The sequence below is a fragment of the Eutrigla gurnardus genome (genome assembly GCF_963514095.1).
Source record: "Eutrigla gurnardus genome assembly, chromosome: 15".
In the NCBI taxonomy this organism is placed as follows: Eukaryota; Metazoa; Chordata; class Actinopteri; order Perciformes; family Triglidae; genus Eutrigla; species Eutrigla gurnardus.
Window position 1 is genome coordinate 4,847,527 of NC_139938.1, and position 278,157 is coordinate 5,125,683.

Sequence of the window (278,157 nt, forward strand, 5' to 3'; positions counted from 1 at the left end):
ACAAGTCCTCCAAGATAAAGTACTAAAATATTGTTGTTTGGCTAAACAGCGACGGTTTCGGGCAAGTTTCTAGTTTGTGTTCAAATCAGTCCTTTGTTGGTGGTTCCAATAATGAACTATCAGCATTAAAGTTTTGTTGACCCATCCATCCAACCTGATGGATTCCTACAGGCACTTTGACGTCTTTTCAAATTTAACAATGTTGCTGTTTTTTTTTTGCAATAATTACAATAATAAGAATTAGCCATTGGTATAAATAAAAAAAATATGATTTATTTATATTGTTTGCCTTCCTACCTTTATTTTATGTTCCACTGTTCAGCTTGTGTAGTCTAAAAATGGACCTTCAGCCCTGCAGCAGTGCTTTAGAGTAACTAAGTACATTTACTCAAGTACTTAAGTACAATTTTAGGTACTTGTAGCCTATACTTGCACTCGAGTATTTCCATGTATTGCTGCCTAATAGACTACTCCACTACATTGCAGAGGGAAATGTTGTACTTTATATTATATATCAATTTCTTTGTTTTTAACTCCCGGAAAACTAAATATGACTTATGTTAGCTGGTGTCAATTGATTTTCAACCAACAATATCATGACACCAGTCCATCAATGAATCTTAAACTTTTAGCAGCACAGAGCTCGAGAAGGTCGTGGGCTAATATTTTCAAAGATTAAATCAAATTCCTCCCAAAGTTATGTCCTGCCTGTCTGTTTCACTTGGAAATACATCACCATACAGAAGATAGATACTCTAGAAATGCTCACACAGATTAACATTGAGCTGAAACGGAAGAAAAGAGATAAATCAGAAGTGAAAAAGAAGCTGCAGGTGTGTCTGCAGCCACAGAAACGTTAATAATGTTTGCCCGACACGCCGTGGCCACTTCACAATCAAATTAAAGACTTGCCAAAATTTGCAGGGATTTGTTCATTATAACCACAGCATGCTGTGGTTATAATGAACATTATTGTAGCTGCAGCATGGTTAAAAATGATGCATTTATCTTAATTAATGACTGAGTTAATGCGCTACATGCTAAGTGACACACCCACGAGGTTCATAACCTGAATAGTAGGTGCAGTGCATGCTGGGTCTGGCAGCCAGATCCACACATGCTTAATGCTAACATGCTCACATTGGAGTCTCCAGGTGCATTCTGTGTTCACTAATAAACTCTCACCTTCAGTGAAGAGCTTGAGGACTTTCTGCTACTTGAGACTATTAACCCTGACGTGACGGTGAGCCTCATTCAGCCCAATGCATTCTGAATGTAAGGAGCCCAGTGGGACCAGAGAGACTGGTTATACTGGGACCAGAGAGGCAGAGTGGACAGGTTATACTGGGACAGAGAGGCAGAATGGACAGGTTATACTGGGACAGAGAGGCAGAGTGGACAGGTTAAACTGGGACAGAGAGGCCGAGTGGACAGGTTATACTGGGACAGAGAGGCAGAGTGGACAGGTTAAACTGGGACAGAGAGGCCGAGTGGACAGGTTATACTGGGACAGAGAGGCAGAGTGGACAGGTTATACTGGGACCAGAGAGGCAGAGTGGACAGGTTATACTGGGACCAGAGAGGCAGAGTGGACAGGTTATACTGGGACAGAGAGGCAGAGTGGACATGTTATACTGGGACAGAGAGGCAGAGTGGACAGGTTATACTGGGACAGAGTGGACAGGTTATACTGGGACAGAGAGGCCGAGTGGACAGGTTATATCATGCTTCGAGGCTGAACGAGTAGAGGAGTTGACCCTGGAACAGACTGTGGAGGACTTTGCGGTGCCGTTAAGACAGACGAGGATAACAACACACTGCTTGAAGTCCCAACATTTTTTTGATCATATTCACTGAAGCCGACGCTACGCTCCGATAGAACAACATAAATCATCCGGTTTTAGAAAAAAAAGCAGCCTGTACGTGCACGTAGAGCCTGTTGTTTGTTTTGCAAAAAATCGACAGTGCCCGGATCATCCTGTCCAATCAGCACGCAGGACTGTGTTCGTGGACACACAGAGCCCCTCCCCCCTCGGGTCGTTCCACTATCACAGGGGGGAGGCGAAGGGAAGTAGCAACAAGCTTCCAATTCCTCGTTAAAAACTGAAACGAGGAGGTCCAAAACAACCAAGGAAAAGAAAATGGAAAAGAAGGAAAAAAAGAAAGATGGCGACGGTGCCCGTGATAAAACCAGAGTCAACATCGGACCCGCGTTTCAAAGGTGGCGTGATCTAAGGGATTTCAAAGGGCACGAAGTCGAGGGGGAGGAGCTCAGTGGTCGTGGGGGAGGAGCGTGAGAGTTGTAAATCTTCAAAATCTGACAGTGCCCTCCATCCGCCATACATGCCGACTGGGACTTTAATTCTCTCGACTAAGCACTGTCGCTATGCTGCCTAGCAACATTTTTATGCACTACGCCATGTGTAAAAACTGTAGTCTCTTATTTATAATGTGTTATGGAGTGTTCACCCCTAACGCTAAGCACATTTTCCGTGCTGCTCTATTGCATACAAAGTCAATGCAAAGACACAAATAGACTTGGCTAATTAATGTGAATGTGAATCAGGCGAATATGCTAAATTTGCGTAATTTGATTATTCGTGCAAGTACAAATCAACTTGAGCGCGGAATGTGCACGATGAAGAAGCCTATCAGCGTTGAGATTCTCCTCCTGTCGTCTCAGAAACGGAGACGAAACATTGTAGCGGTCTGGTCTCCCAGAGCTCTCTGATAGAACCTCACATCAGTACAGACACCGAACGGAACTATGCACATAAATGTATATGCATAAAGGACGCTGCTGTATTTATGTCTAGATGATGTTATTTTAAGGCTTTATGGAGCAGCTACAATGTTAGCTCACCTCTGATTCACCCAATCTGCATTCAGAAAACAAGCATTTTAAAAGTTGTTTCCTCATCGTCTTGCAGACAGACCTAACAAACCACATTCTTTTTTTATTTTATTCTTTTTTTACAAATCTAAATAATTCTGCAGTCATTTCGGCGACCTTTTTTCCCATTTATTTCAATTAAAATTCACCGAGTTAGGTGAAAAGCACCTCTGGGTGATGTTATAAGCTCAGACAAGACGACGTTTGGTTTCCCGGCGTATTTGGGACTTGGACAACATTTACAAAGCAGCAATAGTGGTTATTTCAGCCATGATTAATGAAAGCCTGTCAGTGTCTGCATGGAGGTAAGTCCCTTCCCTCTCAGGTGCGTCTAGCACGAACGACACGAATAAACATAAATGATCCTGCAGTCCAACCTGCAAGGCGAAAATTTGCATTTGGAGTGAACACAGCATTAGTGTCTGCAGCCGCAGTGTTGATTATTTTTTTGTTTAATTGTCTGAGTTTTATCTCTATTCTGGTTCATTCTTGTGAGGCTACACTGAGGAAGGCAGTGTTATATTTATTATAAATCTATGCAGACTGCAGAGTGCCCATCTGTTGGTTTGGACAGAAGGACTCTTGTAGCGGGTGATGTAAATTATGTATAAATTGATATTGACAAATGGCAGTCCATAACATTTCCCTCCGTTTAATTGTCTGTTAAGTTACTATCTATCAAAGAGTGAGTTGAAACAAGGGTGATTGATCATGTGACCCACTAATGAAAGTGCTTGTACTTGTCGACATTCCCGCGCAAAATTCAAAATGAGTTTTACCTTTTTACGTCAGTCAGCGGCGGTTGGTCTCCCAGGTGGAGCTACTCACGGAAGTATGCTGCGTTTACTTGTAATCGGAAATCAGTGACTTCCAACTGCTGAGTCAGGCTCCCTCTCTAAAGTGTTTGTCCGGCGCAGGTACATTTCATTATTGCTCACTCACAATGCAGGATCATCAGCCAGAGAAAGAAGACCATTCAACTTCCAGTCCAAGAAAAAGAAAGAAAAAACGAATCAAAGTGAAGAAGGAAAGTCATCAAGAAGCAAAGTGACCACCAACGAGGGGAAAGCAAAGACCTCCTTTCAGCGTGGAGCATTTGAAGGCATCACTCAGATGAGAGACAGTCACACTGTTGGGTGAGGGAGACGAGTCCCAGAGGCTGCAGTTCCATCTACCGCCAGAGAGGCCGCTAGAAGCAACATATATCAACTCTTATGGACCGCCACTTTAAGGAATATCTATTTTGTAACCTAAAGAAGTTACTTTCACTTGAGTACATTTTACACAAGTACTTTGAGTTGACCTTGTAGTCTTTCCACCTCTGTTTGTTGCTGTTTGTCTGTAGTCACTAGTCATTTTTACATTCAAAAAGACGATGTGTTGAAGATGAAACCAGTGGTTTCCAATCCTTTGGGCTAGTGACGCCTCACAAGAAAGCTGTGTCTAATTGGGGTCTCTGGGTTTTAGATATCTATGGGTTGTTAGCAGTTCCGTCGAGCAGTTCCCCAAACCTTTCAGATGGACTAATTTAAAACGTCCAAGGCTCAAAGAGGTAAAAATTGTCCAATACATCACAAAAAAAAAATCAAAGACAGTGTGTAGCAGGACTTTCTGTTCCTTTTTTCCCCTCTCTGCCATTAATCATCTCACAACCTCTCACGATTTATCTTGTGACCCGCTGAAGTGGTCCAAGCGCTAAACAAAACTATATGTGTGTGTGTGTATATACTATATATATATATATATATATATATATATATATATATATATATAGTTGTTAAAATGACATCTACCTGCACCAGCCACAGCAGCAAAATGCCCCTCAAGCATTGCTGCATTAACATTGACAACATTTTAGTGCGTCCACCTCTCTGCCTGTATGCAAAAACACACACTGAGGCTGGTAAGAAATAACGAGTCACTCATGTGGAAAAAAAAAATGTAATGAAAAATATTTACTACGCACCATTACAATATTTCCTTTTTTAGGCGTCACCCCACAGGCTTTCTATGAAAATGAATTCACAGCTGATAATGGGAGTCGCTCTCCGTCAGCACACAAGCTCATATGAGACAATTGTACATGAGACAATTGGAAGAGAAAGAAGCCGGAGCCTGGGAGAGCAGAGATATTTGAGCAAGCGGGGAGAATTCTCTGTTTTTGCCTAATGCCGCTTGGAATGAGACCCCAGCAGGGCAGTACTGTATCTTCTGTTAACTCAAGTGTGTACCAGACAGTAAGGGAGTTGGCCATAAAATGTGGTGCCTTGGTTAATCTCTGGCTGTAATTTGTAGTCATGTGTGTCTTCCCATCACTCGGAGTGCAGTTTTATTCCCCTCCAGACGACACTTTGCTTAAGTTTTTCAACAAACTGATTTCAGCACTTGTTTGACCGTGAAAGGAATTTATGCTTTGTTGCCTCTCATTAAGGGCTACTCTACTGTCTCCAGCTATGTTTATATCAGGGTCTGACCCGTAGTGGGCTTTTATGACACATCAGTCATTTAGTGTTGCAGGGGTTCTTCTTTACACACAAATAATAAAAACTGGCTATGTCCTTGCTTTCTTCCAAGTAGCTGAGGAAACCAAGTTTGGAGAAAAATCGCACTGATTTTTTGTTTTCCCCGCAGAGAATGTGGCAACAGCTAATTATAATTTGGGGTTTTGGGGCGGCTATGGCCAGCAAACAATTCCTTTTTTAATGTTTGATGCATCTTACTATAAAGCGAGGACTCTGTCTGGCTGTGTGTTTATGTGGTCGTCCTTTGCAAATCTCTCTCGGTTCATCCGATCTACGTTGGACTCGATGTAATTTGGACACAGGAGACATTGTTAATACATTTTGAATGAACTGTTAGGGTTCCAAAGAGCCACGCCCTCTGCATGCAGTAGTTTGGCTTAAAGATGCCTTTTTAGCAACACTATCGCACTACAGTAGGTGTGGCCACAAGTAAAATTGTTCTGTGATGTCCCACTTTTGTTGAAGCTATTATGAACTAAAGCAAAAACCAAGAATCTGAATCAAGAATGGACTAACATGGAAAGCCTAGTGTCAACAAAGGATGCCTTCCTGTCTCCTTCACTCTTTTCTTCACCTGCTCTATGTGGTCGGTCTCCGAAATGAAACCAGCCCAATATTTACAATGCTTAAAAGCCATTTGACAGCCACGTCATAAATTAATGAGACATGTTTATCAGCAGCACCAGCCACACTCACAATTTTTAAAGGAAACAATCCGCAATAGATACAGTAATCTTCCTTATACATAGCAGAGACTGTGCTTTGATAATAATCGTCACGAGCTAATTAAAAAGAAAGCAATGAGAATGAGGTTTTGAAGCTGTCTGACTGCTATGCAAATATGGTAAAATTCAACGAAGCAATTTGTGGCTTTTGAAAATTTCAAATGGAGACACTGCCATGCCACAAAAGATAAAGGTTGATATCGCTTTGGTATCAAGATAACAGCAGGAGCATTTTTTCTTTCCTCCCGGGACACTAACTTACAGTATGACATTAAAGTATAAGACCTAAGGGTAGCACTGTCCTTTGGTAAATGCTGAGGCGGCACAACAGCATCCCTTCCTCTCCGATGCTGCCTGTTTACAGAAGGCCGGGTAACAGAGTTTGGGATTTATAGGCAGTTGTGATATGAACGAGCACAAAGACATGAAAATGTCACAGTTTGTCAAATGGCTCGTGACCTGGAAGAAGCAGAGCGCCGGTTTCTTCCGAAGCAGCGTGAGGCGGCGCCCGCGTGCACTTTCACATGCATGACCACGACTTATAATTAGCCCCCGTGTTTTGAACGTGCTCAAACATATCTCAGAGACTCGTGTGAACAGAGTAAATGTTGGTCTATGTTGTCAGTATTCTTTGAAGTCGGTGTCATTAAACACAGGGAAGAATGTGCGTGGGCGGATGGAGATAAAATAATCAGCAACCACCTGCCCGTCAATAACGAACTTCTATCCAGCCTAATGACTAAATGTATGGCATCACTCTGCATGAGAACAGGAGCCCTGTTTAGTCAGCTGCCATGGCCATGTGAACAGCCACTCGCATGTCCTCCTTCACATGTAAATTGTATCCCCCACTCCCGATGCAAATTATTTTTGATTGGGCATGTGTGCATAGATGGTCGTACATTCTGTGTGCAGCGTCGACATAAAAAACAATTAGATTAAAGTTGAACTGAGCGAGCCAACTGCCTGCAAGATAAATTGCGTTTGATTATGTCCTTTGTTGCCAAAGGCATATCAAGCGAGAGTCTCCAACCTGAATGCAGCGGGGAGCGTAAAGGATTTCCCGGGTGCTCGTGTATATTGTCCACGGCTGCTTAGAGGGTCGGAAGTGGTTTTTGAATGTAAATGTAAATGATTTGTCCACAGTTGGAACTGTTGGAAGGGCCTTTCCAATCTTCTATATTTCTGATTGAGAACACTTGTTCCCTCACCTTAAAGGTCATATTGATAACATTTTTATGGAAACGAATAATTAAAAAATAATAATACAGAGCTTTTAGAAAGGTGCAGAATCCAAAGTATCACTTCTTGTGAAACAATGTTTTGATTGTGAATTAATCATTTTGTGATTCAATGTTGGTCCGTCATTAATGTTTTGTTTACCTCTGTGTAGATGTGTGACGTGCGGCTGCACTTCCAGCAAGGCTTGTGAGCCAATAGAATAACGGCATTGGTATAACGTGGTATCTCTGCGTAGTCAGGGGTCAAGAGTCTTTGGGAAAAATGGCTGAGATTGACGGTAAGCAGGCGGCATTTCGGTACCAGTCCATTGACAAAAAGGAGGAGCGAGACCAGAGTGAACATCGATTCAGCGTTTGAATGTCGGAGTCAGCTGAAAGAGTTTCAAGGACTGAAAAGCCACGGCGAGGTGGATACTCTTCTTCTGGACCGGTAAGATAGCGTTAAAGCTAGCTTTTAGCTAAATCAAACACTGGCAACCCAGGCAACCCATTCAGGGCGCATGCGCTTCAAGCAACAGCTGTGTTGTGACGGGAATGCAATGGAAGGGGGGAGCGCGAGTGCGACATCTAGTGGCTGGATGTTATCAATGTTGTCAATAGCACCTTTAATTTATGCATCGTTTAATCCTTTTTTTTCTTCTTTTTTTTAATTTGACAAACACCTCTTGGTCACTACACTTTTCTTGGAAGTGGAATTCGTTTTTGCAACAGCATGTTAATTAGGTTCAGCTCAGTGTCAGCATCTTCGCACATAGCCAGACACCTAGCCTATACAACATAATAGCACATCAACATGATTCACAGACACCTACGACGCCTGTTCAATAAATCATTGCATTTAGGTGCAGGGGAATTACTAATTATAAGAAGCAGCATTCAGAGTCCTCCCTGCAGATGGAAAGAAACTTTGAGGCAGGATGTTTTTGGGGCACGGAGACTTTGATTCGAGGCATTTCTGCATTACGACTTGAGAGTTTAAGCCATCTTTTCCTTCACGTTGCTCCCAGAAGTGGAGAAAAAAAGAATGTGTCATGATTACTATCTTAATTTCAACGCAGTGCTGTAAAACCCATTATCATGGCAACTTTTATTTAATTGGTAACTTCAAGTTGGTGGTGATGTTTCCGCACATTTCATAATTTGTGATCCAATATGGGAAGTGAATCTTGTTGAGTGGGACTTAATGGGAGCCAGCTGCACATATTTTAATCTTTAATAGCTGATTGTTCAGATGATGGTCTTTGAAGCTGATGTTGTTTCTATTATTATTATTATTATTATTATTATTATTATTATTATTATTATTATTTTATTTTTTTCAATTCTGTGATGTAATATTTAATTGAATATTTTTAAATTGACACTTACATTGAAACATCAAGAGCTGTAAAGAAACAATCACCGCTGCTAAACAATGCAGAAAAGGATGACCATATTAGGTTATTATAAGGTTATAGGTCATCTTATTCGATTAAGAGCCCCAAAAAGGCCAAACCATCCGTGGCCAACGGCAGGACTATTGGTCCACCTGTAGTGCTTTCATGATGTATTTACTTTATTTTGTCCGAATCTGTGTTATTGGACGTTTTTTAATAGGGCAGTATTTTCAGTTGTCAGTTCCAATTGCTTTCTCCCCCAATCCCCTCGTCCCTGCATCCAAACAAATTACCTGCTGTGTCCCACATGGGTTTAAAGGCAATTAAACATCAACAAATGTACACAAAACAACAATCAACCCACTAGTTATGAATTCTGCCCTGAAGTGAACTCGCCCCTTACATCACCCCCCCCCCCCCCCCCCCCCCCCTCTGCTGCACCCCCACCCCCCGTGGATTCATTCCTGCTTGTCAACAGCCTTTTCCAAACTTGTCTCAGCAAACTTGACACAGCATTAAATGAAATGAAAAGATCCGTGGCAAAAGGTCAAGGCTATATGACTGAGTCTAATGAGAGTACGAGTCCCAATCGTGGTCTGTAGGCGCTGCAATAATCATTACGCCCCGCAGCACAAAAGAGCCGGATGGAGCCAACAACACAACATTTGCATTTCCAGACAGTTTACGGATGATAAAAGGGCGTGAACTTCCTGGCAGTATCGACGCTCATGTTTAATATTAATTTATCTGCAGTTTATTGTTACATGTGTACTCAAGAAAAACATTAATGCACTCCTATTAGGCTTCTATATCTCCAGCATCTCATGTCATGAAGAGAATGAATTGCTAGCCTCTTGGTCAGCTTTAATCTCACTGGACACGTTTTGCAAGGTCAGTGCCCAGCTAAGGGTTAAAGTTCAAATCATTTGAATTCTGTGGGCAGCAGAAGTGTGAAAGGAATGTGTTCAAAGCTCAATGCTGCAAGGTTTGGCATCATGGCGCTCTTCAGAGTTAAACAACAGCTCAAGCTGCTGCACATCGATTCTGCTAGTGATTCTGCGTGGACTGCCTTGGAGCTGCACTGTGGAGGAGCGCTGAAATATAAGGTTTGAAGCCTCTAGTGCGGATGAGATGGGGGGGGGTTGGACACTCAAGTGCTGATAATGAGCAGGTGACAGACGTAGATGTTTGGTAAAGGTTGTTTGTGCATTCATAATGTAACCTTTACCTCAGCATAACCCTAAAAAGGAAGCCAGACACTATCTGGTGTTTCTATAGTAACTCATTACAGCCACATGGGCATTTGACTATCTAAGAGAAATGTCACCTGGGAGGTGTGTGTGTGTGTGTGTGCGCGTATGTGTGTGTGTGTGTGGTGGGGGAGAAAGAGTGTGAACATGGGTGGTTTGGCTCAATTAACAGCTTATATTTCAGAGCAAAGTGAATTGTATTAAAATGTGGGGAAATAAGATGTATGTAATGTAATGAGACTGTGTTACCAGGAGATGGCAGCAAAATGTAGTTTCAGTGACAAACTCATTTCCCCTCTCCCTTTTCTCTGACTGGTGTGTGTGTGATGGCTGATCACTCTCCTCATTGTTCATCCATCAGCTGCGCATTTAAAATCACATGTCACAGCTCAGAGTGGTAGCACACACACACACACACACACACACACACACACACACACACACACACACACACACACATGTTGGGTTAAAGCCACATGTATGTTATGGAAATATATACATAACAAATGTAACATAACAAATATGAAATACTAAATGTAGTATTCAAGCCAAATCTTCATGGTATATTTCCTCCTCTGTCCTGGTGGAGCAGTTTTTTTTCCTGAACCTTCAATGCTTAAGGCTTCAGACCTGGAATTATTTGTCAGCCGTGTCTACTGGAAGAACAATGTGCCGGGAAGGACAAGACATGTATGGAGACACGTGGAGTGACCAGATTCCTGCGTTTCCGCCACTTGATGGCAGTGTAACTGTGGACATCTGCATTAGCCCAAATGATAAAAGGAAATCTGTTTCTGTGGAAAATATCACCCTCAGTACGCCATGCCAGCCAGTTATTTAATTGGGAAAACATATACATGGGGGTACATACACGACAGCATATGGACTGTACAGATGAGATAAGACCACGAGTCTCATGAGAATGGTGGACCAACAGAGAGAGACACCAGTGACAAAATGGGGTCCAGGAGCGCATCAAGAGGCCTGTTCCTGCCGTCTACCGGATCCAGAAAAACAATATTACGGAGACAAACACGACATTCGGTCTGCGCGTGTGCCAGTGAATGTGCGTGCCAAGTATTATCACCAGCTTATTTTTTTCCCCCAGTAAATCGGGGTCGCACAAAAGGAGAAGCGAGAAAAAATCCTGTATTTTCCTCTCTTTTCAGAGCAGTCGGCATTATGTAGTCTATTGGGTTTGAGCGTCTCCCTAATTCAGTGGAGCAAGAGAAGTCCAGCAGACAGCACTGTTTGAAATGGTAAACAGCGGTTTGTGAGACGGTCAACATCAGTGTTATGAAGACCGGAGGCAGCCCGCTGGCAAAGTTTTAATGTTCCACAGAAGCACAGTGTGCTGAATATTTCATCATGGATGTCATCAGCATGCAGTGGGAATGACCCCGGCACTGTATAAAATGACCAGCGTCCTGCTACTAGTGCAGTGCTTTGGCAGGGATAATTGGATGAATCTCTGCCCCGAAGACATCAGCCTGCTCTGGGGTCAGCGGGGTGTCCGACCTGGTGCAAGATGAGTGTAATATAATGTAATTATCTACCTGGTATACAAACCAGTGGATTTTTTTAGCTGTTGGTACCTCTAAGTGGGCAACCCGTGGACAACTTTTCCTCCTTGCGATTTTATTGCTCTGATTTTCCGAGCAATAAAAACAACAACAATAAGCATAAATGAGCCTCCGGAAATGGTTATTTGATGCTTTTGTTCATATCATTTTACACTGCGGCCATTCCTTGAGATACCTGTATATTTTAGTTTGGTCAAAGTTGTCGGCAATTGAACTTTTCCCGAGCCCTGTGTGTCAGCCCGAGTTAGGCCCTGTGGCAGTCATTCAGCGGGGGAACGTGGTGAAGTTGTACAAGGTGTGTCAGCCAGATACAGCAGAGTCAAAAGCCCCGGGCACAAGTGTGTATTAAGGTTAATTCGAACTGATTAGATTAAGCAGTGGGGGCCGCTGCTGTGGGGAGCAGGGGCATTGTGGTGTGTCCTGCCGTGAAGGGTGCGTGTTGTGCTTTATCTCGTGCTTCTAAGTGAGCTTGTAAGGGTGCTACTTCATCCTTGGGGGGTGGCAGGTCACATGAGTTCAGTTCTTTGATAGCATATATCCAGCAGCTTGTCACGCTCGACGGGAGACTCAAATTGGCAGGGTCTGGAACAAGGGACGCACTCTGGAGGAGGCTGCTGGATGCTGGATTTTCATTAATGCTACAATCCTCTTCGCCGTTTTCCCATTACTTAATGTTTATTATATTGAGTTTCTCTGTGTAGCGTCTTGATATGATGTGTTCCATCCCAGCAGAGGTGAAGTTATTTCCCCTGTTATGCTTTCTTTTCTTATTTCTAGCTCCCTGCAATACTGTCTGAGATGGACCACTATATGCTCTTTGCCGATCTGCATGTACATTACATTACAGCTGCTTGTGTGTGTCTGTACCTCTGTGTGATTTCTGCTCATCAGAAGCCAGCAAAGAAATGACTTTCAGTGTTCTTTATCGTTTCTGCATGGGCCTTTTGAAAGCCCCTTTTTCCTTCTGTAGTGTGTATGCAATTTTTGGACTACCACAATATCAAAGATTTGAACGAGAGATACCTGAAATAATTGTTTTCCAAACGACACAAGAAGGCTCTACAAGGCAATGCCTTGACCTCACACAATGACGATGTTGAGCAGACTTCCTTTTGCTCAACCCTCATTACAAACACGAAAGAATAACATAGAGTATGACCATACCTTTTGCAGTATTCTATTTGCACTTTAATTTGACTCATTTACACCAATATTACAACATTATTTATATGTTTATATATTTTTACACACACACACGCACACCGTGCAGTCGTGTTTTCATGACTTTTGGGGACATTATATTTTTAGCTATAACCTAACCACAACTCCAAATAAGCTAATTATTTAAACAGTATTTCTATTGGAAGGATTCTGTCACAATCTTGGTCTAGCACTTTTGCTAACATGTTCTCATCACACCAAACATAAAGTACAGCTGAGGCTGATGGGGATGTCATTCATTTTGCAGGTATTTTGTCATAAACCAAAATTGGTCAAATTTAAATTTGACCTGATGGTGGCGCTGGATGTAAAGTCTGTGATCACCAAAGTACACCAGTTCATCCTGTGGAGAGCATGAATATATGAACCAAATGTCAAGGTAATCCATATCTGTCATTTCATTCACAGCCAAGCGTGCCAACCTCATGATGCCGTGGGGGAGAAACATGCTGCAGGCACAGGTAGGAAATGTTCTTAATCCCCAATGAGTAAGTGAAACTGTACAGTGAATTTAAATGTCCTCAGACAGCCAAAAATACATTGATCATATTCCAGGTTTTGCATCCAGAGTAATACACACACAATGTTTTATTTGCATAATGGAGACCATGTAACGACTCTGAACATCACTCATGATTGCTTTTCGTGAAATGTGCATGGCAGTGACTTAACTCATTAAGAAAATTACATTGAATTAGGTTCATTTCAACACATCCAAAGACAAAATGCAGAAAAAAATAAATAATAATACATAGGGAGATGGAAAATAGATACAGATCTGCAGGGAATTAAGTGTGGTGGTGCATCACAGAAGAAAAGGGGATAAGAGAGAGACACCTGGTTTACTCAGAGCAAGTAACTAAGAGAAAATGCTTGGTTAATCTGACGGGTCTTAAATGCGGCCGTGCTGTTGTTTGGATATGCAGATTCATTGGCGGCGAGGATGTGACAAAGTGCTGCAAACTATAGAAGATAAGAAAGATGTGAACAGCTGGTATTGGATAAAGGAGTGCCAATTAAGACACGGCCAGATGTCATGAAAATATCAGAAACACGAGACTGAAACTATCTGCAAATATCAAATTTTAGAGGAACTATGAATTTTGACAGCACTTCACAAACTGGTTTTATTTTGTTGTGTCTCTGGGTTGGAGTGAGAAGATTAAGAATGTGCTTCTTTGCCTCATGCATTGCACAGTTTGTTTACATGGCATCATTCCATTACAGGATTAAGTCAAATATGCATGGCCCATTTTTTTTAAAATTTGGGTAAGAATGTTTTTAGATTATGATGAACCAGCGACTGCAAGGTGAGCGCAACATCACCAAAATATCCTGCACAGGACAAAATACGCCGTCCATAAAGAACACCATGAGAACGCCGCATAACTTCACATCCTGAATTCATTTCCTGTCACTCTGATTGGAGTTCTCTGCATGTAGATTACTCATCTGCAGATTTGTACCAAAGTGTTCTCCAGAGCCGCCTTCCCCTCCGAAGTTAAAATATATAAGCTGGAGAAAATTAAATCTCACCAAGACACGCCTGGGTATGGATGGTACACTTGCATTAATGTTAACATTGTTTAAAATCACGTCAGCCGAGAGTGAAAGTGTCGACATCTTCTTTTTCCAATTAAGCCCCCTTTACTACGTATTAAGTGCTCAACTTAAGCTGCGGGCAGCAGAGGATGCATTTCAACGGAGCTGGATTTCCTTTCATTCTGCCTGACGTACAGTATATGTGAAGAAATGCCTAAGCCGCACAAGATTTTAGTGTTTGTAGCTAAAAAAATGAAATAAAAAAATAAATGCTGCAGCCAAATTGAGACTCTCTTCATCTGTAAGCTGCTTTAAGCCTCACTAACGGCTTAGCTTCTCCTTATTAGTATTGGCTGCTGTGTAGATTCAGCACACTACCCCCGTTCCCTCTATTTGCCACCCATCTATTTACCTTTGATGCTACCACGTGCATTGATCATTCCAAGCGGACCCCATCGGTCCCTCCCCCCATCTTCGCCTTGCATGTTAACACCAGAGCGCGGCGCTTTTATGCAAGTAGATCGTATTGATTGTCCGGCGTGTATTCTCTCCAAACACAGTTTTCGCCTTTCAAAGTCCACCTGAATGTACACCGGAGCCCAATGAAAACCCTTTTGAGCTCAAGTAAGAATCATTTCACCATTTTGTCGATGGAATATTTCACCAGAAGAGGTGAGAGTACCTCTTGTTCATGAGGACAACACAACATTTTCTATGTGTGAGCGGCACATCATTTCTATCCCCCTGAATAATCTAAGAATAGGCTGATTTTCCAGCTAGATGTGCAGTGAGCAGCATCTCCTGGGAATGAATGCAAATGTGTTGGATATATTCCTTTTGCAGTCTTGAGAGCGCCGTCTATTGTATATTATGTATCGGCTTCTCTCCCGTCTGTTTGACAACCAAAACAACAGCAATGAATGAGCGAGCGTCTCGAGGCTGCCGGAGACGGCGTCTGTCATTCTTACTTTTATACATTATTTGTAGTAGAAAAGACGATTTGTATGGAAACGGAAGCAGATACGTCTGAGGTCTTGCATATTAAAAAAGAAAAGTCTGCAAACTATTTTGTACAACTTAGTGAACATTGAGTGTTAGGAAAAGGTGTTGCTTTTGAGAAGCGAATGCATTCACAAAAAGGCTGACAAACTGGATCCATTGTTTACCACAGCTCATAAGTAGGGGGCAGCAGTGCAGTACAGACAGTTAGCTGCCGTTGTTAATTGCTGCATTGGAAAAATGATGAAAAAAAAAAACAGCTGCAGACAAGGCAGACGCTTGTGACAGACGTTGTATAAATAGTTTCTCTACATTGCGTGCAGCTACCTAACTTACTGTGGTAATTATATCTGTACTAAGGAGGAAATAGTATGCCATGAAATCTACATGCAGACTGGTCAGAAATCTGTTTTGCTCTGTTAAAAAAAAAAAGGACCAGTAAGCAAGTATTTAAATGAAGTACTTCAGCAGCTGCTCAACACCCACAGCTGTGGCACATCCCCTTTGATTACCTTCTAAAAATCCTCCACGCTTCACACAAACATGTTTCCAGTGCTGTAAACATACAGTCGAGCTTCGGAATATATCCATCATGTACTGTAGACAGAGTCTCCGTTGAAATGAGATGAACACTTTATATGTAGTGAAAGGAGCTTGATTGGTAAGAAGATGGAGACACTTTTCATACCGACCGCGTCTCCAGCAGGTTTTAACCAACACCTCGTATCTAAACGACAGAGGAAGTCATTTGCCAAAAGATTTAAAGATGATTAATGATTTCCTTTAATTGATACATCATAAATACAACCAGCTGGAAACTATGTATTTACTTTGCCTCCATACTTTCTATTCACTACCATTAAGATTTGATCAGGTTTGTCGAGTTGCCCGGTTCTGCTGGCAATGCCGATGCAGTGTACCTTTAACGCACGGTTTCCCTAAATAACTAGATGAAACTACCTTTTTTATTAACATGTCTACTACAACCACCTACACCAGAAACGAACCCACAGATTCATTGAACATAAAAGGCTTTATTCCACCGATTGGCCTTTGTAGATTTCTCTTTAAGATGTGCCAGACGTTCGTTAACACACAAAAAAGAGAAGCTCCAAGTGCTTCTACCAGGTCTTAATGATTTGATGATGGCAGAGTAGAGGGCAAGCAGTGCTAATCCAGTCTACGACAGTATGTGAGGTTTGTTTGCATGTTTTAAGTGCAGAGAGTTGACGGGTACAAGAACTCTTGGGTACCATTTTTTTGTATCAGCTTTACAATCACATTTAAGGAGTACCAGTCAGTTGAAGGCTCTCCATTCATAATTTATTTTTCATTGAATGCTGTTTGAGCTTTACTGTACAGCTTGGTGCATATTCATCTGCTAAAGGAGGACATGTTATGTTGTTGTGAGCTGTGGAGTTTACATTCGGTGTTACCCACCAGAACATCTCTGTATCTTTAAGGATGCACAAATCTATTGAAAGCATATGCCTAAAATATTTGCAAAGCTTAATTTAAATATATTTTAAATCCAGTGCTGTTAACATCCGTGTTTACTTGCCAGCAGTCCTCTTCCTGACCGTCTCTGCTGCATATGGTGACATTTACCATGACCAGTTCATCAGTGGAAAACTGTAGCCTGGGGAAACCTTTGGCTGGACTGTATATTGAGTTCATCAATGTTCTCAGGCAAACAAAACAGCTCCATAGTGCAATAAGAGGTCAAAAACTCTACAGAGGACCTTGGAATCACTACATGTGGACGCACCATCCTGGAGCCTATTGTGGTCCAGGATCCAGTTAACTGTACACAAGTGTGATGTGGAAACGTAAAACCTCCAGTGCACAAATACTGAGAATGGACTTTGGGGAAGGAGACATACTAAATATCTGGTTGTCTTCGAGAACACTTCCTCACAAACCCGCGGGAAGGTGCCGGATTTTGAATGAATCCAGCCCAAGGCCCGCTTCATCCTGCTGTGGCCTGATGTAGTGCCACACAGCAGAGAGACAGACAGGGAGGAACACATTCACCCAGAAGCACTTCAGAACACTGCGATGTAACAAGCTGGTCTGGTATCAGATACTAGAGTGCCACCGTGTACCTCGGTATGCCGAGGAGCGTGGCGAAGAGGCGGTGTTTGATGTGGGATTGAGAATGGGTTACACACCCTGCTATTGGGTGGGGTCCAAATGCTTTTTGCTGATGCAGAAAAGAGTCCCACACAGCGGAACATGAAGAAAAGAGAACAAACAGGCAGAGGACAGGGTCTCTGCAGAAACACATCCACTCACCTCCAGTGATGACTGAGAGGGACTCTTTTGTGTCATTTCATCGTTTTGTTTAGTTTTATTCAGGAAATGATTGCGTACTATACCTTTAAACACTAGAACATTCACAGCAGGGTATTGTAATGTGGCATGAATGTAGCAAAATAATTTGATTGGCTTACAAACTGTCTTGTAAAATGATACAAAACGTGTACAAACAATAATGTATCTACTTCTGTCTCGGTATAGCAGATGATTGTAATTAAGCAGTTCAGTTATTTCCACAGAACAGGAGGATTTGGACGTTGCGTTTATCACATGAAGAAGAGGAACTGGGGATGAGTGGAGAGCAGGTTTAAATACAGGAGAGGTGGAGGACGGTGATCAATGGAAACGGCTTCAGGTGTGCAGGTTGATTGGCAGGAAAGGAAGTAGGTCAGCCAGACCGAGGCAGGACACAAGTTAGTACTTTACATAGTTACTTGTTAGCCATTTCCAACTGAGGACTAAGGAATATAAGTGCCTTATTTAACATTGTCTACTTTCTCCCCCTTCCTCAACAATGCCAGCCATATGACGGATCAGGCACTGCTTTAAAGTGTAATCAAACATATAAGAGTATTCCTCATGTTTTTAAATGAGTTGGATGGCGTACTTTACACCAAGCACTGAGCATGCTTTGAGTTTCACATAGTTTATGACAGCAAAACAATATGAGACTTAATGACAACAGCAGGAATAATCCTTCAGCCTGCTCATATCATCATCATCTCACTCAAGCGTAGCCTCCAAAAACATCACTCATCATACTCAACAGTCCTATGTAAGAATAAGTAATACGCTCTCATTTACTAAAGGAATTCACTCAGCCAATATTTAATCTTGTCTACAGTATTAGGGATGGCATGTTACATTAACAATCCTTGACATGCTTCTCCATGGCTGAGGCCCGTGGTAGAGGCTGCCTCCGCCATTCACTGCACGCTTCTTCTGACATCAGTGGAAGAGCTATAGTTTGGCTGATTTCCTACAGTGACACCTGCGGGCATCATGGTAGCTAAGTCTACTATTAGAGATGACAAATGAAGTTATGACATAAACTAAGTTCAGGGAACAAAGAAACACGTCATGGACTTCCCATTACAACAGAGGCTCCCATAGCCTTCCGTTCCAACATGTATCATCTATCTATCATCGGCTTAAGTGCATTACCTGACTTAGCCACAAGTAATGAGCTTCTCTTTGGACACTGATCTCTTTAATGACGATCTACCAAGAACTGTAATTCTTTCCAACCGTCCACCAACCTCAAGCTGTATCACAGTTCCCACTGTATCACTGTCCCATTGTGATCCATTGGTATACATGGAAAAAACCTAGCAGGGAAAAGGATACCAATAAAAAACAGTTTAACAATCAGGCAAAAATTTTACAAAATGAGGACAGAATTTTTTGTGGTAGCCATTAAAAGCTGTCAAATATCTGCTTTCTGGTGTTTCCTTAGAAGAGTTAATTTAGCTTCTTATTTGGCAAAATGAATCAGATGATGATTACATTCAAGTGTTTATAATAAGGAATGATTGGGTTGGGGAACGTTCATTAGAAACACACCCTCAGCATACTGTGCTACAGTCCTCCAACGTGGGATATTTAAGCTAACTGCTGTGCTTCCACCTGCACTAACTTCTGATTGTGTGGTGTTAAAGGTTTCCTAGTGATATATGCCGCGTTCCAGAAAAACTCAGACGTTCCCAACTTCTGACCTCCAAGCGTTCCAGGTTCCACCATTTACAATGTGACCGTTGTGTAAAATCAGCTGCTTCTTCATGAATTTGGTTTTGCCTGGAGTTCACGAGTCAGAACTCTTGAGCGGCGCTCCATTGTCATTTTTTTTTTTAGTACAAGGTCATAAATATTCATTACATCATCCAGAGTTGCTCAATGATTTTCAGCAAGCTGAAGTCACTGTTTCTAGCAAGGCACACTTTTTATTTAACACAGCTGCATGGACCCAAAATCAACAATTGAGCTTTTATTTAATGGGATCAAACATATACAAGGATGCTGAACTAAATTCCTCATGTCAATTCCTAAAGTCATGCTTTGTTAGGTCTCTTTTCTGAATGAAGCTGGGGTTGATCCATGCTAGCCTATGCTAACAGTGTAGCTGCTCCATCAACACTCAAACTAACATCATCTAGACATTGATTTTGGTGTGAACAAAGTATTACATTGCCCTTTGAGATTAGGAACTTTATTTAAATAATCTCTTAAATAATCTAGATCACTTAAACTAGTGACAGTTTGTCTTCTGCAAACAATTTTTATTTCAATACTTGCTTTCAAATGGACAAAAAAGGGCTGTATTTTTCATATATGCTACTTTGACCAATTTAGATTTGAATTGTGCTACTGGGCCTTTTTTAATGGGATATCAATCATTATGTATATGAAACAATGGCACAGTTATGTGATCATATATCAGTCCCAGTTCTGTTGGAACCTCATCAATCTGTTATGTCAAGACTGATGGTGAGATCAGAAATGACTGGGTTCAACGTTGACGATGCGACTGTCTGAGTAATGTTGGGGCAGTGAAGATGTAGGAGGCTTCAAGTGAGTATAGGTCTGCTTCCATTAGCATCACTGTACAACACGGCGTCCTTGGCTGTGTATTACACAATGTTTTGTTTTCTTTCCAAGGTTTAAAGTCAGGGTTATTGAATTTCTTCACACAGAGTGTGAGTCACCTGTAAACTCATCTCAGTCTCATTCCGGTATCCCTGTCATCACAGGGGATAAGACTATCATAACGATACCTTGGAGCTTTCTGTACCTGTTGCACCAATATGCTATCATGAAGGCTAGTATGAACTCTAGATGTGAAACACAACATTAGCTGCACTAATTTGAGTCGATATCGATTCATTTCTCAACATTTCAGTTTCAATACCAATGTTTCTTTGTTACAAAATCATTTTTCACAGAACCAATGTGCAAATCATACAAAGATGCAACTTATTAAAATGTTACTGTTTAACATTCAAAACTGACCCAAAGCAGTTACATTAATGCACCTTTTCTTTAACATTACACAGGGCCGTAGGTGATAATTCAGAGAGCGAGAGCAACCCTTGATAGGATAACAGATCCAATATGAACAATGTCACATGACCGGAGGTGATAGTCAGCTAGTAATCTGTTCCGCTGGGTGTCCAGCTGTCGCTAGTTAAGGTAACCCTCTCTGACGACTTAAGTTGCATCGGCATGTTTCACTCATGCACGTTAGGGATCGCCACCAGGGAGCGTGGTTCAAGTATACTAACAAGTCATCCGAAGCGGCAGTATATGAACGTCGCAGTTTTGGGGGCATGAGAATTTGAAGGGGACTTGACTAAAAATGTCTTCTCCAGTACAGTTTGATTGGGCTCGGACATCTTTGGTGATAGAGTTTCTGGGTAATGTCTGGTTAAATGGTTTCAGAGATCTGTGCTCTTTCCATATTTGACCACCAGTGTTCACATCTTGCATATGACTTTGCTGTCCAGCTGTCTAAATGGTTCTGTACTGTACATTTGAATGGAAATTTTTCTGTTATCAAATCCTCCCTCACACTAATGACAATGAACATGCATACACAGTGTATAAATACACCAAGTTCAAATGAAGTGGAACCTTGATTGATGATCAAACATTACAGATTAATTTTAGAATCATCACAGCGGGAGTGTAAACAACAACAACAACAGTGCTCTGGTGTGTCACATCTCATGTTTTTTTTTCTGAAGTAAATCTTTGAATAAGATTAACGGACCACGGTGACGGAAGAAAGAAATGTTTTCCCTGGCGGATGTGGCGACGCCCCTGGGTGCTCCCCTGAACTACCTTAGCAGTTTCTGTCGATTTGAAGGAGCAGCAACAAAACCAAGGTCCTTCTGGATGGCTAAATCCCTCGGCCTGTCACGAAGAGTGCAGCCCATAAACACACGGTCACTCGCATCCACAATCTTATTCTTGCTGTCACTGCCCAGACACCTCATGACCTCGGGTGAGGGGCACACGGAGGACTGAGAACGAAACACGGAGTTGGAAGTGATGCGTATAATCGGCGGTCAAACTCACTGTCCCTCTAAGTCCCAGTCCACACACTGGAAGTCTTCTGCCTGTGTCATAGGACCCCTTTAATGGAGCCGCCCGCCATTGATTCAGGAGACAACCGTGTCCTCAGAGATGGAGGTGCTGCCTGAGACTGAGTCTAAAATGAATGTATTTTTTTCCTCACAGAAATGCAAATTTATGCGTCAAAAGCCCTGCAAAATGTAATCAGATCATCTTCAGTGGAGGTCTGTACAACAGGTTCTAGTAGAAACCTGTGGTGTATTAGGTCCCTGGAATGAACTGTTCTTGAGTTATGCCTACAGACACCTTATAAAGTCTGTTCTTCTTACGACCTGGAATCACTGCACTTTGTTTATTGATAAAACTACATTAATGACCAGAACAACGCTGTTAGGATTCCATGAAACCAAACTGGAAATGGCTCACTGGACTAATAAGAATCTGCTCATTTTGACTGTCATCACTCACTTCAATTATCATCAGATAATTCAGTTTTGTCTCAATGTGGAAAATGGATGATGGATCGTCCTGATTGAAATCCAATAAAACGTTGTCCTTTTCTCTCCATCAGCATGAAACAAATGAATGAAATGTGAATCATATAAAACTACAAAGAATACTGTATCAAAGAGTTGCATATTTCTATGCGTCAACTGCTTGAAAACATAAAGGAAGTGCTTTTTTAAGAGAACAGAAGACAGATCTCAACAACATTGGCAATGATAAAATTAGCCAACCCATTTAAGAGATGCCGTGCTTTTAAATGTTGAATTTGAATTATGGATATGTATAGACGTAAGGTCAAACTCAAACGACTTTTCTAAAATGGAAAACTAGGAAATACATTTACATAAAAGGAGGTAATTCAAACATGACATCGGGCCTGTAGCCTGCTGTCAGATCAATCTGATTGATTGGAAGTACCAGACTGTTTGAAGCAGTATTCACTGCCAACGCTGTTTAACTGCACGTTTTTCTATTTCCTTTTCCTATTTTTTTTATAAACTAGAGACCCATTGCTGTTTTAGAAACACCTAACAAGATTAAGAGGTGAGTGCTACATAACTCTCTCACCCATGACTACCCGTTTGAAGCGCAGAAAGAGGCCATTTCTATGGAAATGCAATGTTTACACGCATGGGAGAAGACTATTATCTGCCATTTTGAAAAACGTTAAGAGCACACTGCTTCCTTGGGTTCCTCTCTCATATTGCTTTCAGCGTTTTTCTTGTTTTTTCCTTTCTATTTTTGCTTCCTGTGCTCATCCAGAGGAAAAACAAATGGTGTAAATGTCGCCGCGCCTGATTAAACACAAGTCCTTCCCCTCTCCTGCATGTCTATATCGTGAGAGAGTTACCTCACTAGTGTCCCTCCCCCAAAGTACCGTTTCCACCTCAAGAAGCTGAATGGGGCCTTTTTCACCTTGAAAGCATTTAAATGGAGATGGTGGGATTCAGTCCTTTCCCTCTCCACTCCAGCAAGGTGTGTCAGGAGTTCAATGGGGTTTTGTGGAGCGTGAAGATATCCAGAGAAAGCATTGTGTCCACTGCAAGAGAATAAAGTGATGGTAATGCATTGACAACACCACTCATCTCGGAGAAAGAAAAACGGCATCTCCTGAGAAGAGACATCTTGTGATGTCTAGCTTTGATTTCAAGAGTCCTCGGCACATTACTTCAGATGTCCCGAGGGGCATGGTACAGTTTGAGATTGAAAGAAACCGTGGTAACTTGGTGGTACTTCTTCCGAAACTCTATTTACAGCTCAAAGGAAAAAGTTGAATTCAGTACCTTTGTAGCAAGAAATAACCAAGTCATCTAAATCATTTATGTGTATGATCAAAAGGTTGTGCTGCATCGACATGGAATCATCACCTTCACGGGGGAGAATAAACAGTCTGTCTCTATGGCAGGACAGCAAAACAAAACATGCATATCAATACGTTGCTATGGTGATGGGATAAAATTATTTTGTAGTCTACGATTTGATATCATTATTCTAGGAGTAGCTACAAAATGCAGCTTCCTCTGAATATTGTATTGCTTCGTGCAGAGGTCTTCAACGTTTTCAGAACATTTTAATTTCATTCATTATATTTGCTTATTATAGGTTGTATTGTATTTTTGGACATATTTCAATTTTTGGAAGAAATAAAGCTTGGGATCAAATCATTTCGTCACGGACCCCCTGCAATGTGGCCACCAATTTCCCCGACTTGGTGCAGAGTCTGCTGTTGGGTGTTGTTTCGGGACCGTTCAAGCAGGAAATCCCCGATAGGGATTTGCTCCTTGAACAGTCAGCTGCACCTTCCCCACTTTCACAGTCACCTTGCCCTGTCTCTCTTTTCCCTCAGCACCCTGACAACCTCGTGTTACATTTGGAAGAAGCACAGTTTCCCTCACACCCCCTCACATTATCCTAATAACCTGTGGAACGCAGCCAATGTGAACAATAGGGGGAGAAGCTCAAGACGGAAACCAACCCAAGCCACTGCAACTGATTGATTGTACAGTACCTTACAACATAATTGCTCTAATGTGGAGCCATTTTCAATTCAGTGCAGTACAACTTTATTTATCATATGCAATTTGTGCTCAATCACTCAGTGATCTGTGATTCAGAATGATGAGCTAAAACCAAGAGCCTCAGTAGGATTGATAGTACTATATGCATCCATTGATTATTGAGAAATATTGCTCGTTTGAGTTTTTCCTTTGTCTTGTATTTGAAGATAATGGAGCTTGATAAAAGTTTGGGAGAAGTTATACTTAAACTATAAAAATGCACCAATTCTTCATGGAAAGGGAAAAGGCCTGGGTGCTTTTTATTGGATGTCTTATGCTGTTTATCATATCCTTAACTAAACACCCTGCTTGTCATTGAAAGTCAACCTGCTTCAGCACATTTTACAGCAAGAAGCTGCACAAATGCAATTATGTTTGGTGAGAGACCCGACTGCAGCAGCAGGGTTCAAATATGTTGACGCTGCTGTTGGAAATGCTGCGCGGCTGACAAAAAAGATAAAAAAATTGCAGTTCTCTGTGGCTTTTTTAAATTTCTCAACTGTAGCTGACATGAAAATACTCGATCATCGGTGTACATTTCAAGGCTTCCACTCGACTGAACATCCGAGCTTTGTCACTTGTACACACGTTTGGACTTCGTGGTCAGGACACATGTCTACTCCGTCTACTCTCACTGAGGTTGAGTTTGCCTAACACACACACACACACACACACACACACACACACACACACACCATCTGTTACCTCCAATGCTGCTGGCTTGGACAAACACGGTTATGAGTAGGTAATGGTGCGGACAAAACTTGTGACCTTGACACTGTCTCCTATGTGTGATCAACAGACAGAGAGAGAGAGGGGGGGGGGGGGGGGGGTAGATTGATGAGAGTCAGTAGCCCTTTTGAGTTTGGCTGGTGTGAGAAAGGCAGCAGAGTCCCACGTTGCCTGGAAACATGCCTGTCTCAGTGTGTGATGAAAGGTGGAGTCTTCCTCTGCCTCTCTTATCTTATTCAACTTCAAAGATAAACATCAAATCAACTCACTCAATAAACGTACGTTCTCTTCTTTTTTTAACCTCAGACAAAATGCCACATGGCATTTTGTTCTGTATTTCCATTTTAATGTCATTTTCAATCTCCCAACCATATATATATATATATATATATATATATATATATATATATGAATCAATACATGTGGTATTCATTCAGTCCGAGTATTATGATTTGCACAGTGGCGTCTATCTGCAAATATGTCTCGTATTTTATTTACTTATTATAGCTTTTGAATAATGAGAGATATTCTGGAGTTTCTCGGCAGGGTAAAAATAAAAGCAACACATCAGCACAAACCACCGCAAAATAGATGTAACAGTGTTTACCTGAGGGGTACATTAAGCTAAGAAGGGATCTGCCTAACTGATGTCACCAAATCTATTGTCAACTCTTCATTCTAAAATCTCTCCTTTGTGTTATTTACATAGTGTCGATAGCAGTTTCTCCCAGTTTCTGAGTTTCAGCGGTTTCATCAGGCTCCACGTGCTTCACCATGTACCGTCTCAAACTTCACTCTCTAACTCTTAAGAGTGTCGCCGGACGGTGCTCATTAATCGTCACATTTCTCAGCGTCTAGACTGAATATTCCAACATCCTTCTTGCATTTAAACACTGACATTACCATTTTGGCTTCCGCGATGTCTGCTCCTCTTCCTATTCTCTGTGGGAAGGGACATGAGATTGATAGCAACATTTGTTCAACAGTAAGTGCTGATGATGAATAGCAGCTTCACTGTGTATTAAGTCATTTGGCACAATTAGCGCTAACGTGTTCTTGAAGTTTCCTTCTCAGATCATTAAAGTTCACCTTGATGGATTTTGTGAGGTTATTAATTTCTTCAAAAGCCTATTTATTATTTCCTCCCGCTTCTGAAAGACAGGCTGTGCAATGGGTTAAGGTCACCCTCTGCATAAAAGCTGGACACCCGTCACTGACATGTTACATATCCTCCGCTGCATTGTGGCTTTGCAGGAATGGGATTAAAGTCCTATTTCCCCCCAGATTTATTTATTTTTTCTTCAAAAATGGTGCCTAAATATTTCAGCACTTTAGTTTTCTTTCATTGTTGAAGCGTAAATAAATAGCTATTGAGAGGTGAGCGTTCACAACACCGTAAACTGAGCTGAGCTGCCATAAGAACAATCTGACAGGAAAATTCCTTCTGTGATGGATGAGATCTGTCCAATTAAAATGATTGTATTCACTTTGCACCCCCTTCATACGGGCTCGATTTAGCTATCGCCTACCATTACTATTCAATCTAGTGCCGTGAACACAATACCAAAAATGGTTTAATTTCACCCTGCGGATCAATACCACCTGATTCAGCCCATCTCATTCTCGTGTCACGGCCGGGCGCTGCATTTATAATGCTATTGACAATATTGAGCAGGATAAGCACCTCGGGCAGTGGGCGTGAATGGAGTGTCATTTCTTCACAGCGGTATACCTTTTTGTAAAAAGCTCTTTCAACCATGAACATGAAGGAAAAAAATGGCACCTGGTAAAACTGTTTTTTCTACTTGAGGTATTATTGAATTGTATCTTGAATTATTTGACTGAACACGTTTTTTTTTTTTAGCAGCATGTTGATGCAAATGAGTTCATAGAAGCAAAAGTACTGCTACGATTCATTAACTCTGCAAGATGTTTGTTGGACATTAACCCTGTAAGATCACTTTTAGCCATCCTAGAATGTTTTTTCTTTACCACATTTATATTCTTTATCCTCTCAATGCTATGTGATAGAAGTTGTGTTAATACGTCCGGTCATCTGAGCATGAAGTCACACTACCTGCAAACCTTTCCTCCTAGCTCATCTCCTTGTGACACTGGACTGGATTTGTCCAGATTCAAGTGATTACCTGAGATATTTGTGTGTTTATTACAATGCCTCGGACATGAAGATAATTAGCACATAGTGGAAAACATTCATCACATTTGATTTTGAGCTTGTTGTGTCTATGTTGAAATTTTACAACACTGACTGAGGCTGGTGTCTAATGGCCTGAGCACATGCTACACCTGCTACAGTTGCATACCTGAGCATTTCTTTCTTTTTGTTCCAAGTGTGTAAAAGTAAACCTGGTAGACCGTCCTTTGTGTGTACAAAACAGTGATTCTGCATGGGAATAAAAATGCAAGGAGTATGAGCATAAAACAGAACAGAAACAAAAGGACATTTATTCATGAAATTTAAATACAATATCAAAACATCAAATCTGTCCAAGAATGAACAAAACAAAGCCAACAAATCAGCCAAAGCAGCATACTTCCATCTAAATACATATTGCTCATGCATGAGTGTGTGTGGATTTTCCAGATGTTTGCGTTCAATTGCCCCCCACTAATGAGCAGCATTATCAGCGTGTGATTGTCCGGAATGCAAAGTGCTGCTGAGTTTCTTTTTTCCCCCCAGATCTATTGTGCTTCATGTTAGTTTCTCCCAGGGCAGCGGAGAGGAGGGGCTGCTGCTGCGCTGCTGCTGCTGCTGCTGCTGCTGCTGGTGGTGGTTCTGCTGCTGCTGCTGCTGCTGCTGCGCTGCTGCTCCGCCGTGCAGCCGCTCACCTCTCTGACTGAATCCATCTCTCCTCCTCTCCATCCCTCAACTTGTCCCGCGCCAGGATGGACGCGTTTCTCCCCGCGGTCGGAGCCGGTGAAGTGTGTGCAGCATGCGGTCGGACGGGGAAGCCGTGAGATAAGTGGACGCGTCTTCGGGCGTCGGTGATGATTCCAGTCGGGTGACTGCAGAAATCTCCCAACGTGTCGGCGAGTCGACGGACCGCCGCGTACTGGTGCGCTCCTTTTTTATTTTTGGAGAGGAAAAGAACGGACATGTGGACGGGTTTCTCCTCCCAGCGGCAGACATAACTGATCCGCTTTCTTTTTTTTCAGTTCACGAACTTGAAACAGCAGATTGCCCACAAAAAAGTCGCGTTGAGCGGAAACAGGATCGACTGTTTATATCGCTTGAGGAGGAATTCATGCGCCGATAGCTGACGGGGCCAATATGCCAGAATGGGTCCTCTACAGTATTTCTGTCTCTGCGGACTTCTGTACAGCCAAACCCAGGGTAAGTTTGTCAGTGCATCTATTTGTAAATGTAAAGATTTAAATTCTTGTTAGGCATCAGAAAGACGCGCTGGGCTTCTGAACCATCTTCTTCTCGGTGAAGCGCATGGAGGAGATACAGAGTACGGTGTGGCCACATGGTGTGAATGTGTTGTTCCTTCCTTAAAATCCTAAATGCACCACACGTCCTGTCATAGTTAATACATTGGGTGTTCACATATTGTCTGAGTCCAGCTGCTAAAATGCCTTATAGACGAAAGTGGCTCATTTATTCATAAGGGCTGCCCTAATTGAACACATTTGTTCCAGGAGCTTTAAAACTGCCTCCTTTAACACGAGTATTGTGATTTTAAATGTGTGTTGGCATAAAAACATTCAACTTTTTTGTATTGTAAAGGCATTTATTATTTTTTGTTTCAAACAACTGAACTCCCTGGTTGTACTTGTATAGTCCTGCAACCTTCTACCACGTATCATGGGGTTTGTCCAGTTTGGTGTAATGGTGATGGGTCGTGTCCTGTGGCCTACGATGCTGAAGGTTGCTCACGCAGATGATGGAGCTAACTGCATGTCCTATAGCTGAAATGGCTATGGGCCATTGAGAAGATGCTTACTCATACTGTATTTGCCCCTTGACTGTGTGCTGTCTACTATACATAGAGGTAGCTGAGCTCCTTGACAGGAAGTGGTGTCCTTATCCAACAGGGTTCTGTGTTGTGTTTGTAGCCCATATAACATGAATCTGTGTCAGTGGAGTAAATGCATTACAGGTGTGGGCTTGGGTGGTTCCAGGACACTGGAGTTGCTGTGTTTTGTGATGCAGCACATCTTTGCATAGCATGCAACACAACGTATCTGTTAAACTCTTTGTGGAGCTGATTCGTTCCAGGGAAGTGTTGATTGAACTTGTTCATTTTGGAGGCTTTCATTTTTTATCCGACTGCTTCTGAAAGGTGTTTAATAATTTGATTAGCTCATTTTACAGACATCACCAGATGTCTGATACAGTCAACAAAAACATTACAAACTTCACTAAAACAGGATTAATGGCTTGGATACTGCAGCTCCTAATATATGCTGCAGATGTATGCAATAAACAGGTAACTAGTTGTACATTTCAGCTTTTTTTCCCCACCTCGATTCAGTAGTTTAAATTCAAACATCTGTGAGGAGGAAGCACAAACGATCCTAATTGTCGGTGTCTGACTGACTATGCCTGTGGCAGTATGTAATCTGCAATCTATTCGAGAGGATAATGCAGTTTGCATTCTGTGCACAACACAATTTATATTTCACAGACTGCGTCCCCATTTCGACTCTTTGCCTCCATCTTTATAAGTCTTTTATAAAACCGCTGATTTAGAATCGCCAGGTTTCTGGACCGACTTTGCGGTAGTGACATGTCAAACTTAATTTCCAAGTGATAAAGGACTTGATAGACGGGTGCTCTTCACTTGAAAATCTAATTAGTCATTTGGTTATTAGCCTGAAATTGAGTTCCCCTGAACTCGACTGGTAGACGCATGTCACCACAAAGTGACTTTTATTAGAGTTGTCCCTGCGCTAACATGTTCCTGGCTTGCCTTTCCTGCCAAGCTTGAGTTTCAGCTTCAGCACCATGGACAGATCCCAATAAGCAGACCGACTGACGGAGAAGAAAAGGCCTTGGTGCACACAAAGCTTGACGCTTACCAGCTTTAGGCAGTCAGAGAATAAAAGATACACCACTGTTTGCCAATTTTCTGTTTCCAGAGAATCTTTATTTAAGACATGATTTAATTTAAAACCTGAGTCATTACTATTTAACTATTAAAATGCCATCATTTAATTCAAGTAGTCACATAGGGGAGACAAAATAAAAACATATATCCATCCATCTATTTTCTATCCGCACTTATTTATATTCAGGGTCATGGGGTGCTGGAGCATGCATTGAGCAGAAAGCAGGCAAACCCCCTGGATGGGTTGCCGGTCCATCACAAGGCAAACAGACTGACAGGACCCCACAGGACCTCCTTGCTATTAGATGACAGTACCAACCGCTGAGCCACCGATGCACCCGCAACTTAAATCGCCTCATTTCAATCCTGTTGTCTGATAGCACGAGTCAAACTGTACATTAGCCACAGTGGAGGCTGGGTAATGGGCTGACCAATTAGAAGAAGTCAGTATCCCGCCGACTGTGTGAATGCTTGTGCGTCCTTGTGCATTACTTCCCCCGAGAGACGTATGCATAGGATAACGTAGCAGCACGTGTTGGCGCCAGCTAATGGAATGCTTTCTGTCAACAAACCTCTTAACAACATAGACAGTCGCATCAATTTTACTCACATTTGCAGATTATTTCTGTTGCTGTTCCACAGCCCTCATGGTTGCCTTTACAATTTGTATGGTTTGTCACTATCAAAGGCAAAAAGACAAGCAACCGTGTAAAATCATTTTCATGTATTCATATCTTATTTATTTCTTCGCCCCATCACAGTCCAAAAAGTCTGTTTTAATGACCCAAAAATCACTCTCTAGGTTCGTTTGCGGACGCGCGAGGGAAAAGGAAGACCTTTTAACACAGATATTTGAATGTGCTCATACACCATGAAACAGGAGATAGTTGGGATGCTGTTGTGTCTGTAAACAAATGGGATGCTGCTCCATTTTAAGTCATTCCTCTGTGACATTTAGAGGTAAAATTGAAAGTGTTCACACGGCCAAATAAATAGAAAGAATGTGCCGAGCATGGCCTGTGACGCGGTTACTTGAATTATGATGTTATTCTTATCCGCATGGTCAGGATCATTCTCGTGACATTTGCTGAGGATTGACTATCAAACACTAAATGTTGTTCACGATATTATAATAATGTAGCCTTGAAAGGAGGAATTATATACTTTTCGCAGCCACGCTATTACATTACAAAGTGTGGAAAAACATACCAATGAAGCTGTTGCTATCCTGTGCCCGCTGAGACGACATGTTGGATGATGTCAGTGTTTGATGGAACGTGTTAATGAAAAAGCTAATGAGATGTAATGACTCCTCAGCTCCTGTCTGTGAACGTAAATATGGGGGCCTGAGTGTTGTAACACTAGTGCAGCCGGTAAGAACCCAACGCTCATCAACTTTCCTTTCAAACACTGGAATGATGATCATAGGTTTTTGGTTATTTTCACAGATATTCAGACTCAGCATATCTGTCTGCCTTCTTAATTTAATCAGCAATCAACAGCTCCCTTTCATGTTCTGTTTTCATTTTTGGTGTGTGGACTTCGCACTCTGTTAGTTGACTTTCTCATAAACATGCTGCTCCTGCAGCAAAACTAAAATTCATTATTTATATGTATATATTTTCATGACTATTTCTTTAATGGAACTTTTTTATCCCTCTGGTTTCCTCTCCAGGGTCTCGTCTTCGCCAGGAAGACTCCCCTCCCCGCATTGTGGAGCACCCCTCTAACCTCATCGTGTCCAAAGGGGAACCGGCCACTCTCAACTGTAAGGCCGAGGGCCGTCCGACCCCCACGGTGGAATGGTACAAAGATGGGGAGCGCGTCGAGACGGACCGCGACAACCCCCGCTCCCACCGCATGCTGCTGCCCAGCGGCTCCCTCTTCTTCCTGCGCATCATCCACGGGCGACGGAGCAAGCCCGACGACGGCAGCTACGTGTGCGTGGCCCGGAACTATCTGGGAGAGGCTGTAAGCCGGAACGCATCTCTCGAAGTAGCCTGTGAGTCTTTTAAGTTTTTATCACATCCCACCCTGGTCAAAGCAATCTCATGTTGCATGACAATACAATGGGAAATGTTTTTAAGCAGTACGTATTGAGGTTGGTAACCTTTTGCGGGGGGCATATGAACACGGGGAAGTGTAAATGTTGAATCTGAAAAAGGCAGAGTTTATGTGAAATTAAGCATAACATTTTTGGGGCTGCGGCGCTGAGAGATCCATAGATACCATCCGTCATAATATGAGCAACGTCACCTTTCCACCTCCGAGCGTGAGTGTGTGTGCGCGTGCTTAGCCGTGTGCATAACGTGTGTGCACATATGTGTGCGAATATGTTTTCAGACCGCTAGTGAGACCTGTTTGGATGACCTGTTTGAGTAATGTATGGGTAGAGCTGTGAATCGCTCCGGGGACGGAGAGAAAAGGGGGGTGGGGGTGCATGATTTTAACCTAGCTAACTCTCTCTCTCTCTCTCTCTCTCTCTCTCTCTCTCTCTCTCTCTCTCTCTCTCTCTCTCTCTCACTGTTTGGATTTGGAAAGATGCAGCCTGCTCCCAGCCAGTTTTCTCCCTGTGTGGGAGAGAGGCGCTCTGGGCTATTCACATTTCCATTATGTGCTAAACTGAGCTGATTTCTTGCCATGAACAAGATGCACACACGCTCGGACGCACACACACACACACACACACACACACACACACACACACACACACATTGTCTCTCCTGCTCTGTGTTTCCCACTCTCGTGGAGGTGTAGTAAACAAGCAGGAAACGGGGAATTCCAGGAACATGTTACGTTTCAATCAGATTTTGCATTTGCATTTGAATAATTCGCCGATGATTTCTAAACACATGTCTGTCTTGAATCATAAAACTTGGGAGTCGTTAGACGTTATGACTATGATACATCCTGTTTGTCGTAATAAGAATTGGAAGGGAGCCTCCCCATCAGAATTATGGTCGAATTTACGACGCTATTGCTCTCCCACTCGGGATTCTGTATCGCCTTTATGGGGAAATCATGAAATGGGCAGGCAAGAAAAGACTGAGATTAGAGGCCTGAACTTAATAGCGGCTCAGTCGAGACATTATCTGGGATCTCTGTCGTTTTGTGCACCACATCCTCCCTTTGTCTTATTGCCTTTTCCACATTAGACACTTATATTTCTATTGTCTTCTTTTACCGGCGCTTCTTCCTCCCCTTTCTCCCAAATCAATAGTGGTGAACTGTCCTGGAAATACTAATGCCTAAGGAGATCGGGGTAAATAGGAATGTGTGTGTGTGTGTGTGTGTGTGTGTGTGTGTGTGTGTGTGTGTGTGTGTGTGTGTGTGTTTCAGGACACAGCTTTGGCTTTTAATGTATAAAACGAGACATTGCTGTGATTGATGCTCGAGTTGATCACTATCGGGTGCTAAAACTGCTACAACAGTATCCCTTACTCACTGTAATCAAAGCCCACTCTATACATCACATTTACATTACACGTCTTCAACAGTGCAGTTGCGTTTTGCAACTCTTCCTCATGGAGAAGCCGGAGACCCAAAACTGTTGTTATGGTGTCGAGACAATGTTATAGCCGCTCCGCTGATTCCCTTGACTGAATAGAGGCCGACTTTATGAACACAATGACTGTGTCAGAGTGATTTTGTGGGGATTTTCTGGTTCTCCTTAAACACAATAAAGCTCATTTGTGTTTTTGCAGCTCAAACAGGCATTTTGAATTCATTTTCTCAGTTAATTGTCACACTCATTGTAAGTGTAGGCGCTGCAATTATTATTGACAAATCGCTCTTTCCCGCCCTATTGTTGGATTTGGAAAAAGAGGCACGCTACTTATGTATCAGCAACACATATGGAGGGTAAAACAACAAACACAATATTTACTTGCAAATATCAAGTGCCAAACAGACACAAGCTGAATCAAAATAACAGAAATATGGGGGTGTGCTTTAATATTTTTGCTCCCAAGCAGCTGTCATAGGAGCCTTGAATGATGTATTGTGGACTATTCAATCATTCTTGAAGCCTTGTTTCGTTATATTCATGCATTTGTATGTGTTTTGCTATATGTATGGGGGCAGTACCATCTCGGGGTGTGGGGGTGGTTTGAGGGATTAGTGTGTGCACAGTGGAGCACTACTACAGTAAGTCTCTGTATTCTCTGGCTGCTATATGACCATGCAGACCAAACAAAGACCTAAATAGTTCCAATGTGCATTCAATTTCTACTGGCTGCTGTTTGACTGCTGTGGGATTTCCAGTTGTCTGATTGTGACGGCAACATAATGACTGTGTAGGCTTTGCAATTTGCGTGTCAAATTTAAATACCACTTGCATTGTCGTTCTTCTTTTCTAACAGGATCTATTTAGATGTTAACTTCCTTGTAATAGAAGCCACATCCAGATCTATCGCCCACAACTAAAGCAACCACAATGTATTTTTCAGTCTAAATAACAGACCTATGATATATTTTGTTCCACGTTGTCTCCTCTTGTGCAGCCAATGTCAGTAGCTTGTTGTTTTCTGGGGCTTCTCTTCCATAAAAAAACCCAGCATGTCCAAGGCAGCCTCTGGTCTTCTTTGTGTAATGCAGAACAACACGACTACTGGGATGCATATTCACATGACTCCTTCAGGGGCTGCAGCATCCTGCCAGTATTGCTGCAGCCAAAGTTGTCATGCAATGCTGCGGGTGGGAGCGAGCGGTAGATGAAAGTGCTGTGGGGAGACTCTGACAGTGAGCCGAGCTCAAAAATGCTCTGTTTCTTTAGAGTCCGCGCACATCCTCAAATCTTCTAATGGGCTGTAGCACCGCATCTCAACCAGTGGCTTAGAAAATGTAGCTAACTTGAGGGGCGCTGCTCCCCTGGGTGCATTTGTGCTGTACAAGCTCAATTTTGGTGGTTCGTCATGCATTTTATCAGCTCCAGTCTTACTGAAATGTGAAGGGGGCATTATTCATTCCACGTGATGCAGAACACTTCTGCTGTTTAAGACGGTGGCAAAGCTTGGAATATGTAAATTATGTAGATATGCCAGAAATCTACATCTGGCAGCCTGGCCAAAACAAATAGTGTGGCTCATAACAGCTGTTTGTCTTATAAATTCAGCTAGCTTTGAATTGCCCTGTTGTTGAAAGGTGCTATACAAATAAAATTGCCTTGCCTACTGAAAAAAACAACACTATTTCTACACAGTTGTTTTTCTATGCACGTAGCAGAGCTCATGACAAATAATCAATAGACATAACCTAGCAAAATCATATTTATGTCTTGATCGTCTAAACTCATTGTGGGAACGTTGGCGAAAAAAAGAAGGATACATTTAGCTTAAATTTGAAAGAATAATTCATGTTTTCATGTTTCCCTCTTTTATTTGCTTTATTATCCATGAAGATGTGTTAATATTTTAAAGCTTTTGCCCTTGTTGAGTTTCTTCTACTTCAGGCTCACTAGACATATGATGTCTTTTAAGACGGTATGAACATACCTTTAATCCATCTGTGTGGTTATTTCATCTTTCATTAAATATTCTACACTTGTATCTTGTTTTAGTTGACAATGGCTGAATTAATCCAAAATAAAAATGGCCATCTATGTTCTTCTCAGACTGGAAATAAAAAAAGCTTTAACAAAATAAATAAGACCCCTAGAGAATAACAAATTTGATCCAAGGCCAATAAGGCAACATCACCGCATTAGCTGATAGACCATCACCGGGCACAATTCGAGAGTATTTTCACCCTTGTTGAAATTCTATTTCCTGTACCGCCGGGTGCATATTTGACACAAATGATAACATCAGCCATTTCACAGTAAAATGAGGCCATGTCTGTTTATTATTAGACGGTCTTGTGGTTTTTTTTGCTCGATAAACAAGACTCATTGTGTTACTCCTACTGTTGCCGGCATGTCACTTGTTTCTCACATCCAAGTGTGCGTTTTTAATAATCAACAGTCACCTGCTGTCAATGTGTACAATCACACGCGACCAACCGCTGAGCCAGCCTCTCACATCTCCAGTCTGGTTTTATTTTCCGACGCCGCAGCTGAGCACTACTTGAGAGCGACGTCAACAAAACAACTGCGTGACCCCCGGGCCACCGGTGGACTGGCACTAATCATCAGAGCGAGCGGCTGCTGATGGAATTAGAACAGCTCCCGCAAACTATTAAGGAGGGACGGAAAACACGCAAACAGTGATGTGTTGACGGGAGGTGTGGGTGGAAGGGCGGCGGATGCACGGGTGTTCATTAGGACAAAACTCAAGAGCAAGATGAGTCCCCCCCTCTGTTTGACTGTGCTAAGTGAATTAGAATAGTCACTCAGCCAGACAATCATCAATTAAATCCCCACAGTTACAGGCAGCCAACTAACTGAGCAGCCACAATGCCTGATAAATCTTCCATCCGCATTGTGTTCTTTAGTGCACTCCGGTAATTATTTAGATGAGTGATTAAATGCCGGACATTTATTTGAAATTTTAGTAGAATGAGTGGAATTAAGAGACAGATATCTAAAACGTGGCGAAAGAAAATCCAACAGGACCAAGACCATGAGCTCTGTGAGGCTGAACGTAGGCGCAGCAGTGCTTTGAGCTAAATGCTAACATGAAAATGCTAACCAGATTATATTTAGCAGGTATATTTGATCATAATTACGATCATCCAAGTGTTAACAGTTGCTGCTTAGCACTAACAAAGGACAGCTGAAGCTGATGGAAACCTGCAGGTGTTTGGTTATAAAGGCTTCATCCTCTGGGGATCAGGAGTGTCTATCATACTAATCCATGTAATAGTTTTTGATTATAGACTAACAAACATATGATGACCATGCTACTATAGCTGAAAATATAAGCATAGCAAGGTACCAACTTGGGTAGATGAGAAAATGACTACTAAGATGGATATCGGCTCGTTTGTATACTAGATATGACCGACCACTCTTTTTGGAGCTGTTAAAGCATTCTAACATTCTAGGATGTTAGAAGTAGAAAGTGGTGTTTTGTGTTTTTTCCCTCCATAAAACCATAAAAGTCTTTTGCCAGCTTGCCAAGAGTTTAATTTGATCTTTGGCCAAGTAACTAACAAAATTATTGTTATTTAGCAACAACTTTTGGCAGCCTTTCTCACATCAATTTTCAAAGGTCACCTCCAGTTAGAAGTTAATATTTTGTCCTGTTTGCTAATTAAAAACAAGAACACTGACAAATACAACATTAGCTTTAGCAGAGTAGCATGACCAGTTTCACCACATTTGCAATATTCACGCCGTGACTGGCAACATAAACACAAATCTACTCACCATGTGCAAAAAAATACCCATGTGAAGAAGCACAATGTGAATTTTTCAGAGTGCCGTTATTAATATCAATCAAGTTATTTAAATGATGCACATTTGACCTCAGCTTGTGTTGTTTCCCGTCCCTGTTGAGAAGTCGCCCGTGTCCTTATTTCCTGCTTCCTTGTCACTGTGTTCTCTTCACTGATGGGCATTACTTTGAGCCATTCAACGCCGTGGACTTCGCAGTAAACAACATCAGCCTAATTGGGATAATTTGAGAGTCAAAGCCGTGCTTTCTCCAGGCATGAAATAATGTTCTCTCCCAAAGTGCATCACATGGAAGGAAATCATTTCCCACCTCCATGTTTGTGCTTTAGAACTGGCATGGACCACGTAAACGGTGAAGTCTGTGTGTTTGGTCAGGCCTGGGTTCTGGTTGGGTTTTCCTGTTGGGATACCAGAAATTAGGTCATGGGCAGCCATTAATATTATTAAGCACTTAGTTAGCACGAGTGGTGCGATTCTGAATATGTGGAACGCCACTTAACAATGAGGTCCAATAGGGTTTCTATTGGATGGGAACTCTGGGGTTTTGGAAAAGTGGCACATCGCCATCAATCATGCATTTCACTCTTACCCATTGACAGCTTCCAAAGTTGGAGGCTGCCAGCCCTGTGTGTTTCCAGGCAGATTGTCAATGTTTTCTGTGAGTAGATAGGTTGGCCACATTTCACCATCTGTTGCCAGTCCAACAGCCCTCCTGTGTGCTTATCCCCTGTTTGCCTTCCTTTGCCTTGCTCTCGTTAAGCCGGTGCAGAGGACGGAGTTGTGTGAACCCAACTGATCAGAACTGATCTTTTCTCAGCTGTTGAGGATAACTGTGTGCTCTCGTTGTTTCCTTTTGTGCTTTCACGATGAGAAATCGTCATATTATAACAATATATAGTATGATTGACTTAAAGCTAGGGTTGGTTATGTTGAGAAAATATATCAAGAGAATGTTAGATTAAAAAAATGATCCAAGCCAGTGCTGCCAGCTCTAACAGCATTTGCTCAAACAGTCCCTAAATTGGACGGGAAAGTCACAAGTTGGCAACAATGAAATCTCATCTCTTTAACACGAGCTTCTCTTTAAAGCCACTCCTCCGAAATTAGCGTTACGTGAACATATAATGAACGTAAAACATGAACACGCTATTGTTAATCCTCATAAGGCAGCAGCTTGTGGAAGACAGGCAGGTAGACAGGCAGGTAGACAGGCAGGTAGACAGGCAGGTAGAAAGACAGGTAAACAGGCAGGTAGACAGGCAGGTAGACAGGCAGGTCAAACGAAATGAGCCACAGAAACCGGAGCCTTTATTGATTTCTGGTGGGATCTGAAGATATTTTAACAAATATAACACGTTTTTGATAAAAACTGACCAGCCTTAGCTTTGAGTTGAATCACTTAATTAGTTCATAATTTCAGAACCAGAATCAGTTTTATTGGGCCAAGTATGCATGCACATACAAGGTATTTGAGTATGAGAAATAATATTTTATACGCAAGTCAAGTATTCTGTAAGTTGTAAACAAAACAAATAAATAAATAAATTACTGAATGGATGTACAAAGACATGTAAAGACGTCTCTTTACTACATTTACAGTCAGTAGGATTTGTATTGGCAGTGACGGATAAAATGTACATATTACAAATCAACTGTAAACTTATAATCTCCGGTGTATGTTCTGGTGTTGCGGCGTTATTTAGAGTGTGTGGCTGATGTTAAGTGTTCATCAGAGTGACGGCCAGCTGGAAGAAAATGTTCTAGTGTGGTTGTTTTGGCGTAGTGTTCATTATGACAGGAAAAACAATTACGTGTTGTCTTCCGTGGTGTTCTGCTCTGGTCGGCGTGTTCTGATAAACCAAATACTACGGGGAGGAAAATCACTCTGCCGTGTCACTAGAAGCTGAATAATGGCGATTCTGCTTGTGACACATGGAAAAGCATGGAAAAGCCAAATCAGTGAGATTTTAGAGATAAAAAACCCTGTGATTTATATTTCTTCCATGTGTTATAATGATGGTATGTCAGGGGTATATGCTATAATGGAGTAAATATGAACATCATGAGTTGGATTTGTGGCCAAAGAGCCACCACTCAAACTCGGACACACAACCAAGATGTGTAAAGCTGACATACCTACAAGATTATGATTCCATAAAAGCCTTAGGTGGCGATCGCAGTGAAAAAAAAAATCCTTTCCACCTTAAATCGCTTATCCCAATCTTACTGAGGCATTATTTTTTTCTGCAGCCGAGGCATCTTGCTGTTGCCGGGCAGCACATAATCCGCTATCAGTGTCCTGTGTGCCAGGCGGCTACACCCCGCGACTATTTACAGCAGCTACGTTAAGGCAATCGAAAACACAAATCTACAAATTTACCCAGCGGTTCAAATGCCCCACTAATGTTCCTCTTAGCTTGATGTGTGTTGTTTATGTCACGACGAGTTTTGTCCGTTTAATCAGATACTGTAGCTCCGGGTGGGCAGTAATAAGCCAGTTCAGTTGTTGACAGTGGAGTAGAGAAGGACACCACCCTGAGCTCGTATGATAAGGAGGAAAAGAAATCGCTGAAGGGCATTTATCTGGTCAGAGTTTAACTTTTTCTATCACTGGGTGCTTAGAGCACCCTTCAGAGTCTCACAAAACACACCACATATGCACATAATAAGCCTTTAAAAATGTACCGTCCTGTGCAAAAAAACAACAACAACAAACAAACATTGGGAATGAGAAAGAATTTCCATTCATTTTTCACAAATTAACATTTCATATTCACTTTAGCGGTAATCCTGCTGTAGTGTGGCATACTGGGATGAATATAATCATGACGGATGACGAATAGCGAGCTTTCTTGCGTCTTCAGTCTTGACTGATTTGTTTTTCAGCTCCTCTCTGCCCAGAAGAGGAACGCGTTGGGAAGCTACGAGTGGGAGTCTGGCCCAGGGACAGTGGGTTGTTGCTTTCAATGAGGCCACAGAGGAAGGCAAATAATGATAATGTGCAGTTGATTACCATCTGTGTTCTCACTCCAGTTAGAATACTGTAGCATCCCAATGGACTATTTGCATTTTGTTCATACTTGCTGTAATTGCTGTCCAGTGTAATGGTCTATCATAACGGCATATTTGCCTTTTAATATGTCTGATGAAATGACTATACAACCATTTGAATAGCTCAACATGTCTCATCAGCTGCCTGTTGTTGTCAGTGTAAGACAATAATAAAACGGCATCGGCGTATCAGAGATTTGCCCGTGCTTATAATGGTGCAGAGTACAGAGGTGGCCAGAGCAGGCAAGTGGAACTAATTGATGCATATTTTTTGGCTGGAGACGGTGAGATAAGGGGCTAGCATCTGGTGCTAACTGGACCATGCTCGCTCCTTGGAGGTCTGTGCATTACGAGGCTCGGTAAGTTAGCTAAGGGCTAGCATCTGGTGTTAATTGGGCCATGCAAACACCTTTAAAAGCTCTGGTGCACTTTCTTACAGTTGGTTGGAGGAAACATATGCCTGGTGTGAAGGAGCATACGAACTGGATTTACTGTGTTGTAGCTTGTTGTAGCCCCCTTATTCTCTCAAGTAGCAGCAGTGTGTGTGTGTGTGTGTGTGTGTGTGTGTGTGTGTGTGTGTGTGAATTCAAGATACAATGCAACGTCTTACATTTTAGAGTTTAGTGTCTTTTTAGTGAGGTTAAAAAAAGGGCTTGTACATTCAGTGGCAACTCTATCAGGGACACAGGCTGATGCAATCCATTCCAATTGTTCTGCCATACAGTCTGTGTCTGTGCTGCCCATAATGTTCAGGTTCTGTTTTGTTGGAGTGCATTATGTTGAGAGGATTTTCTCATGTATTTTCCCCCTCACGTATGTCAATGTCAAGGACAAAAAAATGTGAAACTCAGTATTAGATCACATAGTTCAGTGCAACACCGCCTTCAACTATGACCTCAATAATAAACATATCATTGAATTGACACGTTTCCGACAATGTCGGCAAAAACAGAACATCATGAGCTTTGTAAAGACAGATGTTACAGCCGTGTTGTATTATGGAAGGGTTCACTAATAAAGTGGCCACTGTTAACCCTGGTAAATGCGTTTAGGTCGCCCTGTCATTATCTTGAATCTTATTATTAATCTTTGATACAAATGTGTGGTTATGCTTTGGCAATAGGCAACTATGTAGTTCTCTATAACAATATTACTAAGTCAATGTCTCCACTCCAAGTAATGGTATTTCATTTTCATTTAAATAGACAGAAGCAATGATACATTTGTCCTAGAAAATTATAAGCAATAATTATATAATAAAATATTTGTTAATGAGTGCTGACATAATAGAAAAAAGTCTGTTCAAGCTAAAAGTATGATTAAATTACATCATCTGGCTCAATGTGCTTAAGACTTGATTTACTAATTTGCTCTTATAGAAATAATCGAAATATACTGTTTTATTAAATGCCCCAACAAGTGTAGGACTATTGTTGGAAGACGATACTAATGAAAAGTATTACAAAGAGTTCATGAAATAGTACAACTTCACAATATCAGTTCAAAGATGCTGAGGCCGTATGCGCCGTAAAGACCAAGTTTAACGACGGCAGCAGCCAGTGCCATACATTAGTGTAACAGTGGTCGTGTTCAGTCACTGGCGAAAGGTCACATCGGGTCAAGCTGCTCCCATGCACCTGTCATAGCCTGTGACTGAGGATCGCTGTTATGAATAAACCAAATATTGCTGTCTGCTTGAGGTGTCCTGCCCACTGATTGAAAATCCTCCAGCAAACCTGTGCGAGAGGGTTCAGCTGCCAGCCACTCCATCCCCGTCTGACAGACGCTGCTTCTCATACAGTGAGAAGAAAATAGCTTTACTTACGATTTAATACTCAAATTAAACACTCACTGGTTAAAAAACACATCCAGATATCTTAAATGCAGCCAATAAAATGATTAGAAATTAGCTGTTCTGTCAGAAGCACACTTGATAGATTTACTTTCACCCATGCTGTACATACAGAGACGTCTGATGATTTTATTTTCTGTGCACACGTTTGGGACTTGGCAGAGCCCGTGCCACACAATCCATTTCCAATCTGACAGAATCACAGAGTGATTCATTCGCGACACCGTCTACCTTTCAAGGTAGTATATTGTGATGCCGTACGCAGTGCTACATTATTGGCAATAATTTAATGCGGTCGTGTTTCAACATTTGAATTTGAAATATGGATTTACATCTCCTTTTAAGATGAGTTGGCGCTGGCTTAAGCTACTCCATTAGCAGACCTTGAATGAGGCCTTCACACTATTACAGATACAGCTGTAACTTATTGCCGCTGTCATCTACGGAAGCTGCAGCTGGGTGTAGCCGTCTGTTTTCTGAAAGCTACATCCAGCTGTGTTTAATAAACATTATGTGATATATTAATATAAGATTGAACAGAAGGGATTATGGTTGGTGGGGGGGGAGCACAATATTTTCAAACTGACCGCTAGCATGCAAATATGCTCATACCCCATGTGAGTCTTATTAGTGCCTTGGCTCTTGTGTGCATGTGACTGTGACAAAGCCAAGTCGTGTGTCTCTCAGCGAAATGATAAGGGTTCATTATCGTTGCTGTCTAGTGATTGATGTGCAACCTCTACATAAAGACTTGACTTGGTACAGTGCATGGGGAAGAGGGCATCCTCAGGCACATTTGCTTCTAATGGAAAAAAAAAGAAAACACCCAAGGACGTTGGCACATCCACAAGCAGTAGTATTATAATGTAATATCTTGTATGGTATATTAAGCATGACTTGAAGCTAGTCATTGTGTTGAACTATCTTGTCTTTTCATGGTGTAACGCCACTAATGTGAGCATCCACTCCCCCTTCAGTGGGCTCTGGACTGGCAGGGGGTGATGAGAGAGAAGAAAATCCACCAGCCAGCAAGAGGGACTCTGTGGTTGGTTTATTATTCATGTGGCCCACCCAACATTCCACCCAATCTAGGCCAAAGCACTGTTATATCTGCTAAGTGTCACCTTCCAGACTTCCGTTTGCCCATTCATTCACCTCCATCACATCAGTTTGCCCAGCAAAATCGTCAACAACTCCATCCATCGCATCCTCCGATTCACAAGAAATGGAGAGTGCCAGGGCCAGGGCAGCAGACTCCCTCCAGTGTACACCTCAGTGAGTAAAAAGGAAAGGGAATATCCAGAAGCTTGATTAATTCATGAAATCCACCAGACGTAGTGTCTTTCTTATAGCCAAGCCCGCTTACTCAACCTGGGCTAAGGTGTTTCATAAATAAATGCTCTAAACCTGACTGAGTGAGCGCCATTCTGTGGCCTGGGACTGCCTTTTATACCGGCGAGTGCTGTGCCTCAATGTGTGTCAGTTTCTCATTCTCCACCGTTGTACGGGATGGAATTGCAACAAGGCAGCAAATAAGATTCCATCTACACCTAACATGTGTCCGTGTAATAGCCAGTGTTGGTGTTGTGAGGGCAGAGTGGTGGGCTGGATGGCAGATTGGAAGCCAGTTGACCGGGGGTCTAAGTGCTCTATCTCTGCTGCATGCCGTTACTTTCTGTCCTTTACACTTTTCTGGCTTCACATGCTTCCCAATGAGCACATTGCATACTTCCAACCACCGCTACCTAGATGACTGCTAATCTCCAACATTCATAACAGTATTTAGTCCTTCAACACACAGGCTTGGTGATCTGTGGCCCCCCTGTATTGGATATTTACTCAGTATTTGTTTGTAGAATTTACAAACCCTTTTAGTTTCTGTATTTTTCATATGGATTTGCTTCCTTCCACCTCCTGGATTTGTGTGCACTGCTCCCATCCATTTACTGTATGCTGGGAGGAATCTTAAGTCCTTTCGCTGCAGCTGTAAAAAATCCCTTATCTGAATTAAAAGTGATAGGAAGCACATGTCGTGAGCTGCAGGGCCCATACTGGCTTAACTTCATACTTAAAGACACTTTACACAAGTTCACAATGAAGGATGGCATGCCGTGTAATTGCATTTTGTTGTAGATGTGAAACTTTTTTTTTTGCCAAAGACTCAAAGGCTCTTTCATTCACAACCAGTGTTTTGCAAGACACTGGCTTGGCTCCTATAGGGCAGGAAACAAAGGGTTATTGTAGTGCAAATGTGAAGCAGACACAATCAGGCTGAGTGGATGCAGCATGTGGTCGATTGTTGGGGCAACAACACTGCCATTTCCTGTTTTTACCTTTTTCTCACAACAACCCTTCATACCCCAGGCCAAGTACCCAGGCAGGGAAAAACGGCTCTAGACAACAACAACACTGAGCCCAAATTCATATCCATCACAGTAACAAGATCTAAACCCCTGCACTCGCTGTACTTGCATTGTTATCACAGCAATATTGAGAAAGTCAAAATACGCATTTCAGTTTAAAGAATACAGGTATCATCCATTCACTTGTACAGATTTGACATGTGGAAAGCAGTTTTACTTTTTTAAGCGCTTGTGTTCCTGTCTAAAGGATGCTGCTGTCATTGTTACTGGGTTAGCTTGGTCTCATGCTCCAGTAGTTAATGTGCACTAGTCCATTGCTGCAGATGTTGTCCGCACGGGGACTGGAACTCAGGAGTGACCAGCAGAGCCCAGCGTGGGGAGGGATGGACAGTGTGTTCCAGAACAGATGTTTCCAGCCTTTGTGCGTTCGTCATTTCGGGCTTTTAATCTGGTCAGTGAAGGGCATTAGATGATATGGAAGGCAAAAAGGGGAGGGCCGGTCCATGCGTGGGGACCCCAGCTGTCTGCCCACTTCAGAAGACACCCACCTCAAATCCACATGCAAGCTCCTCCCCAGTCAAATCCATAGCCATGCACCGTACACATGCAAGCCAACCAAACGGCACACACTTTGTAATTGGCTCAGAATTAGGGCACATGGTGCATTGTTGAACCTGTGGAGATTATGCATTATGCTTGAATCTGTGGAGATTATGCAGCGCTGGGATATTATGCCTCCATTTTCTCTGATTGCCTCCGTATTATTCCAAAGCTTGTGCTGCGGTGAATATCCCGCTCATTTTATCCATTTTCTTCCTCCCTAATATCAAACCTCCTTTTCCTTTTCCTCTCGATTCCCTTCTGTTGTTCTGCACCCTTTATTCCTCTCAGTCTACTGTTCTCTGCCACTCTCCCCTCTTCACTCCCCCCTCTCACCCTCCCCCCCTCTCCACTTCTCCTCCTTAGGGCCTCTGGCTGTCTCCCCACAAGTGATGTTCTCCTGGCCAGATGATGCATGCATATCTCTTGTGTCTTCTTGATGCTAACTCACGTCGACATTTGCACGGCATTGTGGGATTATGCTCTCGGTCATATTTCATGTAATGATGAAAATGATGATGGTGATGAGGATTCAGGGAGGGGAGGTTGCAGGGTGGAGGGGAGTTGCTTCTATTTTCTGCCCTTGTCTTTTCTTCAATATCAATCAGCGCAGTGCGATAAGATGGAAGATAATGGGTGTTCACGGAAAGTGAAGGAGGAATAACAAGTTTTTTGGTTTTGGTTTAGATGGGTTCATTTTCACTTTCCATATCTCTCGAGCAACGACCCAGGCTGCAGCTTAAAGAAACCAGCTTCCCTTTGTTATCGGTGTTGTGCATCAGTTTTAGAATTTGAAACTGCACCACTTTCACAGCCGTGAATCCCCTGTTTGTCTCTTTCTTTCTTATATTTGGACTTTTGTTCAACTCATGGGCAACACCGTTTCCACGAAGGCCATGTTCCGATGAAGAGGCGGAGTGAAAATCATCCCTAATAGAATAGAGTTTCCCTTGCTAGTGCGCTAACAAGGGGAAATGTGTTCTAAGCAAATACCACGTTGGAGGGAAACAGGAAGGATAAACACGTTCAGGGAAAGACGGAGGGGTGTGATTATTGGACTTACCCTGGAGAATGGCACGATGAGTGGGGGCCATGGCAGACTTTTTCCCCTACAACAGTGTCTCCTGTGTGTGTGTGTGTGTGTGTGTGTGTGTGTGTGTGTGTGTGTGTGTGTGTGTGTGTGTGTGTGTGTGTGTGTGTATATGAGAAAGTTAGAGCGAGATGCGGGGGGTAGTGTGCAAATTTCAGGGTCTTGCCGGTATGCAAAGCTGTGTCAGTGGATATAAAATCTATGGAAGAGAGATTTCTTCACAGTCTTTGCTACACCCTAATTAATCTGCTTAAACCTGCTAGGCCTGTCTCCGGCACTCTTACACATCAGAAAAGCCAGGCAGCTCTGAATCCAACCAGGATTTTCTCCATGGATGCCAGTGGAAAATCACTCCAGCCCCACAGCTGACAGCTTTCTGTCAGACTGTGCAGAAATGCATATAAAGTAGAGACAAACATAGACCTCATCATTTCCCATGATGGATGTTTTTTTGTGGGGGAAGCAGTTGTCACAAGAGGTCATATAGCCCCTTTGTATTGCCTCCCCGCTTCCTCTGCCTGTTGGGTTGATGACATTTCCGTAACTAACAGATCAAGCAATTTATGGGGGCAGTGTTCTCTTAGCCTTTCAGTAGGCTTTAGTTGTGATCAAGATCTCAGCTATACCTATGACAAAAGGGTGACTGTCAGTCTTTCTTCCAGCATCATTCACTGGTACTGCTCCAGTGGATGTAAGCAATTCTTCTGGAACTAATAAAGTGCATTCACACCGTACAGTCAACTGTTTGTGAAAGCTGTCATGAAGAACTGTCCAAACTTAACTTAAATCCAACACACTCACCTAACTTTAGTCAAGTCTGCTGAGCGATAAGCACAAACACGAAACATTTCTACAGCTATTGCTAGGAGACACTCCTGCTTTTGGCCACAGGGACCGCCAAATTCTACACAAAATAGTAGTTTAAAAGAATATTATTGTCAGAAGTTTAAGTACTGTGGTTTTATTGTATTTTTTGAAAAGAAGCATCTCATTTATCATGCGTATAAGCAGTTTTTGTACATCTTTTACATGGAAAGAAATTATGTTTTTACCATAATTTAATTAATATTTTAAGGTGTGCCACTCGAGTGAAAAATTGGATGAGACCATTAACAAAATGACTCCTTTCATGTGATTTTCTAAGCCAAAAAGCACTGTTTGTGTGGGTTTAAAAGTGTTTAGTAACCTGCTCGCTCATTGTGTGGTGAAAATGCCAAAGGGAGGAGGGATGGGAGGAAAAACGACGGGCTGAAGATGAAGGTGATTTTTCTGCTTTTGAGTTGCAAAGTGAATTGAATCCACACTATCTCTGATGTGAGGAAATGGATGTGGGAGCGTTTTTTTTTCAGTTGTAAATATCATACACATTTCCACAAGTATTATGTGTTTTGTGTAATTGGGAAAATTCTCTGGCAGCAAAAATTCTATGAAAAAAATAACAGAACTTAATCTGGATAAGTGTGCTGTTCTTTATCTCAGGGTTATTGAAAGTCCTTCATATTTCACAAAAGCTCAACAGACCTTATTGTCATTATTGTATGACTTTGATGTGCAGGAATGTTCTTTTGAGAGCACATGATGTTTTCAGTTCCATCATTGTTCAGAGATCACTCAGAGGTAATACAGCAACCTAACTGTTGGATTTCAAAAATAAGCTTCTGCTGTGGTTGGGGGAAAAGACAACAACGTTACTATAGGACTTTGTGATATAATGATGTATCTCTTAGAATGTAGGATGGAGATGTGGGTAGATATGAGTTGAGTCACAGCAGGAATGCTGTTATATTTATTTACAAGCCATCCAAGCTCCTGATAGTGCAGACATGATTTGACAAGTGTGGGCACATTTTTCATCCATGTAATGCAATGGTCACCCTCTTTGCTAACATTCTGTTAAAACTGAAAAAGCCAGTTTGAAGTGCCTTTTGTTGGCTGCATCCAGCCTCAGCTGTTCAACAGAGATGACTTAACAGACGATCATGACGCATGGATCTCCACTTCCAGTATTAACATACCATAATTATAGCCTGCTGATAAATTCACATGACTATTAAAATCTCTGCATGTCCAGAAGAAATAACGCTGACTAAAGTGGTACAGACGGGTACTCGTTTCCTATCATTTGCAATTCAGGGTACAAGTTTGTGTGAGAGCACTTTCTCTCCCGGCTCGGTACAGTCTACAGTCGGTCCCTGTGCAGTCATCCACCAAGGATGATTTTCACCATCAAATATGGACATTTATCTTGTCTGTTTTGCATATTTTATGGCATTAATTCATGTTTTCATTAAGTATTTACAATATTAGCTTCCTTTTTTTATAACCAGATTCTACTTAGTTGAGTACCACGAAAAGAAATAGAAGTTTGTTCATATTTCGTTCTCTTTCTTATAGAATTGATTCATTTAGTATCACGCCCAGGCTTATAGGGACTATTATAAATGAGCAACATCATTCTTCTGGCTTTGACAATCTGGGTTTAACTTATGAGTAGGCGTGTTTGAATTCATTATACAGAAGAAAGGATTATCCAGACCATTTATGTCATGCTCGTTGTGCGGTGAAATGCCTGCCTCATTGTATTAATAGCTTTCTTTGTATTGTTTTGTGTACGTTGGCAGGTAGCTTTGTTGGATATGTGTTTCTTACATATATTAAACGAACAATGAAAACGCTCCTGTATTTCTAACTGCAAACAGGACCTTATAAAAGCCTTGACCTTGGAGAACGGCTGTTCTCAACTGAAAGGCCACTTACTGGATATCACCACGATGCCATGAAACTGTAGGATGATGATAGAGGTTTAAGGTGTATGCACACACGAGTGCTGACAAATGTACGCATAGTTCCACTGAACAGACAGGCAATCAATGAAATTATGTTTTAATTGGACTTAGGGCGAATTTTAAAGCAGAACAATTCCAAAAGCAACCTTTTGCTTCGGTGTCAGCTCAATTAATCCCTGATTGGAGCTAATTGCTTGCGGAAAAGTCTCTCTGAAACAACAGTGGATATGAAGTAGGCTGTACGTGCTTGGCTGTGTCTCCTTCACTGTTTAATGCAGTCTTCCTGCCAAACAAATCAAATATTGATGACAGAGTGTCTAATTGCCTTCTTTTCTGTCTCACTTAAGCTCTCCCTGCTTTGATTAACAAGCGTGGACAGGTGCAATACTGTATCGATGTGTGTGTGTGTGTGTGTGTGTGTCGGGGAATCAGATTTACATTCACGCACCATGGTTTATACATTAACGCCGCAATAGACACTCTCAATCAGCGGTCGGTGCCTGCCTGCCGTCCAGCCATTAGAACATTCTGGTCCGGCTTCACTCAGGCTATTAGCAGCTGTTAAGCTGGATGCTGTATAAACTGTGAGCTAATGATTGCACTGCATCGCAAATCTGAACCCTATAGCACCACATTTAGCAACACTTAATTAATCTTAATGGATTCGGAAATAAGCAGGCCAAAAAAAAAAAAAAGAAAAATCTTATCCATAAATTACTTTTCTCTGTTCCGTACCACACGTTGCCACAAAGCACTCCCCGGGGATGCTTTAACTCTCGCACATTAATGTATATGTGTGTGTGCAAGCAAGATCTCACTGTGCAGTAAGTGCCAACTAACACACACACTCTCCCGCAGAAAATAATTGTTTACCACAATATTAGCTCCTTAAATCAACCTCTCCCCCACTTTTGCCCTTCATCCCTCTCTTTAATACTTCTTTTCTTAACCCGTAATTCTGTCTTTTTATGCTGCAAGTGAACTGGGAGAGTTCGGCAAGCTACACCTGTGCAAGCTCAGTTATTTGAAGGGATGCCATTTAAATTTAGCGTTGAAGTTTCAGCAAGTTGTATTTGCAGTATTTTTATTTGTTGGCGTGTGTGTGTGTGTGTGTGTGCGTGTGTGTGTGTGTGTAGTTCCGTGGCGTTCTTATCACCTCCTCACACACCTGCTTCCCTTGAAGACTGAGCCTCCCCTCTTCTCATGCCTCCTCATCAAAGGCAGATCCAGCCACAGTTGTCGCTTCCCTTTCCCAGCATGCATTCCCCTCCCCCGTCTAGCTGGTCTGGCACGCGTTCAGCAGCCACCGCTCCCATTGTATCAAAGTGTTGTCCAGGCAGTAAGACCTCGCTGGTATCATAACATCCCCGGGTGGAAAAATGTATGCAGCTTGGCGGGTGAATGTACAGGTGCTGTGTCTCTCGGAGGCGCTATTAAGGATTAGAAAGGACTACAAACTGAAGCGAAAATCCTAAAGTTAGTTGGCACCGGAGGGAAAGATATTTTACTGCAAACTGCAGGTGCACATCACATGTTTTAGCCAACAAAGTCACTGTTATCTCATGTGTAATACCTCCTGCAGACACTGACTGAAGTAATAGCAACTGCATGTAGCAGGAAAGCATTTATTCCCCATTCATTGGCTAGGGCTTCTATCTATACCCAGCCATCTCATGATTGTGATTATGGGTATGCTAATGACCCGTGTGCCGTTAACAGAGTGTTCTTGAAATGTGTTTTTTTCACTAAACCACAACAAAAACACCACCATTAGAAGCCCCATCCAATTAAAATGCATCTGTGTAGGTGGGCCGCAATTTAAATGAGTTTCCCGTCAGCCTTTGTCCTCCTTCCTAAACAGATTCCCTCGTGAACAACAACAGTTTAGAGCAACTTAAATTAAAGCCAGCATCTAAAGCAGCAACCACAAAGAGAAGGAAATCCTCTGACGAGGTAAATGGCCAGAATGCGTTTAAATATATTCCAAGTGTGTTTCTTTAAATCTGTTTTCTGTAATAGCAAACGCAGGAGTTTCCAGTTTGAGTGCACAAGGTGACTTTGGCCTGTGCAGGAGGGTCAGATAGGGTTGCAACTAACGATTATTTTTACGATTGATTTCTCAGTTCAGTCAGATAAAATGTATGGAAATGCTGTTTTCTAGTGTTAAAATCTTCAAATTGGTTGTTAGTGACAGTCCAAAACCCAAAGATATTCAGTTTACTATCATAGAAAGACAAAGAACACAAGCAAATATTCAAAAATAAAATGGGAAAGTGGAACCAGAAAATGTTTTGCTTTGAAAAATGTTTGTAAATGACACACAGCATAAACAATTTTGATTTCATTTTTGTAAAAATCAAAAGTATAGCACATTCTTTGTAGGTTGACTAATCTACGAATTGTTTAACCATAACCTATTTAATTGATCTATATCATAAAGTGCACGGTGCAAACATTTAGGGCGTGTCAAATTCCACTCTAGTTAACCATGTATAATCTAGGCCCAGAGTAAGACGATATAAATCATAGATGTGTTTTGGATGAAACATGAATTTAACCAATCATAGTGTCATCTTACATTCCCTTTAAAAGCCATTGATGCATCACTATCTTGCAAACATGCAAAGTGGAACCGTAGCAGACCATCTACAGGAGCAGCAGACCTTTAGTATAAGTATGTTGTAAACCCCACTACGTAGGTGCATCTAGCTGAAATATGTGCCCTTTAAATAGCAGGGACATGGAAAATTGCAGCATTGCCTTTTTATCAGTATTTTTAGAGGTCAATCGCTTTCTGCTGCTTAAAAATAGCAATGTGCCAAAAATACACCTGGCCACACCTCAGTTTAAGACCAACATGCTCGTGGGTGCACAGTTGGACGCAACGTACACAAGGTGGGTGCTTAAATGAAAACTGTGTCGGTCTGACACGAGCAATGCCAGCTGTAAGTTAGGGTGATTATTACCCACTGCAACAAATGCACCAGTCTACACACAAACAGACTGAATGTATTCACACAGCTACTAATACGTTCCTCAGCGGCTCTGTCGTGTGGACACAGCTCTCATACGCCTGGAAGCAATACAAATCCATCTCAGTTCCGTAACATGGCAACATCCATGAATGTTCCCGAAATCTATTTTTTTAATACCTCTCCATTTTCCTTCACAGAACTAACAAGACCTTCAATCAGACGACCACTTAACATCTTCTAATTGCCTTCCTGTCTGCCATTGATGTACATGCAATATGAACTCTCCATTAATTTCTCTTCCTTTTCCCCTCTCTTTCCATCTGCTCTTACTCGTATATTGCTTTCTCCATACCTCTTCACAGCGGTGGTAAAGTGTGCACATTTTTAATTAACTTTGTGAAAAGAAGGAATGTCGTCGGATTTCTAATTAACAGGGGCTGAGGTTTAAGTATACTGCAAAAGTAAAATGAGTATCTCCATTTCTTTGTCTCCCTGGAGGCTGGGATTTTAGGAGCAATTTTGTTATGTCTCATCAAGCATCTAGTGCAGGGCTATCGTATCTACCCACCACTTTACTGATTGCTTTGATGATAATGTGTCTGTTAAAGGATTATGCTTCGCCGGGTGCTTTTTGTATCTCTTTTCGTAGCGGCATGCGCATCCTTTCCCCAGCAGGAGCGGCGTTTCTGTGGCCATATACACAACGCAAACCTCATCCATGCATGTAACCTAAACAGTCCTACCTCCAGCCATAGAGCTGTAATGCCAGCATCTGTATGTGTGGCGTGCGTCCCTCCCTCACTGCCGGCTCTGCCCTCCCGAGAGAGCTGCAGCATTAATAACTGTAAGTGGATAATGCCCTAGCTGGAATTCCGATCAAGGTTTAATAAGAGCATGATTCAGTCGGCCACTGGCGGCAGGAGGCACTTTGTGTGTGTGTGCGTTTTGCAGCCGTGTGTGTACACGTGCCTTTAACGTTAGAGGAGTGCTGCTGGTGGTTTCTCACCTTTTTTTGCCTCACGACGACAGAAATGGGAGACCTCAATGGGCATCACGTGTCTCTGTCGGCGTCCGGGTCGAGCTGTGGTCAGTGGAAATGAACAAGAGGATATCATGCGTCATTAATAATGTAATCAGGAGGGCAGAGGTAGATTCCTGCTCATGCATCTGTCCTCTGTGTGATCACAAACCATTGCAGGGCCCCTCAGTTTCATTCTGGGCTTGTGTCACAGTGCATCAATAGAGAAGATTTTTGGTCGTGGCGTGTTCTTTTGCGTCTAGACGTTAAGCATCGTGCTCACAGCTGTAGATGGAGCATCTCTGCGCAATCAACCGCCGTGCCGCTCTGCGTGTATAGTCTCCAGCAAGTATGAATGGAGTTAATTGGAGCACGGATTCTATACGGGCACGCCGTCAACAGCCAGTGTTGTAATACAAACAGACCGGTAGGCACCGCGACACTGAATAACAAAGTACATTACAGAATGAAGAACAGGGCCGTGAAAAAGCACGACAACGTCACGTCGAAGCGGCTAACAATTATTAATGTTTCCATGTATTATGTAATGTTAAGTTCCCCCCCACGGAGGCAACGGGACAATGCAGAGGGAGCATTATTCATGTTGAGAAGATGTGTGTGTGTGTGTTTTGCTGAGAGCCATTAAACATGCTATCTGCTCGTTGCCATTAGCTCCAAATGCTCAGAGTGCAAACCTGACTTTGACATCTAATCCTCTTACCCGGAAGCGGACTAATGCACGCAGAGGATACGGCCCATCCGACAAACAGATCCATTTTTTATGTGAAAGAGTTGAATGGCACAGTATCGACCAAGGCCTGTTCCAGTCGTCTCCCCCCCAGTCTCTTTTGACCCCCCCCCCCTCCCCCCGGCTCCCCGTCTTCCCCACCTCCATCCAACCAGATGGCCTCCCTCTAACAGAGCCATGACACCAGATGTGCAGTTCCAGTGTCGACTCAGGGACCAGCTGGGCTGAGTGTGCCAGTGGTTCTGTTAATGAAAATGGCTCTGCTGTGTGTGTGTGTGTGTGTGTGTGTGTGTGTTCCTACCGTGGTTCAGTGGCATGTGACAGTTGGGGAAGTCTCTGTGGGTGAGGGTTTGGAGAGTGAGCCACAGCGAGTTGCACTGCAGCTCAACTCAGCCATGCAGCGCTCAACAGCACACCCACCAAGGATGAAACTATACAGCTACCCATCCAGAATAAACATTCTCTCTCTCTCCACATTCTATCCCACTCAACATCTTGCTATCTGGCATTCGGTTGAGCCGTGTCTGACACATCCCCCCATCTCCCCTCATACACTACATAATTATATATTCTTTCCTCTAACCTATTTAGTAGCAAGGGGATCACTGGCCTTATTACTAATTCATACGTACTCCTCAAACAATGAAGTGACAGTAAAAACAGTCTGAGGTAGAATATTCCCATCTGTATTTGCGTATATAGGAATGTGTGTCTCTATTTTTGATATTTCTATTCGCAGATAGCAGCGCGAGTGCAAGCTGACACTATAATGAACGTCTCGTTCGGATAAAAACCTCGAGCCCCGGCTAATGAAGTTGTTACTACATGCTGCGCTCTGTAATTTAGGAATTTGCTCGGAAACAATTCATTATTACAGATTGTTCTGCTGATCAATTAATTGATAAGGAAACAAAGAAATCCTGTTTGCTTGGCAATAACTCTTGACAGCCTCCATAGGATGAAGACAGATGAGCTAAGTGAAAATGTTCTGGTGAAAGCAAAAAAAAAAAAAAGTGTTCCTTTTTGAAACGCAGAAATGATGGATATGGAAGCCTACACCTCTGTGATAGCCTAGTTATCTGAGCTGATTATGTTTTGCCTGTATCTCCCAGCATGGAGATTATGAGGGAGGGGGTTAATACGTACACCAAATGGCTGACGAGGTGGATGAGATTCTGCAAGCTCTTAAGCATGCTCTGAAAGAAAATTCTCGCGCTTACAGGATAAATCATAGCCTTTTGAAATTTCTTCGAAGGGAATGTGGAGTCCACTCACCTTTATACTGTAATATTTTTAGCATTTTGTTGAACCCAGAAGTGGTGGGGCGGAGTGACACGGGAGTGAAGGCTTCCATATGATGCAGTCCATTAAGCCAATGGGGGCAGAGATGGGATTCCAGATATTGGAGACTTTTAAGCTCTACAGTAATCCATCTTGCAGAAACCCCCAGCATACCCATGAATAGTTTGCACCTGACGTTCACTGATAAAACGTACCGAACTTCCAAAAGGACACGTGATGCGCTGTCGCCCCTAGAACTAGAATGAGGGTAAAATGGACATTGAAGTCATTGCCACGGGCTTTTGATGAGGCCCAAAGTATAGGGAATTTGTTGTCGACAACAAGGCGTGACTGTTTGAGAACTCGACATGACATGCACAAAAAAACCCGCTCCATGCTTTGTACTACTCTAATGCTCGTGTACTACGAAGCCTCGCCTCAGCTTGTCTCAGTTAGGCTGCCACAACTTAACGGTCTACATAAAAATGGCCACAGCTCTGACCATCCTGCTATGTTGATCTGAATGTTAGTGTTCTACTCCTATTCTGTTTCTATACCATTACCTGTCAACTAAAGCAGGATGTATAGACTAAGTGCAAACAGCTGAAGCTCTCCTATACCACTCACATTATAACAAACAAGCATGACCTCATTGAAATTAGCAGAAACCCGACAGGATATGTCTATATTCCCGCATATCCTGTACATATTGCTGCACGGCAGTGTAGCACTGTCGCCTGACAGCGAGAGGGTCCCGGGTTAAATTCCCGGGTCAGGTTCGGGTTCCTTCTGTGTTGCATGTTCTCCCTGTGTAAGCATAGGTTCTCTCCGGGTTCTCCGGCTTCCTCCTACAGTCCAAAGACATGCAGGATGGGGATAGGTTCATTGATGACTCTAAATTGCCCGCTGGGATTGACCAGTATATCCTGTGGATGATTCACTGTTTCCAGTTCACCTAACCCGCATGCCTTTGGACTGTAAGAGGACCCCGAATCACCCAGAGGAGACCTACGCAGATACAGGGAGAACGTGCAAACTCATGAACTTTGCTATAGCTCTTTTTTGCAAAGTATTTTTGCTCAGTGACTTTCATTTTATCATGACCTCCAATATACATATTTTATACAGAGATAGTTTAAGTTGCATAGCCTTGGATTCAGAGAATCTGGAGAGAAAAAAAGCATTAGGGACTGTGTGTCAGTCTGGAGTTTGATTCTCCAGGACTCTTAAAGTGAAATGAAGCACAATTTTAAGTCATCATACAAAAAGAAAACAAAGGTTTTACTTTGCGGAAGTATACAATATTTATTAAGAATTTCAGATTTGCAGTTTGCTATAGCCAGACACCAAATATCTTGAGCACAGCAACTGTAGACTCCACAGGTACTGTAAGCCAAGTAATAATTTGCCGTGGGACTGGATGCTCCGGTGGGTGTGTTGTTCCACGGCGTCTCATCAATTACATTCCCTGAGAGAAAACACCCGGCTGTGTTCTGTTTCTTCCGATGCTTGGGTTAATGGTGCTTTTCTCAAATGCCACTGCCAGCCAGTAATTGGTGCAACTTAACAATCATAAATATGGTCTTTGTAGTGCAGGGAGCGCAGGCTGAATACAGCATTATTAACTATGAGAATCCAACTTGTATTGATTGACCCCTTCTTCAGTCCTCCATATCTTCCCCTTTTTTTTCACATCTCAGGGCTTCTCGGTTTTTCTGAAAAACATCACCAGCCATTTTAGAAGGACGTTATAATGAGTGGAAAATATCCTCACATTCTAGTCCATCGTCATATGTATTTGAAGCCATCTGGGTGCTTAACTAGAAAATGTAATAAATAGCAGGGGAAAAGAAAACAACCATAATTTGTTTTGACACTCCAGAACTTATTTTTAAAAGCCGTGTGAATAAATGGTCACAGTCATTTGGCCATTCTTACTGCCTACACGTAAGGTTGTGGAAGGCCAGCAATCAGTTATTCAATGCCATCCCGTTACAGAATTTCTGAAACACTCATTTAAAAATAAAATAACTCAAGGTAAAAAAAAACAAAAGAAGAAGAAAAGAATGAAAAAAGGACACACTTTTAGTATGTAAGAATTCCCCTTTGTTTAAAGTTGATAGTTTAAATTGAAGGACTAATTCTGAATTTCAATAGTAAGCAGAAAGAGGACAGACTGCAGAAGCCAACTGGCTATATTTTGTTTGCACTCTCTGTTTGTGTGCTGTGTGAGTGTTGGTTGATTTTCCTTATCCAGAAGATTAAAACCGGATCGTCAGTGTCCTTATGCCTCGTACCGAGAGAATATGTGTTGGCATCCGTGTAGCGCTTGCATCTGTCACTCATTTATTACATGTCTTACACATGTGACCTTTCTTCTTTGCGATACTGTACGGGACACAGATGTTTTCTCTCTTGCGCGTCCGACCACAGACTGGGATTGGGGTTGGGCACGCGGTGTTGTATGCAGATCAGACAGTCAAGTCAGCGCAGACTGGCTCCAGTGTGACAGAGAAGTGCAGCCCTTCAGACTGCAGAGTCAGCCACACTGCAGTCAGTTTAACCATGATTTAAAGGGTTATGAGATTGCTTCCAGGAAAAAAATAAATAAAGAATTAGCATCCCGGTTGTGCTCTGTATTTCATCAGGGGGTGTCTCTGTGATGAGTGACAGCATGTCAGTTATAACTCTGATTGACAGCTCATGAAAGGATGAACAAATATGATCTGATCAAATCAGATAAAGCATGGGGCTAGAAAATCAAACGGGCCAGATTGTTCTTTATATAGAGAACATCTGAGCAAAGTGCATTGATACACGTTACATGCGTGTTTGCCAGGAGAGCTGCACGCTGTTCCTGTCTGTCTTCAAACAAAGTGACTCCAATGTAAAGAGAGAAAGAAAAGCATGCGATCAATCCGTTTACTTGAGTTGTTTTCATGAATACCTGTGGGACGTTTAAACTGATTCACATGAGAGGTATAGCAAAGTGTCATCAGCATATTGCGCATGTTTTTAGCTAATGTAAGAAAATGAGCAGGTCTGCAAATGTAGATAAAGCCAGTGTCTCATCTGTAGTTCTGCAAAATCATTGCCTGTTCCAAAAATATTTTTATTTATTTATTGTTATTTTAATTAAAAGTGTGCATGGTGTTTTAGTCATCGACCCCCATTTTTCTTTAATCTCTGTGTTTTGGTGTGAGTTTGCAGCAGCGTCAGTTACAATCTAGTCCAAAGGCTGCATGACGCAACACAAAGACTGTTTGAAGCTGCACTCCAGGAGCCACAGATTCACAGCTTATCATGTCTAAAAGTGAGCGTCGGGGCCAGTCTGCTGCCTTTGGCCCATTTGGCAGCCTGGTGGCGATTGCTCATCTGTCCCCAAGCCAGTGTGAGCACATCACCGATCTGGACCAGGATTAAAGGACCTAATACTAACAGCTGTGCAGAGATTAGCCATGTCAGTATTTACAGTTATTTTGTCAACCACTGCACCGCGCACTCTGCTCAAATAATGAAAATTTGAATTCTTATTTTTTTGGGGGGGACCTGGGCTTTAGACTCACTCTGAAATACATTTTTATCTTTAGGTAGAGATGGATGGAGAGATGCAGTGTGGTGGAGATAGATTGACTGGGCTGTTATTTAGGAGAATGTTGGCTGGGACTAATACTTGATTATGTAGATAAACACACGTTGGAAGATGACACATCCTTTGTTTCCCAAAAGAGTGTCTGGGTGAAGAGAAAAAAGAGAGAAAGCCTGACAGAGGATGAAGAGATAGATGATGAACCTGAAACGTTAATTCCTGCTGCATAAATATGTAGATAGATTGAGCAGTTTTATTTGTGTGCGTGTGTGTTTGACACTGTTTGCACACGTACCTCCCTCTGTGTGTGTCAGTGTGTACCTTCACCAGCAAAGAGTATGAATATGCATGTGTGTGTTCACACGGGGAACGACGTGCTCTCTCAGCAGATACTGATCGCCCCATGATGGGCGATCACCGCAAGATTGGTATGGGTTTTCCTCACCTATCTGTCTATGGAAATGCCATATATAAAAAATGTATGCCATTTTCTGAAGTGGCACCACAGGCTTTCTGCTGATAGATAGTGCATTTTAATCTGCTCAGACACTTTATGTGATGGAAGAGGTGGAAAGGAGATCCTGGGAAGGTGATGGAGGGCAGCGGGTCAGCGGCAGCTGCTTCGTATGTACGTACACGATGTGTGCTGGGTGGCCCAGGGTTTACCAGGGGGTGTGCATAGATGTGATTAACAGAGATTTGGGGTGAATAATCTGCTAAGCTGCTCAGTGGAGCATTGGTGATGGGGGCTGGGGGTGGTGATGGGAGAAGCTTAGGGCTCCTGAGACATATATACCTGGACCCCATCCATTCTCAAGGAAGGAGGGAAATGATTGACTAAGACCCTACCGAGGCATCAGCATCATGCATAACTTACCTTTCACGCTAAATACCAAGAAACTGTAGTGCTGAAATCCCATTTGATTTTGTTTGCTACAAGAGAAGACCCAAACGTTTAGTTGTCAACTGTAAAATGTAAACTCAAGAAACTTTAGGAACAAACCCCCCCAAAAACATCAGTATTGGTGTGATTGATCCTCCCTAAACCAGTCTGTTGGTGCTGTGTGGACCAACATGGTGGGTTGGTCCCGCGCTGTGGGATAATGTATGATGTGCCTTTTGAATGGCGTCACCTCCAGGTCACATGAACCTTGTGTACTACACTCATATTTGATCATTTCAGTTAATTTCCTCATTTAGAGATCAAAGGTCAAATCAGTGCAAACAAAGCGCACCATATATTATCAGTTGATGTGGAGGCATGACATTACCATATTAATTAGTTTTCTTTTGTGCCGAATGACAGCCGTAGTGGGGGTGCAGCGGCCCGCTTCATAGCTCCAAGCATTTATTCAAATGCATTTGCACATATCTATATAGTCTCCACGCATGCACATATTGTGGCCCATCTGTATGTACCCATGCAAAGAAGGCTATAACCAGAATGTTATTGTAAACACAGCTTAGTGCCACCATCTCTGGTGGCCATCGTGAGATGTGTTTGATCGGGCAGGATGGTGCAGATGCGCAGATTATGGCTGACGAACACTTTCTCCCTTTATATCCCACAAAATTCAAGGCAGTGGGGAAATATGATGTAGCCTGTAGAGATTTATAGAAAGGAAAAAGTGCTTTTTTTATCCTTTAAAGGGCGGAGTGAGAATGCATTTGGCTTTTTTTTCTCCATCCGCTTCCATTGTGGTGGTGGTGAGGAAACACAGCAGCGTGCATAATTCCAGTTAGAGAAGACGAGTGCATGTAAGAAAGCTCCCTCTCTCTGGGTGACCGCTGCTTTAGTGAAACAAGGCGGATAAAAGGCTAGATTCTGATCCCTGATTCATTTTACGGCTCATGTTGTACATCTCCCGCAATATTGCTGTAAGGGCCTATGATATCCATGGTCTGTGAGGAGAAATAATGTGATCGTCTTTTTATATTTTGCTTTCTTCTATTTTTTTTTCTCTTCATATTCATCCAGGTTTACGAAAACAGGTCACATGTGTCTCCCAGCCCAGTCACTTAGTGGGAAAGGTTTCTGGAAGATAGTTATCATTAATGAGAAATTCAACTGCCTTTAATGCAATATAGTGAACTAAGGTCATGTACAAATGTTTGCATAATGGCGTGCACACAAATGTGCAGGCGTATTTACAGTTGTATAGAGATGCGAGCTAGAAGGGGGGGGGGGGGGGGGGGGGATTCACAAAGGTTAGTCTGAGAGATAGAGGAATGTGTTCCCATGAAGCAATGCATGGAGACAGGAGTAATTAATTATAGATGTGGAAATGGTCTGAGGGAATGCTGTTTCTGTAACTGGAGGCATGGCGAGTGAGAGATGAGGGAATGGAGATAGGGGGGCGTGGGGAGACCCTCCTCCTCCTATACCATCCACAACTTCAATTTACATTACATGACAGGAGAATGGAGGTTAATTAAACATGACAATGGTGGGGCGTTTATTGTTAACCCTTCATGGTGGCTGACTGGCTCCTAACTCAAAGGCCAAAGAATGCATAAAAAATATGTTTTAGTCTAAGTGTAAATTCACATTCAAATGTCTCACGGAAAGAGGGGTTATGAGTAATGATATGCATAAAGTGGGCCCTGTGGTTGTGTGTGATAAAAATTGGATGAAAAGGAAACCAAATAAGAGCCACTTCCGTGTTTAAGAACAAATATAACAAATGTTTCTAAAGGGAACAGCAGGAGGGTTAGAGAAACTAAATTGCATTTAAAATCCTGCTAAATTTTGTGTTGCCAGAGGCGTGCCCACTTTTCGCTGTGCCTCTATTTCCAACCTTCATATTGATGCTAATTGGACTCGACACTAATGATGCCAAAAAAGCAAAGTGAAGCGGTGCTAGCTTTTCTAGCTGCCTGCTTATAATTTTGGAGACTGCTGACTTCAGTTACCATGGAACTACTCACGCTGCCTTGAAGATTAGACTTTATGTCGGGTTTCAAAAATGGAAATGAACTCGGATCATATTTGATCATGTGCTGCACCAATCCTTTGAATAAAAATAAGAAAAAATAATTTACCCATATACACACTCAAGCATTGCCCAGTAAATAAGAGTTGCAAAACGACTAATGAGTTATTATACCAAAACTTTTAATCATTGTAAGGACGCAATTTACCCCGCCTTCCAAATCAATATTAATTTACCTTTTGTCTTACTCGTGTTTTTCCCCTGAAGCAAGACGTGCCAATAATTGGAACATTGTCTACATGCTGGGTACCTATTCTTTCCATGAAAACAGGCCTTTAATTACTCATGTTGTGTCCTTCTGTGTGGAAGGCAGAATTATTAAAGGTAATGTACGTCTGTGCTGGGCTCGTAGCCTCGGGTGACATTCTGTAAACGCTTCCCATCTCCGCGCCGATCGCAATCCTGACTGATTGCTGATGACTTTTTTAGGGCACGGACATGTTTAGTTGTTTATTTATAAAAAGAAAAACGACTCTGTCCGCTCTGGATTTATCCTCCCCTCCTCGATTGTGCGTCGGCATATCTGTCTTGATTTCTGTGTCTGTCTGCTTGAACAGCGATGATATGTTGTGGTCATCAGCAAACTTGATATAAGGGCAGCTGTTTTTTTGTTTATGCGTGTGTGTCTGTGTGTCAGTGTGCGTTTCATGCATGTGACAGATATGGGACATCCTTGACTGCCGTTGAGAAAGTGACACACCCCTACAGGCTATCGCATTCAAAAGGGATCTTCAGCAAACTCCAAACCACAATTTAGCAGACCACTGTCATGAGAAATTGCTTAGCTGTTTGTAATGCGTTTTCATACACTGGCTCTCTCGCTGTAGGAAGCTGCACAACAATATTACGGTCAGTTTAACGTCGCAATGCCAGACATTAGACTCCAATTTGATAAATGTATAAAAGATTACCACCTGATTTCTGTTTTAAAGCCAGTATGCGGTGAGCTTTGTCCACATGCAGCGCATCAATTCTTTATTGCGTCTGCGATTCCCGAATGGAAGTACTGCCATCTGTTACACGCAACTACTCGCAAGGTGTTAGTGTCTTCATCTCTGCTCATATACAAGTCTGTTTCTTTTTGCCTTTGCAGTGTTGCCTTACAGCAACAGTTTTATTTTGGGTGGGGTTTATATACTCCCCTGCCAAAACACCAGCCTGCTTGCACGGGCGCACACACACACACACACACACACACGCACACACACACACACACACACACACACACACACACACACAAGCAAACAAGCAGATCGTTACAAAGTAAACAAAATGCTGCATAGCGTTAATTGGGCTGTGGGTTTGTCACCCGTCGTCATCTGTCTGTCACACCTTGTTTACTCACCGTTTGTGTTGTGATGAATGTTGCGTTCATTAATGCTCTGAACAGTTAAGTGCTAAATTAATAGGTCAAAGATGATTAGAAAATGCAACTCCTTGATCGCATCTATCTCCTGTTGATAATACATGGATGCACTGGGGGAAAGGACTACTAGTTTTGTCTTTTGCTTACATTACACTTTGGATGACACATCCACCGCTTATCAATACATTTTAGGATTCCAAAGACGTTCCCACGTTCACTCAGGTGAGGTTGTCATGTAAATCCTACAAAGCACAACACATTAGGAGGGAATGATGATGTGGATAGTAAGAAACCTGTTGTTGTTAAACTCCAGACAGTAACTAGCAGAGCTGCTACGAGTCGACAGCCTTTGAGCCTAATGCTAATCAACACTAAACACAGAATGTAGCTGAGAATGATGAGAATGTTTGTAATAAAGCAAACTATTGGACAGGTTTAAAATGCCATTTCAAGTACCTGGCTTCCGTACTGTGACATATTATCGAGTGAAATTGGCTGGTACTAGCTGATGTAAGCACGTGTCATATTTTCCAGGAAGAAAAAAAAGTGGAATTTGAGTTAAACATAAAAAGAAATAGATTATTTTTGTATTTTTCTCGGCATATCTTATTATAGAGGTCAGGAGGATTATATACAATAGTGGAGATATTCAGTCTGGACTAAATTGTTGCACCGACCGACAGACTGACATTGACACCCCTCCCTCCAGCCGTGCCGCCAGCTTGGCTTGAAACAACGATATGGTAGGTGACAGGGACTGAGGGAGAGGTAGAGGCCCCGTCATGACCGTCAATGTCTGGGTCCAATTTCATGGCATTTCATTACACTCCCAGACACATTGCTGGCACCACCGACCCAACGCTGTCACCCCTCACCCCTGAAACACAACAACATATTGTTGCTCATTTTTCTTCCTATGGCTGCGTGATGTCATCACACTCAGCGCCTCCGACTTGAAGACACTGCAGTAAAGTGTGCAAGCTTAATGGATGCACCAGACATTAAGCGTACCAGACAAGATAATAAATGCATTGTCTGGAAAATGTACTGCAGTGTTTGGAACCCGCTGTGAAGGAATAAACAGGCTGCTCTTCATCCATGTATAGACTTGATGTTCTAAATTTTAAATGACTTGAGGACCTTTTTGCGCTCAGCAACGTGCATCGAGGTCTCAAGTGGCGTGTTCGCCGATCTGATGGTGAAATCGATGGAATAAAATTTAAGGGTGCTGCTGTTGCCAAGAAGGACCTCAAGAAATCAGGATGCTAAGATGAATTTTCTCAAAAATGTATGACAGCCACACAACCCCCCCATTCATCAGGTAATGAATCCCTGTATAGTTATTTGTATTCAGACACTTCCACCTTGTCACATTATTTTACCACCCATTGTGCCATGAAATGAAGCCCATTTACAAATCATTCTCCTTCTGATTTGATAAATGAAACTGGTGAACGAGTGAGCCCCCTGAATGGCTCGTTTGAATAATTGAGCAGTACTCAATCAGACAACATTAGGCAGTGGTGGTGGCCCCCGCCATCTGAAATAATTACCAGCCAACAACAGAGTACACATGGGTGCTGCCTCCCCAGGGGCTCCGTATTGGAGACCAAATAGATTAGAACAACACCCCCCACCCCCACATCTCACATGCCTTGACAAACACCACCTACAGAAACCTGCAGAGGCCTCTTAGTGGGGACAGGGGAGGAAAGGGGAGAGGGGGGGCTGTCACGGCAGTGGGGTAATGCATACTGTCGGGGCTGAATAAATCACAGCCACAGAACCGACGGTATTTATGTATTTGGACAAAGACCCCACCCCCCCTTCCCTTTCAAATTTGCCGTAGCTATTACCAAAAGATTGTATATAATTAGTTAGTCACTTCCAATTTACTTAGACATGATTCACAATGTACACCATCAATCATAAAATAAATGAAAACCCTATTCTTTTTGTAAATTTGGGGTTTCACCGTATCCCTGAAATTGAAACAATAAGTAAAACAGGCAGAATGAAGAATTTGGGGACTTCCAAATGAGGTGGAAGTCATTTAAATGGCCTTGAACATTAATAGATACTATTATTTTCCTCTTTCTTAGTATGTGTTATCTTTGTGTCAGTTACTGTACATACACTCTATTGTTCAGTTTAACCATCAGCACAATTTAATATGACACAATATCCCTTCTCTGCCTTACTTTGTGTAGGTGGGTCCCACTTGTGTTGCATTAGTTTCCTATGTGTGTCCGGGTTTCACAGTCTCTTGAGACGAGCTTTGCTTTTTACAGAAACATCTTTAATGTGACAACACAGGAACGGGGAGGTAGTCGTGTCTGGATGAGCCTTTTCTGTTATGGAACGGGTCACTAAGCGTACCGTGCATATGTCTGTGCCAAAGTAGTGTCTGCAACTGAGACTCATTTAGTCCTGCACAGACTGGAGGAGATTGACAGCTGGGCCGAAGGGCCTTTGGCTCCTGCCTGATTTTCTTTTCCACTAGAGGTGTCCTCTGGGACTTGAAATCCATGCTACAGTATATCAGCAGAACAGCTTATGGCTGTAATGAGGATGAAAAGCAAACTGAACACCGAGCCAGTGTCTCCGTTCCATGCTGCCGAGTTTTACCAACTATCTTTTAGTTTGAGTCAAGAACCGTGCATTTGATTAACATTAGACATTTCTTGAGAAACTAGTGGTGACTACCATTTTACTAGCTGGTGTACATAAATTAGATTATCTAAAAGAGAAAATCATCTAAATATGATCTGTTATCTCCATCAGGCAAGTGTGAAGTCACACACTAAAATCCAATATGACACTTAGCAGCCATAATCATTCATAGGATTTTCTTTCCCTTTTTTATATTCACAGTTTATTTTAATGGTTGTCACACGAGGCTATTTTTTTTTTAATTCAAAATTGGCCTACAGTTAGTCATTTCACAAAAACAACATGTCATAAGGTATTAATGCAAAGCGGGCACAGCTCATTGCAGGATCCAAATTGCGATCTCTATTTTTAACCCATAATTCCAGCGACGGCTTACAGTACATTCATTCCTGTATCTCGTTAAAGCAGTAGCTTTTATATTGATGTTTGGGATAACAGTTGTGACAGAATTAGGGATGTTTGAAGATATAACCTTTTAACTTAGCAGCAGATTGCTCATAGTTTTGTTCAAAACACATGAATATGGCTCTTACGGGCAACGCTTGACAATTCTTGATGTTGTCGCTCCTTTGAACACTCAAACTCAAGCACAGACATCCCTGCCACTGATAAATTAAAACGGTTGTCCAACAGTGGAACAATGCTGAAAAAAAGAAATGGAATTCTAATGAACTAAAGGTGTTTATGTTCAAGACATTAAAAAAGGCTATTTTGACATATTTCACCAACTGTATTTAAAGTAGCTGTCATAAATCCCGACTCTCTTCCCCCTCAGTCTTATAGAATAGTTGCCTTTCTTCTACCTACAGTATTGAGTCCTCCACAGAAAAGTATGCTGGACTTTCAGTGTATTTTTCTAAAGCACAGTGTACCTCTCAGTAACATTTGCTGCTGCTGTAATTTGCTGCACTTGATCCCTGGTCATTCCATAAAGCTTCATAAAGGAGTGATTCAGTCAGTATCCCTGGCCAGTGGTGCTTCCAATGCCGAGTAACCAAGGTCTGACCTTGTATCGGCTACAAAGCACAGGCCCACGTCCTCGCTGCTGTTTTCATCCAAGGATCCAGGAAAAGAAAATCGGTCTCCAACGGCTCTGTTTTATTAGACAAAATAATAACTGTGAAAATTGGATATTTGAAATCACACAGTGCAGCCTACGATAATTAGATTGTATTGATTATTACAGAATATCACATTAAATCCTATTCCAGGTTCCCAGAGGATGAATTTGAGGGATTCGGTCCCCCACTGACTTTCCTTCTTCTGTAGCACAATCATTAGGCCAATAGCTGCATACTTTGCTACTCATACTATACATGTACACAAGAAGTACTTTCACTTTAATGAACTGAGCTCATTCATACTCCCCAGAGGATGAACTTGTTTCATTATGGACTCCATAAACCTTCCTTTTAACACAAGCTCCAGGTAGAAAATGTCTGCCCCAACCTGTGTGTTACTGCCAACAATTGTGGGTTTACAAAAAACAACAATAAGGGACCGTTCGGTATTTATGGAATGGACCACCGGAGCAAATAAACAGGGTCATGTACAAATCAATTAAATTGCTGGTGGGGTTACGCATAAAGTGATCAGAGGTCCAAAAATCCTCCGATGGGTCTTAAAATAAATAACAAACAGTCCCTAAGCACTGGTGTTTCAATGTGTTGTGAACTTAAGAAATGTATCAGTTGTTTTTATAACTGTGAGATGCAAGGAAATTAGTGTCAGAACTGTTGGGCTGTAGATATCCAGTGTTTGTTTTTGAATTTTTAATGCATAATCTTTAACTCCTAGACTTCTTTATGTCTTTCTTCTGGAGTTTTACCTTCCTTTTATGCTCTTCTGGTAGACGTCTTTCCCATGTATATTGTACTGTTAATCCTACCTGGCTTTACATCCACTTACATTTAGCAACTGAGATCAAAGAAGAGCCTGTGCTTATTCCCCTCGGGGGGACAGCTGTATTATTAAAGACAGGGATTGCTGAGCGTCCTGTGAGGCAGTCTACTTGATAGAATCATCCTTGGGCTCTTACATTAGGAAAAGGTGGTGGAGGTCAGCAAGCAGAGACAGCTCAGTCTTGGAGCGACGTTCTGGTTCACGTAATGGAATCTGATGAAACTTCACTCTAATTGACTGAAGGAGCCACCGTTGCTGTGAGTAACCACCCATTCTCTCTTTTGTCTCTCAGTGTTACGCGACGACTTCAGGCAGAACCCGCAGGACGTGGTGGTGGCGGTGGGAGAGACTGCCAGTCTCGAGTGCCAGGCTCCACGCGGGCACCCTGAACCCACCACCTTCTGGAGGAAAGATAAAGCTCGCCTTGACCTCAAAGATGACAGGATCACGGTGTGTTACTCCCCAGGGAGCACTCTCGCAAGACCCCCAACACTCTGAATCACATGCTCAGTGATTCACAGGTTTACCTGAAGCTGTTACAATGGAAAGCACTTTGTATTGAGCTGGTTCGTTGTAATGCATTTTATTTTCTGTTGCCAGGTTCGTGGAGGAAAGCTAACCATCTCAAATACTAAGAAGAGCGACGTGGGGATATATGTGTGTGTGGCAGCCAACATGGTTGGGGAGAGAGAGAGCGAAAAAGCTCAGCTCTCTGTGTTTGGTAAGAAGTCTGACATGCTATTTGCCTGGCTAAAAAAAATAAAGCATTTTGTCTCAGTTATAACTGAACACTGGTTTATACAGCAGAGATCTTCAACAGGGGGTCTGCAGAGTTACTGAAATGATTTGATCCCAAGTTTTTTTCTTCCAAAAATGTAAATATGTCCACAAATACACATTAACATGAATACAACCTATAATAAGAAAATATAAACCTTCCTATTTGTTGAATTTGTTATGAGGTCAAATTGTGAAGTAGAAATGCCAATATAGAATTGAAATATGTCCTCTAAATATATTAATCTAACTATTTTTATTTTAATGGCTTAACATTGTATACATACATCATTACAAAGTATGTTTATACATGGCACTATAAGCTGCACTACACATTATTATTGGCCCTGATATCTAGTTTCACTATCAGCCATGGGGGCTGAAAAAACATTGAAGACCTCTGTTGTACAGTATTAACCACCCTGTCTGTTTCATCATCCATGTTATGTGTACGCCCACATCCAGAAAGACCAGTGTTTGTGCAACGGCCGGTGAACCAGGTGGTCTTAGTTGATGAGCCTGTGGAGTTCAGGTGTCAGGTCCGTGGTGACCCCCCTCCCACGCTGCGCTGGAAAAAGGAGGACGTGGACATTCCCCGCGGAAGGTGAGGGACGCCATGCTCGACTGAATGTGTATATTTACACACTCAATATTGGAAACACAGCTAATTAGTCACTTTTAAGAATGGAGAAACACTTTAATCTTTATGACATAAATCGTTTATTAGAAGCAGAGAATCTCATTTTTTGCTGTTTGAACTACTAGATGAAAGCCCTTGGTTGCTTTTGAGTAATTTCACTTTCAAGTACCGCTGTGTGGTACTTATGTGTGTGTGTGCCTGTGTGTGTGTGTGTGTGTGTGTGTACATAAGTAATATGCAGATATCAACATAAGAGCCTTGTTTAATATAAAATAATCCCATACAGAAAACCTACAAGGAATAGTACCAGTATGGGAAGCCTTTTAATGTCCAGCCAGTCAGAATTAATTTCTGTGGCCATTTCTTTGGTAGTTTGTGTTGCTGCTGTATTGGATTGCATCACATTCGAAGGTGTTCCTGTGGTTTGGTTCACCCTTGTGTACCCACATCATAAGCACATGTTAATTGCCTTTCAATCCCATTGGAGCACTTATTTTTTGAGTCATGATCAGCCTGTCATGTGGGTCTTAATAGTTACTGCTCAGCGCTTTATACTTTTAATTACTGGGTGTCTCGTTATGCAATCTTGCCATCCATCAAAACCGTTTTCATTTCTTTTCTGGGCCTGAGTTTAACATCCTTTTTCTTCGTTTTAATCATAGCAAACTATTAACTATACATAAGAAACATGGTAGCTTTTATTGGACTGGAGAATGTTTTTATGGCTAAATTGGCTTGAACAACAATTCAAATGTACGTAATAGATAACAAACACTTTAATAGATAACACTTTAATTTAATCATAAATACTGTACTACACTGTAGCATTTCCTTATCATCTGTTTGACTGGCTTATTCATCAGAATTCTCCTCTTGATTTTGATTGATGGAAATAAGTCAGCTAAAACTAATGATGTATATATAATGAACTATGTAATTATGTATAAATAATTAACTTATATGTTCTTGGATATGTATTAAATCACCACTAGAACTCCTATCAGCATCAAGTGAATCAAACACAGGAGTATCAAGTGAAAATATAAATCTTTAGTAAACATGGTTCAACTATGTTACGTTCATTATTTAAGAGACTGATAAACATCAACCGCTTCAAATAGGGAAACATTTAGTTGGGCTAAGTTGAACTAACACCCGTAAAAAGGCATTACTGCTATTTGAGAACCCTCTCTGCTCTGTCATATATGTTGCTAGGTGGAATACCTGCCTGTCTCTCTGTCTGCTCGTCTGTCTGCCCACCTGTTGTGTCCTCTACCTCAGTACCCCTTGACTCTAGAAGCATGTCCTACTTTCAGACCCGCCTCGCCTCACTTCCCTCCTTCCACTTCTTTCATTCTTTTCCGTAAACCCGTCAGCCTCCTGGGGAAGCCTGTATCTGGGTCAGAGATGTGCCGTGAATGGAGTCCTCTGCAGACTCTGGACAGACCCCCACAGCCTCCATCGATATTCTGCCCACACCCTTTCGAAACATCTATTTCAAATGTGCCTTTTTCTCACCCCTTCTGCCATTTCTCTGCCTGACTTGCCTCTCATCTCTGAATCAGTATGGCTGGCTACACAATTTCACAGGATCTCTAACGCCAAAAGGGACCCCAGAGAGGGAGAGCCCGACTCCTTGCTCTTCTCCTCCTTCTGCCTGTAGCCCCTCCGAGGCCCTTATCTCGACTCTGGTCGCCGAGATGTTTCTCCAACTCTGACTGCACTGCTGCTGCCTTGCAGTACGCTGCACTGGTGGAGGCACACTGATGCATGGAAACGCATCTATGAATTAGTCATTTCTTACTGCTCAGCTCATTCATCAAATTCAGTTTGTCAGACTGTGCCACTCCCTTACTCCCAGACTGTTTGTCTATCTCTCTCTCTCTGTCTCCCTCTCTTTTCGCTGGCTCTCTCCCACACAGATGCACTCACACGCATAGCATACTGCAGCCCCCACACCACAGTGGGTGGCTCCTCTTTATAAATATTGAAATAGTGGAACAGTCAGGGTTCCAGCTGAAAGCACCTTTCATTTTGCCGTGCCTTCATCTCAGCATAATTGCTCCCCGTTTTTTTTCTGCTTCTGTGGAAGACTGGGTGCAGCAGGGAGTCTTCAATTGTCTAAGAAAGTGTGTTTTTATTCTATCAACAATCACACAACCTAAATAAAAGCTTCCGTTGAAAACATCACACACCTTGGTTTGTTTGTTGGCTGTATTTATTTTTGTTTAAATGAACATTTTTGATATGCATGATTGTTTGTGATCTTCCCGTTTTCTGAAATCAACTTGCCTCGATGTCACTGTCTCCAGGTATGACATCAGATATGAAAAAGAGGACTTCCTGCTGAGGATAAAGAAGGCGTCCGTCAGCGATCAGGGAACCTTCAGCTGCCTAGCAGAGAACCGCGTGGGTAAACTGGAGGCCTCTGCCTACCTGACGATCAGAGGTGGGTAACTGCTCGTGGACTCACTCGTAGCAAAGCTCATAACCTATCCCTGATATTTTTCTGTGTCTCCCAAAGCAGGCCACAGGACAATCAGTCCTTTATTGCCCACTTTACGAGCGTTATTGGCCCCCTGCTGAAGGGCTGGGCTTGGCCTCAGCTTTTCTTTCATATAGCAGGGCTGATGTAGTTGATTGCTCCAGATCTCCAGCCAGGCTCCAGATATGAACAATCTAACCAGCTTTAAGTGAACTGTTATGACTTCTCCTGGGGGTCTCATTCTCCATCCAGCCCACTCACTCCATATTTACACCATATCAATGTGCGGAAGTGATTTCATAGCAATGGTTGATATTGCAAAAAAAAAGAAAAAATAAATATTGCTATTTGGCAAATTAGACCCCCTCTGCGTTTTGCTCTTTATCAACAAAAGAGCATGACAACTTTATTCTTACAATTTAAGAAAACAAACAATTGTCTTATAACATATTCCTAACACCTTGATACATCGCACATCATCAGAGACACATACATTACCATTCATTCCTTATTTATTTCTTCATACGTTATACATTGGATTCTTATTGTTATTCCTATAACTCATGCATGAGCAATATAGCTCTTAAATTAAGTCAGATTGGTGCTTGGGTACAATGTAGTAGACATGTGTAGTGAATAAACACAGATCACTAATATAAAAACTGCACTAAGGCTGTGGACCAGACATTTGCTGATAGACGGGAGATTTCTTATCAAGAAAAAAAGCAAGACATGAATTGAATGTTTCACTTTATTTGTTTGTTTAGGTTAAGTATTTCTCCTGATTAAAGTTCTTATTGGACTGATGGTGCAACCAAAACAAATACATAACAGGCAGCCATGCCAATGATTTTAACTTCGTAATAATTATAATTTGTGATTTAATTTAATCTATTCAAAGCCTGGCGTTGTCAAAGGTCTGTTTCATTTACATGAGAAACTTGATATACAAACAGATCTGTAAACTGTGTGAATGTGTGCATCCTATAACATAACTTTTGAGGAGTAAATTGTTCAGCCAACAAGTTTTTTTTTGGCAACGGTTACTCTTCCTCCTAAAGTTGCCTCCAGTTGCCATTTCCCTGAGGATTATACTTTTGGTGACTGAGCTCCACCCTCCTCTCCACCAGACATCATGGATGGAAAGGAAGGTTACCATATTGTAACCTTTGTTCTATTAGGCAAACTCATCTGTTGGACTAAAACTAAAACTTTCCACCAATCATGAGTGTGCCTTCTCCTCTAAAAGTTTGCATAAACATAGCTGGCCAATCAAGATGTGCCAAATATGTGCAGACAGGCAGCACGCAGGGCTGTCTCCCATCCTACACCCTCTTGAGCATCGTGGGCGTTTCATAGAGAGCTCCACCTGTCTTTATAGAACTAGGGTTACAGTATCGTAACCTTCATTCTAATTTACACAAGCCCCGCCCTCTACTGGACTCTGTGGCTACGGTGGGTGGAGCCTGACAAATGCACGCCCTTTCATGCATTTTCCCAGTGGTGGAATGCATGCTGTAATTGGTGGAGCGTGTTATACCCACAGAGTCCAAAAGGGGGCGGAGCCTGTGTGAGTTAGAAGCCGACTCCATCTCATTCATTTCTGATTTTCATTCTTCTTTTTCTGTCCCTCTGTTCTACTCCTCTGCTCTCCTTCTCTCTGTCGTGTGTTGATCTCACCCACACCATTTTTGTGTCACCAGCTCGCCCCGTCGGTAAGTAAGAGCTGATCCCATTATGCATGCGTTGCTCTCTCTCTGTTTTTGATCACACACTTGTATGCATGGATTGTTGTGGCATTCCACGATCACATTCATCAAACTAATATTGGACATGCATATATACATTGTTACGATCACCCCCTTACTTCCTCGGGCAGTTTGGACTTACCACCTCAGCCAGTCCAGATACAGTATGACTGATATGTCCTAATTCAAGAACACAAATTCAGAGGGAACGTTATAGCACCCTTCTTAGTAGTTGATATCACTCACTCTGATGTTGTGGCAGCTTGTGTGATTGGCATAGTCAAGAAATAGTTCTTAAAGAAATAACAAAGACCTAGTGCATGATCCTTTTAGCTTGCAGTTGGACCTCCAGTCCAAGCACTTTGCTTTCTAAACTGGTCCTTCTCTATACACACTTTGGAAACCAGTGTGTGTCTATTGTATTATGGTTTGTGTCACCTTTCACCTCAGAGGCGCCCCAGTTTGTGGTGCGACCCCGTGACCAGATTGTGGCGCAGGGACGAACAGCGACCTTCCCTTGTGAGACCAGAGGAAAACCTCAGCCCACTGTCTTCTGGCAGCGAGAGGGTAGCCAGGTGAGGACACCGATTTTTACAAAAATGTACTTTTTTAAATGTTTCATTTACATGATGGGGAAATAATGACTAAAATGTAAAAAATGTCCAAGGGTCTTATTAATAGGATCAAAGCAGGTGACTGCACAATGTGGTTGTTTTCTACGTACGATAATGAAGTGGTCATTTATCCCCAATCTGCACCAGTCAGACCAGCCAATTCACTTAGTGAGAAACAATGTCATGTGCAACATTAGAGTCATTAGACATAATGAAAGCAGGCTAATGTCCTTTCATGCCCATCAGCTTGTCTGCTTGGGGTACAGAAATGGACAACCCTGATACTTCAATTTCATGACCATAACTGAAGGTTATTACAGCAGGATTATCACTCTCGAGGGTACACTGCCATTCAGACCCAGTAGGGAACAGACATTGACGTACTTTTCTAACTGAATTGTACATAATTGGTGGAATATGTAAGTAAACTTAAGACATGTCTTGAATACATCAGCTATTGTTGGCCAGGTATGTAAAGTTTAAATGTACAAAATACTTAAAAGGTTAACACCTGGTATTTTTCCACCTGGACCCCATGTTTCTGTGTCAACGGACTAATGGGGGCGCTGCAGCCACTCAACAACCTGTGAGCTTGGGGCAATTCCTCACCATTCATTTACATCCACAAAAGACATGCTCATATTGTTCTCTCACACTGTAGAAATGACCCTACAGAAAAACTAAACATTTTTCTTTTTTGCCAGATTCAGGCTCTCCACCGCCATTTAGAAAATGTTAAGACAATCAACACTTGAGTGATTATTATATTATAATAGTTAAAGTCACTTTTGTATGTGACCAGGGGTGACAATGTAATTTAAGAAAAATACGGGTCCGAAATTGACCCTTTGGGTACAAAACATAAATGAGCAGAACCTCGTCAGAAAGATTCAAACGACTTAGGAGCCAAGCAAGTTCAGTAGTAAGAGAGCTGCTAACAATGTGAAGAATATGTGTGATAATCTGTTTAAAGCAACGGATACATTTATGATTTAATCAATATCTAATTTATGAGGGTTTGAGAAGATCCAATTAACAACTTAATGTTTTTTTTTTTTCACATTTAGTTGGAAAATATGCTTTTATATAAGAAAGAAAAGTTATTTTTTGTCTTTTTGGACTCCCAAGCAAATATTCCCATCCCATTTAATTGACACTGTTCCCCTTCATCACTCCCTGTAGGATCTTCTGTTTCCCAACCAGCCAACACAGGGAGATAGCCGTGTTTCTGTGTCCATGAATGGAGAGTTGACCATTTCATCGGTGCAACGCTCTGATGCAGGGTATTATATCTGCCAGGCCCTCACTGTAGCAGGCAGCATCCTGGCCAAGGCCCAGCTGGAGGTAGCAGACGGTAAGGCTGGAAACACACATATGAGCTCTTCTTTTATATAGTTACAATATGTTAAAATTATTTAAAACGTCATTCTATTGTTACACCCTATTGTCCATGCGTCAGGGAAGCACATGCATGGTATAAGTCAATACAAAACACTATTGTATGACTGCAACACACAGTATATATACATATATTTACACAGGTAATTTCACCAGAAGGGAATCATTACTTTTCCTCACATGGTATCATCTGTAGGGATTTCTCCTAGTAGGTGGTAGATTACAGAAACACCATTGCTTTATTTAATGAGTTCTAATAATTATGGACAAAGTATAACATTGCTATGACATCATTTTGTAATTACAACTGCTCTTAACAGACAATATCCTCTGAATGTTCCTATCATAACATTATTCAGACTTCGGGCTGTGGAAGTAAAAAGTAGTTACAACACTCATTACAATTTAATGCCATTGTGAAGAGTACTATGTATTTGTTTTTGATGCATACTGGGCTTTTATCCAAAAACACACACACATAAGACGGCAGTGTTGTCCAGACTCTAATAAAACAGTGAATTTACCGTATCAAAGGCTATTTGTCTGCCCACGCACAGATCGGCCCAGAATGCATCTTACAGTATGTTCTGAAAGCCAGTCACCCACACAATCATCTATTTAATTATCACCTCACTTCGGTGAATGTGAATGCTCTGAAAATGATAAAACTGTGTAGAATAAAACCGTTTCCTTGATGGAGAGACACTTCAAAAAAACATTTCTGAACAAGGCTTTAATGTCGACATAAAGTGCTGAGCCGCTGCCAGCTGGGAGCTGTTTATGCCCTTCTATCCCTTCGTTTCTTGGCTTTTTCTCCCACACATTATTAAATTAACATCTGTTGAAGTGTTTTTGGAGAGGAAATGACTCCTGTTCCGTCACTCAGGGGAGTTGGATCAATATCAAAATGTTTGGTGCAGAGCGTGAGGGAAGGGAGAAAGGCGGTGGGTTGATTGATGGATGTAAACGGAGGGTTGCTGTGACACCAAATGGAGTTTTGCTAGCATTACTCACGACTTGAGAGGACAGTATGTGCTGCAGTGACGCTTGTGTAGAATGTGTAGTGCGTGGCAGTGCTCCTGACCACTGTAAGGACACGCACTCTAATGAATCATAGAAGCCTGGGAAGGTTGATTGTGAGGATGGATACAGAGTCGTTGTACGCAGCCATTTTGCTTGAAACGTGTTTGAAAGCTGAGCATACTGATAGACAGAGATGCAACAGAAGTAGGTTGACAGTTTTCTATGAGTGTGAAACTGGGTCAATATTAGAATGTTGTGTGAATGGGAATCCAAGCTGACCATGGCCGCTGCCGTCCACACAGGAGGCTCCACTTTTCAATGCCATATTTCAAGCATACAGCGGGTGAATAATTGATACCAGACATATTTTGTGTGTAGCATCGCTTTAACCCGTCTGACTGATTCCTCCGGACACTGAAGATGCCTGGAGGCTTAAATGGCTACCGGTGTGATGTTTGATCAAAGAGCACAACAAGACCTCGAGAGTTACCTTTTAACTCTAGTCTTGAGTTGTGGTATTTGTAGGAATTCATCATAGCTTTCTATACAGCAGATGGAATGTTTTCCTGAAAAGGCTATACGAGTCTAGTCTCTACTAGAGCCTTGAGCTCATAGAAAGAATAACGCTCAACATCCCTTATACAGCCACTTTCGCTAACTCTCACTGCACCTAGTTGAACTTGCCAATCTGCTTGAGTGCCGTGTTCCTCATTGTGCAGAAGGGGGTGTGATGGAAGATAAGGCAATGGGAACCTGCTGTAAACACTTGTACAAATGGAGACAGACCTGATAACAGTGGAGAGCAGCGGTGAGGAAATTGGAAGCGGGGGAGGTTACAAGGCCTAGAGAGCTTCGACACTCCAGGAATTACTGTCGCAGAGTGCAGAGGCTGTTTTCTGGATGATATAACATGCTTTAAAAAGCTTTAAAAGAGATGTATTGTTGTTCTGCTTGGCATGCTAATTCCAAGTTTAGTCTTGTGTGCGTGTGTGTGTGTGTGTGTGTGTGTGTGTGTGTGTGTGTGTGTGCGTGTGTGTGTGTGTTGGGGGAGGGGCATGCCAAGAGGGAGGAGGTACAGCCATGAGTCAGGCATGAATGTGTTGAGAGGTGTTATAAAGAAGGTATGGTAATTAGCACCACGGGTGAAGCATCGTTAATCCTCACCTAGTAATTAAAGCTCAAAGGTGCGATGCAGTGCCATGAGCACACTGCCTTACTGTGGAACAGTCACTTCCTCTCACAACAAATCCATCAGATTGAACCCTAACATCTTGGGCCTGCAGTCACTAATGCAATTACTGCAATCACAAATTAACACCTTGTGATAAGGTCATGTGTTTTCCACCCTCCTCAAATCAGGCAACATCTAACAAGTTAGAAAAGAATCGGTGCTATATGGGGAGACCATGACATCACCACCACAAGCAAGTAACATGCATTTAAAACACTTTCCCTGGATTACTATCCTTAGCCCTGAAGGACCGTCCTCCACCGATCATCCGCCAAGGCCCATCCAACCAAACGCAGGCGTTGGGAGGCGTGTCTCTTCTTAAGTGTCAGGCTTCGGGGGACCCGGAGCCCACAGTCACCTGGCGGAAGAACGGCGCCAGTCTGCTTGGAAAGGACCCGCGATTCTCCCTGCTGGAGCACGGCAGCCTTCAGATCCAGAGTACAAGGGTGGGTTATAGTCACTTATAGAGATATGCAAATATATATGCAGTTAGCAGTATGCTTAAACCAGTTTATTCCAATTTGGGACTTATTTTTGTGGTTTTGGCCATAAATCACATATTTATGCACCAAATTGTTCTCTTGCTGAAAACATAGTGACACTACTGCAATGAAGCATAAGCTTTTACCAAGATTCCCTTCCCTTTTTGATAAATCTGAAGTGGCCCAAGCAATTACAGCTATACCGTTTCACTGGCAAGGTTCTATCAGGATTCATTAAACCAAACAAAAGGTTGTTAATTACCTTTTGAGAGAATGTTTTACCCCAAAATGCGTCGTATCAATTGAATCTCTTGTTGATGAGTGCCTGCAAATGATAGCACTCCGCACACATTTCCCATTCTACTAACCTGCAAGTTCTCCTTCGGTGGGAAGGACTCCTATTTCTGTGACTGTGTTTCATTATTTTGATGACCCACCTTTCACTGCACTGTCAATAGAAACTGCTATAAAAACAAACAACATTTCAAACACCCGGAAGGGTTTCAAGTTGTTTTTTTTTCGTGTTTGTACTTCTATTGCATTTGAACAATGAAAAACAAATTCTCTCATCTGCCATTTCAGTTGAATGTAATTCAAATGGACAAGTGCAGTCAGGTTGCTTTTAAAAGATGAATAGCGAGAATAGACTTTTATAAGTTGTTAAATGCTGCTATTTAGTTTGAATCTCTGAGGCAGCAGTTAGACTCAAGGACTCAAGGACGGGGACAAGTGAGTGGTCCAAAGGGGCTAATATAATGGAGGAAGTGCAATATACAGTGTCCTGTCACGGTGTCAAAGTGCTCTTCCTGTGTCACTCTCCCTCCTACTCTCTCTTGAGAGATAGCATAGTTATGAGTGGCTCCTAAGGCATTGCCAATATAAAATAGATTGTCATATCTCTTATTCTCTGTGTCAGCAATGATGATGATAATGTTGATGGCTCGGGGAATAGGGGGTGACTATTATTGGAGGAAATCAATTAAGAAAATTAATGTAGGCTCTTACAGGGATCTTTTTTTTTCATTGGCTGGTGTTAAAGTTTCCTCATCCACTCTCCGGCTTCTCTCGAGCCAAATGCAGGCCAGTGGAGGTTAATGCGTTTTTACTGTACTACTAGCTGTGAACCTCTTTCAAAAGCCCAGAGTGACGTAAGAGCTTGTAGAAACCATCAGGGATCAGACTTGCAAAGTCTGGTGGACTCAGTCGAACACAATAACAGAGCTCAGCCTGAAAGCTGTAATCATTTGAGAGAATCTCTATTATCAAATCTTACACAGGAATTCTTAAAGACAGCCTCATCTAACTGTTTTGCTGTTTAGTGCATTTGGTGACAATTATGACAATATCACAATTTGTCTTCCACAGCTGTCTGATTTGGGGTTGTACACCTGTGTTGCCACCAGCTCCAGTGGAGAAACGTCGTGGAGCGCCTACTTGGATGTCAAAGGTCTGCTTCACTAGTAGTTTAAATGAAAAGGTAACACAGTTGTGCTCTTGCAGGTATTCATGCTGTCTCTCTCTCTCTTCTTTGTCAGACTCCACTGACCTCTTAGACTTCATGCCTCACAACGCAACGGCCCTCCCAGGGCCGCCCTCCAAGCCAGAGGTCACTGATGTTACCAAGAGCAGTATCTCGTTGTCATGGGAACCAGGGCCAGAGGCGGGCTCCCCAGTGTCCTCCTATGTCATCGAGGCCTTTGGGTATGTCTGTGACCTATGGCTTCCAGCTACTTTTAGTGACCCCAAACTTTCATGGCGGTAACAGTTAAAGCGGTCGCTTCTGCGGCCGTTCAATCAAATCAGGGCGGTTTGAAGTATGCTGAATGGCTTACAATGAATTTTATAAAAGGGAAAAATGTTCTGGTATTTAAATTTCAATGCTAATTATTTGGAAAATAAAAGCTATTTTTCTCAGCAGAAATTGATTGGCACGTGGGCATTGGCTTTCTTCTTTCCTTTCCTTATAATAGTCGGATAAAAGAAAAGGACTACAAAGGCGTTGAACGTGTCATTACTGTTTTTGAGGATGACAGGAAGTTTTTCTAAAGATCCCATAAGTGAGGATGGCATGTTATTGCTGTGTTAAATGGGATTTTTGCTTCCAGTCTCAAGCACCGAATAAACTGTCCTGATTACTTCTATAGTAATGATACCTTTCCTAAATTCCTAACTGAACATGGATAACTTTTCCTTAACAAATTTGATTCACCTGTTCAGACTTCACCTCGACTCTGCATAGCATGACCCACTTCCACAAAACCATGTTTCTTACCTATAGCACTTCAACAAATGTACTTATTGTAAGTCGCTTTGGACGAAAGCGTCTGCTAAATGTCCTAAATGTAAATGGTGCACTTTCTACAGCCAGTCAGTGAGTAACAGCTGGCAGACCGTGGCAGACCATGTGAAGACCACCGAGTTCTCGGTCAAGGACCTACGACCCAATACTGTCTACCTGTTCATCATCAGGGCAGTCAATGCTCAAGGGCTCGGGGACCCCAGCCCCATGTCTGAACCTGTCAGGACTCAAGGTACAGAAATAAGAATATACTGCAATTAATTCTTTAGCGACATGCATATCCACTCTACATGCACGCGTTTCCTTTTTCTCTCCCAGACATTAGTCCCACGGCACAAGGAGTGGACCATCGTCGCGTGCAGAAGGAGTTGGGGGATGTGGTGGTCAGCATGCATAACCCAGTGGTCCTTAGCTCCACTTCAGTGCAGGTCACATGGACTGTGAGTACTTGTATAACATTTTATTTTTCTAGTTTTACTTTCAAAGCAGAGAAACAAACCTCGCCTAAGCTTGTTTGGGAACTTTATACTTGGCATGTCACTATGTTTTGGATTAGTTGGCACTTGCACAGAGTCAATATTTTGAAGGATGGCTACACATTCATAATCTGAGCAGCTGGTGCTCTATCAATTTAGAATGGTTTGAGGAGATGTGGGTATCAAGACTAATGTTTCTATTCAGGGAAAAATACATCACCATTAGGTGCTACACGTGTCACTTCTGGAGGCAGTTTAAACTCAGCCCCTTTATCCGGGAAATGTTATTTCTGTCTGTTGGCAAGGTGTCCCGAGTGCTGCTGCTGTAGGTTAATGACACACCTAGGATGGGCTCACACTCGTCTGTATGACAACCTTGTATATCCGGCTTGCAGACGGACGCGGCGACAGGATAAACACGCGTTTTGCCGTCCGTCCGAATGATTCTGCAGACGTTATTCAACCAGGCTGCGTTTGTGAGAAACACACTCATTCAATATCCAATGTCAAACAAAAGTGTCTGCGTTGAAGACATCTCTGTGCTCTGTTGGTCTGAAGTCTGTGTTGCCATGTGTGAACATATTTCAGCAGCCTTTAATTGGGCAATCTGTTACTCAGCTAAACGTAAAGTGACAAAACAAAAAATGCAGCTGGTTGTAACCATAACCCTCATTCCAGACTTCCTCCTGATTAATTCTGCGAATATCTTCTAGGACAATATCAAACTGAATGTAGACGGGGGTCGTTTATTTTGATTCATGGCCTCAATCGGATAAATTATCTCCGGGTCTTGTGTTTAAAATGCTTTTTTCAGAAATCGTTCTGTTAATACGGATTGAGGCTACAGAGAGAGAGATCCATGCAAATATATTCTGACTGGTTTAATGAAAAACAGCTGCTTTATATCACATGTAAAAGCCTTCCCTTGCTTTTCTGCTTGTTAACAAGCCATAACTATGAGTTGCACATGTGTTACATATTTTATTATTCCATGAAATTTACCAGGGAAAAGAATGGAGAAGAACAAGAAGTCTAACTGTTTGTATCCTGTATTTTGAGTCCAAATTGTGCAGCGAAGTTCTTCACTTCACTGCACAATTCTCTTCACGTGGCTTCTTGCTCCTCTGCTGCTATATAAACTGTATGATTAACTAAGCGTGAGTTGTTACTGACGAAGGACGCACACTGAATGCTGATGCACGGCTCCAGAGCGCTCTACACACAGATGTGCCTTCCACGTCATTACCACACAGCGTGTCTTAATCCCGGTCCCCTCCTTTCATTCTCCTCTCAGGTGGAGAATCCATCCCAGTTTATTCAAGGCTACCGCGTTCTGTACCGGCAGACGTCAGGGCTGCCCTCCCCAGGGCCGTGGCAGATGCAGGACTTGAAGGTCGCCTCAGAGAGGGACATAACTCTCCCTGGTCTGAAGAAAGGCATCGTCTATGAGATTAAAGTGCGGCCGTACTTCAATGAGTTCCAGGGCGCGGACAGTGAATCCATGACAGCGCGCACCATGGAAGAAGGTAGGCGACTAATTCATTTTCTTTTCTGACAGTAATCAATTTCTCTGCTGACTTTAAGTTGCAAAGAAATAGAAGATTTAGTGACTTACGCATGAGCAGATGCTCTCGTGTAAATGGTCTCTACCTACTTTTATATTTAGTTGGTGCTAGTAATGGCCTCATGGCTAGATAGTAATGGATAATGGGATTTCAAGTACAGCCACCCACCCACGCACGCACACTGCTGCAGTGGCAATGTCCCCAGTGTGTGAAAACAGGTCTCCCAGACAGCACAGCGGGGGGCCGTGACAAGCCTGGGCCCCTGCAGGTTGGTGGGCAGAGGGTTAGGGCAGAAACTGTCAACTGTTTGGACCCCTGCTGCCATGTCTCCGTCACACACCAACCAGAGCTGTGTAATATGACCCACCCCAACACACACACACACACACACACACAGTTTCACTCTTCAGTTTATTGGTGATAACATGTCTGGGTGTCAAATAATCAGCGACTCATTCTCGGGCTCACTTTTTGTTGCACCAATGACATCATCGGTTGCATATTTTATTTCAAAATGGATGACTTGCAGTTTAATTTGATTAATTAATTATAGCCTTAATCCCTTGTCACATGGATTGCATCAAAAAGAGTTGCGCTCTTACTATGAGTCATGAGTTTAAAAAAAGTACATTCTATGTGACTTAACACTTTTCATCATCTTCGATGTCCATCAAGAATATAATATTGACTAAAGTATTTTTTTAAATGTTATTTATATTTTGTGTATGTTGTGTAGATTGCCAAAACTGAGTGCTGCTAAACAGTGTTTCATTGTCCTAACAATGGCAATAAAGATATATTCTTATATATATATATATATTACTTTTCTTCACTATCACAGTAATTGGAAATGAGAACTCATAATTGCTAATTCTGCTTAAATATTTTTTGCAAACTGGCATCAGTTTACAAATGTAAACAAAAAATGGCTAAAACAATATGCTCAAATCTGCTAAAAAACTATAAATAACGAGGATAAGGTCATCTTCATAGCTTTTTCCTAAGTGTGCTATGAGTGACATCATAGCCTCTCATAAAAGCAAACTCCATCCACTGATGAGGACCGCATCATCAGTTTGAAAGCTCAGGAAAGTTAGCTGATTGTTTTCTCAAACTACCATTTTCAAGGTCAAGCACTCCAAGAATGAACGTCCATGCTTCCTGTCCGGCAGAAACACGCGTTGAGCCTGCTGGCTCGGCATGAGGACCTCATCACGTAGTTTATTGCATTCATGTGCCTCACCAGCTGGACTGGATGCAACATGGCTTGTACTGAACTGAGAACAAGTTATGATGAGGCCGTTAATGCATCTTCCTCACAGTGGGAGCATAAGGGCGGCTATGAACAGGGGCTGCAGAGTGAAACTCACCTCACTGCAGCCCAATTAAAATGGCCGTGCAGGATCACTCCAGGTCTCTGTGGACTGGGCTACTCTCGTTATTTGGGATCCTGGAAACAAGAGTATTGTGGTACAGGGGGGAAAAAATTGGTTTGATCCAAGGATACTCTTGAGACTGGAGATGTGCTGCTCTGCAGAATTACGAGCAAAACCCTCTATCCATCAAAGGCGGATTGGGAATGTGCCACTGCCTTTGTGAAACGCCAGCGGAGGGCATCTTAGGGGTCTCGGAGGTCAAAACCACCGATGCCTCCCACTGCATTAAAGGGAACATGTGTGTAAGATTAATGATCCTCATCCCTTTGATGAGTTGTTGGTGTGAGCGATGTGGCCAGAGCCGGTCGGTCCTGTGACATGACGGTCATCACTGTCACCCATAGGATGTGCTGGCTCTCCAGATGGAAAATCAAAGGATGTAGAGATATTACGAGACCATGGCCAGAGGGTCAGTGAATACAAAAGCCATCCTGTGTGCAATAAAACTCAATGGTAGATGGAGTTAGTTCTACATTGCACACGTGTTATATGGGGAGAGGTATGTTGACACAGTAATGTTTGCTAATTCCTGAATTAATTAGCTTAATTGGTGCACTCATTTGCATAGCAGGTTATGTTTACCCCTTTATACCCCGTATAGCAGGACATTAAGCAGCTTAAGTGCCTTTTGTTTAATTGCACAGCTGTGAGTAAAAAGCTGAAACGTTCGCTCAGACACGGGAAGCATTAATTGCTTTAAATGACTCCCCAGCTACTGTGTTCATCATCAGTCTTAATATCAGTATTAGTCACGTTAGTAAGAGCATATTCTTTGATATTTTTCCGCTGTTGTGGCCATTGATTGTAATGTTATCCTGAGTCATTACTGGTATTGTAGCCATTGCTCATCATGGGGGATAGTTCTCGTACATATGGAAATTGCAGAACTACACTTAATGGTTCCTGTCTTCTCCTAATGTAAACCTTTGACGGGCCGGACAAGCTCTATTAGTTTGCTGAAACAGCACCACTGATAAGACATTTGGAAAACCGGAGTGCACTTGCATGAGTCACAAGAGATAAACATAAATATGTTTTAAGTTAAATCACGGTGGTAGATTGAAGGATGTGAAACTGAATGCATAGTTAGTGTGGTCATAGCTCTTATTCTGTCCTCATGTGCCAACAGTCCAACGGCGGAAGTTTTGTAAAGAATGCCCCGAGCGTGCTGGCAGTTTGCATTCTGTTGGGTGTTTTTGATTGTTTGTTTTTCCCTTATTAGATTAATTATTGTGATTTGATTTTGTGAAATTTGGCCTCCAAACATGATGTATTACCTACGAAATGATGAGGCAGAGAGCCACAGAGAAGTCTTGTTTTCTTAATGTTGGTCGGTAATGGTTGGCTTCCTTCCACTACAGTCCACCTGCAGTTATACTGGTTAACATTTGTTTTAAGCAAGTATTACTTGTGTTCATGCCAGATGGTATCTCAGCTATCATTACATAGTAGTTTATATTTGGCTCCCTTGTTAATTAATGAGTCATTTTTTGCAGTGCAGTAGACCCATCACTTTATTGTGGCAGTACATCTGTGTGAGTTAGTTTAACAGTAATTGCTTCAGAAAGCCAATACTGTCCAAATTGCTGAATATAGATATCCTCAAACTGGGTTGAGTCAATTTGTTAAATGTAATAGAAATAAAGTGCCTCTCATATGGCAGATTTTAATTCTTTGTACTGCCAGGCTGTCAAATACTTTGCCAACATGCCGTGTGCGTTTAAAGCCTCTCTTTTAAGCATGAGCACCATTCAGGAAGGTTTGCTTCATCAACTAAAAAGAAAAAGTCATCTTTTTTATCTGAGTTAGGTGAAGCAGATGTTGAGAACTTTCCCGGTGTCGGAAGAGTGGCAAATGTCAGTCTCAGGTCCGGCACATACACACTTTTGTATCCTCCTAATATGATCTACAGATACAATCAGGACACCGTGCACATGTTCATTGCATTTTCCTCCAACCATTTTCCGAACTAATCCCATCTGGAGAAGTCATGTTGCTCTCCGGCCAGGTGGCAAACAAGACAATCCAGTCATGGCCCACCTGCCTTGGCTTTTCTGCTCCGGTGTGGCATTCAGCGCCTTGCTTACATGGGCCCACTGCAGAGAGCATTCTTCTTTTTTTTTACTTCCTTAATTGGCTGCAGCGTAGTTATTTCATTCACTCAGTCAGAACATAATGATAGTTTTAATGGGAACCACGAGGAACCGCGTTCCCAGAGCGGCGGTGTAGTCCGTTCAGAGCGAGATGATGATGTGCTCGGTTGCATAGACACGGTGTTTGCCTCCTGCTGCCTGCAGTCTCTTCAAAATCAAATCGCCAATCTGTCTGTGCAGGTTATCAGGCCAGTTTGGTTCATTTGGGGGAAAAAATGACCCATTAAAGAGATGGTTTGTAGCTGGCACCATGAGACAAAGCACCACATTTCTGTTGATAAGCCATCTCCCAATCCTCATTAAAAGACATGGTGGCTGATCATCGTCATTCAGATAAGTTATGCAAAATTTAATACAGCTACTTTGAATGCATTTACATGGTCATAGTGGTTCGAGGCCGTTATGAGAATGGTGTTAGCTGCTGGGCTCAGCCACCTTTGCTTGGCTGTGAAATTCCACTGATATCTATCTGCTGGAATGGTTAGTAGAGCTCAATTTGGACCTTGAATGCTTGGAGTGTATAAGTTATGATGCTGGTAAGATAATCAAATCTTATACTCAGTGTAATTAAATATTTGTTTAGGTCCCAGTGCATCCCCTCAAAAATCCTATCATTAAGATGTAAAACTGAGATGAAGTGCTCTGGTAGCCATCTGCCACGCTGGCTTAGACAATGCCTTGTTGTATGGCTTGCTGTATAAATATGAGTTGAGCTAGTGGGTGAGACAAATCCTTCTTTGAGACACCATTTTCTGTTAAAAAACAATATGCCAAATCATTTTATCTTTTTTTCTTATGAATTCCTTTGTTTCTTTAATGTTTCCCCCCCGACCCATCAGCACCTGGTGCACCACCGCAGCAAGTGACGGTGTTGACAGTAGGGAACCACAACAGCACATCCATCAGCGTGTCGTGGGACCCTCCTCCCTCCGACCAACAGAACGGCATCATCCAAGAGTACAAGGTGGGATCCGACACTGCACCCAAATGGAATATTTTAGTAACGTACTGTACCTCACAATGAAGTCTGTCTGGCGTGTCTCTCTTTGTCAGATCTGGTGTCTGGCCAACGAAACCCGCTTCAATATCAATAAGTCTGTGGACGCGACCATCCGTTCAGTGGTGGTTGGGGGGCTGCAGACTGGAGTGCAGTACCACGTGGAGGTGGCTGCAGGCACCAGCGCAGGGGTGGGGGTCAAGAGTAAAGCCCAGCTCATCATCCTGGGTAATCCACTCTCTCACACACACACACATACCAAATCTGGAGTCAAAATGACCCCATAATGGGGCAGCCAGGTCTCCATCACAGACCGGGATCTGGAAAAATGACTTATCAATTTATTGTACTTGAAGGAAGAAGATTGTGCCGTACAACGCAGACGTCTGCCGAGAAATCAATTGCGGTCCATTAATAAGTGTAGTGTCTGGTAACATTGTGCCAAGTTATGTTAGCCATATCAATAATCCTCTTCAATATGTGGGCAGCTGGCGCTAACACAGTCAACAGTGTTTTTGTAGGAGCTTATCAGCCTATCACATCTTATCAAACAGCTAAAGGATGCCCAGAGTATATAAGCCCAGAATCAATACCGGAGCCCAGGCCAGATGCTCTTCATCTGTGACTTTTGACTGATATATAATAACACCCTAAACACACAAAGAAAGGGAAACACAGGCGTGTGGACTGAAGCTTAATGATGGTGGGGGGACAGGGAGGGCGGGGCGGGGCGGGGGGGTCCTGCTAGAGACTGTGAATCTAATTTCACAGCACAGTAGCCGCAACAGAAAATCAAACTCTGTCAGAGCTGCTCTGTCAATCTCATGTCTTGCAGCTCAAGTTGATAAGTGCACTGCTGAATTGATTTACTCTGCCTACATATTGGATGCACTGATGCCATTTTTTGTTGTGTGTTTTTTCTCTCTTTCCTTTTACCACAGTTATCCCATATGTGTGTTTTTTTTTTTTCATTTATTTTGTGGTTTCAGTTCATAGCTTTTCCTGTGGTCCATGTGTCTTTAATATATATTGTGTTTATTTTATTTTAAACTTCACAATTTCACCTGAACAATAGATCTTTCATTTTTATTGAAAACATCTATGCATTTGTTTTTATTTGTTTCCTAGTGGGTTAACCAAAACGCTGAAGCTATACACAGAATAAGACAAATAATCAAACATTTCCTGTCAGATAGATTTATCATTTGCATATAATTTTCGCAATGGAAGTGGAATTGATTTTATTTGTGTCCCAAAGGATCGTGCAGCAACGACTGAAACATAATTGTTTGTTCATTTGTCTGGGTGTATATATGTGTGCGGTGTCCCCAGGTGCAGAACTCAGAGACGTAATGACGGGTTCGGAGGGCAACAATAGCATCTCAGACGTGGTGAAGCAGCCGGCCTTCATCGCTGGCCTGGGAGGGGCCTGCTGGATTGTTCTCATGGGCTTCAGTGCCTGGCTGTACTGGAGGAGGAAAAAGAGGAAGGGACTCAGCAACTATGCAGGTACAAAAAAGAAAATCAATGTACATGATCGTGCACCGACACTGAATCTAAAAGCCCACTAGGCCTCTCTCTCGTCGCTGATGTGACTCCATTTGAGCTGGCTAAAATGCAGAACAAAGGAAATGTATGCAGCACGGATGGAAATAGGCCCTATTTACTTTAATTCACTGTGCACTGATGTGCATCAACTGTGCTGAGTTCCATCAGCACCGCACCTCAACGGTCTAATACGTCCATGCCAAATAAGTAATTTAACATCCCCTTCCATTATCAAACCACGGCTGGTGTTGTTTGCACATTAACACGTGGCGCGTCAAGGTTTACGTAGGAAATATTATTTTATCACTCCGCCCGTCAAGCATATAGCTGTGTGCCATTATCCTAATGTGTATTGCGGCTTTCATTGTGTAGACCTGGGAGAGGAAAGAGCGCCGTGATTTCCTAATTCAATAGGGATTTACATGATTGAGTGCTGCTTCTCTGATCCCGTCTCTGTCTTTAATTCCAAAAACATCACATTTCCATTTTCCAGAAAATACAGCAATTTTTGACTAGGAATGGACTTTTAAAATATTCTATGATTTCTTTTTAAATTTGAAATCATTTTAACTAAGTTTAATATATGGATATTACATACTACATTACATCTTTTTTATATTCTGAGGTGTCACATTATGCAATGTTTCATTTCAGAATAAACCTCTTGTTCCACTCTCTTTTTAAGAAAGCCTCCAAGGTCTAATTTGTATTTTTGAAGAAATGAAGAAATAAAATGATGATGCAGATGCCCCAGGGGTCAAACGGGGTCAAATGAAGGTGACACAGTTGACCCCTTACATCCCTCAGGGAGATCAGCGTAATTCAGAAATTGCTGCAATGCAATGGTTCACTGCAATTTCATCAGGATTTGAAGCTGACATACCATAACTGACAAATGAGCAAGCAAAGCAAAGATGAAAGGACTCATTGAGTATTTCCACACCTGCTTTTATGTTTGTTTTTCAGCATGAGAAAATGGCTCGACTTCTCCATATTAACGTGTGTGATCCATGACCCTTAACCTACTTTTTTCTTTTCTTTTGAAATGCAGTTCAGTCCTTCACCTTTACTCGTGCAGGTACGTCTTTACGCTGTGCATTATATCTTGAAATATCACCATAAAGCTGCCTACATTGAAATTGAAGGTGGTGCTGCACACAAAATCATTGTGGTAATTTTCCATATCTTCCCTCTTTTCTCTCCAAGTTACATTCCAAAGAGACCGAGGCCTGATCAGAAATGGAAGGTAAGAATCTAAATGAACCTTCAGATTAAGCTTCCCCACTGCCATCTCTAGAGCGTTGGAGCCTATTGTAAACCCGGTAATAAAGAGTTCTTCCGCAACGAACGGAATTTGCATACATGTTCCAATATTCCCACTGCTCAGTCATTTCGGTGCATGAATTGCGCTGATGTTCACTTGATGAAATCATTAATCACCCCTTTGACGTGAGCGCTACCAATTAATGCAGGTGAGGGGTCTATTCAGGCTCTCTCTCTCTCAGTTGGTCTGCGGTTGTTGGCAGAGCGAGAGGTCGCTGGAGGAGGGGAGAGGTGATGAATGTGCCGTTTGAAAATGCTTGGCGTACAGTACAGTGCGATGGGTCTCATGTGGGGATGGAACAACAAAGGGCTGGACCTTGAGACTCGGCAGCCGTGAGAGTTTCCTGCCAGCTCAAACTGCCCAGAGTAGCCTCCCTTTGTGTTCACCCAAAATGAAAATGTACAAGATTGGGGGCGGGGGATTTGCTTTGTCGAAAGTAAAAGAATGAAGGTCCTCATCTTTTTTTATTCTTGCTTTTTATTGTTCCCTGGTTCCGTTTTGTCACACCTAAGCAAGCAGATAAGCCCAGAGCTAGAGCAAATGTGGCAAATAATGGACTAAAAATAAACAGTTTATTTTTCCGCCCCACCCCTTGTGTGTGCATGAGTGTGCTGCTGCACATTGTACACTCACGGATGTGTTATTGTGGCGGCGTTGGCACGTGCTCCTCCAGCAAATGTATGTAAATGTATGTATGTGCTTGTATTCTAAAATGGAAATTATTGATGTAATTGTTTGAACACCTTTGAGCCATCACCGAGTCAGCTGTGAACAATTCCCTTGCCGCTTGGGGAATCAGCCTCAGTGGAAAAATTACTGTGTAGCTGCACATTAAGCAAACATATGCGAACAGGATGCACAAGGCATGTGAATGGTTTTGTTTTTTTTCAGCAGCTGATATGAAGTGGTTGTAAATTGGCTTCTTTTTCCCCCCTGAATGGCTGCCCACAACTTCCCTACCTTGAAGTCAAAGCCTATATTCATGACCATAGCATTTCACTAAGACAAAATGACACGGTAGCTTTCCTAAACCACCTAATGGGCTTTTGCTGTCTCTGTTGCTATGGAGACGGTGCACTCATGTATCCGATCTGCCAGGGGCTGTCCATGATTCTCAATTTAAAATGTAAATTTCTGTTGTGCTAAGGCTCTAAAGTGGATTTAGTGTGTATTTAGGCCCGCCTTGTTTCTCCGGGGAGAGTTAGGGGTGGTGGAGTTAAGGGGAGAAAGAAGTCTGATATATAGACTTGCCATTTTATGTCTCTCTGTTGTTTATTGTCGCCGGTGCGCCGGTGCTGCTCCACAGGCGAGAATATGCTGAATGAGTTTTCACATCAATTTGTTGTTGATGCAGCAGGAAGAAAATGAGCAATACTGTTACGCCGCAGCCGGGATATTTAACGATGCCACCGGTTCTCTGTCTTACCTCCTCTCTTTGTCTCTCTCTCTCTCCACAAACAACCCCTCACAGCCGTCCAGGGCTGTTGAAAGCCGGTGACCCAGGCCTGCCTTGGCTGGCTGACTCCTGGCCCTCCACGAGCCTCCCAGCTAACGGGGGCTTAGGGAGTCCAAAGGGCGGCAACAACTTTGGCCGAGGAGGTAAGAAACATAAAGAGGCCGGGCCGGAGTGTTGGAAAACACGGTTTTAGCGACGCCCGGTCAGACGGTTTTGACGCTCATCCTTTTGGAAGCGCAGTGACAGGACGTCACGCTGGCATGCACACACAAACAAACACATGCATGCAAATTAAAACCAGCCTTTGAGGGCTATACTTTACTAATTGGATTTGACAAGCTTGATATTTTGCTAAGGTTTTACATTATTTCTCAGGCCCTGCCGTTTTCGTGGAGGTTGTATGAGATTGCGGGTTGAAGTGTTGCCGTCGGGTGTGTATTTGTATGTTTGCATGTCCTCTCAGCTCTTCAGAACCCCGGTGAGCTGCAGGCTTTTTGTGTGCAAGACAGTAGAGCTGAAGGTTAGCGCTGTTTGAATATCCCTCTTGTGAACACTCCACCGGGCTCCCACTGAGAGTTGCATGCTAATTGTGGTAGCAGATAATCACTTTCATTTATATCAAGTCCATTTGAGACCTGTATTTAACTAGTACAGAGTGCCAGAGCAGCAGGGAGTGTTAATGACCTTAAAGATCGTTAGCTTGATGTCAACTCATTTCTCCATGATCCCCGTTCCCCCCGTCGTCTGCCACCCTCCTCTTTTGTCTCAGATGTTTTGCCGTCTGCAGCGGTGGAAAAGACCGGCACCATGCTGTCTGATGGTGCCATCTACAGCAGTATAGACTTCATGGGGAAGGCAGGCTACAGCAGCCCGGCGCGAGGCACTCAGCCCACCCCCTACGCCACCACTCAGATCCTCCAGTCCAACAGCTTCCACGAGCTGGCTGTGGACCGGCCAGATCCCCGCTGGAAGGCTTCTCTTCAAGCCCAGCAGGAGATAGCAAACCTGGGCTACTCGCTAACCGACAGACGCACTGGCAATGGTACGGGCCTTTTTTTGAAGATAAAGCTCAATTCTTCTTTTTTCGTTTTTTTTTGTGGTACTCCTGTGGTGTGTGTGTATTGTGTCTATGTGGACTGCAGCATTGTTTGAACGCCCAGTGAAATTTTTGCAATAAAATGTTTTTTTTTAAATCACTTCAAGGGAGTTGGCAAACTAAACCAGAGAAGGAGCAAAATAAAACAGGAAGGAATTTATTTCCATATTCCCTGAAAAATGGAGCCCTCGGATAATGTTCTTAATTACTCTTCTGTCTTCATCACAGTTCTACCCCGGGAGCTCATCTAGCCCAGAAATGTCACCCAATCATGACGCATTTCTTTTTGCTTAACTTGATTAGTGATGGCGGAAAATCCCTCAGTGTTCTGAGCTATTTGTGGAGCGTATATACATTCAGTGAAGTCATGGAGGCATTTCTCTCCGTACTTTTGTAAGCTTTGCACAATAGCCTGTGTGCCCGTCCAAATGTCAGGCTTACCGGAGATAAAGTAGAGCAAGTGGGGATGCAACTTAAAGCGTTTCGCCGCAGGTTTCGGTGCCTCTTTAAGAAATGTCAACATTTAGAAAAAACCCTAACGGGCTGTCAGCACGCAAAAAAGAGAAATAACAAACAGTGGGTTGGAGACGGGTTGGATAGAAGTTCAGATAGCAGAGAAAGATACACTATAGCTGTCAAGGCGAGTGTGAATTCAGTGTAGAATAATATTTCTTAGCTTTGTTTAGAGAAGAGTAAACTTACCACGTTACCTTCCCTGCAGGTGCAAAGGTTGGGAAGAAAAAGAAGGTGAAGGGTGGAACGAAGGCCTCTAAATCAAATGGGACTTGCTGGGCTAACATGCCCCTGCCTCCGCCACCCATGCACCCTCTCCCTGGTACTGAGGTTGACCTTGACCGTTACCCCCAGGAAAACCACGGAGGAGGGTAAGATACACTCATATCTCATCAATCTCTAACCGGGTACAGATGAGAGAGAAGAGAAAAGAAACACATGCAAACACAGAGGTCACAATATGCTGCACCTGTGCCCCAAGTGTGTGAGTGTGTGAGTGTGTGTGTGTGTGTGTGTGTGAGTGTGTGTGTGTGTGTGTGTGTGTGTGTGTGTCCTTTCCTTCAGAGGGCTTGAACAAGAGCTTCACTTAGTACACACAATGCTGAAATTGTCCTCTAGCTGCCTTGTTCCCCACTATAGAAAACAGCTAAGATGAATTGGTTTGTACTCATTAAACTTGACAATGGGAGAGAAAAAAAACAGATTTGGATCCATTTAGACTGAGAAAGATCAATTTAAGAATGTAATTTGCCACCTTTCTATGTGGATGTCCAATCAGTGTTGATTGTGAATGCAGGTGATTCCTCAGTGTGTCCCATCTTGACCAACAAAGTGGACACTGATCATGTATTTGTCATGTATTTATGGAGGCGGACCTTTTGATTTATGATCACCTTATTGAAGATGTTTTGCTTGTTTATCACAGAAAAAGATTGTATCTGTGATACACTCAAACCCTTTTTTTCTCAACATAATGCAAGCTAAGGTGATTCCATTATATTTTGGTGCCATTTTGCATTTTGAGCACATTTTGATGATTATTGGGATAATACGAGGACACATTTTACACTGTTTTGGCTGACTTTAATTGAGTATCTGACGATAGAAAGTCTGAGGTCTACATTTGACCTTTGGGCTTCAGAAGCTCACCTGCAATGAATCCTGGTACATGTAGGCACTGCCTGCATGGTAGAAGAACTCATAGCATGAACTGATTAATTAATTTACCATCAACGCTGATTGGAAATCCACATAAAAGGTGGCGCATCTTCCTTCAAAATCCTTCAGCAAACCTTTTCAAATATGCAATATGTGATGATTAATACATAAGACATTTGTCCACATGCCAGATATGACAGCAACAGCTGGGCCCCGCCCATCCAGACCTACCGCCACCAGAATTTGGACAATGAGGGAGAGGAGGAGAGAGGTCCCACCCCTCCCCTGAGAGGACGGTCGTCCTCGCCGGCAGCGGCTTCCTTCAGCCAGCCCTCCTCCTCCTCTCTCAGCTCCGCCCACCATGAGGAAATGCAGTCCATTTTGCAGGCCCACTTGGATGAGCTGACCAGAGCTTACCAATACGAGGTGGCCAAGCAGACATGGTAAGGAACTTTTAAAGCTCCTACATCACCTACATTATGAGACCGCCTTACTTCTATAATTTGACATTCTTTTGGTTAAAAAATGGAAAAACACCCGTGTGATCATTTGAAAACTTTATACTGCAATGAATGCAAGACAATTTGGTTCAAACATGTTTGCTTTACACAGGAGGAGATGTACCTGTAATTTTATTCATTCCTTGCGATACTGGTATTTACATGTGTCAGCCCAAACCCGCGGCCCGCATGATAAAACCAGCTCTCCATTGATTGCACCTTTGATGCAGCACTGGCAAACTTGACAAGTCAGGGGCGACACGTGTTGGAGGGTAATGACTGGGTTTAGTTTAACACGGCGCTCTGACATCAGTAAATAGAGTTGGTAATTATGCATGCATCTCCTCTATGGCGGGATGTGAGCCATCATGGAGGACAGCTGTGGGGGAGATAACAGGCATGTTGGTGACAGGCCTGCCCATCCAGATATCCTTTATCCAGCCCAATTACAAGTCCATTGTGTTAACACAACACACACCAGCACTGAGAAAGTAATCAGAGACATCACCGCAGGCATTCATAGTCCGCACATCGCATCTCTACCCTTTTCAACACGCACTGATGCTGCGTCCTTAAACTTGTTATGTCAGTATTTATGCCCATTCTCTGGCCTCCATGGCTTTTTATGAATGGAGTTTGTTCATTAATATACAGTATTTCCCCACAATAAATTAGGCACATGAAGGGCAGCCCCAGTGTGTCCACCACCCCCGCCCCTCCGATGGACTACATGTCCAGCACACTGGGCTCGGATTTGGGAGTGACTCTCCTTTCTGAAGAAGACGAGGATGTGTTGGAGGAGGAGAGATACGCCGTGGTCTCAAAGAATTTGTGCGGCTTTGAATACACTCCTGGTCACAGCGTGGATAACCTTGAGGGCTCAGGTATGTTTTCATATGGGAAGAGACAAGAGTCATTGCTTTCAAATGAGTGGAACACTAGAAAGTAAAAAAAACCTCCATCGTCACATCTTTTCTGCAGACAGATATAGATAAATGATAAGTCTATAGATGATGTAATGTGGGCATGTCTAAATATATTATCTATACATTCAGTTCATGCCAAAACACACATTTTGACTGTAGAAGATATTCATTAAAAATGTATAAAAGTATGGAAAATGTTGTGGATGACAGAAGGAAGAGTATATTTTAATAAAATTGCCTACTATAGTTAATTAATAGCTGTAATTTCATGTATAGTTATTAAAGGAGCACTATATTAAATAACATGGTTATCCATCCCAGAATACCTTTATACAAGGTTTGAAGAAATGCAGATTTGGACTTATTCATCCATCCTTTTGCACCTTACATGGATCTTTCCTCATCTCCTCATTATCACACGAACAAATACATACATTCAAACATATGTCCAAAGACACAGATGTAACAATGTAGCAAAATGAAACTGTTCTTATCTGATGCTCTTATCATGAAGATACCAGATAGCTATGTACTAAAAGTGCAGACACAGTGCTTCCTCCCTCCTATATGAAGCTGAAGAGGCTGCAGCCCTTAGAAATGTCATTAATATTAGACGATTTCGCCGTGCACGGTTTAACTCCCACGACGATGCTCAGTGGCGGTGCAGGAAGAAGTGTCTTCTTTAATATGGCGAGGCAACGTGTATGTGTGGGGGTCAGGGTTGTGGATGCATGCGTGCCACGCACAGCTTTCGTCCAATATCAACGTTCCCGTCTGCCAACAGGGTTTGGACCACTGAGGCAGCAAACACAGCAGTCTGTTGTCCGGCTGAACTGTCACCTACAGACACACATAGAACAAAGACCAAGTAGTACAAAAGCCCATTTAATCACATACATACAAGCCCCAACACACACACACACACACACACACACACACACACACACACACACACACACACACACACACTAGTCTAGTGGTTGTCTTTTAGCATATTTTATAGTTTTTTATAGATTAGGGTGTGAATCGTTCAGTATCTCATAATTCCATTTGATTTTGATTCTTGCTGTCAAACTGCTGTAAAAAAACAAACAAATGAGATGCAGAATACAGAAAGCAGTGTGTACGTATAATTATGTCCAAAGAATGCTTCTATTACCTGAATGATATCGGCACACCCCACGTCTTTAACGAAGAACGTTCCAAACAGAACATGTTGTTTTACCATTTTCATATTTGGTATTTTGCCATATATGGAATAATAGAGGGTTATTACTGTGTGTAAACATAGTCAGTGTCTTCAAGAATCAGTAATTTGTTCAAAAAATGTAAATCCATCAGATTACATAAATCAATGCGTAGCCTAGCTACCTTTTATTTCTCAGAAACTTTCCAATTTAAAAAATAAACTGTAAACAAATTAAATGTAAAACTGGTATTTTGTGTGATATTTTATTTTTAACACATCACATATTATATTTTCTGGGAAGTGTTGCTGCATAAATGCACTTTCACCAAACATGTTCAGTATAAAAAGTACAAACATTTAGCAACAGCTTCTGTCTGACCTCGATCTCACAGGCACGTGGTTTGTTTAATGGCGTAACGGAATGCTTCAACGCACCATTTTGCTTCCCCAATTGACTCTGAGTGAGTGCTTATAAACACAAGATCACTAAACCCGATAGTCACACAGCAGGAATTAAGACGTAGGACACAGCGTCACTCTCTCTGACACCGGGATCTGTGCCATGATTTCGGCTTTATTAATTATTCCTAGTTCAGCTTACGTTACATTTCATTTTTCAATTAATGAATGTGATGTTGCGTGACTCCCATCATGTGCTGCATTCGGTACGCTCGAGGCAGCCGTGGTAGGCCTGCTTTTTCACAATGAATTCACCATAGTTTAGGTAAAAAAGAAAAATGTAAAGGCTTAAAATGACAAAACCATTTGGTCCGTTGCTTTGCTTCAGTATGGCTGCTCGCAGCTTCCTCCAGATCCCCACAACCTGACAACTCTGGGAATTGCGATCGTGTACCCGACCGGATGAACAGTTGTCAAGAAACTCAAAGAACATACGTACTCCTTCTTTTATAGTCAGATACCTCAGTTTAAATCATAGAATATTCTCTGGAAGTCTTCGTTGTCAAAGAGGTTTGTGAGGCAGTTTGTGAAAAGTTACTTGAAGCCGTTCTGGCATAGACATCAAAACCATAACATAGAATATTTAAAGAAAAAACTTCAGCGGTGCTGTAATGAAAAGCCACCGTCTAACATTTAGATTTGATGCATTTATAAATAGGGTTCTGTCAGAAAGCCTTTCTTTAGAGAGAAACTTGAAGGTTTCTCCCACAGGGACACAACTGTACCATTTTTAGACTCCGTTGTTTGACAGGTTAACAGATTGACTCGTGCATTGAGAATATGTGTTTTTAATAACCCGTTGGGGGCAAAATACAGGTCGGTGTGACTAAAAATATTTACAAAACATTAGCAATGCAAACATTTTATCTTGTTATGTTTAGCTGTCACATATTGGAAGTTGTTGTATTAGAAGTTCCAGCAGGCAGATTGAGAGAAAAGTCCAGTTAAATAAATCATTAACAAAGCCGGAGTGGTGGCAGCATTTCCACAGGGGGAACCATATTGTAGTTGCAGATTAATGTTTTAAATGTCAGGTTTGTTAATACATCATTTCATGAAGGCTGATTTAACAGAAACATTCAAAGGTTCATTGTTTTGAACTCGATACAAGTGGTTGCAGCGGCAGTGCGTTACTCGTTTAGATAATGTAAAACATAAATGTAGATAACCATACAGAACATTCATATTCAGGGAAGTCAAATAAATCATATGAAATGTAATGATGACTTTAAATAAATCAATACAATGTTAGTAAGTCAAAAGGAAAAGGGAAGAAGAATACAGAGAGAATAATAGTAGCCACATAAAATGGCATAGATAAAGAAAAACATGGAAAATTATTCAAATGTTCTTTGAAAGCTTTATCTGGACTTGCTCCAGGTTTTTGAAGATGTTTCTCTCACCCAAGAGGCTTTTGCAGTTCTGGTTCAAATATTTGTGAATCCAAAGAAACAAAGAAGCACAACGACGGCAGAAAACAATGTTACAGACGTGCACATACAAATACATGTCAAGTAATCGCCCGTAGAGGGGTTCGGGAGAGTGTATGAGGTCAAGGCAGGACTGGAGGTTAGATTTAGGCCCCTGGCAGATCTCAGTCACCATAGACCAGATATTCACAGCTCCATTCATTCTCACACTAGATGTTTCAAGTAAACCTACATCCATAAACAAAAGCAAGCCAGGTTCTCTCGTGGGTTCAAACCAATCCTTAGTAACGGTTTTCTTAATGGTATCTGTTGCTCCCGAAACGATAACAATAAATTCAGACTGCATCCTATAAAGTAAGATGCAGGGCGGCTGGGAGAGGCTTCACAAACTGTCTGATTGATATATTCCCCAAAAGGTTTGATAGCACAGTACATAAGTCGCTTTCATTCAGATTAAATCTTTGTTTGAAGGCGTCACATGTAAACATGTATATTTAACACAATATCTAGCAGTCAATCTGATCTCTTTAGTTTTGTTCAGTTCAATGGTGACACTGTTGCTACAGACTGATTCATTTTGTGCATCCACATCACACTTTGGTGTTTTGCACGATTGACTGCCTGTGAGCTAAATACTTGTTCAGTGATATTACCCTCGTTAACTCCCTCTCTGTAGGTAAAAGCTCCCAGCAGTGTTGCTCAGACAGCTCCGGCCCAGCAGACCATGGTGCACAGGGCACACACAGCCTTGGCCACAAGAGGGCACCGCTGACTGGCCTTAAACCACAGCCGGGCAAGGTTGGGACCCTGCCAAGACGGAGAGACACCAACACCGATGGTGAGTTAAGTCTTTTACACTCTCGGGCGTTATTTGCTGGAGAATCCTCCATTAGCGTGAAATTAAACGTGGAGTGCCTCGATCATGATGTCTCATTTGTGTCCTCCTCACAACCCATCCACTCAGCAGCCCACACGCCGGCCATGAAGTCCCTGCACAGCGTGGGCTCCCGCATCCACAGCTCGTGGGCAGCTGCGGCCTCGGACCCCTCTGACGAGTGCATGGTGACCGTGTCGACGCTGGAGCGGCAGCATATGGCTTCCTGGAACGGCACGACAGCATCCAACAGGGCCACCCTGAGTAGGGGTTCCCACCAGAGACCTGGCACAGATCCCACCTACAACGGGCATCCCTCCACAAACAGCACAGAGAAACGGGAGCACTGTAGGTGTCAGTCCTCATGAGGACGTATGTGTGTGCATCACAAATAACAAATGTGATTCAAGCATGCAAATGTCACATGTGCAGAGAGAAAGAATATGCAGGCTTTACTGTGACACTGACATTTTTATGTTCTTTTTTGATTTCCTGTGATTGACAATTTATAATTACAGAGCAAATAATACATTGGGAGCTAAAGCTGTCACTTCAGTTTATAAAGAAAGACAACTCATTTTTTTTGCATTTTCTGTTCAGTTGTGAAGGCACCACAAAACAGTTATTTAATAAAGATGAAGAGTAGATTCAGAAAAATGATGCTCCAGTCCAAAGTGAGATGCATCCCAGGATTGTGATGCAGATACTGAGTGAAGTATTCAGCGTCACCCAGATTTGACATTGTTGTTTCCCCCCCATCCAGAGTCTTGGCGAAGCATCATTTCCTGCGGTGGCCCCCCCATCCCAGGACACCTTGTTTGTAAGCGCTATGAGATTTCTTCTCTGCGAGTGACACAGAATGATGTTGGGAAGACGGAGCGGAGACAGAATGAAGACAAAGGAATGGAGTGCTGAGCTAAAAATGCAGAGCTGTAAATGTCATGTACAGACACAGACACCAGTCTCACAGTGTTACTTTCATCCCCCTCTTCAAAAGAGTAAACCGTATGTTATATGTCCGCTTCTTTTTTCTGTCACACGGTGTACAAAGATTCACACGGTGGAGAGGAAGAAGATACATCACAACAAAATGACTAACTAATATGAAAAAGGACTTGCATAATTTGTAAATATATTTTTTAATGTTTCTCTCTTACGTTGCTTTGCTATGCAAGCCAAAACCCCAATGTCGTCTCTTTTGTGATTTATTACTGTGAATGATTTTTTTCATTAATGCTCAAACTGTTAGCTTATTTTGATGAAGCTACTGTATCGTTGTACTTTGCACAGAGCGTTTTGGTGAAAATAAGCACAAACCCATTGTCAGCTGAGCTGAGGAGGAGAATCATAATGGCAAAGAGGGATGTCTATGTTATACAGAACCTAAACTGAAGATGTAGGCTTGACTGTGCTATCATTGTTTTGAGGAACAATCAGTTGTTGAGAGTTACAAGGGAAAAAACACAGGTGAGTACTTGGAAGGAATATGCCAACGTAACCAACTCTGTTTCACACTACTTGCTGGAAATCCTATTATGCATAATACTAAGAATGGTTCTCAGCAAATGGTCCAATCCAAAGCAAAGACTTAAGAAAATAGGTTTGTGTCTCTTCCTGCCAATCACAAAAAAGTATGTTAATAAAAAATAAATATATATACAGTATATATATATATATTTGTTTTAGTAATTATTTTCAAATTGCATACAGTGATATAGTGCAATATTGAAAGGACAATGTGACAGCAAAGAGAAATCTCCAGGCCAAAATGTCCTGTTGTCACCTGAAGACGAATGAGATGCAGAGTTTAACGACTATATGATGTTAAACATCAAATAAACTATACTAGATTTGTTCTTATGTATTACACTGTTGAATGGTTATGGATTTACACTGTCACCTTACAAAGATGTATAGACTTGACCAACTGCCAAATTTGAAGATCTTTTGAAAATCTTTTTTCCAGTTTTAAAATTTAGCCAATTAGTATTTTCTGCCAATGAGATTCACGATGCGATGTCTTTCCACTTGTTTGGATGCTTTTGTTCTGATCATTGTTCTGGTAATGGCTCTCCCTTTGAAGAATCTTTACCTGCCAGATTGGTTTGCCCTCAGGAATACGCAGCCACATACAGTTGGGCCCTTTTTCAATCCTTTGATGCTAAATAAAATGTGTATGTGAAAACAAACCAGATTTCTCCTCACAATGCCTATGACTCACTTCATTTAGTTTAGATATTGTTATATATCATCATCTATTGAGCAATTTCTTCTTTGGTAATGAAATAATCTCTGGAAACATGGACACGTAGCTAGAGGGAATAAAATAGTTTTATTTTTTAACTGCATTGTTACTCTTGGTAAAAAATTCACAACCATTGTTTATATATATTATCACACAGTTGGATTGTTTTACTGGGTTGTTCTGATTTTCCTTGTCTCATTTTAGTCTATTTCTCGAACACAGCTTACAGCAAAAGTTAAAAGATCCACATAGTGTACTGATGGCTCCCTGCAAATAGAGTTGACAGAGAAACATTTTGATCAAACAGAGATCTCTTGTCAAACCATCACAAAGCAGAACAACAAAGATGTAGAATGCCTCTCCTTTCAGAAGGTGCTCTTGATGATTCATGTGATCAATGCTTGCATATTTGTCTTAGTTTTCATGTAACATTAAATATATTCTCATATTTGTCTTAATATTTATTTATTTTGCCCTTTTTATAGAGGCGTGATTTGTCCCTGTCACAGGAGTATCAGACAGTGTTATCAAGCTCTGTGCTGATGGTACATGAAAGTAGAGACTCCATCATGTGTATTATAAATGCATCATAGTATATCATACAACTGACATATTAGAGTTTCTCATGAGACATGTCATAACCCAGGGGAAAAAATCATGAAAATTGAGAATCAAAATGTCCTAGAATAGAATATCAGGAATAAAAGTCAAAGTTTTTCAGTTTTTCATGAAGTCATTAGAAATTACAGTAATATACATACATAGTATGTAAAAAAAAAAGGCATACTATAGTAAAAAAATAAAATAAAAAAATAGCCATACTCTGCTGCCACTGCAATACTCGTGCATGCATGTTTCAACACTTTCCAGCCAGACAGCCAGTTCTTGAAAGGACCAAAAAGTAATATAGTATCCATCGTTTACCACTTATCCTGTATTCAGGGTCGCGGGGGGGCTGGGGCTGATCAGCTGTCATTGGGCGAAGGCAGGGTACACCCTGGACAGGATACCAGTCTATCACAGGGCCAACATGTAGAGACAGACAACCATTCACACTCACATTCACACCTACGGTCAATTTAGAGTCACCAATGAACCTATCCCCATCCTGCATGTCTTTGGACTGTGGGAGGAAGCCGGAGAACCCGGAGAGAACCCACGCTTACACGGGGAGTACATGCAAACTCCACACAGACTCCACTCCGGGACCCTCTCGCCGTGAGGTGACAGTGTATAATATAGTATTTTGAAAAAAAGTTTTACAAAAGTAATAGCTTCGTCATAAATAGTTGGGTATAAAAAAGTCCTAGTATGCTATGACAAAAAAAAAAAAAAAATGATGAAAAAGTCATAGTATACTGTACTGTGAGTGTGACATATACTATATGTCAAAAAGATCATAGCATAAGATGACCAAAAAGTCATAGTATAGTATGTCACAAACTTCAAAATCAGCCTACAAGAAAAACAGTATAAAATGATATCGTAAATTATGTAAAATTGTATAGTATAGTCATAAAAACTCATGCTGTAGATCACGACCACCTGAGAAATGTGTGTGTTTGTGCCTAAATGTAAACTGTAGGAATTGTTTGGATGTGTTTGTACCTTGCACTCTATCTGTCCTCTATCTGTCAAAGACTTATGCTTATAAGGCTTATGAAATCTTCCAAATTCAAATAATGATCCATAAGGTAGACCAACGTTCCGCACAGCCAGGCACTCCTGGAAACGTTAGTATGGTTAATCGCCTCCTAGAATTGACACACTGCTGTCGTGATATATATCACACATATTTTGTCCTGATAATGGCTTGAACAAGTTTCAGGTCCAACTTTTCATCCCACCACAGAGGAGCCAGGAGAGACTCGGTTAGAGATGCAGTTACTGTGAATGACAGCTCCTCTAGAATAGACCTGGACAGCAGTGGGAAGGATAGCTTCAGGCCATGGTGAAATTGGTGCCATGCACAGTGTGGGACAGCCTGTCGATATTTGGATCTTTAGACAGATAGACAGGGATTAGGATTGTCTGCAGATAGTGTGCAGACAGGGCACCGTGTGCAATCCACCGTTTAAGCTTCAAATCTTACTGGTTGAGTTTCCAGAGGTACTTTGGGGACAGAAGAATTGGTCGATTCTGGTCTTGACACTATTTGGCCGCTCTCCTGCAGGGTCAACCCCCCACCCCTGCACACAATCTCACCACAAAGTCCTGCATAGGCTCCACCAGATTAACCCAGTTTGTGGTACATGTGAATTCAACAGAAGAACATAGCCGAGCCCACAGGGCCCAATTACAGGGCTCCACCTGCATTCACAGTGTTACAGCTCCATATTTTAAAGATGTACTTTAATACTGTACATTGGCTTTTGGAATGGTGCGGTACTTGAGGGATGCTGTGGTTTTGGTTGGGTGAAAAAGCAATTTACTGTTACCATTATTTACTCCTGTGAATTCTTTTTTTTGCAGTAGGGAAACAATTTAGCCTCAAACTGCTCGATTTCTCTGGACATCACAAAGAAATACTTGTAATGGGGCGTCATTTTTCTACTGGGAGCGCTAATAATGGCAATAAAGCACAGATGACCATATTCGTTTACTCTGTGTTTTTCACTTGTCATCACGATTGAAAAGAAGAGTCTTCACACAGCACAGTGTGAACATTCATTATAGCACTTGAATCACGATGTGACAACAGTGTCACACAAAGCAGGAACAAATTGCTATATTTCATTTCCATCCTCGTGGATGCAAGTGTTTATATTTGAGCAACTTCTTTGTGGTTTGGCATTGACAAAATCACAAAATACATCTAAATAAATTGTGACTGACCTAGTTTTTTTGTTGAGTTTTTTTTTTTTTGTCATTTGTGCAAACTAGCCAGATGAAGATAATAAAAATGAATATTTAAACAAAACCAGACAAGTAGAATCCTCTGGGTAAATGTCCCTCTTATCTAGGTGAACATAAATGAATAATCAAGACAGGCTGTAGTTTACATGAAAAAAAAGCAGCTTCACACAACTGGACAGTGGACACGTTTATTCAGTAACAACATGCAGAAATGATTATTCATATTTGTGGTTCCACCGTCCCAAAGAAGAGCCAATTTTAGACTGAAGAAATGTCAGAATCATATATTATCAAAGGAAATGTACACAGTGTGATGCGGAGCTCCACTGTATACTTTTGAAGATTGCCAAGTATGTTGTTGTACATCACAGTATGATGCTCAGGCAGGAGACCAAAGTGAATTAATTATCTGTATTTTATACTTTTACTGTTGTGCAGCACAGCCTACAGTAGCCTGAAAGGACAAACGTCTGACTCTGCAAAATATTCATTTTTGCCTCTTTGATGGAAGAAGAGAGGAAGCCATTTACTTCTATCTGTCTAAGATCTCGATATTGCTTGAGCTGCATCATTTCATGACATTTCCTCAACATGTGGCGGACAACCTTTTCAGTGTAATTACGTGTAACATTGCCCTGAAAGGCTGATTTCTGACTCATGACATTTGGCTAATTGCAGCATTCCAACAGTGCGGTGGTTTGCGTGCAGCCCACCCGAGGGCCCCAGGTCCCGCTCTGCGGCTCAGCACCCCGAGGGTGAGCCGCCTTCAGCTCCCTCAGCGGCCAATTTATTTTCATCTTGTTCACCCTGATGGTTCGTCTGCTTCTTTTATGTTGCCACTTCACATTGTGCCACTGACTCGAGGCGGGGAAGGCCTCCCTCTGAGGTGTCTGATAGAGGGCATTTGTGTAGATACAGAATGGGCATTTGCATGCTGATATTATCTGCTCTCACTGACTCAGACTCCAGAGACAGACTCCTGGTCTCAACTGAGACTAGCTCTAGACTTAAATCCTAGATTCAAGACCCAGCTGTAGTTGCTGGAACTTTCCCTAGAGAGAGGAATGGTGAGTTTGTAGTTCGGCCTTTCTAGCGAGGACGGATCGTCTCTGCACTATTGCCCAAAAAGTTTTCTTCAAAGGACTTGACACGCAATTTGTCTGCTGTTGTTGACATGAGACTCTCATTGAGATCCTTCAGGCCAATCAGAATCACATGTAAAATAACATCCAGCACATTTACAGTTTAAGGTTGAGTAGGTCATTTGGAAAAACCACAGAGAATCTGACTTTGAATGCATTGCCCAACCAAAAGGTCCCGCCCCCCCATTCGTTCAGGCCAGTGCGATCAAGAAGTAAACATTGACAGACAGGCAAGCCGTCCAATTATTTTCTTCGGCCCAACGTTTTTTTTTAATTGATCGGTATGTTACGATGGTTTCAAGTCATATAGCAGAAAGAGTTTCTGAATAGAATGACTCTGCCTTTAAGGTTATAAGAATGTGTCAAATTTAATTCAAATTAATCAACAGTTTTAAGTTTTAACTGAAGTTCAGCTCTGCATAAAACAAAACAAAGTGGTTGGACATTTCAATGAGGACATATTTTGTCCATTTACTGAAAAAAATACTCGGATATTCAAACATTCTGGTTTTTTAATAAGCTAACATTTCTTTGGTGGAAACATATTAGAAGTATGTTATTTTTTATATATTTAAAACATGTCTGGAGGGGAAATTTAAAACAGCAAAACCGACAAACAGGCAAAGCAGTCAATTAATTGACATAGTATCCCAATTAGTAAATTAATGGATGCAATACAATTTCTCAAATCCGAAAACATGTTTTTATGTTTTTTTCTTCTTGTGAGTGAATTTGTTCATACACTTATATATTTATATTCTATAACTAACTCTCTCCTTCGGCCAGATCAGTCCTTCTCTGCCTTGAGTGCAGATTTTTACAACTTAATGTTTTTTTTTCTTAACTTTTCAAGTGACAGACATTGATATATCTCCATAAACAAATTTGAATTAACCACTGCTGGATGGAGCTCCACCTCACCGCCAGATTCATTATCTCTGACGCCGGCTAATTCCTCACCAACTGTCAGATTTAAGAGAAAGTAATCTTCCTCAAACACAACTGCAATAAATTTGCAATGGTGAATTCGTACTTCATCACTCCTGCCCGACTCCAGTCATAACTTCTCACTCAACAGCAGTGTCAGCTCACCCTCCTCCCTCCGAGTGTCAGTGAGACAGGAAAACACTGAGAAATGCCACCTATCTGTGTCACCACCTGTTTGTTTCACTGCCGTGGAACGAATCGATGTCTTGATCACCTCCAGACGTCTTTCCTGCTGCGCATCCTCAATCAACCTCATTATGTAGGAAACCTGCATGATGCTGCCTGAATGATTATGTTTACCTGTTCAACACGCCAAAAGGGTCCCAGTTCTGCAAAACACCTCCACTTCCATAAAAAACGCATCAATTAATATGTTGGTGAATTTGAAGGATTTGACATTTGGTGTGTGATCCTAAAAAAAGAGAGATTGAACACCTAGATGACATATGTTGGGGTTCAGCTGGTAGGTCAGAATAGACATTTTCATTCGCAGCACAACACTCAGGCCCTGTCTTTATAGATCTGTCCCCTTATGAAGAGATGTTCAGGGTTGACAGCCATCACTTTCACTTTCTCTGTCAGCCTCTCTGGCAATTCTGCCAGATTTGCCCTAGCTGTCACGGCCAGCTCTTTGTCAACAGATTGCAGAGAATCTGCTGGATAAACATGGCGAAATTGAAAATGAAACTTGGCAGCACACACAAGGATTCCCAACCACACACACACACACACACACACACACACACACACACACACACACACACACACACACACACACACACACACACACACACACACACACACACACTCACACACACAAAGTTGTCCTTGAAAAAGGCAAAAAAGAAGAAAGAGATGGGGATGAAGGCAGCCATTAATGGTGTCAAGAAGGAGTTTTCCAGAGAAGAAAACAACATCACACACACAACTGACACTCACTCAGAATTCAGTTTGGTTGCAATCAACCTGTTGGAATAATTGATGAAGAGGCTGATTACATAAATGACTCAACAGACATAATGTAAAATTAATAAATAAATGCATATTGTATAATTCAAGTTCACTTCAGTATTTTAACTTTATGAAAAAAAAAAAGAACCACCTCCATGATTATGAGGCTGATTTTTGCCCGTTATTAACGGAGTACTGATTTATTTGATTGGAGTGGACAATACCTTCCCAGCATGAGCTTAAATTATTCACCCACCATTTACTCACTCAAGTTTGAAGTGATAATTGGACAAAAAAAGCTAGACGGTACTGCTGCTGTAGCTGCTGACAGTGTTTTTGAGTGTTTATTGCTTCCTTTCCTCAACAATGGTTTTACAGTGATTATTTGGGATTTAAACGTACACTAACTAGCTTTGTAGTACTTCTTTTTATTTACAGGTCATCAGAATAACCAGAGCAATTCTATTTTTCAACACATTTAGTCCCTTTACCTCCTGGTTGTACTTAGTTGCTTCTCTCCCCAAAGGCTTCTCCAGATCCCGTTGTGTTTGTGTAGAAGTCATAAGCTCTGAGCCGGTTCAAGTATGTTCCTACTTGAAAGTGAGGAGACCATCCTTCCTTTGATCCTCTTCCCGTTGGCGTTGGAGTGTTTCTGAAAGTCAAATTTGATTGAGTTGGAAAACAGCCAAGTAGGGAGTTAAATTGTTTCTAGGTGAAGCGTTGGGCTGTGAGAATTTAAGGTGTAATTACTGAAAAAGGTTTTTACATGTTTTATCATGGCGTCTGTCTCCCGGTCCCTCCCCTGAAATTGGCCAATAATCTGGTGCTTGCATTACCTCATACCGTTTCATACAGCTTCACGAGCAATAACTGATTCTTTGGCCACTTGAAGGTGGCGTAATGATCTGTTAACACAACTATGATACAACAGAATTATAATTAAAGCATTGGCTGCTTTAAGTGTTTTGATTGCAGTAACATCTTCGTGATTAATCTGACACAATACTTACTTTGCCAAAATCAGCAATCAGTATTCTAAGAATTTCTAATTGAAATCTGAAAGCAACACGACATGAAACATAATTGTCAGAATGATAAGTATCCAAGTCTAATTTGGCAGTTACAGGGAATCAGAGGCATTCCTGCGTTTTTCTTTCACCGGGGTAAAAACTAAAAGGTGAAATGAAGGAGCACAAAGGTCACAGTACACACTCACCTCATTCATCACTGCTGGACGGACTTGGTTTAATTATAAAGAATGATTTGACGATGCATCACTTACTGCGTGAGTCAAGGAACAGTTATACTGGATACACACACACACGTTGCTTGAAAGACATCTGGGAAACCTTTCAACAGCACAGCTGCTCTGCTGATGAAGGTTCACAAGTGAGGTTAATTAAACAGCATGTCTCATCACATCCTCACAGCTTTCTTTTCTCTCGTCTTCCTCGTCGACATCACCTCTCAACCACGGGTTTACCTGCGGGACCAACCGAGAGGCATTCAGCAAAAAAGCTGACAGGTGGAAATTATGAACCAAACTAAAATTAAATGAACTTCATTTTTAAGATGCTTTAAATATGCATAATGAAACACAAGTCAAATTCTGAAGAATAGCCGGCCTTTTGGAATGCGGCAATTTAAAATGAAATTTAAACATTTCAACAGACCAAATGTCATGATCGACATGATTGAGGGTTCAAAGAATGTTTTTCTTTGATGCCACTTCTACACAAAGAGTTCACATCCAAGAAAAAAAGGCTTTTCTCAAAGCCTTGCTGTATGAGCGCTGTTTGCTTTAAACTTCTCAAGGTCTAGAAATAAATCAAATTAAATAAAATTGCATGACTCATCCAGGATTCTTTTGTTGTACTGGATGTGTTTTCAGACAACGGGTGAAAAAAGGATCAGGAAACATACTACCCATCATACTTATTTTTCTTTTTAGCGTATCTTTTTATCTTGAGGTTCAAACTATAAAAAACACCTTTGACAATGGAAAGGATCAATAATCATTTGCATGATTGGCATTTTTTTTCTTAATATGTCGGTGAACTTCAGGTCATCATTTTTTTCTGATTGTTCATTGTTTAGAATGGTTTTCATTTGAAACAGCAAAGAGGATCATCAATGAAGAATTCTGTTTAAAGAATGAGTTAAAAGCTGATGTGTTGTTGTTGCTTAAGGAACAGCAATATTTATTCAAACAGAGTAGTTAAAGTGACATATTTGTTCCATATATATAACTTTCAGAACAGGGCTGAACAATGTGACCAAAACCTAGAGCACAATGCAAGTTGAACTTAAATTGAACAATAAACACACACTATCAACACATTTTCTTAATACATATTCACTTTCTCTTCTTTTTTGTTTTAAATTGAATGAATCTATGTTGGTAAGAGATTCATGATCAGTAATTTCCTTAATAAAGTGTATTGTCCAGCCCTGCTCCAGGAGTTATGACCGAGTTCAAAGGGAACACAGGACTAAATGAAATGGACCCAGTGGAGAAACGATATATGGAACCAGTCCATGACCAGGTTTTTCATCATCCCAACGGGAGGACAAAGCAGTCAAGATGTTCAGCAAAAGCTCCTACAGGTGAATCTGCATGCAATTCTCTCAGTACACACGACAGATAGTTCAAATCTGAACGAAAGCAGCTCAAATGTACGCAACCGAATGCACAATCACAATCAACAATCGTTTCTCAGCCTGAAGTGAACCGATGAAATGATTAACAAGACTCCTCCAGACATGAAATTCATATAATAAAGAATACAATTAAGTGATTGTGCTTTTATAACCGAAGTAGGACAAATAATACAAAGACAAGATGTACATCACTTATAAAACATTAACACTGTTATATAAAATTTGAATTTGAAGCACTTCTGTGGCAGTAAACAATTTCAAGAATTTACAAGATGGCTGGTAATGGCTGAAGATCAATCATAGTAAAAATAACAAGACAACAAGCAAGGATCATGTGTGGGCCGCATCAAGCAGTCGCCATGGACAATGTTTGTGGAGACACTCACGACCGCCATAAAATGTGCATTCATCTCACTTAAATGAGCAACCAGCGGTTCAGCCCCCCTCCCCCTCCCAAAAAGCAAACAATAAACAGTGCATCAAATTAAAGTCCACAGACTTAAACATGAGGGCACTTTTCTTCTTTTTCCAACACCTAATGAGAAATTCGAAGTAGAAAACAACAGCATGTATTGTGCAGTATTTTTAGTCTTTTTTCCATATCGTTAAGGTCAAAGTCCTTTGTCTGACGCAACTGGAGGATATTCCTTTTGTGCTCACATTTCTTCTTTCTTTTCAGGAACTGCAAAAACAAAAAATGCGTCATGTTTCTCCCTTGCACTTAACATATTCAAATGATTACAGATAATAAACGACACATATATTTGAGCTGAAGAGTTGTATATGTTCCTGATTGAGATTTACCCCTTTTCCACCTGTCCAGTAGGTGCCACCTGTCCTCCCTGTTTGGTCCTCGAGTCTCCACATGACATAAAGCTGGATGAATGAGTCTCATCAGGCTCCCTCTGAGCTTGACCTGATGGGAAGGAGGGGCGACTGTACAGAAGGACATCCCCAAATTCTGTAGGCATGACAGCAAAGAAAACAGTTTAGTTGGTAAATCAAATTCAATCACATCAAAGAAAGCATGCAATATAATCCATCCAGTGCCTGAGTGCTGTCGGCTTTTGCTGCTTCCTTTTCCTCCAACCGAAGTCTTGTGCTTGTCCTGGCTCTCCCTCTGCTCAGACGGAGCCTCCCTGGCCCTGTGAGTCCCGGTGCTGCCTCGCCGACCCCGGGCATCCCCAGAGCCCATCCGAGGCAGCGTGGCCCCCCTCACTTTATATTCGCCGTGTGACATCTGGCCGGGGAAATTCAGAGGCATGCAAGAGTCTGGGGACAGAGGAGAGGGATCCAAATGTTAGAGTTATAAGGGGATAAGCAGTAGGAAATCTCATTCTTGGTTCAGTTTCTTCTTCTTCTTTTTTTTGTTACCATCGTTGAAGACATCTTTGGGTTGGTAGCCCTGTTGACCAGACTGGTTCTGTTTATGCCTTCTGGGCCTTTTATGTGTTATTGCAGGACTCATGTTGCTGTCTGTGGACATGGGGCTGCTGGGCCGCTGCTGCCGCCGGCCTGCCATCAACACAGACGTGGACCCATCATTACTACTACTGTTACTGCTACTGTTAATACTGCTACTGTTAATACTACTACTACTGGACCAATCATTACTGGGGTGGTTGAGCCTGCTGCCATTGACTACTACTGTTAATACTGCTAATGTTACTAGTACTGTTAATACTACTACTACTACTGTTAATACTACTAATACTGCTAGTACTGGACCAATCATTACTAGGGTGGCTGAGCCTGCCGCCATGGACTACTACTGTTAATACAGCTACTACTGTTAATACTACTACTGTTGATACTACAACTGTTACTACTACTACTACTGTTAATACTGCTACTGTTGATACTACTACTACTGTTAATACTACTACTACTGTTAATACTGCTACTACTGTTAATACTACTACTACTGTTAATACTACTACTACTGTTGATACTACTACTGTTAATACTACTACTGTTAATACTACTACTATTGATGGTACTACTACGATTAATACTACTACTGTTAATACTACTACTACTGTTTATACGACAACTGTTGATACTACTACTACTGTTGATACTACTACTACTGTTAATACTACTACTGTTAATACTACTACTGTTGATACTACTACTGTTGATACTACTACTACTACTGATAATACTACTTCTGTTGATACTACTACTGTTAATACTACTACTGTTGATACTACTACTACTACTGTTGATACTACTACTACTGTTAAGCTACTCCTGTTAATACTACTACTGTTGATACTACTACTACTGTTGATACTACTACTACTGTTAATGCTACTCCTGTTAATACTTCTACTGTTGATGCTACTATTACTGTTGATACTACTACTGCTGTTAATACTACTACTGTAAATACTACTACTGTTTATACTACTACTGTTAATACGACTACTTTTGATAGTACTACTACTGTTGATACTACTACTACTGTAAATACTACTACTGTTAATACGACGACTTTTGATGGTACTACTACTGTTGATACTACTACTACTGTTAATACTACTACTGTTGATACTACTACTGTTAATACCGCTACTGTTGATACTACTACTGTTAATGCTACTACTGTTGATACTACTACTACTGTTGATAATGCTACTACTGCTGATACTAGTACTGTTGATACTACTACTTCTGTTAATACTACTACTACTGTTAATACTACTACTACTGTTACTATTACTGTTTATACTACTACTACTGTTAATACTACTACTGTTGATACTACTACTACTATTACTACTATTGTTGATAATACTACTACTGTTGGTACCACTGCTGTTAATACTACTAATGTTGATACTAGTACTGTTGACACTACTACTACTGTTAATACTACTATTGTTAATACTACTACTACTATTGATACTACTGCTGTTAATACTACTAATGGTGATACTAGTACTGTTGATACTACTACTACTACTACTACTGTTAATACTACTACTACTACTGTTAATACTACTGCTGTTAAAACTACTACTGTTGATACTACTACTACTACTGTTAATAATACTACTACTGTTGATACTACAACTACTACTGTTACTACTACTACTGTTAATAATGCTACTACTGTTGTGATAGGACACTATAAATACAATTGAATTGAATTGAATAAATCACATAACAGGTAACATAAAACAGATAACTAGTAGTAAAACATTTTACGAGATGGAAAGACAGGAACACCAAACACCTGTGGAAACTTGAATGTTCACTGTCTTAATAATCCAGTCTGGACAAAGCGGCGGACCGATGCTAGTCCTTATGGAACAGGTGTAGCTAATACATTTATACCCATAATGAAACCTTTTTATTTTGCCTGACGTCTCACCTGACTCCTCGGGGTATCTGCACATACGCAGGCCTACGATATCCCGCGAAGAGGCGACTGCCTGGTTGAAATCGCCGTCTGTAAAGAAGGACCCTTCCGAGGTGCTGACAACACTGGACCTGCCAGATGAGATGTTGTCCTCAGATGCTGAGCCCCAGCTGTTAACCATGGACCCTGTGACCGAGCGGTCCAGATCCCCAGTGCTGGAGGCTGGGGTCTGCTCCAGCCCGTGGAGGAGCAGCTTGTGTGGAGAGGGGTGGTGCAGCTGGTGTTTGTGCTTCTGCCTATTGTGGTGTTGGCTGTAGTGACTTTCAGTGAGCTCTGCGTCTGTCTCCTCCTCCTCCTCGTCCTCCTCCTCCTCCTCGTCCTCCTCGTCCTCCTGAACATTGGTGTCCATGCAGAAGGGTATGGAGCTGTAGGTGTGTGTTGGGGAGAGAGGGCGAGGGTGGCTGGCGATGTGTTGGCTGAGAAGGGCATTAAAACAAATCTGTGTTGTCTTGTCGCAAACAAAAAAATGTGTAACGACGGTTAAAAATGGTTGAATTCAGCATCAGGAAGGTTTATTTCTGGTTACCTGAGGTACTCATCTCCATCGTGCAAGCCATTGCTCAGGTCTCCCTGTGGTGTTGTGTTGGGTGGGTGACTATGGGACACTTCAGGAGGAGACGAAGCGGCCCCTCTTGCTGGTGGGGTAGGGCAGCTTTCTATTCTCTCCTCTGGATCAAAACTGAAAAGAAAAGAACAAGCGATGGTGAGGTAATGGCTAAAGGAACGAGAGGGCGCTGGCAGTCCCGATACATTAGTCACAGCCCATTAAACATGAGTGCAAATCCCTCGGTCTGCCATCAAAACACAAATTTCCATCAAAGATAAAAAAAAAACAAAAATGAACAATAAGCACCATCTGTTTTTTATTGCTAGAAAAACTGCACATCTCTCGTTTCTGTTCTGTTCGGTGTACATTTTATGAAGTAATTATAGATTTGTACCTGCTGTCAAAGTAAACACACCGACAACGACAAGAATCTAAACGGCGTAATTAGTTGGTTTGAAAGTGACGGCTTGACAATAAGGACGTGTTTTAACAGAAGGCGTACAGGTGTTCACAGCATACCTCTGTGTGAGGCTGATAACTTCATCATAGAATTGCTTTTTTTCCAGCCAATTTATCCTGGTGGGCCAATAATTTAACGTGACACATTCCAAATAATGAACGGTTTCAATCTAATTCAATTTTGTGTCTCGTTATATTGCATTGGATAATCAGTCGCGGACAAATAAGGTAATACATTTGCTCCCTATCAAGTGCACTACTGCAGCTATCTTTGGAGACCCCTGTTTCAACACTGAGTGATGCATGTCTGTGTATTAGCGTGTGCTGTGTAGAAGTGCATGCATCTGCGTGTGTCTTTGCCTTCATACCTCCTCTCCGTGGGCAGGCTGTACTCATCACAGTCCCAGGCATTAGCATGAGGAGGAGGCAGAGCTTCCCCCCAGCTTACTGCGGTATGTTTGGGGATCTTCGGGGCCCGCGTTCCTTTCTTTTGATTTTGACTCCCTGAGAGATGAGAAGAGAAAACGCCGATGTAAACACGGACTTTCTGAAATTCTCCATCGTACAGAGTAGCCGTGGGCCTTACCGGAGGTGCTGTTGCTGCCTCTGTCGGAGCTGTGGTGGGAGCCTGCTGAGCTGTGATCACGGGCCTGGTTGTAGGGCATGGTTTTGGGATGGATCATTCCTTCACTTCCTTGCAGATGATCTGAAGACAAACAACATTCACATTGTACTCGTTCTGTATTTTATATCCGTTTTGCAAAGCAAACTCAATACCTCACCTTTATTGAGCATGTTCTGCTCAAATATGTTGTACTGCATCTGCACTGCCATCTCCTTTGGTATGGGAGGCGGGTTGGGGGGCTGTTTCCAGCAGTGCATGTCCAGAGGCTCTGCTATAGCGCCCCCGGTGGCTGCCTTGTTCTTGATGCTGGCCTGGATGAGCTGCGTGGTGGCGTACGGGATGGGTTCGTACGTGGCTGCCGAGTCTCCCCCCGGGCTCGTGTAGCACAAGTTGGAGCTGTTGAACGTTTTAATCTCGTTGAGCTTGTTGGAGAGATTCACGTCGCTGTAAATGGCCGTCTCAGAACCAAGCTGTCCCCCTTGTTTGTTCTCTGGATGGTTTCCATAGTTTGCTATGCAGTCAGCTGAGGGGGAAACGTGAGACAAAGCAGCATGTGAACACAGCGAGTCACCCAGCTCCATAATTTGATTGTTACAAGACACAGAGTGTGGACCTCGGAGGCTCCTACAGTCCCTGAACTATGACATGAGCTCAGTCTCCCACCCACCTGGTCGGCTGTATGTTGTCATGTTGCTGTCACTGGTGCCGTTGCCATTATTGCAGCAGTTGATGCTGCAGTCCTTGTGATTGGCACACGCGTTTGGCCAATTGTCTGGCAGCCACAGTTGGTTTAGGGGTTCGCCCATGCCGAGAAGGCCAGGTCTGAAACAAGCAGGACCACAGCGCCTTCAATCAAAATGCGGCTGATGAATGAGCATGGGGACGTGAGGGGGCTCATGGTGTGGAGCAGGGGAACACCTCCCCCTGGTGTTTCTACGGTGTAAGTGCGTTTGTCCACGTGAGCCTTTATATAACACAAAGGGACAAAAATATCACTCACCTGCCAGCGCTGCACACAGATTCTCCTCTTTGATACGCCACTGGAAAGAGAAACAGAAGGGGGAAAAAAAAACAATACGCTTTGATGAGCTGTCAAGACGAGGAAGTGCCAAAGGGAGAGAAAGTGAAGCCATGAAAGGCAGGTAGAGATTCTAAGATAAACTCTACAGTCAAAAGTCTGCACTCACTTCAATACAAGCTTCCATCGGCGGGGCACAAAGTCTGACTCTCTACGGTTTAATGTGCACCAACACAACACAAATAATTGACTGTGCCTTTACCTACCCCCGCATTACTTCAGAACCGATTCAGATCGCTGTTTGAGACACTTTCTCCTCCACAGTAAAACATCAAGCAACATTCTCCTATAGAATATACTCCGTATTTTACTTATTTCAAATGAAGCTGTGCTAGTGAGAAAGTGGGCTAGACACACCATCAGCATATAGATGTGTATGCAGCACACATTGGGATCAACTAAATCCCCAATTTGATCCAACAAATATGCTAGTACTGCAATCATAACTTAAGAGAAATAAGTATTTAATCACCTGCTTTTGAGCTCATATATTGTTGGTGCTGTTTTATTTAATTGAATCCCTCTACATTTTGTTTTATGGTATTCTATGTTGAGATGTTAGTAAAATACCATTTATATGCTTTGAGCATTGAGTGAGAAAAACCTACATATATTACTATACTATATAAACCTACCTAATAGAAAAAAATCACAAATATTAGCAGAATAATCACATTGCACATACCTGTCGGTGTAAAGGTGAATGACGGGACTGTATGGACAGACGGGGGGAGAAAGAGGAGAAAAAACTTCAATAAAGGTACTATTTACAGTAACTACGTGCTTCGTTACTCACACTACGTCTATGCATGTACCCTTCACATCCCTTCATGACAAAACTGATGTGTAGAAACATTTAAACGACCACATGCCATCTGCCTCACTGCTGCCTCTTTGCAAAGCGTCCAGGTGAAGGTTAATGAGTGTGACGGGCCGCCCGAGAGCGGGTGGAAAAATAACAGCGATATTGCAGCAGACATGTAAATGGCAGGTTGACAGGCCTCTCCCTTTAAGAACGCTGCTGTGTTGAAGGAATGACACTCTACAAATGAGCGGCTAAAGGTCAGCCTTTGACTGGCCGCAAATGCAAAATCTGCTTCTGAAGTCTTTGTGTCGAGGGAAGATTAGACCGGAGCCTTTTCCCCCCTTTGATGTGATCTGCTTATCGACCTCTTAAATGATTCCTTAATATCACGGAGACGAAGGCTGCTGTTCAGTGTGGCGGCGGCGTGTCATGGCTTGATCCCTCCTACAATCATAATGACCTTCAACTGTACTCGCGAAAGCAAACCGATAACCTGCTTTTGCAGACGCACACTTGGGAGATGAGCATGTTGAACATACAACCGTCTACATGTCAACTGAGAAACACACACCCTTGCGGATCCCTGTGTAGGTGCTGCTGAGGCCGCTTCTCTTCTTGCGGTGACGGTAGAGCCACACACTGAAGATCATGAGGACCAGCCAGCAGGTGGCGCCAATGCCAGCGATAAATGCCGGTTGCCTCACCACATCTGAGATCTGAGACAAGGTGTCTCTGTCCTCACTGATATCTATCATCTGGCCTGCAGAGTCTAACCAGGAGAAGAAGAAAGCCATTATACAGTGTGTGCATGGACAATTAATGTACAAACAAGTGCTGATGCAGCAAAGTTATAATAGCATCGTTAAAAAAAAAACTATATGAAGCTAAGTAACAGCAGGGTAAGCACAATATGGGGCTTTATTAGATATTTTTATGAACACTGTACAATGAAAAGGAGGCTGAAAAACATATAAGAAGTTTTAAGCCTGAGATGCTGTAACTTAGCTTCCCTCACTGAACTCTCACCTAATTGAAAAAAAGTGGCGTCGCTCTTGACCCCAGGTCCGGCACTGTTACTGGCCGCAACCTCCACACCGTAGCGGATTCCCGGCGCCAGACCGGAGACCAGCACAGAGAAGGTGGCGCCGTCGACCGATTGGTTTACGTGATAACGACTCTCGTTACCCAGGCACCAGATCTGCGGAGAGAAAGTGACGGGAGGAGACGAGATGACAGTGATTGCCTGAGGGACACATCTGACAACACAAGAGGCCATTTCTGCTGTAATACACGTCATTGGGAGCAAGTGGGGGACTTCTTTTCTTACCTTGTACTCCTGAATGACTCCAGCTTCTTCCCGTTCCGGAGGCGGTTTCCAAGCAACGAGGATGGCGCTCCCATTGGCATCACTCTTTGTCACTGTAACGCCCTGGGGTGCTCTGCTAGGGGCTAAGACAATGAAGCACACAGTTAATCACGCGGATACAAACATTTGTTTGATGCTGTCTGTATCCCAGGTGTGGTCTGCATCTCTAACAGGTTTGCATATTAAAAAAGCAATACCTTTGCATATATTATTAAAAGAAATTAAAGAGTTGCACCAATATTATTTAATTCCTCCCAGCAATTATTCTTTATAGACACATTAAATACTGCAGTCACCTTCTTCCAACGTCCTGACCACCTTCACCTCACTGTCCGCTCCCTGGAACTCATCAAAGAAGGGGCGCACTTTGAACTCGTAGATGGATCCTCTCTTCAGCTGAGCGATCACCACCCCGTCCTCCCGTGGAGCATGCACCTCCAGGACACTCCACTGCCCCTCTGGCTGGCCGTGCTCAGCGGACGCCCTGTAAAGCACCTTGTAACCCTGAATGTACGGGGACTGCTGCTCCACCTGGCGGAGGTGCAGAGATAAAAAAACATGCAAGGGTTAGGGCCTTTTTTTGATCATGAGAAATTAAACATCTGCGTTTGGATCAAAGGGATGCCTGAAATGTGATGCAGCTGTCATGCAACTTAAGTCTGAGGATCCCAATTATATCTGCATGTGAGTGAAAACAACATGAGGTCAGAGTGAAAACCCCCACAGGAATGATCTGCTTTAACTCAGTTAATTCCCTTTGCATTTAGGTCGATGAAGATTAACATGTCCTCATACGTAACTGTGAATTCTCACTGCAAACCGCGTTATGAGGTCATTAATAGTTTCCCCTCTACATGGCTGTGGTTAAAGTCAAGCCAGGAGAGGACTAAGCACTTTCCATGCTCGGGCACAATGCATTACAACGAAGACACAGTCACTTCTCTGCACTGCGGGTTTATTCTCTGCTAATAAACGTTTAGATGTTTAGATAAAAAACACATGCAATTTCAACATCTTTTGTAAACACTTTACTTTCACACGAGGCAGTTTTAGCCTCGAAGCTCCTCCTGCACCGCTAAGATCTCTGTTTCTCTATTTCTCTGCTGAAAGTGTATTTACCCAGTCATCACTGACAGTTCATTTCTTTTTATTGTTTGGGAAAATAAAAGAAAACATATCAGAGACTATAAAAATGCTCTGTAACAGACATTCTTGCATTATTCTTTCTAATTTGGCTTCTATTTTCAGTTATAAAGTGTGTTTCCATTCCCTGGTTAATTTGACCTTTTCCTATTATTTACACTGACTCTGATACGTGGCCCCTCTTACCATCCACTGCATCCTGACGGCAGAGGAGGACAGGACGGTCGGTGTGTGCAGGTGGATGACCACGTCGCCCAGCTCCCTCTGGATGTGCCGGTGATCCACTCCCTGCATGGTGGAGGAGCTCTCTGTCGGCACGAAGAAAAGGGAAGGAAAGAAGTAAAATGGCAACAATGACGCGCTCATCCGTACTGAAATTGGCATGTTAAAGGAATGAAAAGCCCGTGCTGACCTTGTGTTCTAACAGAGTCAGAAATTGGACTGGGATCACTGAGGCCATGCGCATTCACCGCTCTGACCATAAAGAGGTAGACAGCTGCGGGCTTCAGGTTCCTCAGTACAAAGGTCTGTGTCTTGATGTGCTCGGCCAGGGTCACCCATCTGCTGCCTAATGTATAACTGCAGGGAGAGGTGAAGATGTAATAACACGCACATGCAAGGAGAGTTCCAGCCAGGTTTACTGCACATTTCTAACCTGAATGCCTCGATCAGGTAAGATGTAGGCGCTCCGCCGCCGTCTGGTCTGGAATTCCACGACAGAGTGGCCGAGGTCCGACTGATGTCGGTCACCTCGGGTTTGGATGGAGCACTGGGGATCAGGTTAGGGTCTGTTGGCTGACTGGACTGAACTATAACTCCAAACTCTGCCACAGAGACGCCAAGAAATCCATTTAAGTACACCACACAGGACTCCTCAGCACGTATTTACCACCTTTATGTCCCCGTTCTGGATTGGTGTGACCTACCCTCCACCTGTAAGTACGCTGTCCGGGAAGCCTCTCCGTTGGGACTCGAAGCGACGCAGGTGTAGAAGCCTGTATCCCCCAGCTGAGGAGAGGAAGCACAGTGGCAGACATGAGTGGGTTGGCTTGTCTGGAGCTTCTTCTATGCTTCTATTTTACTCCGACTACCTTTGCGTAGCGAATCTCCAGAGATCCTGTGTCTGCTATGGACATGCGGGAGTCCACTGGAGACACCACCACTCCATCCTTCTTCCAGTGGATGGTAGGAGGTGGAGAGTCGGCTGTTTGGCAGCCCAGGACCACTGTGCTGTCCACAGAAATGGTCTTATTGAGGGGGCCCTGCCTGATCACGGGAGGAGGGTGGTCTGACCCAGCTAATAAAAACAAAACCAAAGCAGGGAAGTCAAAGACCAATAATGTTAACACTTGCCGGGTGGCCTTATTGCAAGTACGTACTTAAACATGTGTGGCAGTCACACTGGAAAGTAGTAGTTATAGTTTATTGAAAAATTCTGAAACATTTGAGAGCTTTTGACATTTAAGAATTAGCAAATATGAAAAGGAAGCCTTATTTTTCGTTTTGTTCTAATAGAATTTAACGCAGTCGTCACTACACACACACATTATAAACATTAAACATGTGTTTTATGTTTTGCCTACAAAAGACGCTCCAGCTTAAACCTGTTTAAGGTTTTTGGGGTCATGTTGAGGCACATAAAAAGCATCTGTTTGAGATGAGAGAACCATTATAGTGGTTATAAGGACAGTATGGCTAAAGTAAGTTTAAATCTCTGGCGTTGTGCTTTGTATGCTTAATACGCTTCAGAGGAAACAAGCGCTCTTGAATGTTATAATTTCCTGCTGGTACAAAAGGTACTTTCTTGTTTTGGGGTTTAAACTGTATTAATAGTAAAAAAAAAAAAAAAAAAACAGGAAATGGGTCTGGTGTCCATGTGGCTAAATTGTGTAGCGTTCATCTCCCTCTCTTTTCCTGCATTCTTCCTGTCTGTATCTCTACTGTATCAAATAAAAGCAGAATGCAAACGGCAAAAACTGTACATTATGGAATTTTAAATTGATGTTGACAAAAGACCATGAACAGAGAGACAGAAATAAAAGTAAGAAAGATGAATGAAAGAAAATGAAAATGAAACGCTGCCAAAAAAAAAAAAAAAAGACAGATAAGATGCTAAAGATATTGAAAGGAAAATTGGTAAAGAGAGAACAATAGGTTTAGGTGGCTGTGCAGGCAGTGGAGGAAAAAGAAATCAACTTTTCCCCTCCAGCGGAGAGCAACTAATCGTTGGTTCGGCAGTAGGTACGGCTGGAGCCGGCTCCAATCACAACGGCAGAGCCCCACTAATAACTATTCCACTTAGATAACAGAGCTCTCTTTGCTCTCTTCCTCTGGTTTTGAATCCAGGCTGATGGGGGCAGCAGGTCTAGATAAATACAATAAATAAATAAAAATACGGAATATGGAAACATGCCTTGAAAACTGCTGGAGGTACCAGTTATTTCCATACAAATGCACCACTCCAAAAGGGGACGAGAGGAGTGTGGTGGGACGGAGATAATTTGGGGGGAGGGGAGAGTAGAGAGAAACAGGTGCAGGCGGGAGTTCAGTGCAATAGACCACTGAAAAAATTACATAAAACATGACCCCATCTTTTGTTTTTTTTTCCTATTTCCATTACCTGCAAGAGTGGATGCCTCTCATTTCCCTATAAAGGATGCAGCAGAACACATTACCGATATGTGCAGCAGATTATCCTTTCTGACTAATAGGGCTGCATCGAACAACTCAGGGATGCAGTAACTGTCTGTTTAAGCCTGAAGCAATCATCGTCATTAATTTAACTGTATGGGACACAGTGTGCAGTTATCCACACACACATCCCCGTGATCACACAGGTCATTTAATTGGGAGCTTGTAGACTTTGCTGGTGGTGTGTAATTACCGGTGTGAGCCTCCGAGCACATTTAAATTGCTTTTTTAAAAACAATTAACACAGTTATTTCATCAGCCAGGATTTGGATGAGAGTCAGACCACTTTCCATATGAAAATACCTTTAAATAATATCATATGTCAAAGCTACAGTGTTAATTCACAAATATTTACAGTGGAATAAAACACAGACTGTGCTGTATTAATGGAAACTAGAGATACATTGGATAATTGTAATTATAATTGGCCTAGTCCTCTTAATTTACAATACATACCAAACTGTTCAGAAATTATATTTTCAGAGGTAGCATAGATAAGGCCAGACGCTCTTTACACTCCATCACCATGGAAACAGATGGTTTGGAGCCCAACATGAAACCCCTCCCCTGACAGTCAGTAGCTCTCAGTCTGCCACCGAGGCCAGTTTATTGCCTCAGACACCTGCTCAACTACGGAAAACTGCTGCAGCAGACGAGTCAGTTCAGCCAAAAGACAAGGCATTGAAGCTAGAAAGCTGCAGAACAAAACTCCCCCTCCATCTGCCCTCCATCACACCTTCCCTTTACTCACAGTCTGTGACCTCCAGCAGTGCTTTGGTAATAACGCTGCCAGCGATGTTGAGAGCCTGGCAGCTGTAGAAGCCGCCATCAGAGCGCTGAACGTCGGAAATAGTCAGGCCGCCCATCTGGGAGACAGAAAGGCGGCTGAAGGGCTGCGGCGGTTGGTAAGAAAACAGGAGACTCTGGAGGGGAGAAAAGTTAGAATCCTTTATTTATTGACGATTTGCGCTCCTTAGTGCTTCAGAGCGACGGCAGACCGAGGGTCTATCTCACCTCACTGCCCTCTCGCTGCCAGAAGATCGCGGGCTGCGGGTTGCCTGAGGCCTCGCACTGGAAGGTGACCGTCCTGCCCACCGCCACCACCTGGTTCCTGGGGCGTATGGCAAATGCTGGGGGCACTGCGGAGGAAACGAGGCCCTGATTACCTGGCAAGCTGATACATTTTCATCATCCCAGTTTTAAAACATCTCATGCATGAAAATCAAGGAATAAAGTGTGTATGTAGTAAGACACAGCCATTAGTTACCCCTTTTTTTCAAATGAAAAAACAAAATAAATAAATGAACCCGTACATAAGTTGAATTACATACTGTATTGGTGGGTGGAATTACAGTGAAGAAGACAATGACAGCTCTAAAGAGTTCTTGATGTTGTCTGATGGTGGATGAGGGATGGATGACAACTTACCAGTATTGACTACAAGGGAAAAGACACAAAAAAGAGCAGTTGTAATGATGCACATACAGGTATATGGAGCTGCAATGATGAACAGTATTGACACTTGAAAGAGTGAACACAATGGAACATGTATGACAGACAGTCAGTCATACGGATGTAACTGCAAGCACAGATGTTTAGTTTTTTACTGCTTGATGATATCTACATTTTATTTTAAAATGTTCCTTTAGTACGGTAGTGTTTATGACACGGTCATTTTATTTAATACGTATTCCTCTACATGCAGAGACAGAGGGGGAAAAAAAGAAAAGAAAGGAAAAACGGATAATTTATTGACAAGGATGATGTATTTTTATATGATTCATTTAATTTGACCACAAATACAAATGTAGATGGCATCAATGAGAAGTCTAACAGATGTCAGGAGAAAACGCGGCCTGTTGTTTGGCCCTCTAGTTGACTGTGAGGTGAGAAAGTAGATGTAATTGCCGGTTGGAGTTCCAGAGCCGGTCGGCCTTGAGCCTTACTTGGACCGAGACAATCCACTAATGAGCACATAAAACTGTGAGGGCTGAGGCAGGGAGGTGGAAGCTGCTGGTGCTGCGTGGACGTTTGGATGTTTTTGAGATGCTGCACATCTTCACATCTGGATTTATAGCCAACCAGCTGGTTTTCTAACTACTGCGAGAGGATGATTAATGCTCAAGATTTTCGGGGTTGGATTTGTCTGAACAGACGTGTGTCGTGCACAGGCAATTTCTTTTCATATTTGGTACGCTCCATCTGCTTCAAACGGCAACTGTTTAATATCAACCAAATGTGAAAATAAAAATGAATCCACTGTTATGACTATTGCTACGATTTCTGCCGGAGGTTTTTTTTTATTTAATTATGAAACATCCATTAACTTGGATAGCTCTGTGTTTCCTCCCTTTAATACAACTTCTACTCATCTGCCAGCTACTCCGGCCTTTCTCCATTCAATGCCTAAATTAGCTATGGCCCCCCTGACGCTCGTTTTCTCAGGTTTTTGGACGGGAGAGTTAGACGATGTAATTGGAACCATGTCATTTCCCAGCATGCAACCAGCCCTGCCTTATCTTTAATTAAGTCCTACTGCCCTCACAGTCTACATCACCCACTGTGTCACTGCAGTGCGTGTGCGTGCTTACGTGTACATGTGCGTACACTGCGTGTCACTGCACATTTCCTGCTGCTGATTCAAGAACTAAAGGGTGTCACTGTGGCAGGACCACTCACACCAAATGAATCCATTTTCTGCAGTCATGTAAACATTTACTTTGCATGCTCTTCTCGGTTTATACAGGACATTAAAATGGAACGCGCTGTAAACAAACTCATACTGCTTGTTTTTTAACTATACGACCTCTAGCGAGGAAGGGAAAAGGAAAAAAAAAAACAAGCACACAAAATCCGGAGATAATTGCACTGCCTGCTAATTTGTGACACTACAAGACGGAATTAATTCTCCTTTTAGGCTAGAAGCATCTCAAATATTTCATCCATGAAAAGGGAAGGCTGAGGCTGTGAAAAAGAGTGTGTGAACTGCACTTGGAGAAGAGGAGTTGGCGCTACGTTTAGAGGACGTTACACGAGAGGGGTCGCGTTGTACTGACCGTGTACAGTGAGCGTGGCGGATGACTCAGACTTTCCGACCATGTTCTCCACCACACATGTATAGGAGCCCTCATCTGGAGAGGTCACTTGGCGAACGATCAATGTATGGTCCTCTAGGATTTCAAATCTGTAAGGCAGGACGGACACACACAATCAGGACATGAAAGGAAACGCTGAAACGCCGCGTTTGCACGGTAAATTAATGTGCATAGAGGGCCTTTGTGCATTACCGGCCCTTCGGCAGGTCAGAATCATCTTTCCTCCAGCGCACAGTGGGAACGGGGTCTCCTTGAACCACGCAGTGGAACTCCACGCTCTCCTCTGCCAACACCACCACACTAATGGGCCGCTTCACAAAGGTGGGACGCTCTGGGGGTTCGAACAACAGAGAGGAGCACACATCAATCTAATCACAACGGCCGTCATGTCCAATAGCTCTCTATATCTACATTCCATTTTTTGATTTATCCATATTCTACCTCTTTGTATAGATAAACATCACTGTACCAAGTGTAATGATAGATTGTATGTTGTCTTTTAATTAAGGGTTTCATTTTGTTTCAATCATTTGACAATAACATGCACTTGATGCAAGCAACGTATGCAAGGAATCATAGCAAAGAAATAACATTGACTTTGGAATTCATACATTGAATGTGAGCAGAGACAGTTGACTCTCTGGTGAGGAACAGAAAACACAGAAACATGTTTATGTGTTTGAAGAATCCTATGAAGCAAGTAATCTACATATTGCAATTATCATAGAGTTTGGAAACATTTAATATTCTAGTGATAATCATCCTTCAGTCTCCACAGTCATTTATTATGCACAACCTGTAGAATAACACATTTTGACCTAGTTCTGCATTCCGCAAGAATATTCTCACAGCCTTGAGGAGCTCAATGAGGAACGATACTGTATACTCCCAACCTCAACCAAGGTCATCTAACCATGTGATACTTATTACAGCTCTATTCTGATGGGAAATGTTAGGGAAAATAAGTGAGGGGTGGAGAACGGAGGCTGGATACAGGCCTTTCGGGACGGGGATGTTGGCATGGGGAGCTCTTGTACTGAAAGGTTTGTGGGGGTTGTAGTGTTGGATGTAGCAGCAGTGGATGTTCAGCACTTGTTGGGAGGAAAAAAAACCTCTCCAAAGCTGGCGGATTGGGTGGTAGTGGTGCATAATCAACGTAATTAATGGATTATTATACCCCCCGGTGAGAAAGAACCTGGCGTAGCGGACTGGCAAACGAAAGCACTGTGAACTGAGAGGCCACTTAGACTAAGTGAAGCACTGCAAATGTTACCTAGCACAGTGAGCTCGGCGATCTCGCTCTCCCTCTCTCCCACCATATTGGTCCCGACGCAGATGTATTTCCCTGCGTCGCTCTTCCTGGTGTTGGTGATCATCAGCTTGCCGCTGCGGATCTAAAACAAAGCACACACATTGGTTTGGGCAGCTGTTTTCATACATGATCTTTACCATCTTTATCTGCAGTGTCGGCAGTTCCATAATGCACATGAGACATTTGGAAAATGTTGTGTCTGGGCCACAGTTTAAAGTTTCTCTATGGACTTGTTAACCTAAACACACACAACTAGAATCTCAGCTATATTTCATTCTAAAATATACATTTTATGCACAGCAAGTAGCACTTGTGTGCTCCTGTGTGCATCTCTTTATCGAAGGACCAGAATTCAAACCGCCTTTCAAGCTGCACAGAAGGTCACCCATTATGAAATTACATAATTCATATCTAGCGCTACATTAGCACAGAACCCTGGGAACAAAAGACACCGCCTCTTTGTGGGAACCTTCCTCAGATGTTCAGTCAGACTTCTTTGCCTTTTTCCCAAACTTTTCGCCCTCCTTCATCCTGATATCTGCACACACGCATGCACACGTACACCAAAGATGTGGGAGCTATATGCACTTCACACCGGCTTCATTCTTTTCATATCATATCCAACATGCGACCCCCACAGACCCTGCTCGCTGCCTTTATAGTGTGTTTAATGTAAGTAAGCTACTACTAGTGAAACCAGGCAGGCAGATCTCGACACAAACACAAATCCATTCACGACTGAAATTCTTCTCCCGGCCATTCAATTAAACTTTCAGCCTCGTTATTATGATTTAAGATTGCTTTTTTCTCCTACTCACTCCAAGCAGTTAAATCAATCTATTCTTAGACGTCTGCTAGAGACATACACAGCCCGCAATAGCACGGCTCTGTTATTTCTTAACAGAGGTCAGAGGTCAAGGCTGCCTACAGTGGTGCGTCCATGAAGCAGGCGGGGGGGGAGGACGTTTCTAAATGTGCTGCAAACGATGTGGTTTTGAAGAGGAAGATTTGACAGAGTGTGGTGTGACTTGTGGTTCTGTGTACATTTCATGCACGAAGCCGACCGCTGTGTAATCACAAGGAGCAAGTGGGGGGAAATTTGGGAAACAGGTATTGCAGATTCAGCCATTCCTGTCAGTATCCAATGGATTTGGTTTGGATGTTGTGGCTCACATTGGAGTCGATGCAAAAAGCTCTATGACTGAAAAACGCAACGGCAGGATTTCATACAGTAACAGGGCTGTTTATGACGGATGACATCGTTGTTGAAATTCTAGCTGCATGAGGCTGCACAATATCAATACATGGATTCAGCTTTCATTTTACAATTGAGCTTATTTGCACATGAGAGATAAGAAAACTGCATGAACTCATAACAGCATATTTTATGCTAAATAAATATACATATATAAAAGCTACATGGTTTAGCAGCATATATAAAACAGGGTAAACCGTGACATTTACACATATAATAAAGGATTTAATACAATTACTTGAATGTCAGTGCATAATGTATTATTGACTCATAATCCTTCCCATACTGTAGTTTTATTGAGTTAGCTTACATTTTCATTAAATGTGTAATCATATTAAAATCAGGTGACTGAGGTCGTGCAGGTGAACCTGGATAAAGAGATTTGGGTCTATTCATCGGGCATGCATGGGCAATGGACTGCTGAGTCTGTGTAATAACTCGTCCTTGATGAACCAATATCACATTTTGTGGCGAGCGGCGATGCCAATAAACGATTCCGAAAAGGACTGCAAAGACGATCTAATTCAAGCCGATGCCGTGGACTAATGCTATGCTGCAACTCCGTGCTGTTTGCTGCTGCTCTCGTAACTTTTGCAGCTGATTAAAGAGCAGACCGAGATGTTTTTTATTTCCTGGACTGACCGCTCCTCGTTTTTAGCAGCAATTCCACCGCTAAGAAATCCAAATGTGGTTTGTCTATCCTCCATCTCGGACACTGAAACCTCAGCTTTTCGCTTCTGCTCCGTTCCGCTGTGTTCTCTTTCGTCTAGCCTTAGATGCCCTGAAGGCACACACACATTCTGAAGCTGCTTGTCGTGTGATCTACATGCATTTTCCTGTATGAAAGTGCTCTTCATTGGTTTTTTATTAATTAAAACCAATAAATCAAACTGTTGCTCTGTATGAGAGTCTTTCTAAGAATGGCTATTAAGAATAAACTCTTTATCTACATATCAGTATTAATAAATGATGGTCCAAGGGAAACTACTCCAAAAGGATGGAAAGTAGCCATGGTGGACTACTTTGGTCTTTCTACAGTAAGTAATGTCTTTGAGTGAACTCTCATGGCAAAGACATATTTCCATATAGAGAAGATGATTAGGGAGGACAAAGACAGGCACGCAGGAAGTACAAAGCAAAAGGCAGCCTTTGTATTTCCCTCAGAGGAGCCTCCCCCCTGGCTCTGATCCATGCCTCTCCTTAAATCACAGATAGCTGCTCTGTCCATCACAGTCCCCCAGAGAGACTCTACCTGTCACTCCGCACTAACGTGAGCTTTGAATTCGCTCTTGTGCGTCCCCCGGAAGCATGCACAGACATTCAAATCAACAAATCAACACACACACACGAACGCAACGTGGTATTTGTGAGTTAAAGGATGGAGAAGGCTGCTCCCGCTGGTCTGACCAATCAGACGCGGGTCAGAAATCAGTCGTGTGTATACAAAAACATAAAAAGAAAATGACTGCTGTGTGCTGTGCACCGCATGACAACTTAATATAGCGGATTAATAACATGCGGTAGCTCATGCTGACACCTAGTAGCGCCAGCTTGTTGCTGGTTTCTGTTGCTATGTATTTTTGCCATCAGACATAAAAAAAATCCATCGCATGCCATGTTTTCTTCTTATGATTAGCATTTTTATGTGTCAATAAATCTTCTTTTTTGGCATTTTCAATTCTGTGCTGGGAACTCAGAGGGGATACCTATGATGTTATTTAGTGTCGTCATGATCACGAGGGAATTATTCGGTGAACTCCACCGAACAGGCTTGCTTTTCCACACTTCAAAGTGACCGAGGTGAGAGATAATTGGTTCTTAAGAGTTCCTGAAAAGGGCAACTAAATACCAACGATTTACAGCAAACAGCGTGTGCAGAACGACGGTTAACAGTTCATCTCTTACTGTGATGCGTTCATCTCTGTCATCGATGTTGGCGCCGTCTCTTCTCCAGGAGATGGTGGGTTCAGGGTGCCCACGGGGAGGTTGGCACTCCAGCACTGCCGGCTCGCCCACTGCGACCATCACGTCCACCGGGTTCTGCCTGAAGTCATCACGCAAAACTGGACAACACAGGACAAGCAAACAGGTAACACGTGGAATAGAAGGATGGATTACTGTCATTTATGTATTTAATCTGTTTTCCACCAGGATATTTAATCTGGTGTCTTCTTTTTACTTTTTCTAGCATGGCAGTGAAATGCACAAAACACATTTGTGAGGGTAACAAGGACATATTGTCAGTAACCTAGCAACTACCTTCTCGAGACTTAAAACAATGGAAGAACAGGATATTGTGTACTTGACTTCCTATGATAAAAATACGACACCGCAAGTTTCATTTGAAGGCACCATAACAAAGGATTTGTTTGCTAGCTTTGTCGTTTAAGAGCCAACTCCTGGCCAACACACCTTCATTGTGAGGCTCTATTAAAAACCATAAATGTCATACATCAGACATGTAAATCAGCACAGGCAGAAAGCTGCAGGGATTCCTCATGTGATCCCTCCCTTACCCGAACAGGGGATAAGGTCTATTGAGACAAGCTGCTGAGAAAGCGGCGAGTCTTAATGGCTGACAGTAAGACAAGACGATACACTGCTACAGAAAGGTGAGATCCAGACGGCTCCACTGGCAGCCGGCGGAAAAGCTACCACAGCCATTTATCAGCTTTCCACAACGAGTAGCCTGCGCACAGAAAAAAAAAAAGAAGAAAGAGCTCGCCAGCCAGAAGCTGAACTGGAGACAAAGCAAACTCCGAGAAAGCCCGACAGAGCAGGGAGATTTCTGGCGGCCACAGGCGGCTCGTTCCTGCCTCCGCCATACTGTCAAATAAAAAGGGGCTCCACTGCACAGCCTCAAGCTCTACACAGCATGAGGAGGAGTGGCAAGGGATTCTATTAAATGTGTCAAAAAAATATTCTCCTGGAATAATGTCAGAGCTGTAAACTGTAGTATGGGACTAGCGCTCGCAAGGAAGAAAGTGGAACTGGGAGTGTGTGAAAGAGAAAGGGGTACATCGTAAATGAAAACAGGCTTTTGTTCTACGCAACTGAAAAAAAAAGAGGTGCATAACATGTGCTAATGTAGACGCCTGTGCATGAGTGTCTGCCGCTAAGCATTCCCAGTCTTAAATTACGGAGTGTGTGTGTGTATGTGTGTGTGTGTAGGGGGGGGGAGAGCCGAGGGAGCTGAGCCAACATAGAGAGAGCAGAACTCTGTGGAGCTGGGTTGGGGTGAAAAGACAGGAAACAATGAGGAAAAGGCATAATGACTCCCAGATGGCAGCAACTCGTTCACCTCTGGCTCCGGATTTGTGCATAACACGGGACGAGCAGAGACGCCTGATGGTCGCCGTGGATATGGGAGAACAAATTGGGATGACCTTCTAATTGGACGCATTGTGGCCCCCGCACTTCTTTGAGCTCCGCTCTAAACCCCCCCCCCCCCCCCCCAAGTCCTCTAAGCAGGGTTACAACTGGATGGCTGCAGTTGACTGAGTGCTGATGGGAAACAGCTGTCTGACAACACCCCCCCCCCACCCCCCACCCCCGCCCATCGTCACCCAACCACCCCTGCACCCTACCCACCCCCACCATCACCACAGCCAACACCACCGTGTCACATGATAAAAGGCATTCCTCGTGGGACACAAAAACATGGCTGAGGTTTCTTCAGGCAGGAAGAAAGTGAGACCATCTTACAGTATGTATGTGTGTGTGTGTGTGTGTGTGTGTGTGTGTGTGTGTGTGTGTGTGTTGATTGATTGACTGATACTATCTCATAAGTCCAATAGCAATCGAGTTTCACATCTGTTTTTACTATCGTGTGAGGTCTGAATGTCTAGGATGTGAAAGCCTGGAATATTTCCTCGAAGCCCTTTGTTGAAGATTTATTCTTGGCGATAGCGACCCGAGTTAGCGTAAGATACAAGGCAAGGAGAGATAAGGGGTTAAAAGCCAAAGGAAGCTTAGCGAAGAATGTTCTCATCAGTGTGCATGTTTTTGTGTGTGTGAACAAGGAAGAGTTGGCCCCGTTGGTGCACGTTGTATATCCATTGTGCCGGGTAAGCGCACAAATAATCTGGAACATGTGCTTGTAAAACCGACTGTTATATTCTCAGAAGGGAAAATGCATGTAGGTATTAAGTCATAATGAGAAATTATGCATGGCCATGTAATAACAATGCAAGCACGATGTAAGCACTCAGCTTCTTCTCCCGTTTCTCAATGTTCTGGACTTCTTGCCATCAATTAGTTCCACACAATTCTGCTTATCAGTAAATATAACCTGACAATGTATTCTCTTGGACACCTCGGTCTCTTGAGTCAGTGGTGTTTTCAATAGATGGGGAGAATGATGTGCTGAACGCATACATTAAACATCGCCGGCTGATTATAAAACGTGGACATCCTGCAACGACGGCCCTGATTTTCATTTAAAGAATTATGCAGAGCACAATCAACACAAATCCCTCCGTCTTACCTCTGCTACAAACATAGAGGCATCATTTTTTTGTTCTCAGCACGCTTTGATTGCAGAATCAATATTTCTCCTTCATCTCCCTGTCTGCTTTCAAAAATAACTTCGACTGCATCTTTTACATCACTTACATCGTTCCCTTCGTCCCTTTCACTCCTGCATCTGTGTTTTAGGGCTCTGTAAGCGATCGTCTCTCTTGTTATTCTCAAATCACACTCTGTTACTTCACAAGTCGTTTTTTTTTTTTTTTCAAGCCATTCATAGCATGTACTGTAGGCTCTGGCTTCTAACAGTGAAACCCACCTCTGCAGCTTCTGAAGCCAGCCCAGCGTGCCTGTTTAGCTGCAGCTTTGCACCTCTCGCTGTCTTCTTTTTCACCCCCCATCTGATCCCTCCAGATGAGAATCTCATAGCCCACTTCAAAGCAACTGCCCTTGGCCTCACTACCCCTGGATCTGACAGTGTCTGGCTTGTTGTTAGTCCTCTGGAGCCTGAGCTGTAGCTTGAAAGGCCTATTGCGGCCGAGTTCCAATAATCCTCTCTGCAGAGTCCAACTGGACCGAAAGGAACACAATCCAACCCCACAGACGGCGGTGGCGGCACGCAGAGTAACCTTATCACACGGCATCGCGGCGTGGGCCGGCCAGAGGCACCTTTTGTCACCACAGTGAGATCTAACCCTCCCTTGGTACTTCATTCTGGACTCAAAGTGCTTTTATATACTGCACATCCAGCTGTACAATTCTTTTTTTGGTACAGCATTCATCTGCATGCTCCAAAGTCAACCCGTGTTACTGCAAGGCATTGGCACTTTAATATCAGTTATAGCTTTGCCAAAAGCAGGACAACAGCTGTGCATGCGTCTGCTTCCTACTCATATTAAAATGGGGGAATACAATTAGCAATCAGCTTATACAAATGCCTGTTTAAAGGCCACTGACAGATTTTAGGCTTTTAGGGGAGATGAAAAGTACTTTGGCATTTCCCACATCCTTTTGTTGGGTGCATTTTATTTTGATCCTATGTTTTATAATTCATCAAAATTCATCAAAAAAGAAAGCAGCGCCGACACGTGCCATGGCGTGTAAGTCACTGCTCTCGAGGAATTAAATATTAAGAATAGAACCACATTTTTACAATCAGCAGGGTCTGAGTTAGATCGGCATAATTAGCTGCCAGCTGTGTAATAAATACCGTTTTCTTTGTGGGGGAGATCAATGGAGGGACCCTTCACCTTCTCAATAGTAGATTCAGATGAACACTCCTCAATTGGCAAAATGTATTCTCTTTCGTCAGAAAAGATTTGAAATGGTTTTGTTTTGACAATTTGGGAAATATGCTAATTGGCTGTCTTGCAGAGAGTTGGATGAGAAACAGTTGCGTTAAACATGAAGCTATAGAGTCAGCAGCCACGTAGCTTAGCTCGCAGTAACATGACAGCAGGAAAGACCTAAACTGGCCAATAGAAAATAAAGCCATCCAGCACATCTAAAGCGCACTAATTAACACATTAGAATGTGTTGGATTTGTACAAAAAACATTGTGTAAAAACAAGCTGTGGTTGAATGGCGGATGGGGGGGTGTGCTGGACTTTTTCTTGGCTGGAAGCGGTGACGTTCTGGAGTCTCTGGCAAACTCACGGTGATGACAAGACTCTAAGGATTCCCAAAATGTTGAGATATTTCTTTAACCAAAATAGAATTCCACTAAGTTGGACGAAAAGGTCAAAACTACAGTAACGATGACTAGATGACTACCACATGTACCAGAAGCTTGCAGCTGTTTTCGGTTAAGTAAAAAAACAATCTGCACGTTTCAAAAGCTAAATATGTAACTGTATTTACTTTATATTATATATGACATAAACAATATTAAGTGAATGCCATTTAACGGACACCCTATTTCACTTTATAATCTGTTGGAACCGCATGCTTCGTCACTTAGTTATCCGAGCACTCACACACACTGGCCTCCTCCAAAGGGTTCAGTAGTGGGGGGGCGAACGTCTGATGAAATACTCACTAGGAAAAAAAAAATGTATTTCTTTTTTGAAAAAAATCAACCTTGTCTCTAAAAATGACCGCCTTTCTCATAAATACTTTCAGTAGTGTGAGTAATTGTTTTAATACTTTATCAGACCATGCCAGATATGCAAATATGAAACTGGAAAAAAAAAAAAAAAAGAGGCATATGCTGTTGTCTTCTCTGTTCTGTGGCGCCCTGGACTGAGACCGCACTGAAAGACATATTCCAAGAGTAAGTAGTAATAAGTAAAAATAAGTACTGGCATCTATTACACAGTCCTGAAGTCTTAATGTTTCCCAGAGCTTTTTAAAAAAAAAAAACATTCATTTCAGTTCAAATACAAACCAGCCTTCTTTGACTAAAATAAAATACCCCAGAGTACTGACTTGGAAATATATACATATAATAAATACCCAAAGCTAGCCGTAAAAAATACAACTACCATCCAACCCCAGCAGATATGAAATCCTTGACTTTTCTCACAATCTCTCTCCTGACCTCCCCCTACCCCCCTACCTCCCTACGTCTATCTATCTCCCCCCTTTTCTCCGCCTCCACCGCCTCGTACTCTTCTTCTCCTCCTTGCTCTCACAGAGCTGCAGTCTGGAGAGACTGGAAGCTGCAGGAGAAACAGCTGCTCCAAAGAAAAACCAATATGTGTGGCTCATGTACTATGGCTGGTCAGAATGGATCGAAAAAAGACTCAAACACACACACACACACACACACTCATACAGGAGGTCCAGCGGGCCCCGTACCCCTTTGCGAGCGCACACCAAAGCCAATAACTTAATATGAACTGCAACCAAGCAAATCCAATAAAAAAAGGAGGCCCTGCACATACAAATTAGAATACATGCATTAGCTCAGGCTCATAACTACGCCACATGAGATTTATGGAATACACACTTGAATCCAAAAGACACCGCACACTGCTTATAAAGCAAAAAAAAAGGAGAAAAAAAAAATCCTTGCCTGTCCTCCCCAGCTCCCATATTTGTATTTTATTTTCTACAGAAAAATCATTACTCACCAAAGTCCCAGGGAAAACCTTTTTTTTTGCATGCCGGCCCATAAATCTATCTTATTTTTTGGCGAGCCAATTAGCTCGACATCAAGCTCAGTTATCGGGAATGAGCTCCTTGTTAAAATATTTGGTTGGCCAAATTTTACACTTTCTCTTCGACTCAAACAGCCCATATGTATAGCTCTGTCATGGCCACTGTATCAGACATTTAGTTACTTTTATTTTGTAAATGTAATTTTTTTCCCATGCTACAATGACAATGAACATGTTGCCATTTTCTCCTCCACACAGACAAAAACAACCCTTTTCCACTCTTGTTACTACACTTGTTGAACTATGATTGTGTCATAGTTTTGCTTTTTTTTAATGGTTTTGTTTTTTGTTTAGTCTTGTTTTCCATGTCTTAATTCCAACCCACAGTCATGTTTATAAGTTACATTTCTGGCTCCTTTCCTCGGTCTGTTGAGTTGCAGTATTAAAAAAACACAATGACAACAGGAAAGGCAGAGGAAAGTCAGGAGAACGATGGTGCAACGGACAGACACATACTTTTAAGAGGCACTGCTTTCTGACAGGGGGTTTATGGCTACAATGATTCCTTGTGAGTGTGAGTGTGTGTAAGGATGGATTCACCGGTTCATCAGTTCTCGGATGTTCTGGCCCTCTAATCCTGTTGATGTACGTGCAGAACATATCACTCGTGAGCGGCAGACATTAAAAAGCAGCTAAGATGATTGTGTAACCTCCATTTTAATCTCCTCCACTCATCCCATCCCTCTGTAAGAAGGAAGACAGGGGGAAGAGAGGGGGGAGCGTTGCTGAGCTTCAGGAGAGAGGCCAGATACAGGCGAACATGAACCAGATTAGGATAATAAGGGAGGCGGCAGAGGAGCTGGGTTAAACGGCTCTGATGGGGTTAAGTAAATTGTCAGTCAAACAAAAAGTGCGAAGGATCGACTCCCAGTTCCTCTTGTTGTGTCTCTTGATTTCACTTACTGGCCTAATGACAATAAAGCAAAGCGCCACATCGGCTCTCAGCATGATGATCAGATTTCTATTATGACTAGATTTAACAGAGACTTAGCACTGGAAGCATATGCTGGTACAGTACAGAATGAAACCAACGGCGTACACCTAATCCTTTGAGAATCAGTAGAAAGATAAATACAGGTGTTTGGTTTTAGGATTTAAGAACCAGTGCTGTAGAAATCTTTATGAGCTGTGGAGTGTCATTAACCCGAGGCTTTTGTTGGAGGTTGAGCAGAAAATACAGGCCAACAAGTTGTTATGCGTGTTCAGACAAACAGACACACACACATGCTCTTTAGTTTACAGGATACACGGTGTTTTTATTGAAAACATTCCCACACATAACTTACGCTCATTTACTCAAACAATCTAAAACAAGACTGCTCAGCATGTGACGATCTGACATTCAGACCAAAGATCTCACCGGGAACACCTGCTGTAAGTCCAACAGTCGTTTGTAAAGTATGCAAATAGCAAACCAACCAACGACCTCGCTGGTACTACAGTGTAATGGTGTATAAAGTATAGATACAGTGTGGTATAACATGTTAAACTGCCACTATCGGCATTGTTTTGGTCCTCTGTACAGAAGCCTGGTGTCACAACACTGCAGGTGATCAGATTGTGCTTAGATTACAAAGACTGTTTAACGTCAAGCACTCGATCAAACTTAGCCGAAGTTTACTTCAACAAAGCTCACAAATCCATTTAAAATCTCTCTGGATAACAGAAAGAATCCTTTTTTTCCCCTCCCCTAGGGGGTCCGCAGAGTTACTGCAGGAGGTCCCCGAAATTATTTGATGTAATTTTGGTAATTGTTCTACCAAAATATAAAATGTAAAAATACACATTAACATTATTACAACATCTAATAAGCACAAATAAATGTTAATTGTTGTGTTAATGTGAAATTGTAATGTAGAAAACATCGAATTACAATATGTTCTATAAATATATGAATCTGTCAACAATTATTATTTCAATGGCTTAGCATTGTACTGCATCATTACAAAGCACCTTTATACACAGAACTATAGGCTATAGACACATTATTATTATTGGCCCGGTTTAATGAGCAACAACATTTTATATGATATGTACCACCGTGTAACTATCAGCCAAGGGGTCCTTGGCCTGAAAACATTGAAGACATCTGCTTTTTACTGTATCAGACACTTACTTAGAACTTTTCACAGTAAATCATGACTTGATTTGAGGGGCTGGTTTGAGCATTTCAGAAACTGCTGCCATGCACCACCATCTCTAGGGTTTACAGAAAATGGTCCGAAAAAGAGAACATATCTGTGAGCGGCGGTTCTCTGCAATAATCCTTTTTGATGGGAAAGATCAGAGGACAATGACCAGGTTAGAGGCAGAAAAGCAACACAAATAACCACTAGCTACAACCTTCAGTATCCTGAAGAGCATCTCTAACACAACATGTGGGACCTTTAAGCTGACGGGCTTCACAGCAGCAGGAGACCACACCGGTGTCACTCCTGCAGCTAAAAACACTTACTCAGGCTACAACTGGCACAAGCTCTACAAACTTGTACAATAGAAGAGTGGAAAAACTTCAGTTGATGAACCGCTGCGACATTCGGATGGCAGGTTTGGCGGTAATAACATAAACACATGGACCAGACTGCTGGTGGAGCTTTAACGGTGTCGGGGGGGATTTTCTTGGCACAAGTTGGGCCCCTTAGCACCAAACTGAACATGTTTCCTTCTTGAGTATTGCTGCTTATCGTGTCCGTCCCTTTATGACCCCAGTGGATCTTCTGATGGCTACTTCTGGCAAGTTAACGTGTCACAACGCTCAAATAAACCATATTATGAACATTACCGTGAGTTCGCTCTACACAAACAGTCACCAGATTTCAATCCGACTTATTACCTTCGGGATGAAGGATGCCAAGAAAAAGGATCCAGGCTGTCATGTTGTTTACACCTAATTTTAGAAGTGTATCTCTAATTTTCCCTACAACCATCTCCTAAATGTGTAACTATTATAATTACTATGTACAATGTGATACAGGCTTTCAACTATCGCTCACTTAATATTTCTGCAACAATTAGAGGCTTCCGTGCGACGGAGACAATTGTATTTTAACTGACCTGGACTCAGTGGAGATAAACCCACAGGACACTCATTAAATGTGGCATCCTCTCCTAAAAAGGGATTACTTTGCAATAAAATAGTTCCTCTCAATATGACTGCATTATTTGATTTCCTCTAGAGCACACACAAACATTAAAAATCACCCAACACGCTAATCACTTTTAAGTAGATTTATTTAGCTTTGACTTCGCTTTTTCATTAAACAAAGCTTCTATTAAGCAAAATGAACAGAAAGTAAATCAGTCTCAAGACGGCGGCTTGGTGCTTTCAATCAGTGCAAATGCATTCGGGCGAGCGTTTCCTCCCTCGCTGCATGCATGTGGAAGGAGGTGCTTGTCTGAAACACGTCAGCAATACAAAGTTCAGGGAAGGTATCAAGTTGTCAAGTGTTGTATTTTCTACGCGTCCAAGCATTTGTTGGACAGAGCGCTCATTCAGCCTTTTTAAGGACGCGAACCCTCGTTTTGATCGAACCGTCCTGAAGTTGGAATAAAACGTGTGCATGCCGGTGCGTGGTGTCCGCTGTCTGGACCTCTATTATTATTATTAGTTAGAGCAGGGGCAATACCTGGGGATTGTTGAACTCAAAGCCTGATGACCTACATACTGAGATCTGTGCTAACAATACCCCCCCCCCTGCCCATGGGGAACTGACCTCCTGCATGGAGATGGTTTACAGTCCGGCCCTGTGACCCACAAGCATCGCTTTATTACATTTAAGGCTTGTTCTCAGTTTGAAGAAATTAATTGACCGGTTTGTGACACAAATCAGATAAAAGCCTCACAATAAGAGTGACAGCTAATGGACGATACCTGAATCCGTCAGAAGGCAGGAAATTCACTGAGATTGTACAAAAGCAAATCAAGGCCTCTTCTTCTGAATAATGGAGAGAGCTGGAGGCAGCAGAAACGTGGCCCTTTCTCTCCGGGGCAAGAGTCCCTCGCATGAAAGCAGAGAAAAGCCCCACACACACACACACACACCACTCTTTAACCCTCTCATTAGTGTAATCCTGCATGAGAAGAGTAAATTGTCATGAATAAATCCACTTAGAAGCCAGTGAATGAAAGACTTTCACTTGGAGATGGTCGCATTACCATTTCAATAAGCGTGCCAGGCTGCAAAACGTTGGCGTTGTTTGACAGAGTAATTGGGAACATTAACGAGTAGATAAAATATGGTTAGCGGAGGGAAGCCTGTATGTAACGTGTGTCAATTAATTATTTTGCACGGACAAAAAAAATAATTAAAAAAACACACATTGCAAGATTTTTCCACTAATAAGGCCAATGAATTCCCCCCGAAGCGGTGAGATTGTTGAGAAAAATACTTTTAGGGGCTTTTGTTTGACAAAACAAAAGAACTGGAAAACAGACAGCAGTCAGACCTTGAGACAAATGTATTCTGGTGTATTGGCCCGTGGAAACCTCTGTTTGAGGGGGATTGACCTTGGCGGTGGTGTTTGGAAAATCTCCTCCGGCTAGATTGAGTTCTAAATGAGCACTTACTATGAACTGTACACAAAAAAGGCACAGAGGGACAAACTTTGGGGTATGCACAATTACACACTGCAGACAGAGCATAAATCTGCAGCTTAGTGGGCTACTCTTTGTTTAAATGAAAATCGACCCTCATTCCTACCTGGTGTTTTTGTGAAAGAAGACAAAGTGCGGAGAGGAAGATATAATAATAAGAAAAAAAAGAAAAAAAAAAAGCGAAAACCCGGGAGAGTTGCTCCGAGGGAGGAGTGCACCCGGGTCACAAAGAGAGGCGATGGAGAGGAGGAGGATGAGGAAGAGCTGGTGGTGGGGAGGGAGATGTAGTGTAACAAAGAGGAAAGTGAGCAAGACAAAGACACACATGCACGGGTAGAAGTAGAGATGCAGACACAAAGAAACAAAGAGCTACGGCGAACGTAGCGCCGAGCGAGGCGACAGCCGCGGAAATGTGGTGTCTTGAATTTATGGCGAGGCAGGCGGCAAAATAGGCAAAGTTATGCCCCAACACACACACACACACACATACACATAGTTACAGCTATGTTCTGCATCCTAATGTACCCCGAGGTGCCCCAGTCTTCCCCTGTCATCAATCTGAGAGACAATTCTAGGCCCAGGAGAGAAGGAGGCTACGGTAGGTGTGTTCAGCTCTCCGGTGTGACAGAAAAAAAGAGAAAAAAAAAAGGGTACGGTAATATAAATCAGTCAGAGATACCGAGAATCATGGGCTGTTTTCCACACAAACATCTGGGACCATGGTATTCTATCCCAAGCCATATTATGCTGATTGACAGGCATACAGTCTGCAGTGAGATACACAACACAACACAACAATGCCCGTATTCAACCGAGGAAAATTGCATCGTTGTGACAGGGAAAAAGATGCTGACAGTGCAGGTGCAGATAGCAGAATCACAGGCGTGTGTAGAGGCTGCATTTGACAATATCCTCTACATTATTTCCCAACAGCTGATGGATATGTGGAGAAAACAATGAATGAATGATTGATTTAAAGCCAAATAGTACATTGTGTCAGGTGTTTGGTACTGATAGTGGTGTGTGCAGATGAGGACAAGTAGATGTGGTGAGCATTGACTCCAGAGCAGCATGCTATTTAAAATCAACCACGGTTTTCAAGCCTTCTGTTGTATTCTCAACATCTCAATTTAAAAACATGAGCTTTGTGCAAATATTTATAGGTGCCATGTCGCCATCAGGGGGATTTCAGAAATGAAATAAGTGATCATATGCAAAGATGGCCACATCCTCGTATCGATACATCCAACCCGCCTAAAGACGGTATCCTTTGGCAGTTATAACCCCTTCAAGTCACGGTGTTTTAAGAGGAGGAACCGGGAAAAGAAATCGAGTACAACGACGAGCTTGTTTGGTTTGGACCGTGCTGCAGCAGGGAGGAATGAACTGGAGAGAGAATTGAATGAGGGGTGAAAGATGAAACTTTAATGATCCCTCTGGGGAAATTAGGTCATTGCAGCAGCACAGCGAAGGGCACCGATAAGAACAGGACAAATCCATGCTGCTGGAGATAATAACAAGTAATTAAAAACACGGTAAACATATTACACATGATTCCACGGATATCTACATGCCATTTAAGTGTCTCCTAACACATTTAGATGTTAAACGAATGAAAATGTCAGACGGGGAGGGGGGATTAGGAGGTTCAAAAATATGTTTGAATGATCGAAAACTGCAGATGGAGCAAACACTGCAGAAGAAGGGAAGACAGATTGAGCAGAGGAGGGAGTGAGACAGGCTGGATTGTGCTGAAACAGTCCCCAGCCCCTTTAATTGGTAGGAAACAAGAGGTCTCTGAATAAACAGCCGCCACCAGAGAGAGCCTGGCTCATTTTTCCCCTCGTCGCACTATCCGCCTTTTCTCCTGAGTAGTTTAACTGAAGCTAAGTCCCAGTCATGTTCCCCTCGAAGCTCTTCCTCCTCTTTGCACTTCCCCTTCACTCGTCACCAGCCCCAGCTGTCTGTCCTCCATCCTCTCCCGTGTATCTGTCTGTTGCTGGGACGACAAACTAAACACCATCTCAAGATTTCCAAATATAACAACAAACTGCTCCCTGCGATCCCCCCCCACGTCTGCACCAACCCGCTCTCCGTCTCTGCTCCTTTCCCGTCTCACTGCCGACCTGCACTCTTGCACTCTTTTATTTCTGCTTTTCGCTCTTCGCCCCTAATTACCTCACGGAGGACGAGGTAGCCCTCACCATCCCCCACACCTCCACAGCACTGCTACTGAGCAGCCCTGATGAATAATTTCACGTTTCTCCAGCCTTCTCTTTCGCTCGTCCTCAAATTGATTATTATAAAGAAAGCACAGCTAAGAGAGCAGCCCGCTGGGTAATTTGTCCTTCTGACGAGGATAGTTCATGGATAGGTGTGGGGGAGGGAAAAGGCAGAGGGCTTCGAAATGATATGTAAAGGAAGAGAGAGAAATGTGGATTTTACGAAAAAAAAAAAAAGTGATATTGGATGGTTCGCCCCGGTCTCATTTCTCATAGCTCATTCCGTTTGATGTTGTGGTCAGAGGCACAATTGGGCAGACGGGATATTTGCATGTGAAAATGTTCATAGAATAAGTGAGCAAAGTGAGAGAGAGGTGCGTCCCTGAGAGGCATCTGTAATTACACGAAGCACATTCGGAATATAAAGCTAATACTCTGTTATCCTCTTCCCTCCATCCCCTCGGTGTTATTCCACAAATCCCGATCACAAACAGCCGCCGCAGCCCCCGCGGCTACAAACACTCATCAGCCGCCGTTTGATTTCCAGCAAATATGGCCGATTGATGTGTTGGTTGGATGCTGCCAGCCTCCAGGTGTTTTCTATCTCCTTGACGATGACACTCCCGACGGTTGGCGCGGTGATGACAGAGACGGAGGGTATCATTTGGGCACGCGGTGTGCAGACACCCTGCCTTATCATTAGTGCCAGGTATGCTGTGAATAAGCTCTGTTGAAATGCATGCACCTACCCTGACTCAACATTGGGGTGACTCAACCTGACTGGATGGGGGCAAAAAGAACAAGCCAAGGTGAGGTCACTGTGCGTCACTGTCAATTATGGTCGAGGCCCACCTGAAGATTTTTTTTAGTGACAGGTCTGCATTAGGCATTCTTGTGTCGGCTCCACCGCGCTGCTTTTGATTCTCCACCCCGTGCAAAGTAAGCTGAATCAGCCCCCCGCCAGCGCCCTTCTCATCTCCCGCTTCCCCGCAGTACTGTACACCCTCATCACTTTTCATTCTCCCTTGTGTTTTCCTGTCTTGCAACTTCAATCCCTGCTCACTCTCATCTCCTTTGTTTCCTCTAAGCCATCTCACCAGCTCTCCTCCCCTTCTCCTTCCAACTTCTCTCCTGCTTCAAACCTGACATTCAGTCTTTCAGCTAGATTTTTCCCTCGCTGATTTTTCAGGCCCACACGCTTCCTTCTTTTTTTTCCCCCTCTCCACCCATGCTGTTGTGCATTCTCCACCCCCCCCAAAAAAAACCCTCCTAATGGATCCCATGTCAGCAGAATACCAGAGTAAACCACACAACTGTGGCTTCATGTCTGTCTCTGCCCCAACGTCTCTCTCTTCTATGACACAGAAATGAGAGAAAACATTACAGTAAAAGGGCTCAAAGGAGATTCGACTCACTTCATAAAGGCGCGTTTTAAATAAATTACACTACAGGTGCACATTGGGCTGTAGGGCGGCTACATCGGTCTCTGATTACCTGTGAGATTCTACGGTTGTTTGTTCCTTTATTTGATAAAGACTTAACTCAAATTTGATGATAAGGGCTCAGTGCTGCACTGCTTTTACATTTTATTGGGTTTCGTATTGCTGAAGTTTCAGTTTCCTTTATCCGCATAGCAGCTATCACACAACATGGTAATTATGCACTTCTTCTAGGTTCCAAAGAAACTGCTGTTGCTTCTGGTAAACTCAGCACTTACTGTGCATGAGGAGATTTTTTTTTCCCCCATTTTGTGCCACAACTTGTATCCCTGAGGAAATTATAGGGGAAACGTGCTTAATAAACAATCCTGTCTCCTAGAAATCAGGGTTGTATACTGCTAATTTGCAACAGCAAAGTGCGTTTTGTTCGAAAGATAATGGCATATTTTTCATCAACATAATGAGGAAAAGGTAATAGGTAACATGGTGAGTTGCAAATGTTGCTACTGACTTTATTTGCAAAAATGCTCATTGACAATGTGAAATATCTGCTTCCTCAAAACACTACGTGATCGTGGTGCCTAAAACGTGATTAAATGAATGAATGTGATTTTTAGGATGTGGTTAAGGTCAAAGGACTTTCGTGGTCTGGATGAATATATTGAAAAAGTCAACGATGACCACAGTCATTCCCTAACATTAACCACACACAGGACTGGGGGTTTTTGTTGTTGCACAACAATGTTAGTGTCATTTTCTGTGTTTGTGTCCCTAATTTGATACAATAATCAGAGACACACTGAGACAAAGGGCTGCTGCATTCTCAAAAACATAAATTATTTTTCGATGGGAGGGTGTCTCCTTTTAGTTGTTGAAAATGCACTTTAGTGTATGATTCTCAATGGACCGTCTCTGACACATCTCATCCTTTAAGAGGCTGAAATGCATGCTGTGCCTGAACCATTCCACTTTGCCAATTAATTTTCATTTTACAATGCTCTGCTGTCTTTGACCAAACGAAGGTTGATTAAAAAAGAGAAAAAATACTGTGCATTAATTTAAGGCCCGCAAATTAAAAAGTCCCACATCAAGGGACCAAACAAGCATTGATTCTCTGTTCAAAACAACATCTTTCTCTTTCAGGATGTGGTATTTCAGCTTTGCGTTGCTTTTCAATCACACTCAGACAGTGAGTATGTAAAAAGGAAGTTGTGAGCACAAAAAGCAGAAAGCAATCAAGCAGAGGTATGTAGCTCTTTGCCTTGTTTTCTCCTTTGGTGTAGTGAGCCGGGCTCACGGGATGATAGACGACCCGATAAGGTTCTGACAGGGACACACTGTCACATCTCTGCTGGGCTCTGCACTCCACAGGTACGCCGCATCCGAGTGACAAATGGACCCAATTTCCATTTATTTACCTATCTGTTGTGTGGACCACAGAACACATGCTGGTCTGCCCCCCACCCGCTCATAAATCTTTATCCTGTTAACACAACACCAATAAACCGAGACATTAGCCCTCCCAAACAGGAGGCAAAGCAAGCACACCGTCACACAATCCGGGAAGAACATCAGTACGTTGGCAAAACTTAAAAAGGAATTATAAAATCACTGCAGACATGGGACTCATCTCATGCATACGCAAATAATAAACAAAGACAAACATGTCTTACTAAACACTCCTGGACAGCAAAATGGAAAGGATGTAGTCCAGAGAATAAATCGGGGGGCTAAAGCCGCCTTACAACACATAATACGTTTCTGCTGTGGAAGATGGAATGGGGGCGAGGGGTCAGGGGTCAGGGAAGACACACATTTATACCACTTAGATTCGATAAGGCTGGGAAATTGCTGAGAGAGGCTTCCACTTCTGGAGAGACAAGCAGCCTGCCAGTCGATCTCAGTGACCCCAGCATGGCTGGCTCAGCGAGGAGGCCTCACATGACCCCGATGTCCCTCCGCTATTAACCCCGCTCACAAAAGATGGCCTCTTATAGAGACATCTACATCATCAGCAGCCAATCTGACTGTCCCATCTCCAAACACACCCCCCTCTTCACTATTACCGCCATTCACGCGCTCCCCCATAAACGACCCCCGCCGGTTTTGTCATATTACCTGGCAGAGCACCAACAGATTTTTACTTTGTGCCAAGCAGCCACTGGTGTGAACGGTTGAACCTCTGGATTTAATTAGTGCTGCACCCATATGGATTAGCAGAAAGACAGGCACACGCACAACCAGAAAGTATGTCATACACTCCCACCTGATCAGCTCTAACATTGCCCTCGGTGGCATCGCGTACACAGATGCACACATGAATACACACACCAGAGGGAGAAGGGTGGGGCGGAGGGGGGCTCGTAGATTTGTAATCAGGTGATTTCTTTGCCGTAAATTTAATTGGTTTTAGCAGCAGCGGCGCAATGAAAAACGTCGAGGTTGGCTTGCTGCACCGTGTGCACGGAGACAGCTGCTCTGACGGGCAGGAGGGAGCAAAGTGAACATACTGCTAAATGGATTATTTTAAAAACCAGCGAGCTTGATAAACAACATACTGTCATCCTGGCAGCGGAGAGATGCAGATGGGTGGAAGGACATGCAAATACTTGCACCGCAATCTGTGGATAGTCACGTTGCCTCTCAGTCGCTTTAGAGCATACTGTACTTGGACACTGCCATGCACAAAAATACTGTAAATTACAGAGACAGGAATAGAGTGCATGAGTGTTCTCATGACAGACGACTGTAGCGTTGTTTTATTCAACACGCTATCTATCTCACAGTCGTACTAGAACTACAACTGTACACTTAGATAACATCCGGCTTCAGTGCAAAGTGCAAATAAAATTCAAATGTACCGCAACACCTACCAGCTGCCCTTTTCTTATCTTATCTTGTGCAGTTTGCCATTGATCTCCCGAAACACGTACAGACAATAATGTGTCAGTGCCAACGGGGCAAAGTAATGAATCATCATTTCCCAGATGGCGTTTTTAAAATAGTTGACTTATAACAACGTATTCACTTCTCTTATCGTATAAAAGGAGTTGAGTATGTGGAGCAAAGGATGGGATCAATGAGACTCACTCAAATGATTCCCTCCACTAAAGTGTCTATTTGTCATATAAAGGCCAGCCCGGGAGTCAAATTATGCACTCCTCCGGGAATTAGTTTCCCCCGATCGATCTGCTACCTGAATGGACCGTGCCATTTCCTCATTTTTGCCCAACAATACCCTCAATGCACAAGCCTAATGGAGTCATCAATGATGCGTTACGGACTGCGAAAAGAGATGTAATAGGGTTATAGGGTTATAGGGTTTGCCTATTCTTTACCCCGACCAAGGCCCCTGAAACTGAAATCTGGGTATTTAGTTTCAGCTGTACAAATAGCGAGAAATACATAGCGATATGTGCGACATAATGTGATGGTGGTTAAGGCATTTTGTGCAGTTAAACTCTGTAGGAATAATAGCGTAATCCGCTGCAATTATGGATAGACATCTTATAATTAGCTCACTGTAATCCCTCCAGCTGTCTGCCTGCTAGTAGACTCTGTCTGGATCCAAATAGGAAGAAATTAGAAGGAGGGCGGTCAGGGATAGGATAACTGGAAAGAGATTTCTGGCATTGTGGACTCAAATGAAAATGTTGTCCTTCACAGTCGGCGGAGAAAAGAGTTCCTTTTGTGTCTCTAGAGGCGCCGCGGAGAAACAAAAATGACATGCAGAGGAGAGAATCAGGGTCGAGTCGAGGTCAGCGTTAATTATCATTTCCGCTTCAGTCGGTAGTGTGAGCGTCTCCACCTCGCACACACACAACAACACACCGGGCTCCACACAGGGTTTCTTTCTGTCTAGCTATGGTTGACTTCTGTTTTCTTAATTTCATTTCACTGTCTCATATGGCAGCGTGTGTCCAAATTAATTGCTTTGTTGTTGGACGTGCAGTTTTTTTTTCTCCGCTCTGTTTGATACAAATATGCAGCTGCTTCGGGGGGTTTGAATGATGAGCGGGAGGTCAACATATATTTGCCGTGGACTTACAGTAATTTACAAGGCGAGGGACGTTGAGATTTACTGGGACTGAAACCCTTGATTAGGCCCAGTAGGTGTCTCGGGTGAAGGTAGCCCACGTTTAATGGCGTCCATTGAAGCGTGCAGACTAACATGCATGTGCTGTTAATGTCCTGGTGTTTGTGAGCTTGTCGTTCTTTTCAGGAACCAAATGGGAGTGACGGGGAGGGCTATTAAACATGGCAGACTGTGTATACTGTAAACAACGTACAGCACATTCCCGCTGTGTGTTCATGGGAGTGTGAAGCTTCCTGCATTTCTACCTCCCAGAAGCAATTTGGTAGTGGAGTCATCTGGCTGTGCTGCTGCTCCTTACTGCACAAACGTGCTCAGGGAAGAAAGCATGAACATCTATCACTGGGTCCCAGTACATGTACGTGGATTATTTTATTTTTGCAAGATCAAAATATGTACGGCAAACGTTTTTTATCCTCTTAAAATAGTACAGTCAAAAACATGGTCTCATTTTATTCTAGTAGTACTGCAACATGCCAATAGTCTTGGTTGTATTTGCCCAGCTTCTGAATGATCTGACTCTAGGATTGCTGTCGAGTTGAATGTCATTTTATTTGTGATGGTCATAGCATTGAAAAATTAAACAGACCAAAAGCAAGTGGTCCTATTGCTTTGGGTAATCCACAAAAATCACCAACACAATGGAACTAATTTCTAATAAAAGTATTTGTCCCAATGGAAACCATTGATTGCATGTTTTTTTTGACAATCCAACATAAGAGAACACTGTTTCAGGGAAAAAGATGTTGCCATTGAACCTGGCTTTGTGATGTTATACCCTCTAAAAGTGAGCTGTTACACAGCTGGTTCACCAGTTACAAAACACAGAAAAACATGTTTTTCCAATGCAAGTAGCTCCACAAAGAAAAGCAAAAAAATAACCTACGTTGAATTGGAGCGGAGAGCGAAATCTCAGAGATGGATAACTCAAAACATGGATTTGTAAAACCAAACCTATCTGCATGGTTGGATGCCATGGTACGCCAGGGCAGATTGTTTTGATTTGGGTCAAATGACCCTTTACTTCATCGGCCTAAACCTCTGGTTGAAATGGAAAAACACTCAATTCAATGAGCCAGACCTAGTAGCGTTTGTGAGTCGAAGGTTGAACCAAACAAACAGGGTTTATTCATATCAGCACGTTAACGATGGATACTCTCATCCTTTGCCCTCTCCCCCAGTTCTCCCTCCTCACTATCCAACACTACCTCCATCCCCCATGGCAACACTATCCGCTCTATTACAGGACCTCTAGAGATATCTGCCTTCTCAGCATGCAGCGGAGCTAGAGACGGTGAAAGAGATACACACACACACACACACACACACACACACACAACACACACACACACACACACACACACACACACACACACACACACACACACACACACACAGAGAGAGTGGATACCTCAGGTCTGAGATAATCAATGCCAACAGAGCCGCAGCAGATAGAGAGAGTGGAGGGAGGTAAACCCAAGGCCAAGTTTTTCTCAAACAAGCAAAATCCTGAAAGAAAATACACTCGGAAGATGAATAGGAATATGAGTGATATATACAATTCGCCTGTCTGTGTACAGTATATGATATTAATTCCGGAGTCGTATAGTTTATGCATTGTATCAGGCATACTCTATTTATGAATGGCACTTTGTGTGATATATACATATAGATCTATAATATCCATCTTCTTATATTCCTGCTGTCACCTCCCCTCACTCACAGAGAGTGCCATGTATAAATAGACGACGCCAAGGAATACAAGACGTCAGCCTGACAGCGCTCCCGCATCACACTCGCCCCGTCTCGGCACACGCTGTCAACAAACCTCAAGGAGAAGCTGACAAGACACGCAGGTGTCCGATGGCTATTAGTGACAAAACTTCCTCATCTGTCAGCGGGGGTGGGGGGGGGGGGGGACCAGTTAGTGATGCAGCTGTCAATTAAACTACCACTCATCTTCAGAGGCTTTTCACTCTACAAATACGGAGTGGACTTAAGAAAGATGGGCGTGTCCGCGGCAGGTGGTATGCTTTATTGCCCGTCGACATTTTCGACCTTTAGCGACTCATTTCTCGCGGCACATGTGACACGGAAGTTTGGTGGGCGCATTAGAATAGAGCGGTTTGCCCGGAATCCCAGCACCTGATTAATTCAATTATCAGTCCAGCTATGAATCCCAGACATCACTCACTCCAAATGAACTCGTTGGGTTTATAATTAGCCAGCTCAGCCTGGAGGCTACCGGGCTGACATGAAGGACTGGAGCTTGGAAAGCAATACCCTTTGAATGTGTGGATCTTTGCAGGTTACAGCCAATAAACGAGGCTGATTCTCTTGCACCGTGAGACAAACGCAGAAATGTGCTATTGAATGGTGAGACAAAATACTTAAACTGCCAAACATATCCGAGACTCATCACTTGAGCTAAATGGGGCGATTTGTCTCCCGTCACATCATCAACAGGGTCGTTAACTATAAGGCTGGAAGGAGATGCTGGAAGCAATTACACTGAGGTAGTACAGAAAAAATCAATAAACAATCCACACAGATGACAAGCATTGTTTAAACATGCTGTTTTCCATTTTTTTTTTCTGGGTATGAATTTAGGAATTTCTACATATACTTTTATGGTTATGTTTAAAAGCAAACTACATAAGCACTTTACAGCCGAGGCACTTTGTGCATTCAGAGTGGAGCAGTCTGCCATTCATCTGTTACTATAGGTAATGTGGTGTTGCCATCCAGTAGAGAGAAACAGAGACTGAGACACTGATGTTTTATGTCATTATTTCATAAAGATATGGTTTCCTTTCTTCCTCAGTTTACTGTATTTAATTTCAGTCTCTACATTTGATGATATATATTTGGTTGCTACACTTTCCTTACAGGCATTAACATGCAGTTAACATGGGCAACCTGCTTATAAATAAGATTAATATAAAAGTTAACTTGCTGTATTTTTTTATGTTTTTGTTATACCTATTTGATCTTGGTTATATGAGAAGTTTTAGTCCCTATTTCCACAGACTGAACAATCAGAGAAATTGTGATTTTTGTACCTTTTTTTTTTTTGCAAGCAGCAGAATATGAGCGGTCAGACATTTTTACATTCCCATATAACAGGTGGTATCTATCTCATCTTCCATTCCTTCACTGGCACACATATTATTCTGGTGGCAGACCAGCTGCTGACAGGTTGTCAAACAGTGAAATCAGCTGTTCGCCCCCCTGACCTCAGAGACCTGGACAGAACTGTCATTATTACAAACAAGCAGAGTGCCTTTAACACCACTCCGTCAGTGCAGGGTGGCAGTGGAAGCCGTGTGTGACATTCACTGTCCTAAAAGTACTGATTATGTCACAAGAAAGAAGCTGATCACTTACTATGCCCAGAATACATAACACCATTTATAAGCCCCTCGTGCCATTCTTAACTATGAATACATATTATATTCACATTAGTCTGATAGACGAGCAGCAAACTCACAGCTCTCATTGGCCGGTCATTCGTGCACGTACGTCTCTATGAAAGTGAACGGCACTAGATTGTTACTGGAAATGCTTTCATTAGTATAATGCACATATTTCAATTTGACATTAAGAAAAAAATATGCAAATTAGTGCATCGTTCTCCTGGAAACACAATATATTATATCAAACCAAAAAAAATAATGTTGCAGCAGCATAATAGCACATTTTTCATGCTTGATTGTGATAAATTGCCAGTAGATTGCTGTTATGAAAATGAGTTGAATTCTGACGTGCTTTGCATAACTTGTATTAAAGATATGGGCGGTGAGGTGACACGTGTTATGTCTTGAATGCATGAAAAATGTAAAAACCAACACATCTCCGGGTATGGGTGCATCATCTGGTTTAAATGTACATACGTGGAGAGGCGTTTATATGTGTAAATGGAGGAGAAGGCCCAGTGCTCAGGGCTATATCGCTCTGGAGATCCTTTTAATTATCTACAGTCCCTCTTCGCTGACTCTTGGTTTTCCTTTACCTTCCAGCTTCATCCCCTCCTTTAGCTTGCAGTGCCTCATTTCATGCTGTCTGTATCTGCGCTTCTTTGTTATATCGCCGCGACAGCCTTGGGAAGACTGGGAGGAACAGTGAAAGGGATTTTTCCACAGAGAAAATACCAAGATTGAGGGAGGTTGTGCAAACAGAGAGGGTGGTGTGATCGTTGGAGGGAGTTTTGAATATTCCATCTTTTTCATATTCTGCTGCATGTTGAAGAAAATTTAGTTCCGCATATTTGAGAAAGTCTTGTAAACAACCGCTGAAAACAAACGGTGCTTGTTGAGGCTCACGCTAGAAGAGCGTGGAAGGAGATTAATGAAGTCTCTCATTCATCTCACCGTCTCTGTCTCGCATAATAAAACTGAGACCTTGAATATTGGCCTTGATAACGCAGGGGAGGAAAAAAGGAGTTTTGTATCTGGGTGTGGAAGAAAAGCTGCCAGCTAAGCAAACACCGAGATTGTAAAGATTAATTATTACTACCCCACATAAGCAACACAATTAATTGGAAAAATATTGAAATTGCCTATTTGAATTCTGCAATGTCAACAGCACAAAAGGCTGTTGATATTCGAAAAGATAAACGCGAGGCAGAGCCCAGCCCCTTAAAGTGGCAGCGTGGTGAAACAAATCCCGTTCAGGCACTATATTTCAGGTGTTGAAAAGTGAATCTAAATTAAAGTAATTCATTCTACCTTTGACTTTTTGGAACCATATTAAGATTACAAATAAAAGCGGCACTATTTTTGTTCAGGATAGGGTATGTATTGAAATAAAACAACACACAGACACACCCTTGTTTTAGTGTCTGTCTCCTGCACTCTACACAGAGAGACATGCATACCATTTGTATATAGTGACAACAATGGGGAACACATCACTGGTCATCAAAGCGTTCAGCGCACAGCTTCAACAACAGCAGCTCCGTCACAAACCTGTCTGAACATTCCCGAGTATTCCCACCGGAGAGAGATGAAGCGACACTCCAGAAGGAGGAGGAGGAGGAGGAGGAGGAGGAGGAGGAGGAGGAGGAGGAGGGAAATGGCAGAAAACAGGGGATGCAGAACTGACAGCCAGGCAGGCACAGAAACGGCTGTATATCGCCTTGGAACTGTTCACCTCATTATTCAGCTTGAGGAACCACCCCTCCCTTTGTCCCCCTATTCCGCTGCATGTTATAAATCACCACATCTGCAGCCTATTAGAGAAGATACCAGAATCTTTGGTTTGTGGCGGGTTCAAGCAGTTGGAACTACAGCATCAACAGTGGAATAGACAGCTCCGAGTCCACGTGTCTGCTTCTCTGTGGTGTCGTTTCCATTAAGTAGGCCCACGGTATTCAGTGAAGTGCAAAAAAGGAAAATCAGATTAGATTGTTCATTTGCATCAGTCACATTACATTAATGCTCACGTTTTATCAATATTCTCACCATAACGTCTATACTGTGTCCGTGCATGATGACGTTTAGCATTATCGCTGTTGGGCTAATATGGATTTAATGAGTTTAGAAAAGATTGAATGCATCATTTTAAGCCTGTTAAGCCATATACTGTATATAGACTGCTAGGTCATGGCAGCCTGTTTTTAAAGTCACATTTGGTCATCCCCTCTTGCAGTCAGAAATATTATTAAAGGAAAGAAATAATGGATTTGGAAACATTTTCAGGAGGGGCGTGTCCACGTTTGAGTGTCAGTGCTTGTTTGGTTTGCTGGCACAATGAGCCGAGGCACAAGACAAGATCTGTGGTCGCGTTCGCTAATTAGACTTTAGCAGGGCAGCTGATGTGGGTGGTAGTTCAAAGTCTTGTGTTGTGTAATGGGGCTGCTGTCGGGCAGCCGCTGAGGCCGTCTGCTTATGATAGAACGCTGACATTCCAGCTTCATGCAAATATGGTTGTAAATGTAATTATTTTGATGAAAAAGGTTCCCCTGCTGTAGAATTAACTTTATTTAGATGGGTTAATGCAACGAGTATCCTCATCATTAAAAACCAAAGAATATAACATCAATTTCTTCCTTTTGGTTTCTGTTTTTTTCCTCGAAGGATTTCCGAGCAGATTTGCATGATGTAGCAGAAAGAAAAGATGAAATTACATTTTTTGTTGGACTTTAACAGTAAATTGGTGATGGTCATCAAGCTAGTCCACCCCAAGGATGAAGTACCCAAGTACAGTGCAGTCCACTGCAGTGAGGAATGCACTGAGCTGTACATTAGGGAAACCAAACAACCGCTGCACAAGCGAAAGGTACAACACAGGAGAGCCAGTTCCTCAGGTCAGAACTCAGCACTCTATCTGACATGGGAGCTCCTTCGAGGACACCAATATTCACATCTTGGCCAAGGAAGATGGAAGAGGGGTCAAAGAAGGCTTTTCTTTTTGTCAACCTGTAACGATCGTCCCTCAACAAAGCAGCCAAATACACTACAGTCCTCAGATCAGTCCCTGGACAAATCAACAACCATCAATACTCTATTGTGACCATAACAACTCACATGGTGGCTGGACGGGTCAATGACTCTCAGGTGACCCATCCAACACCCCGTTCACACCCACGTGACCCGTTCACTTGATGACTCAGGACCCACTTGCTCCCACCAGAGTAAAGCCCAAGTTATGCTTCCGCGTTGACACAACGCAAGGGGGCTTACGGACCCATTACGTCAGGGGTGTCAAACTGATCCAGTAAAGGGCCGTGTGGCTGCAGGTTTTCATTCCAACCAAGCAAGAACACACCTGACTCGACTTATTCACCTACCTGATTGGCCTTCACACCTTGATTGGTTGGATCAGGTGTGTTCTTGCTTGGTTGGAATGAAAACCTGCAGCCACACGGCCCTTTACTGGATCAGTTTGACACCCATGCATTACGTCCTTGCGGACCCCCCCCTTACGTCCAACGCAAGGGCCTGACGTGCACCTCCCAAAAATCCTAGACGTGCGCCGAGGCAACGCAGCACCAGCGCAGCGGCATTGGCTGTTATTGGTCCGCTAACAACATCCGCTGGAGACCGCTTTTCCGGTTTCCACTCATGAACACCGCCATTTTTAAAAGTCTTGATCGAAATTTTCTATCTCCAATGCCAGCAGTCTCTCTGTATCGGTCTCCATCGTTCACTGTGACTAGGAGAAAGCCGGAAGGTAAACAAATAGGCTATAACGAGGCTAACAGCGATATATGTCACAAGAGTCTCGGTCGGTCGGTCAGTCTTTACAAAAAAACATAGCGCCCTCTACCGGTGTGGCATTCAATTGCATTTCGACACGTAAACCCCATGCAGAACCATCATGGTCTCACGACTGCGTCCAAGTAACTGCGTGGCCATTGCGTGATCACTACGTGGAAACATAACCGAGGCTTAACGACTTTGAAAATCATGAGCGTGTTAAGAGGCCGTCCACACGAACCAAAACTAACTTTTTTTCTCTGATTTGCCTTTTGGCGTCATTTCAAGAAAATCTGCGTCCACATGAATCCACTGAAAACGACTCATATTCCAGGCCCTTATGTGGCACTGTTTCTGCTACAAACACCATAAACGCAGAAGAAGAGATGTAGCTGACAGGATGTTTGCCGTTACTATGACAACACGTCAAAGCTACGGCTATTCTCCGCCCGACCACCCGATCAATAAACACCCATAAAATGACAATTTGTCTCGTATAAATAAAACCAACAATAAGCATCAACAGCCGTCACCCTGAGGACCGTGACGAGGCGTTGTCACACGTTGTGATGGATAAATGCCTACATTCATGGGAAGTTAGCTAGTGGTTGGTTGTTAGCATCGCAATAAAGTGGCAAATCTGCAACTTTTCTCGCAGAATATCTGCTATGAGCACGTAGGACGCCGTTGTTGTTGTTACCAGACGTCGCGGGGCAAAAAGTCAGGCTAGAGGGGCGGGCCGATGACGTCATCGTATTTGTTTTTGCCGTCTACATGAAAACGAACACGAAACGGAGGGGTGCCATTTTTTTCTTTTTCACCCTGAGAGCTGGTTTCAAAAAAGTGGTTTTCAGGCAGCGAAAACGCTGGATCCGTATGGACGACCGGCCGAAACGCACAAGACCTGTGCGTTTACCCACAAAAAATGTTTGTCAAGAGATAACCTTTGTTGTGATACAACACTATAAATACAATTTCATTGAACAAATAATACAGAAAATTGAATTGAATAGTCTGTTAGGACTGAAGAAGCCTCTTGATGAGAGGTGAAATGTCTTCAAACACCCAACAAGACGGCAAACAAAGATAGTTTGCATTGCAACACTTTATGCATAACAACGCGGTCTTCATCTTTGTTCAACTGTGTGATCAGCTGATTAGTGACTTGATTATGATGCTAGCAATAAAAGATTAATTTTACATCGTATATAAAGATGAACTATGCTGATGATTCAACAGAGCAGGCAACACATTATTTTACTGAATGCACTTTGATTAAAAAAGAAGAAATGCTGTCTATAAAGTCCGTATTGCTTCAAAACCTTATAAAACCAAACACTGAGTTGAATTTCTGTGCAATTTGGCAGTCTGGTATCCATTCAGAATATTTGATCATGGTTGGCAGGAAAAAGTTGGCACTTTAATCATATACACAAACAAACAATCATCAAACCACAATTACACGGTGCACATCTGGGAGAGTGTTCATTTTTCATTTCCAAGCCCCGAAGGGACTGTCAGAGTCATACTGAGCTTGATTTTTTTTTTTTAAACAGAATCGCAATTAACTTTCCCCGGGTGATAGGATACCACACAAGGCAGATATGCTGAGAGAGAGAGAGCCGGCGTAAAGCTTTGGCAAATTAAAACGGACACGAGGGTTGAGATGAAAAAAGTGGCGTGACCTTTGACCCCTGAGGAAGATAGCATTAACCCCCCCTGAGGACAGATATGGCTGGTTGGTGCTGTGATGGCGTTCTGGAATGACGGATACGGGATGGATAAGGCTGAAACCTCAGCAAATGCACAGCCATGCCTCTTCTCTCAGTGACAGCAGGATTACTCAACCGCGCTGGAAGCCCTTAATACTTGCACACTGACAAATTCACACGGAAAATATGGGGCACACTAGACATATCGGAGCTTATGTCATTGGGAGGTTTTGTTGCGAGTTGTGAGGACGTGATGTGTTCTCACTGTTGATTCATTTCAGTTTTAAGAAACACTTCCACAGCGGAGCACACGAGAGCTGGTTATCTGGCCCCTCCGGGAGGTTTCTCTTGCCATGTTACAAATCAGCAAATGGGTGAATAAAATATACATGACGTTCGAGTAACATGACACAGCAGGCGCAGAGGTTTTTTATCGGAAATGGATACAAATTTGGCTGCATCACTGCTCAGAGGCTGCAGGGAAATGCAACCGGCGCACCGTTCAGTGCTGAGCAGGAAAAAAGAGGCAAAAGTGTTGGGGGGTGTGGGGTATTCTTGTCACCCCCGTATCGGTACACAAAAGTCCTCAACAGACAGTTTTGTTGGTTTGACTCTCCTAGGTTGCCTTTTCCTCTCCTGTGGCAGCAACGTATTCTCCAAAGATAAGCAAAAGGAGAGAAACATGGGAGGAAATGTGCAAACAGCATGGCCAGCAAAGAAGGCTTTATGTCCCTAAAATATAATAGAGGAACCTTCAACCAGGAATCCACAGTGCCTGCCAGCTTATTATCAGGAGTAAAAAAGCTACACACACCTTTTATATTCTTGACAAAGCTACAACACATCCCTATCGCATAATGAGAACGCCTTTTGTCAGAGAAAGTGTAAAGAAAAAAAAAGACAGAAAGGGATTTATAATTAGTGGTATAATTCAGTCATGTGCCAAAGGATGAAAATGAAGAAATGAAGGTCAGCCTTTTCCTTCCTGTCAAGGTAGCGGCCGTTGCTTCAGTTGACACACGTGTGTATACAGCTCAGTCCTGACACGATGTACACACACACACACACACACACACACACACACACTGATAATATTGCCACACAGACCCAGGAGCCATATGGTCTTTGTCAGAAGCTCTTGAGCACTTCCCCTCTCTTCTCCCCTCAGTGCTGCTGCGAGCCAAACAAACTCTTCCCCTACGCCCCTGACAACGCCGGGCCTAGGGGGAATATGGCGACTAAAATTGTTTAGACAATACTCGCAGTGCACTCGCCCCCGGTCCCCAGACTGTAAACACGAACCAGCTGTCCCCGGAGTGTGATTCTTATTCACCGACTGATCTAACCACGGGCCCCGACTGGGAGGCTGGAAAACAGGATGAGGAACACGAGGCTCGCACAGCATTGGCCGACTGTCACAGGCCATTGGAAGTAAACACTGATATCTGACTTTGCGGCTGCCGATGGAGGCCGTTTACAACGTCAGTGTTTGTCTAACAAACAATATCGCTCCTCGTCCTAATGGAGGGAAAATGACAACTTCCCTGAGACACACCGCTCTGCCGCCACTTAGGATCTTTTATTGCTTTTATCCAGAGTGACTACGGGATGCTGTCAGTGACAGTGACAGCCGTTTGAAGTGGGGAGCCATTAGTTAATGGATAGGGGCAGGCAGAGGGGAAATGTGACCTCTGAGGATCCGCCTCGCTCTGCTCGCCGCCTCGCGCATCTCCATGCATGCGCTCGTTTCCCCAACGTAAGATTACAATCAAAGAGGAGCGGACAGGGAGCAGACCGGGGGTCCCACCTCCAGCTGTCAATCCGACAGGCTGACTGAGCTGCTCACATCCCATCATCCTCTTCAGAGAGTACGGAGTGAGGACGAACATGTCCGTCACGTTAATGCATTCAGCCGGGCTTTTCAAGATACGAACAGAAAACAAACCTGCATACATTCGGCATGATGAAATATTATGGAGATGTTTATATACAGTACGTTATTCATTTCTGCTGTAGGTCTCACTGATCAGTTGTATTCTCTTTTTTGTTGTTATTGTTGTCTATTTTCTTTATACTGGGAGGCCAGCATCTTTTGTTTAGATATATATATTTTTAATAGGAAGGATGCACAAACATTGAGTTGGCTCTTCACATATTTAACATTTAATTTACTTGGAGAAACTCTGAGACGAGGAAATAAAAAGGTGAGTGGTTTTGAAGTGGTGTATTCTGGCCATGATATTAATTTCCTGGCAGAGAAGAGAGGCTAAGTCACAGTCTTCTTCTATTTTGGAAATAAATATGTACGCAAGTCAAAGGAAAGACACAAATATTTATTCGTATTCCTTTTGAGTTGGGTTTGTGATGTTTGTTCATTGAAGAGATAACAAGCCAAAAAAGGCTTGTTGTGGTATCATTTAGTTTTCACAATGCACATCCCCAATATGGCCGTAACCGTGGCGATGCAGTGGGTGTGCACACAGGAGTCACAGCTTCAGCAAAGACATCACATGGGACTCTTTAGGGTGTACAGTCTTTCTAATTCTGTACTTTCAAAGTCTTATACCTCAACAGTTGCATGAAAAAAATGCAACTTTCTTTTAAATTGATAAACAGTGTATGTGTAATTCATCGCACAGGCTAAAAAAAATATTTGTTTCTCGCCACCGACTATTGTACATATTTTTTTCTGAAATAAGGTATCATGGTGGTCCTCATGAAATAAAATATTTACCTTCAAAAAGTACACTATTGGTCCTATTTCTCTCCTTAAAAACTCTCCTAAAAATATCTGAACTTCTATACATTATATATGATTAAGTCAGCGTCGCTGCCTTTCTTTTATACGTGAGCGGTGATGACTGGCTGGATCCTTGTTTTTCCCTTCGGCTCATTACTTCATCACTGCAGTGTTGTTGCCTAACCTTCACTCCTGCCACAGGCTTCACTTTGTCCCAGCAAATGGCAGTGTCCAATTAGTTTAAGAATACCATTTATTCCTCTCCCTTACTGAACCTAAAAGCAGGTCTACTATCCAATAACCTTATGAGTACACAGGCTGTGACTTTGCCTTCACCTCAATAAAGCGCTCCATGATTGAATCAAGTGGCCGAGGTCAATAGGACATATGTTCATTTCCCAGGGTCCTCTAGGGTCCCCGCAGGCAGGGAAAAAATATGCTGAGTGTCTTCCCTGACATTTATTGGATAGGAACGAAGTTATATGTCTATTTTCTTTTTTTTCTCAGTTCATCTCTTTCACTTTCAGAAAGGGCTTTCGTCACTCACTCACTCACAGAGTGTGTGTGTGTGTGTGTGTGTGTGTGTGTGTGTGTGTGTGTGTGTGTGTGTGTGTGTGTGTGAGCATCTTGTGTGTGCTTACACAGTATTCCAACCCCGTGGTCACGCTTCAGGCACCAGCACATACTACATCTGTCACTGTCTCTACCACGTCACCTCGATTTGCAGCAAACTAGTTTCACTTCTGTGCCTTGAAGGACACAGACTTCCTCCTCTCTCTCTCTCTCTCTCTCTCTCTCTCTCTCTCTCTCCTGTCCCCGTCTGACTCTGTCACTCTTTTCCCGCTCCCATCACTTTCAGTCAGCCTGTCTTTTGTCAGCCTTCTCCCCACTTTTCATCATCTCTCCCTCCCTTCGCTTAAATCAAAAGTGGCATTGGGAAAAAAAAAAAGTTTCAACGCCGTAAATTAATTTAGAATCGAGTCGGGGCTTTTGTAAGTAATTAATTTCCCACTGTCGCTTTCACATTTACTTTGTTGATAAAAAGATCAAATGGCTAATGCTCTGTGGGAGTTTTGTGCGGCGCGTGTCTTCCCTGCTTCGGCAGCCGAGTCCACGAGCTCGTTATGTCGATAGAAAGTGACAAGATATTGAAGACCGCCAATCATGCATATTAACTATGTCTATTAAATGCTTATATTTACAGGTGGAGAGCATACATTATCCATCTTATTGACTAATGCCATCATATCTTCACCGCACTGGAAGTATTTTCTACATGCAAACATTTATATGAATAATACAATGGTTTCTGTGCATCTAAAGGCTAAAATTCTACAGACCTGCTGCCGGCTCAGTGAGGCTGCCCTTGTTGTGCTTTCACATCATGATGCTAACTTCAATGAAAATGGTGACCTGATGATAGTGCTATATGGAAAGTGAAAGGTTCAAGTGAATGAAGTAAGTGGAAAAATCATATTCATATTATTTACAATCCCTGAAGATTAAGATAATGAACTGCTATCACTAATGTTTAACGTTGCTGATCGGGGTAACGAGGCTGCGCTTGTAGCTCCTGTGCTGTGTGCTCGGTCGGTGAGCACCCTTTTTCAGTATTAACTGCTAAAAGCAGCAGCTGCACGTTCAGTAAAACACAGAAACACATCGAGTACACTACCACTTGATGAAAGACAAGTGGATCTGGGATCAGTGCGTTCCACTGACAAAAAGCCGACCATATGTGATCATGGAGAGCAGCGACACTGGTTTATATTCACCGTGTGGGGACACACTGTTTTATCTGTGAGTAGTAGACAGATGTTACAGAAGGGCCAAACACACTCGGGAGCTGCGTACAGCTGTTGTGGTCACTGCTGTTGACATGTAAACCAACATGCAGCAGGAGGAGTTGGTTGAACATCCAGTTGTGTATCGGAGTCGGTTTCAAAGTGAATATTTTGTGGAGAAAATGTGCTTTTTCTTTAGTTTTTCGGGGGCATTTGATGGCTGTTACATATATGGGAGGGGTGGGGCTGCTTAAATGAAATGCTGTAATAATAATAATAATAATGACACACCTATTTGGTTTACTTAACACCAACACAGAAGACCAACCAGATATGACACCCAGTCATTATTTTCAGTACAGTTCCCTTTACTCCAAGCAACATTTAACCAATTAAACCACCAAACAAAACAACTGACCCATTAACAAGACCAGACAAACGATGTGACACATTCACGTGAGGTCAATCCTCCTTTTAACGCTCCCCAGATTCTCAGTCCTCTTCCAGACCGCCTAACTCACCGGCATTTGCTGAAAGGGGTTCTGTTTTACTACCCAGCCCCAGGGTGACCCATGAATCTGCGTGACCTCTGGAGGATGAAGCGCGGAGACATAACTCATCCAGGCAGCTTCAACAAGTCCTCTTTGTGTCCCACCCTCCCTCGCCCTTAAAACCCGACAGTAAATTCAGTGAACTCCCGAGTAATAAAGTCTCCCCCTAGAGGGCCGAGTTTCTCCGGGTTAGAATGCTGATCTAGCATCACCGCCATGTGTTTGACCATCTCCTTCATTATAATTCGAAAGGTGAAACGGACACTGGAGGCGTATTATTATTATAAAACCTTTTTGAGATAACTGCCCAGGAGGCAGAGCCGATGTGGAGCTCTACAAGCTGAAGCAGCCGAGCAGAGCAGGGAGATCGGAGGTAAAGGATGGCGAGCAACGCGGTGTGTGAGGGCACGGCTGTGGTTGCTCACCCTGGTTAGCAACACTTCCTTCCACACTCTTGTTGTTTACCAGATTCCAGTGTTTCGGGCCTTGCAGAACCTGTCCCAGAGGGATTCACAGACCATCTGCACTTACCCTATTCTGATGGTCGTTGGCCCTTTTGCCCTTTGCCCTCTGTCTGCTTCAATACAAGCTTCATGCCATCACTCTGACTAACGTATATATACACACACACACACACACACACACACACACACACACACACACACACACACACACGTTTAGCTGCTGCATGCGACCTGACAGATTCCTGGCTGCGACATACTGCAGTGAAAGGCTGTTTAACTGGCAACACAGCACACTTGACACTTACAGCGCTGCGATTCAGCGAGTTGACACTGTCATCTGTTAGGAACACACTCAGCACTTGTTTAAACCTGGGCACTAAAGCAGACACGCAGCTGCTGGGAGTCTGACAGGTGGGTCGCATAGTGAACTCCCACCTGTTCCTCAGCCATAAAAATGGCCCATATTGGAAGGAAAGTAACAAAATGTAACGGCTTTTAAGATGTATATGGTATGTTTTCCTCTATCATCGGATCAATGCAGTCAAGTAAGAAGACATTAAATATAGCAAAGTGAGAATTAAAGTATTACCAACAAAACATTTCTTGCTAGGATGTTATGTCGGAGATAATCTAAAGGTTATATTGAGGAATTTATTTTTCAGACTTTTTCCAAAAAAGAAAAAAGCTGCTCGCTTTCTTTGAAGATGGATGTTAAAATCCCCGCTATCATCACGCAGGTTGAGCGATTGGGAAATCAATCAAAATGCATAAAAGACAATTATTATCTGGACATCTGCATCTTATGCCTGGGTATTAGAGATAGCTTCTCGATCATTCTGGCGCACTTTTGATTCTGATGTTTGACTGTTGCCATTTATGACGATTACGCCCTGCTGGCGCAGCGTGTGCTTGTGTGTGTTAAAGAACAGAACTTACTGGCTACTTCCAGGGAGGCATTGTGACTGATCGCCTGGCCCAGATAGTTCCGGGCCACGCACACGTAGCTGCCGTCGTCGGGCTTGCTCCGTCGCCCGTGGATGATGCGCAGGAAGAAGAGGGAGCCGCTGGGCAGCAGCATGCGGTGGGAGCGGGGGTTGTCGCGGTCCGTCTCGACGCGCTCCCCATCTTTGTACCATTCCACCGTGGGGGTCGGACGGCCTTCGGCCTTACAGTTGAGAGTGGCCGGTTCCCCTTTGGACACGATGAGGTCAGAGGGGTGCTCCACAATGCGGGGAGGGGAGTCTTCCTGGCGAAGACGAGACCCTGGAGAGGAAAGAAGGGTAGCATAAACTTTGAGGCTGCATAGTTAAGGGAACACACCACACAGAGCCGTAGAATAATTCATCAAATCAGCCTTCCATGCAAAGAGAAATACTAATCAAAACAGCAGCAGCTCAAGAGGAATTAGACATGGCATGGTATCCTTGCTCTGCAAGTGCCTTGTAATAACAATAATCCAGTTTGACAATATAATTACCAGACAAATGCATGCCGCTCAGAAGATGTTGCTTTTGTTTCAGCAGTTGGAACCCCCATGAGGCATTGTAAATTAAATTAAACAAAAAAAAAACAATGCTGACGTGTGAAATCCTCAGGAAGTAATATCTTTCAAAACGCGTCTCCCCTTAAATCATGCATTTGCAAAGAAATATTTATATGCCGTTTTAGAGAAAAGCTTCAAGGCTGAATTCAAATGGGATTATGGTTTTATCTGTGGCTCCAGCGACGCAATGCTAGAAGAGGGCTGTGTTCACTTCACTTCTTTAAATACTCAGTCAGAACTCATGTAACACAGGAAGTGTCCACACATGTATTATGAATGGATTCACAGTACACTTTGTTATTGACTCAGGAAATAAATGTCAGAAAATCTAATTATACGTCTTCATGTAGCTGTATTTTCCGTAGATGCCTGTTTTTGGGAAAGAAGAGAAAGGCTAGCCATCAACAGGCGCCATCGCTGTCTGTCCTCCACCCGACCTGGAGTATACATTTATTTATGCTTTGTGTTCACCATTTTGGAGCCAATTTTACCCCAGCCTCTGCAATCGTTAACCCAGCCATAGAAAATGAATCAATACCTCCAAACATACTCACACTAACAACCACAAAATCGCCTCTAATCCCCGAAACACTGTTGAGATGTCAATCACGCTGGTCTTCTCAAAGGAACGGTGCAACAATGAGTCCCTGTGAGGCAGAGGACAAAGCAAACCCCCCTAATGAGATCCAGGTATACAACTCTGATGCCTCTGCACATCTAACATTCCTTCCATCTCTGTCCAATCCCTCGGCACAGGCCAGCCAGCCCACCTCCAACCCTGCCACACACACACACACACACACACACACACACACACACACACACACACACACACACACACACACACTTTCTCTCATTTGTTCCCTTTCCAGTATTGTGCGAATGCTGGATGGTGTGGAGCCTACAAAACAGCTACAGGAATCATTTTGTGGAGACTATCGATCACATTTATAAAAAAAACGGTCTTTCATTGTAAACCAAAATGCACAAGCAACTGTGCTAAACACTGCAAACAATCAAACAGTGAGAGAGTGAGAGGGGGAGACAGACAGAGAGAGAGAGAGTGGAGAAAGATAAGGAGATGACAGAACTGTGGCATTACTGTCAGTCACGCAACCGCTTGTTTACCTGTTTTATTGCTGCAGGAACACTTTTCTGTTCCTTCATGCCGCTGCAAAGCTTACACAGCCTTCAGCGGGTCACACTTTAATGTGCCGGTGCTGCAAAGCAGATAATCACCACCGTGCAAGAGAGTGATGGGCTCCTGCACTCCTGCTGCAACCAGTAAATCCCACACAGACAAGTGTTTACCCAAATAGATAACAGCACATTGGGAAACGGGTAGTTGATCCGCCGGGCGGTGTGGTCGGTGTTTGGTGTGTTTACACCAATCTGCATTGTCTTTTTACAGAATCGTATTAAAGAAAAATATAAATGTTTTTTAAGAGGTAGAGTGCAACTTGACTCACACAAAGAGTCAGGCACAACGGGCATTATAAAGTGTGCAAGCTTATCATTTCAGACCGAAAGGTGTGCTGCGTGACGTGAATGTTTGATTGTAAAGCTCATTATTACCTGGATGACTAAATGGATGTGGCCTGCTGAGATAAGACCTCCCACTGCTTGACTATTATGTTCAGGGTTTTGTTTTTCTTTCCTTCCATTCGTTTCCTTTTGCTGCTTTTCATGTAATGCTGTCAAGTGGTCGACCTAGCTAAAAGGCTACATGCTGAAAATTGCAAAAACTGCAAAAAAAAAAAGTTGAATTGGACAGACGGGTAATTACCCTCCTTAAAATGCTCTTCATTCACAGCCCAAAGCACTTAAAACACACAAGGGCTCCAGCAGGACCTTTCTTTGCTCTGGCACAGATGGACATACACAACTTTTTTAATTACTATGCTGATATGCATTATTATACTGATACTTTTTGTTAGAATTTGAACAAAACCAATGCCAAACATGTCTTACATGGAAATGTGATATTTTTTTTATATTATGCACATTTTTTGAGAAAGAAAAAAGATAATTACACATGAACGCAAATACAGTTATACAAAAATGTGTGTTCGATTAAGCGTAAAGGAGCATTTTACAGATAATGTATGAGAAAATGTATCAGCCAGCTTATAACTTTTGTTGTTTTTAAATATGTGAAGAGGTTCCTCTGTTGCTGTATGTCACATTTTATCGTCACAGTTGTTTTTGTGCTGGACGAATAAAGTTTGACCTTAATATTTTCACAAACCACACCACTACCCTTCTCTCACATGATTGATGTGTGTGAGATTTGATTTTGATTACACATTTTTCATTTCATTGTCATTTCCATTTCCACTGTCATATAACAGGCCAGCTAAAAATGCCAAGGCTGTTTTTGCCCAAACAAAAGTAGTGAAACTTTTGGAAGTGATGCAGCCAACCACATTTGAATTAATGCACTTTTATTATCAATATATTTGAATGAATCCACACCAAATGAGCAACCTGTTCAGGATACAATAAGGTAATGTGTGTAGATTGGCCTCAAGAAAACAAATTGTCTCACCTACGCTGATATTTGGGATTCATTTGTCACAGTTTGGATTTAGCTATTTGAGATTTCTGCCTTCAACACAAATCTAATCTAATATCTATATATAGAAAGTAGAGCTGAGTAGGAATGTCACTAGTTAGGCAGGTCGTGAGTTAACGTATAGTGGACATGATGCGACAGCAGCACTAGATGAAAAGGAGATCACCCAAGATATTAGGATTCATCCTCTGGGCACCAAGATCTGCATCAAACTGGTGGGCGACTGACATTTTCAGGCATGTTTTTAAATAAGTTCAACAGCAAACCTGGGAAGGTAACAAAGCCAGACTCTCACTTGCAAGATTACCAAAGACTGAATGAAAAACTGACCCATCACATTCTCTGCAGAAGACATGGATCATTTTGAAAATGAGGGGAAATAAAAAACTAAATGTACAGCTCTTCAGACCAAAACAGAAAAGACGAGTCAAAACCACCCACGAAGCTATGAGCAAAAATGGCCGTAAACATTTCATTTAGGTGCAATTTTACACGCAGTCTAGACATTTAAAGCGGTAACAGAACAATATAAACAAGATGGCCACCGTGGCCTTCGGTCACACATGCTGCCTGTGTTTTCTAATTGTGTTGGGCTGATGCCTCCGGGTCCTTGTGGCTCCCTAAGCTCCCTGGCATTACAGGAAGGCTGTATCAGCCCGCCACAAGTGGGCCTCCAGAAGACCAGGCTTTATCTGCAAAGGGCCAGCAGCCAGCACTGAATCAGTATGCAAAAACATGCACACAGATGCACAATGGAGTACATACATAAACACCAAAGGTCATTTGTAGCACCTGTGCCCCTAAAATATGTCTTTTCTCTGTCAGTCATCCCTGAGGCGGTTCTGTTGTCTTGTGAAGTCCAAGAGAGGAAGGAGAATGAAGAGCAGCAAACATAACGCATAAAAAGAAGAAAGGCGCATGTCTGTGTAGTTTTGTTTCAGTCAGTGAGAGAGGAGGTGGGTAGAGAGGCGGCTTATTCCCCCACAACAGTGCATCTCTCTAGAGAATCAGCTAAAATGGGCAGAAAGAACAGAGTAGAAAGCCGTAGTATGGTGGAATAACAAGCTCGGCATTTTGTATTTCATTCAAGGAGGTTTGGTGATGCGCTTTAGAAAAGAAAGCATGAGGGGATAAATTACAGGACAGGAAGAGGAAAAGAGGTGCTCAAAGGGGGAAAAGTAGGGGATTTGAAACAACAAACCATGCACTCTGAGATTCTAATAACAAAATGTGACACACGAGTGTAATTTACTGCAACATTGGTGGTCTCGGATGGACCTACCCCAGTGTCATTTACAGTACGCCGCTCTATGTATTTAGAGGGCATGAAAGGAGGCTCCGGTGACTGTTTGGAACCAAACCAAAGAAATATACAGAGAAAATATCAAATGTCACAATCAAAATTAACTCGGCGCTCCGAGGTCACCCTAGCTGTCAGCCCAGTGTGAAAAACGATCCTTTCCGAAGGTGTAACACTTCAGACAGGCTGACAGACACATGGACACACACGCCGATGCACATGGTGCATCACTAGAAGGTTCTCAAACTCAAAAACCTCCAAATTCAATCCTCGAAAAAATGCACTCGAGCGTCTCTTCTTGGGTTTCCTCCATATCGCCGAGCGCTAGCGAAGAAAAGTGGGTGACATTCATTAATGTGGAACGCTGCGGACCGGCACCCTTTGGTTTGGTGACGCTGACAGCCGTGTGACACAATCAGCTTGCTCAGTGACACCCAGAGCCCCGGCAGTGGAAATGGCACATCTCCACCTGAGGTGCGGGGGGGATTACCTGTGCTCGAGTGGCGCTGAGGAAGAGTAGCAGTCAGCCACAGTTAGTAACGGCAGGCAGATTTAGTCGGTGGCTTAAAGAGTGCGCAGTAAGTGCAGCAGCTACTTCTTGTTAAGGAAATCCCTTTTTGTTTCAGTCTGTAAAAGTCATTTAGTTTCCTTCTTTGTGACCCGTGGGCTGGACGGTGGATCAGCCCACACTTTTAATGGCGAGACAGAGATTTACAGAAGCTTAAGTTCAAAGTCGTCTTGTGACTGTGTCAAATGACACCACTTGTTTGAACCGACGGCAGTCTGAGGCCCAGATGAATAATGGCAGATATTGAGACGAGAACAGAACAATACGATTTAGAGCAGATATCTTCAACAGGGGTCCGCAGAGTTACAGCAGGGGGTCCTCGAAATGATGTGATCCCAAACTTTTTTTCTTGCAAAAATGTAAATATGTACAAAACTGCACATTAAAATGTAAGACCAGCGAAAATGGACCCCATCGTCTTTTTCGCCATGAAAAAACATCAAATAAGCCATCCAGACATTTTTTTTCAGTGATCACCCATGTATCGAGAAAGCCTCGAAAGACGCTAACAGCCCCATAGCGCTAACACTGATTAGATTGGGGCGATGCGCCTAACGCATCCACAACGGCATATTCTAACCACTAATATTGCTCAAAATAGCACCAAACCTCTTCAGTAGCATGATAAGGGTCCTTACACATAAAACTAAGCACCAACAACGTAGTTAGCGAACCTGGAGTTTATGGGGAGTTTACCCGGAGACTATGGGGTCCAATTTCGCCGGTATTACACTTTAACATGAATACAACCTATAATAAGCAAATATAAATCTTGCTGTTTGTTAAATATTATGTTGTGAAAATGTGATGTAGAAATGCCAAAATAGAATTAAAATATGAATCTGGCAACAAGTATTTTAACGGTTTAGCATTGTATACATACATCATTACAAAGTAATGTTATACATGGCTCTATAGGCTGCACTACACATTATTACTGACCAGTTTCATAAGGAACACAATTTTATATGATAGGTAATAGGGGGTCCTTCCACCGGGTCACTATCAGCCAAGGGGTCCTTGGTCTGGAAACGTTGAAGACCTCTGCTTTAGAGGCTCACAGAGTATTTTAAAGTGGGCCTGACTAGTTATGCAGAGAAACAAGAGTATTGCAGTGAAAGCCTCAACTGAACTGAGTACACTACCAATGTTGTTTTGTCATGTAATTTTGACTCACGAAGACCAGCAAGTGTTAGACAGACTTCATGCATCTCCATGTGTTGGTGTACACAATTACACAAAAACAGTAGGTTAATATGTTTTTATATTGCAGAATGAATCCTGCATCTAAATAAGACCAGATCCAGATAGCAGTCGGCATTTCCGTCCTCAATTACACTTCGCAGACCTGGACTAGACGGCCGTCGGACTCCGTGTGACACTCAACTTCGCTGCAGCAAAGTATCGGTGTGACAAGTGGGTGATTGCTGTGCTTCCCCGCATCACCTTTGGTATTTTAAGCATCTGATTATACAGAAATGTCAGTAAAACATCCAATAAATCCTCTCTTCTAAGGCCAAGTTCTGACTAATGTGGATTCAGCACATCAAAGGGACTCAAAGGGAGACCAGAACCCTGTTTTACAGCTCTGCAGACACTATAATAAAAGGTTACATGCACGCAATAGAACAAAAGATGAAACCGTGCTCAGAGTAATACTTATTTTAAAAACCATCCGCATGCTAACAACTAATTTTCTCAACATTCACGCATAATTGACTTGGCACATACAGCTCAACTTCATCAAATGAAGTGTTACTTCAGAAGGAGCACTGAAGTATTTGCTGATTGACATTGTTACACACGGGACAATATAGGATTCTTTTGTGGATCGCACTAAAATAAATCATAATAATTTGATTGCAGTGAATTTCGCAAATCGTGATAATTGTTAATATCGTGATTAATTGCTATCGTGATTAGTTGCTATCGGTAGAAAAGCGAATAGTTGAATCTGTTTTTTTTTTTTAAATAGGCCTGCAGTTTTCAGAAAGAATCGACTCACACAATTTTGCTTTTTCTTAATTTTCTTTATCCATTATTTAGTATTTGTCTTTTTGGATCTTCACAAAATAAATTGTGTTCTAGCTGTGATGCAATAAAAATATTTGTTTCACCACAAAATGTGAGGCAGCATGATTCCCGTATGCTTTACTGCCATTTAAGCATATGTTTGATCATCGGGATAATATTAATGATAATCTGAAGCTTCCTCCACCACCCTCCTCCCCCTTATGTGGTGCTACATCTTATTAACGGGGGTTTAATGTTGGTGCATGTGTTTATTAAAGGCAATTAGCCGTCTCAGCAGAATAAATGGTCAGTACAAATGTCCATGACGAATATTCATATTAATCAGCTTGCAATTAAATAAACAAGTACCTTTTACATTTGTACATTAAAAGGAATAGCTTGACAATTTGGGAAATACACTCATTTGCTTTCTTGTATGGTAAATAAGACCATTAGTTTAGCTGATAGATGCCCAAACAGTCCAGCACATAACCTGACATAAAAACACAACTTTATAAACACTCATTTATACATTTGCTTTCTTGTCTGGATTAAACAAATTTGGATCTTTGGAGGAGCTGGTGGGAGTTTTCTGTTTTACCATCCAGCCTTTCCCCATTTCCAGTCTTTGTGTTAATCTAAGCTATAGCCGGTTGGCTTTAGCCTCACATTCACCGTAAAGAGTGTGATATCGACCTTCAAGGCACGAAAGCGGATAAGTGTATTTCCCCAAACATCGGGTTGCTCCGACTCATAGGAAAATAAACCATTTGTGTTGCTCATCCCTTGGAGACATATTCCAAACACACACACTCACTCATTCATTTGCAAAGTAAAACACAGGGAACCAATAAATGCCAGACATTCCTCCTCAGCCTGTATAAACTACAATTAAGTGGAACAGTCGAACACTGTCATTCACTCAAGTATGCGGGGGAAGGAATGCGAGTGCGCTCCTGTGCCTGACTGTGTGTGGCCAGGACGAGGTGTCTGCAACCGCACTCTCTCTTACGTCGCGCTGACACATTTCATCTTATGAAATTGCATCTGTGTCGGGGATTTTAATCACAAGGAAGTTATTAAACCCTTTAATTGCAGGTTCTTTCTTCTGGCACCCGCCTAACAACACGAGGCACAATGAGGCAGTCTGCAGAGAGGGGAGTCAAGGTCATGGACGTGATAACACCTCCCGACTGCAGCAGCCAGATGTTCAGGGCGAGATACGGACGAGGAGCAGGAATGCACCAGGAATATGCTTGCAAGCTTAATTCAGGAGCGGCTTGAGAATCCATATTATAAGATGCAGGAGGAAGATTTCTAAAGAATGAGAAAATCAACTCCCAACTCTTCGCAAGAGCAATTAATATGCCATTTTTTCCCCAATGAATCCATTCACTGTTTTCTTTAAAAAGCACATTAGTATTTAACAAAGCCCATAACCAACAGCCCCTTACCAAAAACTTCCATTTTTCCAATTATATTAAATAGAGAAAAATAAGCAGCCAGTCATCTGTAAAAGCTACAGCATTATACCATAGAGAAAAAAAGACTCATACAGCAAATATTTCTATTTCTATAGAGTTTCATGAAGTTGGCTCTTAATTGTTTTCCTCCTGTGCAACAATACAATGTTGTGAAGAGAAAATGTGCTGCGTGTTGTGAGCTGCTGGATGCTCGCTGGGGAAGGTAGCAGGCGATGAAGTCCCCCGGGGCGGACTCACACCAGAGTATTGCTGGTACACGATAAACATCTGAGCCAACTAGGTCACCAGGACACTTTAACTGGTGAATAAATCCATCAGGCCGTCAATGACGCACACGCTGTGGGCTCGGTTTGTTTTTCAAAAACAAACCTTTTTTTTTATTTCCGTCTTCTATTCCTGCAGTTTGTAAGAATCCAATAACGTGCCGCTGCTTCGGTTCATCGAAAGGTTTTGGTTTGCTCAAACGTAACATTAAATTGATTTTGTGCAGGCCAAAGTGTGCATGACATACTCATGGCTGTGCTAATACTGGCGACCGGTTAACATTCACTCCACATTTAGCTTTTTATATCCTGTATATTGCTTTGAAATGTGAACAGTTGAGCTGTGCTTACCTCCTGTATTTGTGATGAGAAACACCTCAGGAGAACAAGCGCGTGGAAAGGCCAGCGGCAGCCTATCTGAGAGCTTTATCCTCACTCCATTAAATGTTCAGTGCAAAGTAGAGAGGCTGTATAGGCCATTGATTATCACTCAGCCAGAGCTTGAAAGTCAAATTTCCCATGAATGGAAACAGAGGCTGAAGTGGCAAAGATGCAGTTTGTTATTATTCAAGAAAAAAAAACCCTCAGGGCTGATCCTATAACATACGGTTGCCATATCTTCGCCAGTTTAAAGTTACGATGTAGTCTCCAGGATTTAGTACAAGCAGTTTAACAGACTGCATAATGTGTGTTTGACCATCTGCACTTAATCATGTTTCCTTCATCTCCTTTGAGGCTTGTAAGTTATAAAACTGTCATTTAAAGCGTTTTTTGCTCCACTAAGTGAGCTCAAACATTGATAAAACATTAGCTCCATGCTGCGTCATTGCATGTCACAAGTGGATGGCTGCGTGACCTACATTTATTTTCGGTCTTAATTGCGCCCCTGGTAGTGGCAGCCCAGATGTGAACTGACGGTCAAACTGTGCAGGGAGAGAGATTTTGCCCTGAGCACCGAACCCATCTACAAAACTGAAGCCCTCTCTCAGGACTTCATCTGGTTATTGAGGTCCCACATCATGAATGTGTGCATGCGAACTCACATGACTGCACCTTGTTATACAGTCGACCCTTTTACTCAGCCTTTTCACATGTTTGGCTCCCTTCCATTGCCAGTTAGGTGTGCTCGGGGTAATCATATACCCGTCCCTTATTTAATACTTCACACTACCCTCGACGCCGATGTGTTACACGTCGTGGACTCTCTTGTTCCGCAAAGCCGGGATGTTTATGTTTAGCAATTATCTCTGTAATCTTAGCACTTATCTCTGTTGTCTTAGCACTTATCTCTGTTGTTACGGGTTAACTTAGCATTTGGGCGTGCTTGAAACTTGTTCTTGTGAAATCCTTACTGTACTGATAGCGATATACTTTTTTCCAACAAATGTACTGATGTAAGTTGTTTTGGATAAAAGCGTCTGCTAAATGCCCGAAATGTAAATGTAAATGTGAAAGGGGCCACCGTTGTAGCATTACGCCGCAAACCAAAGACGGTGCGATCACAGCATATTGAGGGGTCTTCTTTCCCCCTAATATGTCGAAACCAACAAAGCACGGCTCGGATTTGTTTAACAAGTAGGTTAGTGCTGTGTAGACTCCCTCAACTTCTGCTGGCATTGGTAATTGACCCTTCCTAAGTCCCGCCCCTTGAAAGCAGACTGGCCAATCATAGAACAGCAGCTCCGGTCAGGTCTGCTCCATAGACTCTCAAGCAATCGGTTCAGATTTTCTTAATTTTCAGACTGCATGGAGACTTTCTGTGAATGTCGAGTTAGCCATAGTTAAACATATAATAGTGACTTGTTATATGGTTCTATTTCTAAAGCATTTCTACATAAAAACCTGTGGCGCTAATATTAATGAAGAACGTTAGCACATCATTCATGCAGCCACAAGACAATTAACTCAGCTTAGTGCAGCCCCGTGCCCAAAGATTAAAGGAGCAATAGGCCTATTCAACATTAATACAGCAGCAAACAACTATTGTCCATGTAAAGATATAGAGGAGTAATATCTACTTGAGCAGATATGAATGTGCTCTCCCTCTGTGTGTGTAGTTATCCAAGCTTCTCCTTGCTTTGTTGACATAGCCGGGCCGGCCACACATGTTTTACTGCATGTTCATGGATGTGAGCACATTTTTCTAAATGTCATGGTGTTCTCTGGCTCCTCTCCCGCCGTTTCAAAAAGCAGATTGCAAAGCACATCACACCCTCCGTGCGATACCGATATCCAGCTATCCGAGCTGCCCGCCACCTGTTTCACTTGTGCTTCATGGTAACATCTGTGCACAAAGAATTTACGCGGAATTAATAATATTTACACATGCATGTTTGCCTCTCTCTCCACATCAGAGCAAGTCTGCCATGATGTAAATGTGTCTAACTGTGACTGCCTTGCAATCAGACTCTGGAATTTAAAAAAAGTCATAAAATGCATTGACCACTTAAAAGTGTGGCACGTTATTTGGCTTTTCTCACAAATGAACACCCTAACATGAGATTTCTTACTAAGAGAGAACACTCTAATGTGTTTTGGTGTTTCTCAAAATGGTTTCAAATCTTGAGGCGGCAGTCCGACTGTTTCTGACATATTGGCAGCAGCCAAGCCAAGAGGCCAAATGGAAATCTTATCAAAACACAGCTGCTGCTGCTGCCGGTGCTGCTGCTGCTGCCATACTGCTACCTTGGTGTAAACACAGTCTTCATTTTAAATAACATACATTCCTGCCCACAAAATACACTTCTTGATATCACCCATTCATTTATTGTCCTAAATGGATGATGGGAATATGAATCACTAAAGATCCAGATCTTTGCGTATGAAGTATATATTTTCCAGACACTGGTCTATCAACATTATCTGCAGGGAGCTGGTGGCAATAAAGCCCTGCAGTGGGAGCAGCCAAGAAGTCAGAGTTCAGCGTGGACGAGAAATCCATAATATACTGACCTTTTTTTTCTTCTCCCCACTGCAAACCTGCTTGTGTCAATCACTTCCACTGGGCAAATCAACTGTGTCTTGAGAAATTGCTTTTCACTTCTTTTTTTGATATGAAGGATTGAAGTGTCAATGAACAGACTTCAATCCTTTTTTTCCCCTCGATGAAAAGTCCAAAGCTTAACCCTTCGATACGCTTTTCCAACAGATTTTTAAAAGATGATTACAACGGCTCATTTGGCAGTAACTCCAGAATTTATCTGTATGAACAGCTTTTTATTTGGCTCCGTTGGCGGCGGCGCTGTGGATCACGCATGTTGGCAGCGAGGCTACGGACTCGGTTGTTGACGTGAGGGATACGCTTAAAGGCCAGCTTTTTGATTAATGTTGCGTGGATTGAGTTTGAGTGTATATGTGGTGATATGAGGTGTAAACGGTTACTTTCTGTGTTCTAATAAAATGCTTTAACGGTGCAAAAAAAAAAAAAGTTGGAATGATCTGCTGGTTGAAGAGAGGTTCCACTCAACTTTTAAATGTAATTGCAATGTGTGCAAAAAAAGAAGCTGAATGCAACAATTTGCCACGCAAGTCGCTGCCAAACCAACACTGTTTGGAATAAAGCAGCTTTAGAAATCTGGCCACAGTCCACACTTGATACTGATCTTGCATGTCAAAATAAAGCTGCTGTTTGAAGTGAGCGAAACAGGTCATTTGGTTGATTGGAAGTAGTTATTTCTGCAGTGGGAACGAAATCAAGATCAATGTCTGTCTCGAGTTTCCTTTCATCTCTGTGTTCATATATACATTATTCTGAACGTGACTTGATTACTTTATTTCGTAGGATAGCCGCCAAAGACTGGATATCTTTCCTCTTGCTAACACCGTGACACTATCCCTGTCCACACTTATCTTTACTACTCCCTCATTAACCTGAGAATTAAAAAATAGCATGATGTCATCGGCTTATGTGCAACCCTTATTAATATTGCAAAGGAAGGGCAGCGGCTACATTGTAACCACGGCAATGGGGGAGATGGAATGTAAGAAAGTACAGCCGGGGTCCGAGATGCTTATTTCATGAAAGTCATATTTAATCAGCAAATGGAACATTTGTAAGATATTGATGACTGCGGGGCAAAAATGAAAAGATGAATTTGTTCTCGTGAACTGGTCAGCGAGACATCAGGAGCAGCGAGAGAAAGTAATAAAAGCACTACGGTACATGAAACGCAATTAAAAGAATCATAAGATATTGCAGTATCCTGTTATTGCAGTTATTACAATAAGACAGATAACACATCTCATAATCCTGTTATATACTGTATGATTAGCTCTTCAAAATACAGTATTGCATTACCTGTTAGATGCTTTTAATCCCTGTATCAAAAACTAAACACAAACTACTTAACATGATAGAAATGCCTATTCAGTTTATTGCGCTAAAGAAATTAGCTTTGGATAGTAAGAATAAAGCAAACTGATGCACAACACATAAGGTGTCCGTCTGTCCACTAACCCCGTTTAAATCTGCATTCATAGTACATCATCCAGATATCTCCCAGTGGCTCTCCGACTTGCTAATGAGACTTTATGTCAAAAACGCTCAAGATGCTTTGAGAGACATTCCAATGTCAACCTCTGGTTAATGAAGGTAGCATTAGGTAGGTCCTCTCCATGTAATAACAAGGTCAGTCCTTCCTGAGGGCCTCATATTCATGCCGGCCTGCTGATTCCAGCCGCTCTCTTCTTCATCACTGACGTTCCACTGGAATCTAATAAGCCAAGTGAAGGACTGGGTTTGGTTTTAATGTGTTCTGATCAAGGACGTCAGAATGAATTAGAAAGACACAATTTCAAAAGGAATGTCATAAAATCAAAAGTTCAATGTATCAAAAATGATTCTTGATTCCTTATTTTAGCGGCCGACTGAACTGATTGTAACAGTGACTTGGCTTATCGATCCTAGACGCCAAGTCTCTGGGGGGGCATATTGATCCTACTGATTATTAGCCGCCTGACTGGAGAGGAGATGTAACCTCGAGAAGCATCTCCATTACTATGACCTTTAAAGCTCTCCTCTGAAAAAATTACTTCTCCCAATTACCTCTCCAACCTGAAATCCTTGAGGAATAAAGAAGTATTACTGGAAGCAACCGCTGCAGCCCTTTAATCTTTAGTTGTATGGGGACACTCGTATAAGAATGTGCTTCTTTCTGTAAGAAATGTGCCAGTCTCCGCCCATCTCGTTTATCAGTACAAAACAAGACGGATTCCTGGATGCACTTCAGGCATGACTTCACAATTAGCCCACATATAACATGTCTAACTACAAAGAGCAATTTGAGTCGCAGAATTATCTTCAGCAGGCACCCGTAGCTGGACACTGACCTCAGAACAGGAAACCGAGGCCGAATGAGTGCAAACAGCCTGAAGAAAACCACAAACCCAAGGGAATTCCTGAGCTTGGAAACTCATCCAGATGAGCGTGGCTATTGGTTCACTATTTAGGACGGGTTTATTGTGAGGAAAACAAAGAATAATCATCAAAATTATACAAAATGTAATAATGCTGAAAATAAAGTTTTAGCACACTGAAATTCTGACCTTATTCTCTTAATTTCGACTTTATTGTCAAAATGTAAAATAAGAAAAAAATCTTCCTCCTCTGATTTTTCTCCTCATAGCCCTAACTACGGAATATGCAAAATGCAATTTAGGAAAATCAGGGTTTAATCTGCTTTTATTAGTGTTTTTTTCCATCACCCAAGCCGACTGAACAGAATTCTGGGCCGCTATGTTTCGGTTTAATTTACGAGCGCGCTGCTTCGCTCCTCTGCCCTCCATGTCGGAGTTTCACCGAGGGCGAAGCTCATCGCCTCCACAAACACACAAATTGGTGTTGGCTCTCGCTGTTCAAAGAGGCAAGCCGAGGGGCTCATCGATGCATCACCTGGCAGGCTAATTACCCGACCTGCCGGGGAGCTACAGCCAATGACAGCACAAGATCCATATAGAGGGGGAGGGGTCGCCTGTTAGTCATCCATAAAAACACAGAAGAATTTGACACTAACGGCTAAATTCAGAGCACTTTATTTGGAAAAAGGACAAAATGGTTTTATAACTGATACAATGTTGTGTTACATCCAGTTCATTGGTATTCTTACATTTTGAAAATGTTGTTATGAATTGTTAAAATTGTATTAATTCACAAAACAATGTTGGAAATGAACTCTTTTGTCCACCTGCCACTGTGGCTGTTTCCAAAACCCGCCATCCACTCAGCAGATTACCATTGTTGTTTTGGCTGCTGAGTGAAACAAATCCAGCAGCCACTCGAATATTTTACCCGCATTTTGCTGGTGGCCTGTGCCACTTTCCAACCCTGCCACCACATGATTAGATAACTTTCTGATGAGTGAATGCATATAAATCGCAAAACACTGAATCCAGAAAAATCAAATCAAATCCAAATTTGGGGGGGAAAAAAACTGATTTCACAGGGGCAAAAAAACACCCTCCCGCACATCTGTCACACAGCATAAATAATGCATATTTAAGACAGAATTAATCTGCTCGTACAAATTGTGTCGGCTTGAGTTAATACGTTACTGAGATGGCAGTGACCATGACACTTCATGATTAATATTTTTAATTTATGCCAAGCTTCATGCTTTTATACTTGTGTGGTCAAATGTAATTCGTTTTTAGCATTTCATTTCTCTATTATTTGTTTCGGCTCATGCTTGAGATGAACACATTATTGTGTTTTAATACGAGCTCGCCGGTGAAAACAGCTGGAATATTTAAGAGAGATAAGTAGAGGTTGAGGGAAGCAGTGCGGGGGTGGGAGGGTCCTTCAGGCAGGCAGATACTTATTGATCCTCCTCAAAACAAGGAGTTCTGTGTGTGTGTACGTATACATGCGCGCCTGCGAGAAGGTGTGATGACCTGTGACCCCCCCTCCCCACCGGCCCACGGGTGCTTGTTAAAGCTCTCGGTAGCTCTCCCTTCCCCAGGGTTGGCAGCCACGCTCGGCCTCACGGCGCCACAGGAAACGGCGAGTAAACAAGGGAAGCAATCACGAATCACAGCTTTGAGCACACACAATCCCAAAACACACACATTAAAAACAAGCTCACGCCGACGCCATTACATATGCATTTATGCACATTCAGTGAAAGCAAACAGTCTGCGAGGGGTTGAGAGGCAAGAGACACAGTTTCTGTTTCTGCACCAGAACATTTCCTCTGGGATGAAGTTCACCGTGAGGATCAGGTGATGACGACCTTGAGAAAACACCTGTGCCTTAGACGTTTGTTTGGCGTGACCTCATCTTTACACACGCTGACTCAATGAACTCATAGGGATTAAAAGGAATTCGTCCCACTCAACGCATTCAATATAGAAACACAGAAACTGCATACAAAGTCAAGACATGAACCTGAAAACCAGGTTTGATGGGTCCCGAGGACCGGTGAGGGAAAATGTAAATTGCTCGAAAGCCTGAAAGCTCTACAAAGCTGGGGAAAAAAAGCGTGGCGTGCCAGAATCGCTGCCGGCACTGAAGAATGAAAGAAAATAAATAGGCAAGCAACCAGTGCACCTTTCTCTAAAAAAACAGAGTGGTTTCTGCAGAATCTCAGCCAGTGTGAGTGAAGCACAGAGCGGGCCACACCCTGAATATTTTTTTTTAAATCCTTATTCCTGTCCTTCATGTTGTGCTCCAGGAAATAAAGCGCGTTAATGAAGATGCTCCCCAGTCAAACCGCGCTCCGGTGATGCTTGTTAGATATATTATCTCTAAGGAGGAAAAACAGGAATTTGACAATTTCACCCCACAAACAAAGGAATCCTCGTCACCGTCCCATCAGCCCCGCCATCCGTAGCGAAAGAAGTCCTCATTAGCGCTGGGACTCGGCTCATCGCTGTCACCGCCACAAACGCTGCTGGTGCTTGTTAGCTTACAGGGGACGACGCGGCGGGGCCAGCTTCCTCTGGTCAAACCGCCACCGCTTCAAGTCCAGCGCTCCCTAACAAGTGCCGTGCACTATTTTGGGTCACGGCGGTCAACCTCTCGCAGCCGTGAGTGTCAGTCCCCAAAGCAGCATGAGTAGGAACACGTGACCTCTGACCCGTGTGGAACTAACTCCAGCAAGCCGGGCCAGATGTCTGGATCACACTGGTCCCTGTGGGGCTGCTGCACACACCAGTGATGGAATTAGGCTGCTGGTCTCCGAGCCCCTCCTGTACTTACTCCTCCACCAGCAACACATGGACCAAAGGGGTCTAGCAAAGGTAAAATGAACCTCAGAGGGCCTTCGTCGCTTATTCCTAAAGTAATTAGCCTAGTTATTAGCTTAGCTCCAATGTTTTTTATGAAGACATTAATCCAATAAGTGTCAGCATAAGAGAGAGGGTGAACTGAGTGTGCAAAAACCTGTCCTCTGTTTGAAAGTGAGACGACCGTCATAACAAAGAAGAACAGGAATCGCCATTCTTTTATTTTCCCATGGTTCCTTGTCCGGCGGTGTTTACAGACAAAGCAGGTAGAATGGCGAGGCGAGGTAACGGCGTCACTCCGGGGACGCGTCGTTTAGATCGCTGAGGGATGAAAGGGACAGAGCCATCTCGACACAAGCATATGCTTTTAATGGCCATCATTTAGATTATTATGTATCATCCAATTACCGTCGGCAGATTTATTATGCGTAGATTAAACTCGACGAACGGGGGAGTTCTTAATTCTGAGTGCGATGAAGTCCCTCGGCGCCACAGCTTTGAGAGCTCCGTGTTTTATGATGCACCACTGTACGTTTTTTATGCTTCATCCCGTAGACGTGGATGAGTTGGTGTACGTTAAACAAAAGTAGGGGGGAAAGCATGTAATCATTCTGATTGCAATATGTTACGCCTGGATCACTTTCAAGGACAGGTATGTAAGCCTGGCAGCGATCCCAGATACAACGTCGAGAAATCCCTGTAATCTATGGTGGGATAGGGATGAGGCAAACACACACACACACACACACACACACACACACACACACACTCTCCCAGGTTCAAACACGGCCACCGCCACGTCCATTCACTGTACGCCACATCACCTCTCGCATCACATAAATGCTCTTAGTAACTGGGCTTCCTGACAAGTGTACATTTCAGTGGAAAATCGCACATTATGTTGAAGGATGAGAGAACTTTCCCCCCAAAAAACAGCACCCATCTCCTTGACTACTCTTGAAACGCTCAGGACTGTGTGGTCACCAAGTGTGTCAGTTTGGAAATTCAGAGACAACAAACTGGAAAATCGGTGTCATATACATTTTCTGCTCCTGACGTGGACGGGCAAGTCTTAGCGCGTTTCCTTTTTTTGGGTCACCGCTGAAATTTAAGAAAACCACTGCATTACATCCACGACATTCAGTGCTTCGTCTCTGGGTTTGGAAAATGCTGCGTGAATAACATTCATCGTATGTCGACCTTAAAGAACGGCCGTCACACCCAAGAAGGTTTAACCCACATGGATTGTGAAGGAGGCTCTCTCTCAATAGAGCGTAACCTTGGAAGAGAAAGTCTGCGTCTGCGCTGTCAAAGAAAGGAAGCACTAAATAAAGGCATCGCTCTGTAAAAGACACTTATGGACGCTCTGGTGCTGAAAACATATTGTTCTTTTGTCAGTCTGTGGCCTCTGCTAATGTTACTGACAGCTGTCTTTGTCTTACAGGGTGAACAAGACTGGCGCCAGTAGGGAATTAGAGGGACTCTTGAAATTTCTAAAAATATTTGTGATTTCTTATGTGCCTTTGCCCGACTTTCCAAGAAGACAATAAATTAATATCATCACAGAATGTAGTATTTCTTTGTTTGTTGCCTATCAGACTGAAGCTTTACTTTAGCCTAAAATCCAAATCTGGTTAAAATGTGAAAATGTTTACATTTATACCTTGTATCCAGCCTTTAGTCCCTCAGACCTCTAAAAACCCTCCAGGCTCAATCACATGTATCCCACAGCAGGTGCATGTATGTAAAAGGTTGTGATCTAATATCTGGATTGAAGCTATCAGTCTATGTAAACGTTGGTGCTATTATAGTTTGTATAGCAGCAGTGTGCCTTGGGCGGAGGAGGAGGTGATGCTCCTTCAGCGGCAGCGAGATCTGCTGCCCGACTGGAAGTGGAACGCGGCGGCTAACGTGAGCTGTGGTCGTGGCTAAAGAAAGCAATGTGTTGGAGCCAATAAAGTCTGGTGGAAAGTGAGCTGTCAGCACGCCAACAAAAACTTTTTATCACACCCCGTCCCGACCTCCACCTGCAGAATCGGTGTTCCAGCAATGTTATGCTTTGGTGCACTTTCCCAGAATGAACCTTGACCCTGTAACAAAAACACAGCGCCCACGCAACATGTACATGTCAATGTCTGATCTCCCAACATGCACGCCATGCTGGGTTTTTATGTGGCGTTGGCATAAAAATAAAAATATCAACTAAACTAGAAGAGTGTATGTCTCGCTCACCCCATAACCCACATTTAATTCAACATTTCTGCTGATAGCAGTGAATCTACTATGCATGACTTTGCGAATGCATGCCCCCCCACCCCCCCATTCCATCCACTGGAAGCACCACATCCTCACTGGTCTGACTGGTGCAGAGGCTCTCTTTTCCCTCATACATGCACCCACTGAGGACTGAGGATGATAAACCATTCTACGTCCAACTTTGACTGCTGGCATGCTGTTGATTTTTATCACATGCACAACACAACTCACATAAACCTCTTTATTCCTCCCTTTGCACACTCACTGGGCCAACTAATGTCCACCGATAAGAGCGGCTTGGAAAAAGAGGCTGCGTTTCACTGAGACTGCAGCAGAGCATATAGATAAATGGGTCATTTTCAGCAACCGGGCAGCAGTCAGCATGGGTCAGGGGGGCCACATAGCTGCTGGCTTCACAGAGCTAATACATCAAAATCACACTCATCTGGTTGTGTTTGTTACACACACACAGAACTAGCTTTTTAAACTTCATAAAAGGGAAGCTTTCTCGGTAATAACTCCTACCTGAACAAATGTGCAGAAGTGCCAGTAGACCGTAAATCCCCGTCAGACGCGCAGGCATCATTCAAGATGTAATCCCAGCCAGAATGCAGCTTCGTCGGCTATTTCATCTAAAGTTGTCCCGCAGAGCCGGTGATGGGGATCCGGGCGGGAGGAGAGTTCCTCAACTCCGCAGTGACGAACACTGTTCACAGCTTCTGCTCCAACGAGAGTCGATTTCTAGTCGCATCAAAGTTCAGATCAGTCGGAGGCATTTTTTTTTTTTTTTTTTTTTTTTAAATAAGTAATCCACTCAACGCCACTTGGACCCCCTCCCCGCTCCTACTGAACTCCGCACTTCCAAATGTTGGTAACTTCGCGGGATTCATCTGTGATCGGATACGCTATTAGTTCCACTTCGGGGAGAAGCTTCTTTTTTTTTCTTTTCTTTTTTTTCCGCTGGAGAGCGAAAAAGAAAAAGGCAGAAGAGGAGAGAGAGAGTGAGAAAGAGAGAGAGAGAGCGTCCGGTTGCAGCCACTTTAATGGTTTAAACGTGTAGTTCGGAGCCGGGTTTCGTGGGGGGGCTGGCGCTGGTTGGACGAGGCGCCGCGCGTCTCTGCGCTCGAGCGCTGCTTTGGGTTTCTCCCTAAACCAGTCAGAGGCGTTCTGCTGCTCTGCACAGGAGATTCCTGCGAGTCAGGCACCGTTAAACCGCATCGGGATACGTTCGCAACGCGAGGCTCCGCTCGCACCGACCACGTCCCCTTATGAGACAGACCCTTTGGCTATTCGGTGAACGCTGCAGAGACACAACATTACTGAGAGGCTGCGGAATGTGGATGTTGTAGTTTCGGGGCAATCCAACAGCAGATTAAGATTAAGTGGCAACAGCCCGCACCAATCAAACGTCTCATTTAAAAGTCTCCATCAGCATTTAGAAGAGTCTTTTATGAAAACCAAAACTAAATATTGACCTTCCAATATTTAGTTTTGGTTTTTGTCTACTGAAAGTGAACACATTTTGACCTTGATGACTGATTTCTACTATTTGTATCCTCCCATGGAGGCAGAGGGACTGGCACTTTTACTGTGTCCTCCTTATTAATATAAAGCTGAAGGATCAGCTCATATGGGGCGAAAACACAGTGTGTATGGAATGAGTAAAACGCGCCTCCATCCATCCACACACAGCAGCAGCGGTGTGATCCTTCTTCCCATGACAAAATCGATGAAGCTTTCACCCCCCCTGACCTCTCAACACACCACTGGGAAATTAAATAGCAATTTAAGTACATTAGAAATGTGATGCCTGACATATAATGTCCTGATATCAAACATGCTGAAGTCATAATCGCATCGTTTGAGTGGAATTCTACTGAAATTGAACATGTTTTGAATTAAGGTCAGCTCGATCCTTTGCAGTTAATAGTTACAGTACATCTCTGACAGTGAACCTCAACTATTCTGTTTTGTAGGGAGGCAAGCGCTCCCTCTGCTGGCCGTGGAGCTGAAGCACAGTCTGAGGTGAGTTTTGGGGGGGTTAGAAATATTGATATTAATTTAAAATAAATCTCAAACACATACTTTAGTGTGCCACGCTCAGTGGGATAAGCAGGCAGGCTGCACGACACATACGAAAACATATCAAGTTAAGAACATGCATCATTCTACAATAAAAAGGCGGATACTTCAAAATTCCTTCACAGTGTCCAACCAAAATTAGTAACAAAAGAAAAAAAGATGACAATTATGTATTTAGACTTCAATCAGTCTCACTAACACGCCACGGAAAGGCAGCGATGCTTCTGCTCTTTTAAGTCCCATTTAGACTGAACAAAGTTAACTCACTCGGCCCTCCCTGTCCCTGACCTCTCGCCTCAAATCCTTTAATTGCCCTTTGTGGACCACTGTTGGCTCTGCTGAATGAATCATGAGTCATCACGGTTGGTACACAACCATGTTCCTATTCTCACGTGTCCTATTCAACATGCCTGCAGCGATGGCATTAATATACACTGTATATATATATATATATATAAATTAGCTGTTGTCAGAGCATAGGGTGAAGGCGTGGTGTTCAACAGTGGGGCTCTTTATGCCCATGTGGCCTCAACATAACAACAGGTGCAGCACACGCAGCTAAATGCAGGGTTTGGGAGTTTTATCATGCGTTGCACGATTGGTCACAAGCCAAAGCGTCGCCAACACCGATATATTCCAGGAACAGATGGCGAAAAATGGACACAAAGACGTGCACGTCTTCATGGCAACACTGCACATAAAAAATGGCAAGGATTTCCAGGAGACGCTGCCAAGCACTGAGACCTATTTTTTGTGTTTATTTATTTATTTATTTCGCTCCAAAGTAGCTCTCCAGTTGGTTCTTAGCCAGCGGAGTAAAACATCTCCAAAAAGCACAAAGCCAAATCTAAAAAATATTTATGAAGGAATAAATCATTTGGAACCTCAACTGACCAACAAACTTGGCCTCAGCTTTTCCTTTATTAAACACTGTTGACTGTTTGGTCCAACAACAACAATAAAAAGATAGACCACACCTGATATCAGGAGTGAAATGAAGATTTTAATTAAAGGAGCTGTCTGGTGTATTTTTGTACACTGTGATTTTCACATTATTATTATTATTATTATAGCTTTTATTTTCCGAGCTGATTCTCCGCTCTCCTTATTTCCTATTACATGTGACAGCTCTTTCCTGTCCCTCCACTCGTTTCTATCTCTGCATATTTGTCAGCACCTCTCACTGCAAATCACTAGTGTTGCTCAGGGTCACTCCGAGTGTTGAAGCAACGTAAGAGACAGCCTCGGCGTTTACCATCACACAGTAAGTGAGAGCTGATGCAATAGCCATGCCTCGCGTTCCTCTTGATCTCCCTCCAAATTGGCAAACTGGCAGCAACCCCGAATGGTCTTATCAGCCGTTAAGACTTGGACATCCTTTCAACTTCTCACAATCTCACTGTCATCTTCTTTTTCCCCCCTCCCTGCCGGGCCACGATGATTTTAGGCATGAAGAAAAAAAAAATAGGCTTCTTATCTTGAGAGAGGAAACAGACAGATAAAGAATCCGTCTTTTCACCCATTAGCGCCACGTAAACTACGTCAGATGGGAGCCGGTAAGAGTCCAATTTAGATTCCACAAAAAGAAAGAATACATTTATACCGCCTGCTAAAGATAAAAGACCAAAAACATCATTATTTTTTGGCATTCTCCTCTTCTTCTTTTTAACTTAAATCTGCTCCAGGCCTCAGACAGACTGAGCAGAAAGTCTTATTTTGTCCAAAACCAAAGCGGTTATAGAACTCCTAAATGTTTCGCTTTCTTCTATCTCAGTTCATCCCAAAGTCAGAGCCCTCACCATAAAATGTCAAAGCAAAAAGGAGAAGGGATTGAACTGTATTGGCTTTGGACACAGCACTTAAGGTCTGCAGCTGCTGAACTGGCACTAAGTGGTATTAGAGTCTTTGTCAGCTAAAGGAAACATAGTCCTCTTCCTGGGAATTGGGTTCAATGTTGTATCTTTCAAAGGACAAATACGGAATCAGCACAATCTGGAGCACCGCTTTACCGACTGGCAGCTTTGTAGAGGCTTATTTCAGAGATTTCTTTGAAACTCTTCTGAACTGTGCGAGATAAAAAAAACAAAAAAACGACAAAAAAGTGAAAGCACTTAGAAGTGGAACAAAAATAATTGCATAAAACGGATCTCTGTGTATAATTAATGACGAAGTTAGAGAAAAGTACAACACTTTCTGCTGGATTAACACAAGTATAGGCCGCTGTAACGTCAACATGGTGTACGACACAAGACTGGAGGCAGATGGGGATGTGTTCATCAACACAGAGCACATTAAGCAGTCGGAGCGTACCTTTGTATACCAGGCTGTTGTCTTCAGACGTGGGATCAGCTGCCGGGGTTTGGGAGATCACCTCACGGTTGGCTCTGTGTTTATCTGTATGTGTTTGCGTGGGGACAATGACATCAGGTTAGACAATAAAATGTACAAAAGTGCTGAACTCATCCATGTGTAACGTGGACGTCTTTGTTCCCTGGAGTTCCACCATGAACAGGAAAGTAAGTCAATGGATCTCACCGATAGATAAATGTGGTGGAACTCCTGAAGGTGTAGACAGCCATGCTGATGAAATGTTAGTCTATATATATATATATATATATATATATATATATATATGTAGAAATGTATATTGTACATTTTCCAGGATTGTTATTATTATTCATTTTTAGCTAATTTGTTCAGCATTGAGGAGGTGGTGGAATAGTGTTTTGTTTTTTTTTTTGTCTCACACAAAAAGGAAATAAATAACAAAAATCAACCCATTTCCTGTAAGAAGACACTTTGATTTCATTGTATGTGGATGAAATACAGCATTCCTACTGATGCTGAAAATTGGTGCAATATGGCAGCATCCCCAACAACAGAAACATGTTTACAATCGCGTTCTCTTACTCTGTATGATTACACTTTGTGTAAACCTTTTTCATATTGTAAAATAAATTACTTCGACAATTTGATTCAGATGGTGTTTCATCATGTTTGTCTTTTTCTTAAAAATAGGAGGGTAAAAAGACATTTCCCTTCCCACCAGATTCATTTGATCCTGGAAGCACATTTTACATTTTGACTGTGACATATAATCAGATTTAATCAGAAGAACAATAACAACAAAACAATATAATCTCTTCCATGTGAGCAGAAACTAATATGATACATCACATGTTTGAACAGACAGGTAATTGGACATTGTCTTAGCAACCAATAAACCTAAAGTAAACTCAAATTATCACATCATTGATGTACATATAAATTATGAATTATGGATGAATTGAGCAGTCAAATGCTTACATGCACCCAACACAATGTCTCATTGATTTACCCAGGTTTTATACACTGGCTGGGTGCTGAGCTGTGGTTTGCAGACATGGATATTATCTAGAAATATACCACTAGAGGGCGCCACCACGTCATTCCAGGTTTGGATTAAGCCAATAAGGCAAGTATATAACTTCCATCGATCCATCCATTGTCTACCGCTTATCCTGTATTTAGGGTCGCGGGGGGCTGGAGCCGATCCCAGCTGTCATTGGGCGAAGGTAGGGTTCACCCTGGACAGGTAACCAGTCTATCACAGGGGGACATGTAGAGACAGACAACCATTCACGCTCACATTCACACCTACAGGCAATTTAGAGTCACCAATTAGCCTATCCCCATCCTGCATGTCTTTGGACTGTGGGAGGAAGCCGGAGAACCCGGAGAGAACCCAGACTTACACGGGGAGAACATGCAAACTCGTTGAAAGCATGTTGATGATGCCCTGCTTTATGGATATTCCACAAATATATTAGAAATACACACCGCCTGTCATTTTATCAGCCACAAGAGGGCAGTATAACTGCACCTATCGGGTGCTGACTTACCTAAAATAATAATTGTTGACTGATTTAATTCTTTATTGGCATTTCTTCATTACAATTTCACAACATAACATTTAACAAATAGGAATATTTTTTTTCTTATTACAGGTTGTATTCATGTTAATGTGTGTGTGTGTGTGTGTGTGTGTGCGTGTGTGTGTGTGTGTGTGTGTGTGTGTGTGTGTGTGTGTGTGTGTGTGTGTGTGTGTGTGTGTGTATTATTGGACATACATTTTTGGAAGAAGTTTGGGATCAAATCATTTCAAGGACCCACTGCAGTAACTCTGCAGAGACCCTGTTGAAGATCTCTGTATTACAGTAAATCTATTGTATTATATATTTAGGTATTCAGAACGGCTGCCATAAGCAACGGGAGAGTATTCTGTTTAACAACAGCCTTTCCCACTTTCCTTGCATTTGTGAAAATCCTTCAACCCAGACCGCCTATTGAATAGTCTGCAGAGTCCAAACTGCTTTTGGAAGTGGACACCAACGCAGGCTTCACAAAAAGAACATGCAGAACACATTAAGAAGGACAGAGAAGTGACAGCATAAGTACTCTTGTGTACTCTCACCTGATGACACGTCCGTGGCCTGGCCCTGCTGCAGCTGGCTGACACAGAGCAGGCTAATGAGGAGGAATGTGATGGTGGATTGTACAGCCAGCATGCTCCCCAATGGCCCCGCCTGCCTTTAAGAAGGCCTCGATCAACCTGGAGCCAAAAGACAGGTGAAACTTCAGAATGTGTTGGGACGTCACAAAGCTGTGAGGGGAACTTGAAACATGCCGGAGGGACAAAATAAGGCAAATAAAGTCCCATTTTGGTAACTATGTTTTTTAAACAATTCTTCTCACAAAGTGAAAATCACACAAAGTCCTCGTCTCCCCTGCTGGCGAGCACTACAACCACGCTCCTGTGTGAAATTCCACTAGAAAGAAGAGAGGAAGACAGATGGACTTTCCTCTGAAAGCCACCCAGCGTGCAGCCAAACTCTGAGTGTGTTTCAGTCTGATCCATCCACACAGAGCGAGGGAATGCAGATCACCATGGCTTCACTGTTGTTGTGTGCAAAACCCTGCATGGGAACGCTCAATCAAGTGATCCATCAAGATTTTCATGAGCTCACGCTTAATCCAAGACAAAAAAAACAACATGCTCGCGTTTACCTGCTGCACATCCCGACCTAACTAAAAACCCACCCTGGCATTTAAGTGGGGATGGGGATGGGGACGCTGCGGCAGCGCCAGGCGGGAGGAGAAGGAAGTCTCTTGTACTGATCAGCCATCTGTGGTACAAACAGCTTTGCTACTCATCCTCGGCGTCTGATGGACGGCCAAATCTCCGGGATGCCTTGGCACCCTGCGGCCACCGACGCCACGCACCGCTTTAATCATTCTGAGAAATGCACCCCAGCGGCCAACATTGCAAAAGTGCCAAAAACCTGTGATTGAGATTTATCGACTAACTGTATGCTAATTTGTTAGCAACTCCCTTGATGAACGCCCTACATGGAATCAACGGAAACACTGTACATGTATAATGTTTTGAGATATTTAGTTGTGCAGATGATAAAAGATGGGAATGGCCATTTTTATTTTGGATATCTTCAGCTAAGATGAGTTTATTTCAAAATCTTGGAAAAGATAGACTCGGATTCCAAATCTGCATATATGCAGTACTTTATGTCATAATTCACTGATATCAATTTTGTCTGAAATGTAATGATACGTTTGTGAAGTATTAGCATTCTTTACTTTTATCTCAGTTCTTCATTCTGCATCCTGTTTATAATCATTTATGGAATCTTCTAGGTCAATGCGGTCTTGGCTTATTTGTCTGTGGCTTATTTGTATGCATGACACAGCAATAAAAAACGGGATTAGTAAAATTACCTCGACCGAGATTTGAAGTGTGAGGCCAATATAGTGAAGATGCTGAGGATTCAAAAAGCTGCGAAAGCCAGAAGCAATAATATGACATGAAATAATCTTTAATGTGAATAACAATCTCAACATATTGAAATCTGCAGTACATCATCCGCACAAACATCCACACAAGAATATATGACGGGACATAATGAGCGGGGAAGATTGCATTCTCTCCAGAGCTGCATATTAAATGCGGGTGGTAATAATCACATTGCATTGTTTAGTTTGATCTAACGTGGGGAGCACAGAAAAGGAGAGTGGCAGAGAGTGGGTGTAAAAGGGGGGAAAAGCATAATAAATCTGAGATGTAATTTAAAAAGATGCGTGTGGGAGGGAAAAGATAGGAGCGAAACAGAAAAGGCATTCAAGTGTTTGTGTAAATATGTGGATAACTGCGATGGATGGATGCTAATTTCACATCTAAGATGTGATGTGGGAAGAATTGATCGAGTGAAAACAACAAAAAGCCAATTCAGGGGTATATATAGGGGTGTAGTCAACACATGATATAGTTGTTGATTTATACATTTCCGATTCATTATTAGTATTAGTATAATGGGAAATAACATGCATCAACCGGTGAGTCTCTCATACTGTGTCATATACTGGAAACGTGCACACGGCCGTGAAGGAATGACACCAAATATCTGTTGGAGTCATCGGCTCGGAGCTGATGGGGAGAGTCTGTAGATCAAAAGGAGACGGGGACTGCTGATTTGGACTTCCTTCTCCTGTCTACTGGGGAATAATCACAGCTTACCATCTAACATATTGTCAATAAGACAGAACAGCAGCTCCCCCTATACCACAGCAGACAGATCACATACTGTAGAGAGCGCTGGAGCGTAAACAGAATCAGCTTCCAGCACCCCCCCCCCCCCCCCCCCCCCTTCCCCTTTTCTCCCTCCTAAATGCAATTCCCCGTCCTCATAGAGACAGATATATGTGCAATGCAATATGTTGGATCAGGTCTACGTTTCAAAAGGCGCGTGGGAGACACATTTGCTTTGGAGGCAAATTGCAAGGAAACGCAAACACATTTCACCTGTAGCATTTGCAGGAATATAATGACAATAACAATATATACATATATTGCTTTTTTTGAAATTATATATAAGGCCAGCCATATTTCAATATCTCCACTGTAGACTCAGACGTGATGGTTAATCAGCAGCTCTGTAGTACAACACCACCAGGGTGCTAAGTGAAAGCTGGGGGCACAACCAGGAAGTATGATTCACTGCCTTTTTTCTTTTCTTTTTTTTACACACAATAACTTGAGTCGAAATCAAAACCACAGAGGGAGGCATGTGGAAGATGAGGCTTGTGCTTTTGAGACAGATTCAGGTATTTGATGTGCACACACACACACACACACACACAAACACAAACACACACCAACTGCATATATTACCGTCAATCAAGATAAGTCATACATCACGCACTTTAACACTGTACAAGGCTCACTGTCTGCTCGTGAAAGACCAAAGAGTTCTTATCAACACCTGGCAGTCATCGCTGACATGTGCGGCTGTGTGTTTTGGGGAAATGGATGGGGAGACAGATACGGGCTTTCATCGCTGCCGCTGTAATGCATCACGGGGAGCCATCGGAGCAAGACAAAGGATATTAAAAGTATGAGAGGCAATGTCCGGGGCCATGCCACGGCTAATCGTCACAAGTCATAGTCGGCTGAGTCGGCAGTATGGAGGAGAAAAACTGCTCTGAGGAGTAACAGATGACCCCCGTGGACTAGCCACAAAGGACGGTGACCTTTGACCCCAGAGGATGAATGACATGTCAGCATCAACAGCTTTGACGACCAAACATGCCGTTTGCTGCATTTGAAAAATAACGAGTTTGAAAAACATTCTGTATGTTTAGTGTGCTATAAACATCTGATAGAAAAAAGTAGGTGTGAAGAGGAAAGGAGGGAATATGGATGACCACTTAATGAGCACGCAGCGAGTTTCCTACTGTAGCTAACATTGTTTCATCCCACCTTGATAAACACGGGCCCACTAGAAGGCATTTACAGATTAAGGGATTTATTAGGGAATGAATCCACTGACTTCACACAACTTGGCAAGTGATTTCTCAGTCGATGCTCTGATTCCCAGTGTAGTACAGTAGAATGGTCATCACCCCCCCCCCTACTGCTTACTGAGGAGAACATTTCATACCTTCCCTTTATTTGACCAAAAAGGCAGTTAAGGGCAAAGTTTGTGTTGTTGAGTGGAGCCAGATAAACAAAATCCACCAGATTAAGTGATCCGTTCAGATCTGAGTTGGATTTGCCTGAATGCAATTCTAGCAATAGTTACTTGTACATATCCATAGCGTAATCCCTTTAGGGTTTTCAAAACCACAGAGGGATTTTCTGAACCAGGAGCCGGAGAAATACAATAAAAACCAGATCACGGAGAGAGGGATGAAAGATGAAAATGAAGCTCTTGATTTTGTAGAGAAGCAAACTGTAAGGTATTTTTATGTAGATGTTCTTTATTTGTTTAAATAACTGTGTAATACATTCTTAATAAATGAAATTCAGTATATGCATGCCACTTGTAGCCTCTTCCACAACATATAGATTAATCAGCAAAATGATTGACTGAACTTTTATTAAAAGCCTCGAACTTTAATACGATGGACGCGAGGATCAATTCAAGAATGGATTGACTTTTAACTTCCTTTTAAAGTAAATCTATGGAGGTAGAAATGTTGAAGAATTAGAAGGTATTCTCTTCTTGTTAGGCAACATGCAATCATCAGAATACAGATAACTTTCAGCACCACAGCACGTGGACAGCATCTGCTCCTGTGTGAATCGATGGGCAGGGAAGGGATTTAATTCCCTCTGAAGCCGCCCATGCCAAAAACACGTGCATCCACAACAGTGACATTTCTAAAGACACTAATCAAGCCTCACTAATATGCATGAGTACAACTTTACAACTTACCCCTCCAGGTTATTCCTTCAGCATCATTGTTCCATTTCCTCTGGTAAAGCCAATTCTCTGCCAGTGTGTGTGTTTTTTGAGGCATCCAACAATGAAAGCAGAGACCGGGAGAGAAAAGGGAAGATACAATGCGGACCTTTAGAAAAAGGAGGGGGAAAAATCAAAAGAAGGAGCCTACGCCGAAGGAAAAGCCTAAATAATCCATCTGTGATCCAGGAGACGCTATCAGATGGGGTGCATACAAATCACAAAGCTACCTCTGCAGCAACCTAGGTCCAATATCCTCAGGGTCCTAAGGCTGCACTCATACAGATTAAGCCTGGTGCCTACACACTCATGGACATTACAAAAGGGTGAATTCAAACAATACTATTTGCATTTTGATTTTATTTTTGAGGGATTATTTAGAAGAAAATGCTTTTTTTCCCTTTGTTTTTTATTTTAATATTTCAGTCAGTTTTCAGTCATTGGGGAAATCATGGGCAACATCATTAATATGAGTTAAGCAGAAGACTAATCGTTATGCTTTAAGGTATTTCACAATGTATTTGTATATTTCTTGTGTACGTCTTACATGTGGCAACACATTGTCACAATCTGTAAGTCCAGTGGACTTATATATGGACTGTATATTTTTCACAGCTCAATCTTCGTGCAGCAATGGAGAGAGACTTGCAATACAGACACATGCCTGCATCGTGGTCCACAATCTGCAGAAAGGCATCCGGGAGGATCTACGTCCACCTGCAGTAAAACCTCTGTCTCTTTCACTGAAAAATTCCAGCGATTCAGTTTTGCTGCCTGCTTGTTCCTATTCAGGTACAAACAGTGGGGGTGCTGGAGCCTTAGCATGCATAAGCCACGAGGCAGCAAAAACACCCAATTCATCATGGAGATAGCAAACACCAAACGCCGAAAACAAATTTTACATTTTTCACTCTACCTGACTTGCGTGGCTGTGCAATTCCGCCCCTTTCTCTCCCACTATACACCTCTCTTATGCATTTTTCATGGCCGGATCACCTGTGCTCACATCCAAGTAACAGTTGTTGACTGTAATTGATCTTTCTGCTTGTATTGTATTGGAAACAATGTCCACGATGACTGATGAATGCATCTTCTTCTGTGTAATGATGCGTGGAAACAAAAGGAGAATTGATCCGCAACATTGCTCAGCAGCTATTTATCCAATTCAATCTACCATACAGCAGCGGGATGGGTGCTGTGGATTGCACAAATCAGGCAAATACACGGGAGCTTTAGTTCTAATTTTGTGTGACATTCAATTCCACCAAACAGCACAATTTTAACTTCATTGCTGTTGTCACGAAAAGCCTTTCAAGCCCGTCTACTAATTCCTCTTGTATTTATGGAAAGATCAATCTATGCGCAGACATATTCATCTCCAGGCTGGAGTGTTTATTCCCAACTGACACTAATGCAAGCCTAAGACCTGTTCAGTAAAGAGCCAAGCACATGAGTGAGGTTAAGAGCATTTATAAATCCATAAAAAGGTAAACATTTAGCTTGTTTGGCGTTTAGGTATTCTCACCTATAATTCTTCTGGAGAACGAGAGTCTGATGCTGCAATGGAGGGGCATCGGGGCATGTGACCCAAAACAATTTTCTTTTCAACTGCGCTTTTATCAACAGCACTCTTATCCAGATCCTTCATCTCACTCAGCAGCGCGGTTTTGAATTAACCTCAAGTCAATATCATGGTCATCTATCACGCTGACAGGAGCAGGCTTGTGAGTGTGACATTGGAAAGATAATCATCTCGAGAGGAAAATGTGGTCTCCTCTAGCGAAAATGTTGCTCCGCCGGGGAGGATGACCAAGTCACTTTGCGGTTTGAACCCAAGGTGAAGCACACAAACACGGACGGTGTGTGACAGTCAGTGAAGAAGAAAGCAACGCTTTGTGTTTGGATGCAGGATATCTCTTAATGTTGTGATGTGAAGCAAACAAGAATGACCTCCTTTTATACATATATCTCTATATGTATATAATTGTATTACTTCAATCTCAACCTCGCTTCCATTAATTAACTGTCTTGATTACTGCAATAACATTTTACACTATGAATAGCTGCATTGACTGGCTCTGTGTAAAGAAACATGATATACTATCCAGTGACATGATTTCCTATCTAATGGATTCATTTAGAGCTATAAAATGAAGGAAAAGTTGGTTTTGTGATTTTGTCATAGAAAATCACAACATAAGATATCACCATTTCAATCATCCTACAAGAAGAAGAGTATTTTACTAATTCTGTTTGGGAGTTCTCAACAACTTCTGTTGAAATGTGCCTCCTTCCACTCATTCATTTACAAAACCAACCCTCATCATTTTCTTTCCTTTATCCACGACATTCTAAAAAGATGAATAGTATGATTCATAGGAGGCAATGAAGTAGATACATGCAGAGATCCCCTCCACATATTACACATCCACATAAATGCGGAGAATATTTAGCTGTTTTAATTGGTTCCAACTCGTTATATGTGTTTTAATGTTGAGTAATACACCTGTAGAACCTCTAGTATATTTAGTCAGTTAATGAACTGTACAAACCTGTTGACCCTTGGTCCGAGTCTCTCTTTGTCCTGTTCCATTATTGATCTTGGTCTTAATATTTGTTTCTTTAACTGCATGATGAACCTGTCACATAGACTAATGGCCAGCCCCGAGGTCAACTCTGGTCCAAATATTATCTATTAGCCTCGTACCCTCATCAATTTATCATTACACTTTATGTTGATGATGAAACAAATGCCCTCAATATCTCTCTCTCTCTCTCTCTCTCTCTCTCTCTCTCTCTCACACACACTCACACACACACACACACACACACACACACACACACACACACACACACACACACACACACACACACACACACACACACACACACAAGCTGAATTTAACTGTGATTTGCTCACATAAAAAATGGTTATATTACCATAAATTGCTATGGTAATATCCGAGTGCCTTTCTCCTCTTTGGTCGGGCTGACTGACACTTCGGCATCTACAGAGTCAGGGAGCCAAACAAAGCTATTTTTGTGGATACACCATTATACAAGCACTGCATGGGGAATCTGTGAGAATGCAATCCAGGTGTCATTGCCCCTTGGTAATCTCTCTCGTCTTCAGGAATTCATTTTCTCGGCAGCTTCACTTGAAAATGACATTCTGACACCATTTACATGGAAATCACTTTGCCTCTTCATCTGTAATAGCGGCCTGCATGCAGACAGGTCCTCTCAGACGGCGGAGGAAGGAAAAAGAAAGAAGGAAAGAAAGAAAAGAAAGACAGGAAGGAAAGAAAGAGAGTCAAAGATGGCGGATACTAAAACATGGGGTTTTCATGGTTAAAGTCAAGGTCGGAGCTTTAGGTATTATGGGATGGAGACCAAGGGAAAGGATAATGTGGGAAATTGCCATTTCTCTCCGGAAAAGTGTATCTTCTCACTCCCCCTCACTCCCCCTCTGCCTTTCTCATACACAAGAGAGATGTAAAGATTTTCCTTGAAAGAAAAAGAGAAATCCACCATCAAAGCTCACAGCGGAGTACGTCTTAAGAGGAATGCATATAGGTTCTAGGATCACACACTGTATGCATCTTCATACACACTGCACAAACGTGTACTACTTGTACGGTGTCACTTGTGACCTCGGGCATAAATGCACGCTTACACACGCATGTAAGCAATATATAAACATATACAACAACCTGTATAATGTTCCATAATGAATGTAGATCAACGTAGGAGATCTCTTCTGCAACATTGTGCAATAATAAAAAAATATAAATTATAGAATGTGTGTTTTTTTATAATCCATGCCATTTTCTTTGGAAACTACACTAGATGTAACATTACATTCAACCCAGCCTGCAAAACCACCCTGGTGGCCTACAGCAGCTTTTCTCAGCCATTGGGCAGAGGCCTGCTGCTGGGCCTTAGAGCGCTATCTAGAGGGCAATAGAGGTACTGCCAAATGGTCAATTACATTTTTTTTTTAATGGGGGTAATTTACAAAGCTAGTTATTTTTTTATATAAATGAGCTCAAGAATTCACATTAAGTATAGGGCCACAGGGCAAGAGCCCCCGAGCACTATTTCATAGCTGTAGGGGCCAGTGAGCACCTATTGTTATACTGTGGATTTTTTCCTAGTTATTTTTCATCTTCCAGACACATTTCGATTTGCTACTTGTCCTACAACTCGAAGAGTTGAAACGTGTGGTTCGATTGGGATCAGTGTGCTATTACTTAACAGAAAACGATTTTTTTTGCGACGTAAATAATAAACATGCAATAATGCCAGTGAGACTATCTGTATTCTTCTGAAAGGTGAAAAAATAAACACACCACAGAATTACTTCTGTAACATATTTATTCTATAAAAAAGTAGTCCTGCATAATATTCTATACTGAATACAAAAATGTAATGCTCAGTTATTTTGAACATTTATCAATAGACGATAAGCGTCTTAAACGGGTTAAAACATTAATCAGTAAGAATCACGATTCACACGATTAAACGCATTCATATTGATTATTGGTGAAGCCAAAACGATTCATTCTATTTATTTTTTTTAGCAGATCGATTTAGTTGAATCGGTAGGACTGACGATCGATTCATCGATGCATCGAATTATTCGTTACACCTCTATCAAATACACAATCCAACAACTCCAAAACGCTTTTGTGGACAAGTTGTGACCTGAACACTCACCACGCTGTGTGATAATAATGTAACGTTATGAGACGGAGACGTTTTTTAGAGGTAAATTCATGCAAAACCGCTGATGCGCGTTCCCTTCAGGGACAGTTTTTCAGCAAGCAGTCTCTCTATTTGCCTCTAAAACCACACATTCCGGCAGTAGCCCCCGTGGGTTTCGAAATTTCCCCAGAGGGAATACAGCGTAGTTATAAGAGAATATAATTTCAATGACGAATTCTATGAGAATATGAATCCCATGCCAATCACGGAAGGTAGAGACAAATAAGTCTTTCCACTGTTATCTAGCCAACGTTTTCAAGGATGCAGTAACACAACATTGATTGTTTTTTTAAATGAAAAGGTGATTTATGGCTCTATGATTTCTGTGATGTGAAAACACAGGCAGAAAGGTGAAATTCAGCGATGAAAATGTAATATCACAGAATTTGCCAAAATGCGGATGCAGTTCATGAAAGTCCAAAGCAACAGAACAGTGTTTGGAGCTTCTAGTTACAAAAGGAAGAAAACCCCAGGCCTACATAACAACAAGTATGGTGTGAATCCTTAGCTATTACACGTTCACATTCATTATTATTAATTAATTAATTATGTCACTGATTTAATCTTTACAGCCATCAGGCTGAAACACTTCTTGGGTTTGCAAATCATTTGGGGGTGAATCAGTGGGCCATTTCAAGTTGTCATCATATTTTTCATCAGGTCAGACGATAGACTGTAACATTTGTGTCAAACTGTCAATTTGTTTTCTTACTAACATAAGCTCCAACAAGACACAAACACAACCCAGAATGGAGATGAATGCCGAACCAGAAGGTCGCAATATTATTTCATGATAAAAGCAAATAAAAAATATCTTTATAAGCCACATTCTTTCCATTCATGTGGATTTAGGAAGAAGGCTTAAATTCTGCCACCATGCCTCCACAAATGTAAGGGAGGGGTGGAGATTTCTGTTCTGCAGCGTTGTAGAAAAACAACAGGTGTTGCTAATAATATTACCGATGGCTTCGTTCCATTCCAGTGCTCCAGGCAGCCTTGACAGTGTGACAGGGGGCCCAGCGTACACGATACCAGGATCCCAGACACGAAGCAGCTAAATGGAATCCAGGCATCATTCATTTAATCATTTACAGCTGTGCTTCTGCTGCTCACATGTCAGAATGACCTCCTTTAAAGAGGCCCATGGGCATTCACCCACACTGCAGTTTTAGGAATTAAGGCAAAACAAAAAAGTTTAAGTCTGAGGTCATTCAAAACGTTGCAAGCCTTTAGTCATGCATGAGCAGGTCAGAGCATGTCTGGAGTAAAGATTGAAGTTATTCCAGGCAAGTCTTCATAACACTGTCTTCCAATCGTTGACCATTAAAATTACACAGCTTTTAATTCTTCTGCCTTTTTAATTTCAGTAAAAGCCAATATGGCTTTGCTAAAGAACGAAACACGTGGTTTACTTCTTGTCTGTCAAGCATGAGTTGAACCTTGACGTTGTAGTGGGGCTTAGTAGATATTAGATAGTGTATATATATGACGTTAGCTTAGTTTTGAGTTAGCTTGATTCACAGTTGATTAAGTTAATTCAATGGCCACGTTCCCAATATTTAAAAGCGACAGCAAGCTGTAATGTTCCTTATGAACAGGTATATTTGCGTCACAACATTACAGTCTATGGTCACAACAGAAAAAAAAAAGTTTAAATATTGTTTTCTTACTTTGGCTGTCGTTCTGCCATACTGGGGTGAATTCTGTACAAAACGTCTCTTCGGTGTCTTTAAGTGTCTATTTTATAAAGCTCTCCTGATTTACCACACTAATACAAAAGGCCAGCGGCTGGGATTCGTCAATGACAAATTGAGAATGATATCATCAAGTGAGTCATGAAGAGGATCGTTTTTTGGGTTTTTTTTGTCTGTAATCTGATTGCAGCATGTTTTTTTTTATTTTCCCAGTGTCAGTAAAAGCAGCATAGTCTGGCGTGCCGTGCGTGGTCCCAAAGTTGATAGGCGGAAACAAAGTATGACGTCATTACGTACAGCGGGACGTCTCGGAGAAGATAAACAAAAAGGAAGGAAGCCTTCGGCCATATAATCGCGGCAAAATCGTTTCAAAATTTAGCTCGTAAGCTACAGTTAGCCACTACATGTGCCATTTTATTGCGTAGATAACAATCACTCGGCGTTCGCATCATGGACGAGGGAATAATATTTCGTATGAGTGCGTTTTCCGAGCAAGGGGGCAGGAAATACATGGAGGACGTTGTCGAGATAAGAATCGAGTACGAGCCGAAGCCGTCGCCAGTCGAAGATTATGCAAAGTCGCAGGGACACGGAGGACAGGGGAGAGCGGAGAGTGAGCCCACAAAACAGACTGAAAATGAGACGCACGACCCGGACGCTGCTGGCGAATCCGGCCCGGCCTCCGCGATGTGGGTAGAGAGTCTCTCCGAGGAGGACGGCGGCGGCAGCGGCGGCGACAACAGCGCGCCGGCGTCGGAGGGCAAAGTCGCAGAACGTACAGTCGACACTCGGAGGTCCGTCGCCTTTTTCGCCGTTTTCGATGGCCACGGGGGCCGAGAAGCGGCACACTTCGCGAGGGATAACCTGTGGGATTTATTGAAAAGGCAGCGGGGGTTTTGGTCGAAGGATCACAGTGAAGTGTGCGCCGCACTCAAGAAAGGCTTCATCGCCTGTCACCACGCCATGTGGAAAGAGCTACGTAAGTCGTCAAAGTTGAGCCCCCTCCTGTATTTATCATCAGTCTTGCTGTCACGGTCTGAGCTCCATCGTTAGACCGTGTCACATGAGGCTGCGTCCCACTCGGCTGCTCCGATGATGCCCGGTCCTCTGGCGGCTGAACCGTCCCATCACAAGTGAACGAGCTGTCATCTGAGTCGACACAACCGCTCTGACCGCTCTGGTGGATATTTTCCTCACAGCATTATATAGGAGTGGATTGTGGATCAGAAAGGAAGCTTAGTTTTGTGTCTGTGCATTATAACATCCATTTTGTGTCAAGTTAGGGTTATATCAGGTTGTTATTTTAATGTCAGTGTTGATCTTGCACTTGTGTGCACCCTGTATGTATTATTCAGTTGCTGGAAATTAATGCAATATTGGCCTACATGGCACGTGGGTAGCATGCAGCGGTACGTTTCTATGGTAACATGGGTCAAAAGTGTTTAACCCTGCGTTCTGGAACTGAATTTCTCAAAAAAATAAGCTTGATGTACCCATTTAAGCCAGGCTTATGTGGTTATCACGTTGTATGGCTCGGCTAGCTGATCCTTGGCCAGCAGAATTGTGTTCATCAGTAGTGTGATGGTGATGGTGATTGCCACCATAAACCTCTACGTGGGCAAAATGAGAACAATAATTGTTTTACTTGACTCCTGAACTCCTGTCGATGCAGTAAGACAGTTCAGTATAATTAAGTACAAATACTGCAGATGCAGAACCAAACCATTTCCTTTAGTTGCTTTGGTTATGGCTGTATAGCTGCTGCTAAGTTCTTAGTACACAGATGCCCCAGACTCGCCTGTAGGCCGAGCTACAGTTTGTGTGTTTGTTTGTGCTCACCTGTGCTAACATGTATTGTGGTAGGATGTAAGGAAAGGCTTCTTTGCCTGGGTAGACTAAATCAACACCTTTCATGCCAGATTAAAGGCTTATATTTACTATCCTATTCCTTATATTGACAATCCTCTGATGCATTCATTGGTGTAAAGTGGAAATCAGACATAAGTCCAGGAAAGTATTTCCACCTTTAATCTACTTTCTACTTGGCTCCAATGTACCCTGTTCCCTAGTTGTGTCCAGTGATCATTTTGTCAAAAGTCTTACTTTTGTCTTAAATCTCAGAAAGGACATTTGTTTGTTAAAAAATACAAACAACAAAATACCCTACTCATGTTGTAGTAAGTATCGACTCCAGCCCCCCCGCGACCCTGAATACAGGATAAGCGGTAGACGATGGATGGATGGATGGATGGATGGATGGATGGATGGATGTTGTAGTAAGTAGCCTGTGCCTGTATGTTGCAGTTTCCGTATGGTAACGTGATGAACGTGGTTTTTTCATTGACTATGTAAGTATTTTGGATTGTGTTGTTGCCCTACCAACAGTGTCTCCCTTACCAACTTTGTCCGTATAATATTTGATTAGTGAGCAACATTAATCATGTAACCTTTTGTCCCCCCCCCCCCCCCCTTACAGCGGAGTGGCCAAAGACTATTACTGGCCTGCCCAGCACATCCGGCACCACAGCCAGCGTGATTGTGATCCGCGGAGTTCACATGTATGTTGCCCACGTAGGAGATTCAGCAGTGGTGGTTGGAGTGCAAGAGAATGACTCTGATATTACGCTCCAGGCACTTGAAATAACACAAGACCATAAACCTGAACTCCCTAAAGAAAAAGAGCGGATTGAGCGACTGGGTGGCAGGTGAGTCGGCAAAGATTGAGTTGTGGTCAGGGGCTACGTCCAACAGCCAAATCACATCAGCACTTGTTCCTTTAGACTTTGTTGTATTTCCTGTCGAGCTTTCCTTTTGTGTTGAAACGTGTTGTGTTATTCTTGTAACTGCAGTGTAATGAAGAAGTCTGGGGTGAACCGCGTTGTGTGGAAGAGGCCCCGGCTGACCCATAACGGCCCTGTGAGGAGGAGTACGGTCATTGACCAGATCCCCTTCCTGGCCGTGGCCCGATCCCTTGGTAAAGATGATACCCTGTTTACCGTCTTAAGTGTCCATAAAATGATGTATTTTAGTCAAAAGTATGTTTTTGTTTAATAGTAAAAAATATTTTGTCATCTTTTTTTTTTTAAGGTGATCTGTGGAGCTACGATTTCTACAGTGGGGAGTTTGTGGTTTCACCTGAGCCAGATACCACCATGATGACCCTTGACCCCCACCGGCATCGCTACGTCATCCTCGGCAGCGACGGACTGTGGAATATGATGCCGCCCAAGAACGCTGTCAATATGTGTTCCAGCCACGACAAAATGGTGGTACGTAACTATACAACTAATAAGACGCAATTCCCAAGAGTGGAATGTGATGTTGTAATGATTTTGACAGGATGCGTAAAGTTGCAGTCGCAGGATTTATCTCGTTGGAGCCTGGAAGCTTTAAAAGCAGGATTTTATGAAATCATGACTTTTCTTTTTCTGTCTGCGGTTTGTTTTTCCTTCCAGGGACCAAAGGGAATGTCCTGCGCTCGCCGGCTGGGATGCACGGCTCTACTGTTTTGGAAAGAGCGCATGCTCCGTGCAGACAACACAACTGTTATTGTCCTGGCCCTACAGGAGCGCGGAGGCCCCCCCATCCCTATGCACCGAGATGAAATAGTCGTCGACATGTCTACAGGAATGGACCATGTTCCATTCCCAGGAACTACTTATAACACATGTGCCATCCCTAAGGTCAGTGCCGTAGCTTTGTTGCATCCTGCGTTTGTAATGTTAGAATGAACCATTTAAAACATACAACAAAAGGACATATTACATATTTTCCAAATGTAGAGTCTGCTGGGGGAAGTACCTCAGGGCCACTCTGACAATGGGGATAAAATACACTGAATATTTCTATGTTTGTTTGTTGCTATTCACTGTATCGTCCTTTGTATATATTCCAGTCCATTTTTTATTGTCATTCTGTTTAATAATTTCACCTCCGGTTAAAGTATGAACGTTTTTAGACACCAATGGCAGTTGACTTGAGGTCGTACCAGCAGTATCGGATCAGTGGCGGGTTGCTTTCAACAAATCACTCTTTGTTTTCGGGGCCAACAGGAGGAGCATGAGGATGACATGTTTTTTGAAGAAGATGAGATATATGGAGAAGATCATGAGGGATGGCCGTGCCTGGAGTGGTAGTGAGGTGACTGCTCAGTTCTAAAAATGTATCACAGTGTCACAATATGACCAGCCAGTGATTTATATGATTCATTAGCTGAATAACCCGACTTTTCTTGTTGACAAAAACAACAGATATCTGGATATCAACGATGACAAACTTCCTTTTTAGCTGGTTGCTTCTCTCTATGAGTATTGATATTGTACTGCTATGAGAGAGCTGTAGAACACAAAATTATTTTCAATGTGTTGCCCAGTATTTAAAATTCAAAGGTGGATAACCAATAAAAACCAAAAAACAACGACTGTTCCCATCACCAATTCCACCTTGAAAACTTCTTCCCAGTTCAGCCAGTAGAGGGAGACAGACAGACCGGCTTATTAAAATATATTTTAATATCCAATGACAGTATACTGGATATCACACCTTTCATATTTAAATTACTATGGTATTAGGTGCAAAATGGAATAAACTTTTCTGTTCTGTCCCTTCATTAAATTTTGATTAAAAACAAAATATATATGTATCTGAAGACTAGTACTTACATAACTCTTTAAAAATGCCTTTGGGAGGAGGAGATGGCCATTTGATCATTCTTCTTTCTCCCCTAATACCTTGAACAGCATTTCATATTTTATTGCAACAAGACGGAAAGCACTGGGAGTGCTTCTATTCCCCAAATTACCCAATGTCAGCTTTCTTTCAAGTGGAAGTCACAGACCTATATAATATATTGTCTACATTCTCTACAATCTACATTATCACGTAAAAACTTGATTTCCAACCATTTGAACAACCATCTTAAACCAATTGTTTGTCAAACTATTGTACATTTCCATTATTTTAGTCTTCGTCCATTTGTAACAACTTTCATCTGTGTGTCTCATTTATTAATACAGAAAGAATATGAATGAATTTACATGTAGAAAAACACATGGGTATTATAATAGAATACGATAATACAAAAACAATAATTAGTATTTTGTTTGTTTGTTTATTCCAGCGGAGTGATGCGGCGACTGCTTCCTCCCCATTCAAAGGAAGTCCAGCCGCTCTGGAGCAGGCATTCGGGCTGTATGAAGCGGCTTTCTGTGCCACCGCACAGCTCTTACCTGACACCGACTGTGTGAGGGCCACACTGCCCCCTTCAGGCAGCCCAGTGAATGTTTTCGAAAAGCAAGACTCGACAACCCAAATGGACTGTGCTGCTCCCGCTCCTCCGTTAAAAAGGTCTCGCCGTTCTCCACACGCACACCCCGAACTCAGAGGTCCTCCCCGTCTGCTGGGCCGCACCTCCGATGACAGTTTCCACCAGGAGGCGCCGCACAGCAACATGCAAAGTGAACAATCCAGTCAAACTCAAAAAAGAGGCTCCTCCGAGGAAAGCAGCATCCTACCACAGCACCGCAGCTCCACCTTATGCGTGTGCTGATTCTTGTCTCATAGAAACAGTGTTTTTTGCCCTGAGGCTGGACGGATAATCGGCATCGTGTCTTCGGGTGTGACACAGGCCTATTCCTAGATGTATACTTTTTTATACAAAGTCTTTTTGTTTTTGTAAATATGTGAGAAAATTTGAGATTTTAAATGTGTTGCCGTTTTAAGCTTCTCGCTCTTCTCCCTGCCCCCTCTCGAAATTGGAGTGTTTGCAGACATTTTAGATCCATTCAATATACACAATCTATTTTCATACGTATAAGTATGTATAGTGTATCCAAAAGACCTATTTGGAAGAAGACACTGCAATGTGAGATGACATCAGGTCCACCAAAATTGTGACACGTGCAATCTTCCAACTTAGATTTTTATCTGACTTTAGGTGGTTTTTACTCGGTGGGTGTTTCAACATGCCAGTCTTTTCCTTCATCGGGGTCAACACCCCAGACCAGTTGTTTCTTAGATGAAATGTGCTACTATGCCATTGTTAGGGGTTTCTTTTTATTGTTTAATTGGGTTCAATAGAAGCCCCTGTTAGTGGTAATACTGTAGGATGCAAAATAATGGAAGTTTGACAAGCAACGGTCCGAGGTAATGATGAGGGTATTGGTTTTAAGTATTAATTGTTTTAAGTTTAGCAGTGGCTAATTATGTACTGTCATGATCACAATGCAATGCAGCTAATTGGTGTATCATATGAAAAGCTTGTGAGGAAGTGTCAAAGGGTCTGTTCACCCAAATCAGAAAAACTCATTTAGCTAGTGGTATGATCTCTCCGTGTACATACGTGGGATTTCTGTGAACTGACCCTTTTATTGTACTTTGCAAGACCATTTTTTCCCTCTGCTGGAGCGTTCCATTCCAGGCATGTCCATTTGTGATTTGGCCAATGGGTATTGGTACTGTATTGAGTGCTGATGTGAAAGCCAAGATCAATATCTGTGCCTCACTGAAAGGTGGTTAGAAGTCCGCTTTGCCCTTGACTTTTGTTTCTATAACATCCAGTCCTCTCGGCGCTAACACCAATCCAACAGGCCTTTTCTATTTCTGTCCATGTGTTGTAGCCTTTGTGTGACGTTTGCTCCCATAACTTGTTTTAATCCGCACATAAAACACCTTATGGTACGAATGCGGGACGGGCCCGTCTCATGGTGTGTATATATAGGGAATTTCTAACTTGTGTTAACACGGCAGCTCCGTTACTGTTTTAGCAGATTATTTTTTTTTGCCTTCCTTTTCCATAAAAAAAAAATGACGTTGCCTTAGCACAAATGAGTCACAGGTGCTTTTCACAGGTTTTCATGTTTGGGACTCAAAACACCTGAGAATCTCTAGGATGCGTCTATGTTGGTGTGGCTGTAGCTTCGAACCATTTATCGTGCACCTCCACTTTACACCGATGTCGTTTCACCACCCACACTACAGCATACTACACCTGCTCCCAAACCCGGTTCATGTTACATTACAGAGCAGTTTGTTGTTTTTTTGTACAGCACGTCGATATGCAATAGAAATTTGTATCGTACATTTATTATGCAAAGTTATTGGGGTTTTTCAGGAGTCTGGCATGCTCAGAGCTACACTGTATGTCGTGAAGTGTCCAGAGGTAATGGATGTTAATGGGCATGTGTGTTTGTTTTTTTTTGACAATGACAATACTTTTGGGTTTGGCTTCATGTCCACTGCAACCAGTTTTCAGGACTAACTGTATAAGCTACATGTGTTCAAAGTGACTGGATATACAGTGTCTGTGTGTTGTAATAAAAGTTCTCATTTTCCAATCGGCGCCGTTACGTCCGTTGCAGTGTCTATGTTCAAACAACACTATATAGCCCCCTCGTGTGGAGTGACCTTAGCATGTTTCTGTTTGGTAACATGACGTGTTCATCAACTTTGTTGGTGCGGCAACGTTTATATTGCTTTCAGCTACTGTGTAGCTTGAGTGCAGACGCAGAACATATGCTTGCATTTGTACAGGTTGCAATGGGTTTTGTGTTCCAGTAGATGGCGCTGATGTAAAAGGATTAAACCGTGTGTGTGTGTGTGTGTGTGTGTGTGTGTGTGTGTGCAGTCACTAGTCTCTTAATGTCTTGTTACAGCTCAACATCAAACATGATAATAGAGATGCTGTACTGCATGCAGGTGTATTGAAATAAACGAATAGAAGCTAAACACCACAGTGTTGGTGTTTATTTGGCTCATTCTTTTGGTTCGAAGGCTGAAAAACGTTGAAGGAAGGACCAGCCGTCTGTGACATTCTCTACCCAGCAGCGGTGGAGTTTCAGCGGGAACACCCAGATTAAAGGCAGTGGTTAATTATCCGTGCCACTCATGTTCGACTGCTCAAACCAGCTTTGACTCGGCTGCAAATGGAGGATCAACAATAAATATTTCAGACAAGTCGACATGCTTTTCGAGACACAAGACGGGTGTCTTTGGCGTTGGCTGTTCAGGAGGCAAAACTGGTGGCAGAAACACCTCTTTGCCAGCAAGGTTGTTGCCTAGAATGAGGTTGACCCTCACAGTGGCGGTCACTACCATGCGGCCTGGTTCCTGACAGGAGAAAGGACTCCCATCTGGTCTTCCCTTTCTATAAATGGAGGAACTTTGCAGACAACACAGGAGTGCTGAGGTTTTATCTCACTGATTGTGCCTTTAAGCCATCACATCACTTGAATAAGTGGAAACCACAACATTTTGTAGTCCTTCCAAAAGAATCAACTGCTCGTTTGTCATGAAATGTATTGATTACACTACGTCTTGTCTGAGCTTCAAACCGTCTCTTTGACTTCTCCCTCGTATGAAAGTCAATTCATTCTCAAGATGTCCCTCAACTGCAGCTTTAGATCCTGCTCCCTCGTCCCTGAAGCTCTGTCTTTAGCCTCATGGATCTTCTGCCACAACTCAGCCTGCTCCTGCCTCAGAGGATGCATCAGTAGTCTCCTCATTAGGCAGCTCAAATCTTTCACAGCACACCCTGCTCATCTCTTTTCTTAAATTGCCTTAAGAGCGAACATCTTCCTGCAGGAGTAAACTCATCCAACTCCTTACACCAACTCCAAATGCCATCAAATCCCAAACGTCTCCGGTACGGGGCTACTGGGCCTAGAGTGAGTGTGCCTTAAGACTAAAGCCTAAAGGCATGACATGTCTAGCCTCCCAGAAACCCTTCCTCCCTCTCCTCAAAGTTACCTGCAGGGTTACTACCTTACTTTACCTTTTTATCTACAGCAATGCATCAGGTCACCCCAGGGTGATCACACATAAATAACCCAAGTGGTGCCTCTCCAGCTACTTCATGTGGCTGCTTGTGAATGACCTCGCTAACCAACTAGAAAACTAAAGGACTAGATTCAGGATCCTCAACACAGGAGGTTGAGCAATTGTATTTAATAAATGAAAAAAACAACATCTAAGGAGCACGGAGGTGCTGCTGCAGCAGGGTGGAGGGAGAGCTGAACAAAAGGGCCTGTCTACGTATCCTCAGTCAGCACAGGTGTCGGGCCAATCATATGATTGGCTCAGGTGGTTCAACAGGAAACAGCAAAATAAAACAGGATGTAACACACACGTCTACAATTTAAATTCTGTCCGACAAGGTCAGTAACATAGCATCTTTTCTACATCATGTGGTTGAAACTTTGAAACAAATCTAGATTTAATAACAGATCACCTCTTTTCCCTCCTTTTCCAACAAGCATGTAAGTAGACCTTCAATTGAGATGACCTGTCAAACCTCACTTAGAAGTCAATTTGTAAATCAAAGGGGAGTTGAGATTTGCAAACATTTTTGCACTTTGCGCTTTACTCTTTCAAAGGAGAAAGGTGTTGTCATATACTGGTAGATTGAAAGAAATGAGGCCAGACTGTACCTCAGCCCATCCATCCATCCATCCATCCATTCTGGTAATTCTTTCCTGTCATGTTGTCAGAGTGACATATACTGCACTTTAGGAACACATTTATTGTCCTTACAAAGAGTCTCTTTCTAAGATATTACAGACATCAGATCCATGTTGACTTGAATATTTCATTGACTGTCAGCCCAGCATCTGCTGACCTGCCTAACATGCAACATCCCCCTCTTACAGCAGACAGTCTGTCACTGTACATCAGCCAGTGGAGCATATCGCTGTCCACCACCTCTCCTCCTACTCCCCCTCCTCCTGTTTCCCACAAATAAGCATCATCACGGCAGACTAGGGGGACTCGGAGCGTGAATACAGATATACCTTTCCTTTCCCGATTCAGACTCCTGATCAGAATACAGGTTAGAGGGTCCAGCCTTTTCTTTTCCCACCTCTGAATACCCAATGCTAGCAGCTTATAGTTAAACGGTGCTAAATTAAACATGTCAGAGCATAAGCAGCAAACGACTTGACTTTGTAATGAGGTTAACACTGTTAGCTCTGTCATTACTGTGGTTGTAGCTGTTTGTGATCTTAGCACCGTTAGCTGCTAGCCGCTGCCATGTTGAGAGCCGTGTGGAAGATATCCCCCATCATGCACCTTTGAATGGTGGATTTAATACACTTTTATCAGATATAGAACACTTGGAAGCGAGATTGGATGTTTACAAGATTTTTCTTTTGTCTTTCTTACTGACAATGCAAACCTGCTGATGTTTAGCAGGTGTACTATTTGCCACGGTCACCATTTTACTTTGTGCTTGCATGCTAATATTTGCACTATTTACACTAAACAAAAAGTACAACCACATTTTTCACTCAAAAACATCATAGTAATTCATCTAATAGGTCTAAAAGATATTTCAGTCCAAAGTGGATCTCTAGCTTAAGACTTGGCTGTATTTGGCTGTAAAGATGTCTGAATTGCGTACAGCTGTTGTAGAAACAAATTTATTGCAATATTTCATCATACAGTGGCTCTGTTATAGAATCTGCTACATGCTGAGGAAACGAGCTGTACAAATATATCTCTATCATCCTCTAATCACACACAACATGTTCACCATGCGTAGTGAGCAGATGCAGACAGATTGAAAGAAAAACCTGAGTAAATGAATAGAAATGCAAACAGACCTGAAACTCAAGCTTACTCACTTTATGTCGTCTCTCCCTTTAATTTGTCACCCACCTGTTCTGACTGCTACCCTCACTCTCTCGTCTGTCTCTTGGAATATAACATTTGCAAGTCGCTTCATATCAGTGCGCCATGAAACTTTGATTATTAAATTAGGCCGCCGCTCATCCGGCACCGTAACGCTCGGCGTGGACAGGAGCAGGGAGCGCCGTGGGCCTGAGTGTCACAGTCTGGAGCCTGCCTCGCTTGTTCCTCTTCATGTCTCTTGTCTCCTCCTGACAGTATCAGTAGTGTTTCAGCAGGCCTTTAATGGCTCGCCCTCTGCCACTCCTGGGAGGCTCCGGAGTAAGTGCTATGAGGAGAAAGACTCTTCCGGATGATGGGAGGTGACGTGCCCTCCTTTTTAGCTCTGACTCAAAGAAGGCATGCAGGATCACACAAATACACTTTGTTTTTTTTCCCACCGTGGAAAAATGATTCTTTGTTAATTTCACACTGGACTCGGACTTTCCCGAACTCACAATCCTCCTTTCATTATCATTCTACTCATGTCCTGTTCAAATCAAACTCTCGGCTTCTGTGTGGCCCTGGTGTGGTTTACCCGCGTCTTGTGATGAATCGGAATGTTTCTCGTTCATCTCGACGACGGTTGCTGAATGGGGGGAGGCTTGTTGCAACACAATGGCTTCCCTTTGTACGCGGATCATGAGGTCTGGCTTCGCATCCATGCTTTCCCAACTGGATGGCCCGTGTTGACCAGGATCACATGGACCTTCCCGATGGCACTTCAGACACGAGTCACTCATTTAGAGGGACTGCACCTTCACCCCCTCACACACTCGTCATCAGCCTCGCTGGCTGCTTCGTCGGGGTCCGGCAGCGCCTCTCTCCGTGACCTCTTTCACTTGTTCGCTCTCTTGCTCGTAGACAAAAACTCACTCGACCCAGTTGCCTGCAGCTCAAAGTCACTCTTTTCTGCCCGTTGCAGCACGTGTGCGTAGAGCGAACGTAATCTGAGATGGTGTCATCGAGTGAACTTAATGTCCACCTTATGCCCAACAAAGAGGAGCGTCACGTTTTTATGTTTTATTTTATGTAATATTTGTTATAAGGCTCCATCCAGCTCTTTTTGAACATCCATGGTATTAACATGTGATCTCAATCTGAATATCTGTAAATTAACGTCCGATCCACTTATGGCAACATTTTCCTGCTATTAATGAGTGTTTTCCTGATTACGCCCACGTTGCTTTTAGCAGGCTACTTGTTCTTTCTGCCTGGCTCTCTTAGCTCTTAGGACGGTTAGCTGTTCTTCTTCTTCATTTACTCCAGATGTGGTCTTGGTAACCCGATAACAATCCGATCACAATACACCTTATGTTAACATGTGTTTTCTTTTCCAAACCGATGATGACGACCAGTCAACTGATCAGCATAGGGCCAGTGTTGCAAAGGAACAATTAGGACATTATAGGACAGAGTGTCTTTCATTAGATTCCAACAGGGTTGAACTTTTCAAATAAAATCTAGCTACTTTATGCTGCTACAAAATCATATTCACTTCTCATCACTCGATTTCTGCAACCCGATATCTTTTTCAAGCAGCACAATGGCAAGAGGAGTGAAGATGGTCCACCTACCCAAAAGCCTTAATATACCATCATGTTTTTTAGTGGTTAAAATAAAAAAAATTTATGTGAAATGTTAGAAATAAGTTCCGTTTAATTCATTTCTCACGTATTTCTAATGACTTCATCAGTTCAAAGTTAAACCGCAGCCATAAATAATAATATCAACCATGGCTGCTTTCCATTTCCCTGCTTCGGCAATACACGGCACAGACGTCCACACTGGTGAGAAATGGGACCCTACGATTGCGTGTTCTCATTTTGGTGTTAGATTTAGAGGTTTGTTGAGCTTAAGGACGTCTTTAGGTCCTGTGGCTTTTCACACACATGAGGAGGAGGTTTAAGGCAAATTAGCATGACAAGGTGTCAGTAATCTGCCAGTGTTTGAGAGAACATGTGATCACTAATGTTGCATGTTTGGGCGCATTGAGGCAAGAACCAGGGTGATCCGTTTATACTGATTTATTCTCATTGCTGCTTATTGTATGCTGGAGATTTGCTGCTTGTGGGATGTAAGGTGACCTTAATTGCCATTAAAGATTATTATTAATCTTTTAAAATGTGACTTTTTACTTCCTTCATGTAATTGTTACAACAAAAGCCAGGATGCTTTTAAAATGTTTGAAAAACCATGACCAAGGCTGGTTTGAGCTGTCAAACCTAAGGAGATTTGGTGGGGAAATAGTGTGACACGTAATGATTGGCTAACCAAGCTGACGTGCTGAGAAGTTAGCAGTGTGTGGGGGGGGGAAGCACTTATTTAAAGACGTTTTGTCACCATATGCAACCGTGACACAGAACTGTGTGTGACCTTGCATCGCTTGTAATGCTCTTACTCCGATCAAACCGCTGAAGCCTGGATTATAACGCCATAGAGGGTCATCGCTGTGAAGCAAGGCGTTATCCTGCCTGACACCTGCTGCTTACAGAAAGCACACTGCTCACTGGCTTTGGTGAGAAGGTCTGTTAGTCATCCCACTGGCCTGATTAAACAGTGTGCAGACCTTCGCCTCATGAATCTGTCTCCATATAATAAATACCAATGAATAAATGTTTTGTGTGAGCCTAAATTCAATTTGATGACACTGCCCTGAAGTATTCCTAAAGTGAAATGTGGCCACCATTGCTCTGTCTGATGGTTTTATCAGCACAGAGAAAATACATTTATATTTATAGATTTATATTTTTGAACTTTGCCCTCCTGCAGCTGCGCATGGACCAAAATGGTAAATGGTAAATGGTCCTAATCCTAATGGTAAATAGCAGGTTCGTTTGGAGACACCCAAACTGTCCAAGTCCTGCTTTGCAACTGTTGTTGCAATTTGAATAGGGCCCTTAGTCATAAAAATGTCACAAACAGAATATACACCAAATTAAAAACAAAATTGTTAAAAGAAAAATAAATATTTCTGTAAATCTGGAAAGGGAGATACAATGCACCTATCATCCCTAAAAGCCTTGATGTGGGAAATGCATGTACAAAAGGAACCTATTTGAGTGACTGATCTTCCCATTAGTCTTTTATTCGTCCGTGCCAAATCTGGCTACATGCATGAAACACACAGATGCACACAGAAGCAAAACACACACACACACACACACACACACACACACACACACACACACACAGAGGCGAGAAGTGAAAAGAAACAGTTGACTCATCTCATTCCTACTTCCCTGCTGGCGATGGAGGCAGCTCTCAAGTCAGTGAATTTATGTTGCGAGGACGTGTTGTCTTTTCAGTTTGGATTAAGGTGAGAGGGGAGGCAGGACGGCGTGGCGGAGCCTGGGAGCTGTCCAACGCCTCCTCTGTCACTGCTGCTTTTAACACTCTCAGCAACTCAACACACGGCCTGAAAAGGAGAGCAGACTCCAGCTGTACGGAGCCAAAACAACACACGCATGCACACGCACATACACACGCACACACACACACACACACACACACACACCCACACACACACACACACACACACACCTCAGCTATCCTGTAAAGACTATTGAGCTATTGACATTGGCACAGGAGTAGCCCAAGAGTCTGTGACAGGGTGTGACCGAATGGGATCTGCAGTCCGGTGCCTTCACTGACAATCTTAGATGACAAGGATAATGGATTGTGTACGTGTGTGTAAAAATGTTTTACTATGACTATTACATTGCTGTAAGCCCCCCCAGCTCTCTGCAATGTCTCACTCAAGGACACTTTGACGTGCAGACACTAGGAGCCATCCTTGTGGTTAAAGGGACGACACTCTCCGCCCGTTGAGCCACAGCCCTGCTTTGTGTGCTTTGTAATAGTATAAACAGCTAATAAAAGTCAAACAAAATAAAATGTTTGTTTTTTTTGCCAGGATGTTTCAGTTGTATAGGTTGCATCTTCGAAAGCTGACTGAATATAGTAGTATAATAGTTTTCTGTGTAGATCTTAATCTTTTCGGGGGAATGTAAGGTCACCGATGGTCAATCCCCGGGCGCCATGACTCAGTCACGGCAAAAATCTAGGGTCATCACAAGAGAGATTCCATCTGACAAGACACAAATCATCTGAAGCAACACTTACAAGTCGTAACGGAAAGTGTCTCAAGTTCAATTCCTTTAAGACCAAGGAGACGCTAATTTAATTTGAGAATTTAATTTAAGAATAAATCCATTCCCAATCTCACTCAACAAGTCAACTCTGAAGTCCTCTCCGTTCTCTGAGCTCTTCGTCCTGTAATACAGGAGCTCAGATGGGACAGTTCAAAAAGACACATAGGTTACATTTAAACGCCTGTCTTTGTGATCTCACTGCAGCCGAGTCTGAACGACGTTTCCCTGGCTCAACTGCTTCTTTCCCACCGTGGTCTGATATAATGTCTGCCTCGCTGCAGCCCTAATCTTGCAACCCGGTTGCCAGGAAAAAAATTGGCATCGGTACGTTCCTACAAAACCACGGGATATGATGAATGTTGTCACTTCTGAACCAGAAATATGTTCCATAAATATGTTTCGTATCAGCCTCAGTATCACATTTGCAGACGTACGCAATGCCACGATTACTGTTGGCAACTAAACCACTTTGGTACGGTAAGAAAAAAGATCATGGTTTGTGCTAAAATAAAAATGGAACATTGTTACGGCCTTACAGCCATTTTTGTAGTAAAACAGGAGCATTACTGTTTGTCTGTTTGTAGGTCTCTCTGTCACTTGCGAACAGAGCAGCAGTGAATTGCATTGAATTGCATTGCTTCACTCATCGAGGAGCAAAACTTGGCATTTAATTGTATAATTTTCTGGTTGTGATTTGGCTGTACACTGGGGGGAAAGGAGCAGAAGCTTTTTTTATAAACATGTGATATTATTGATAGTAGATACTAGAATATCCCTCCCGTTGATTTAATTTCCTTCCTTGATTTCGTTATTCTATCCACAGAACGCATGGGTGACCTTGATGGGTCACCATATATCAAGTAGCCATGAGCCACGAGGACTGATCCAAATCACTTTGGGGATCCCCTTTGTTTTCCAGTTTACCATGAAATTCAGTGCCGATATTCATGTCCCTCACAGGGTAACTTGTAGTCACTTGGAAGATCATTTTTTTTCACGGGACATGACCAAATACCTGCAAACGTAATGACATTCCAAGCAGCCTCAGCCTCTTTGTGTTCAGTGCTCATTAACAAATGTCAGCATGCCAGAACACCAAACTAATAGCATTTTCAGACAGCAGGCCAGCATATGACGCAGGTCTAGTGACGCACGTTCAACTCCCCAGTCAGACCGCTTTTTATCAGACTGTTGGACACATGATCATCTAAAAACATATAAAGTGGACGTTGTTTGATACTCTGAGGTATGAGCATAGCGAACAATGTGGTGCTGCCGCACAAAATCATCCACTTGTTGGGATTTAAGTTTTTGATGCAACCACCTTATGAAACATAACTGCAACAAGTAATGTCCCACAATCAGATTCAATAACAAAGATATGATGGAGTGGCAATAAGTCACCACCAGCTATTGGAAAGATGTTTGTGTGGTCGATGGTAAAACTAACATGCTGATATAACAGTCGGTCAATTTTGCTCTAAAACAACTTGAAATTGAAACACACCACAAACATACCACAGTTCTAGTTCGAGACCTTAATTTGTCACACTTAATAAAAACACAAAGAATAAAAGGTAAACACATTAAAGACAGAGTATGTCATTTAGAAAAACCACAGAGAATTCGACTTTGAACGCATCACCCAACTGAAAAGGTCCCGCCCCGCACAAACGAGTGCTTGAGATTGGCATTCAATCAGGATGCAAGCTTTGACAGACAGGCAGGCTGTCCAATTATTTTCTCCAGGCCTGACTTTTTGGATTGGATGGGGGTTTTAAAGTCCTGCCACGGCCACAGATTACAATTTTTTTTAACTTTTATATCAGAGCATTTAATGTATTCATTGCTATCGATATGTTACGAGGATTTCACGTAATATAACAGAAAGAGCCTGGCTGGATGTTTGCTAATGCTAATCTGTGCTGCTACCAAGCGGCAACCTCCAGTTCTGAAAAGTGAAGCCAAGTGCCTTAAACTGGCATTCACTCCACTGGCCATTGGGGGGCGACTCCTCTGGGTGCAAAAAGAAGACCGATTGCATGGAAAATTACGGTCTCAATCACTAGTTTCAAGTCTTCTTCTATACCTGCATGATGTCAGTTTAGTTAATTATTGTCCATTTAGAGTCAAACAGACGATAACGCAGCATGCTTTAGGGCGGGGCTACCTTGTGATACCATAGCCTCGATACCAATACAATTAGCCATGTTACTTCATATGTTGTTCTATCATATCAATGTAAAACATGAGGAAGATTTGAAACAATACACATATACTGATGTAAAAATGGGAGACTGTTACTTTGTACCTAAAGGGAGCTGCAGTGCCACACAGCTGCACTGACTGCCATGTAATATTGAGTACTGTGGAGCCCTCTTGTCCTCTCAGGTCCCTTCAACCACTGTCAGATGGCACGGCGGCAGCCTTATTTGGCTATGAAAGGTCCCTTAGAAGACACTTACCAGTTCCAAATTAACTTTTAGGTGAGGCGGTGTAAAGATGACTGACAAAAGCAGCTCTACAAAAGCCTTCTGCTGGCTGTCTGATGGGATTTTGGATACCAGAAAATGCACAGGAGTGGCAGGCTTAGAAAGACGTGGAGTAAATGATTTAATAGCAAGTCTGATGCAGCAAAGAAAGCAGAGAGCTGAAGTGTCCCAGAGGAGAAAGTTCTAAACATTTGTTATAAATAATGTCCTTAGTCAGACATGACGTGCTACCAGTACGGCAGCTATATGAAAAAAACCCACTTTTACCATTTTGGACGATGTGTTCGGTTAACCGCTAAAAGCTAACTGAACTACTTGTTGCTGCTGATTGGGCAGACACCTTGGCGTGAGGCCATCAGTGTCTAGACTGGGGGTTAGCCAATTGTGGGTTGTAGCCATTTAATCACATCCAACTGCACCTTACTAGTTAGTGTACATTTTCATCTAAGATCGCAAGATTGCACTTCCAATATAGACGCATTTGATTCAACAACTGTCTGAAAAAAATATGCAAGAATAGTCAGTCGGTACCCCAGAAAGCCTGCTAAATTAATTTGTAGGAAAACACGTCCTCCTGTAAATCCAATAAATCTAAACAAACAAAGTTACAGTGGTCCAACGGTGCCTCAACAGGGACTCAACTCTACTGAGCATAACGTCCATTTCTAAAATAAGAAGTCTGTCTGCCATGCCAATGAGTCGAATGTTTAACTTGTTTAGGAAGCAGAAATATTTCCTAATTCCATTAAGTGGACAAAAGATGCTTTTTTTTTTCCAAAGGCCATTGGATGTTTTGTAGCCAGAGCCACTTTGCGCTGGGAGTTCACAAGGCTTTAAAATGGTTAGAATTGACATGGCGCCTCTTACAGCGTGTCTATTAGGCCTTGATTCAATTTGGGCCTTTATATTTATAGTCCCTGCAGCAAGAACAATGACATGGCCCTCTCCTCATAATTAGTCGTGGCTCTGCCTCTCTGTCATTAGATTAAGTAAGAATCCCAGACGCTCAGAGTCTGCGCTTGAAACACCGCCACAAATGGGTTAATGCAACCCAAAGTTCATTACCACGACATTAGGTTTATCTCGGAGACAATGCGTCTCTCTCTCTCGCAGAACACACACACGAGCCGTTCACACTCGATTGCATACGAATTCAAATGCTGTAGGAGGCGTCTTTCTCCGTCTTTGAATCGATCTGAATCTTTTGCGTTCAAAGCTTACGAAACCATTACGTACAGAATTTACTTGAACAAACTCACTTAGACTGCTGTGGTGTTCGGATGAATTTGTCCAAATTAAGCCCAACTTCACTTTACATTATTTGCTTGAAAAAAACACCTGTATGGTGAGAGGCAATGCAATATAATAGCTCAACAGCTGAATTTTCCATTTGTTTTTCCAGGCTGTATTTTGCGGTAATATTGCACTGGATTGATTTACTGTGTTTTATATTAAAAGTGTTTCTAATGCTTTGTCCACCTTATCTCAGCATGTTACAACTTGACAGACTGCAGCTTAACCATTGCAGCGTATCCAGAACGCTGCAGCACGCCTTATCTTCAATCTACCCAAATGCTCCCATGTGACCCCCTCCTCCGTGACCTACACTGGCTCCCTGTTGCAGCACGCATCCATTTAAGACGATGACACTGGCCTTCAGGGCCATCAATGGAACGGCACCCATCTACCTTCAAACACTGGTCAAACCTCATGCCCCGAAGCGAGCACTTCGCTCCTCTACTTCAGCTGGCCGGCTGGTACCACCATCGCTGAAATCAAACAAATGTCGCTCAGCAAAGTCCAGACTCTTTTCTGTTCTGGTCCTCAGTGGTGGAACGAACTCCCGACTAATGTCAGGACAGCAGAGTCACTGCCATCTTCCGAAAAAGGCTCAAGACTCACCTGTTCAGACTCACCTCGACTCTACATAGCATGACCCACTAACAACAAAAAAAACCTTACCTATAGCACTTTGATCATAGCGCTGTTGTTCTTAAGGTATGTTTGCTGAACAGCTACTACTTTACTCAGATGAGGACCTAACACTTGTTTCTATTTGTAGCTCTTACTTTATCGGCAATGATATGTTGTGGTTTCTTTGTTTCGACAAATGTACTTATTGTAAGTCGCTTTGGATAAAAGCGTCTGCAAAATGCCCTAAATGTAAATGTAAATGCTAACATAAGCATGCTAACATTCTCACATTGACAATGTGTACATTATGATATGAACCAACCAACATTATCATCCACAAAAGCCTCTAGGTTGGCTAAAAACCTCTACGATATAGTAAGAAATGAAAGAACACATCTCTGAGGCACATGGTCTCCCGTTTCTATACATCCATTCTGCTCTTATTGTACCAACACCTCTTTCACTCTGCCATTGAGCTGAAAAGTTACAGCTCAAGTGATGCTTGTAAGATGGGGGTCGAGCAAGAGTAATATCAACCTTTGTGCATCTGTGCTAATGACTTTAGACAGGGCTGAAAATACTATGCTTCAAGCAGATTGGTGGCTTTCAATGCAGAACAAAGGGTAAGTGTGTGTGTGTGTGTGTGTGTGTGTGTGTGTGTGTGTGTGTGTGTGTGTGTGTGTGTGTGTGTGACAGAAGAGTATGCATGTGTATGTGAATAGTAATCAGTTATGCTTGGAGTTCCCTGTGGCATGAAAGCATCTTCTGAAGGTCTGACAGGGATGATGAGGGAGGATGGCAGTACAGGCCGGGCAGAGCATCATTGAGTTAATTCTTTACCCAATAAACACTAACCTGAAGCCCAGAGATTGATTGAAACCTGAAGTGACACAAGATGGTGTGAAGAAGACTTTAAACCAACGATTGAAATGATTAACTCATCTTTACAATGTTTGCTCGGTAGGATTATTTTCTCATAGACTTCTATACTATCAGAATTCTTTGTGCAACCAGAGAATTCGTCCCCTGGTGGCCATTAGAAAGAATGCAATTCTGCATCGACTTGACTTTTCAGAACGTCGTCTGGTTCCACTGAATCATGACATCTACAGGTTCATCACTGTACCCGATGAGTCAATCACAGGGTTGACACATAGAAACACTCACATTCACACCTACACACAATTAAGCCAATTCATTTGACTTTTTTACGTCTTTGGACCATGACAAACCATGAATGAAAGGTTCAGTCCTAGACCTTTCTAGCTGTGATGCACAAATTTGACAACCATGTCCTTCCCAATAGTGCTACCTTCCTCTAAAACAATATATAATATTCAATAGACTATGTTTAAATGTATGTTAGCTTGTCCAATTAGGCTACATTGAAATAAAAAGTGTACAGTTAAAAAGTGTGCACTTAAAGCAGTTTAACCTCACTGGACTTTTTCACTGAATATCTATATGTTGTTTTTTTATGTGGTGTGCATGCCTCCTACATTGGTTGTGAGTCATATTTATGAAATCTTCTGGGATTAGAAGCTAAAAATGTCCCTGAAGATGAAAATAAAATTGCATTTTAATTTAAATGTAAGACTAAGACAAGAAATGCCCTTCCATGCTATGTGTATCATCATCAATTTCCATTGTTAGAGTTAGAGCGCAAATGCTGCATTTACAATATGGTGTCATTCTGGTCTTAATATTTAGTAAGACTGCTTCTCCTTTCCTTTTTCGGGTGTATGGAGAGTGTAAGTAGCCTGTAAGCAGTACATGTACTGCTTACAGGCTACACAGTATATGTAAAAACATGCAAAATCTGAAAGTGATGAAAAGTGAAATGGTTTGGAAATGAAAAGAATCACATGCGTGACCTCATACACACAGAACAAAGGGTTCAGCTCTCTAATGGAGTTCATCATCTTCACCCCTTCGTTATAATGAGCCACCTTCACATTCCACTCTGCTGGAGCTCAGAATGGACGCTGAAGCCCGAGCTTCGGAAAAGTGATATCATCGTGAATCACTCCCGATAAACTTGGACAGACGTTTTCATGTAACGGCACATATATGATTCATATGTAATGAAAAATAAATGGAGGTGGAGGGTATCTTTCCTGCGGATTACGGGAACGATATACTCATGATTGAATCCATAAATAAGCCTTTTCGTGGCAATGTGGCTCCCTGCTTTTGGACCTACACTGCTCCCAGGGTCTGCATCTTACAATCAGGATAAACAGATCCATATGTTGCGTCTATTATGTTACCGATATGATGTCATGATTAAAACAAGGCCCAACAGAGCCCAGACAACACTCGAGGTGACCGATCCTTATACCTCTCGGTTCGGCCTGAAGTCCACACTTAAGTTATCCCCCTGTTGTCTTCCTCCCGTTTGTCATTTAAGAGGTGCTCTCCAACCTTTAGATGTGTTACGTACTTTACTGGCTTGCCCTTTGGATGACTCGCCGGGAACCCTCAGTGGCCTAACATTCTCCTGAATTTGTCCCAGGTGTGGACTTGTGACCAGAGAGGTGAAATTCATGCACCATCACTCAGATTGATTGCCTCCTTCCTGTTCTGGCGCTTCTCTCAAGCAGTCGGCTGGAGAAAAATGGTGGCATGTAGACCATCCCTCTGAGTAGTGCCGAGTGAGGAAAAGCAGACCCAACCGCCGCCACTCCCCCCCTCCAAACCCCCGAACCTTTTCTTGCAGCGTTGCCATTGGCTGCGTGAGACATGCAGCCTCATGCATGCCGTTTTTGTGGAAAATCTACAAAAAGGAGGGGAGAGTGATGTCTTCCAACACGTCTTCTCCATATCACGCTGCTCTGAACTCCACTTATGGCTTTGATTACAAGTTATTACCCTTCACTATCTCGGGAGCCATTGATCATTGGTTGGCCCTGTGAGCTCACTTCCTATCCCGAGCCGTTTCCTGCCTTGTAACTGTCAAGCAGCACTACACTTCACCTTGCACTTATTGCAGCCCAGCCCTTGGTACAGTGAGGAGAAAAACACCAGACTTTTAAAAATGATTATTCTACCCGAGGAGCAAAGGACTGATTGAATGTCAACAGTAATTATTCAGTGACATTGATACATAATTAATAAATGGCTTCGGATCTATTGTACAAATACATTTTCAAGACTTAATTATAAAATTAGGACACAAAAATATTTGAAATTAATGAAAGCAAACTAAGGTGTTATGCCACTTGCTGACTTGAACAACGTGCTCCAACTTCTGCCAGAATATAACAGTTCAGTAAATGGCGTCATTGAAGAGTCATTTGATTTGCTATTAACACTCTGTAATAAATTGTGCAAACCAAATGAAAGCATCTTGGCATTACATTTATTTTCTATAATATAGAACTTTTGGAGCAGTTTAGATCAATAACTCCAGGTGTGTGTGTGTGTGTGTGTGTGTGTGTGTGTGTGTGTGTGTGTGTGTGTGTGTGTGTGTGTGTGTGTGTGTTTATTGTTAAAAGGATCCCCATTAGGATCGCCAAGGTGGGATGAGTTAGTCTTCCTGGGGTTCCAACATAAAAAAGACAACAACAAGAACATCACTTAACAATGATAATCTAAAAGCAATAAAACATTGTATGTATGTGTGTGTGTGTGTGTGTGTGTGTGTGTGTGTGTGTGTGTGTGTGAGAGAGAGAGAGAGAGAGAGAGAGAGAGAGAGAGAGAGAGAGAGAGAGAGAGAGAGCTACACCACTCAATCACAAACTGCTGAAAGGAGAAACATTTTTCCGTGAGTTGCCATATTTGTGTGCCTTGAGCCTTGCAATAGTAATACTTTCTTTAATATTAATAAGGCCTTTAATTTTTCCAGTCAACCTGTTGAATGGCCAAATAAAATACAATCTACATCAGATGTATCTCTTGCAGTAAAATAATAATGGATCATTGAAAAAGAACACGCAACACTAACCTTGTAACAGTTAGATGATTTTAATAAAATTGAATAAAGGAAGAACTTCACATGTAAAACAAAGATAGGCTACTTGAAAAACTCATATTGTTATGTTGACCAAGTAATAATTGTAAGCAACTAGAATCATTTTACAAGGGAAGTCAAATGTAGGCTACTGTCATATATAAATCAGGCAAAACTATTTTTATACGGATTGGTAAGCCCTAAAGTCTTGATTGGAAAGTTTCAAACCACACACCACACCTCAAGTTCCTATGATTCTTATTGGGACAATTACTGCTCCAATAATTGCTTTTGCGGGGAATGCATATCCGTCTCCACCCGGCAGTTTCTGGTCTGACAGGTTAATCTGGAGACATGTATCTCATGCACTGACCTGAAGCTGTGTTATATCTTCACAGTGCCAGGTTTGATGTAGCAACCAAGTCCATAGTAACCCACAACACTTCTGATGTCCCTCGTGGTTCCTCCCCATCCGCAATTATAGGCTATTAGAACAGAGTAAATACAACAAGGTATTTGTTTGTTGTGTGGGTGTACCGCAGAAAATTAGCTGCGATTGCGTTATTTGATTACGGACAAAACGCATTTATGATGTGGTTTGCAAAAGAGGTTGAACAAATACAGACTAACTCCATACATTTCAATTATATTTTTTATTATTATTATTTACATCACAGATATTATTATGCTACATTTCGATTCGCTCAGATCTTTTTTCAGAGTTCATTTAAATCAATTGTTTTTCGTTATGATTCCAATTATAATTAATGAATTATTGAAAAACATTTGAACCTAAGTTTGTCCAAAGCCCAGTCTTATTTTGTTCTACAGAAACCAAGGGAGAAAAAAATGAATAATTAAAATAATAAATCATCTCTAGCCAAATTGTCCTAAACGGTATCTTTCATCAAACTAGCGCTGTTTCATGATCATTGTGTTCATTTCTCAGCCCAGGTTTGTCCTCCTGTCCAACAACAGCCGTGTACGTGTGTAGACTGCACTGGAAAGAAAAACTGGAGCAGGCAACTTGAGGATTTGGAAAGTTGCCTAAATGTGAAGTGACAGCAGAGAGCTCTTGGGTCTTTGCGGGACGCCGGCGAACCGGCGCCAAGTCCGCCTTGATTAACAGATCCGCGCGAAAACCCTGGGTGTCTTCAAAAGATGGATAAGTGAATCAGTCAGGCAGCCTTCCATGAATCCACATAATAATAATAATAATAATAATAATAATAATAATAATAATAATAATAATAATAATAATAATAATAATAATAATAATAATTGTATTATTACCATCCGCATTTAACTTAGGCTTATGGACATTTTACACAAATATAAAATGACAAACACCAGCAGCAACGACAAAAACTATAACATTAAATACGATTATTAATTTTAAGAAGTTGCTGCTTTAATGATCATTCATTCATGCTGTGCTACTTATTCGTGCATGCTGCTGTCTAACCCAATCACATCGGGCCATCTCCCTGTAGTGTGAGCGGCTGGAGCCACGCCCCGCCCCCTGTAATTAGTACGGCCCTTTGGAGCGCCGTCAGAGACTTTTGGCTCATTAGCGTAGCGTGCCGGGAGGACGGGCGAGCGTGCCAGTGTCAACACCGCGTCTCTCTCCTCGGTGCCACCGCAGTTTTCAAGAGAAGCCTCTTATCGGTGGATCTACCGGCGGATACATACAACCATCCTCTCACTTTGTGGACACTTCTGGGACATTTGCACCCCCTCCTTTGATGTTTTTGGCCATGCTCCAAGACTCAAACTCTCTAAAAAGGTCGTTGCAGTTTGGATGTCGCTCACGCGCGCGCAGCACCAAGCGGACCGAGACTAGTACCGACCTGTCGGATCGGATGCCCCGATGAGAGATCCCGTTGACGCAGCGGCTGCCATGGCGTACCACCCTTTCCAAGCTCATCGACCAGGTGCCTTGCCGTTGTCGGCCTTCTTCGCCGCCGCTCAGCCCTCGTTTTTCCCCGCGCTGGCTTTCCCGGACGTCGCCTCGCTGTCCGAGCCTCGGTCCGAGCAGGCCGCCTCCGACGCGGGGCTGCGCGCGGCTCTGGGACGCCAGCATCAGCCGGCGCAGCCGCGGTCCGCGAAGAGCCTGCCGACGGAGGAAGGGCTGGAGGATGACCCCAAAGTCACTCTGGAGGCAAAGAATTTGTGGAACGAGTTTCATAAGATGGGAACTGAGATGGTGATTACGAAGTCAGGAAGGTACGCGAAGTAATGTGAAAGTGTCAGTATTATCCTGGATTTCAAATGCCATCGTTTTATTATACGGTCCAATAACAGTGTCACTTTTTATTATTATTATTATTATTATTATTATTATTATTATTATTATTATTATTATTATTATATAGGTTTTAGCCGTCTCTAGCGGTTTTGTTTGTTATTTTTTTTAAAACAGTCTACATCAGTTTGGTGTAGATTTGGGCCCTTCACCAGGTCTATCCTTGCTTAATTAGCTACTATAATAAAAAAAATAGCCTATTAAAATACTTCCAACCTCATTTGTAATAAAATTCACGACACAACGCACATTGGCAGCTCCTTGGATTCACATTTTTAAAGTCCAAATAAAAGTTTATACAGGAAGACATGGATGTTTCGTTATTCTTTGCCCCAGGAGGATGTTTCCGGCTTTCAAAGTGCGGGTGGACGGACTGCTGGAAACGGCGATGTACATCCTGCTGATGGACATCGTCGCCGTGGACGACTGCCGCTACAAGTTTCACAACTCCCGCTGGGTGGTGGCTGGAAAAGCCGACCCGGAGATGCCAAAGCGCATGTACATCCACCCGGACAGCCCGTCCAAAGGGGAGCAGTGGATGAGCAAGCCCGTCGCCTTTCATAAACTCAAACTCACCAATAATATCTCGGACAAGCATGGATATGTAAGTAGATATAAGAGTTTGAATTATTGAAGCATAATGACTTCATTTTTAATTACTCATAATAAATAAAACACCACTGAACATATCAGACTTCACATATGAATGACGTGTCGTTCTTTTTTTCTAGACGACAACATTCATATTCGACTTTCTTTGTCTCCATTTGTCCAGACAATTTTGAATTCAATGCATAAATACCAACCCAGATTTCACGTTGTGCGAGCCAACGACATAATGAAGCTTCCGTACAGCACCTTCCGGACGTACGTGTTCCCGGAGACGGAGTTCATCGCTGTCACTGCGTATCAGAATGAAAAGGTAAGCTCATCATCCCCCCCTCCTCCCCCCTCCTCCCCCATGCCAACACAGCAGACCTAAAAAGCAACGTTTTCACAGTGATGTTGATATTATTTGGATGACAAAAAATACATATAGTATAATATAATATAATATAATATAATAAGGTCTAAAAAAGAGGCACAGAATCCAGGGCCTTCGTGAGCTTTGTGGATATGATGCTGCTCTTACTGTCACTGTGCAATGAGCTGGATTATTACAATCATTAAGTTGCAGACTTGTCTTCTTTCTCCACAAGATCACACAGCTTAAAATTGACAACAACCCCTTTGCCAAAGGATTCAGAGACACGGGAAATGGGAGACGAGAAAAGAGGTATTTGCTTTGCCATCCTGGTGCAACATAAAAAGGACAGCCTAGAGAGAGAGAGAGAGAGATCTGATCTGAATCTGTGATCTGCAGGAGTAAGCGGGACTGTGCTGACTCTGATGACTCGTGTGAACAACCCAGTACCAGTGAGCTGTTTTATTCCCCTCGGGAGCTGGTGAACAGCCCTCTGATGTCCACACCGACCTGTCAAGGTGGGTTAACACACGGACTTATGTCATTAAAGCGGCCTTTAATGTTTATCAATCCACATTGTTGTTCATTTGAGATTAACAAGCAGCTGAAATGTATCATGATCTGGGATCAGGAGCAAATGATGCAGCACAACTAGCGTCTTTTTTTATTTCATGCATTTTTCTCAAATTTTACTTTTCAAAATGTGCAACAATGCAACACGGCCAATGACTAATGGTCACGTGCAAATGTGTGTTAATAGGGTGTGTGAGGCTGATGTAGCCGTTAGCCTCAGGCACAGATGAGGAGCGGGCTACAGGTCTCCCAAACACTTCTTCTTAACTCCACGCCCCCAGATCGTTGGTATTTACAAAATAGTAATCACATTGACGTCTCTTGAGGCGCTTTATCAGTTTTAAAGCAACTCCGGGCCCTAGTTTCGTAGACCAGCGCAGGGCGCAGTGCAAGTTTCGACCCGCGCAGCCTTGCGCACGGTCAGTTTGGCAGTTTGGTAGATCGCCTGCGCCAATATGGGTGTGGCGGCGCAGCAGGGGGAGGCGTCACAGATTCAGCTTGGCGTAGCGGAAGTTTCGTGGCAAAAAGCCTCGCCGAGACTGCGCTGAAAGCTCGCCAGCTCCGACCTGAGCTGCGTTTCAATAACAGTTTGAGTCGCCCTCGCTCACTTGCCCTAAGCACTTGCCCTCGGGGGAATCCCCGCCGCCATCTTAAGGGCTGTTCCATTTCCCTGAACAGCTGAAGTGAACTCCGTGAGATCGACCCTTGAGGGCTGAGTGATCGAGTGAACAACGATGGCCACTTCAGAGCTGTATATCACCCACAATGCATTGCAGTGGTGCACGAAAAATATGTCCATGCGGTGGCGATAATGAACCTCAAACACCAGTGTCTGCTGTCTATTCACCACCAAGGAAGAAGAAGAAAGAAGAAAGTAGAAAATTAATTAAATGTAATTCATTTTCTTAAATTGTGCAATTAGACTGTCTGTTGCAGAGTTATGGCAGAGCCCACCGTTTACAAGTGTAAGTATATAAGCCGACGTATTGCCATCAAGCGTAGAATACGTCTTCGTCTCAATGAAATGAGTCTCCGCATATTTTGTGTAATTTGGAATAGGCAGTATAGCGCTACTCCAACAACGTGTGGTTGATCCATGATTGTCTAGGCTGTTAGTGAACGAGGGCAGGTGTGTTCCATTTACCTCTTTCACTCCCCCTCCGCCCTCTTTCCCTCCGCCCTCCAAGTGGCCTCCGTGTGACGTCATAGCAAGGGCTGAGGGCAAGTGAGCGAGGGCGACTCAAACTGTTATTGAAACGCAGCCCTGGTCTACTTTCGGCGCAAGGCGCAAGGCGTAAATAAAGTCCATTCATTCAATGCGAATCACAGCTGGCGGATCGGAAGTTTGGCTGACGGCGCGCAGTGCGCACACGTCACCGAGACCTCACAGGCAGGTTTCCACAGTTCCAGGCACATTTAAATGCAATAAATAATCACAACAAACACTATTTAATGCAACTAATTGAATCAACACGTGAATTTATATCTATATAGATTGTCCCGTCACATCTGACGTCAGATCAAAGGCGGATGGCACGCGTAACGGAAACTCAGCCTCTCGGACCAAAACATCTCCCTCTCTCTCTCCTGTTTTTTATAATATGGGCATTGTTATTATTATGATACGCGCGCACAGCGCGTGATGCGTGTGGTGGGAGCGGCGGCGCTGCTTCTGTCATCGGGTTGTCAAGTGACGGATCTTACACTGAACCTCCCCTAACGCATTAAAGGAGAGGAGAGGAGCTCATTTGATTGGTGAAGATCTGAATCGGCTGTATTAATCCCAGTCCACGCCTCGTCTCCTCCTCGTCTCCCACTCACGCCTTCTTCTCCTCCCTCTTTCCCACTTGCGCCGGTGGGCGAGACGGGAGGTGTGCCTGCGCGAGCCTGCGCGGTGCACGAAACTTGCAAAGTCCAGGCGGACACACCCCGTCGGCGCGGCGCAGGTGCGCTGAAAGCTGACTGCGCCTGGTCTACGAAACTAGGGCCCTCCCTCTGGAGCACAAAAGCCTTTCCCCCCCTACGCATTTCCTCACTTTAAAGCAGGTGAAGTTCCCTTTTAAGTCAATATGTGTCAATCATGTATTTATATGCAATGGAGGAAATTAACTTATCCCTAATAAACACACAAACAATTTGATTGTATCAATATGTATATTAAAGGGGACAGCTTATGAACAGACGATAAAACTGTGTTTCAGACAGGGTGTGCAAACAGGTATATTCAGACAGAAAATGTATGTTTTGTTGAAAATTAAAGCAATTAGTTGTAGTCGGGACCCAAGTAGCAGAAATTGTAGATTTAGAAGAATAGTAGAAAGTATGAAGCTGAAAATGAGAAAGATGCGTCTTTTTTATTTATTTGTCTCACAGTTGCTACACACAGGAATTGAGTTGTCTTTTACAACAAGGTGTTTATCCGTCCATCATTGTTATTTTAGAATTCAGAAGTTAACACATTAGTCCTCTTTCATAGCAGACATTTAAGCTTCTCATAGTAAAGCATAGTTATGACTAATAACACTAAAGATGACAGTGGGCCAGTGATGCCAGGATCATGAAACTGGAGCTGCTAAAATAACATCTAACCATCATTAATTTAAGATTTTGTAGAATTAAATTTCAGTGTGGCTCACTTTGGCAAAACAAAAATAGCTTTGCTTTAATAAATGAACTGTTCTGGTGCTTTTGGGTTCGTCAGACAAACACTGTCTCATTCATGGCTTCTAGATGTAACCCTGTAAGTCATCTCTGTCCCCAGTGGGATTCTAATAATGTATGGTGCTAACAAGGCAGAAACGGTCTCTTTTGTCTTTACTATAATATTCCCCCCACCTCCCCCTCCACAGATGACAACAACATTGGAAGTGATTCAGACATTGATCTACAAGGTGAGGACATTTCTAAAACCAGCTGCTCTGGGACCTCACATACGTCGACTTTGAGTCAGAAGGAGGAGACACAGCAGAACGAGCCTGATCTCAGGAAGAGCGACGACAATCAGGACGCAACAAAAGAAAGAACAATGTTCAGAGCACTGGATAAAATGCACTCTAAGGAGAGGGATTCTCCAACAGAGCACAGCAGCCAAATCAAAGGTGGGGTCCCGCCGATGACGCTGCACAGTCCGAGCTCATCGTCCCTCGGCGCCGGTCACCTACAGACTTCGGATGTTTCCAGCGCGCAGAGCCAACAGTTCCTTAAGCTCGGGGCGCCTCTGTTGTTTCATCCGATGCAGCTGTCTGTGAAGCCGGAGGGGATGGGACATCTGTTGCCTTCGTTGCCTGGAGTGGACAACGTAGGCGTGTCTTCTCACAGCATCACCTCTCCATCTCCCTTCATGTTTCACCTGTCACAGCACATGCTGGCATCTCAGGTACGCTTCAGCAGCAGCACACTACTCTTATAATAACACCACACTCTAATGCGGCTAGCGACCACATATCAGAAGCTGGTGATGCTGGCAACTTAAAGGAGCAATGCATGACATTCAGAGCATTAATTCAGCAGCAACAGCTGTTTATATGTAAAGATATAGTGGAGTAATGACTTCCTGGATGAAGTCACTCTCCCTCTGTGTGTGTCGTTATCTGAGCTACTTCTTGCCACAGCTAACGGGTCGCCATGAGAGACAATCGAAATGCTCGCAATCTCTTATTGTACACCTTTAAAGGGCTTCTCTAAGCGCTTGAGGAGCTCTTTCCAAAAACATAGTCAGGATCATCTTCAGACCCAGCCATCAACAAGTTCTATTGGGATTGTGTTTTTGGTAGAAAGCCATTCTTGTGAAATTCCCTATGGCAGCATAAAATTAGGATTCTGTTTTCTGCCCCTGTGGGAGAGAGTCGATCATTTTGTTATTCGGGTGAACTGACCTTTTAAATTAAACTGTATATGTTTTTGTCTTCCCATAAAGTAATGTTATAAGCCTCCAGGCAAGGCTATAACATCATGTCTGTAATGAGCTCAAGTACTTCAAATTCAAGCAGCATTGCAGAAAACATGAAAGGATATTAGTGTATATGTCAGACTTTTATATTTTGGGGTATTATATATACATTTAAACCATTCAGTGAGGCTAAATACTCCCAAAATGGCACTGCACAACAGTCATATTTTCTTGCAGAGTTGCCTCAAAGTCACTTAGATACATTAAGAGTGATTAAGAATAACAACCAAAAGTAAAAGAAGTTAAACTCTATAAAAGCCAATATAAGAGTATTTTCCAAAAGTGCATTGCCTAGGAAATGTGATTTTGCATATTGGCATCACAGAAAACAGAAGTGCAGTAAAACAATACTTTATTTATCCCAGAGGGGAAATTGAATTTATTATGTTAAACATTACACACACAGGAAATAAAGATACATGCACAAACCTATATGACAACAACAAACTAGAGCTTGTAAAAAGAGAAAAAAGAATAGTCATTAAAATCTTGTGATACCATTAAGTAATAAGTAAGTAGAGGCTTTGACGATTTGTAATGGAACTAAAGGATGGACTGAAGTTCTGCTAAAAGATCTTAATTGACAGATATTACAGTATGCAAATCTGCAGGGGCCAATTTCTTGCCACACTACAAGCAGAAAGGTTTTGCAAGCAGTTTAAGCAAAGGTCACTATGCTCATTTTACAAGGCTGTACATGAAAACACAGCAATGTCAGGAAATCTGTGACGATGGTAAAATTAACAGCTGTATTCTTTCACACAGGGAATCTCACTGTCGCCCTTTGGAGGACTGCTCTCCTATCCATACGGCTACATGGCAGCACCGGCTCTCCCCACCTGTTCCGCGACCTCCACGCTGGCCAGAAACCCCTGTTTCCGCAACTCTCGGCCCTGGTTGAGATTCAGCCCATATCACATGCCCACCCCTGTCACCTCGAGCCAGAACCTGCTCACAACCAGACCGCCCGCCGGCTCAGACTCACAATGCGAGGTGTCCAAATCAGGGAGCAGAGAGCCGAGTCCAGTGTCTGACGATCACGGACACAAAACCAAGGCGAAGCAGAAGACTTCTCCAGCGGAGAACGTTCCGGGTTCCAGTGCTGACAACATGTTATCCGATTAGTGGACTGGATCAACTCCTTCCTCCACAACGGACTCTCCTACAGTATATGTTGATTTTCATCCTACACCTGATGTGTAGGACACAGACTTATGAAGTTGCACATAATCCCATAAACACTAACTTGGTGATTTGCAGGTCAAACGACACCCAAACTTTCATTTTAACACGCCTTAATTACATTTACTATATTTCAACGTGAAGCAGATCCTTAATCGTTTGGAACAACCGTTGACTGAAACTTCTTCTTCTTCTTCAGACAAATTTTGCCAACTTTTATCCAAGACAATGCAGCATATTCTGATTTCCATCCATCCATTGTGTACCGCTTATCCTGTATTCAGGGTCACGGGGGGGCTGGAGCCGATCCCAGCTGTCATTGGGCGAAGGTAGGGTTCACCCTGGACAGGATGCCAGTCCATCACAGGGCCAACATGTAGAGACAGACAACCATTCACACTCACATTCACACCTACGGGCAATTTAGAGTCATCAATTAACCTATCCCCATCTTGCATGTCTTTGGACTGTTGGAGGAAGCCGGAGAACCCGGAGAGAACCCACGCTTACACGGGGAGAACATGCAAACTCCACACAGAAAGAACCCGATCCAGGAATCGAACCTGAACCCTCTTGCTGTGAGGCGACAGTGCTACCCACTACACCACCGTGAAGTTCAATACTTTGATTTGCAAAATAAAAAAAGGATTGCTAACTGGATGTTCTATAATAATAATCATTAAAAATCTGAAAAATATGGTAATTGAAATTCCTTTGGGAAAAACGAGCTATGCAAAACTCAATGCCCAAAGTGGATTATTTTATGGAAGGATAATAATGTGCTTCGAATATGAAAAATAAATTTGTATTGCTTTATTCTCTATGGTGTAAATATTTAGCTTGTCATTGAGATATGAGTAAACTGTTAAGGCTGCCACCCGTTCACAGTTTCACATATTGTTGATGTACCAAAGCTGCACCATGGACTTGGAGGGTAAACTCAGGATTCTTATTCTTTTTTTTTTTTACCAGCACTTAAGAAAAATATCTTCAGTAATTTGGCAGGTTGTCTGCCAAATTATTCAGGTGAATTGTTTTTGTGTTTTTTTTTTTTCACAATTTCAATAAAGATGTTCACATTTTCTGTGTTTATAATATTTCGTATTGTTGATGTTGATGATGCACATTGTTCGTTTTTTTCCGATTGTCAGAGACAGCTAAGATATCATTACCTCAGCTGTCTCACCACTAGATAAAAAAGGTGATTCTCAGTCATTTGTGATACATTTCTCACGTAACCAAGTATGAGACACAGAAAGGTGCCCTCGGTTCCCCCAATGGGGATAGACATGCAGTCAGCTGTGCTTATAGCGGTCCCCGGCCACTAGGGGCCGCAAGGTATTTCGAGAAAATGTGAGTCACTGCAACCATGAGAGGTCCTTGGGTATGAAGCCATAACTGGTCACCCAATTTATTATGCAATTTGTTGCAGCAGAATGAAAGATTAGATATGGACAGACAGCAAGGGCGTAACTTTGAGTTGAACATTGGGGGGGTTGAGATTTTTGCCTGTGAAGCAGGTCTGAGGACATACCCCACATGATTTCCGGCATGATGTCTCATGCTCTCATGCTCTCTCTTTTCTCATATATATATTAACTAAGCATATTCTTCTATTTTCCTCTTGCCTGGTGTAAGAATAGTGGTTAAACCTCAGCCCTGTGAGATCAGAACAACCTGGGCTTTCACAATATTCATGCTGTGGTGGTGTCATATGAATATAGGATAATATAGAATATAGAAAAAGTCATATGAGTTTACTACTAAGAGGGTCAAAGGTTTGGTTCATAATGCTGGATTATGATAATTTAATATTGTAGTGGTGACAACCCCCTAGCACTTTTATATTAACCCCCCCCCCCCCCCCCCCCCCCCCCCCTCCCCCACACTGAAGACAGTTCAGTAGAAAAATAAAACAGTGAATGATGACTGAATTCCATTTAGCGTCTTTGATTTCAGGGTCCAAGACCTTAACTAAAATCGCCTGATGAAAGTGACGTTAGGGGGTCCATGGGAGCCAGATTTTCAGTATAATAACAATAAATGTGTAGTTTAACACTGCGGTTCCCAACCTGGGTGGTCAGGACCCACCATGGGTTCCCAATATAATTACGAGAGATGATTAAAGGGAAAAGAAAAGGAAAATATTTGTTTTGGTTTCAAAAAGATCTGCTTATTTTTGTCTTTTTCTCTGTCTTTCATTGAAATTAAACGAGAAGGGGAATTTCTTTTTTTCTTTCGGTTCACACTGCTTATAATTCTCATCCACATTATGGCCCCAAATCTGTGGTCACAAGTCAAAACCATTGGGAACCACTTTTATAACAGACTGGTGATGAAGGGAGCTGATGAAACCTTGTTTATGGTTGTCATAACCCAGTGACTTTGTCTGTCACACACAATAACATAAAAGCTGCAGTAGATGGCGCTGTCATACACATTTTATGTTGTTCATGAGGTCAACAGGCTGTCACAGACCCAAGCATTTTAAGAATATGATCCATATTACTGATCCAGGTATTATTGGTCAGATAGGAGTTGGGTTGAGGTGAACTTGGGCAATAATAATAATATTATTAATAATAATAATCGTATACTGTTTTTTTCATGTCAACATGTTCTTCATCATGGCGAGCATGCTGACACAGACTGGGAACCAATCTAATCTGGTGGGAGGTAACCACTAAATAAGCCTCTAACAACCTCAATTTTATTTAAGATTGTGGGTCAAATGTGGTCGTTCTGAGGTATGACACAATGTTTGATAACTCTTCCATCTTCCATCTATCAGCTGTTATTTTTTGTAGCATGTGAAGCCTAACACCAATGAAGCCCTCTTTAAAAAACACTGTTTCACACGTCCAGGCTGTAAATGTGACATATCACGCAAAGCCATTTAGCTACCTAATTATTTAAATATATGTGGATGAACAGACTAACGCTGAACATTTATGCTGCATAATTCCACGGCCCTTTTTCATATCGCTACATTTGCCCATGCAGGGTCCCCTAGCTTAGGACAGAATGCCTGAGAAAGCTGTCAGCCAATGAGAGCGGAGGAACAGCGGGAGCGAGGACGCGCGCGAGGGGAGAGAGGAGAAGAAGCTTTGAGACGAAAAAAGGAGAGGAGACGCGAGCGTAATGCAGTGTTGTGAATCCGTTATTCCCGATGTATTTACATGTTACCACTCGGTCGTATCAGTTGCGTCCTAAAGTGCCGGTTAGTGCGGTCTGAAAAAGGGAGACCTAAGCGCACCACCAAGTGAGTTCCGCATGAAGGTGCATCTGTTTGCCGCTGCCTCCTCCCCGGGATGCGCTAACTATGGGCTAAGGCATCTCGCCAAGGAGAATAGTAGCAAATACCCTCAAGGCTCGCTGTTCATCAGGACGGACTTCTACGTAGATGATGGGCTTACTACTGTCGGGAGCACCGAAGATGCGATCCAGCTGGCCAGGGAGGCACGTGAGCTCTGTGCCCAAGGCGGTCTTCGATTACATAAATTTGTATCGAATGACAGAGATGTTCTAGAGAGTATACCACTCACTGAAAGAGCCTCGAATGTGAAATACATGGACCTCACTTTCAATAATCTGCCGCTTGAGAGAGCACTGGGGATGGAATGGGATGTGGAGGCTGACCAATTACCGACTTTGCGTCGGACTCAAAGATCAGCCTGCAACACGTCGCGGCATATTGTCAACAGTCGCCTCCCTGTACGATCCTCTTGGGTTTGTGGCGCCTGTCCTTCTCAAGGCGAAGACCATTCTTCAAGAGATGTGTAGACACGGCACAGGCTGGGACGACCCTCTTGCAGATAATCTTCATCCAAAATGGGATCAATGGAAAAGTGATCTATCTCATTTGGATAATGTCACCATACCTCGTACATATTCACCAGTAGCATTTGGGAAAGTTACAAATATGGAACTACATCACTTTTCAAATGCCAGTACAAAGGGATATGGTCAGTGTTCATACTTGCGACTTAAGAATGAAGAGGGAGAAGTCCATTGTGCCTTAGTCGTGGGAAAATCATGAGTTTCACCAACAAAGGTTACAACTATTCCAAGATTGGAATTGACAGCTGCCGTCATTGCTGTGAAAATGAGTAACATTTGGAATTGCTGAAGCTGAAGAATTTTTCTGGACTGACTCTAAAGTCATCTTAGGATATATCAAAAACGAAGCACGACGTTTCCACACCGTTGTAGCCAACCGTGTCGAGATGATTAACCGCGGTTCAAAGCCTCAGCAATGGAGATATATCCCAACTGACAAGAATCCTGCAGACCATGCGTCTAGCTTGACGCCTAGCGAGCTTATGTCCTCTAACTGGCTCACAGGCCCCAAGTTTTTATGGGATAAGGAATTTAGGCTGCCAGCGGAAGAAGTTCCAGAGTTACGTGTTGGAGATCCAGAGGTACGAAGTGTTTTGACGCTGACCACCGAAACCACAGAACGAGTTAGCCTCGTTTACCGCCTTTCCAACTTCTCATCGTGGTCACTGGCAGTTCTGTCTTAAGGCGCATCAGTGGGATTAAATCCAACAGCCCGACCACTGTGACAGAACGAGAAAAGGCAGAGGGTTGCATAATCAAAGACCTCCAGAAAGATGCCTATCAAAGGGAGTTGGATCTGCTGAGCAAGGGGAGGCACTTACCATCTCACAATCCATTGTATTTACTCGATACTTACCTCGACAAAGATGGTGTCCTCAGGGTGGGGGGAGGCTGTGCAACTCATCTCTTCCAGACTATCAAGCACCCTACAATAATTCCCCAAAAACATCATGTCACACAGATGATAATCGCTTTCCATTATGAGAAGACAAATCATCAGGGTAAAGGTCTCACCATTAATGAAATCAGATCAAAGGGCTACTGGATCCCCGGAATCCACAGAGTAGTAGCATCTTACATTCATCGGTGCGTCACATGCCGACGGCACAGGAAACCAACGGAAGGGCAAAGGATGGACAACTTACCACCTCAACGTGTGGAACCGTCACCTCCCTTTACCTTCTGTGGTATGGACTGTTTTGGCCCATTCATCGCAAAGCATGAAGGAAAGAATATAAAAGGTACGGCCTCCTTTTCACCTGCCTTAGCTCTCGTGCTATTCATATCGAAGTGCTCGACGACGTCAACCGACGCCTTCATCAATGGCCTGAGATGTTTTATTGCCATACGGGGTGCGGTTCGAGAGATTAAGGGCCCTAGTTTCGTAGACTAGGCGTAGTCAGCGCGCAGCGCACCTGCGCCAACGGGGTGTGTCTGCCTGGACTTTGCAAGTTTCGTGCACCGCGCAGGCTCGCGCAGGCACACCTCCCGTCAAAGAGGGAGGAGAAGAAGGCGTTAGTGGGAGAAGAGGAGGAGACGAGGCGTGGACTGGGATTAACACAGCCGATTCAGATCTTCACCAATCAAATGAGCTCTCCTCTCCTTTAATGCGTTAGGGGAGGGTTGTCAAGTTTCGTTACTTGACAACCCGATGACAGAAGCTCCCACCACGCGCATCACACGCTTTATTATAATAAACCTTGTTTCGATTAGAAGAGATGTAGAGAGCCCGTTCACAGAACGTTTCCACTGTGCACACATTTAAGACAAAAGAGGATACAGGAAGTAATCTTTATTGGCATCAATTAATAAACAGTGTATAGCCACACACACACACACAGGAACGGGACACAGCATGAGTCGGTTTGCCTACTTTCCTCCGTACCCCTTGTGGGCCGAAGACAGGTGTTGGGGCACTGCCCACTAAACACACCACATCAGAATTACACCCCTTTAGGGCACTGCAAAGCACTCTAGACACCCCACAGGGCACCGCACACAGGATTACACCGCAACAAAACTCCTCCCCTCACACGTGATAAGGGCAAACACGCTGGGCACTATGGAAACTACCTATCATCCTCCCACCCGGTACTATGACTACCCTGCTTCCCATAAAATCCACGACACACACACAGACACAAGACAACTCCAATAAATTAGTGGCGTCAATTCAGCCAAAGCTAAGGTATGGCAAGGTTACTAGTCACATGACTTAACTACAGTATCAATGAATAAACATGCCCAGCAAATAATCATAACAAAAGTCTGCTATGTAGCTTATCTGTGTGGTCAGGAAAATTTGAACGTTTTCAAATGCAGTCTCATTCACATTCCGCTAACATAACTATGGACACAAACACTTAACTACCCACGTTAATCAATCAATTCAGTCAAATGTACCGTTACGCATTCAGCGGCAGGGTTAGAGAGCAGTAATAGCCTTTCTGACAAACACAATTTCACTCATTCTGTTCACTTCATTCACTTTGTAATTGCAACAATATCACGTGAACATACTAGGTCAACTTAAAACTGTTAAAGTCCAAATGCAAAGAGGAGAGGGATGGAGGGAGGGAGGGAGGGAGAAGAGGGTGCTGAGTGGCTAACAGCCTCGTTAACAGCCTGAATCCCACCTTCACTACCTGGTCCTCCTCCCTCCGCTGCTGGGGCAACATTGGATCCATCACCTGCCTTTTTTTGTTGATAAAAAAGATTCTAAAGTTCTCTGCTTCCTTTTCATTTTAGTGAATTAGCTTAGCAAAACAAAAACGCGATAACAATAATGACCCAGCTCTGACCTCCGTCGTCTCGTCAGGGGGGGCTGGGAGATACCACATTTCAAGATATTGAGAGGGGATACAAGTGTTGGGAAATATAATATCTAGAGAAATCGATTGTGTTGTTCTGATTTTCACTTGTAGTTAATTTATATGTATTAAATAATAGATTAATCAATACAAATTGACAGAGTAATTCCATAAATGTATTAAACGAATATTTACATTTTCCCCTGGAGCCAAGGTGTGGCAGCTGCCATACCTTGGCATACCCAATTGACGCCCCTGCTTTCCCTACACCCGCTACCTATCTTCACCGCCGGCAGCCCTAACCGGCATGCGAACGACCACCACCCCCCGATCCCGAGTGCAATGATGACTGCTCAGCTGGGCCTTCACCCCGTAACACTCACCGAGCTCCGCTCCCCAGAGACGCCAGCCGCCGCAAACTCTCTCCCTTTCAATCCTCCAAAACCCTCCCCTCACAGGTGCAGTCACTCACCTCATTACCTCCACACAATCACTCACCCCATCTTCCCACGCCACCGGGTCATTCACTACATTATTATGCCTTATTTTGTTACTTGATGTTATGTTGCTACCTTGTTCTTAGAGAAGACTATGCTTGTATTCTAGTCATGTCAATATCATGCAATATCATCATGTAATATTTGAATTCCAGGTGGAGTATGGCTGCAAGAAAACCTGTGCAAGTGCACAAGAAAGCAAGAGGATTGCACAGGAAGAGGATAAGGAAGCACGGCAGAGACATGCAGCTAAGCAAAGAAATTCTGCTAGACGTAAGGCCCTAGAAGTGCTCCAAGGGAAGGCAAAGAAGAAGCACTGATGGATACTGCATCAAGCAAAGGAATGCTGCTAGAAAGAAAAAGAACACACAATTGGCACATGATACTTAGCAGCACATCACAAAATCACAAAAAATAAATGAACAAATGTAAATGTCTGTGCACCCTGGCAGAGGGAGTTGTGGCACATGTAACTACAAGCAATTTTTCCCCACTGGGAGTTCACTGTTAAATGGAAAGCCCTAGATGTTTTTTGTACATAGTTTTATGAAACGATTAAACACAATGTATTACTTAACCTGTGTATGTCTCTTATTGATTTGGCAGGCCTCTTAGGTGTCTAAAAACGTTTTTGTAGTTTAACAATTTTTTATTGTTTAATATATCTACCATGCTGATCAAAGTGAAATTAGGCAGACTAGGGATGTTTTTTCTCAATATTGAGGAGAGGACATTTGAATTTACCCCTGTCTCCTCCGCTATAAATGCACACCCTGGCTGTCGACCCCCGCCCCCCCATGAAATGCGTTAATGGAACGGGTTTAACCGCAAGTGGAAGTTGGCGTTAGTTCTAACCAGGCTTAACCAGGTAAGCGTCGCTTTAATTAGCGAGTTTGGTGGAATACCCCTCAGATTTCTTAGTTTCTTTCTGCCATTTCTGCCATTTCTGGATATTTATTCATTTTCAATGAAGTAGTGAGATCAAAGCCCGCTGAAAGAAACAGAATCTCAACTGCATAATATAATGAATGTATCATCTGAGCTTACCTTCTACTTAGTGTCCCCCAGCAAAGTGGGGCTCACCAAACAGACTCCCTTGTAGTTATTTATTTATTTATTTATTTATTTATTTATTTATTTATTTCGGGCATGTCCGTTAAATCATCATCACACATCTTTGTTCACATAGTAAAATACACATGGCCGAAAGAGAAAGCGGGAGAAGCCCAGGCTTATCTGGCCCCGCCCCCATTACCCACAGGATAAAATCGTCATCATAATATTATCTTATCTTTTGCATTTTCCATTTGACATAACATTTTCTTTTACTTGTGACATTTGACATAACATGTTACAGCAGTAGGTGGTTCAGAGAGCTGAAGTCCAGTGCATACAGATTACGTGTGCGTCTGCACACGTGTCCGTATTAGTTCATCACGAGTGAGCAGCAGTCTCATCATGTAACAAAGTCTGAAGGGGGTCCAATCGCCTCATGTCCAAGTCAGAGTATAGTGGCGCATCAACATCAGTAGAAGTTTTGGCTACGCATTTGTAGACCAGGTGTCTAATCTCTGTGTCCTTCACTGGTGTGAGAAACATTGAGCTGGGATTTCTGTCTCCATCCTTATCTATTTGTTATGACCACCGGGTTGTCCTCCTGCGTGATGTTAAACTTGAAGTAGGGAGGGTAGTTTGGTTTTTTACTTTTATTATTAGTCACGTTGTTTAGAATATCCCATAATTTTTTGTATACTTCAAGTTTTCTGCTAGTAAATTGCTGTAATATTCTTTCTAGCGTTCATTTAGGATAGTGTTTAACTTGTTTCTATACCGTTTGTATCTCACTTCTGACTGGGCCGTCCTTGATTTAATGAACTGTCTGTACAGAGTATATTGTTGTAGTATAGAATATTTCACCCACACATTCATTGAAGTCTTCTATTTTTGAGTTAGGTGCTCTGTAAACACAGCTTATAACTATATTTTTACCTTTCGTTACACAGATTTCAATTGTCACAATCCAAGAAGTGATCCACAGCTTTAGACATATTTTGTACTGTCACATACTTGGTGTTACTGTCAATGAATAGTTATATCCATCCAGGAAAAAACTCTGTGCCTTTGTCTTCATTAATCCAGTCTTTCAGTCCGTATAAGAGCCGTTGAACTTTGCTGTGCTGTAGTTATGGAGTGTTTGTGAACAATATTTTAGTTATCGTATTTCTCCAGCTCATCCTTACTCCTGATCTTGATTACTTTGACTTCTTCTGCTGATGCTCCCTTTGTTTTGATGTAGATTCTGCAGTTTGCCGTCCAGGTGTGTTGTATCTTGCTATCCTTCCTTAGTTGACGAGCTCTTCTGGCGATGTCTGCGTTCTTTTTGGTGAGGTTCTCGTTGATGTAGACGTCCGAGCCTTTGAGCTTCCTGCCCTGCCTCAGCAGTGCAGTCTTGAATTTTCTGTCGGTGAATTTCAGCATAACAGCTCGAGTTGCAGACTCTCTCCTTCGGGGTAAGAGGTGACATACCTCGACGTTGTTGAAGTTCACCCCAATGTCTTTGCCAGTCAGGAACTCAGCCACCTGCATCTCCACAGATTTAATCTCAGATTCATCCGGCTCAGAGGCTGCATCAGCCGCAACCGCCCTTGCGTAGTTTGGAGGCCTGATTTTGAGGCCAGTCACAATCACCTCATTCAGTTTACCCTGTTGGTCCAGCTCCTCCACTCTGTTCCCCAGCTCCTTTATCATCTCGTCTTTCTCCGCAACCTCCTCCCGGAGTTGTTTGACTTCAGCCATCAACTTTTGGAGAGGTTCCATCTTTTTCTTCATGTCTTTCAGCTCCGCCATCAGCCGTTCTTCAGCTTCAGTCCTCTTGTCTTCATTCTTCACCAGCTCTTCCTTCATTGCCTCCAGGCTTCCCTTCATTGCCCCCAGGCTTTCGGTCAATAAGTCCAATTTAGAGTCAGTTTCAGCGTGGTTTTTCTTCGGCGCCATTGTCACACTTTTATTTTAAGAACAAGTTATCTCGAAAACTTGTTTTTGTCTCAGCGCGCTCTCTGCTGCTGCTGCTGCTGCTGCTGCTGTCTAGTTAATTCAGTATTTAGAATTGTGTAGATCATACTCACATCTGATAAATTATGTTTCTGCTTTATGTTTGTGGCTGGAACCATATGCTTGTTAATGGTGGCAATCAATATTGATCCTTGAGAAAGTAGTCGCCAATCAGCTGTGTGACTTTCTCAACAATAACAGTCTACTTGAGGACTTCCAGTCAGGATTTAGAGTACATCATAGTACAGAGACAGCTCTGGTGAAAATTACAAATGACCTTCTTATTGCTTCTGACAAAGGACTGATTTCTGTACTTGTCCTGCTAGATCTTTGTGCTGCATTTGACACCATTAACCATGAGATTCTAATATGTAGACTGGAAAAATTAATTGGCATCAAAGGAACCGCATTAAGCTGGTTTAAGTCCTATTTATCCAATCGATCTCAGTTTGTGCATGTCAATGAAAAATCCTCCAGGCACACTGAAGTTAAATACGGTGTTCCTCAAGGTTCTTTGCTCGGATCAAATCAACTTATATATGCTTCCTTTAGGAAACATTATTAGAGGACACTCTATAAACTTCAATTGTTATGCCGATGATACTCAGTTATATCTATCGATCAAGCCTGAAGAAACCAGTCAGCTAGTTAAACTCCAGGCATGTGTTGATGACATAAAATCCTGGATGACCTGCAATTTCCTGATGTTAAACTCCGATAAAACGGAAGTTATTGTACTTGGGCCTAAACTCCTCCGAAGCTCGCTGTCTAAAGATATAGCGACTATTGATGGGATTGCCATCGCCTCAAATGCTACTGTAAGAAACCTTGGAGTTATCTTTGATCAGGACCTGTCCTTTGACTCGCATATTAAACAAACCACGAGGACAGCCTACTTTCACCTGCGTAACATTACTAAAATCAGGCCAATGCTGTCTCAAAAAGATGCAGAAAAACTCGTCCATGCATTTGTTACCTCAAGGCTGGACTATTGTAATTCTTTATTAAAATCAGAAGAAGGGATCACATTTCTCCTGTATTAGCTTCTCTGCACTGGCTCCCAGTACAATCCAGAATAGAATTTAAAATCCTTCTCCTCACTTACAAGGCTCTTAATGGACAGGCACCATCATATCTTAAAGAGCTCATTAAACCCTACTGTCCTCCTAGAGCACTACGCTCTCAGAATAAAGGGTTACTTGTAGTTCCTAAAGTCTCCAAAATTAGAACAGGGGCCAGAGCTTTCAGCCATCAAGCTCCTCTTCTGTGGAACCGTCATCCGGTTCCAGTTCGTGAGGCAGACGCTGTTCCCACATTTAAGTGTAGGCTTAAAACCTTTCTCTTTGACACCGCTTATAGCTAGGGCTGGCTCAGGTTTGCCCTGAGCCAGCTCTTGGTTAAGCTGCTATAGGCCTAGACTGCTGGGGGATTATAGAGACACACTGAGCCTCTCTCTCTCTCTCTCTCTCTCTCTCTCTCTCTCTCTCTCTCTCTCTCTCTCTCTCTCTCTCTCTCTGTGTATGTTCCACGGAGTCCCTGTGCTCTCTTGCCTAGCAGGTCTCCCTGGACCGTGGTGGAACCTGATCCGGACTGCACCGATGTTGTGGTCTTGTTTGCCTCGATCCCTGCCTCACTTTGACAAGCACTCAAAACTTCCTGCTGCTAAAGGCTTTGTGGCCGACAGCTTCTATCCCGCCAGTATTTTTAATTAAAGTAATTGACTAAAATCGGCATCTCTACTGTCACTAACTTGACTACTCCCGGGAGTCTGGCTATGCTTTCTGGTCCAGCAGAGTCCAGAGTTCCTGACCGATGCAGACTGCTAACTGGCCTGATGCTGGAAACACCACATTGTAGCTCCACCTGCCCGCTGTGTGACTGCTCAACTACTCCTGCTTTTTGGTCTACGGCGACGTGGTTGGGATGGATCCATCTCGGCGTGGCTGTGCCTGCTGCCATGGACTTCTACTGTTGATACTATTGCTTCTGTTAATACCACCACTACTGTTAATGCTACTACACTACTACCAACAGCAAATGCAGTTGGAACCCAAGGGCCTGGGCTGCACGAGATTTCTGCCTAAAAGCCTATTAAGGCAGTTTTTCTCGCCACTGTCACTGTAGTGTTTGCCCCTGGGTGATGTTGGGATTTTGAAATTGAGTTGACTCTTGAAATTTTGAGCGTATTCTAGTCCTGCTCAATGTGTTAAGTGTCCTGAGATGACTTCTGTTGTGATTTGACGCTATAAATACAATTGAATTGAATTGAATTAAAGTGTTTTTGAATAATTCGCCCAGTCGCCCGGTCGAGCAACACAACAGATACCGGAGAAGCTGGGATCCAGGCTCCCCTTCTGCTCTCTTGTGACGTGTTTGGACTTCAACCACTTCACCTTCATGCAGGATTGTTCCATTATTCTGCTCCTCCTCATGAGTGTGTGCGACACTTCAGACCTCTCCTCTGGGCTGCTGCAGGCTGAGCTGGTGACATTTGACCCCCCCCCCCCCCCCCCCCCCACCACCACCACCACCACACACACACACATACACACACACTGGAAGTACCAAGAGTATACTGTATTTGTGTTGGTAACTAAGTGCAGAAATGTACACTGATGGAAAAATGAAGTGAAAACACTGGTAGTTAAAAGCAAGAGAATACTTTATTACCTCTTTATATATATAAACAAGCAGCAGTTCTAACATGGGCGCGTCCCCCTGCTGATGTACAAAATTGATTAAAAACCACTGCCACCTCTCCACACGTGCAAATTAAAAAGTGCAAAAAAGAATGCGTAAAAATGTCTGAAATGCGACTGGTTAAATGAAGCCCAAATTCAACTCCCAAAAAGTAAGATACACCAGTTTGCTTGTACAGGATTAAACAGATGCCAACCGGGAGTAGGGGGGGTTATGTGGGGGGAGGGAGGGAGCAGAAAAAACAAAAAATACAAAATTTAAAGGCACTGTATGGCATTTGCCAATGAACAGCAATGAAGCAATGAGACTTTGTGCGATTGCGCTTCACTATGCAACACTTGTAAACAAAAAGAGAGAGAGAAAAAAAAAAGAAATGGCATTTTCATCCACTTCTTAAACCTTCGGCTGACTCCCGTCTTTCCTGGCTGCAAATTGGGGGAAAAAATGCATAAGTGTGAAGGGCCCCTTGTCTTTCATCAACAAGGTCACTGTGCATACTGACGCTGTGAACAACAGCAAAGATGTAGCAAGTGCAAAAGTGAACATTTTCTACTCTTCTTCTGGTTGCGCATGAGGGGTTGATGGTTGCTCAGGATGTCCATGGAGTGCTGCCAGTGCCAGCAGGAGCGGCTAGTAGTACTCAAAGCAGGCCTGCGAGTCGATAGACGGCGATCAATCGGCAACATATGCTTATGAGCTCTTTAACATACTGGAATCACGTTACATTGTGAATCACACATGGTTTTTCAATCTTATAAACCATAGTCCTGCATTCATGAAAGATTAATAAAATGCAGTTGTGTCTATTTTTATAAATCAGGCTCCATTTTTTAAATGATGCTGGCAAGTGCCTCGGCGTTCAGCATACCGTGCAGCGCCCCGACAAACACCGTCTTACTGGGGTCTGGAAGCTGGGCGGGGCAGTGCACGTCTTCCCTTTCTTCTTCTGACGGTAGAGAGAAAATCAATAATAAGACATGATTAATTCTAAATGTAAAGTGTATGTTATGATTCAGCACTATAAATAAAACTGAATTGAATTGAACTGAACTTGATTGGGTTACATACTTTGGGCAAAATGATTATGACACTGAATTAAACATCTATAAATAGTAATTTTCATTTATATAGCGCTTTTGTCCAAAGCCCATCTTATCACCCATCTTTTATCATCTTCTCACCTGAGGGGCAGAGGAAGGAGGTTCCATGTCCCCAGCCTTTCTCTTCCTCTGGGACTGCAGGGGCTGCAGGGGCGGCTGCTGCTGCTCCTCCTCCTCCTCCTCCTCCTCCTCCTCCTCCTCCTCCTCCTTCTCCTCCTTCTCCTCCTCCTCATCGTCCTCCTCCCTTTCCTCCTCCTGCTGCTCCTCCTCCTCCTGCTCTTCCTCCTCCTCCTGCAGCAAAACCACCTCTGGCACTTCCTCCTGCTGCTGCTCCTCCTCCTCCTCCTGCAGCAAAACCACCTCTGGCACTTCCTCCTCCTCCTCCTCCTCCTCCTCATCGTCCTCCTCCTTTTCCTCCTCCTGCTGCTCCTCCTCCTCCTGCAGCAAAACCACCTCTGGCACTTCCTCCTCCTCCTCCTCCTCCTCCTCCTCATCGTCCTCCTCCTTTTCCTCCTCATGCTGCTCCTCCTCCTCCTGCTCTTCCTCCTCCTCCTGCAGCAAAACCACCTCTGGCACTTCCTCCTTCTCCTCCTCCTGCTGCTGCTCCTCCTCCTCCTCCTGCAGCAAAACCACCTCTGGCACTTCCTCCTCCTCCTCCTCATCATCCTCCTCCTTTTCCTCCTCCTGCTGCTCCTCCTCCTCCTGCTCTTCCTCCTCCTCCTCCGCAGCAAAACCACCTCTGCACTGTAAAAAAAAAAATCCTAATTTTACGGTATATGACTCTAATTTTTTACAGTAGTTTTTCTGTTCTTTGAATATAGTGTACAAAACTGTAAAATTACAGACATTATCAGTAAATGAACAATCTGCCTGTTATTTTAAGTATTATGACAGTAATGACAAATTACATTTATTTCTAATTTACATTTTTACTATATTAATTATACATGATCTCTCCGTTTTCTTAAATTAAATACAAATTATTGTAAAATGACAGTAATTCTCTATAATTAAATATGTAACTTGTAATAAAAAGGTTTATGTCCATAAAAACAATCTTAACACTTTTCTCTGTAATTTTACAATAAATCTTATTATTTTCACATTTGCATGTAATTATACATTCAACCTGCAATTAAATATGTAGCATGTTATATGAAGGTTTATTTCCATACTAACAATTTAATGTTTTTATCTGTAATTTTAAGGTAAATCTTATTCGTTTTAGATTTATGTGTACTTTTACATTCAAACTCTGTAATTAAATATGTAGCTCATTATATTAAGATTTATGTCCATACTAACGTTTTTCTCTGTAAGGTTAAGGTAAATCTTATTAGTTCACTAGTACTATGTGGTATGTATAAAAGTACTTGTATAGACTTTGGATTAGACGAGATAGTATTAGACTAGTGAGTACTTTAATATTCAAACTGTAATTCTGAATATAATGGCAATGATTCTAACAAAAATACGTACAGGTCAGGCTGTCTGTGCAGACAGAGAGAGAGAGAGAGAGAGAGAGAGAGAGAGAGAGAGAGAGAGAGAGAGAGAGAGAGAGAGAGACTTATGTAATTAAATATATACCCGCCTACAAATAAAAATAAATAAACATTTATTTTTTTTATCATCTTTTCCTGATAAAGAAAAAGATACCACGCTGATACAATTGCTATTGGCTGTCTTGCCATGTTGCTTTGAATATGATTGGTTGACGTCATCACGAAAACTGGCCAATGACAACTGTGCGCGCCTTCTTTTTGAAAATACGTCAGTTTGAATGGGTACGCGCTGGCAGTCGTGCACTAGTGGACTACCTGACCACTAACGTATTACCTGGATTATTACCTGGACTATTTTACATCTGCTCGCCATGTTTTCATTTGGAGCGAATCTGAGTTGTGGGATTTCAACGGAGAACAGAAACGTGGAGTATGGACACAGTTGAAGGGTCAGACGGATCTGTTTGGTCAGCTATTACTTGGACGTCACTACATAACTGTTCTGCTGTATCAGGTAAGAATTAATTTCCCTTCCCTTTGTAAAATCATAACCTAACGCAGTGTTTGTGTTCATTCCCTTAATTTACAGTGATGGTCTTGTCAAACTGTTAGCTAACCGTTAACTAACGTTATCATATAGTCATAGGTGATTAACGTTATTTTAGCACCGAAATGTTTTTCTGAAAACATTTTATGCGAGAAATAAGCGATGCAGTTGCTTTATTTGAGATCCACAACGGTCAGTTTAAAAGATTTTCGACAGCTTGCGGGAGGCGGCGCCCCGTCTCTCAAAACTCGCCGCGACGCGAAGCCATTGCACGGCAAACACACAGTGTAGTGTAGCGCTGTGTCCATTTATTAAACTCAAGCATTAATTCAAGAACAGCAATAAGGTTTGTGGCATTCAGATAGCACCATACAGCTTCACTTCTACTTGAAACAGAAGCACTGATGTCAACCTGAACACTGAAGTAACATTCATACTGGGAGCGCTAGCTCCAGTAGCTAGGGAGCTACCTCTGCTAGCATGACTGTTTACTCCAGTGTTACTGTTGACTTCAGTGCTGACGTTTCCAGTACAAGTGAATATCGCTGCTTCCTGCTCGCTCCCGTTCGCGTCGTCACTTCTTGTCCGCGTATTTTTGGGGAAAATAATACGGATATCCATACCGAACACCACAGCTAACTAGCGACTCTATGAGCAACTGCGACCATGAACGTCAAGTACTAACAGCGTCTCTCTCATGAGTCTGACTCAATGACCCGCCTCCCCAGCCCATGCAATTGGCCAGCACGTTTGTTCGTTGATTGGATTGGTTGAATTGTATCGACAAACCGAGATATGAATAATAGAGAGATGGCCACTCCGACGTAAAAAACAAGACCCAAATAAAACAAACAGTTTCCAGCCCAGGGCAGGCACGGCCATATATATGGGCAAAAAAATGACTCTGGATCAACTAATAATAATAGAAAAATAAATAAAATCCTTTTTATAGTAAGGACTTTTCAGTGGATCTTACTTTGTCCCTTTTCCATTCCCCCTCCCCCAGGTGCACCAAAGATCCATCTGATTACTGGCAATTTGGAGGAGGATTCTTCTTGATCTGCTACATTGCACTGTCACCTCTGGTACAGATTAATTTACCTTTTGTGTTATGTTTTGATTTTATTTGATAATATACTGTACATTTAAGGTTAAATTAAGAGGACTAAATAGGCTAAATTAAGACTGTAATGCATGTGCACAAATACTACAAATATTATTGGAACTACAGAGCCCCCAGGGACAGGAGAACATTGTGGAAAACAATATAAAACTGAATTGGAAAATACAAGCTCAGCCCAGCAGCTCTCAACCTGTTTCAAAAGTGAAACGCCATCCCCTTGTCATGATAGTACAGCTATCAGATAAGATAGACACATGGAGAAATTACATTTTTAGTGTTTCAATTCTTCCTTGGGGGTCTCTGAAGAACTGTTTGTGAATAATTGGTTGATTTTGTAAATTTACAACTCAATACATTAAATAAAGGGGTTTTAGAATCAATATTGGTGTGTATTTTATCTATAATTAAGTTTTGCGACCTACTTTAATTGAAACAGTGAAAACCTTTAGATGTATCGATTTTGAATTTCCTATATGTTTTGAGTTGAGGATATTTCACAATAATCTTTTACATAATATTTTCAGTCAGTACAGTAGTTAAAATATTCAATGTATTACATTAAACCTGTAATATTACAAAAACTGAATCATTAAATATTTAGCATGTAACACACTTATTGAAGGTGTTTGATTGTAAAAAAATATAGGAAAAATATGTAGAATAGTGGTATTTTTATGCAGAACTATGTAGAATGAAAATGTTACTTAATCTGAATTAGATGTATTATTATAGATATTTTACTTTAATTTTAGGATTTTTGTTTGGCAGCCATAGCTGCCAGTCATTTGACTGTTTTTAAGGTGTTTTTAACTGTTATTAAAGGTGTTTGATTGTAATAATTTAGGAAAAATCTGTAGAATAATGGTATTTTTCTGCAGAACTTTTAGCATTGTCATTTTATTAAAGGTGTTTGATCATTAAAAAATAGGAAAAATATGTAAAATAAAAGTATTTTTCTGCAGATCTTTTAGCATTTTCACTTTATTAAGGGTGTTTGATTGTAGTAATTTAGGAAAATTATGTAAAATAACAGTATTTTTCTGCAGATCTTTTAGCATTGTCACTTTATTAAAGGTGTTTGATCATAAAAATTGAGGAAAAATCGGTTAAATAACGGTATTTTCCTGCAGAACATTTAATGAAATTTTCTGTAATAATAATGTTTTTGCACTTTATTTGAATTAGGGTATTTTACTTTAATTTTACGGTTTTTGGTTGGCAGCCGTAGCTGACAGTCATTGACCGTTTCTTTACATTTTTTTTCTTACAGTGTGGCACTTCCTCCTGCTCCTCCTCCTTCTCCCACTCCTCTTCCTCCAGCTCCGGCTCCTCTTCATCTTCTTCCTCAGTGGAGGAGGCTGGAAGGGGCTTGGCCTTCCTCCTTTGCTGAAGGAGGTGCAGGGGCTGCGGGGACTGCAGGGGCTCCTGCTCCTCCTCCTCCCACTCCTCTTCCTCCAGCTCCGGCTCCTCTTCATCTTCTTCCTCAGTGGAGGAGGCTGGAAGGGGCTTGGCCTTCCTCCTTTGCTGAAGGAGCTGCCGGGAGTGCAGGGGCTGCGGGGACTGCAGGGGCTCCTGCTCCTCCTCCCACTCCTCTTCCTCCAGCTCCGGCTCCTCTTCATCTTCTTCCTCACTGGAGGAGACTGGAAGGGGCCGGGCCAGGGGCTTGGGCTTCCTCCTTTGCCCTCTCAGCTCCCTCAGCTAACTCTGAAGAGGGAAAAACAAACAGCAAAAGAAAACAGGACTACAAATTATTGACAATGTAATGATTGAGTTATTCAAATATATCAAACATGAATAGAATGTATAATTGCTATGTATTTTTAATTCACTCACGCAGAGGTCAGAGTTCAGCGTCCTTAAGTCGGCCACTTCCTTCTCGAGCTCCCTTTTCCTCCGCCTCATATACAGACACGTTCGCCGTTGGCACATGCCTATAATCCCCTGCTCCGGGTCCACCTCCTCGTCCACGGTGTCCAAGCAGGACACCGTGGGGTTGGTGGCCCTCAAGGCTGCGAGGAGCTTTAGGGCAGCCGCCCTTTTGAGGGACCTCAACTCCCTCTGCTGCCTACTAACGGTGAGGTCGGTGTGGGTCTTCAAATGTTTTTCCAGATGTAATATGTAGGACATGCAAAGCGGGAGTGGGCAGGGCCCCGCCGGCACCACGTTCCGACCCGTGGCCACATTGTTCAAAATCAGCCTTTCCTTTTTATTTTGTACATCATGGCTGACCCTCAAATGTTTAGAAATCAGTTTGAGCACCTTGCCACAAATGGGGCACTCTCCGATGTTCTTGGGTTTGGTCATCTGTAAAAGTAAAGAGAGAAAAATAAGGTTGATGCATCAGAGGTTTCATTTACATTTACATTTGAATCGGTAAACTTAAAAGTAGCAATATAAAACTAGAAGAACTACTAGAAAACACAGTGAACTGAAAGAGTTATCTTTATTAATTCCATCCATCCATCCATTTTCTACCACTTATCCTGTATTCAGGGTCGCAGGGGGTACACCCTGGACAGGACGCCATGTCTATCACAGGGCCGACATGTAGAGACAAACAACCATTCACACTCACATTCACACCTACGGGCAATTTAGAGTCACCAATTAGCCTATCCCCATCCTGCATGTCTTTGGACTGTGGGAGGAAGCCGGAGAACCCAGAGAGAACCCACGCTTACACGGGGAGAACATGCAAACTCCACAAAGAAGGAACCCGGGGATCGAACCCGGGACCCTCTTGCTGTGAGGCGACAGTGCTACCCACTACACCACTATGCAGCCCATCTTTAATAATTACTTATCTTTATTAATATTTTGGATATTATACTGCACCGTATAAAGAGTCTCGGTCGGTCGGTCAGTCTTTACAAAACGGTCTCCAAGCAACTGCGTGGCCGTTGCGTGATCACTGCGTAGTGATCACGCAACGGCCACGCAGTTGCTGGGAGACCGTGATGGTTCTGCGTTGGGTTTACGTGTCGAAATGCAATTCAATGCCACACCGGTAAAGGGCGCACGTCGAAGGAGTGCTTAATTGACGTTAGGAAGCACTGAATTTAATAAAAAAATGAAATATCCATTCGGTTCGATAGAAAAAAAAACTACATGCAAATGCAATTAAATAATAATAATTATTATTACAATAACAATAATTAATCATACTCACGTTTGCAGGTATTGAACAGTTCAAAGTGATGATGATGATATTAATGATGTTCTCTCCTCTACTGTGTCTCTTGTCTCACATGGTATAAGCTTTAAAAGGCCTTGTACCTGTAAAATGGGATTTGTATGAAGGTCACTTTCAGTTTTTTAAATCATTCGTGTTGAATGCAAGGTACATGTTCCATTATTCACTCATGATTGGTGGGAGTGTAAATGACTTTAAACAAATATATGGTTGGAAGGTGGTTGTTTCCGGTGGGCTTTGTTTATTGTGGGCCAAACCGGAAGTTGAGCTGGTTGATCTAGGGTATGGATAATAAGCACCTAGCTGGAGCGGGAACAAGGTATTTTTGTTTGTTGTTTATGTATGATGAGGATGTACATTTCGGCTTTAGTTATTTTTTTGAATGAAATGTTTGTTTACTTTAATGGTCGCCGAGATCGCCTCACCTGTCAATTATCCAATGTTAATTAACTGCATATGGTTAGTGTTTAAATGTTTGTGTGTATTTTGTGTGTTTTAACAGTATATTTATATTAAGGGCTTACTGTTGTTTATTTTTGTTACAACAGCTTTTACGGTGTTTAAATGAAGAAGGATGGATTTGTTTGGAAAAGGATGAAGGCCGAACATAAATAAAAGTCTTTGTTAAAAACATCAGTGCGCTTCAATCGTCTTCAGCTGGGGTCCGCTACAAACCTCTATACTTGGTTCAAATCTGATTTAACGTAAAGATCCCGGTTAGATTTGTGGCTCATTTCTGATAATTTAGCCCCTTTGGTTCAAACATGTAATATTACTGCTGCTGCTTTAACAGACCATGCAGGTATTTATATTTCTTTTCCAAATTCAAATTCTACCCTTCGTAGCAAACCTGGATATTTGAAATTAAACTCTTCCTTTCTAAAACACTCCGCTTACTGCTCAGGTATCAGGGAAATTATTACTAAATTCCAGTCAATATCTGAAGTTACGCCTACTTCAAAATGGGAGTTATTTAAACGTGAATGCCAACGTTTCTCAATATGTTACGGGAAGCAGCATTCAAAAGATATAAACAAGGATTATACTGACAATATAAAAGAGATGAAGGATATCTTAAAAATGCCTTTTCCAAACAATGAGGATAAAGAGAGGTTACAATTCATTAAGGGAAAAATTTGATCTTTTTTTCCAGACTAAAGCGAAAGGAGCTTTCATAAGATCTCGAGCCAGGTGGTTAGAACACGGAGAAAGAATTCTTCCTTCTTCTTTAGTTTGGAGAAAAAAAACGTGGCAAGGCAAGGAAAATTTCTGCATTATATAGTGATATATAACAATCTCTCTGAGAATGAGAAGGCCATTTCCTCATTTATTTCAAACTTTTATCAGTAGTTATACACATCCTCCGTTGACCCTTATGCTTGTCGTGTATTTTTTGACAAAGTAAACCCTTTTTCTACCAAAAATATCTGTAGAAAATTGTGAGCTTTGTGAAAGTCCAATAACATTAAATGAATTACAGTCTGTTGTTACAAAAATGCCACTTAATAAAAGTCCTGGTCCAGATGGATTGCCTTGTGAATTTTATGTAACCTTTTGGGAAGATATAAAACACATGCTTTTGGAAGCCTTTGTAGATTGTGCCAAGAATAAGGAGTTGACAGTTTCTATGAAGCAAGGCGTAATATCTCTTCTTCCAAAACCAAACAAAGATCTTCTATTTCTTGATAATTGGCGACCTATTACCTTGCTTAATTCAGACTACAAATATCTGCTAAAAGATTCAAATTTTGTTTGGAAGAAATAATTTCTGCAACACAGTCTGGATTTATGAAAGGTCGGCACATTTCTAACAATATCCGGCTGTTTTTTTTTAGATTACCCAGAACTATTTTAGATTACCCAGAACTATTTGATGACAAGTCATTGAAACTGTTTTTGGACTTTTACAAAGCTGAACATTCTTTCATTCTGGAGGCTTTACGATATTTTGGGTTTGAAGAGAACTTCAGAAATATCAAGTACATTCTATACTAACATTAATAGTATCCTAAGTACATGGCACTTCTCCTCATTTTGATGTCAAGCAGGGGATTAAGCCCTGATTATGCTTCCGCGTAGTGATCACGCAACGGCCACGCAACGGCCTCGCAGTTGCTTGGAGACCATGATGGTTCTGCGTTGGGTTTACGTGTCGAAATGCAATTCAATGCCACACCGGTAAAGGGCGCCACGTTTTTTGTAAAGACTGACCGACCGACCGAGACTCTTGACGTATATCGTCGTTAGCCTCGTTATAGCGTATTTGTTTACTTTCCGGCTTTAAACATCCACTATTTTTCAGAACTTGGTGTTTTATTTCTTTGTGCAAAAGCGACAAGGTGCAAACAATAAAACGAGGTGCAAACAATAAAAGTAGCCTTTTAAAAGTTTAAATGGCGGTGTTTATGAGTGGAAACCGGATAGCGGTCTCCAGCGGATGTAGTTAGCGGACCAATCACAGCCAATGCCGCTGCGTTGGTGTTGCGTCGCCTCGACGCGCGTCTAGGATTTTTGGGAGGTGCACGTCAGGCCCTTGCGTTGGACGTAAGGGGGTCCGCAAGGACGTAAGGGGTCCGCAAGCCCCCTTGCGTTGTGTCGACGCGGAAGCATAACTTGGGCTTTAGACAAGGGTGCCCTATTTCACCGTTTTTGTTTTTGATTGCTGCAGAACTTCTTAATTTGTATATTGTCAACTGCGTAGGTGTAGAAGGTATGAAGATAGGTGACAATCTTCTAACCATTAGCCAGCTGGCTGATGATACTTGTTTATTCCTTCAAAATGAGCTTCAAATACCCATCATTATAGACGCCGTTAAAGCTTTCTCTTTTGCATCAGGCCTCAGTATTAATGAAGAGTGTGAAATAATGTGAAATAATGACTGTTCATTGCAAAAGTTGCAATAACCAAAACCATTTTTAACTGTTGGTTGCAAAGAGACCTGACCGTTTTGGGCCGTGTTTTACTTTCTCAGGCGGAAGGTTTATCCAGATTGGTATATCCAGCTTTATCTTTATATGTTGACCAGAAAACTTGTGCAGCTAGTATGTAAAGAGGAAACACTTATTAGACAATATTCAGTAGGAGGCCTTAATGTTTTGGATTTTCAAACCATTAATAGAATATTTAAGATTAATTGGCTAAAACATTGTTTAGTTCATAATAATTCCCCATGTTTTTTTATTCCCAACATGATGTTTGACAAGTGTGGTGGAGTAAGGTTTTTGCTTTCCTGTAATTTTATCCCAGGTAAACTACCTGTCAATCTGGCTAACTTTCACAAACAAGCCCTTGAGACATGGACGATTGCTTTCAAGCACAACTTCTCCCCACACACGTGTATTTTATGGAACAATCAACATGTTGTACAGAGAAATAAGACCCTATTTTTGAAGGAGTGGTACGATCATGGTATAGTGTTCATTTCTGAACTTCTAAATGATAGGAGGGACCTAGCTATGAAGAAATGATCCAATAAAGAGGATTAGACATTTCTCGAACTCAACATTCCAGAGTACTCAAAAGTATATCCACCAGTTTGCTGACTCTCATTAAAGCGTCACTATTATATGATCCTTTCGTAGGGAAGATTCCTAGATTGTGGCTGGGTGGAAAGGTTGTCGAGGAACGTTCATGTAATAATGCTCATATCAGAGGTGTAATGACTTCCAATCAAAGTCAGTGTCCTATTTCCTTTCATCGTTGGAAAGTAGTGTTTCCTAACATTGGCAGGAATATTTGGAATGAATTCAATAGATTTTTTGTCCCCAATAGAAAGAAAATTATATTAAAATTTTACACCGATATTACCCATGCAATGACTTTATTCATAAATGTAGACCTGATGTTTCCTCTGTATGGTCCTTCTGTAAAGAGGAGTTGAGTCCTTGTCTCATTTATTTTATGCTTGTACTTATTCATGTAACTTTTGGACTCAAATCTCATATTAATCTGGGAAACTCATAAGGTCTTGATCCCTATAACAGAATACAGTGGGGCAAAAAAGTATTTAGTCAGCCACCGATTGTGCAAGTTCTCCCACTTAAAATGATGACAGAGGTCTGTAATTTCCATCATATGTACACTTCAAATGTGAGAGACAGAATGTGAAAAAAAAATCCTGGAAATCACATTGTAGGATTTTTAAAGAATTTATTTGTAAATGATGGTGGAAAATAAGTATTTGTCGATCAGCTCAGGACCCAAAGGAAGATAGCTGTGAGATTAATCTACGTTTAGGGGTCAAATATTAGTTCATAATGTAAAGCAACAATAGAACATAAGCCTGACTATGGATGGGACAGTCCATTTTGGCATTAAAGTCCTGCATTAGACCCTGGTTCACCCCCCAAAAAGAGACAAACTCACAACAACAAACATACGGTAGATGCAATGTTTTAGTAGCTTTAATCAGCTTGACGGTGTAAAACTAGGAATTCCTCATGGTTCCTACCAGTAAACGATACCTGTTGCTGGACCTGTGTGTAGGCTTTTATTGCCCCCAGGATGTGCATGTGAAGGCTCCCTGTAGTTCCTGTGCTGATATCGACATTCAAGTTTGTGTTAACAATTTGAGCTAATTTCTTGCTTTGCGATGCAGAAAACAGGCGAATTCAACACAGTATTTATGAGTTCTTCTTCTTGAGACAGGCAACGAGAAAAGGCTCTTTCTCCTCGAGGATTTTGAAGAAGATGTCTTTTCCGTTGCGTCCGGCTGCATTCAGGGGACCTCCGTAGAGTTTTCTCATCTTCTCCCGAGTGGTTGGAATGGCAGACATTTTGTCATAAAATTCTTGCTGGATTACACCTTCTCTCAGGAGATGATCCAAGATTGGTTCAATATTGTTCACTCTGTCGATCAGATCACACTGGTGTTTATCCACGAAGTGATTGCCTGAGGCTAGAGGGAAAGAAAAAGAATTGGATTCAGGTCAACAGCCTACCTGGTGACATCACTTTCTATAACATTTAAGAAATCTACCCATCCATCGTCCACTGCTTATCCTGTATTCTATCATTGGGCGAAGGCAGGGTTCACCTGGACAGTCTATCACAGGGCTGACATGTAGAGACAGACAGGTAACCAGTCTATCACAGGGCTGACATGTAGAGACAGACAGGTAACCAGTCTATCACAGGGCTGACATGTAGAGACAGACAGGTAACCAGTCTATCACAGGGCTGACATGTAGAGACAGACAGGTAACCAGTCTATCACAGGGCTGACATGTAGAGACAGACAGGTAACCAGTCTATCACAGGGCTGACATGTAGAGACAGACGGGTAACCAGTCTATCTGAAATATCTTACCTTGTATGTGACCGGTGTTTTGGTATTCTTCTGAAAATGAAACAAGGAGGAAAAGAAAAGAGACATATTATTGCTTCACTCATGATGCATATTTGAGTGACGGTGAAAGTGAAAAGTGTTGAATAGGCTGTGCAGATGAATTCTCGTGATATTATTTAAATCTGACCTTTTCGAATTGTTTGGTCCCATACTGTCTGAAGCTCTTTACTGTGTTTGAGCTTGAGTGCAAAGTCTGCGTCTGGATTTCTTATGAACACTTCGGAGAAATTTGGCCTACTGCTTTCATATATGAGCTTTAAGTTCTGAGGGAAAAAAATAAAATATGGGAAAAGGAAGTTAGACTTTCAGCATCCGAAGTTTGCAACAGCGATCAGTACATTTTTTTGTTTACAAAGACATGAACAGAAAGGGTCAAAAATTATGAATATAACTGCCAAATATTGGTAAAATGTCATGATTCAGATATTTAAATGTGTTATTTAAATATTCATAATAACATAATGCTCACATTGTTCATAGATATTTAAATAAAAAGCTTGATTTTAGGTTCGAAGCACTAAAATTATCTTATTTCAGTCAAACATACTTCAGGACGAACTTCTGCACCGTGGAAATCTGCTGTGAGGATGAAACGATCTTGCATTTTCAGGTACTCCTGTGGCGGCGGCTTTTCGATGACTTTGTTTCCGTTGGATAATTTCCTCTTGTCCAGTTGCTGTTGGGACAAAAACCTGAATTGCCTGTGCTGCGTTTTCATCACGTGATTTGTGGCATTAGTGACAGTAAGATATGAAATAACCTGTTGTAGACCAGGATCACGTGGGATCAGATAAACATGGAGTGTGAGGAATGCTGTGTTGATCTTGTAGATTAACACATCACACAGTATCTTCACTGGAAAGCCAACTTTCATCAGGATCGCTCTCGGAGAGAAAACTGGTTCAGACAGTTTGACGTGGTGAGATGTCACCTCGGACGCTTTCTCCACGACATCTCCACAGTCCTCTATGTGCAGGACTGCAAACTTCTCCCATATTTCAGGGTTGTCGTCTGCACAACATAAGAGCACATAACATAAGGATTGCATCAGCTTATACTGTTTTTCATCAATTCCACACAGCTGTCAGAGGTCCAACAACACTGTATTCGATATGCATTGCCCCAAACCCATCCGTGGTCCTGAATTTCAGCTGTCAAAAAGTTGCTCAAATGAGCTCTGCTGAGAACAGGCTGTTTCTTTGCCTGCACCTTTAAATGCTAATGAGCTCCGTCTGTCATCTGTCATTTTACTTGAAGAGCCACGGAGACGATGCCGCTAGCAGAGCATGCGCCAATGTTTACATGGCTGTATCGCTATGGCTCGCCTATGTGGCTCAGGTGAAGTTGCTGGGTCCCGTATGGTTGGGACCGATCCTTTAACGAGGGTCAGTGTCGAGGCAAAGCCAGCTTTGTACTGACCCTCGTTACTGAAGCAGTCCGATGTGAAGTGGTTAGCACATACAAACAAGCTAACACGTCATTAAAAATGAAATGAAGAGACCAGACCCGGACCGTCGTGCACGGCGCTCTGTCGGACACGCGCCCCCGGGTTCTGTCTGACCGGAGGCAGCAGTGAAGACGCATCAGAGCGCGTGAGACAGAGGGAGGATTGTCTCCAGCTTCACCCGCACCAGGATTTATTCACGGAGAACCAGCCAGATCACCCAGTGCCACGACCGGTAAGTCTGGCTACACTCTCCGCGCTGTCAGGCTGCGCTCTCCGTCCGCGCTGTCAGGCTGCGCTCTCCGACCGCGCTGTCTGGCTGCGCTCTCCGTCCGCGCTGTCTGGCTGCGCTCTCCGTCCGCGCTGTCGGGCTGTGCTCTCCGTCCCTGCTGTCGGTCTGCGCTGTTAGGCCGCGCTCTCCGTCCCCGTCGGGCCGCGCTCTCCCTGCTGTTGGGCTGCGCTCTTCCCCCCTGCTCTCCGATATCTCCTATCATCAGAGGAGTTTGGTTCATGCAAATGACTCCTTTCGTTACGTGACAACAGGAGCTGAATCTGAACAGTCTGTAGGAGCGCCGTTTTTCCAGTGGGTGGGCTGCAGAGACCATGGACCAGGAATTGCTTGTTTTCCTCATCCTGGGACTTGACAGGCTCAGGGAGGACCAGTTTAGAGGTGAAGAGACCAGAGAAAACCTGTTTTTCATAATATGGGACCTTTAAAAACACAAGTTCTGCATACTTACCTATGCAGATCCAGTGTGGCAGCTGTACTTCAAATAGCTTCCCGGCGATGACTGTGATGTCCATTAGGGGACCTGCAGGCATGTATTGCATCCACTCCATCCTCTCCATATGTCCTTCCCAAGAGCAGAACTGATACTTTAAGCTGACCTTTTCCTTGCAGACCCAGCGCAAGCCAGAGACGCTGCATTCAAAGTTTCCTGCGTCAGACTGTAGGCTACAGCAAGCCGTGGAAAAATAACAAATAAAATAAAAAAGATGAACATATATCCCTAGAATATAGTTCCAGTTTGCTGTGATGCAGGATTTAGGACCTTATTCTTTTTTCACCTGTACGTCGGAGCCTCATCTGCATCTGCACTGTTCACGTCAGGTTCAACTTTAGCCCAGTCGCTGCAGTCCTGCTGCAGAGGACAAAGATGTTTGCACATAAGTGGAGATGGGGCTTTTTGCAACATCACATAAATGAACAAATGAAAGTGATGAACTGATGTGAGGATTACCATAACGCTTCCATCACCCTCAAGCTCCATGCGTCCCGGAGGCCCTTGTGAAGACATGTCTGAATTTGTTTCAAATTGTTATTTTGATATATAAGGTCATGTGATAATATGGTATTTTAACTTGAAATATTTCAAGTGAATAATTAGCATGAGGGGGAAAGCCTGTCAGCACTGAGATTCTCCTCCGTCGTCACCGAATCAGAAATGGAGACAAAAAACCTATTGTAGCGGTCTGTGGTCTTGCAGAGGTCTACGATAGTCTGGTTGGGTCTAATGTGAGGTTCTATGTGGAGGAACCAGAGACTGTCTGTGGTCCATCAACAAGGTCGCTGCTGTATTTATGTCTAAATGTCATTTTAAGTGTTGATGGAGCAGCTACAGTGTTTACAAATCGTCATCATTATGTAGTTAGTTCGGCAGCCTTTTTGTGTTGCAATTAAAGTCCTGGAGAATAATAATTCAAGGAAAAGTCTGAGGATCACCAAAGTGATTACGATGCATCCTCAAAGCACAATGAATGTGGAAACAACATTTCTTGGCACTCCTACAGTGAATGACTGTAATCGAAGCAAGTGCTTCAACGGACGTTCTTCAAACCACAAATTCAAATGGCTGTTTGACCGTCCACATGCAATTGGATTTAAGAAAAAACAAAAGGCATTAAAGTGAAATAAACAAAAACTAACTTGCCTTTGGATCCTGACCTAACGTCTGGCAACCTCTGCACCAGATCACTCCTGTTCATCTGCGTTAAAACCTCCTTGGTCACCTCCAAAGCCTGTTGGCCGTAAGTCTCCATCATCAGCTCCACTATTCCGGCTTTGTCTGCCAGCTCCATTCTCTGTCTGGAGATTCTTGGGAGGCCTTTCTCCATTTTACTGTCCTGCAAGACATGCTTGAAGACCTCGAGCTCATCGTAGTTGAAAACTTCCAGCGTTTCCGAAAGCTTCAGCGAGACAGACATTTTCTCTGAGGAAGAAAAGAGAAAATTACTGACTGATTCCAAATCAGACTTTAAAAGACTAGGTTGCTTTTGAACAAAATATAAATAATTAGAAAATAACATATTCTGCTTCTTTATGACATCCTTAAAATCAATAACAGATTCATTAACACTCTACTCACTCAATGCAGAAGCCATTCAACAAATACTTCCTTTGATAAGATTATAATGTGAAAATTGTTTCAAAATATTTAATAAGTTTCATTGTGTACCAATCCACAATAATATTGCACAATAAACACGGCACCCATTAGCCTGATCATACCAATGACAATTATTCAACCATTCCTCAATTGTCATTCATGTACAATAACAACATCAAAATTTCATATATTCTGTTTCATGCGTACAATAATGTGAACTCAACTACTCAGTCTGTCCTTGATTACATTTTTAAATAGTAGTATTTTTTTTAAATCTGTTATTTATTACATTCTGTTTTGCCTCTTGTTGATGCACTATCCTCTCTGCCGCTGTAATCCTGTAAATGTCCCCGCCGTGGGACTAATAAAGGTTTATCTTATCCTAACAGAGGTGTTGATTAAAGTCATTGGCAAAATGTGATTATTTGGCCTAGATGTTCTGTATTTTACTGTTAATAATAATAATTACACCAAATTAATTCCAGTGACGTCACGAAAATCAAAGAGGCTGGATTCAATTGGCTGATGCTGCATGTTATTGCTTTGCTGCCCTTTTTATTAATTTTAAAACATTTTTCATGGGCGGTAAAATAAAGTTTTAACCACTTTCTTTAAAATATATTCACATTTTTCTGTCCGACCTTTGAATCCTGAGTTGGACATTCCCGTCACCAGATCAGTCCTGTTCGTGTCCCTTAAAATGTCAATGGTCACCTCCCAAGACTGCAAACCACAGATCTCCACCATCTGTTCCACCAGTAGGTCTGTGCTGTGCGATGTTTCCCATTCCATGTGTCGGACCCTCTTCGTGAAGAGTGTTAGCTTCAGCAACCACTTGAATTTCTTCAGGTCCTCCTCACTCAAAGTCTTCACTGTTTCCAAAAGAATCTTTTTCAAATCCTGTGTAAATGTGTAATTTCCCAATTGGGACGGTTAAAGATTAATTTATTCGCATTTTGTCAGTGTTATAGACATCGAGTGTAAATGTTATAAGATTATTTTTTTCTGCATGATTACTCAAGACAATGATACAATAATTTCTTTTCTACTGATTTCATTTTCTTTTAAAAGTATTAAGTGTTTTTATTTCTTAACATCGAAGCCAAATATGAGTCCTTTGATTCATGTTAATTAATTACTCCTTTCTGATCTCAACACATCATGTTTCTGTAACAGGAGCTCAAAGAAACGGTTTTCTCTCTTTTCCATCATAACATTATTAATTAAGAGCTCAGCATTAACGCTGTGAGAGGCAATTTAAAACACTCACTGTTTGGTTTGTGTCATCATTTATGATGATTTAAAATATAAAATAGTCACACTCACGTTCAGCAACAGTGTAGGTTGATGTTCATCCACAAAGTGTTGCTCTGAGGAGAAAAGACATTAAATAACTCAAATCTAATTGAATCACTAACAATCACTTTTAATGAGGCACAGTTGATTCAAAAGAAAAGAAAACAATTTCAGTACAAAACACAGAACTCAATCAGATTTACCTTTTTTTGAATATGAACTATAAAAAGTATTTATTAGACACATGATTATGTTGTGTTTTTGTTTTAATCTTTACAATCGCACCATTTATACTGGACTTTGTGGCATAACGCCGCTACCACGCCTCCATTCTGTCTCTGTAGCTTTGACACCAAAAAGAAAGAAGGAGTGATCATCCTGCAACGAGAAGGCGGCGTAAAGGGGCTTATGTCTTACCTGTGAGTCCTGAACTGGGCTTTGGCAACCTCTGCATCAGATCTGTCCTGTTCATTTGTTTAAAAGCCTCCCTGGTAAACTTCACAGACTGTTGGCCGTAGTTCTCCATCATATCATACACAGTCATCCTTCTGTTATTCCTATAAATGTGTCTCTGTATGAATGGGAAGTATGAGAGGCTATTCTGACGGACAATCACCATCATGAAACTCCTGAATGTCTGAAACATCGGATCATCCAAATCATTCAGGGTTTCCAAAATCAGCTGTTGAACAGCTACTCTTGTCGCTATCTGAAAAATAAAACGTTCATTAAATAAATATGTAAACGATGAATTAACCTGCATTAGGTGAATGAAAGCTGTGTTGTACTCAGACAGATTTAACATTACTCACTTTCCTGATCAATCCAGACCGGTGTTCACCTGAGTCTTGCTCTGAGGGGAAAAGTGGTAAAAGTCATTGAGTCAACATTTTGGGGATTTTGAAATGTTTTTGTCTTTATTGTTATTACTTTTGGGTCCTGAGCTGCTGTCTGACAGCCTCTGCACCACATCAGTCCTGTTAATCTTCTCCAAAACCTCCTTGGTCTCATTCACAGCCTCTTCGTTGTAGCGCAACACCATTAGAAACACCATGTCCTGATGTCCTGTTATCTCAAACGACATGGATGGGACCTTAAACTGACGTCGGAAGTCAGTTTTAGACGAGAGGACCTTCTTGAAATTCCCAAGCTCCCCGTCACTCAAATCAGCCAGCGTTTCCAAAAGCAGCTCTATAATAGACGCTGCCGTCTCCGCCTGGAAAATTCAAAGGAAATGATCATGAAGCAAAAGTTAAATTTCTCTGCTGGGATGATTATAGATTTTACTCTTAAAATATCATCAATGTCTGTTTTAGAAACATGGATGTGGAGAACATCATCCAAACTTCACAAGATAGTGAAACAACTGATGTTGGTCCACTTGACTGTTTACTGACTGTAGATGTACATATTTCTTTGGCAACTTCTCTTTTATAACTACTGTATTTCTGTCAACGGGTTCCTGACTTTTATTTTATATCCTGCTTAAAGGATCATACCAGTGTTACTACATGTCACTGTCCATCAACAACATCGGTCATCTGTTTACAGTTTGTTTACATTTTGTTCATATTCAATAAACGTTACAGAATTTACCTGAAAATGTCAAGTTTAGCTAAAACCCACCTCGTAGTTAAAATCCTCTCTAGCTTTAAATTCAGTTCATGTAAAGAACTATTTTTCTAGGCGTAATAACATTCAGCCCAACGGCTGTCTTTGCTCTGTTGTGGTTGACAACAATACCAGAACCTTTATTTTATACAGTACCAGTTCTATCATTGATGAATCTGCCGATTCTTCCCTTCATTTATTAACTTTAGTTATATAATTTGGTCTATAATATTTCAGAAAATGGTATCACTATTCCCTTACATCTACATTGATATCTTCAAATGTTTTGTCTGACCAACAGCCCAAAACCCAAAGAGATGCAGTTAATGATCTAAACCAGAGAAAAGATCAATCAATGTAGACAAATCCATTGTTTTAGAATCCAAGTCAGACGTTACATCACTCACCTTCTGGATCAGCACAGGACAATGTTCATCCACACAGTATAGCTCTGAAGAGAAAGGAACTGTAAAATGATCACATAATCACTGTCAGAATAGAAGAATTATAATGTTACATGTCAATGCAAAATAAACTGAAAATCTCCTTATTAACATCCTAAAGATCAATTACCGGTTTCACCTGATAAATGTCTCAAATGCTCTCGCTGCACTTACACTTCCTATAGATTTACATTCAGACTGAGACTCTAACTCTTTATAATTATCTTTTTTAATTATAAGATTAAATCAACCTCCCAGTAAAAACACCTGAATAGCCTTTGTTTAAATCATTAGGTCCTTAATCAGAGGTGGGAGGTAAACTTAAGTAGAATTTTCAGGTATCTGTACTTTAGTATTTATTTCATGGACAACGTCTTACTGTTACTCCCTACATTTTCAAACATATCTGTACTTTTACTCCACTAACTCTTCATAGCAAATCGTTGTTTGCTGCTATATAAATGTCTTAATGTCATGTGGATACTTTAAGGGCTAGTTTTTGGTCTTTTTCCTTTTGGTCTGCTGTCTGACAACCTCTGCACTTCATAGTCTCTCAAACCTCCCTGATCGTCTCCATAGACTGTCGGCTGCAGGTTAACACCATAAAAAGCCTGTGTCCTGTATTACTGTTGTCTCCGGAATGTCTGTGGAACGTTTGCGGAGGTCGGTTTCACTGAGAATCTTCTTGAAGCTCTTGATTTTCTGACTCAAATCAGGCAGCGTTTCCAAAAGCAGCTCTATAACAGACGCCATCGTCTCCACCTGGTCAATTCAAAGGGAACTTTCATGGGCCAAAAGTGCAAGGCCAGAAAAGTGTCAATCAAACTTTGGTACACGCCCCCAGAGACGAATAGACCAATCAGGCTTATCTGATCCGTCCTTATGGGACTTTTACTGTGCAGGAACAACGTAAGTCTACTTTAGCTGACGTGCTTTCCCTTTTCTTACGTAACACTGTACAATATCAACGAGATATGTTTGCATAGTTCCGCCCTGACATTCGGTTCGGAGCTTCAAATCACTCATTCATGTTTAGTCTTTCCTGTTTTATTTTGTCACTCATCTCTCCCCTTATTTCAGATCACTTCACTTCCTGGCTTGTGTGATTTCCTGCGGACGTCATGGTGGTGACGTCACCCGTTGGTGTGTGGACTACGGTTCTGAAGCCTCGAGGTCGGCATTTTGACCGTTGCCATCTTGGAGGTTTTGCAACCAGTGAACAGGTTTTGCAACCACTGAACGGACGTGACCATATTTGGACTGAGGTGGAGCGACGGGTGGATCTGAAGAGGGGAAGAGCGGCACACTGAAAGGTATTTGCTGAGAAGATGTCATATTACCTCCCGTCACTAAACCTTCGTCATCAACCTCAGGAACTGCAATCTTGAGTCGAGCTGAAACAAATTTAGGAAAATAAAAATTGCACAATTTTGAACGATCATAGTGTTAATTTCTGCTAATGTTTTCAACATACACACACACACACACACACACACACACACACACACACACACACACACACACACACAAACACACACAATAAAGACTGGAGGCACAGGAGAACAACTTGTCCCTCCAAAGTTTGTTTTTATTGTACCAATTCAACAAGATTTAGCGTCTTACTTAGGTTGGAAGGTTTTTAAACTTTGGACTGAGCCAGGCGAACGGTTAAATTAGGAGTTTTTTCAAATTATGATTCTGGGTTTCCAGACAATCTGATCAGCGACTGATCACAGACAAACTGAAAGGCATTTGGTGCAAAGACGTCATATTACCTCCCGTCAGTCCACCATGCAGCTCGAAACCACCAGCATGAACTCCAGTCAAGGATCCCACAACAATTGCACAATGATGGATCAGTCTAGTGTTTATGCCTACTACTTTTTTAAACACACACACAGGTACAGAGCTCTCAAATGCCCTTGCTGCACTTAATTTGTCCTATAGATTTACATTCGGACAGAGACGTCTGTAACTCAGTTTAAAATTCATAAATCATGAGGTCCTTAATCAGAGGTGGGAAGTAACGAAGCACAAATACTATTCAGATTCTGGGTTTCCAGACAATCTGATCAGCGACTGATCACAGACAGCCTGAAAGGCATTTGGTACAAAGATGTCATATTACCTGCACGTTCATCTTTCCCCTCAGGATCAACACCAGGAACTCCTGTTCGGGTTAAGGGTCCGGTAGCTGAAACAAATTCATGGAAAATTAAAATTGCTTATGTCTACTCCTGTTTTCAACACACAAACACACACACACACACACACACACACACACACACACACACACACACACACACACACACACACACACAAATAGACTTACGGTTCAGACTTCTCAAATGCTCTTGATGCACTTAATGCTCTACATCTTCCTGGCTACAAAAAATATTTTTTGTTTTAAGTGAAAAAGACCTTCAAGGATAAGACTGATGTTATTCTACTTTTTTTCTTACGGTTAAAAAAATCATTATGAAAAGAGCAAAACCAACAATGTGCTTGTGTGTCTCACTCAACACTTGACGTCCGCCTCAGTTTGTGGCTGTAAATCAAATATATTGATATAGATTTGGAAAAAGTCTCTCCACTGTATTTTATTTTCAGTTTGCTTTGTTTTTAGCTATTGAACTCTTTCTCTTACACTCCATTATATAATCGGATTGTATTCGTCACTACATTTGTACATGATGCATGTTCTTGTGCTGCTTTTTTGAGTAACAGATGTGTGAGAGAATACCGGCACTCCTACCTTTGGCCATTGTTTTTCTACCAGTCGCTGCCACTGAGGATCAAGTAGCTGTAAAATAAAATGAGGGAATATTAACACTTCTTGTTCACAGGCTTTATGCAGACCTGTTGTCTCGTGAACACTTACCTCATTGACAGAATGCTGTCTGACTATAACAATCAGAACGCCAAGAAAAGCAACACAGGTAAACACATTAAGGCTCAGTTAAATGACACGCCGAAACCAAATTAAATCATTAAAAAAATACCAATATAGGAATGTGTCTGATTATAGAGGCACAGCCAAAATTAAAACTTCCAGAGGAGTGCATGGCACAGAACGAGCTTGTGATGCTCCGTTACTGACTGATCAAGTTGCACCATTGCTCAACCTCAACAAAAAACCTTGTTCTTACAGAGACTCCAAAATCACTACACACATGGTCATTTTTTAAATTGGTATTAATCATGAATATCTTGTCTTGTGTAACAGTGGAGTTATTGATTAATGTAATATAGGAAGATATTAATGATTAATACCATTCAAAAATCACCAAAATTATAAAAAGGCACATATTTTCAAAACAGCTGTTGTAGTATGACCATAAGGAGACCCTTGATGTGTGTAGTGATTTTGGAGTCTCTGTACTGTATAACAGTGGAGTTATTGATTTTTGTTTGCAGCGTCTTGCTCTTGTCTTGGAATTTGCAGACGGTCCCTGCGCACTCGCCCGGCGGCCGGCTGCGAATAGAGATCAATGTTCTCCGTTCTGCTCGGAGGACGGCTTATTTTTGTAAAAGAAAATCGGGGTTTTGGTCCTTGTAGCTCGTAGTCTATGATATTAGTGAGACAGAGGCATCATTTGTGTTTGAAAAACGTTTCACTTCAGATTTATTGATCCCGGAAGTTCGAATCTGTCAATCTGTCAAACTGTCAAATGGTTTGGTGAAAACATCTCAGTTTAGTTAATGCATCATTAGTAACAACGGTGATGTCATCAGGAAAGCGTTCTCACACAGTTTTAACGTTAAAATCCGACAAGAAGTTCAAACTACGAAAGTGAAAGTAAGAAAAGAACAAAAAGAAGAAGCGTAAATGTCGTTTTACAAACCTTTTTTAAACAGCTCGTAACTTCAGCTGTCAGAGTCCGTCCACTGTTTTATGATTGCGGCAAATCATTGATCGCTAAGTTGACAGCACTCTGTTGCTCTCTTGAAAAGTGAAAAAAGTGTCTGAAGTCTGTCTTCCCCTTCGAGCCTTCTTCTCCGTTTACTTGGCTGTGAAATCTTGTTGCGCATCTTGCACTTACGGTTAAGGTGCCCGAAGTTACCAAAATGGTGTTGAAAGCAGTTTTTATATCGGGTGCAACGGTTAAACATGATCAAAATTATGGGTTTGCCAATTTCTTCAATAGATCCTTGTTCAAAGTGACTGTGACTAGCAGTCGCATAGCAAATATCACGTCATATTACTGTATGGTTTTATAATAAAGTCACCTCAAAATCTCTCTCAAGTGCATACTTACAATCAGATCATTTCCTCATATTCATACATTTATTAAACTTATTCCTTAACAGGTTTGCTAGTATTTTCAATTGATTCTTGTTCAGACTGACCCTGACTATTATTATTGCAAATATCAAGTCATTTTACAGTATGGTTTTATAATAAATTCAATTGAAAATCACTCCCAGTATCAAAGTGCATCAAGGCAACTGGATAATTTCCTGATTTTCAAAAATTACTTAAAATTATTCCTTAAGAGGTTTGCTAATATTTTCAATTGATTCTTGTTCAGACTCAGCCTGACTATTACTTATATCAAATATCAACTCATTTTACTGTATGGTTTTATAATAAATTTGACAAATTTAATTTGTGTCAAATCCCAGTTATTAATTGAATATATTATAAAACCATACAGCAAATTTACTTGATGTTTTCTATTCAAACCTCTTAAGGAATCATTTTAATGATTTTTTGAAAATCAGGAAATTATTCATTCGCCTTGATACACTTTGACACTGGGAGTGATTTTCAATTGAATTTATTATAAAACCACACACTTTGACACTGGGAGTGATTTTGAATTTAATCTATTATAAAACCATACAGTAAAATGTCTTGATATTTTCTATAATGATAATCAGGATCACTCTGAACAATAATCAATTGAAGATATTAGCAAACCTCTTAAGGAATAAGTTTAATTTATTTATGAATATGAGGAAATTATCCATTCGCCATGATGCACTTTGATACTGGGAGTGATTTTTTATTGAATTTATTATAAAACCATACAGTAGAATGTCTTGATATTTGCAATAATAATAGTCGGGGTCAGTCTGAACAAGAATCCATTGACAATATTAGCAAACCTCTTAAGGAATAATTTTAAGTAATTTTTGAAAATCAGGAAATTATTCATTCGCCTTGATGCACTTTGACAGTGGGAGGGATTTTGAATTGAATGTATTATAAAACCATACAGTAGAATGTCTTGATATTTTCTATAATAACTATCAGGGTCACTCTGAACAAGAATCCATTGGAAATATTAGCAAACCTCTTAAGGAATAATTAAGATATTGACACAAATTAAATTTGTCAAATTTATTATAAAACCATATATTTTTTGAAAAACAGGAAAAGATTAATTCGCCTTGATGCACTTTGACAGTAGGAGTGATTTTGAATTGAATTTATCATAAAACCATATAAATTACTTGATATTTGCAATAATTATAGTCACGGTCAGTCTGAACAAGAATCCATTGACAATATTAGCAAACCTCTTAAGGAATAATTTCAATTAATTTGTGAAAATAAGGAAATTATCTATCCGCCAGTATGCACTTTGATACTGGGAGGGATTATGAATTGGATTTTTTATAAAACCATACAGTAGAATGTCTTGATATTTTCACATTGAAAATATTGGCAAACCTATAATTTTCCTCATGTTTAAACGTTGCACCAGGTATAAAAACTGCTTTCCCATCCATTTTGGCCACGTCGGGCACCCGTACCGTAAGTGCAGAAATAGATGCGCAACAGATTTCAAACGGCGGCTGGCTAGACGGGGCTTTTTCAATCGGCGGTTGGCGTGACCGCAGTCTGCAGTTGGCAGTGTAACATGCTGCTGTGCTGTCCGGAGGGGAAAAGCGACGCGAGGTGGCAGTCTAGCGTGTCGCGGCTTGGATTTGCAACGGCCGGTTGCTGCCCCACTGTTGTCGCATTTGTCAGGTTCCTGATGGTCTCCGCTGACGCTAGACTGACTGAAGCAACGCTGCTGCCTCGGTTGGCTACTTGCAGGCTGTTGGGCAGACATGACATGTAGCGAACAACGTGACTGACGCCTGGTTCACACCGGACGCGGAATATAGTAAAGTATAGTAAAGTATAGTATAGTATAGTATAGTATAGTATAGTATAGTATAGTGTAGTGTAGTAGCGACATAAAAAGCATAGTGTATTGTCATGGATGGTGCTTAGAACAGACTCTGATATTTAAACATTGTCTTTCTTTTGACCAATTCAGTTCTGTGTTAGTTTTAGTTTGTATTCTCTTTTTGTTGTTGGTGTTGTAAAACTGCAGTAGGCCTACATTCCACTCTAAAAATGCCTAAACACGCCCACCTGCTGTGCTCGACACTGCTCTTGGACTCTGGAAATGGTCATTTCTTGCTGTTATATCCAGCTTAGACCAAAATAAAGGTAAATCCTTGACATCGTTTTATAAAATGGAGTTTTCCATGTTTTTTTTTTCTGTGACCCACTTTTTAAAAGTTCAGTTGTGCATCACCTCATATTATCAGTAACATATTATCATCCCGATGATCCAAATTCTGATGAAATGATCTTGTGAGGCAATCTTTGGATACATATTGGCACCAATACTCCTACAATCTAGGAATCAATAATGACCATGATGTTTTTAAACAGTGGAATAAAATAAATGTGTTACTCATTCTTAATGACCTAAGAACATGTCTGTTGTGCAGTGGCATTTTGGGAGTATTTAGTCTCACTGAACTTTCAGGATTTGCTGTTTTATTTTATTGTTTGTTGAAGCTTCTGAGCAGCTGCTGCTGCTGCTGCCATGCCCTCGGCCACAGTGATGGTGGCTGAGCAATAAAGGTGAATGAGCAGTCCTGTGCACTTCATTCCATATGCATGAGTGCAGCTCACTGCTTGCTCGGGCAATTCCCAAAACATCTCTGCTTGTGACAGCAAAGCTACACTTGAGTTGCTAACCCCTCTGCACCTACATCTGCTCAAGCTAAAAATACTTTTTTATGAATACATAAATGACATATTGACTCATATAGTCAATGTAAGATGTTTCAAAAATATTTCCTGGATATTCAGAAGTGTATGACCTTAACGCACAACGACAGCTTTCACGGAGATTTGCGGACACGTGTTCATTCAAACAGTGGAAGTGGATGGTTTTGCATTGTGTTCATTCACAAAGAGGCGCTTTATCTTAAGATGAACACATTTAACTGAAAACTAAGAGGACATATAAGGACGAGCTACAGTCGACCTCTGACATATTTCAGAATTTACTAAGACACAAAACAGAAGAAAACGAAGTATAATATAAATAACGTCATAAAATTAAATGTCTAAATACAATTAAGTTTTCATACACTTTTTAGCTAAACTTTACGAGGACTGTTGACCCGTAAAGATTTTGTCCAGAAAATCCCAAATTTGCTGGCCTCTGCCATATTCTTATGCCAGTATTCCATACACTGATCTGTAATGGGAATTTTGGATGTTTGTACTTTATAATCAGAATATTTGTCAGGCCAGACGTCGATCCGCATCTCCTCATCTGACTGTTATGCTATGACGAAAATGAATGCCTGTTTGTAGATGATATGAACATGAGTGCCACATTGACATAAGATAATTTCAGGACTATGACGCCTGTGTTCTGTAAATCTTGACCTTGCCTGTACATCTTGTCTTTGTAAGATAGGACATGATCCGTCCTTTGTCCATGGTTCCTCCTCCTTAAAAGGGAGATTGTTGTTGGACTCAGGGTCGTTCCTGCTGATTCTGAACCTTTGCATCAGAAGGCAGGGGTGAACAGTATCGCAGATGAGAATACTTAGTGGAATAAACCTCGGAGAAAAAGCTGATCCTGGTTGTTGATCTTTATTGGGCAGATTCATTTTTCCACAACAGATCTTAATCACTGCATATATTAATGAGTTTGTTTGGTTGGTTGCAGATGACTTCAAGTCAAGATACATCATATTCAGCATGCATAATTTTGCCGTTTTGTGTGCATTTCTATTTCACCACTTTTTGCAAACCACAGGAGTGATGGAGAAAGTGACCTTTTCTTGTAAACACACAATTCAGTGTCATGAAAACACACAATTCAGTGTCATGAAAACTTTGGATACAAGATACAAGTAGATGATACAGACATGACAAAAAAATTAATAATAGGATATACAACATATACATTGTATGATCATTACACCCCTAAAAATGGGGAGAAATAATCATGATTGTGAAAACACCTTCAGATATGTGGAAATAGACAGAAGTAATCCATCTCAGACTCAGAATTAGTCCTTTATGATATTGTAGATCACAGAGCACCACTTTTACATCTTAAACCAAACTATAAAGAATAAGTAAGCAATGTAACATTGAGACTTTTTAATCATTTTAAACAACCTGGCAGATTTGAACTATATTACCCAATGTCACGGTTTCATTCTAGCCCTGTGGTCATCACCACACAGCGAGTACTAAGAGGTCGCTAGTCTTCCTGATGATGTGTCATCTATCCGCCTGACACCAGTGGGAATGTTGCACCCAGTGTGGAGGGAGAACTTCCAATGGGAGAATTCATATGGAAAAAAACCCCACAAACTCTAACACTTGAATTATCAACGCAAAACAGTCAAATGCCCTGATAAATCACAAATGTAAAACTGTTATATTAGCAAGACTAATGTAAGAGAAAATCAGCTTGACTTATCTATCAATTGTGGAGACAGATTAAGCTTCTGATTCACACTAGTATTTTAAGTTGTTGTTTTCAAAGGATTGATGAAACCAGCCATCATCTAAAATATCTTTATGCCTTTTTCACTGTAGCTGCTGGTGTGAAAAAGTCAGGTGGTCTCCGTGGAGGTCTATTGATCTGAAAGCCCCCCCACTGTGCCGGGCTCCTGTCAAACCTCTATTGTGTGCATTTTCTCCTTGGCTGAGCGTCGTGTTAAAAAGAACATCTCCTCTGGCTCAAAATTGTGGCGAGGAGGTCAACCGCAAAGTTTTGCAGACAGTAAACGTCTCCCCGCAGTGCCGGAGAGTTTTAGGGCTTGTGGGGAGAGAGGCACCAAAAAGGAGAAGGAGAGTTCTTCCCCTGACAATTACATCCTGCCTCACTCGCCCCACATTCCTCTCCTTTACGTCCAGTTGGCAGGCAAGCAAAAACATATTGTGGGACAGTCATCTCACATTGTGTAATGCTTTTAACACAGAGGCACATTGGCATTTCATCTACGTGGTGCTGCACCTATATGGGTCACCTGGAGTGTGTCATGGGAAGCGATACACTTTCTCAGGTCTGTAAAACACAGATGGGGATTTTTAAATTAATCATTATCCTTTGCATAACATAGTGTCACAATAACATGGTGCATTACATATTCCTGGAAGAATACTCAGCATATCCTCTGAAAGTGCTGAGATAAGAAATGTCAAGGGTGATGGTTTGAAGACATGAGGCGTCTGTGGCATACAATATGAATAATGCGTTTCATCCAAAAGCCTGTGTTATCATGAATAAAGCACTAGAGAGTGTGTTGTGGGAGCTTTGTTAGAGTGTGGACACTGGAAGGTGTGCTTTCTAAACACGGTAAAGGTCGGCGGTGATCAGTGGGAACATGTAAATTAACCATGCACAATTAATCCATGATATCTTATATTTAATTGCAGTTTCATTTTAAGACTTCACCTGAAGCCCTGAAGATCCAGCAGCTTTTCATGGGATTTCTACGCAGAACAGAACTTCCTCTTCGCTGCTGTTGCATTAATTTTCTCATTAACTGCATTCAAATGGATACAGTCTCATAGACACAAAAACAAATACAAATATAAGTGGATAGAGTCATTTAAAACCGCGTGTGTGGGTAGACAGATACTCACATGGCAAGTATTTTACACAAGGGCCTACTATTATTTGCATGGAATAAACAAAGAAGCAACATTCTTATTTTGCATAACACATTATTGTATCCCTTCCTTTACATAAAGCATATATATGGTGGTGTGTCTTGAGTTGCCTATCCTAGTTATGATGCCCTGAGCCCTAATCAAATGTAATAGAAAAAAACATGAAGATATTTTATTTGTCTAATCATCATCATCATCATCATCATCAAGCATTTCAAGTAATAATACCTTGGCAAGAGGCAAGTGGATCTCTTCCTTACTTACTGTAGACAGTGGCGTGCACAGGTAGACACTAGGTGGTGCTAAAGCACCTGCCCTTGCCCTCTGGACCAAGCAAGTGCCCTTTTGAAAGTTCGTTTTTTTCACACAAAGAAACACGGTAAATTTTCAAAATAAAAGCAGTGTGAACGCGCCTCAGTTGCCAAGCTGCAACTTGCATTTATTTGTCTCTGTTGTGAAGTAGCCGGTCTCAACGCCACACAGCTGGGCATAAATTGCTGCTCACCTGCTTAACAAGCTAGACGCTACCCAAAATCAGTAATAGATATGACATGATGATGACCACCAGTAGAGTTTGTCATTGGTATCCTACAGCATGTGAATCTATCTGTATACTTACTTAAGATGAATATTTAGTAGGCTATTGTGTAGGTTTACATTAGGCTAGGCCTACATAATTAACACTTGCAGTAATGTATTTGCTAAATGACAAACAGGCAATACCCGATTGCCTGCAGAAAAAGTAGCCCTGTGCCTTGTTGAAATATAACCAAACAGTCTTATTCATATGAATAAGACTGTTTGGTCTCTTTTTATTTACCAATTGCAGCATAATGCCTAGAAAGGAGAGGATAAGAAGGGGGAAAAAAAGGGAGCTACAGCAGGCAGCCCAGGGGAGCAGCTCTGTGGGAAATAAAACAATAGCATATAACGTTCAACATGTGCCTGTAATGTTTATTTATTTTTTAAATCTCACACTGCTATAATAAGTCAGCCGTCAGTTCTACATGCCGCATAAAGTGCCCTTATTTTTCACTGAGCACCTGCCCCCCAAAATGTCTGTGCACGCCACTGACTGTAGACAAACTAAAGGCCTCTGAAGCCACCTAGTGGACCACAATTGCAATAACACTACATTTTCATGTAATGGCATTGGTTTTATTCTCTCAGCTCACACCTTCCTTTGTGTATTAAAATCCCCTTCAGCTGAATGTAGACGACCTTAAACACCGAGCAGCAACCAAACGACGTCTGCCTTCCTTCCTCTAAGTGTATTTTACGGCATATTTAACGTTTGTGACAGAGCTGGAGCACACGTAGCTGGTATTTAGTCGTTTTGACATGTAGGTGTTGTCCTGCTGCTTCATTGTTTTCGTGATTGTACGGTAAAAAGTACAATTTTGACAGCGGTCTTGTTAAAAATCACGTAATGTGGGTTTGATCCTTCGATGCCGGCTCTTCATATCAGTGTGAAGCACATTCACCAAGCGTTGGATTGATCACCGGTAACAAACGTGAGCTGAGTTAGACAGGCTCGTTTTACCCAGTGACGTAAGGAGTTTATGGCCTGGAGAACACGCCATACAGACCTGGAATTGTGAAACGTTTCATTGGGACAGAAAGCACGTGTGTCGGCAGAGCGGGCAGCACACGGCGTCTCGGCTAAATCGTGGATGTTTTGCAGAGAAGTTTGTGCACGAGGAGGGACAACCCTCTTCCGGGACCCGCCCCTCATGTAACCTCATGAACCCGCCCACAAAACGACTCTGGAATCTGATTGGTTCTCTGTGAACGACGCCTTCCTAGAGCTAGGTGAAATAGAAAGTATGTACTGTGTACAGTGAATCTTTGGCAGCAGCAAGATGTAACTTAAACCCTTCTCTTGATGTCCTAAGGCCCCGAACACCTGCACACGCACAATTTCTTCTTAACCCCCCTTCCTTTTGATCCAAAATACAGAGAAGTTTTAATTAATTTTCTTCTTCTTCTTCTTCTTCTTCTTCTTCTTCTTCTTCTTCTTCTTCTTCTTCTTCTCTTCTTCTTCTTCTTCTTCTTTTTAGTTTTAGCTAGCAGCAGTCTCTCCCTTATTCTTGTCATCTTCATCATCGTCAGCGGCTCCAATCAGCCTTGTTACCGTAGAAGTCTTCATGTTATTGTTACTGAACAGGGAAGTCCAATTGTATCAACAATGGCCTGCTGTGACCAACCAAGTCACAACTATCACCAAATCAAAAAGCGTGAACAGATGAATGGAAGTTGCAAGAGACATTTTCCTGCTTTCCATTTACGTTGTAATGACCACGCCAAGTTCATCATCACTCAGGTCTGGGTGCTGGCCTGCTTCGGCGGGGTGAAGATTACTGCACAGGAAGCAGCACTGACGCTCAGGGCTGCTGGTTCCTGTAGTGTCTTCTGTTTGTAGTTCTGTGAGAAATCACATTCGAGGCAACTCTGCAAGAAAATGTGACTGTTGTGCAGTGCCATTTTGGGAGTATTTAGTCTCACTAAACGTGAGAATATGTATAGTGCTCGGTGATTCCTGATTTTATAGTCTGTGAACAAATTGAAAAGAGTTATAACATATAAAAAAAAAAACTTCAAAGGCTCCCAGCCACCGAAACAAGCATATTTGTTGAAGGCTGAGTAAGTCCTGGAGGCCTGAGCAATGTTGTCAAACGGGTTACATTTAACAACCAAAAATATTTTCAAGTCAAATCTCACTGCAGAAATACAATTTAGATTATTTTCATAAATGTGATTTAATATGAAAGATTTCTGTTTTTCTTCCTTCAACGCCATGGAATGCACCAGACTCCCTTTTACTAACACGCACCGGACACTAAACTCCATACACTCCATACACTAAACGCAGATTTAAGTTGAAAGCAACAACAACAAATTGATAGGTTACAGGTTCAGATGATAAATATGTTTATATATTATGATGAAATGTTGATCTACAGATTTGTAAATAACTTTATTTCGATTCGATAGGTTTATTTTTGGCAGATTTGGCA

General features: G+C 42.4%; 5 protein-coding genes across 12 annotated transcripts; 3 read left to right on the top strand and 2 right to left on the bottom strand.

Moving 5' to 3' along the window:
- The first annotated feature begins 27,797 nt into the window (after positions 1-27,797).
- On the top strand, positions 27,798-101,719 carry LOC311025769 (roundabout homolog 2-like). 3 transcript variants are annotated; one of them, XM_084028857.1, is made up of 27 exons: positions 27,798-28,393; positions 31,789-32,115; positions 68,026-68,183; positions 68,334-68,454; positions 68,976-69,114; positions 71,463-71,599; positions 73,834-73,958; positions 75,180-75,351; positions 77,890-78,095; positions 79,497-79,578; positions 79,667-79,832; positions 80,496-80,662; positions 80,749-80,870; positions 82,201-82,432; positions 86,900-87,024; positions 87,114-87,285; positions 88,390-88,566; positions 89,657-89,683; positions 89,812-89,851; positions 91,401-91,528; positions 92,155-92,427; positions 93,203-93,365; positions 94,344-94,595; positions 95,328-95,536; positions 99,333-99,494; positions 99,624-99,878; positions 100,294-101,719. In XM_084028857.1, coding segments are annotated over exons 1-27 (4,194 nt in total). In that variant the 5' UTR covers positions 27,798-28,338; the 3' UTR covers positions 100,296-101,719. The 3 variants fall into 3 exon arrangements, with proteins under 3 accessions (XP_083884983.1, XP_083884982.1, XP_083884984.1); XM_084028856.1 differs by having other exon boundaries at positions 27,799-28,393; positions 99,621-99,878; XM_084028858.1 differs by having other exon boundaries at positions 27,799-28,393; positions 92,155-92,421; positions 99,621-99,878.
- Positions 101,720-109,788: 8,069 nt separating this feature from the next.
- Positions 109,789-184,075, bottom strand: LOC311025407 (roundabout homolog 1-like). Its single transcript, XM_084028291.1, has 29 exons — positions 183,349-184,075; positions 163,538-163,864; positions 130,081-130,238; positions 126,882-127,002; positions 125,801-125,939; positions 125,570-125,697; positions 123,528-123,652; positions 123,265-123,436; positions 120,914-121,119; positions 120,749-120,830; positions 120,478-120,646; positions 120,235-120,401; positions 120,009-120,130; positions 118,976-119,210; positions 118,641-118,762; positions 118,340-118,511; positions 117,885-118,082; positions 117,194-117,220; positions 116,431-116,470; positions 116,098-116,252; positions 115,588-115,953; positions 115,392-115,511; positions 115,174-115,309; positions 114,326-114,478; positions 113,752-114,215; positions 111,747-111,887; positions 111,423-111,644; positions 111,177-111,333; positions 109,789-111,054 (listed from the first exon to the last, which is right to left on the bottom strand). The coding sequence occupies exons 1-29, from the start codon at positions 183,407-183,409 to the stop codon at positions 111,048-111,050; spliced, it is 4,692 nt and encodes a 1,563-aa protein (XP_083884417.1). The 5' UTR covers positions 183,410-184,075; the 3' UTR covers positions 109,789-111,047.
- Positions 184,076-200,447: 16,372 nt separating this feature from the next.
- Positions 200,448-207,499, top strand: LOC311025827 (protein phosphatase 1D-like). The gene is made up of 6 exons (XM_084028954.1): positions 200,448-201,140; positions 202,638-202,866; positions 203,011-203,135; positions 203,249-203,430; positions 203,617-203,844; positions 205,281-207,499. Exons 1-6 carry the CDS (start codon positions 200,612-200,614, stop codon positions 205,707-205,709), a joined length of 1,722 nt encoding a protein of 573 aa, XP_083885080.1. The 5' UTR covers positions 200,448-200,611; the 3' UTR covers positions 205,710-207,499.
- A 17,676-nt stretch (positions 207,500-225,175) lies between these two features.
- LOC311025782 (T-box transcription factor TBX2b-like) lies at positions 225,176-232,646 on the top strand. Its single transcript, XM_084028888.1, has 7 exons — positions 225,176-225,558; positions 225,974-226,241; positions 226,413-226,559; positions 226,837-226,913; positions 227,001-227,119; positions 230,024-230,550; positions 231,889-232,646. The coding sequence occupies exons 1-7, from the start codon at positions 225,203-225,205 to the stop codon at positions 232,246-232,248; spliced, it is 1,854 nt and encodes a 617-aa protein (XP_083885014.1). The 5' UTR covers positions 225,176-225,202; the 3' UTR covers positions 232,249-232,646.
- Positions 232,647-256,660: 24,014 nt separating this feature from the next.
- LOC311025839 (uncharacterized protein) lies at positions 256,661-269,203 on the bottom strand. Of its 6 annotated transcripts, none has more exons than XM_084028971.1 (19): positions 269,043-269,203; positions 267,953-268,000; positions 267,326-267,391; positions 266,538-266,591; positions 265,162-265,220; positions 264,074-264,359; positions 263,956-263,996; positions 263,561-263,852; positions 263,174-263,217; positions 262,489-262,747; positions 261,392-261,670; positions 260,702-260,760; positions 260,529-260,599; positions 260,201-260,415; positions 258,777-259,027; positions 258,564-258,692; positions 258,144-258,279; positions 257,978-258,007; positions 256,661-257,566 (listed from the first exon to the last, which is right to left on the bottom strand). In XM_084028971.1, exons 2-19 carry the CDS (start codon positions 267,960-267,962, stop codon positions 257,292-257,294), a joined length of 2,556 nt encoding a protein of 851 aa, XP_083885097.1. In that variant the 5' UTR covers positions 267,963-268,000; positions 269,043-269,203; the 3' UTR covers positions 256,661-257,291. The 6 variants fall into 6 exon arrangements, 5 of the variants coding, with proteins under 5 accessions (XP_083885097.1, XP_083885096.1, XP_083885095.1 ...); XM_084028970.1 differs by having other exon boundaries at positions 260,529-260,602; XM_084028969.1 differs by having other exon boundaries at positions 260,529-260,760; positions 265,162-265,205.
- Positions 269,204-278,157: the final 8,954 nt, after the last annotated feature.

What these genes read in the sequence shown, in the direction of transcription:
- LOC311025782 (XM_084028888.1), top strand. Translation starts at nt 225,203, where the DNA reads ATGAGAGATCCCGTTGACGCAGCGGCTGCCATGGCGTACCACCCTTTC. An exon ending in GTCCACACCGACCTGTCAAG is followed by an intron (nt 227,120 to 230,023) that starts GTGGGTTAACAC and finishes CCCCCTCCACAG; the next exon opens with ATGACAACAACATTGGAAGT. An exon ending in AGCACATGCTGGCATCTCAG is followed by an intron (nt 230,551 to 231,888) that starts GTACGCTTCAGC and finishes TCTTTCACACAG; the next exon opens with GGAATCTCACTGTCGCCCTT.
- LOC311025839 (XM_084028968.1), bottom strand. An exon ending in GGACCAAACAATTCGAAAAG is followed by an intron (nt 258,008 to 258,143) that starts GTCAGATTTAAA and finishes TTTCATTTTCAG; the next exon opens with AAGAATACCAAAACACCGGT. An exon ending in AAACACCGGTCACATACAAG is followed by an intron (nt 257,567 to 257,977) that starts GTAAGATATTTC and finishes CTTTCCCTCTAG; the next exon opens with CCTCAGGCAATCACTTCGTG.
- LOC311025407 (XM_084028291.1), bottom strand. Translation starts at nt 183,409, where the DNA reads ATGATGCCTGCGCGTCTGACGGGGATTTACGGTCTACTGGCACTTCTG. An exon ending in TGCCTCCCTGGAAGTAGCCA is followed by an intron (nt 130,239 to 163,537) that starts GTAAGTTCTGTT and finishes TGTGTTGTCCAG; the next exon opens with TTTTGCGTGATGACTTCAGG. An exon ending in CGCCGAGCTCACTGTGCTAG is followed by an intron (nt 125,940 to 126,881) that starts GTAACATTTGCA and finishes TCGAACCCCCAG; the next exon opens with AGCGTCCCACCTTTGTGAAG.
- LOC311025827 (XM_084028954.1), top strand. Translation starts at nt 200,612, where the DNA reads ATGGACGAGGGAATAATATTTCGTATGAGTGCGTTTTCCGAGCAAGGG. An exon ending in ATTGAGCGACTGGGTGGCAG is followed by an intron (nt 202,867 to 203,010) that starts GTGAGTCGGCAA and finishes TTGTAACTGCAG; the next exon opens with TGTAATGAAGAAGTCTGGGG. An exon ending in ACACATGTGCCATCCCTAAG is followed by an intron (nt 203,845 to 205,280) that starts GTCAGTGCCGTA and finishes TGTTTATTCCAG; the next exon opens with CGGAGTGATGCGGCGACTGC.
- LOC311025769 (XM_084028856.1), top strand. Translation starts at nt 28,339, where the DNA reads ATGGGTCCTCTACAGTATTTCTGTCTCTGCGGACTTCTGTACAGCCAA. An exon ending in TCAAAGATGACAGGATCACG is followed by an intron (nt 68,184 to 68,333) that starts GTGTGTTACTCC and finishes TTCTGTTGCCAG; the next exon opens with GTTCGTGGAGGAAAGCTAAC. An exon ending in CAACAACTTTGGCCGAGGAG is followed by an intron (nt 91,529 to 92,154) that starts GTAAGAAACATA and finishes CTTTTGTCTCAG; the next exon opens with ATGTTTTGCCGTCTGCAGCG.